We start from the raw sequence: 254610 nt of genomic DNA, 5'->3' as shown, positions 1-254610 counted from the left end.
TGAACAAGTCATTTAATGCTACATTTCTCCAAACTCATCTACATCTTGGATGGCCTGAGAGTGAGTAATTTTCAGCAAATTAAAATTTTTGGTTGAACATGTATGGGGTATTAAGCAACCACCCAGATCACCCTGGCAACTGCATAGGAACAATATCTTACCCTTTCATCAAAGTGACAAGTTATACCCAGGCAAACCCCATTTACATTTTCTCCATGATAATATCCAAATCTGCTTAGTTTTCATCCAATATATTCACAACAAGTTTGACATCACAGTGAACAAAGAGATAAAAAACCTCTCTCTCTTTTCGATGAGATTCTGTGCATGAGCTTTTGTCAAACAAGGTATCAGAGTACGAAGCTTTGCTCAAAGCTAATGATGAATGATTTCTCTGTTTGAGCGTGTATACATCCACACCCGACACAGTTCAAGAGGCAGCTTTACTCTGGTCAAGCAGACGCGGCTCAGGTTTCTGACTCGACCAGCAGCATAAACAGTAAGCATGCTCCATTTAGTCCTTAGAAGCACACCAAGGCCATCAGTGCTAGCATCCAACAAGTGAAAACAAATTCCCTAAATCTTCCCTCTACAGAAGACCTCATTCCAGTCTAGGCAGCTGAATATCAGGAGCCTATTCGAAGCGAAGATGATTTATTGCTTTTACCTCTGGCTTTCAGGTTAAGCTGCGTGTCTATAACCATTAGTGAGGTTGTTTTGGCTTTACATCCATTTGGGAAAACTAGTTAGAAATTGTGACTTTTCAAGACACAAGCTTGTAGTACACAATACCTTTCAGAAAATTAGTTAGCTAAAGTAAAAGTTACTATGAGAAGGAAGCTAGGTTTATTTAAGGGACGATATTTCAGGCTATAACTCTCAAATGGTAGTTTGCCATCAATGGAGTATTTATTTGAATTACGGCTGCATTATATATGAACAAATACATGTTTGTTAAAATGAAATAAAACTAATAAAGCAGTCTAACTTATCTAACTGTTGATTACCTGCGGTATTCAGTTAAAGTCACGTAACGAATATGGCGGGAACTCAAAACTCCGATTGAACTGATTCCCTAAAATTCAGTAACATTTTGTTGGTAACATTTTACAATAAAGTTCCATTTGTTAACATTAGTTAACTACATAAGTTAACATGAACTAACAATGCCAAAGCATTTATTAACCTTAGCTCATCTTTCAACATTTAATGCATTATTAAAATCAAAAGTCAATATTGTCTAATGGATCTGAGCTGTAATTTGTACTGCTAAAATGTTATTTGATGCATTCACAAACCATGATGAAGTAATTATTGATAGTTTTATCATTAATAAATGCTTATGAAACATTAGAAATGAATTTATCACTCTCTACTTAAGTTTTCTTGTGTAATCCTTGGCAAAAAAAAGGCTTGAAAAATGGTACTAACCAAATGTAATTTCTTTTATCAACCATAAGACGAAAACAGCAATTATGCCAACACTCAATCCACTTGCCTCCCATGTACATTTGTTTCTGACACAACCTTAAAACACCTCAAGGCATCCAGACAAGATGTAAGACGACCAATTACAGTGCGATCCGCTGAGGTGGGAACTAATGATTGACTTTCCGAGACAACATCTGCTATTATGACCTTCTGACGGCAATATCTGATGCGCTTTCAAGACAAGTTCAAACAGTCCTCAGAGTTCATGCCTCACAGGCCTCAAGCTGCTCATTCTGAGGTTTACGGTGTACATGTAAACCTGAACAAACTTACATTAGTGCTTTAGTTTCTCTTTAACATGCATCTCAGGTACTCAACCAGCCCTGAAAAGACTCATTTAAAAAATAAAATCCTTAATGATTTGTAGAAAACAAACACAAAACATAAAATACCCAAAAGAGAAAATGTCAAGTATGAAGACAGTTTGATAGGAAAATTACTTAATTGTAATTTAAATGAAACCACAATCAACTATGTACTGTAGATTATGTACTGAGATTATTGTGAGACCGCAGCAAATCTACTACTTCATCTTAATGCTACACGTCTAAATGTTTGATTTGGACTCCAGCACAAAGCCACATACCACTGAAAGTTCAAAAGTTCAGTCTAGCCATGAACTTTGTCAGGACTCAAGTTGTTCTGCAGTCGCAGTATTTTCACCCACGCTCTTTCCCGAAAAGCACAGACTTCTGTGGAGGACAGCGATTAAAGTATTGTGTAAATCATTACACGGGTAACATTCCATTTGATATAATTTGCTTAGTTCTCTGAAAAACCAATCCGGTACATTCTGTGCAATGGGCAACCAAACAAATAGTAGGGAATTAAAAACAACAATAAATGTGTCATACTGTTTTATCTTCTAGTGTTTTATAACCCTGCACACTTCAGAAGTGGAACAGGTAGGGTTGCTCTGAGGTCACAGGAGCAATAACAGGGCCGAACTTCATCCAGATAAGATGTGGAAACCTCTCCCTTGTCATTGAGTTATGAATGAGAGGAGAAATATGTCAACAACAACAATTCAGTGGCTCCTCATTCAATTCACAGTTATTTCAAATAGGTTAACACTGGTAGGATAAATACTAAGTTATGATCTCAAACTAATCAGTTGCCTCGAATGTATGTATGTCTTTTTGCAGTTTAGCACATTTAAAGTATATTTCCATTAAATGTAACAGTATAGTAAAACTGTAAGTGGATAACATTTTCCTATTTTGAATTTCAAATTTGTATATTTCTGTCATCTTGTACATTTTTTTTCTGATTCCTTCAGGCCTCGGGAGACTGAGAGCCGACGGAGAGTCTTTAGAGTCTAGTCTGTGTGTCTCTCTGTTTAGTGCCTTCTCTCAAGTCACAAACCCTCTGTCAGACAGATTATTGTGCCCCCAAAAAACAAGTCTATTCATGTATCTCTTAATGACCCGTGTTTCATTCTCAGAGTGCCATTACAGAAGATTTTCTATTAATGCTATAAAAAAATGTATGACAGGTTTTTGGAAATACCTGTAGATGCAGAAACATTAAATATGTTTTCATGCTTATGCTTTTATCTATGTGTTACATTGAAAATGTATGTCTAGGAGATATTTTAAGTACATAAGAAATAGTGTAATCAATGGATCTCATACTTTGCTCTTTTATTGCACTTTCATACTTTGTAACCTCATTGACTTTTCAACTTTGTCTCAGAGGTTTCAGGAACAATAAAGATGAGACTTAAGACAATGCAAAGAGCTATCAAATGAATGTGGCTCAGATCATTGGGTCATGCAAATGTCTAACTGTGGTGTCTTGGAAGATCTGCACATTGTGAGACATTATAGACATTTGCGAACATATGCACTTTTGTACTATAAGTAGTGCAAGTAGCGTAAACTCCAGGAAAAAGTGCACTTAAAATATTTGGATGATGCAATTGATTAACCAAAAGTAAAAAGTGCAATATTTTCAAATTCATGCACTATATATGTGGAGTTCATTTTACATGCATAATTATGTCATTTAGGACACAACTATTACTGAGAACTCTGTAGAAATATAAGAGCAAGGGCATTCCCTGTTTAATCTCATTTTTCTCCTTAACTGAAAAATGAAAGAGAGCTCATAAAACTCTCATTTAGTGAAAAGAGAAACACCTGATGCTGCTGGTTTCTACCTCTTCACTTTATCATGTCCTCCCCGCCCCCGTCCTCATCCATTTGGCCTGTACATGAACCCTCGCTGACTTTTTTACCCTTCACTCCCTACCTGCTAACACACAAGCAGCTGTTTTTCTCTGTCCTCACAGCGATGCACTGAAATGTTAAAACAGCAGTAGCTTCTACATCAAGAAAAGTTATATCTGTTAATGTTATTAAACTGGGCTGCACTGTATTATTAACTAACATTAACAGAGATTCATAAAGTGTGTATTAGTCAGTGTGTATATATTTGATATTATCCTACTTAGGTAAACATAGTTAAATGAATGGCTGTGAAATATTGATTTATGTTACAAGAAAGAAAGTGAAGAGTGATATGAAACCTAGCATAGCTAGGAAATCATATGCCTTCAACAATACTAATCTTGTAAAGAACGCAATATCGCAGGTAGAGGTATGTGAAGTTGTTTCGGTATGTATAAGACACAGATAGCGGGGGAGCTTCTCACAGAAAGCTTGTAGTAAAATGATTCATTTGCTGTTCCCATCAGAAGTACCGTCTATTAACAGCTGCTATGGACTTTGAAAGCAAGTGAAGAAGACTGGCCCAGTTCATTGGGAGGGCAGAGGCGGTATGGAGTGGTATTTGCACACACACATATGCTGAAAGAGTTACCTCTGTATCTCCCATTACCTCCTTGAAGAGAGGAACGCTTTGCTACATTTCACCCTTATATCTTCTCCTCCGATACTCTTCGGGTTCATTCCCATGCCAGACCGACCAAGCAGGGCCATTTATTTTCGACATCCATCATTGCAAAAAGAAAACATGGTTTGGCTCTACTGGGAAAACTTGGCTTCTAACACCATCTTCTGACTTAATGATCAAAAATGATGAGTTATTATTATTTAAAGCGACGGGGGCTGCTTTGGAAGTGTAACTTATCAGTTGAGGAAAACTCTAATGGTGGATAGCTTTTCTTGTCTCCTCGGCCACCTAATCCTTCATTCGGCCCATCCGTCAAGAGCCGCCTTTGTCTCTCCGTTTCAGTCCTGTCTTTGATTCAGCAAAGTTCAGTCTTTCTTTGCTGCCTGGAGAACATGTGTCAGCAGCTTGAACCAGATTTTAACCTCCATGCATGTTCTGAAAGGCTTTACTTTGAAGAAACGTCATGACTTTAACTACAGTTCTGATTTTGCTGAGGTCAGATTGAGAATAAACAGATATTGGACACTGCACATTTATGAAAAAAGGAACTGAGTGTGTTAATGCTATCTTTGAAATTGGTTATGCTGTAACATTCTGAGGAACCGTCTAAAACATTCTGAAGTGAGAACAATCTATATTATTCATAATGTAGGGGTCAGTAAGATTTGCTTTTAAAATGTTTATGTTTATTTTATTTTAATAAATGCTGTAAAAGAAATATTAAGGAGCACCACTATTTTCAACACTGATAATAATGAAATGTTTCTTCAGCAGGAAATCAGCATATGTGACCCTGGGCCACAAAACCAGTCATAAGAGTCAATTTTCGAATGAGATTTATACATAATCAGAAAGCTGAATAAATAAGCTTTTCATTGATGTTTGGTTTGTTAGGATAGGGCAATATTTGACCGACATACAACTATTTGAACATCTGGAATCTGAGGGTGCAAAAAAAACACACACAAAAAAAAACATTTTTTTAGAAAATCGCCTTTTAAGTTGTCCAAATGAGCAATGCATTTTGCTAATCAAAAATTTATTTTTGATATATATGTATGGTAGGAAATTTACAAATTATCTTCATGAAATATGATCTTTACTTATTACACTTAAGATTTTTGACTTCAAAGAAAAATCTATAATTTTGACCCATATAATGTATTGTTGGCTATCCGTGCTACATATGACTGGTTTTGTGGTCCAGGGTCACATATTAGAATGAATTCTGAAGGATCATGTGACTTTGAAGACTTCAGTAATGATACTGAAAACTCAACTTTGCATCACAGGAATAAATGTCATTTTAATATATAATAAAATATTCAAATATAAACTATTAAAAAAATTTCACTGTATTTTTGATCAAATAATTGCATCTTTGGTGAGCGTTAAGAGACTTCCTTTAAAAACATTTTCAAATACTTACAAACTCTAAAACTCTACTGTTTACTCAAATATACTTTTCTACAAGTAATTCAACTTTAAATGTTTATTTATTAGCATTTTTATTACATTTTGGTTTATTAAAAACTAAACTGTATTCCTTTAAAGAACTTACATTTTAATTTAATTTAAACTTTAAAAACCTTTTATGATTACATAAATGTTGCTACAGTGTTGTACACTTAAATAAACTCAGTACCAGTAATGTCATTATATTATCTGCATAAGGAATAGCAATTGGTATTTTCTATCCACCTGACAGAAAACAAAGTGCACAATGAGTCTCAGGACACAGACATTTTTAAAATGAGCAGATGTCACCTGTTCATGTTTACTGTGAAGGGGACCGAAGGCGAAGCTCTGAACCCTGCTATCCGGCCGGTGTAGATGTTGGAGGTAGCAGGAGTGTGGTAGGTGTGGTGGGGAACATTGACATGAGCTCATGCTGAGACAGACAGGGACAGATGAGGGCCGCTGGCGCTCACAGCTGGGAATCCAGTCAGGGCCAGAGAGTCTATCAGTGAACTCCACAGCCCTGCTCAGACCCCTCCTGACCTGAACATAACCCCACTGATGCTAATTCTTATTTATTGCCTATTAAAGAGCAATGCTTCATCCTCTCATGCCGAAGCGTGATTTAACACTCCTCAAGTCCAGTGTCTAACACTTCTTGCTCTTCATCATGTGCGGAGCACTTTACAAGCAGGCCACTGGTAACTTCCTGGGCTTTTAAAAAAAGCAACAGCCCTTTTTCTAATGAAAATGTGCTAAACTTGCCTCCATAATGGTCATTTGTTCTGAGTTCTCATTTGCTTGGTAGTTACTTACTGGCCTACACTCTCAGAAAAATTTGCACAAATTGTTCTTTTAAAAAACTATTTAGCCCCAGATTTATATACTGATTAGTACCTTAAAGCAATAATATAACCCTTGTGAAACAGAGTGCTGTTGGCTGTATTGAATGTACACTTGTAGTGTGCTTCAAATCTTAACTGTACTTGCAGATAATATTATATTAATAAAATATAAAGACCCTGGATCATACTTAGTGTTTCCTAACAAACTTAAGTAAATAAGTAACACTTGTAATAAAGTACATTTTGTATTAATGCCAAATTAAAAACTTTACTTTCAAGTAGGGGTGAATTGCCCTAATGTGGGACATTTTGTGCATTTCAGATTTCTGTGACATATTGTGATGTGAAAACAAAACATTAAATCCACACCCAATACCATTTAAAAAAAACCAGGATATTGACAGCACACAAAGAGATTTCAAAGATAATAGAAGCAATTATTATTTAATACTGAAGACCTACATAATAGGTCAAAAAAGCACTCTTACATAATTTCAATTCGTATAATTTTAAACTGTAATACACATTCATTATTTGTAACATTAAAACTACATTTATTTCACATTTAAGTATATTCTTTTAAAGTATAATATATTCATTTTAAATTGTAAGCTAAGATGTACTTCTCTTTCAGAAGGAAAGATGCTATGATGTGTTCCCATTACTTTACCTTCAAATAGTTTAACCAGCTTCAACTTATACAAGATTCAACTCAACATTTTAAGTCAGCTTAATATTAATGAAGCGGAAATGACTTGCAAAGCCAAGTCAATTCAACCTAATAATTCAAGGTAGCGTATGAATAATTTTTAAAGCGTAAGAACATTTTAGGTGTAAATAAAATACAAAAGATGCTAGTGACGAGCTAAAGGTAATTTAAGGCTGTCATTCTGGTTATATGGCTCATGATGTTACTTCAAGACAATAAGATTTTATTGCTCCCCAGGCAAAGATCACATACTCTGATGTACTATAGAACAAACTGTGCTATAATTTTTAGGTTTAGGGTTACAATAATTTCCAAACCTGCAAACACATATAAAATAGGCTTTTCTGTATCTCCTTTCAGGTCCGATTACGTGTTACAGCTACTGCAAAATCTCGAGAAAGAGAAATCAGGAAAAGTGGGAGAATTGGAGGAATGGCTCCATATGAAAAGAGTGTCGTTTACGGCACTCGGCACAGGGCCGTCTGAAGAGGTACCTGCTAAGTGCCGTCATTAAGCTGGAGTCAAAGTGTCTACAGGACTTGCATTGTGCGCCACGGCCCTTGTTTCCTGTCAGACCTGGAGATGTGCATTGTCCTGGGGGCTGGGGGTAGAGACGGGACAGAAGGACACAAAAGAACAAGAGAGGTGACGGTCCGAGTCTAGTCATCCGGTCTGTCCCCTCCCACCCGACCCTCTCTTATCTCGCTTGGGACTGGCATTAGGTCTCCAGTAGCAAGATGCGCACTTTCATTTAGGGATGTATTATGTCACATGACACTTCACCTGCTTGTGAAAAGCGGAGACACATTATCAGGACAGGTCCCTGTTTCTTTGAACTAAAGCCCCTCCACCCCAGTGAGGTCGTTTGCATTTTATGCTTGCGTCAACGCAGTCTGATACGTGTCGACATCGTTATGGTGCTCTAAACGTGGTGTGAGACACCCTCCTCAGATATTCAGGAGCCTGGGGGACTATTCAGGTGGTGCGATCAAAGACGCTGTCCTCCATAAATCGCCTTTCATACTCAACATTATAAGCCTTGATTGGTCGTGGTCAGGGGTTAACTACAGTCCACCTTGGCAGATACAGCACACAAATGTATCTGATTGCATCGCTCTCATGGAGACCGCAGCCCATAGATCATTTCTGCTGCATGTTTTCTATGTTAAACTGTCTCCTCTTTGAACTCTGAATAACAGTGGATCATGGACCAGAAAGTTTTGGCGTTACGTTATAATGATCTTACCTGATCTCAAATGAAATGGGCTCTTTGCACATGCATTTATTTTCATCTATAGCCACGTTCTGATTGTATGGTCTCTATGCAGCATTCACCTTTAAACCCAGGAAACTCGAGTTTGATGACATTATATAGTTGTGAAAATAAATACAAATATAATATCAGTAAAATATTTTCAGAGATTGTGTGTTAATTAATATCAAATAAGTATTATTGTATATTTAAATTGAATTACATATTTATTATTTAACTAAATAACATTAGATTAGGATCATTAACATAATCATGCAAATAAAGAAAGAAATTCAATTGTCATGCTTTCATGCTCTATATTATTTTTCCACATACAGTACAGACCAAAAGTTTGGACCACCTTCTCATTCAAAGAGTTTTCTTTATTTTCATGACTATGACAATTGTAGATTCACACTGAAGGCATCAAAACTATGAATTAACACATGTGGAATTATATATGGAATTATATACATAACAAAAAAGTGTGAAACAACTGAAAATATGTCATATTGTAGGTTCTTCAAAGTAGCCATCTTTTGCTTTGATTACTGCTTTGCACACTCTTGGCATTCTCTTGATGAGCTTCAAGAGGTAGTCACCTGAAATGGCCTTCCAACAGTCTTGAAGGAGTTCCCAGAGAGATGCTTAGCACTTGTTGGCCCTTTTGCCTTCTGTCTGCGGTCCAGCTCACCCCTAAACCATCTCGATTGGGTTCAGGTCCGGTGACTGTGGAGGTCAGGTCATCTGGAGCAGCACCCCATCACTCTCCTTCTTGGTCAAATAGCCCTTGATAACTTCAGTGTGACTACAATTTTCATAGTCATGAAAATAAAGAAAACTCTTTGAATGAGAAGGTGTGTCCAAACTTTTGGTCTGTACTGTATATGTATTGATTATTGCTGGATTTTGGGCATTGTATGCAAACTGGGCACTATTAAAAAAGGACACAAGACATACTTAATGTAAGTTCTTAAAAAACCTTATGAAACACTCAAGAGTATTTTATGCATGAAAATCATAAGATTAACTTGTAGCATAATGTGCATTAAAAACTCAACAATCCAACAGTTCTTCTATTGTTGGCACTTGTCTCGATACATGTTTAATGATCCTTTCAGGTTGGCACACGTCTGTCCAACACCAGTTTGCAAACCAATTGCTTCAATACTTCCATTAGCTCCTTTTTTTCACGCGTTCTCCTACCCCCGCTTGCTTGTGCATTTATCATCCATTTTCACTTTTGTTGAGGCCATGCATCAAATGATCAATCATAGCCGAGTGTTTTCCTTAGTATCGGCCATCTTTCATTGTCACCATCAAAGGACTGTCTCGTCTCCTTTGTGGGAGTGAGAAAGAAAGAGGGGGTTAAAGGACAGGAGCACCGGGTCTCATCCTTACACCACACCATCACTGTGAGAGAAGACGAGGTGTACCGTCGGTAGCAGGGAACTATCTCTCCCTGGTATTGGATTTTTCATCGGCCTGCCCTCTGATTCACCTTGAGCTGTTGCCGAACCTTCCATCCCTCTCCATCTGTCACCAGCAGAGAAGCTCTGTTTTACTGCGGCTGGAACCACGAACAGCAGATCTGGGTTCAGCCAAGATTCACCAGGAATGCGTTCTAACCACACACACTGCATGTGACCCTCTCACACTTACAAGCTTTTATTTATAGACTAGTCAATCAGAGAGAGAGAGAGTTCAGGGGTTTATAACATTCGCAGTGAGCACTGGAACAGTCCTGCTCTGTGGTAGATCAGATATGATAACACTACAGCCATCCTCTGGAGCGCAGCAGATCGGCTTCATTCAAACCTTTATTCTTCAGTCTCAAACTGTATTGACACTGAAAGTTTAGAACAATTTCAAATGTGCTGGGGGAAAAAACCTGCCGTAATGCCTTTTTCTGTAGGACATTTGGCATATTTATGTCTTGTTATGGGTTTATGAGAATAATAAAGGTTTTCTGTTCTTTTGTTATAGGGCTACACAATTTTTTAAACTGTTGTATTATATATCAGTATGTCTGTAAAATAATAATAATAATAATTAACTGATATATTATGACAAGATTTGTTAATATTTCTAAATAAAAATTAAATAAAATAAAAATTGTAATATTGTAATATTTCACTGTAAAATAAAGTATATTTAGAAAAATAATAATAATTTTATTTTACAATACAACATTAAAATTGTAGTACAAATAGTTATGGCCATATTAATTTCCTCTAAGCCATTTCAACTCAATTAATCATTCAGATTTTCAAAATTTGAAAAAGTAATAATATCAAAATGTATGCAGATTGTTAATTGTTGCATTAATGAGTGTATTGTTTACAGCTACTTTTCTATTTGATATTGAATTAATTTTATGAATAACCACCATATTTAACCATATAAACTTAAAATGCCCCTAATTATCAATTCTAGGAAAACTTTTTAAAAATGTGTTATTCCTCACACTGTTAAAATGCCAGAAATACTGAAATGTCCCAGATATGGCAATGCATAAACAAAGAGCTGCAACGGTATGTGCAAGTTTTATTATTATTATTATTCAGAATGCTTCATTAATAGCTAAGGAAAAGTTATTCCTTCAACCTTCACTAATGCTGTATTTTAATTATTTTTAAGGTGTAATACAGACAGACAAGTTAATCAATTAACTAACTCTGAATATAATGAATTATTTTAAATATATTTTCTTATATATATATATATTATTTAGGCTACGTTCATATTATTTATCTGACTGTTTGACATCATAATAACAAATGGCCAAGTTTCACATAAGTTTAAAGCAGTTCTCGGTTATGTTTCATTTAATAAGTTACTATTTCATTCAAGTCAAAATTAGATTTTTGACTTTGAATTTTGGGAGACCTCCTCTGAAACTCAAAAGAACACAAAAGTGAGAATACTACGATCTTTTTTCTCAGGACTGAATTTCATGGCTATGTGAGAGAAACAACTGAGATGTTAAAGAGATTCATAATATCATAATATGAAAGAATGTGAGTCCAAGGATCTAACTGTGTTGAAGTGACTGTATATTATTTCAAGGAGACCCGTAAATGTTTTTGAGACGGCTTAAATGGGTTATCTTCTCAAAATCAGCTGTTATCAGCAATTGCTTTGTTTTTTACCTTTCAAAGAGAGGCATTTCCCTGACCCAGGTCGAGCCAGTCAAGCAGCAATGACTGCACCTCAGTGTCAAAGCTAATTGGTAGCGGATCAAAATAAAGGCTTGAATGTGAGTTGTCTCTGCACCCAGAATTACCCTGAACTGTGGGTGAACCCAGTTCTCCCATCAAAGAGTTCACTGGAATTGTCCATGTGCCTGAAATCATCTCGCGCCAACTTCAAATTAAACAGGGAAGTGCTATGTTTCACAACTGCCCATTCAACAGGGGAGATGAGGAGATGATTGCATGAGCAATTGTAAAATCTGCCTTGATGGTGCCATGAATAACAGCTCTTTAAAGAGAGCTAAGTCCAAAAGATAGCTGAGAAGAGAGTCCAACAATAAGACTGTCTTTGACATTGTGGACAAAAAACAGAAGTGCTACTCCACAGGTGTAAACCTTGAGTTAGTTTTAGGATCATTTTTATACAATATTCATCTTCATCTGTGTAAGATTACATCATAAGTTACAGCCACATACATGCACTTTAAAGGCAGCACCATCTGCATCCTTTGTTTTTAAACACAAATAATGAGGTGCTGATTTCAGATGGCTGACTATGAGCCAACAGAAAACTGAGGAGTCATAGATAATAGGATAATAGATCACAAATCACATTGTAATGAATTTGAGAGGTCTGAACTAGAAAATACTGAATTTACTGTGACAACTGCATCTTTGGCTCCTGTTATAAAATATATAAAGGCACTAAGTCAGCAACAAATATTGCAATTAACGTTTTATTGCTGAGTGTTAAGGCAACTGTCACTACTATTGCTCATATAGACTCAAATCCCACCTGGTATTTAACTGCATGTTCAATTATTTGATTACAAATGGTCTGTTATTACATTATCTTTGAAATACAATCGTTATATGATAATCCCACTGTGGTGACCTCTAAAGTGAGCAACTAAAAGAGGATGAGAGAGATACTATTAAAGTTACCAGATGGAAACTGAACAGATTTTAAAGCCATCTCATCCCACTGGTGCTTTTAACAATAGAAAACTGATAGCTAAGATCCTATTTTGATTTGTTGTCAAATCATTTGGCTAACACTTTAGTATAAGGACCAATTCTCACTATTAACTAGCTGCTTATTAGCATGCATATTACTAATATATTGGCTGTTTATTAATACTTATAAAGCACATCCCTAATCCTACCCAATACATAAATGTAGCAAATACCTAAATAAATACTAATAAGCATCAAATTAGGCAAAAGTCGTAGTTATTGGTTTGTTAGTAGCGAGAATCGGACCTTAAAATTCGTACTTATGATATTTGCTTGGGAGAACATCTTATCGGAAAACAACTTGTCACAGAGACTTAAAGGTGGGCTCTTTTGACTTTGTAAGCAAACACCTAGAAATGGCTGAAAATACACTTGAAGACGCCCAGAACTCCTTAGCATTAGCAACACAGTACAATCATCCAGAACATAGCGTTGTTCTTTATTTGGTTGCCACATAATAACTATGCTAATGTCCTCATCTGAGCAATTAAAAAAAATAGTTCTTGCACCTGCAGCAGCAGGCAAAATGCCACCTGCCAAATAGGCAACGCATAGAGCTGGTGTCTAGCTGGCTTTCTCTGTACAACTGTCCTGGCAGATCTCTCTCGTGAGCCTCGGCAGATGCTTAGCCAGAGAGATAAGGGCCCAGCGGCGTTTGAGACGTGCTGACAGGATGCTCCATTACACGGTGTAATTACAACCAGAAGCGGCACCAAGTGTGAAAGCGACTGATAACATCAGGTCAACCAGTGAGCCAGGAGTTCAGCGGGAGGTGGAGGGGAAAGATGCATCCCTGAAGTGTTATGTTTCCATGGCCCTCAATTCTGAGAGCGCATGCCTGACAACCCACTCTCATGCCTCCCAGTGTGTCCAGCAGCACTACTGACTCCCAACTGTGCTGACACACTGAATATGTACGTGCAAAAGAATATTCCAATATGAATCAGAATTTGGTCATATTCTGATTATGCAAGAATCATGTAAACACACGTACAATTAGACTGTCACAATTAACCAGTAAAAAACTAATTAGAAATCAGAAAACGATAGATAAGACTGACATCACCTTATTCAGAATATGTTCAGTGTACTGATGTTTTATACAAACATAAACCATCATGGCTTACTTTTTTAAGTTTCATGATCTACATTTTGCAATTTGTGCATTTTGCAAGTATTTCTAAACACCAAGGCTCACTGGAAATTCATGCCTGTGGTGGCAATCTGTGAATTATGTTGTTCTTTGTATGTATGGTGAGTGGCGCTAAAAGATTGTTTCTCTGTCGAAAATGACATACTACCTACACTAAATATAACCAATAGACAATAACTTGTGTTTCACGGTATTTAGCACCCAAGTGCTCTGTGTGATACTTTACCAGGTGAGCTACTAAGCAAGTTTACTTCATCAGAGAAGTCATAGTGTAAAGGAACTGTACATGATTTATGTGAAAAGCAATACTTTTTTTGGGGGGGAGGGGGGGCTTTTTACTGCCTCTATTGTCATTTCATCTGAAAACGGCTGTGAATTGTATGTTTAAGTAATTTTTTTAGTTTTTTAGTAAGGCACCACATTTTTTCCCTCTTGAGCTTGAGTTGATATTTATCATTGAGCTGCAACAACAAGTGTACACATTTATTCATTTTATTGCAGATAACTGTGTAGGTCTATAGCAATATTCTCATTGGTGTAGAGCATAATTAGATTATGGGCCTCAGTGGGAACTTGAAAATGTGCTGTGTTCACTATCAGGACATCAGCACTTGCTGTACTGCAGTGTATAGATGTGAGAAAACACACCACAGGTGAAAAAGCACAGCGTCACAAGGTCGGCGAGGGGACAACCACAGGAAAGCTCTCATAAACTCAAACACAGAGGGTGGCAGTATTGCCCTATCTCTCTCACTCGCTTGCCTCTGTCCTCGGCTTACCCTTACCCCCCTCCAACCCCGGCATGGCGACATGTGCTGATTCCAAAATCAGATTTGTGCGTTTTATTCTGAGGTCCTGACCCCGCCGCCTTTGGGAATGTGAACTTTTCATGTTTATTGGTGGCCATCAGGCCAAGAACAGCTGTGTGTGTGTGTGCATGTGTGTTAGAAAGAGGGAATGAGAAAGGGAAGTGTGCAAAATGCCTCCATTTGGCTAGACGTGAATTGCTCCCGTTAAGCAACAAAACCAGTCCAGATTTCACGCTTGCTGTGGGACATGTAGTATCCTACAATTTGCCACCTCGACATCCTTCTCAGCATCAAAAAAGACAGGTTTATAATCATTTGGATGGATGGAATGAACCCCGGAGAAAATGAATGGGTCAGGAAGGGTGTGCTTGAATGGTTCACCTGTGCTCAGTCCTGCAGGGGTATTAGTCAGGCTGCTGCTGGGCTGCTTGTATGGAGAATGGGCGAGGCGGAGCAGTGGTTTGCAGGAGCTGAGGAGGTACACGTCTCCTGTCGCCAGGCTGGATTTATGATGCTTCCTCTCACTTTGAAGGGCAGATCTGTTTGCTTAGTCCTCGCTAACTACTTTGCATGGCCTGCCCCAGTGCATGTTCATTCACAATAACGCTCCAGGGCTGACGTGCTTGAAAAAAGCATCACTTTATTTTACCTCTATAAATTTAAATTCTTGAAGGAAAATCTTTACAAAATCTGTCAGGAATAATCCATGTCATATTTCATGCCAAAAACAAATTTACTTAAAACTATCACTACAGAAATGTATAAAAGTCATTATATGTATCTTATAATAACATGTAACATATATATATATATATATATATATATATATATAATTTTGTGTTATAATATACAATATATTATACTATGTTTTAAAATGAACATTGCGTTTTAAAATATTTGCTCAAATTTGGCTTTATTGTCATGGAAATGTCACAATGAAAAGACAAAAAAATATATATATACAATAGATATATATAAATAAAAAAATCACATGCCCTCACTCAAAATTTTATTGTTGAAATATGTTAAGATAAAATTGAAATATTATGTATATTGTAAAATATCTATATGGTAGTATGTGTTAAATTGCCTTTCATTTATTTTGATTTCAACACAAAAATCACTCGCCTATATTACAGTATAACCATTAAGAATAGTGAGAATTACAAACAAACCTATAAGTAAAATGCCCAGATGCATTGTGGTAATGACATTTTTGTGGGAAATTTGGGGAAAAAAACCTGTATGATCATAAAATAGATTTTCTTTCTGAAAAACATAATTTCTCTCACACACACACACACACACACAAACACACACACACATATATAATGACATGGACATGAGATAATGAGATACACATCTTAAAGGCCCGTTTTCTTGTGGCAATTCACTGACGCTAATATTGCAACATTAAAAGTGTTTGTATGAAAATCTGAACTCACAACACATCCTGACTGTTCACAGCACTGACATATTTACCCCAAACAAATAAGTGCAAATCCAGGGGGTGACAATAACAGTAAATCTGATAATGCGGAGCAAACTAATGGAGGTTCAAAGCGAGGGAATGGGAGAATGGAAGGATAGATCATGCCATCTGCATCTCTCCACGGCACAACACACTCTGTCTACAGCAGCAACAGGAAATCTCTGCAAAGTTCAGCCATGGGTCAGTCATCGCTCCTCCCCTCCACACACACACACACACACACACATCCACCTGAGTGGCCTTTGAGGGGTCATGAGGATTAGCGACGGGGCGGGGGCAGGGGAAAAGGGACACAACTACCACATAATTCTAACAATTAAGGAAACATTTAGTTAATGGTGCAGTGTGTGTTAAGTGTGCGACTGACCTTTTCCTGAACCCGTTTATGAACTTCTGTTTTGGTGTGTGCGGAAGAGCGTCACATGGAAATCAAATCGCCCGCAGAGAGCAGATAGCTGTAAACTTTCGCCACATATTGTTTGTTTTATGTAACTGCGAGGCATACATCTTCCACCTCAGATAACCGCTGATGGGAGGTTAACTAAACCGTTGTCAGTTTGCTGAACACTTCTTGCTGATATGCCAGCAAAGCTGCCAACAATCACTAATGTCTCTCTTGTGGGATCTTAGTAATGGTGAAGCGGCTTTGTGTGCTCCTGTGCAGATCTCTTGCTGGGGTTATGATGCACATGATTCCTCAGATGATGCTGACTCTTATCTCTATAGAGCAGCACTGTATAATTGCATTGCAGAACATGAAGCACCAGCAGGGGCTGCCTTACCTCTCTCTAATCGTGGAGTCAAATCCTGGTCAAACCCTGAGGGACATCCGTGACGGAGGAGGCCGGCCCGACTCCATGCATGTGTTTGGAGCCGTGATTAAGCATTCCAAGAATGTGGTCAAACAAACAAACAAACAAAAGATTATTCTCCTAATGTGACTCGGGCTCAGCCAGGACGTTCAGTCACATGGAAAGCATTCATGTGTCTTTAAAGGTGTTTGCTGTCGAGAAGATTTTAATATGAGAGGTTTTTTTAACAGAGTGCTGCAGGGATGACATGTTTTGTAGGCCAAAACCCAGAAATGAGAATTTTAGTGCTTCTGGTTCCATCTGGGTTTTGATTAAATGCTTAAAATAAGGGCTGTTTTTAACACAAGCTCAAGTTATTATCACGTTTTATTTTACAGCATAAAATACATCAATTACACACCCTTGAGCTTTTTAAAGCTTTTGCTTGTTCTGAAAAAGGCGGTTGCTAAAAAGTGGCAAAATTTGATTATGGAGGTTTCCTGGGACATTGAAATGTCATCATGTTGAATAGGTAAACTCATCTAGTCCACTTTTACAGGCTCATCTGAAAACCATTCTTACTCAAACTATCCTTGAAAATGTGTTTAAATAAAGACAGAAAGAATTGCTGGAAGCTTTTTATAAATTCTCCCTCGTAGTTCTAAGGACATGAGAGAAGCAGTTATAAGCAGTCTTCATACAGCATATTTGAGCACCCAAAGCACCAATGAGATTTGAAAGCTGCTAAAACTTTAAAAACCGACATTTTGTGTTCCACAGAAGAAAGAAAGTAATATTATTTATGTTACACGAGGGTGAACAAATGATGACAACTTTAGTCTGAGGCGTTTTCCCACAGAGGTGAGCACCCTAAATACATACTGTTATAGCTCTCCCTAGTGGACATCTAACATAGTGCAATATTTAAAAAAATAATAATAATAATAAATCAAATGAAAAAATGAAAAGCATGGCTCTAAAAAAAAAGTGAGCCAGAAGGTCCAAATAACTGTACTAAATTTGTTCCTGGCGCCCTTTAGTGCTCTTTACTTAACTGTAGTTACTTAGCCATAATGATTTATAGGTTTATTTAACAGCTGCACTGACAAAGCTCACTGCTGCCTCGACATTCATATGCAACTCTTGTATTTAAATTCTTAATTTATATATCAAAAATCAATAAAACCTGGTAGTTACTGATAAATGTATTTCCCGTAAATTTTATAAACACGATTGGATTTTTTCTTGCTATAACTTTAGTAAAAGGGTTTAATGCTCGATTTAATGTCACTTCAAAATCACCACAAAGTTTCCATAAGTCAATATTATACTAGACTATATCATATCGAATTATATGCAAAAAAAAAAAAAAAAAAAAAATTGGGGGTTTTTTTTGCGCCTAATGCTATGAAAAAGCACTATTGGATTGGATGCTATTCGTGGAAAGATGACCTTATCTAGGTCTGACCTCTAGCGGACGACGCGCGTAATGACATCCGCAAGCCCAAATCTTAAATATTGTTTTAAGTTCAATCTGATTATTTTATTGTATTTATGAGACCAAATCAAAGTTTGAGGTCTTAGGAACTTTAAGCATTAAGTGCATGAGTGCTCCTTGATGAAAGAGACGTTAGAAGATAAGATGATGCAGCTGTACCATTACACTTTAATGATGTGTCTGATGGGGGTTTCAGACATCTTCACTCCTCTGTGTCTCACACTGAGTGAAGCTCAAATCTCCGGTTCTGCTTTGGATCTCAACACGCTTCATGAATAGTCGTGAGAGCTCAACATGGTGGTGCTTGAGAATATACAAGTCAAATGTCTCCACGCACCTAATTTTTATTACTATTACACTGCAGAGACATCATGTCATCAACAAGCATTACCTAAAAGCAACTGAGAGGTTACACAGATGCTGGACGTTTCGTATATATACACTTGTATATCAAATATATATTGCTCTTAATGCATTTTTTTATTATTTATCGACTCGACAAGGTTACGATTGTGAAAAAATTACACATATCGTAATTATAGAAGAAATCACTCAAACGGATTTAAAGTACGGCATACTGCTGACAATGCTTTGAATTTATATCAACTGTCTATCCCCAGTATAAATAATATTTGGTTTTAAATATTTGGATAAAGCATAAACAATAAAAAATTTTTGCATTACAACATTTCAGCTTTATTCAGATTATTGCATTCATTTCGAATCACACAGATAAAGAACATTCTGCATGAAGACCAGAAGTGAAGGTTTAAATCAAGGATTTAAAGAATGTGCAAAAGGGGTTTTCTTTAAACCCAAATACCATCAATAATAAAGAAAACAACAGCAGACTTTTTGAACATTTAAAAATTGTATTAACATTTATGCAACACTGCCTTTTGTTCTCTTTGGTATTTTCTCTATTACTGATAAGAGACACTTTTGGTCTGATGCGGACAAATCATTTTTGAGAATCACTATTCCTACCTAAACCACAATTGTAAAAACTACTTAAAACATCTTCTGAAAGGCAGCGGTAGTGTGAAAACAGAAATATAAAACCCACATCCAAAGAGGACACATTTCTAAATACAAATACTGGAGACAGAAATCTGAATGTCAAATTCAGACCAATAAAGCCATGCCTTACAAATAAAAGCATCAGTCAAACCCCTTACGCTTCATATAGTACTCTAACTCATGACACTCACTGTATGTACAGACTTGCTGGTAGAAGTAATAAATAGATCTGCTGGTGTATCAGTGAAAAAGTGGAAAGTCCACAGCCCTTATGGAAAGAGAAGAATATGAACACACTGGTTGTCTGATAAAGTGGACACATCCCACACATCAGTAGTCAGCTCAGTTATCCACGCTGGAGAAAGTCATGGCATTGATTGCTGGTCTTTTCCTCCCTTTGATCTTCAGAGATCCATAACGTGCCTGTGATCAATGAATGACAAGCATTAGTTATCAGAATTAAGCTCATGCACAGTGCAAGTCAAGAGGGCCATAAACAATAATAAACTCAAGATAACATGATTTGAATAAGAACTTCAATAACTAAATGATAAAAATGACACAGCAAACCTCCATCAGTGATGTCACTTTTACAGTACTTAACGCTTTTAAATAAAGTTTGTTCCTACAATGCAGAACATGATTTTTACTTTGAAATTCTTACTTTTAAATGTAACAAATTCAAGACAATATTGTGAATATACGCGAGTTGCTACTAAATTTTAAATGCTTCTTACAGTGTGCACACTTCAACACAACGCAACAGAGGAAAAGGTTTAATGATTGACCAAAAAAAAATTAATTTGATTAAATAGTCAAGGTTGTTTGTTAAAGGAATAGTTCATGAAAATTACAACTTTATAACTTTACCAACACTCAGGCCATCTAAGGGGTAAATACGTTTCTTTATCAGAGCAGATTTGGAAAAGCAATACATCAATTGCTCACCAACTGATCCTATGCAGTGAATGGGTGCCGTCAGAATCCAAACAGCAAATAAAAACAGCTAACAAAAAAAAAAACACTTTTAACTTTAACTTTAACATTTTAACTTTAAACATTTTTATTACAAACACGCAGCTTTTCGCTTCACAAGACTTCATTTATGGACTGGAGTGGTGTGGATTACGTGATTTTTTTTTTTTATCAGCTGTCTGAACTAATTCTGACGGCACCCATTCACTACAGAGGATCAAGTGATGAAATGCTAAATGTCTCTAGATCTGTTCCAATGAACTAACAAACTCATCTACATATTGGATAACCCGAGGGAGAGAATATTTTCAGCATTTTTTTGGTTGTTGTAAACCATTTCTTTAAATGTGTTAACATGAGCTGAAATGCTACATGTATACAGTATTTTCAGAACAACAGGAACTTTAATGCAATTATAAAGACATAATTGGACTTTTCTATAGAACAATGACCATAATGAGTTGCTATGTTTAAAGGAGGAAATATGTTTTTATTTTATACATATTTTCTATTTATAAAACAATTATTAAAACCTGCTGCATTCAAACTGTTACCTGGTTCCCTAAATAAAATAAAGCAAATTTAAAAATGGCTTTGAACATCCTATGCTAAGGCTATTTGTAGGCGTAATGTAATGTTTATTGAACTACTTTAAGAACAAAATAGAGATGTGCTTTAAGGATTTGTTGGACTTACATCTCTGCGCAGTTTTGAGCGCGTCATCTTGACGCTCTGAGATCGTCTGAGCCCATGATGAGACACGGCTTCATCTTCAGAGTATACAGTCTTACCCTCGTCATCACTCCTGTCATCGTCATCACCATGACAATACTCTACAAAACAAACAGGTTGAGAGATAAGAAAACAAGATGTTGATGAGACCGAACAGCAGGCACGATCGAGATCAGTGCTCCTCAAACAGCTTTCGTCTTAAAGCCCAGAATTTACACTGGCGACCCAGTAACACAGAACCAATATTGTCTACTGTACAAAAAATGTGTCTCACATCGAACACTGAGCAGAAGGCATTTACATATTTATTCATTAATATTCAAATACATACATTTTAAACTATGGGCCCAATAAAATGAAAAATCATACTTCTGTAAGCATGCAAATGTTTTTGATGAACAGGTGACACATGAATTTGTGCAAAAATACTATGTCAACAAGATATGGCTGTTATCAATATAAGCTTATTTATTTATCTAACTGTACATGATTATTTGTTTATTATTCTGCATTTAGCATTGTTTTTCCCATCCATTGCCCTATCAGAACAGACAAATTTTTGGGTCGCAACTGACCAGTTGAGATCCAGTTCATTGTAAACGGTGGGAATGTGATTTCAGCCGTGGAGAAAGGACAAGTAGGAGCAAGAGAGAGAGCAGCTGCCGGGTTCAGGCCGCTCCTGGCACCATCACCTCTGGGTTCCCCGGGTCACTCTGGGAGCTCGGCAGAGTCAGCCTGTCCCAGGACGCCTAACAGCAATCCAGCCAGGTTAACTGCACACGCCATCACCCAGAAGACAGGCTAGAACAAGACTGCATACTGTCCCAAACTGCACTGCACACAACTGAAGGTGTGTGCAGGTCTCCATTCCACCAGAAGGGGGCAGAAGAAACACAGAAACCGAAGATCTTGAAAAACTTTCCTTTGTTTGTTTCCACACCCTCCGCTGTTTTCAATTACTGAAATATAACAACTTCCTTGGGATTTAAAAAAAGTATGCAATTCATTTTCTAAAACTATTCTAATTCTGTTAAGACCTTGATCAAACTAAGCAGAAAGAGCTTTGAAAGAGGACAAGTATAAAGATGCAGAAGACAGGTCTTTCGTTATTTTTTGCAGCTCTGAAGGGCAGTCCAACACATAACCAGAAGAACTATAACTCTTTCTCTATCACACACAGTAAAGCATATATATATATACAAATACATACATACATACATACATACATGGTATACTGCCTATAATAGTTTTTTTTTTTCAAAACTACAGTAATTGTTATTAAAAGTTTTAATTGATTCATTAAAATGGGAAAAAAAACATATATATATATATATAAATAAATAAATAAATAAAGAATTAAAAAATTAAATTACGTGCTCTTTAATGGGCACATTAAATAAGCACATTAAAATCATTGGAAAATTCACAATTGACAATGAAAACTGTGCACCTATGCATTCACACGAGTTCTACTCTGCAATATCAGAAGACTCCTATACTTGTGTAAATATGACTGACAGGAGAGTTTTATATCATGCCCGTCACTTATAGCTGACCTGCACTCATTAGAAATAGCAAAAACCAAACAGGTTAAAGCATGAGCGAATAAATAACACGCTTGAGCCTCTCTTTTAATAGGCTATCTCATGTTTTTAAATTCAAACTGCAATTAGCAGCTCGTTTGATCAGTCGGGATCTTTCACCTTGGCTTTGAGCTTCTGAAAGGGAATGCCATTTCGGAAGAGCTGGCTTTCTGATGGCTTCATTGCAGACGAGATGAAAATGACCTGGATGCCAGCGGAATTTCAAACGCGGCGGACGCATTAGCATACTGAGATAGAAGCACATTAGGTATTCCGCTCGGAGCCTCCCTGAGCTGTTTTTTCCTCTTCTTCATCTTCTCACAAAGCAGCAGTAGGAACGTGCCGCTATTACTTATTATCCTCCGGTGCCTGAGACAAATACCGAATCCATTCCATTTGCTCCAAACCCAGTTAACACGGCAGTGATTTCCAGAATCATGTGAGATTTAGATGAGATATCATTATGACGGCTCGATGGCTTTACTTGCTCTACTAAACATCTTTACAGACACTTTCCCGCTAGCTGTGTCACACAAAGGCTGTGTCTGAAACCTCAAAAAATGCTGCTTTCGCAGGCGACATCAAAGCACATCTGAATTCAATGTTTGTGTAACATCCTGTCTACTATGATGGTTTCATCTGGTTTATGAAGACAGCGTGTGCTTATAATACGCCACAACCCTGTGTGGCAGATGGTGGAAAGAAACAGTCGGAAGATGGCATTTTCATTACTGTCTATTGTTTTTATCTGATTGATACTGAAAAATATGCACTCTGTTGATTAAATATTTGCGAGATCACCTCTGAAGCTCATTTGTTCGGCATCATTAGAGGTGACGTTACAATGCACTGGAACCTCTTTTGAGTTTCTGCCTGTTAGCCAGAGTAAGGCATCTGCCTTCTGTTGTGGACACAGCTGAGAAACACCAGTGTGAAAGGAAACAAAGGATGGAGTGTTAATAATTAATCTGCGAGGTAAGAATTACCAGCTCCGTCTGGCTGGTCCATGATGGCTCTTCTGGCTGGGTTGGACCTGTATGATGAATACGTGTCATCTTGAGGGATCTGGGTAAGGTCATGCATGCTGAAGCTCCTGAGCTTCTCCGTGATGGCACCTTGACCCTGTAGAGACAAAACAGCCCCCAGTTAGGATAAACACATCAATGCTGAAAACACACAGGACAGCCTTAACTGAGCATAACAAGAGTGCACAGACATCATTACAACATGCATGCATGTATGAATGAATGAATGAATGAACGAAGATAAGATTTGGGCTCTGTTCCAAGTGACCTGTTACCTAGTGAGCTGCCCTGTAGCAGCTGAACAAACAGACCCGTAGATTTGGCATTGGCATGTCAGCAGTGAAATCAAATTGAATTTATATATATCACATGACAGAAGTATATTAACAAGTCCCAAATTCTTGCTTTATTTGCCATCTTTTATGAATTTTTTTCCCACTGAGTTCATCACAGTACTTTCACCTTAGAATTTGGCTGAAAGTTATCTTAAGATGAATTCGCATTTACTGTATTTGGCAAAATTTCATTAAAAAAAAAAAAAAAGTAATTTCTGGTAATTTTTGGAATCCAAGCAAATGGGAATTTTAGGGCAATGGCCAACATAAAGCTGTTTGAAACTGATTTCTGTGGCAGAAAAATGAATGCATATTACATGCCTAAAACTACATTATTAATTCAGACAATGGTTGGTTGGTGTTTTTTATTTTTTATTTAACACCATGCCAGCTTCCATAGCTATTTATATGACGAGTAACAAGCTGAATTAGTATAAAGAACAATTACAATTTAAAAACTTATATAAGGTTTTAAAAGATGGCATTAGATAATTCTAAAATTAATTCTGGGTTGATTCTGGTAGACAACTTAAACTAGCAGAAATTAATAAAATATGTTCAAAAGAAATCTGGCATATTGGTAGATCTTCATTTGTTATTAAAGGGATAGTTCTCCCCAAAAATTTAATTCTGTCATTAATTACTCACCCTCATGACATTTCAAACCTTCAAAACACAAATTAAGATATTTTTTATGAAATCCGAGAGCTTTCTGACCTTGCATAGGCAGCAACACAACTGAAATGTTTATGGATTTGATAATATAGTCCATGTGACACCAACCTTAATTTTATGAAGCTATGAGGATACAACAAAACGAAAAAATAATGGCTGAATTTCTTCTCTTGTGTTTCAGAATTCGACACGCGTTCACAATAGTACCACAATGCATGCATAAAACTCCTCTCTTTGCAAACAAGCCGCAGTGCACCCAGGTTTTATGTCAGAATGCCGGCTCCTGCATCAGCAAACTATGATTGAACCACTGATATCACATGGACTATTTTATCAATGTCCTTAATACCTTTCTGCGCCTTAAACGTTGTAATTTCATTGCGGTCTATGCTGGGTCAGAAAACTCTCAGATTTCATCAAAAATATCTTAATCTGTGTTTTGAAGATGAACAAAAGTCTTATGGGTTTGGAGCAACATGAGGAGTAATTTATGACAAACTTTTCATATTTGGCTGAAGTAACCCTTTAAGAATTAAGGTGTGATTCTGGAATGTCCTATTCAACATTGTGTATTATGTGATCTGATCACAGCAGTTAATGGAAATAAAGAAGTGACTTTCACCCACAGTGGAGTTAATTTCATACTCAAATGCGGATTTATTTTGCCAATTGTTTATGACATAATATACTATGGAAGATTTAAGATCTGAGGGTGTTATGGAACACTTTTCAATATCCGTGGAAAGTGCTTTTTTTTAGCACCCTCCTCCACTTGTTAATTCGCAGGAATAAATGGACAAAACTGTGCTAATGTGACCACACGTTTAGAAGGCAGCACAACTATGCTAGAATTATGCCTTGAAATGTTGCTTACATATGCAGCACACTTGGGTTTTGGAAGAGAGCATTACTGAACAAAGGACATAAGATTAAAAACAAAAATAGGAACATTTTAGGCTTAGGTGCTAAACTGATGTAATAATACTATTAGTGCTTAACACCATGTTTTAGTTTGCAAAAATGTAGAAAAACAATGAAAAAATGGGCAAATGAAAGCATGAGCTAAAAGCTGTTAAAATGACACTGCTTTTTCACATGCTGTAGACACTATAGCATTACCTGCACTGGAGAGAGCAGGGCTGCAGTATTCCTATAGAGCAGACTATATCAGTACAAGGTAACAAGATAAAGATGATCACCAAAGAGAGGATTCGACAAAGAAAACAGAAGCAACATGCCAGAAGGAGGGTAAAAGCAAAAAAAGAAGAAAATATGGCAGCGTTTAAGAATAAGCCTTTTACAAGCTCACTGGCTCCACTTTAGAGACGTCTTTCAATAACGGCATCTTTTCAGAGTGAGCCTAGGCAGGACAGTGGCCAAGCGAAAAAACTGTCGAGAAGCCCTGTGTTCTGCTTTTGATTAGGATAGCAGCATGATTACATTTACTACTGCACTTATACTAATGGCTTTGGGTTGTTTTCACAAAGGAACAGTGACCTTTGCTTGCAAATGAAAGTCATTAGTGTGTCATTTATTGCTGGTATTGCAGGTTTGTGCCGGTGCACTTGAGCTCTTTTTTGCACAGGGAATAGGGACAGAAAAAAAACGGTTAAGGTAAAGTGTCATGTGCAACATACTGGAAAAAAAAATATAGACATAAAAAATGTATAGACTGAATGCACTGTAAGTCACTTTGGATAAAAGCGTCTGCTAAATGCATAAATGTAAAATGTAACCAGTTAACTTTCAACTTCCAGTTAAGCAGCCATTATTCCAGTTTTCAGTATCAAGTGATCCATCAGAAATTATTCAGATATGCTGATTTGATTACAATAAATGTTTCTTGAGCAGCGTCGATGTTAAAAACAGTTGTGCTGCTTAATATTTTTGTGGAAACTGCACAATTGTTTTTCGGATGTTTACATATAAATAACTTCATATATACAACATATAAAGTGTGTAACAAATGTCACTTAGGATCAATTTAATGCTGGAAAAAAAGTAATAATTTCAACAACAACAAAACTATTTTAATCTATACTTTCAAAGGGTATTGAAGTCCTGAGTGAAACAGAACATTCAAAGAAAAAGATTATAAAGAAAGCATGTATGGTCTGTTATGATTTCATGTAGACTTTAAAAGGACTCAAGCTAGCTTCATTACTGAAATTGGAAACACCCACAAAGTATAAACCTGCATATCAGAGGCAGAACTATATATAAACTGTTCAAAACAGCTCTAGCATTCTGTGTGTCTATATTCAGCACACACACACACACACTTGCCTTGACAGCAGCAGAGACGGCAGCAGTTGCAGCAATGGTCAGGCCCTGCTTGCCGAAGTTCACCATGGTCTCATAGCTTCGTTCTTTCGCCTGGACTATGTAGTCATCAATTTCCTTCAAGAACATTTATGGCAAGATTGAGTACTTTCTGGTCACAAAGTACATAGCCAAACAATAAAATATGCAAATACAGAATTGTAAATGAGTAAAGGAAGACTAGATCTGTAGTTATCAGCTGGTGGTCTGTTCTTATAGGGTTGCAGAACAGCAAAAAAAAAAAAAAAATCATCTTTCATTTTGCATTATGGTGAAAAATAGTAGAATATCTGCTCAAATGCTTTGCAAAAACCAGTGTATGAAGCATAGATTCACCCTTTCTTTGGAGGACAACAGAGGATGAAGGGCTTTTCTGTAGATGACACTAGCTCCTCTCGTGTAGGGAGACAGAAGCCAGATCACAAACGCAATCTTGATCTCGTAATAGAGGGGAAACCTTCAGATCAGAGGGGAGAAAGAAAGATATGAGGACCCACGTTACATCTGATTAATCAGCTAACATAATTACAATCATTAAAGCTGTATTCCAACAAATTAATTTGTGCTACTCTAAATTAAAATGCCAACTTTGTTTCACTAAACCCTGACTGCTTCTCTGCATTCCTTGGTCTAGGGATACAAAAACAAGATCTTAAATGAAACGGCCTTCTTCTTTGACCTGACATGAATCACTTGTAATCAGGAAAATGCGCCGCTGGTGTAAAGGAAGACTCAATCGTCAGACTCACCAGGCTATGGTTAGATCTGTGACAGTCTCCACTACTGTAAACAGGGCAAAAACAATCCAGTACATCATCCATCGCACCTGAAAAAGGAAGGAAACAAACATGATTTTTTCGAAGGAATGCATAATACACACATTCATGTACTAAATTAGAAATAAACGCACATAGCACAAAATTTTTTTTTTGCACTGATACAGAAACTGTGACCTAAACAGTAATCAATTATTGATTTCTTTTTACATTTTAAATAAAAAAAATTTGTTCGGTTTGAATTCTTTTTAACAGGGTATAGATATGAACCATCACACCGAGAAAAAACTAAAAAGCAGGCCACGGTCACAAAATAAACCTGGTCAATATTTCAAAAGAAACCCTGACATGATCATGGTGCTGTACATTATCCATCACTTCCCAAATACAAAAATGTGTATTTTTCTACTGATTAAAAGTACAGTGGCATCAATAAAATCAATCTTTAAATTAATTATTTCTCAAATATTTCTCCAATTAACAATGATAGTGTTCACAGTGATTCTTGGGATTGTAGTTCTCACAGTTCTGTACCTTTTGTGTATATACACAAGTATGTGTTCTGGAAGTATGTGGTAGTACCCATAGGGATTTTTAAGTTTATCTAAAGAGTTATAAGCCGTGAATCAAACCAACCAGCTACAAAGTGAATCACAAAATTACTTTGAAGGGCTGGGCGATATGGAGCAAAAAATATATCTTGATATACGATATATATCTCGATATCTTTACAGGGAAAATAACCCCCCAAAAACTACTGTAAAAACAAATATGCCAAATATTACATGTGTAGGGCCCTATGAAATTTTTATTTTTTCTTCACCATATGTTTTATTGTTACCTAATTTTGTGTTTAAGCAAGTATAATTATTTAAATTCATAAAAACAGCTTAATTTGTTACAATTTTTAAAATAGCCTTTTCCCCCCTCTGAAACTCTGTGTATTCACATTTTTCTGGTTATCAAATGAAGGCATAAAACATTCATTTAATTTATCTTTTAATTATTTAAAATTAAGCAAACCTTATTTTTGGTTAAACAAAGGGGATTTACTATTAAAAATAAAACATGGAAGAAATGTTGTGTGATTATTCCTTGAATTATGTTACATTTTAATATTAGTAGTAGTAGGCTATGTACATTCTTCTGAACAATAATAATAGATTTCTGGCAAATACTTTTATTTTTACGGGTTTACCTTTACAGTTCTGTGTATGTGATACTACAGTCTATGATGTGATATATGACGCTAGTGAGAGGAAAGACGCAGAAATGACCGCGAGCGTCACACGCGCTTCCGTGTGTGTGATAAACGAAGGCGCGCTTCTGCTCCATTCATTAACACAGACACGCAGAACATGCAGGATTCATATTTAAATTAAAACATTTTCCGGCTTAATATTTACAGATATTAGTCCATATCATGATTTGATGTGAGTGCAATGACCTACTTTTGTATATTTCATTTAAAATTTTACAAATTCCGTGACATTCCACGTTATACTGTAATTCCATTTTTATGACTGGATACCGTCCACGTTTTCTGCATCGCAGAAATCATAGGGCCCTATAGTAGACATCTGCCTGCTGTTCGCCATACGCCTTAAAACTGAGGTATCTCCATATAATGGAGCCAGTTGTCCTTTTTTTTTTTTTTGACTAGTTCTGCAGCCTCCGGGCTGGTTGCGGACGACGCAATGTTCAACTCGAGGGGAGGTGGAACAAAATCAAGGAGACGGGGGCGAGCATAGCACAGAGAAGACAAACAAGCAAAGTAGCGGAATCAGAATTAAACAATATAGCGATATATACGATATGTCAAAATCCATATCATGTTTAAAAAATAGCTCGATATATTTTAAATATCGAGATATCGCCCACCCCTAATATATATATATATATATATATATTAAAACTTTCAATTAATCTTCCAGAATCATGGCCAATGAAAAAGTGGGCAGTACTGCACTATGATGGACAGACAGATAAACTGTTTAGTTTAGGTTATAGAATAAGCTGTCTCTGCCTCGAACAGCTGGACAGCAATTAAAACTAACAAAAAACTCCAACTGGGTGATACCAATACACAACAAAGAAATACTCTGCATTCCAAGCCAAGTGCTACACTTAATGCAGCACTGATCACCTTCTGCCAAAGCCAGGAGATGTGACACACTAAAACATAAAACACCTGGTACTATGCTAAAGAAAATGAAAATAAAACTCATTCATGCATTTTTTTTTCCATTCAGTAGAGACAACGCCTAATCTTTCTGCACAGTGGCTCGCTAACACAAATCCAAGTGCACCTTTTTTTTACTAGGAGGAGACGGAAACACAGTCAAGAGCAACAAAAAATCATTATGGCCGTGACATTAATTTCCATCCCAGTTTTCTGTGTGTGTCTCTCTGCAGAAGGACCTGTTTGGTATGCTCTACCTCTCCTCTGCTCTCAACAACAGCGAGCTTTCAGCCAGCTTCTTAGCATTTCAATTTCAAACGCCCGTGCAGACAGTCATGTGATCCCCAGCCTTGAGCTGCAGCTCTCGGAGGTATTAGGTGATATTTTCAGCCTCACTGAACAAAGTCAAATGAATCCATGCAGAGGCAGCATTACCAGCCTGACAGGAGGCGTCAGATTTAATTGGTGTCCTTCCAATGAACCTTCAGTGGTCTGAGAGAGATCAATGCTTTGCATCAGCTGCAGGAAAGCTGTCGCTCTGTGACAAACCGTCAATCGAAATCCACCAGCGGTGGACCGCTGTGGAAATCCACCAGTGGTGGAGCGCTTTGGTTGTGGACTGCATCGAAGCAAGAAATCTAATCAGATGTAGAAGCCTTTCTCCCATAATCCTGCAGACAATCCTATTTATTACAAGTCTGCAATTACCTGGCTTCATTTAGAGAAGTATGTGAGATGTAAGCAGAATTTCCACTGCTTTGTTCCATCTCAAAGAACCAGGTCGAAGGCGATTCATGAATGGGCTGGCGTCCAAGACAAGCATGCCTTTCCTGTTCTGCAATGCAGTTGTGTAGCCTGGATTTCCAATGGAAAAAAAACCCCTTTGAAGTTTCCTGAATGTGAATGGACGTATTCCTTTCCTGCTCTGCGTGTGTACCGTGGAAAGGTTTCTTTGTTCAACATTTAAACTGAGCAGAGAGACATATGAGCTGACCAGCTCTGTTTATCTAACAAACAGGAGTTGTAGGCATTGTACAGATTCGCTCCGAGAGGAAAAACCACACTGCGGTTTCTAAGAGCATCTAGTCTATGCTAGTAAACACAGGCCTTGTCAAGCTGCCTTTAAACTTTATTTTAAGTCCAACGTAAACCAGCAGCTCCAGTCCACCGGCCCTATAAAAAGGCCTTCAACACAAAGCATTATATGTCTAGTTCTATTTTGAAAGTGATTTGAAAGAGGTTTCTCAATTACCAGTCTGCACTTAAAGGCAAATGCAGAAACGGTTATGACATGTTTTTAAAAAGCAGCTTTTTGCGGTCGATTGAGCTTTCTTCTTTTTTTCCAAAGGTTTGCTATTAAAATTCAAAGTTTACCGAAACTGACTTTCCACTTGAACATTCAGGAACATTCTACATTCAAGCAAAGCGTATAAACATTTGTGATGTTGGGCTGCCAGTGTCCTTGATGCTGCTACTGCTGTTTACATAAACGTGTCCGACATTGAGTAATGCATGTAGTCCAGAGCCTCGATCATAACATTATAACAGGCACCTTCCTATTAGAGACCTGCACGATCACGGGACCCATCGCAGCACAGTGCGGCGCGGGACAACACTTGATGTGCGGGTAGAGACTTGTGTGTGCAGGATGCGGGAGAATAATTAAGATGTGCTCACACTAGGCAATCTTAACCGTGCCAGAGTGCGTTTGACGCCCAAAGCCTGGTTAGTTTGACTAGTGTGATTCAGTTATATATAGATCAGAATGTGAGCGCTAACCGCGCCAGAGAGCAGATCTTCTGATACGTGCTGCATGATTGCGTGAATATTTCTGAGAAGCTAAAGTGATAGGTCTGTAAATCAATATAATGTGAGAGGGATGTGTGTTACCGCATCCCATACAACTTAAAATAATAAACCACAAAGTTAACAAAATGATTCACTTCACTGTGTTGTGCGAGCGCTTCTCTGCTGTCTTCACGTGCTTTCAGAAACTTCCTATTTCCAACTTATAAAGTCCTGATTATGAGCTCGTTGCATTCTTTTCTGTTAAAAATAACAATGGACAGTGGTTTGTGAATGTTGATGCTTAGACTAAATAATTTGATCGGGAGCATCCTCTCCTGTAATCTATGATTTGTCTGTTTGTGTATTCAGAGCCAGTGAGCAACATACTTTCATAATAATAAAAAACTGCTTTAACGCGCAATAAAATAATTGTTGGCATTAATCAATTAATGTGTTATTGGATAATAACGTGTCAACTTGCCCAGCCCTAATGTAAATATAAATGTTTTTATTGCAGTATTTTAGTTTCATATGTGACCATAATGCTGTATTGATGTGTTTGAACTAGGGCTGGGATAAATGATTATTTTTTAAACGATTAATCTAGCGATTATTTTTTCGATGCATCGATTAATCTAACGATTAATTTTTCCAGACCGATTCGATTTCGATTATCTCCCCATTAATTGACTACTAACAATTTATACATGTTGATTTACATATCTGAATGAAAAAAACATGAATTCCTTAACATTGCAATATATGTTTATTGCTCTTAAAATTACAAAATAAAAGACTGACTAAGAATGCATTACTTTGCACTTGTATAGAGATAGCATTCAATAAAACCTTGAAGTCTTGAAAACACATAGCTTACTGAAACAAGCTTACTGAACACATAGGGCCTAGCTTACTGAAAAAAAGTTCTTCTTTCAGATGAAAAAACAACAACTTGATTTCTAGCATTCAATAAAAAAGTTCACCCAAAATACTTGTTTAGAGCAATTGAAAGAATACAGTAACCAATGTAAACTTTAGGGCTTTAAGCTAATACAGAGAGTGCTTTTCCAAAAAAAAAAAGAAGAAAAAAATGGAGAAAAAAAATCTCCGAATGCTCCACGTGAAACTTTGGCGTTCCGCCCTTTTTCTATCGTGTCTAATGATTTTGGTTAATATTCACGAGGGGAGGGGGGTGGGTGAAGAGAGAGAGAGAGAGAGAGTGCTCGTGTAGTTTGAAGACTGTGAGTGAAACTGCGCGTGGTGTTTCGCCCTTTTTCTATCGTGTTTAATGATTTTGATTAATATGCACAAGAGAGAGAGCAAGAAGCGCTCGTGTTGTTTGAAGACTATGAGTGCGCGCGCAGCCGGGGCTCTCTCTCGTACGCGCCCTGTCACTGTCACTCACCGATCAAATAAGGCTTTGACAGCCGCCAAAAAAAAAGATCAATGCAGAAAAACCCCTGGACTGGTTATATAACGTTGGACAGAATGTTGATCCGGCCATCGCATATATTCAGCGCACATAAGGTAAACGGTTTGCAAACGTTTTTTAGAGAAATAAAAACAGGTCGACGAATCGATGCGCATATTTTGCGTCGACGTATTTTTTGCGTCGACGTCATCGATGACCTCGACGCGTTGTCCCAGCCCTAGTTTGAACCCCTTATGTTTTTATGGTGGTTTCAGTATATAATAAAGATATAAAACAGATTTTAATACTTTGGTATTTTAACATAATATAAAGTTAATGTTTTTATATAAAAACTTTTTTAATGTTGCTACCATTTTAACAGTAAAGTTCTGGCAAACACAGCTGACAGATTGTAACAAAACAAATCATAGATTTGTTTCGTTTTAAACAACTTATGTCACACTCAGGCCCCGTTCACACTAGTGCTTCTTCATTTTAAAATGGCATTTTAAAAATGATTCGCGTTTACACTGGTGTTTCAGAAACAATCTCAGTCTACACTACATAACTGAAAACGCATTTCACATGACCATTCACGCACACTAGGCATGCGCGTAAAGATCTTCAAGGATAAAAGAAAAACAATTTTTTTAAGATCTTCAAGGATAACAATGTCCTGTTTAGGAGAGGTAGCCCTGGCATAGCTTCTACAGAGGGGAATGAATTTCACAGTAGAAGTAACTCAATTCATTGCAATGCAGCACTAATACAAATAACTATTTCTAGGGTACTGAAATAACACCAGTAAAACCACTAAGGAAACCTAAAATTAGTCATCTGAAGTAGACAAAGGCATGACATTTAAAAGTGATGGTCTACCCCAAAATAAAACTTGCTCATTTACTCACTATCATGTCATTCCAAAAACAAAAGGAGAGCATCTGAATCTTTAGGCTCCATGGAACAACATGAGGGTAAGTAAATCAAATTTAAAACACAATTTTAATTTTAAAAAAAAACTTCAAATTATTTTACAAGAACAAAGAGAACTTTCACAGAAGATTATGGTTTGACTTCAATGGGGTAAAACCAGATTCTGCATTTTATTCCTCATTATATCCTGCTTTGCAGGTTCACCACAATGTTGCAATGTTGCTTAAAGGTGTTGCTGACTATAAATGACACTGATTCTGGCTGAACCTGAATTAGCATTTCAACGTAACACCTGCATTGATCTTTCTCCTGTGGATGTAGGGTGGGTTCTCACAGGGCGGGTCCTTTAAAACAACTATGTGCAGAGAGTATGTCACCCGATCCAGACATACAAGCCAACACACACTCCCTCCCAACATGCCCCAACATGCACAGAAACGATAATCTGCTGTGCTGTTCACATCTTATTTCAAGGAGTGGTGTGACTTAGCAGTAAAAAATCTGATCTAGTAAACCAAAAGTTGTAGAAGTGTTGATTAATGAAAACAACTGATGTCCCTTGAGCGGGACACTAAACTTCAAGTTATTTCAGAGGAGACTGAGGGGCTGTTTACATGATTTTTGTTTTCAATGTTTTCAGGCGAAAACGTGAAACATTTTATGTATTTTGCCTGTTCTTTTACACAACATCTGCATTTTGGGGACTGAAAACATATTTTCAAAGTGCAAGTTTCCGTGTAAACACCCAAAACGGGAATCTTTGAAAATGTTTACATCATGCGCGTGTGTAGCACATGTTAGGTATATAGACATGCATAGTATGTGTCAATTTTAAAAGCAAGCGCGAACAAACATACACAACAATGGTGGCGTATATAGTACTGTTGTTGTAGCTCAAGAGTTTGCTAATGCTTCTCCAGCAAAGTGTGGATTTACTTCACCAATATTACAACCAACACCGGAGACGCATCATATACACCATATAATCATCACTGCCCTGCAGGTAGTGTTTACTAACAAGATGACAGCGCCAACTACTGGCCTGGCATATGTAATCGAGCATTTTTGGCCTTTTTCGTGGATATGTGTAAATTGTTTGATGAATTAAAAGCCTGCTAAATGAAAAAACAACCCAAAACAATTTATGGGAATGGACACCATGTTTATACTTACATATTCTTTGACATTTTTGGTTTTCACTGCTTTGTAGGAATAGTACGCTGGGTACAGGTTTCCAAAAACCAGCCTGTGCAAAGAAAGAGAGGGTAAAACAAATAAATATAGGGAAAACAACTGTAAACCTCTAGATATTCTTCAAAAGCAGGACGATTAATGGGCTTGGATACTCCCATCTGTGTGTCTAGCTCTATAAAAAAGCCATTCACTTCCTCTGTCTGATTGTGTTTACAAGCTAAACAACGATTTCCTTTTCTTCCGTTCCGAAAGAAAGAATAAAGAAAACTGAAGGGACAAAAATGCAGGAGACATCTAATGTAAAACATGCCCTATCAGAGATTAAATCCATGTGGACTGCGGCCCATAGAGCACGACTGTTAGAACACTAACACTAGCTGTTTTAGCTTGAAGAAACCAAAATGGCAACAAGTACTACACAATATTGAGGACAATATAAATGTAATTTTTTTAAACGAATTCATGAAGCATCTCATTGACAAATCAACAAAAAGCTGGAATACACAACACAACTGCTGAAGGTTAGAGGCAGCCTACAGATTTTGGGCAATCGGAATTTACAGATTTCCCAGAAAATTGTGTAGTGTATTAATGGGCTTCAGACTTTGATTTAATCCGGTCGGCGGATATCAGACATGTTTAATATTTGTATCTGATTTTAGAACACATTTTTATTTGTCATGCATCTCTTAGTAACATGGCACAAGTTTCTCCATGAGTTTGTTGTGTTTGTAATGAGTTGAAAGTCTGGCAGTGTGTGATCAGTCTTTTGTAACCATGTTAAAAGTAGGCAAGTTTATGAAATTTTTTCAAATTTGAAAACTCATGTAGCATAATCCAACTTTAAACTCCAAATCTGTATGAGTTTCTTTCTTCTGTTGAGTACAAAAGATATTTTAAAGTGTGATGGTGACCAAACAGCTGACGGTAGCCACTGAATTCAATAGTATGAAAAAGAAAAAAAAAAGTACTGTGAAAGTCACTGGCTACCACCAGCTGCTTGGTTACTAACATTCTTTAAAATATATTTTTTCGTGCTCAACAGAAGGAAATAACTCAAAGGTTTGGAAGGTGAGTAAATCAGGACAGTATTTTCATTTTCGGGTGAACTATCCTTTTATTTGTTCTGTATAGAGAAACTTTGAGCAATGACCTAACTTTGGGAAATTATTCAGTTTGAGAAATTATATTTCATTGGATATAATGCAAACATTGGATGAAGGTGGACCTTAGTGTCACACTGATATGTTCATTTAAGTAAATCATTAAGTTTCCATTTCCATTTCATCCAATGAGCGACTGACCTAAGACAAGCCAATAAGCTAGCAGATGGGCCCAGCGCCAACCCTTCACCTGCAGCCTGTCCCCCTCACACGAGCCCCATTTATTACGTCATGTCGACTAAATTTGTTGGGGAACTAGCGGCAGATACAACATACTGATGATAGTGAACCCCCTCCTTGTGCAAGACTTCCATTGTCACCGAGCAATTAGTGATCAGTATTAGTATCAGAGGAGACATACGCAAAACAAATCCTCTTCTCATCTGGACCCACACAAATAAGTTCAGGGGATAACCTCCACAAAAGCAGGACAACACACAGAATTTTGGCCCCAAACTGCCTGTGGCCCAGACAGCATGTGATAACAGACAAAAACTTCAGCTAGCGTTCGGTTTCACAGACAGGAACCAGGCTTGATGTTTCCCAGATGATAAAGTTGCTCTCTGAAACCAACGTTTCACTTTTGTACTAAGGTTGTACCTTGAATATGCCATTCCCCCAAGGGCTAAAAGAGTCATTCAAAGTAGCTTATTGGTGAACTGTCTCAGGTTGAAAAGTTACCTCTGCACTGGGATGATTTAGAGGCATTGTGCCTCTGCAGACAGGCAGGCATCTTGACTCAGGAATGCAGCTAAATTTGGTGGGCAGTTTGTACCGTTTCTGCTGTCAATTATGGACAGTGTGTGACCCAGAAATTAAGCCCACTCCAATATCAGGCCAAAAACTTGTCTAGGTGCAGTTTTGGAGCAGCAAACTCTACTATGACAATAACAAATTTGTGATTTCCTTCTATTTCTTAAACTATGACCATCTGTGTGGAAAGACACAGACATATTTTGTTATTTCACTTTTTTAGATCGATTAAACATTAATTCTGATTTCCATTTGAAAGCATAAATCTAGGCTGTCAGTTTCAGAGCAAAATGCAAAATGATACTTCATTTACTGATGCGTTTCACTTTGCAGCGACTAAAACCAGCAGTATATACACATACTTCCCAGCGGTGCAGCAAAATAAAAACATGCTGATTTATGGTTGAAAATTCAAATTAAAAAGTAAAATAGAAGTTTTATTTATATTAGTATTTAAGTGTACTATAAAACAACTTTTTAATTAAATAAAATTTTTGGTAACACTTTATTTTAAGGTGTCCTTGTTACACACATTACATGTACTTACTATTATAATATCAATTAATTATGCATAATTAGTTGCAAGTAACCCTAAGCCAATATCTAATCCTAACCCTAAAAATATAGTCAATACATGTAAAGTACATCCAAAAATGAAAATTGAGTCATAAATTACTCACACTGAATTCTTCCTAGGTGTATATGACTTTCTTCTTTCAGACAAATTCAGATGGTGTAATTTTTCCTTGATCTTTCAAGATGTTTAATGCCATTTGGCGGGTGTGTCATTGCATAGGTCCTTGAGAAGTTTAATAAAAAGCTCATCCATAAAAAAAAAAACAGTTGTAAATGAAGCAGTTCCAGGGGAATGACGTATGAGGTCAGCTTTGCGCTGCTCAGAAGTGACAAATGCGGGAAAGCAGCGGAGAGATCAAAACAAAACAACAGTCACTAATTAGAAGTACAAAACTAGGGTTTGTAAATAAGAATGTTGGAGGATTTCGATATAAGCCAAAAGGAGACTTGTTTTCCTTTGCTTAAGTAAAGAAACTTTGCTTCTTTTGCTCCAGTTAACAAATGTTGGTTTTCACGAGACTCACCGGCGCATGTGCAACGCTGACCTCATACATCATTCATACGGAACTGCTTACGTTTTACAACAGAGAGCGCAAGCTAGATTAAAGTGATTATTACGTTTTGAATATGGATATTTTTCTTACAAAAATGCATCAATTCACTACAAAATGCCTTTATTCACCCCCTGGAGCCGTGTGAGACTTTTTTAAATGAATGCGCTTTTTATTAGCTTCTCATGAACCAATGCAGTGCAACACCTGTGAGTGTCATCAAACTAACCCTTTAACAAATTATATATATTTTTTTTTAAGATTAGTTTTAGTTTTTTAACATTTTGGCTTCATTAAAGGTGCAATAGCAGTCTTCAGAAACATTTTTTGTTATACTGGTTGAAAGTCTCTTCACATCCCGATGGTAATCATCAAGTTAAGTGGTTTAAATTGATCTGTATTTATGTATTCTGTGGAAGGCATAGGACCAAGAAATGTACACTCAGTCCAAGCGTTTTAAATAGCTTTCCTAACTGCTTGTCAATGTATGTATCTGCATACCACCCTGTTTGCGCAGACAGAATATGTCATTAGCGCATTCATGCATGCTGTGCAGACAGAGCTAAAATGGCAGACAAAAATCAACAACCCAGTCTTCTTTCCTGGTATTGTAGTATTTTCTTGCTGGTGAACGACACATGATGTACTACACACTCGATTCAGATGATCAACTCAAGTTATGTGAATGAACTGTATTCCAATCAATCGATACGATCCCTACACAGTGTTCATTGCTCCCTACTATCTGAGCAAGGGTTTACTTCACTTCGGAACAAGACTGGAATTGGGAACCGCTAAAGTAGCCTATAGTAGTAATGTTGTCACTGGTATTCTGGTCTGTGAGCATACGCACAACCAGCACATCCTGGAATGTAACTGTCAATTTCGTCACCGCCCCTTTTTAGGGGAAAATAAACTAGATTTCACATAGACTTCCCTACAAATTAGCGGCAAAAAGCAATGTCCGTACACAGCCAGCAGGCATAAATAACTTAAGAAATCCAAAAGACTAAACATGTCAAGTAATTATATGTCCATCCTGCCTGCCACAGAGTGTGAAAGATACATCCACAAACTTAATTTGGTCAATTTAAAAACACGTCGCTTCATTCACCCAGTGTCAAATTGGTGTAAGCACCCCACCCATTGGCCAGAAGTGTCTTACCCTGACATTTACTCGTACCCCATCGAGTCACCAGGTAAGCTAGTGAATGATTTTACTTTGTATTTGAAAGTAAACATCTTTAAATGTATATATTATGCCTTTATATTAAGAGTACTGAGTGCACTTTTCTGTCCATACAAGTAGCCTGGCTTAGCTTTCGATTAGCATCATACGTAATTCATGATATTTCCATAACAGCAAGATACCGATGATGATAACAGGTAGCCATGAATTTCAAATTTGGGGTTTTACAAACATTAATGGTGCAACCAACCACACAACAACTCTTTGGCATGTTGTAAGGTTAGTCCAATTCCTCGATCCAATACTGTATGTCGGTTTGTTTTCCCCTAAAAGTGGGCGTGAATCTGTTCATAGACATTCTATGACGCTGCACCGGTTGTGCGTATAAATGCGTTCAGGGGCCGTGGCTTTGGACGGCGATTGCAGGGATGGTGGGACATTCGCTTTCAGTGCTATCAGGCTAATGTTATCATTTCCAAGATCTCCTATTGCACCTTTAAGATGGATAGTGTAGACAGGAAGTGAAGTGGAAGAGTGGGTCCTTGAGCTGTGATTCAAACTCGGGATGCCCGCAATGTCCTGTAGCTCAAGTGGTAGAGCATTGCGTTACTAAGCGCAAGGTTGGGTTGGGGGTTCGAATCCCGGGGAACACATGATAGGTAAAAATTGATAGCCTGAATGCAGTGTAAGTCACTTTGGATAAAAGCGTCTGCTAAATGCATAATTTTTTTTTTAAGTCAGCACACTGCCCACTAGGCTATCAGTGCCGACTTTTATAGCTATATTTAATGGGCCACACTATGTGCTGTGCGAGTAACAAACCAAATCTCCAAGTGACCTCATGAGAATCAGTCAGAAAATCTTGTGCACCCGTGTCTATATTTATTTCTGGATATTTCACCCAATTATTCTATAAAAAAAAAATAAAAAAAAAGACAGGTTAATCTATTATCTACTTATAATTATTTGCAACAGCCAATGGGAAAATTATACTTATAAGCCTTTTAATAACCAAGAAACATAAAATTGGTGCACTGGCTGTGCAAAGTACACGTTCACAAAGTTCTCCCTGTTGCACGGTCCTCATCCAAAGATCCACCTTGGCAGCAGTTTATTTTCAGTTGCCATAGAAACAGCAGCGGCACCAGGCTGTAACAATGGTGTTGGGCTCCACACATCTCTCAACCCTTCCCCCACCGCTATCCCTCAAGCACTGTAATTTACAGATCTGTTACTCGCATTCATGTGGTTCTGTGTACCTAGTATTTTTCTTTCATTGGACGATTGTTTTAATCAGCATCAAATGAGGAAATTCACCTACAACAGTGTTCAGTAATATACAGGGAGCTGCAGTTGGCTAGACTGACTGTAGACACTGAAGAATACGGTTTTCCCACATTTCAATTGTAGTCTGTGAATATGAAGAAACCTCAAATATCAGACAGCGATTCTCTGCGTTCTAAAAAAAGCAGCATGCTTCAATCGGCAAGCCATTTATCGGTCTATGCTGAAAGAGAAAAGGCCGTGTAATGTCACACAATCACTACAGTGGAGTGGGATTTTAAACCTTTGAAATATCACTGTGGTTGACAGAAATCAAGAGACTGAATAACTGGGGCAAAATTTTTACTTTGATAAATTTCACTTCAATTACTCTTCTAAGTATGAATTTAAATGATCAGGGTATTCTGTCAAAAAGAACCACCCAATCAAACAACTACATTGTAAAAAATAATTGAATGTTTTACTGTACAAATAATATGGTAAAAAGCTGTTTCCTTACTATATACAATCAAAAACTGTAATATATTTAATGAGAAATTGCAATGAGTCATTTTACAGTACAATATTATTAATGTATTTTTAAATCTCTTTGAAAGAGAGAAATAAAAAGTAGTTTTATAATTCACAGTGAAAAACTGTGAAAATTAAATTAAATATGAGATAAATTGTTTTCTCTTTACTGTCAACTTAAGTTCAATTTGTGAAACTTAAAATTGCACTACCGTACTTTTACTGTAAACTTCTGCAAACAGAGTTTTTGTTTATTTAAAGCACACAGTTCACTTGTATGATTTTCATATGTCATTACCGGCAGAACAACTTGTGACACAAGTGACGAGGGATAAAACTAATAATGAAAGTGCTACCAAAACAAGAACTTAAGCAGACATGTATAAAAGACTCAAATAAATAACTTAATATCACAAAAAAAGAATCAAATCAAACAATAATTACTAAAACTAGATTCAAATTGCTAATTAAAAAAAAAAAATTTAACTGGTGAAATTTTCAAAATTATAACCTTGGTTAGAGCATGACATTAGTCTGAGTGCCCAAGGACATCTGAGGTGTTATTATACATTAAATATATTGCTTTATAAATGAAATAACTGTTCTTTTACAGAACAAAATAGTCACTATTACTCTCAACCAAGCAAAACATGTAGCTTGGTGTTATCACCAACATGCCAACAGCTCTGCACATCTTTAGATATCAGTCACGTAGGTTACTGCTGACTCATTTGTCATTCAGTTTACATGCAAACCCAATATATTTCTCAGAACTACCTATAGAAACATGTCTGGTGCCATGACTAATTAAATATGCAGGAGGGTATATATAAAAGAATCACTTTAATATATTCCCTCAAAAACACCTCTTTACCAGGATGGAAAAAACTGATCAGATATTTCATATTAGTGTTGTAAAAAGACCTGGTACTTCTGTACCAAGTCCGTACAAAAAAATGAAAATGTTACAGTACCAGATTTGTTTAAGTGCCGGTGGTACAGAGTACCCGGATAACCCGGTTCTTGATGTGCTATTCAAATGGTGCGCAGATAAAAGCATGGAGATGTGGCGACATCAAAATGAGGACACATCAAACTAACAAAACACTTTAAAAGACAGACACAAAGATCAGATGAAAGAGTTCTAACAGGTAAGTTTCATTGTGTTTCCCATAAATTGATTTATTTTTTGACAGACCGCCACAATAGCAAAACTGACCGCCGCAAATAGATTTTCCAAAAGGCTTTGACTTAGCTGAATAGACATTGGCAATGCACGAGTCAAAGTCGAAACCCAGTGTGCGTGTTTTTATATCACTGTATTTCTGAAAGAAACTGACGGTCTTCTGAAAATTATGGATGTCATTTTCATTTCATCTTGCTTGTAATGCTTGAGCAGCATTTGTGAGCGCAGGCTCAGCGCTTATCTGATTACAGCCGTTACCGGGGAAACCTATATCTCTCCCGCTCTACAAGTGCCTCCTGCTGGCAGAGAATGAATTTGCACATAGGCTGCCACAAATAGAGTGCGAGTCCGTTCTGTTATGAATATTATTAAATATTTTAAATTTAAATGTTGGATTGATTTTTTTTTTTAAAGATAACTCAAGTTGTTATTCTTGGCTTTAAAATTCAAAAGCCCTTTTAAATTAAATATGTACACAGTTAGGATTAAAAGAAATTATAGTCAAATTTTTAATTAGTATGTTTTTGGGTTTTGCTTTGGTACTGAAATTGGTTCCCGAGAACAGAAACATTTTCTCTCGTGGGCCGGATGTGGCCCGTGGGAACCCAGGTATATACTGTCAGACTACCCCAGCCCTAACAGTGTGCAATAAAGCCATAAAGTCTGCTTAACTTGTTGGTTTATTAATCAGTTCACTGGAAGGCTTTGATTCTCCTCACTGTCTGCCTGTGGCTACTCCTCCTACAACAGAACCTGCACGGCCCCTATGAAACACAAAAAAATGTGCTGCACATCAGTCTTTCATTGTTTTCACAACAAGGAGTTGGTCTTCCTCCAGTCGGCCCCTGTAGGAAATGGGACCTGGTCTTAAAAGTATTTTTGAGAAGCAGGGTATTGGTCTCAGGGTGTGCAGCTGAAAAAATAAAAACCATCAGATGGGCCTTGACACTCAGGTTTAGGTCAACTTTGAGTTTCTGCCAAGAAACGGAAAGACAAGGCTCACACTGATGATGCTATGGATTAGCTATTACTTGCAAGAGCCTTCAAAACCACTAAATGTAAAAAAAAAAAAAAAAGCCAAGATTGTACTTGTTTAGACTTCAAATATGCAGTTTGTTAATAAAAATAAAGTCTATTTGAAAATTTTGCTATTGCTTCGACGTTTTTGGAAATGTGAGCTCCAGGGCAACAGTGGGCGTAGAGTGCTTAATAACCCGCCCGAGAGCAGCCTTACCTCGGCCAGATCTTCTGGAATTTGCTGCTGGCAATGATGTCTCTACAGTGGTTAAACATGAGATGTAATTAAGTTTGGGTAAATCTCATGGCAAGTGCTTGGTCTCCTTAATCTATTATTTGTTCCAGAGCAAACAGATTTGACTGAGAGCAAAATCTCCTCACGTTATATTTTATGTAACTTCAATGCTGTATATAAGAGCACTGCCTTTGTACTTTCGACTGCATTACCTAGCAACTTTTATGATGGCTGTTCTTGATGTTTATTAAATATTATTATTCAATAAATCATATTTTATATAAATAGTAGTATTTAATAATTGTATTTAGTTTTAGGTAACTGTGTGTGTGTTTGTGATGGTGATTTTAGTTACACTGTTCCACCATTAGACTGGGACAACATTTTTTTTTTTTTTTTTTTTGGAGTCAGGAGTAAAAGCTTTTATATTGAAAGAGACTGAATGCTCTTTACATAAGTTATTTTTACTTTCAACAACAGCTTGTAAGATGCAGCCAAAAAATGCAGTGAGTAGTGCTGTCATCAGAAATCACACTTAAAAAGAAGAAAGGATAGTACGACAAAGATATTTACTCAGAAAACATTCAAACTAATGTTTTATTGTGAATATGAGATTGAGCTGAAGAATGAATGCTGTATCAGATGCAGGTAATCACACTCAATCTCACTCTCATAATACTATACAGCTTTTAATACAGTAATACATTAAGCTTTTAATGAAGCAACTCAACAATCCTTTATTACTAGTTCTAAAGTTACGTTTTCGAATTATCTGAGGCTTGGGCTCAGCTGTTAAACTAAGATTTTAATTTTTATAGACCCTCTGTTGTTGTTTCTTTTGTATTTACACACTCATGCTGTCAAACTGTTGTATAAAAGCAATATCACACTTGTAGCCATGAGATATATCTTTATATATTGGCACGCTGTGATACATGTGATATTGCCCATTCATGAGGCCATCCTTAAAAATATTTTGGTTTGCAGTAACAGTAATTAAAAAAAAAAAAAAAAAAAGGGTCGGTAGGTCGGTCTATTTTTTTTTTTTTTCAAGTTTCACTGTAAAAAAAAGGAAATTTTTGGCGATGGTGATGACGTAGGTATGAATTTAAACAAATTAGCATATCGTGACGTCACTCACTGTGTCTTCAACCTGTGCCTTCGGGCGCATAATTGCAAACCTCATTTTGATGCAGGCTATATAGACCACAAACAAATTAAAATCTTTGTCAAAAACATGTTTATTGCATGAATTTCAGGTGAGAAGAAAAAAAATGAGGTAATGTTATACTGTTTTACTTGCATCCACCACTAGGTATCAATGCAACCTACAAATGAGAGACCGTTTACTTTGCTTTCTTGGGTTGTCACTTTTATGAAAAAATCCTGATTTTTTGTTTGATTTGAGTAACAAGTGTTCATTGAATCGATTGTAAAATCGATTTTGCATGTCTAAATAAGTTTTATACGGCAAATAACAACAAATATAGGTAAATCCACGGACAACAGGCAGGACGAATGTAAAGACCAATATTTCTGATGATTTATTGGCATGAAGTTACGTGCACAATGACAAACAGGAGTGCAACATTTTCGAAAAACAATAAGTAGAGTGGACTGCCATAATGCAAACATTTACTGCAGGCTTCAACATGGCTGTGTTTACGATTAGAAATGTCAACAACAAAAAAAAAAATTGCATAGGCGATTCTAGAGCTGTCAAAAAAAATTGAATAAAAGAAAATAAAAAATGTAAAATAAAAATCCACATTCGAATGCAAAAACGTTGCATTCGAATTTTAGTTGTGCATTAAGGAAGCTGCCTTATGAGCCCCGGTACTTCACAGTCCGTGTTCCATTCCATCTCGCCGCACGCACAGCCGTGTCTACACAACTTTCAAAGGCGGACGAGCTCGACACGCAGTAGCTGGCGTCTTATCTTTCACCTTGTGTACGCGCACCGTCTGCGCAGTAGGGATGTCGCGGTGACGGATTTTTTCCACCGGTTAATCGACGTGTAAAAAAAACGGTAATCCCGGTGTCACCGGGGTTGCGTGTCGGGGATTTCGGGTGGCCGAAAATGCGGTCGTGCAGACGTGCACACGTCTCAATTTACTTTCACTTTAATTAGCGGCAATTCAGTAGCATTTGTTTGAATTAATCATGGGTTAATTTATTTTTTTTCTTAATAAAAATACACAAAACAATAAGACACTCGCTTGTATTACACACATCTTTATTGCAAAATGAATAATAACTTAACACACCATGCAAAAACTAAACAAAAGCACTTATGAAACACCTTTAAAGTGCATTTATTAACAAAACGAACCACTGCACACATCGTGCAAGTATCAAACAAGACTCGTTAAATAATTATAAATATTCGTTAAATAAAGTGCCTGCCTTTTTCAGCAAAAATAAAAAACAAAAAAAACACCGCACAACCATCGAATATGAACCGAACGAACATCAAAAACTTCGTTAAATAAGGTAGCCTACCCGAATAATCACTGGACACTTAAGTGCAAAAAAAACTAATATAAAAATTAAACTCACGTTAAGCTGTTAAAAAAAAGAGGTAGGCCTATTAACTGCATACACCGTACAAAAAAATTATAAATAGGCTAATGAGAAACAATAAACGAAAAACCTTCATTTTAAATTGCAACAGTTCGCTTTGAAACCAGATCTTCCGCCATCCTTTGCCAGTTAGCTCGCCTCACTCTCCTCAAATGATAAATGTAATCGGACAACTGCTGCTTTACTGCGGCGCTCGTTCCGCTTACGCTAAATTACGAAGGCACGTAGTCACTAACTGAATTAAGTGCTTTATTGCTATAGGCTAAAACTTCAACACGATGGGGACGGTGCCGGTGGTCAAGTGCTATGACCGGTAGGTGGGTTAACCCTTTCGAGTCGATTAACGCGGATACGCGTTTTGAGTCATTTTCTCCTGATAACCCCGAAAAGAACTTAACTTACACTTTCAGTTTTAATCGTACAGATAAGAGCAATACATCAATCAAATCTGTAAAGGGTCTACTTTTTTTTGGATACAGACATAATAAAAAACAAAACTTTGTGCACTTATAAAATAAAGATAACAAACAAGGTGCGCTGTCTGCAGCCTTTGTCTGCGCTGATCTTCTTTTACAAACACGTCATTTAAATGAACTGTAAATCCGTGAATACTCAACGAAAATACATGAGAGATATCTATAGAAAGCTTGAAATGTGTATTTTTAAACTAAACAAGTGCCGCCGAAAACAGATATTCTGTGATAAAGTAATCCATATGAAAACAACGCGATGTCTGTTTTTCAAGTCTCCCTTCATTACATCTAATGTGACCACGCCCCCGCGCTGAACGCGCTATTCAGATTCAAACTGAAGCGCGCGGCTTGAATACGCCCATAACAGAAGAAAAAGCAGCCAGACTGTTTTTATTTTACTGTTTGCTTCGCGATGAGAGGAATAAGACCTAAATCACCCCAAAAAGATGTGATGTGGTTGAGGATTTGAGAAATGGATTTCCTCAGAAAAAAAGAATGAAGCACTTTATTCAGCAGAGATCATAAACATGAGTAAGTCTCTTTTTATTTATTTATATACTTGTACTAGTTTTCACATAACGTGTAAACATTTTACTAGTTAGAATTTTTCCAAATACTTTTTCCAAACTATAATTCCTGACTAAATGTATAATCAAGTGAAACATTATGAAGTTTCAATAATATACAACACTATACCATTCAAAAGCTTGATGTAAATAATATAAATGTAACAAATAGATAACTGTAACAAATGTAAAAACAATGCTTTTCTTTCAAATTATTCCCCCTAAAAACCCAGAAAAATATTCTCTAATAATGATAATAATAATAACAATAAATGTTTTTTTTTGTAGAAAATAAGATTGTTAAAAGGATTTCTGAAGGATTGTGTGACTGGAGTAAGGATGCCAAAGAATTTGTTTGAAAGTCAGCTTTGATTGTTTCTAATAAACTGTTTAACTGCTCCCCCAAGTGGATATTAAATTATGTTGTGGGATAATTAAATATATTCTTAATAAACTACAAACATAAAATTATATACTTTTTTGTTCTCACATTCTTTCTTGTAACTCCTCCCTCTCAGTGACACAAGCTGACTTAAAGGCTCATTATGCAGCTCATTATGCGGGCCTTTGTCTTCTCAGGTGTAAATCACAATGATATTCATTGTAGTTGACGCCTACTCGCATATGACTTTTACCAACAAAAAGTGTCTTAGAAAATTTAAATCAATATATTGTTTTCTGTGAGTGAGTAAACAAGATGATTTTCACATCATTTAGAAAGAAAAATTCTAGGCTACAAGCTCCAGTTCTCAAAAATCCCGGGAAACATTGTTCTTTATGTGTTTTTTTTGCCTTATTCAAGTGTTTTAACATTTTTAGTTTTTTACTAACCACGCATAATATTTTTTTTCTCAAAAACACAATCATATTGAACATACATGCATTTCACATATTATTATAGCCCAGTTTGTGCTGATTACAGTGAGATTAGACTTTACCCATTTAGATGTTTATAAGAAACTGAAAAAAGCACAAATGTCAGGGCATGACAAAACTTCTCCAGGCCCCAAAAATACCCTTAGACTCCAGAGGGTTAAACACCGTGTATCAAAGGTAACACCGACTATCGCAACAAGCCTACTGCGCGGGTCTCAAAAAATGCCCTCACGCCGAAGTATACTTGATCTTTATCAGTGGCGCACGAGATGCGATGACGATGTATGTGGCATTGCATTATAAGGTTATGTTAGCCTATCCAGTTGAAGCCACTTCAAAAAAAAAAAAAAAAAAAAGAGAACATCAATGTGGAGAAGATCTTGTTTACATCAAAACTGAAACCAAGCCATTCACACAGAACGCATATTTCGCGCATTTTCTAGAGGGACACGTTGGACTCGCGTCTCGCACAAAGAGTGCCGCATGTTTAGAAAAACATGTAAAATTAATTAATTTACATTTTCTAAAAAGATCTCGAAACTTTATGTTGGGTTTTTGTTCCCCATCCCACTGCATCTCATGTTTTTAAATGAAAAAAAAATGTTTTCTGTGTGACTGGTTTTCCGACCTTTTTATTTATTTAACAATGCATGCATACATGATGCTGTTTTGTTTATAGTTCTTTAAGCAACTTAATAATTGGTTCATAAAAATTATTTTAAATATGTTGTTTTTTCACAGTCATGTATTCTAATGCTTTGAATAAACGTGCAGTAATATTTTGCTTGATGCGCTATCTTGAGGCCTCAGAAGAGAAGCAAAAAGCTTTTCTTCCCCCTAACTGAGATTATGCATTTTAAATTCGAATACAATCATATTTAAGTAAAAAATTTGAATTTAGTTTTTCAGCTATTTTGACAGGCCTAGGCGATTATAGCCTGAATCTGTATCTGTACCTATGCATGAGACTGTCTGAATACCAGCAGAATTCACATTTCTGTTGTAAAAAGAGAAACATTGTGCGGAAGTATTATTTGCTGTTATGCGTGTGTGTCCGAAGCTGCAGTTGCTGTGACGGGTGTTCCAAAAAAAAAAAAAAAAAAAAACTGGACACGTTCCAAAAAATAAAAAATAAAAAAATAACCTGGACGCGCTCAAAGAGAAGGACGTTAAAATCTATTTCCTATTTTCGTTTCGAAACTTGTGTTGGTTGATCCAATCGCTTCGTGCAATAGATTTTCGAACATAAAGTGACAGTCGACACGGACACGGTTTTAGACTAGATGGGAGAAGGGATGGGAAAAGATCTGGGCACAGTTTTTCCAGAACTTCGTGCCAAGTTAAAGCGGTGTCGAGCTGTTTTAATGAATTTTTTTAGATGTATTATGGTGCCCGAACCCATATGACTTTGAACAGTGACCGCGAACATTTTGTTTTCTGCAGCCATCATTACCAAGCGAGAACCGTTGACTCTGACAGTGAATGAGAATATGAGACGAAGTGAACACACAGGCCACAGTGTGACATCCATGTAAACATAGATGACGTCACGGGTTTTTTTTAAATTAAGGAAGATAGCCTTTGTTTGTATGTAGGCCTAGGGAATTTATATATTTACAATACTTAAATATAATTAATATTATTAGTTTTTTTATTAGTTGTTTGAAGAGTAAAAAAATAAATTGGTTGGTCTTAATGCAAATTTACAATCGGCAGGTCGGTCGGACTAAAAGCACAAAAAAAAAAAAATAATTGAGTCTGTCCTAAATTTACAGGGTCGGTCGGGTTACAGCAAACAAAAATATTTTTAAGGATGGCCTGAGAAAAAATGATAGCACTGGTCAAAAACAATACCTAATTTTGTGATTGGACCATGTCCTAATGGGGCTAGTAGAGAGAAAAAAAAACCGCTGGGCCCTGTTATTCTTATTCAAATCATCAAAAGCAACTAAAATTATCAAGAAAAACAGCCCTGTAGTTGTTACATAAACACCACCGTGATCCTGAACAAAGAAAATGAGGACAAACCTGTCTCAGAGACCAGCTTAAATAGCTAACAAAGAGTTTTCTATATTTCATCCTCAACATGGAAAGCCATGAAAGTGTCCACGCAGCATATAAGCCCACAGCAGCATTTCAAACAGACAATTTGGTCTTGATTTCCAATCATCTTGCCATAAGCTTAAAGTTATTGTCCTATATTTGAACTTCTACATCGTATATGTTGTAAAATCCTAACCGCAGCATTATACCCCTAAACTAGCAAGTTGGACAGTAATTGGTACTTGCTGGTTTCTATGACTGACTACATCTCTTCCTAACTGCTTGCCTGTGACTCTGGAACGCTGTAAGGGGACCACGTTGCAAAATGTGTGTCACCCACAAAAAAACCAAAATGATACTCTTTCTGCTGTTTGCAAACAAGCTACCAAACAAGGACAGGCAAATCATCAATCATTCAAATCTTTTTTCAACCCCAAGGCAAATGTGTTCTATTTATAGTAGAAATCAGCTGATTGAAGTTTAATGCTGATTATTTTTGTTTTAATGATCAATAACCAATTTACAGAACGGATTGATTCTAATTAAAATAATTATTAATTCTTGCTTCATTTCTACCTTTGACATACCAGTCTGAATATGATGATGGTACAGTGAACATGATATATAATTATTATTATTACAAAATCTAATCTAAATGTGTGCATATATGAATTATGGTTTCATTTTCTGCTTATGACACAATAGTAAATACAATTATTACAACAATGATTTTGATATACAATAAAAATAATGAAATCATACAATATTTTTTATTATTAATTAATGATGATTATTATTACTTATGTAATTACACCTGTGCAAATTTTAATCTAAATGGGTGGAAATGTATTATACTTTGGTTAAGGTTAAAATGCTTCACACTTGAGAACCTTATGATAGGTGCACCTTACCCAAAAGCCCCAACAAAACCTTGTACAAGCAGTCAACCCAAAAATATTAATTGACACGTCCACGGTCATTTATAATTTCACTTCTGACACAAAAACCTCTGACACTGCAATCCAATCGTGATGTTAAACACGACACTGCAAATAGGAACAATGGCTTGCTGTTTCTGGTTCTTATCTTCCAAATAACATAGATCCTTCCCAAACGTCATGTTTAAAAACAGTAAAACGCTTTGATTGAACAATCTGAGCAGATATGGGGTTGAGAAGATCATAATCTACTTTCTCAATTGTCAATGTGTCCTGTCTCCAGTATATTGACGCTAACCAGTGAAATAAAGAGCTAATTTAACCCAAGCTTTAAAAATAAACTATGTTTATGGGGGAAAATGAGGTTTAAACTCACACGACAGATCTTGATATAATCCAGGACACCATATTTTCTTCAGGATGGAGCCGAGCAGAGAGAGATGCTAGCTAAGCTAACGTTAACCTTACTTCAACTTCAGTGTTCAACTTCAGACAAGGACAAACATTAACGGTCTCCTGAGAGCCTCCGCTCGCTCATTATTCAGTATTACGTACAAACATCCGGTATTAAACTAACTATGGAGTTAATATGAGTTAAAATAACGTCACTCTTGCTGTGCCCATCTTCTTCGTGCTCTAGCCCAAACCGATGCCGTTTCTGTAAAAGGTGCGCTTTCACGTTGACGTCAGAAATAATTTGATTTAAGAGCCCGCTCTTCCTGTTACGTGATTGGCTAATCTGATTTGTTTACATAAAACTCGAACATTGGTTGGCTAGATCAAATGTTTGTCAAGTGACGTTGTCTCGAAGACGCTAACATTACACTCTCAACGCAGTCGATGCTGATTCGTTGAGAGTCACCTTGAAAAGATATAGACCAATCAGACATAAAAACGTTGAGAATAAAAACCCCTAATCGATGATCTTGTCGGCGCTGCGTTCTGTTGCAAACAACAACAACAAAAAAAGACTGGGGGGGGGGGGGATGTTGTGGTCGTTTGCAATTTCTTTTAACGGGCTTTAAGGGACGTAAATTAAAGACTTCTTTCCTCAAATGTTATTAGGCTACTATTATTTATTTTTATCATATGTTATATAAACAAACATAGACAAGCAATGTTAGAAAGCCTGTTGAGGTTTATTAACAGCGCAGGGATGAAGAACATCAAAATAAAAGATAATTATAAATGAATAAATTCAGTATCATCGAACTAATTTGAATAATATCATGAATAAAATATCTATCTATCTATCTATCTATCTATCTATCTATCTATCTATCTATCTATCTATCTATCTATCTATCTATCTATCTATCTATCTATCTATCTATCTATCTATCTATCTATCTTTAAAAAAATCTTAATCTTAAATACCAATTAAATAGAGTGTAATTCTAAATGGATCTGAGTTCAAAGTGACAGATTTGAACCTTGGACCTAAGCTGTTTGAACAAGGATCTATGTTATAATACACAGCTGCTAAATATATGATGGAAAGTTTAACCAAAATGTTATTTTTTTATAGTGGGAAAATGCAAATTATTCCTGAATTACAGTTGTAAGAAACTGTAATTTCCCTTATTTGTATTTCCCTTTTTCATATTAAGCAAAAGGCTACATGCACTATTCTTACTACAAATATATCTGCTGTGAATATGTGATAGCAATCTCTCTCTGTCAGAGAAAGGATTGTGGTGATGCTTTTTTTTAACTGATTGAAACAGTACATCAAGCATAGCCATCTTGGGTAGCAGAAGACATCCGGCAACAGATGACATCTGTGAATTGTGGTCTCTCTTGACAATCTTGTTGAAACTCATGAATATTCCTATAAGAGAGCTATTCGGTGTCTTGCAGCTTCGTGTAATTAAACATCTGAGGTGTTAAGCATCTCATTTTCTCTTTGTGTATTAAGTATATATTGAGGTAATATAATGGCACTTAGCAGACAGTAATTGTTTCTTTCAACTTTATCCTTTCTTTCATCTGTAATATGTTTAATGTTCACATAATAATGTCTCTGCTACAGTGAAGACCTATTATATAATATATTCAAATACAGTCACAATACATATTGCAATTACATATTACATACACACTGCATGTGTAGAAAATTAAAAGTGTATTACTGTTGTGTAGATTTTGTGGTGTTCTCTCCACTGCTGCTTCTAGTCATTGACGTTCAAGAAGATGTTCTAAGCAATGATGTTCATTTTAGACAGGCAAAGATGCAGCAGAGTGTCTGCAGGACCAACAATCTCAGTGGCACTCTATGATTTGTGATTCTATGAGGAATAAGATATCTGTCTCCATCTTCTGCTCTGACCGAAAGGTGACACAGACTGATTGTATCCAGTGGATATGCTCCCCATATAACAGCGCTCCTATTATGCTCATCAACGAACAGCCCATTGGTCAGCTATTGGAGTAGCTATATACTTGCAAAAGCGTGAAACACAATTGGACACAAAATATAAAAATATTTTAATTTGTATGGTTGTTTTGTATTTTATAGAATTATTATCATTTCAATCATATTATTATTATTAGGTATATAGTTTATGATTATATTGATTGTCTCATAAATATAAAAAATATCCAAAAAATAGATAGATAGATAGATAGATAGATAGATATTTTATTAATGCCATTAGATATATTTGTTATATAAAACTGAATTTATTGATTTATTTATCATGCTTTTTTATTTTCTTCATTCCTGCGCTGCCTGTTAATGAACCAAATACAACAACAACAACAACTAAGCACTATTTTCCTCACACTGGCGTACTGTATAGTGTGTAAGCAGCTCGTCTCTCCCATTGAGAATTAATCAGTCTGGCGGACGTAGAAAACTCCCTGCTGCGGTTTTGCATGGACTTGTGAGTTGTGCGGCGGAGGGATACCGGTTTTACGTTCGCAGTGATCCGGTCCAGTGTTCAGTTTCGTGGAGCGCGAGAGCGATCATTCGTGGGTGGAGGCTGAGAGAAATTTAAATCCCCGGGTTGCGGTCGACACGCAAAAAGGCGAAAACAATCACGGTTCTTTCTTTCTTTTTGTTCAGAACGCAGTTTGACGGTGTAAATGTGCGGTCGGTAGGGTGCGAGGGTTGAAGTTTTCGAGGGTTTTTCGCCATGGTGGTCGGGAAGCGGTTCCTGTGCGTGAGCGGAGAGGAGCCGCTGGAGCCCGCGCACATCGCGAGCTGGTCCTGGCGAACCGGAGTCATCCGAGCCGTCACTCACCGCGACCACGACAATCCCGAACTGACGGTAAGACAACGGCAGACATGCTGCGAAAAATTCATTTCACGAGCGGGAGATTTCAGTTAGGTTCTGGTGTTTTGACGCCTGTTAAATGTCAGTTTATTCTAGGTTTTATCGCTTGGCAAGTCAGGTTCTAGACATTTGGAGGCCCTAGGCAAAATTCATGTTGGAGGCGCCCACCCCTAATGAAATGAATATGATTCCTAACCTTTTTATTTATATAAGATTTCTTTTTAATTTTTTTCTTATACAGTATCAGTCAAAATTTTGGACGCATAACTATTTTATTGGTTTTCAAAGAAAGTCTCTTATCATCAAGCCTGCATTTATTTGATAAAAAATACAGAATAAATAGTAATATTGTTTAATATTATTACAATTTAAAATAATGGTTTTCTATTTGACTATAAAATCTAGTCTATTTCTGCAATGCAAGGCTGAATTTTCAGCACCATTCTTCAGTCTCCAGTCTTCAGTCACATGAACCTTCAGAAATCATTCTAATATGCTGAATTATTATCAATGTTAGAAACAGTTGTGCTGCTTAGTATCTATTTTTTGATGATTAAAATGTTGTTTAAAAATTAAAAAAGAGAAAAAAGGGAGAAATCTTTTATAACAATATAAGTCATCACTATCACTTTTGATAAATTTTACACATCCTTGCTGAATATTACTGTTTTGTTCCCCTGTATTTTTAATCAAATAAATGCAGGCTTGATTAGCATAAGGGACTGTATGTACATATCAAACTTTATCTAAGGTAATCTCTTTTTTTGTTTGTTGAGGATGTTATTATAGCTGTGGTATTATTATTATTATTATTTTGCAGTAAATTGTTCGGTAATTTATTCACAGTTTCTGAATGCCACTTCAGTAGGTGAACATCAGTGCTTTTATTATTTCTTTCCTAGCTGGGTATGGGCAGGAGTTCCCCCTCCCATTTAATCAATATTTACTGCAAATATTGTCATATTAATAATATGAAATTATGATATGCACTATATACACAAATCCGGTGGAAGCGAAAGAAACAATAGCTACTAAGCAGAAAAAAAGTTATTTTCTATTTTTTTTTTGAAACAAATTAAGTGTTATGTTAGAGCACTAATGTAATTTTCAGCAGAATTTAGAAAAACAGATCTGAGGTCCTTTTTTGAAACATAATTTTTTTTTCTAGTGTTTGCTTTTTGACTATGAATACAAACGTCTTTGCTTTTACTTTTTGTAGCTATTTTGCTATTCAGCTCCCTACGCGTTATCATTCACTGTACGCGCAAACTCAAAGCGTCGCAGGCGTGTCAGCGGCTCTTTTAAACTCGTAATAAACTGGTGAATTATCTGTCCAGAAATTACGCTGATTGAGAGAATAAGTTAATATTTCGAATACATCGCAATCACGCCAAAACAGATGATGACAACTCACACACCTGCATTAGGAGCTGTACTTCTTTGCGTGCACATTTAGCCTTGTGCTTCACAGCATCTGGAGGATGTGCTCATTTCGGCGGGAACACTTTGAAAAGGCAAGATTAATTTGTTTAACTGCAGGTGAGTGACAATTCAACTATATGCAATGAACAATGAGGCTAGTATTTTGCTGCCTATCTTGACTGGTGGGCTAGCGTATATGGGGTGTTATGGTAATGTTATGGCCCGAGGGCCCTAGGCAATTGCCTGCTCTGCCTATAGGTAGATCCGGCCCTGCTTGGTACATGGAAACAGGCTTGGAAGTCAGTCGGGCAATGGAATCGTGTAGTAGAGCGCTATTTTGATCCCAATCAATGTTGGTGGATTGTAATATCAGTTGTCCCATTTGCACTCCGAAGGAAAAAAAAAAAAACTGTGACGAGATAATGTTTAAATGTTTTGGTCCAAAATTTCTCAGTGAAATATTTGAAATACTGATTTATAGTATTTATCCCTGTCAGCCGAAGCTTGTTTGCTGCAGTGTTTGTTTTCAGTCATGATAGCACATTTTGCAATCTAGTATTTTGCAAACAGATGGACCAAATGTAACACATCTGTGTAAATGGTCAGGGCCATAAAACAATTCTGACCTATTTTCATTCATGAATGCAAAATGTTAGTAAATAACTTTCCAAGCCCTCCATAATGCTTATAGATAATTTAAAGTTTTTATTCCATCAGTGGTAAAACGTAGTAACATACACATAAACCCCCCCCATAAAAATGTAGGAAGTGTTTGTCGTTGTTAAAGGACTTTAGGTTTATTTCTAATACTTGCATTTGAATTACTTTTTAATTTAAAGATATTTAAAACATATCATTTCTGTTTTTATCATTACAATTTATTATGTGCCCGTTGTTCATATATATTCTACGTTCATATATTTTTAAAATTTTATTGAATAAGCAATTTCAAATGTTGCATTTTCATGGGTCTCAAAGACCTTCCAACTAATATATAAATCCTAAATTAAAAAATATTGTTCAATATAATTAATAATAATATTATAACACTAAATTGTAAAATGTAAGCAATTTAAATATTTTAAATTAAAGGTGTTAAGCAGAAAAATATTTCAAATGTAGATCTTTTTTTATTTTCTTATGTATTTGAAACCAAATCTAGCTTGGTCTTTGATCAACAAGACAGTTCTCATGCGGTGGAGATGAATGGAGCGGCTTCTGTCATTGTATGTATAGAGAAAGTGTGTACAGTATGCCAGCCGTTTGTTTTCAGGGCTGTGTCCTGAGGTCACCAACTGTACCGCTGCTAATCAGCAGGCAGAACTTTCCGCGCTAAATAGCTGCCCTGCAGCTGAAAGTTCAAGCTGGAAATACTTTTCTTTCATTGCCTTTTTAAAATAGGAATTAAGCTCATAGTCTGGTCGGGCTTCTGTACATTGCATGGAAATAAAAATAAAATATGGTAACATGGAAATGTAGTCATTTAAAAAAAAGTTGTATTGTTTTGCTTAATTAATAGTCCAAGTCTGAAATAGAATATTTTTAAAATAATTTTTATGCTTTTCTACAACCTTATATGTGAAGTATATATTTAGTATACAGTAAAACAAGCATTTTCAATAGCTCAAAATCACATATCGTTTAGATGTAAAATTCTTCAGCGTCTTTTTCCCCATGACACCGCACCACTGTTATTTACTAAGATACCAGGGATGATGAAGGAAAAAACTCTGGTTGCAAGAAATACCAATGCAGCTTTCATTTACAGCCCTCAGTCACATTGGCAACAACTGGCTGTAAAGAGCTGGAAGTGGCCATGTGATTTGTGGCTTAAGAAAACAGCTTGTAACATGAGACCGGTGGTCGTACATCGCCCTCCCCCACTGCAGCACAGCATAAAGGCTGCTATGTTCAGCCGTTTCCCTGAACCAGAGTTAACCTACAGAGAGATTGCTCTTTGTTCAGTCTGACTGACACTATAACCCTACACTGTTTTCCTTTGACAGTGAGCCTCCGTTTTCATATCTTCTCTAAAAAGATTTATTGAGCAATCTTCTTTTGTGCACCTTTCCTTTGGGAATGACAACAGTTCTGTCTGATCCCAGGCAATGACACATTTCCTATCTTAATTGTCGGTGGATTAGACTTACATAATAGAAAGAACCTGTCTTGTAATCTTTTAAAATAGTGGTTCAAAACGAGAGATATGACACTTATCGGTGGGTGAGGTTTATGGCTGACAAGGCCTGGAGTTTAAACATTAAAGGTGGATTGGAGCATTAACCTGAATGCAGAGCATTCTAGCGTGTTCCCTTTCGAGGGCGGATTGCGACAGTAGTTTGCCAGGAGTGTTGAAGGACGCCGCATAATGCAATGAGATGGAAAAACATTGAACTTTTGTACTCTTATATATATGCCCTCTCAGCTGTGCATTCCTTGTCAGTCTTGATGTGAATAGTAACAGACTTTCATTGAATGCTGGATTTTGAAGACTGAACCTTGTAGTGTACAGTTTATGGCTATATATTATAAATATTTAAATGAAATACTAGCATACCACTTGCAGAATACTGTCTGTTTCTGTTTGTTCATATTTAGGAAAGCTATTTGTTTTCTGCAGCTGTGTTTGGTAGGACCCTATAATTTGGAAAACATGAACAAAATTGTGGAATCCAGTCATAAAAATGGAAAAAAGCTGGTGAAATAATAAAACTGATATATTAGGACCTTAGTTTGGTAAAATTACATCCAGAAGTTACATACTTTACCTGTAGTCTAATCATTAGGGCAATGTTGATTGCGTTGTGGGATACATTATGTGGTTAGCATTGCACGTTAGTGCATTAAAAAAATTATGCAGAATACGCACAGTGTGCATACTGTACTGTGTTACATGCAATTGCATTCGTACCCAATATATTCCAAACCAAGCGTGGATTTTGATAACTTTCTGTGTGTTTGGGATGTACACTAATAGGTTTAAATGTTAAACCTTTACATTTTCACATTTTTTTTTATTCAAAAATAGTTCTCTAATGAAGGTCATAATTTCACACTTCTTTTCGCCTGGAGAATGTGACGCACGTGCTCTTCCCAGAATCAGCCTGTTTAACCTGGACTGACCTCTGTCCTGTACCAGCCAGACCTCTCTGGAAAAAGCTACCCTCCATTCAAATGTTACTGAGCTCTTTTGTTGAGAGAACAATTACATGATGATGTTTACTCAACGTCAACACAATTTCATTGAATTAACCATTCGGAAAGAGCTTGATTGACAGGCGATCTGACCAACCAGAACGTGGATATTACGTGCCTCCAATTTTATCCGTCATGTGGCCCGACATCTACGGCCAGTCTCCATAGAAATCCATGTTAAAACGGGGTAAAAAAAGATTGACTTTATTGAAACTTTTTCAATATAACTAAATATGAAGATGTGTGGAGGGTTTAGCTGTGCGGTTGCTGTGCTGCCACAGTAAGGTGATGAGCTAAGGAATTCTTTTAAAGTACTTGTTTTGCGTTCCATAAAACCTATCATGTCCGGCACTGTATGCATGGCTTGCATAGCTTAAGTTAAAATACTGAGGGTCAAATAAAAAAATTATATGTTAAAATGTGTGTTCTTATCATTCTGTGGACAAAATCCTGTGAACTTTGCCCTGATCGGGAGCTGAATATGCACATGTGCGCTTATCTGTTTCAGTGCAGCTTACCTTGCATCTCTTCATGTCATCTTCCCACTCATTAAACTATGACAGGTCCTTTACTGCAAAAAGACAGTCATTGCGACACTGTAAATTGGCGAAACTTACACTTAAACTTTTATTGTTTTGACAAAATTTGAAATCTGAGAGTCCGGAGACCTTGTTTCAGAAGTAACCTACTCTGTCTTGTCTATCAGTGTGTTGTCAGTTTCCTCTATGCTCTGCAATGTTTTTTTTTACAGCGTGAGAACAGGGTAGTGCGAGCGCTTCATTGTTTGTCGGGCATAGCAACAGTAACTAAGGAGGCCAGGTCTTTGTGAATGGTCAATTGATTTCTTTTTTCAGTTGTATTCTGTTTTTGCTTCAGTATGTTCTATTGTTTCACCTGGACTAGTTATAAAAATTCGTACAGTCTTGTGACGCTAGTCGGTGCTACAGAGCACTGAGCACCAGAACAACCAGACACAGGAACAGTTTCTTCCCTGAGGCAATCCATCTAATGAACAATTGATAATAACTGTGGAACACACTACACTTTATATTTATATACACATACACTTATTTATCTAACACACATACTTAGTATACACTTCAATTTTGCACATAATATACCTGTACATACATAACTGCATTTTTTAATATACCTGCCTACAATTTTCAATTTGTATATTGTAATTCCTTATCTACTTATTTGTATTTTTTTGTATTTTTTATTCTTTATTATGTGTTTTATGTTCTGTTGCTGTCATTCTGTTGTACTGCGGAGCTTCTATCACTAAAACAAATACCTCGTATGTGTAAACATACCTGGCAATAAAGCTCACTCTGATTCTGATTCTGATGACTTCCTTGATTGTGAAGTTTGTCACTACACACAATTTAGTCCCGCAGTTGTGTTTTTATTTTTTAACATAGAGATGAAGTGATGTCTGTATCCCATAGAAACAGAGGCCCAGCAGTGCGGTTCCACTTCAGTTAGGATGCTGTCCATGTAGGAAGCAGACAGAAAGGCAGCTCACTAGGTTTTGGAACAGCGCCTGTCTCTTGCTGTGAAATGGCTGCACTTCAGAACAGTTGAGAGCATACTTATGCATTTAATTGATGTAAACATATACAGGTGAAATCATTTAGGATATCAGTACAGTCACACATCAAAGTATGTTAGTGCATTTATTGGAGCCGTGCTGACTGACCTCTCTCTGTGTGAACGGACACATTAGCGATGGAGGTCTGAATAGCTCTGGGGTGATGCAATGAGTAAGTAGTGTCGTATATCCTGTTATGCTCAGCAGTGACACACACAAAGCCTATTCCGCTATTTCTGAAATAACACTCACATTAGAAAGCAGGGAAATTTATTTCTCTTGCTCAATTTATGTGGTATTTCCTGTAATGTCTGACGTTCTGGAAGTGTTAATGTTGGTTTCTGAGTCTTTTTAGCTCGAGCTAAGGCAGCAAACGGTCAGACATGAAACACAAACAAGGCTTTCTGTAGGCGGGAATGGTCGGCTGAGCCAACGCAGGCTTCCAGCCCTATCTCCTTGTGCTGATCCTTCTCTGCTTTTGTTGAATGTGCTCTTAAGCGAAACCAGATGTCTGCCGTTTAGACTTTAGTGTATATTCGTTTTCAGCACATACTTTCACAAATCAAATAAATGGACTTTTACTCTAAGGGCACCGCTTTTTTAGCACTTCCATCTGAGGTGGCAGTCATGCAATTTGACAAGCCTACTGGAATGTGCTCTTAATTAAATTTGTTTCAAACAAGTGAATTCTTGTTGGCAATGTGACCATGGCACGGACAATTCAGAGTGATTTGCTTTGAGAAATACTGTCCCACTTCCGGATAGCAATATTAGAGAGGAATATTTCAACTTTTCTCTTTGAATAGTCACATTAGTTATTGCCCAATGATGCATATGGACGTGTTGCTTGGACACAGGAAAGCAGAAGACAGAGAAAGTTGTGCAATGCAGCTTGATGTGGTGGAAAGAGTTTTTACTCAGACCTTTATGGGCACATGCTTTGTACCTAAATCCAGCTTAAGATGAAAATATACATCTGAGTTTAAGTGGTTGTTTTGTCTCGGTTTGTCTCAACATCATGAGCTTGCCAAGATTGCTGAGAGCCCGCATTTATTTGGTTTTGTTGTGCCTGGGGCTAAAAAGCAACACCCACAAGCTGGAGGCGGCATTGTGCAGCATGACACACCTTTAAAAAGAGGCCCAGTGGGAGGTGTGTACACGCCTGGAGCTGCGACAGCCTTTAAGATAAACACACACACACACACACACATACACACACACACACACACACACACATACATCTACACATACCTTTGGCATGTAGGGCACAGCTTGTGGCTGCTGCTCTTTAGATTTAGTGAAAATCTCCAGGGAAATTTGAGTGCAATTACAGCGAGCAAAGGATCGTCCAGGAACAATGCTGAAATCTGGTCTATTCATCATGTGGTGGAACTGTGTCTGCTGCTCTTGAGAAACCTTTGATGCAAACATGTGCCAGTTTTTACATTTTTAAGCCCGGCATTGTTCTTTGTAGTGTCTGAATATCCCACAGTAAATTACATCTGGTTTTTGTATTTTGTAAGTTTTAATATATTTATGGTAGGAAATTTACAAAATATCTTCATGGGACATGATCTTTACTTAATATCCTAATTATTTTTGGCATAAAAGAAAAATCAATAATTTTTACCCATACACTGTTTTTTTTTGGCTACTGCTAAAAATATACCAGAGCGACTTAAGGTCCAGGGTCACATATAGAAAAGTAATAGACAAAAATGTCATACTTCCCACAGTCTACTGTGAAAATGCTGTTATAGTTAGATTTTTCTATTTATAATAAAATATTGTATACTTCAATGATTATTTAGGTGCTTCTAAAAATATTTAAAAGTTAACATTTCACATTTGTGTTACTTGCTTTAAAACAACAAAGTTCATTATGCCAGTTTCAGAAGAAGCAATAGATGGATGCAATGAGAATAATCAGTGACATTCAGCGTGACAACATATAAGTCAAGTTTCACATATGTCTTTTTGTTGGTGTCCAGTGGATTGTGGGTTGTCTTGCCTAGAGGGGATTACTGAGTGTATAAAATCAGTGTCCTTTAAATGAAGGGCAAGGTTCTTCTGTAGTGTGAAACACTATTCTTTGTTTGGAAGCTCTGTGGGCTTCATTGATTGGTTCCATACAGTGGAAACCTGACCTTTAGCAGATGTTTGAGGTCCTGCCATGACTCATTGTGATCCCCAATCTAGACAGCTTTCTCCTTGTTATGTAGACCAAAGGGTGCTTATCTCTGACAAGATACAAAAAATTGAACCATGTATTTACATGAGGCAGTCATTTAATCAATCATCACAGGGTTCAGAGGTGGTGATCTGTAATGAACATGGCTGATGATGACCAGAATACAGTTCTGATGTTCTCAGCAAAATCCTATGTTTGATTAAAATGATGCCAGATCCTAATGGTTTGTCTTGCAGCATATGAATGGAGGAAATATATCTGGAGATTCTCTGTTTAATAAAATGTGTCCTCCATCCTGCAGTGAGCACAAATTGTGAATTCTATATATTCTGAATAGTACACTAACACAATTTTCTTGAAATAATATGAATTGTACTCTAATATTAAATCATAGGACCACACAATTTAAATAAATTATTATTATTATTTTATTAAAATAATTTACTTTGTTCAAAAGTGCTGTTCGTTACAAGTATTTGATGATGGTATAAACCAGAAGTTTTTTTGAACTTTATTTTTATTTTAATAAGAAATGTAAAATAACCATTATTTACTTCTGAAATGGCAATTGTGGACCACTAACATTCAAAACAATTGTAGCACTCGTTTATATCTTGAATATTGCATACTTTTTCAAATATTGAAAACTATATTCAGTTTATTAATTAATGTTGCGGCTCTCCACATGCTTTTAAAGTAATTGTAAATCTAGGATGCTGTAGTGCTAAAATTTGAACACACCCATATAATTAATTACTTTCTTCCTTCCCTTCATCTCTGCATGCAAATGCCCCTTTTTATTTGTGATTAGGAATTAAAACCATCTTGGGGGTGAAAATAAGCTGTAATAATTGGGTTAAATCTGGTGATATGGGCTACAGTGTGATTAAAGGAAGCTTTTCAAATACACAAAGCATTTGGCCCCTTAAGCCTAGCATGAGGACCACTTCCACTGGGCAAATATGCTTACAACACAATAACTTGGTATTAAATCTAATTAGGCTAAATTAATGCTTCATCAAATGGGAAATAATGCTAAGGAAATTCACATGTGGATTTCTTATTAAGTTCCTAGCTCATGGTTAACTGGTGCTGACGCTTGCCGTGACACTTTTGCAGCAAGTGCTAGTGTTTCACCACAGTGGCAAATTTCACATATTTCAGGGGTAACCATGAACCTGTCCCGTGATCGCAAATTAATCTGGAATCATTACAAAGGCAGAAGATCCACTAGCACAAAGAATGATGCTGTTTGTGCTTCACCTTCTTGAGTCTTCAAGTCTGATCGTTTGTCATTTGCGTGGTAGATTACATAAAATGATGAACCACAGGAATATCACCATCTGGATTGCACCAAATGAGTCATATCTCCAAGTTATTCTGTTTTCTCTTGGATTTTCTCTGTGCATGTCGTGGATGTGCCGCCACATAATGTCATAAAGCAGAGACCACAGAGATAAGGATTTGCCTTCTTTCTCCCAGCTCCTTGCATCTCTGTTTCATAACCCAATATTCATTTACATTCTCTATGCAGATCTTGTTTGCAGAGGAAAGCAGATAATCAAACAGACTTTCTTATGACGTGCCATTTGGAAGTCTGGCAGCGTGAGCAGAGAGTCAGTTTGCAGGATGTTGTGAATTTGATGCGAGCGCAGCTCCCTAAAGACTGGCTTAATGGGATGGGAGCAGACACGGCTGCCCTGTAGAGGGATTTAGGAATGAACAGTGTGATCACTGTTTTCCTCAAGCTTGCTTCATCCCAGCTATGCTGCAGAACCGCAGAAAAGCACAGGGTCTATGTGCCTATGTGTGTGTGTGTGTGTACGTGAGCATGTGTGTGCATGCAGGAAAACAGTCTGGATGCGTTCACATACCCACTGCTGGAATTTTCTTTCCTGCAGGTGGTTGTTGGCAGTAGGGCACTCTGTGTCAGGCATGAATGAAAAGAAAGGAATGCTGTGAAAATATGGAATGAAAAATGGGCCCCATTGTTCTTTGTGTAATAAGACATGTTTTGTGTTGTGCTCTATTGTCAGTTTGTCTGCTACTAGAGACTTTGAAGAACAGAAAAATGGGAACGTTTAGTGAGAAATATAGAGCCCTTAAGAAACAGGATTTGTGCTCTTAAATATTAGACAAAACAAAATCCCTCAGGCAAGTTATGTGCTAAAGAAAAAGCATCAGTCTTTGATAGTCAGTTGTTATGTAATTTATTGTCAGTGTAGGTCTAGTCCTAAACAGGTGATAAATTGTGTCCCTTTAATGCAGAATAAATTCACTTAACCGAGACAAAGTTAATGACTGACGTGCTGCTATTGAAGGCAACACATTTTATTTTCAGATACAAATGAACTTTGTCATAGTCAAAAGAGATAATTGAATTGTTCACCTATCCTTTACTAAGTTTTCTGGGTTTCTACATTTTATTATGTGAAACACTCATCTGTTACATACTACGCCAAGGATTTTGCTTCAGGAAAAGCATGTAACATTCCTGCACGGTGCTGAACTCAAATCTCAAAATCCTCATGGATTGTGATATATCTCAACCGGAAGCCCTCAAGAATGAGATAATTTAGTCTTGGTGATGAATTCAGTATAGTAACAGCTCATATACATTCAGTAGTAAAAAGTTCTACACATGGAAGTCATAAATTGTTTTTAAGAAGAGTCATTTGTTTGGTGTGTACACACAATATATGCTGTATTTTGCCCCCTCAGTGTAATTTATTTGTTACACCTATCTTTAAAGGTTGTGGAAATGTATGCAAATTGGCACATATTTAATTACATAATGCATATTTTGCATATTTAAACATAACATTTCAGTAAAGTTTTTATACAAGCAAGTTAATACTGTCATTACTCAAAAGTATGCCGTGTTTCCCATACATTGATTTATTTGTAGTGGCCCGCCACAAATAGATTTTCCAAAAGGCTTTGACTTCATTGAAGCACTGCACATTTCAAAATCAAAACCCGGTGTGGGTGTCTTTATATCACTGTATTTCTGAAAGAGATCTGATTGTCTTCAGAAAATTTTGGATTGTCATTTTAATTTCCTCTTGCATGTAATGCCTAATAAAGCAGTGTTTGTGAGCGGAGCGCTGCTTTGTGTACAGGCGTTACTGGGGAAACCTCTATCTCTCCCCTTCTACAAGTGCCTCCTGCTGGCAGAGAATTAATTTGCATATATATGCCGTATAATAATATAGAGTGTAAATTTGTGGGAAACACTGGTATGGTAATATTTATTAGTTAATTTTTTTTTTACCCTATTCATCTGTTTTGTCTGTGTTCCCTTAATTATTGTGTAGGCTGCTCTGTAAAACTCACTACTTTAAGCATAATTAAAGTTATATCCACATCGATAGATGGTACTGCAGTGTTTTTGCAACAATTTTGGTATGTGTACTTATAATAACAGTGATGCTAACGCACCTTTAAATAACACTTTGTATTGCTGAAGCCCTGCACAACCTATTTGGTCCTTGTTGGGAGATTTTATGCCGAAATCTATTTCCTTTTTGGAGTGGTTGTGAATTAATCTCTAGGGTTGCGTGTAGCGGCGGGATGGAATTTCTTTAGACCCGGGTCGTCATCCTGCCTGAGTGCCTCATCTGGAACTTTGTTTGCTTTTGCAATACCAAGTCCTCTGCTGGCCGCTCCCCTGGGGGCCTGAAAGCGGGGGCCTGCTCTGAGTATGTCAGAGTGCGGTTTCATCCGAGTGTGGGCGACACGCTGAAAAGACCTGTTGTGCTGCGGCCTTACACTAGAACACACACAGTGGCAAGTCCCGTGCTCTTGTTAAATATTCACATCCTTGAGAAAATGGCAAGAGACCATGCTCAACTTGTAGTGTTGCTGTCGGTGTTGTTTTTATTTCTCTACTCTGCATCATATTTACTGCTGTATATAAAGGGAGTGGAAGACATGGTAATTTATGTTTTTTTCTGTCTGGGGATGTTTCCTGTAGATGCGTGGGACTTGGCGGTAATTTAAGGGTGCTATGGGGAGACATCTCTGAGTTCACACACAGAGGAAAGAGTTCTCGGCAGTCTTGCTCCGGCCGTATCTCAGGCTTTCCAGGGGGCCCCTGTTCCACCCACATACTTCCCACCTCTTTTTTGACAGTCCTGGCCCTTACTCTTCTTCATGTGTGGCTTTTGTTTTTCTTGAATGTATATATAGCATTTTTTGAAGTCCTTCCTCCAGACGTGGCCATAGTTTGTAATCACCAGTGGTTTGTAATCACATACTGATAATAGGGCTGTGACTCTGTCCGATTTTTACCACCGCAGTGATAATGGACCAGCTATGGCCAGTTTTATATGTAATCTATGTATCAAAATGATACATAATATATATATATATATATATATATATATATATATATATATATATATATGCTGGCTATGGTGTTTGAGGTAGTTTGTGAATTAGGCTACCATAAACAAAATTTGTATTATGCTTGTTATAGAGTGTGTCACGTCACATGTACTATTGCTGGTGGCTATAGACAACTGCAGTGGCGCAACCATCACAGCCCTAACTGATAAAGTCTCACTTTACATTTGAAAAAAAAGTTCTGTGCCATTTAAACCGGTAATGATCTTTTTAAATACTGTTTAATTCCTCTGTGTTGGATAATGTGAACACTGCCACCTGCAATTTTCACCTGAACTAAACTCCTCCACAGTCACTGTCACAACTTTAATATACTAGGCTCAGCCTCAGACGTCATACCCACGGGCCGCCCACAGTTGGCTCTCTGACTGTTTGATGCATGTGTGTGCAAAACTGGAAAGTGCTTGTGAAAATCACAAGCTCCTATAATATTGCTTGACTGCTCTGCAGCTGCTGGAAGGCGCTGTGAATGGGTTTATATCAGTCTGCCAGTACACAAAATCGTATTTAAAAGCTTCTGAGGAGGAACTTAAACACTGGAATTGAAACATTTGTGAGGTTTGAGAATTTACATTTTAGATAAGCATTTAGAAGAAAGTAAACTAGATATCTGCAAGGAGTAGTTTCTGTTCTGATTTCCTGTGCCATATTTTCTGATTTTCAGTTTCACATGAAGACTGTTGCATAGTAATCTCAGTGGCAATTTATTATCTAGTAATGTTTCTCAGAGCTACCTGACACTATAAAACATGCAGCTCTGTTCACTTTAAATGTAAACCAAATGATCTCTTCCTGCTGAAAAGGATTGGTCAGACTTGTTGTTCAGTGAAATTACACGGGTGATATCTAGTAATATAATAGGAATCTGGACAGATTTTCTTGTTGAAGCTGGTCGTGCAGACCCGCTTAAATGACCAACAGAAAGCTCATATGTTAGATTTTTTTCTTTTTTAGCTGTGCTCTTCACCGGAATTTCACAGAAATATCGCTAATGTGAATGCACCTTAAGGTTGGCCATCGGTCAAAGTCAGGCTGCCATTATGCAGCTGTTTTTTGCAATGTTTTCTTCATCATCAGCATATTTTGACGCCATCAGTGGCTTTTTTTTTTTAGCACGTCGAGTCCCGATTTTGAACGATAAATATAGACTACTGTAACCTGCTGGTATAGGCAGTTATTTCCTCTCATGCAGACGCAGAACGTATGTGCAAGTTGGCTGCCTTTGTGGTGTGTTCAAGTGCAACTTTTTGACTCAGACGCAGGCGAAGTGAGGCAGCCAGCAACACAAATGGATTTTGATGCGTTTTTGATAAAGGATTGGTGTGTCACAACTTTTAAGTGTGTGTTTGTAAATGTGTGAGTGGACCACACTTACTGCTGATAGTGAAAAGTTTGTCCCTACATAATTTTATTCTCCAAACACAATGGAAAGTCAGATACTGTTCCTGTCATGCTGGTGAAATGCATAAATGTTGTTCACTTGTGGTTTTGGCCGTGTCCTCATGGAATGTGATAATGGAATGTGAGTTTCTTGGGCTGTACTAATTTGCAGTGCTTTGCTGGAAAATCCCATCTGTGTGAATCCGGCCGGGCCTGAGATAAATGCAGTGACAGAAGGCATCTTAATACCAGACAGAGCCTGGTCTACTGCCACCTGGGCCCTTTATTATATACCCCATGTATCTGTGCGAGACGAAGCAACTGCTCAAGTAACAGTAAGATGCAATTGCTGTGACTTGTCAATCGTGAAGTGCAGAGCTCATAATAGACTACATTAACCTCAGATGTTAAAGACCGTTTTGGATTGGACCCAGACATTTTTCGCTGATAGAGTCATTGTTACTGACTCCAAACACCTCAAATCACCAAATAGCTAAAGCCACTGTAATTACAGGTGTGTAAGTGAGTGAAAATAACACGACAAGCCTGTACAGCAGTCATGTTGGAGTTTAACATAATGGGCCCTGATCAAATGAGGGAATTTAGTTAAATGACTAGGCTAGCTTTTGTTTAATAAAGAGAGAGAGAGAGAGAGAGCGAGAGAGACAGAGGCCAAGAGGAAAAAGAGTGGAAATAAAGTTTCCATTCCGTGGTGCAGTTGTTTGCCTTCACTGCAATTTGGCGGGAGTCCTGTGGCCAGACGTCTGTCTTCCATTAGGAGGCTGAAAAACCCCTCTGTGTTTCTACTCTTGGCATCAGGATGTTTACATCATCTTCAGCATTTTGAAATTGCTTGGCTGGTGTTTGCCTGTTTATTGAGTAACATGTCAGCAAGCAATTGACATAGCTTTTGGTGAGTGATTTCAATTAAAAATTCAAATGCTGTCTTGCACGGGGTCACAGGCTATTTTAATGACTTTGCATTTTTGCACTTTTCAGTGGTTCACCTTCTGCTGTTTTGATGTTTATCTTGGGATATTGTCTACATCCTGTTGCCCAGCGGTAGACTACAGATGATAAACATAGTTAAATGTGCAGGAACAAACAGGCCTGCATAGTCTGAAGTTTTACCTTAAGTGTTCTGTGAACTCTACACCTCATGTTATTTAAGGACTAAATACAGTTTGAGGGATGCTTTGCCACTCTTTTAATTAGTCCCGACAGTGAATAGCACATTTAAACTGCTTTAAGGTGCTACATATCATAAATATTGTTATTATTGATATAATACTATTAAAGGAGTAATTAACCGCAAAATGGAAATGTACTCACTCTTGGGCCATTCAGAATGTTGATAAGTTTGTGCTTAAATTCAGAATGTCCATCAATTAATGTTTTGTGACGTGAAAAGCTGTGTTTGTAAGAAGCAATCCATTATTATGCTGTTTGGTCCAGCTAAAATACGAGTACTTTTTCCATTTTATTGCTTTTCTTTCAGGGTGAGTAAAATTTCAGCAAATTAAAACTATTTTAATATTATATTTAAAATATATAATAATATGTTTGTAATGTCATGAGACATTTGTAGGCATGTGTATTTTCAGCTGGGGTGTGTGGTTAGTTTTGTGGTCTGTGTGCATCCAGACATACTGCCACATGTTGTTTTTTTATGTTCAATAAGTGTGTACATGATGCACTTAATATCATTAACTTGAATGATTAGCAAAATCAGGCTACTAACACCAGAGTCTGCAACTCTTTAGTTAAACAGCTGAAATTCATTTAGCATGATTTACACCGTTGGCCCCTTCAGAATGTGAGCTGCTTGTTGAGAAATATAGTGGCCTCTCGACAGGAAACACAGACAATGCCAGTAATGATTGTGAAAAATGGAAAGGTTTTTTTTTCCATGATGTCAAGCTCCAGCCCTGCAATGAACTAAAATAGTTTGTTGATGTGTGTGTGTGTGTGCACAGTTGTCACAGTAATCATGTTTCCTGTTTCAGGGTTCACCTGACCTGCTTGAAGAGCACATGCTTGTGTCATAAAGTTGCACTGCCTGTAATTTTGAGAAAAATATTACAACTGTTCATCCAGCAGGCCCTTTCCTGTATCACATCCTGTTTTCTATGGTAACCACAAGAAGCAGAAGCTCGGCACCCCACGGCAGGAAAACGTGAGAGAAAGGAAAAGAACCAGAGAGCATGTGAATTGGGTTGAGTTTGTGGAGATTTATGTGATAGCTTCAGGAATTCACATTTCTGCACACAACTGAAAGACATTAAGTCGATGTTGAACCTGAGCCCTGTTTCAGATCCCCTCCCTCCACACACCCAGATAAAGGTCACCCAATGTCCCGTCATCAACAAACACACTGAACTGTGAGCAGTGCAAGATTATAACCAAAATCAGTCGATTATTTCCCATGACTGTTTCGATGAATAGATTTGACATTAAAATGCAAAGCTATGCGGTTCAGCATGAGCTCATTGACAGTCCATGAGTTCTGCACTCTCACAAACACTCTGGTTATAATCAACAAAACTGTCTTCACTGGAAAAGAAATCTCTCATTTACACTCTGTCTGATTCTAAAGGAAGCATTGAGGTTTTTTTGTCACTTGCAGTGTATAGTAGGTGTTACACAGTCTGGATTACATGATACCTTGCAAATTCACAGGTTATTCCATCTAGAACTGAATTATAAAATACTTCATGTGGATGGTTGGAATTTTGATTATCATTTGAATAAATGTTGTTGCTTCGTACCAAACAAGCTGACCGAGATGAGATACCTCTTTTCAGGCTGCTTCCAAACAAATTGGTGTGGAGTGAAACACAAAGACATCTAAACCAAAAATAAGATGTGATGGTGAATCATACCTGGTTCTTCTGAGCTTTATTATTACCCATTACAGTTAGGTACAGGCATAAGTTCCATCCAAAATGTTATGAAAATTGTCCTAAATTTGCTTCTTTGGTCTGGAACTTCCAAATAAGTGTGAACACGCTCTTAGAAGGCAGCATGATGTTGCTGTTAAACTTTTGGAGCAGCCTTGGTGTTAGGAGCCTGCTTATGATGCCAAAACTGCTCTCTAGGTAGGCAGCTTGATGCGTTTTGCAACAGAGCTGTAATTCAGTTTCAGATTTGTAATGATTGTGTAGGAGGAGACAGAGAATGATGAAATTGCACAGGGTCTGTCACCGTCTTCCCTCGCTGTCTCACTGAAGATAACTTCCCAATTATGCTGAGACATGAAGAGTGTGCAGCGCTTTCAGTTTTATAATGTACATATTTAAAATTATGAAGTAATACAGACATATTCAAATGTTGAAATTATTAATATTTTTGTGTTTATTCCTTGCAAACTTTTTAATGCATAATTTGTTGCAAATTCTACTTTTTTAAAATGCCGTAGCATTGTGTCTAGTCATTTTTATTTTTGAAGTGCTTTCTATTTTAAATGTCTCTCGTTTAAATGTAATTAGTTTATTTTTTCAAATATGTTAGAGCTATTTTATTGCCTGTACTTTAAATCAAAGCATTCTCCAGTGATCTGAACAATATCAAACTGTTCTTGCATAATTTGTGGGTGTTGTTGTTATTGGGTCTCTAGTGGGCAGACACACAGTGCTCCATTATGTTTGACTACAGCCTGTTGAAAAGGGATTTCTGCAGTGACATTTCCCTGTCCTACTGAGGCAGCATGTGCTAATTCACAGACATTTTTGTTGTTTGTTGTCTGTTTTTCCGTCTGGCATGTCGTGAGGAAAAAGAAGGCAGTGGTTTGTTATGCAGAGTGCACATGTGGTACTAATGCTCAGCTAAATGCTGCTGCTGTGGACAGATGGCTGTCTCGTTCCATTTCTCTTTTTTTCCCCTTCCATCAAGTTTTACTGCAGAATGACACCACTGATCAGTGCAATATCATTGTAGTACCAAAGCAGAACAAAATAGCTCCGTGTTAACAAGTCTGTATTAGGTCACACTTCGTTTCAGTGTGTGCTAGCATGTGTTCATGCATAACTGCTAGATGTGGTTAGATAACTGTTTGAATACCCAATTATGAAGGAATGCAGCTGACCTGCTTTCCCTGGTGTCGAATAAGGCTTGACGTGAGTGACAACTTGCTTCAACTGCGTCACCGGCAATAGTGGACGTGACGTCACGCACTCTATAACAAGCATAATACAAATTTTATTTAGACTATAAGTCTGTGGTAGCCTAATTCACAAATTACCTCAAATGCCATACACAGCGTTTCCTTTAGATTGGCAGGCCACCGGCAGTAGTTGGTCCATTACCACTGTGGTGGTAAAAATCTGCCACCGTTACAGCCCTTAATGTCTTTTGCTTACAAGAGACTGGCCACAGCTGATAGCATTCCAAAATGACATTCCGGCATCTTACATGTCAAAACATTGGGAACCAGGGCTTGGGCAGTATGACAGCATATACCGTGCATGGTCAAAATGTGTCAGCCTGTAGAGGTTTTGCTGTTCTGTTTATACTGTGGTAGGGATGTTTGCACAGCTATAATTAGGCAGGACTGCTTCACATTATTTACACATGATAGAGAAGAAAAATCATGAAGTAATGGGAAAATATAGAGCAGGACAAGTCCCTTTTATTAATATAGAATTCAACTGATGTGTGGTCATGCGTGTATGTGTATTGGCTATTTTTCAGCTGTTTTCTGTGGTTCATCTAATCAGAAGTTTAGAAATGTTTATTACATTCTTACAGTTTTGTGAATCTGACACCTGAATTTAGGAATTCAAAATTCAGGATAATTAAAGATAATAATCAAATAAGTATGAAACATTAAAGTTTTAAGCATTTAATTAATATTATGTTGAGAGAAATTTTATAGAATCCCACTGATATTGTGAATTTAGATCTTTATATTTTTCAGTGAAATTCTACAGTATGGAGATCATCTGTTGCATCTGTTTAGAGAAACAAGCATATCTGCTTTCAGAAAGTGCTGGTTTAACTAGTCTACTCTCAGACTCAGAACATCGAAAAGTTTCTAAAGTAAGAAAAGTCTAAAGTAACTTTTGGCAAGAGGCACATTATGATATATGATTATGAATAAGTATTCATTTTCATGAGCAATTTTCAGAATTGGTAAATGTCATACAAGATGCATACATTTCCAACAATAATGCCTGTCAAGATTGCCCACGGCGCCTATAAACTTTCCCACAGAATGCAAATGTTTGTTCAGGGTTTTCCATGCAATTGACCTAGCGATGGAAGAGAATCTTATCACAAGATTAACCTCAAAGCAGATGCTTTTTTCTTCTGCATAATCCAGCCATGCACCGCCTTCAATGGACTTATTGAAACGTCCAGTTAATCAGGTAATCTGAAGCAGACACACTGCTGTGTTTTTCCTCAAGTGGAGGGCCGTGATCTCACTCTGACTCCATCTCACCCCTTTATGCTCGTTTCCGTCTTCAATAACCCAGACTGCAATCTTTCAAGAGCTCACAACTACTCCATTTCTACTCCAGAGCTCTCAAGTCCACATTATCATTGTTCTCACATCACCTCTTGTGATTCGCCAGGCCTCTGCAGTTGTGTTCGGCTCCCATCAGCTGTGCTGTAATACAGCCTGGTCTCTAGTGGGCTCTCTGAATTATTGATCACAGGCTATAAGAATGAGCTATAGACGGATGAACTAATCCTGCTTCCCCGTGCCAAATTTAAACAGCGCTTGCGATGGAAACATCTGGTCCTGTGCTTTGCATTCTAACAGATGTACTAAGGGTGGCGTTTTATGACCTTGTATTTAGGCGAACATCTCTCCTTCTGCTCGGCCGTGCCCATCTTTTATAGGTGGTACACTCAACCAGATGTTCAAACAGCAGAGGACAGAGAGGATGCTAGATTTGCTTTCTTCCAATTTCAAACATCACAGCCATTGAAGCTCTGCGCAGATTTGTTTTTCTCAATCGTTTCCTTTTGACAAGGCTGAAGTTGTGCAACATCTGAAAGCACCAGTGAGCATTGGGAAATCTCTGGAAGGATAAGCAGAGCTGAAGGGGTGCATTAGCACAATAAGGTTGTAACAGTACTATAGTGTGTGTAACAATACTTTTTGGAAGTAAAAATCCCATTCTTTGTCTCCATAGGGAAATTCGATTTTTAATGATACTTTATTAACCTTTTGAAGACAGACTTGTTTTGAAATCCAAGGTTGTTATTCAAGTGGACTATTCTTTGGTTGAAGCCATCAGTTTGTAGGATAACATTTATTAACTGTATCTCTTTGAATATAGTGCTGTCAATAGACATTTGGAAATTCAGAGATTGGCCTTTTTGATAATAGGGCCAAAATCTAACCTTGTCAGTAGATTTTCTGTTGACCTTTGGGGCACATTTTGCGATTTTCAAATGTTTGTTGGAAAATTCTGAGTAAATCTTGTTTAAACTAAGTGTTCAGTTTAATTCAGTTTGTTTTTCGTTTAATGTAGATCTCATTAAATAATTATACCGGCCATCAGCCACTTGAATCTTGTTGTCAGCATCTGCATTGGTCACTAAAAATCCCATCAGTCGACTACTAATTAGAATCTTTTTTTTATATGCCTGACAGTGATTTAATAAATTGTTTATGCCTTTCTTTGATGCAAATGGCTCACTGTATTGATAGTCTTGTGTAATCAAAACGCATCTTGATGGGCAAATTCCACCCATACAAGCAGCTCTCTGGCTATTATATTTATCTGCTCTGCGAGTAAAGGCTTATGTGAATAAATCAACATCATTTGCTTGCTCACAGGGGCTGTGCGTGATGATCAGTCAATACTTCGCTGGAGCTGGCATGCTAGCTGCAAACCCACATAACCTACAAATTACAAAAGCCTTGCGGGAGGGATGGTGATTGGAGCGGGCATGTTTATCCCTGTCTATTGGAAAAATCATCTTGTACAACAGCTAGCTTGTTGTTCAAAATGTAATGAAGTCTCTCTTTTACCACTAAATGCACCATCACAGATGACTGTGAGTTGAGCATGTTGTACAAGTAATGCAAATTAGTTTCAGTGATAGACTGTTTATCAGTTCGCCACTAGCTTCAGTGTGCAAATATGTTCAATAATCCTATTCTACAAAAATCTTGATCATGTTATTTCAGCCTTCTATACTGTCACGCACATTATTATCTGTCCTACTGGCTCATCAAGGTCTGTTTTTACACTGGTGTCTTGTGCTGGGCCTCATGTAATGTGATGCTAATGGGTGCTGGGTAACAAGAGTGATGTAAGCTGTCATTCACAGTCTTCATGGGGGCCGTCGTCTTACAATTCAGCCTGATGTGGTGGAGGATGAACATCAAGCCATTTGCAATAATGAGATGAACCTTTGAGCCAGTGCATTGTCCATTATTTATGAACGCATTCATCTCGACATTAGAACCACTGGGCCTGATCAGTACGCTTGGCTGCTTTCTGACATCATGTGCAACGAACAGCTCCAAACTTTAAAAGCACACGGCCATTTCTTCACACCGCTTTCATGTTTCCGACCTTTTGTGCTCTCGATCGAACTGCAATATCTTGGCCCTTGGTTAACGCCCCCTCTCTTGTGTTATAGCAACTCTACACCCGTCTCCATGTAGAGACTTGAGATCTTGGCATTGGGTGTAATTAACACGACCCGTACGGCAGCCCAGGAAACTGGTTGTGCTCGATTCAAGGTGAATTTGTTCACAGCCATAACACAGGAATCTGTTTTCCCAGGCTAGGAAGAGGGGTAGGAGGTGGAGGTTAGGGCTGTTGCTGGAAGACGGCACTTTTTTTATTTTTTATTCCTCAGTGAGGTGCTTCTTTCATGTGAGTGCAAAGGCAGGGTTAGACAGCGGTGTGGCAGCCAGGGGGCTGGGTGCGGGAAAACAGGCCGGCCACTCCCTCCCTCCACTTGTACCAGCCTGTTCCATAATGAAGCGGCACTGTCAGGGGATCATCTTTCTTCAGCCCCGGTTTGAAAGCCAAACATTGGAAGGCGCATGAAAAATGTGCCGGGCGATTAAAGAAACACTAACCTAATACGCTCCTTCAGCAAGCACATGTGTAATAAGAAACAGAGGCCCTCTTTGTTCATGCACCATGTGGAAAATCAACCCCACCCCCATGTATAGTTTTTTTTTAGCGTTGTTGTTGTCCTGGATCTTAAACAGTTGATCAGGGCACTAGCAACACCAAGGTCATGATTCTCAGGAAATGCATTCTCATAAAAAATGTATACCTTGAATGCATTTTGAGACTCTTCAGATAATTTTCTTTGACTCAAAAAGGTCAAAGTGGAAGATGATTACTTTTTTTTAAAATTTTCTTTATTTATTTTTATTTGAACATAACACATCTTCTAAACTACACATGTCTGCCATGCCTGATGTGCAATAGAAACTCTTTGAAGACTTTCATTGGTTGATGTTTGGGAATTCTTGTCCAGATAGTCAGAGGCACCTCAACACCCATTCCACTTTGCTCACGCATGACAGGACAGGTCGAACTTGTTTAGGGTTGTGCAGAAGAAAGTACTGTTTATAAGAGAGAGAGAGGACTTGTTGTAAAAACACCTGCATGTGTGTGTGTTAGGGGTCAAGGTTATTAGGTAAAGTTGATGGCTGCTTCGCATGAGTTGTGAGTGGAGTGGACATAGGTGTGTGCGATATGAAGATTTTTGATTGTGGACAATAAAAATGTCTCCACAATCTGCTTTTGAAGAAATATCGTAGTATCATGCTACAGCGTATCTTCTATCACTTGCAGTTCTGACACCTCCGTCTCACTGTACAGATACGGATACGTGCCTGTATATTAGATACATGCAGGTCTTAAAGGGACAGTATTAAACATGCAGCCAACTGTCATTAATGGGATAGTTCACCCTAAAATTTTATTTCTGTGTTCATTTGATCACTCACATGTTGTCCCAAACCTGTATTAATTTCTTTCTTGTGCTGAACACAAAAGAGGAAATTTTGAAGAATGTGGGTAAAAAAACAGTAAAAAAAAATGTTAATTTGATTTCCTGAATGCTCCTACTAAATACACATATTGCACCTGCCATTCTTATTTATTTATTTATTTTTTTTGTTACCTTGAAAGGCTTTGTTTTTACAATAGGAAAATTAGTTTGGCTGTACTGGTCAGACAGCTTGCAAAATAGTAAAACCAACATAACAAAGAATTGTGATAAAATCGTGATTCATGATATTTCTTTAAAAAGAAAAAAAATGGTGATTTATTTTTTCATATCACCCACCCCTAAGTGGAAATCATAAACAGGTGCCACTTCATCCATTGCCAAGTCATGATTAATAACCTGCCCAGTACTGCCTTAATTCACATCCTACAACCATCCTACCCTTCAGATTTCAAATAGTTGCATAAATTAGGAAAATGCTAAAAATCTGACCATATTTCATATTTAAATAAGTTACGTGGACCAGAAACCATGAAATAGGCAGCATGTCTTGTATGACATTGTTGACAGTCTGATTATAATGGAATAGATGTGATTTATTGTTTAACTGTCATATCTCACCTGGTTAGGACACACTGCTAATGTTCAACATGTGTTCCACACATATACTCTGGAGGGATCTTACAAACTTTCAGTTTTCAGACATTTGGCTGCTTTGATCCCTTTAGTATATTTAAGCATTTTATGAAATGGAGTTGAGGTTATGATCAGCTTTGATGTACTGTGCAGTAGCGATGGATACTCAATGGAAGTAAACAGACTGCTTCTGCAGGGTGTATGTTCTGGTGCTGTGCTGCTAAATGGTGATTAGTAAATAATGGTTATCACACAAGTCTCGCCTAGATAACAGCAGTCATTTCCTCCTAGTAAATACTCTCTCTCCAGGTCCTAGCAGTCAGCTGACGACAGCTGGGATATTTTTGTATGTGAAGAACCTGATGTTTTGTTGTTTGTCTTATACTATTATGCAATGACCTGTTGCCAGATCTACAGCCTTATGGCACAACTGTTTTGTGCTTTGATTGAATTGTGGGCTTCCAGTCTGAAATGTAGACTATGTGGTGAAACAGAAAGCCTGGCTGCCATATTGTGATAAATGCACATACTCAACTCTATTGCATTGTCCTTGCTGGGTGCACGCAACAACAAGCATAAAGCACGAATCATGTCTGATTCCTTAATCAGTCACTTTCAGCAGTTGGAAAGCTTCAATTAATCATTCCAAATGATTCACAAACAAGTCTAAATCAAAATTTGAGATTATATCTCAAAATGTGTGAAAATGCCTCTGTTCTCACTAAATTCAATAAATTCCTCTCACTGTCATGCCAATTCAAATTCCACCTCATGTGTTGTAAAAAAGACAATTCTTAAATTGTAAATTTTTGTCCAGTATCTTGTTTTCAGTCTGCCTCTGACAGGTTCTTCCTGAAGAGTCATCTAAACTGGTGTATGGGAAAGGCCCATGAATAATGTAATCCAGTACAGCTGAGTACTACTTGTGCCAATCTCAAGCTTGCTTAACTGGATTCCAATTATATGTATCTTTCGTCCTTGTGTATAATGCACATGCTTTTGTATCAAAATATATTTTTGGATACAGCTTTTGACCGTGGTTTTGGACAAAGAGAAAATCAAATATTGAATATTACGAATTTCACATTAAACTCATTACCTTTAAGTATTAAAGGTGATTAATTAACAGCAGAATACCTAAATGATTTCCCTCTACAGGACACTGTTAGAAAGCTGTTGCCTTGTGGGGGAATGTATGTGTATAGCAGACAGACCGTAATGAGATGAGTTTGTGTGGCCAGCTAGTTTACATTTGCCTCTTATCAGCTGGACAGAATAATGGCCACCTTCCTGTGGAGTGAGCGCTAACTCACTTACTCTCTTTGATCCTGAGGAAGTTGACTATGAATTACATGCAGTCCGCAACCTGTTTTGAAGGGGCAGTTTTACATAAAGAGTAAGTCTTGTTGCCAAACCAAAACAAAAGCATCCTGGCTTGGAGGAGGACGTTGAGAGCGTCCTAAATTTCAGCATCATATCACACAGATCACTATTTTTAGAACATTTTGTTCATAGAATAATGGACATATCAAACCAATGAACGGCGTCCGTGCTGAGCTGTTTGTTTTGCTGACAGATGATGTGTGTAAATAATGCAATATCTAAACAAAAGACCCGTGCTCTGCTCACAGTCTCCAAAATGTACATTATATTTACTCACATTTTACTCACTTAAATATTTTTGGTAACACTTCAGTTTTAGGGACCAGTTCTCACTGTTAGCTAGTTGATTATTAGCATGAATATTTTGTTGGATGTTTGTTAGTGCTTACAAAACACATATTAGTGCCTTATTCTTCATTACCATATTTTAGATCTCTTAATCTTACCTCATAACTAAACGCAAAATAGGAGTATATTGAGTCATAGTTAATAGTGAGAATTGGTCCCCAAACTAAAGTTTGACTATATTTATTACTGGCCATGCAGGTGTTTGTAGTATTAGTCACATTATTATATATATTTATTCCCCCTATGATAATAGAATTTATTAACTGATTTTTTACTCGTATATTTCTTGTGATGCAGGTCATTGTGTCACTGACAGTATCATATTGCCAATGAGATAAGCCTCCAGATAGAAATAACTCCACCTGTCACGTAAACCATAAAAGGGTGTCATTGTTTCACATACTAGTGGTTTACTGTGAGCAATTTTCTACATTAGTCTAACCAAATGTAATTCTGGTGCCGAAAAAAAGTATGCACTGTATGATTAAGTCTCAACTTATAATAGTTTTAACTTTTCCACTCATCTGCCAAAACATAAAACATTGATCAGTGGATTTGATCTATACCAGGTTCCAGAGCACGTTATTACAGATCTCAAGTTACACTGTAAATATTTTTTTTTCACTGTTAATTTTCAAAAGATATAGGACTAATAATCTACTATTTTAGTCTTATTAAAAATTAAAGTTGAATTAGTAAATTCAACTTCTAGTTCAATAAGTAAATGTTGTTTAATTTTATGTTACTTGCTTTTTTGTAATTAGTTGTCAAATTTAGCCATTTCTGTGTGAATTTTGTTTCACAGTAAGTCCTACTCCAATTTTTGTCATTGTAGCCATAGCCCAGTGTAACCCTACCAACTCTAATCATTTTTATGTGAAGACATCTCGGTTTAAATTGTTTGTGTCACTGCATTAGTTAAAATCAGTACAGTTCAACTCGATTAAAAACTATTATATTTCAATTATCTGCCGCATTTCGGAAATTATGTGGATTGTATTTTTGTTCATTTACACTGTAGCCCAGATATTCTTTGTACGTGTTTTGGTTCTACGTTAGATTACGCAAGACCTGCATGAAAGCAGACTTACAGAGCTGTAATGACTCAAGGCTTACATCAGTGGAATCAAGGGAATCGGTGAGATTTTATAATAACAGAAGCTCCTTTTGCACCCTGTCTTGAGCTTCAAAGCTACAGAATCAAGTGTGTTTCTTTGGAGATCTTCCCCTGAGGTTTACCGGCTCTAACAACACAACTCATGGAGTTTTCTGAGATTGGCTGACACGTCTGACCTTGATGCTAAATGAATGCCTCTTGAAACTGTCACAAAGCATTTCTTCAGTCTCTGTGCCAGGTATATCATCCAGAAATGCTTTTACCGCCATTTTTCTAAATCCTCTGCAAATATGTTGGGAAAAAAACAAGTTCCCTTTTCTTTCTTTCTTTTTCAGTTTTTTTTTCTGACCTCTCTGTCCTTAAATATCTCAAATGAAATTCAGAGTTCTCATTTCCTTAAAGAGCTTCATTTAAGATGCCTTTTTAAATTGTGTCTTCTCTTACCTTCAGTGAGCATATTGTTGCATGCTCATAGTTAAGACCTCTAAGCAGTGAAGTGCGATGATGGCTGGCAGGGCTGAACGGTGCAAGAAAATCCTGCTCTCAGTGCCGTCTTCTCATCTATTTTTATTATCGGGATGAATAATGTGCCGCAGCCTTCATTACAAGACAGTCAAATGCACTAATATTCCTCTGTCATTACAGCTGTATCTGTAATTTCTCAGCCATGGCCTGCTGACTCGTCTGTCACTATAACCATATGCTAACTCAGAATGAAATGTATTATGTTAAGGAAATGCTTTGAGATATCTTTAGCTCCTTTGCTGCCCTCCATCATTATTGAAATACTCAGGATTTTTGTTTTCAAAGAGCACCTATTTTGCAAAATCCACTTTTACATCGTGTTTGGACATAGTGTGAACAAAACCACCCTACAATGATAAAAATCCACCCACTCCTCATTTTTTATTTCCCTTTAAACCAAGTCAGTCTCACTAGGCCTGCCGTTTTGATTGTCATGCAGTGTGACATCACATTGCAGGTGCCGGGCCATGGGTGTTTATTGACAGCCCTGCATTGCAGTAGTAGTAAGACTGAACATAAGAGTCTTCATTTTCTCACAACATCTGAGATGCTGAGTACACTGTGGATTACTTTCATTTTTCAAGGTAATACGCCTCAAAATCGACCTAAATTTGAATCACCCCAGACTACTTTGTGGATGACATGTCATTATAGTGCTTAGCGTTTTAACCATATGCGTGTACATACATGTATTTTTTAACTGATCAGCACGGCGCTTGTGAGATTTTTTATTTGACAGTTCATAGCACGAGATTCGTTCAGTAGCGCGGTCACGCGTCTCGTTCCATTGATTCGCCCTGATGACAGGTCAGCGGGGCGCGAGCTCTGAAACTTGCAGTGTTTCGTCTCACCTCTCAGTGCATTTGGCTTCCCAGATGTACGGCTAAACACAGGTTCTCTCTCTGTTATATTGCTTCTCCTGGCTGTTTACTGCTGTAGATATGCAATGGAGAGAGACGGATACGCAAAGCCCTCTTCTGGAGACGGAGCAGGAATATGCAGCTCATTTGCATTTAAAGCGATACACTCCAAAACAGCTCTTTTTTAGACACATTCCAAAAATGAAATTTTTTTATTTTTATAATAAATGATCTGTTGGGTATTTTGGGCTGATACTTCAAACAGACACATTCTGGGGACACCCAAGACCAATATTATATCTTGTAAAAAGGGGCATAATAGGTGCCCTTTCGAGTTCACCAGTGACGTCGGCACTGTGAATCCAGCCTACAGTAATGATTCTGGAGATGCTCTGATGGACCAGTAGATGGAAAGCAAATCAGTTTTGACATTGTCGCATTAAAATAAAACAGAAATGCATTCAAAGTTACAATTTCTCAACTTACGGTTTACTTTCGCAAAACCTTGTGGTTTTCCTGTTGTCATGTCCTCTTATGCAGTGTAAAGTAAGTGTGCAGTCGGTCTAAAGCATTAACTGAAATCTGTTGATATTCACTGGACTGGTCAGACAAACTTGATTTTAAGTTTTGATTATTTCATATTTTATGTTATACCTTAGAAGCTGTCTTTAAACTTGCATAGCTTTCTTTATCACACAAAAGGTGATATTTTATTGTTTTCTCTTGTCTTGTTTTGTTTTTATTTATCTTTTATTTTTATTATTTTATTTTAGTCTTCCTATCTTGTTTTGAACCGTACTGACTTTTATTTTCTAAATCAGTTGAGAGGTTCTTTAAAAGATCATATTTTATGTTCTACAGAAGAAAGTTGTACTGGCCTGGAACAACATGAATTAATGATGACAACATTTACAGTTTAACTTAACAGGCAGCATTACCCCCAATTTCCACCAGATGCGTAACGGCTGCGGAACGGCTCCGCTGCGTGACAGCTCCGTGTTCCGTCGTCCGTCAATACCCACCAGGTCCGTATTTGTTGCGGAACGGCTGCGGTCATGACTGACAGCTGACGTCACGATGCCCCATGTAATCTCGCGAATTCTGGTGTGATCGCGCGATATGTAGTTTCTATACAGAACTACCAAACCAGGAACAGTTTTCCATCCGAAGGAGTATAGGATAGAACTCTTTTCTTTTCTTCATCCATCGTGTCAACGGGGTTAAAACTTCAACAAGCCTGTCTCCGCCCATTATGACGTTTTCAAGGTGTAGTGTAGGGAAATATGAGCGCGGTGTATTTTATTTCGAAAATTAAACGGATCTTTTATTTTGTTTCTGGCTGTTCTGTTTTGTCATTCGACTTCCTGTCCTGCATACTCTGCCCTGTAGTGCTGCGGAGCGCTCCGGCATCCGGCAAAAATAGAAGCTCTGCGTATCTGCTCCGGAGGGCTGCGGATCGCCGGAGTCGGAACGCAGCTGTAACGCATTTAGTGGAAATACACTCATTGACTTTAATGGAAACCTATTGACTCCGCCGCCGTGCCGGAGCCGTAACGCAGCCGTTACGCATCTGGTGGAAATTGGGGGTTACGTCTACCTTTCATTCAATCACCTCATGCTTTTATCCAGCTTATAAGCGAAGAATAACACAACAATTAATTAAATCATCTCAAGGAGATGGTAAAATTTTTTGAAGTTACACACACACCTTTTTGTGTCTAAGGCTAAGATCTTTAGTCCAGTCGTGTATTCTTCCACCATTATAACCCTTAACGCTCAAAGTTAGCTGCATTGTTTATCAGGGGTTGCTGTTAATGGAGAGCGGTGTGTGTAGAGGCACATGGATCAGTTTCATACAGGATGTGGTGTCATTATTAACGTAATAAGACCTGTGCTTTCAAGCCTATTGGCTGCGGCTGGCTGAACTGCATTAGTTTATATGTAGCGTCGCTGTATAGCAGAGTGACCTGCCCGCCACCAATCTCGCCAGTAATGCCTCCACCAAGCAGGAAACGCTCAGACAAAGGGTCTGCACTGCATCCCACTGCCAGACAAACAGCAGGTATCGCCAGAAACAAGCCTATTCTGCTTCTCACTGAGTTTATTCCACGATTTGTTAATCTGCTCATGTGGATCGGAGTCGCATGATAACATTTTATCCATATTCTCCTCATAATTGTGAACAACGATTTCCTGCTGACCAGTAAAGCGCTCTATACCTCCTGTGGCGTGAAGTACTTGTCATTAGTATTCGCCACGTGTACACCAGAGATCTGTGTCCAAGTCTAGTTGCCATGCACACGACATGCTAACCTGCTCAACACATGGTCACCGTTCAGACAGCCATCATGATTGAAGCTACAAATGAATGACCTTCAGCAGCATGCAAAGAGAACTAGTCTCATTAATTGTTTTAATTGTGTTAAATGATGGCTGTGTTGGGACCAAAGGCAAAGCGGTGTGGTCTTGCTCTTTTATTCATCTTTAATGGCGCTTGCAACTACAGTCACGTTGAGAACACAGATGTGTGTTTGTGTATGTGAGAGAGACAGTGTTAACTGGTGTGTCTCTTTGCCAGGCAAGAGGAGGAGTGCCTTTTGGGAATGACATGGCTCCAGAGGTGCAGCGAAAAAGTATTTAATTGGATTCGGTAGAAATTCTTCTGTCTTTTAATTTTCCTCTCTCCCTCTAATCCACACATTGACTCCATCGACTCTAACAAACCCTATTATATTTTGCTCATTAATTTCCACATATAGTTTGCAATAGTTGCCCGAAAACAGGAAATCTGACTTTTAACCAGTTGTCTCAAAGATGAGCCCTGTCCATCCTGGAGAGCCTCATTATATTGGTGAATGATCGACAGTCTATGGACACATACTTACACACAGCAGTTAAACATGGTTTTCACTTTTCAGAGTGTTTAATTGTTACGTGTAAGCTATTTGCTTACGTTTACTGTATTTGGCATGAAGGAATGCTGCGTTTACACAATAATGTAATTACTATAACTATAACATAACTTGGAGCAGTTTTTGTCTTCTGAATTAGAGTTATGCATTTCTGGGGCAAAACTATTAAGGCAAATGAAGATTTAATAGACAAAACCACAATGCAGCAATTAACTGTTGTCATGCAAATGCTTATTTATAAACTAATATTCTGATTTAATAATAATTTAATTTAGTGGGATTTTTGGTTATTTAAATCTGAGCTAGTGACAATAAGCTGTCGTATGTCTTTAGTTTATTTTATAGTTGTCAGTTTCAGTATATATAGTCATTAACCCTACAAATGAAACACAAACCTCATCTTTGATAGCAAAAACCATACATATAACTTCTCTCTGCTTCCAAACATTAGTTTAATCTAAATAGAGACCACCAAATGGGTTAAACTATTGACATCCATGTTTCTTGTTTACAGTTGAGATGTCAAGATGGTGCCGTTGCTATTGCCATGACAACCATCACAAAATCAGGGTAGTAGGAGTTCTTCTTTATTCCTTACAAAAAAGATTAATTCCTACAAAGTCAAACACTATTTTGGAGTGTGTATATGCTCTGTTATATTCACGTGAGATTTTCGGCCAGTCTGTTAGCATGTTTTCTTAATGTTCTGTACATGAGGCTCATCTTTTCTCTCTTCAGAGGGACATTGCCTTCTTGCATAATTTGTTGTAATCTCTGATTAATTTGAGGACTGTTGAGATAAGCAGAATGTTTCAAAATGAGCTCTTCATGTTGACAGCCTGCTTATGCTTCTGTTTAGTACTTTTAGTGCCAATATTTCTCAATCCTGTTAGTGAGGATTGAGAAATAGTTCGTTTTAATGTGGCTGTCCATTTGACACATTCGGATATCATAGTCTTCCAGCATCTCGTAGAAGCTGTTGCAATAAAATGGCTAATGATATGGGCAATTAGAAGTCGTAATGTGAGATGCATGTCAAAGTCCTTTTGATATGTTTGCAGTATTATGATGGGCCACTTTAATCTGGTTTTAGTGTCAATCTGGCTGTCTGGGAGACTATATTTCTGTTTTGTTGCAGCAGTGGATCTCCCTGATGTAAACACACACACAGTAACACACATGCTCGCTGATTGTTGGCATTGTTTTTAATATGGCTACTGAGCGGGCGATCTGAGACCTCTCTCTCTCTCTCACTTCCCTATCACTCGCTCTCCTCTGACCACCCACAGACCAGCCCACACACACACACACGCAATCACAGAGCTTTACTTTCAGTAACACCCGGATGCCAGAGCTGTTCCTATGAATTTGATAAATGTGACTATAATCTACATTTGTACATTTAGCAGAAGAAAATATGACTGGTGCTGGGGTGTTTTGAGTGAGTGCAAGGATTTATAGAAAGGCAGTGATTTTACTGGATATTTTTTTTTGATTTGTGTGTGTGTGGTTGCTAATTGGATTACTGAACCAAGTCCACCATCAAGTCTAAAAGTGTCCCACTTTAATACTTAAATAACATTCCACCTGATTTGAATAATAATGTTTTAATGTGTGTATTACAGTCTGAGCAGTAGTATCAGTGGTCCTTTGCATAACTTACTTAAATTTTTTTTAAAAGTGGAATTTTTGGTGAAAACCTACATCAACCATTATTCTTTAGAGAAATCTTGACCAATCGGAGAATCACAACAAACATTCATGTAAAAAGAATAACTCAGTGCCTATCCTGTCACTCACTCCCATGAAGCATTGCAAATTAAAAGTGATCAGTTTCCCTGTTTCCCTACTTAAATATTTAAAATTGTAATCTATCAACAATATATATTCAATATGTTAAATCAGTAGTTTTATATTTCATCTTTTTTTATTTTTTTTTGGTTATGCCAGCTGCAGAACTTCATGAAAGTTTAATACTTAGTACACAGACTTGTACCTTTTCTCTTTTTGTCTATTTTTTGCTTTATATCAAAGTTTGTAAGTTTGTTGCTGGTTGGTTTAGTTCATGGCTTATAACACTTAACAATTCTTGAAAAATGAATAGGAAATAGTACTTTCAGTACCAGGGCCACTGAAAAAGTGCACAGGCATTAACGCACTCTATTCAACATAAAATTCACTTCCTGTCTCTACTGGCACATTTTCTCTTACCGAAGAGCTTACTGAACATTTTAGTGATTTGATGGACATGTTGTTTTGCAGCTCAGTAAGCTTAAGTAAATCAGATTAAACTTGGTCAGGAGGGCCATAATTTAAGCTTATTGCCTATTATTAATGTGAGTAACATAGAAATGGTCTGCAGGAACACACAAGCATGTGTGGATTTGTGGGGGTTAATAAGTGGTGAGGTCATCAGAGGGAGACGGGGATGGATGGCTTTATTAGGGGCCTGTGGAAATCCCCCTTCTTCACAGCACATGAGCGCTGCTTTCACTCACGCCTGCTCATGTGAGTTGCATTAGTGTGCAGACACACACACACACACACAGTCACACATTCCTTCAGTTTCCAACACTCACTAATACTCCCCCTCCCCTGCATTCACTTCTGTTCTCTTGCATTCTCTCTCATTTATTCTTAGGAAAGGACATGTAGGAAACGTCTCATTCATTTCTCATTTGGTATGGTTCCAATAAGCACTGGTTTTAAAGCAAGAACAAGGAAAACTACATAAGACTGTTTGAAATGAATTAATGTTATCAAGACATGGCTCGCAAAATTTCTAAATCCCTGGGAGCCCTTCGAGTAGGCATTCTTCAAATCTTGGTAGCCCAAAATGAATTTAAATAGTCCAGATAAAAAAAAGATATCAGCTGAACTTTACTGCGGACAAATCAGCATGATCATCAAAAACTAGTTGCATATAGGGATGTAACGATTCATTCAACTTGCGAAGTGATAAAATTCATGATACAGATTGCACGATACAGTTTTCTTCCTAATATATAGGATATATAACATATATATATGTTATTTTATTTATTTATTTATTTTTTAGAAAATTAGATTTAAGACAAATTATAAATGAAAAGGTGTGCTTATATTCTGACAGCAGGTGGCGCTTATGGAACAGCAGGTATTTATAGGCTGCTGCCCCTTTAAGACTCAATGCACGGATCCAATATAAAGATGTGCAGGAGATTTCTTTCTCCAGTGTTTACGTTTACTTAAAACCTAACTGACTGTGTTTACGAGAATACTTGCAGAGACAATTATTTTGAGATAATTTTATATGTGTTCATTTAGAAGCAATGATACGCAAAAGAGGATACAATTCTGTGTACGCGCGTTGTCTGAAACGCTGCTTTCTGTGCACGCTTTGAATGAATGCGCACAGCTTCAAATGTGCGCGAAAGGTTTAAAATGCTTGAATGTTAAAATCAGCAAGGCTTTAAAACAAGTGCAAACTATCAACTACGATCCGTTTTACCCTTACAAGCTAGTGAACAACGCGAATGAAGGAAATCATTTTATATCACTATTCAAGATAGCCCATCGGGCAGGGCGGTAATACATTTTTGGTAGCCCAACTGCAAAACACAAAAGCCCAGGGACGTCGGGCTAGCGACTTTGATCTTGATGTTCAAATGATTTTTGTTCTCTGTTGTGTTAATATTAAATAAGATATTTTAAAGAATGTTGGTAATCCGACAGCTTTGGTGACTATTTGACTTCCATTGTATAAAGCAATGGACACTGAGACTTTTCTCAAAATATATTTTATGTTCTGCAGAAGGATGGTTTGGAAGAATAAAAGGGTGCATAAATAATCACAGAATCTGCATTTTCAGGTCTTTTTAACTATTCTGTTCTAATATGAGAGAATGAAATACTCATTCCATCCAATAAAACATTGCAAATGACTTAACCACAATGACTGTGCAATTGTTGACTCGAGCTGGTTGATATGATCAGAATCTTATTTCACAATTTATTTAATTTACCAATAACAATATAAATCACAATATAGTTATTTTTGTTTTATTTAGTCAAAGACATACGTCTTAAACAAATAATAAATTTTTGTTCAGATCAATTGCAAATAAATCAGTATAGTAGGCTGCCATAACTTTAGGACCTAATAAACAGATACAGTTTCAATGTGATTTATTGCCAAGACTGTGTGTATTCAACTGTATAAAACTGTACAAAATCGAAAAAGCACTGAATGGAGGCAGCACTGTGCTGAGCTGAAGTTTTTTTTTCTATGGTAACAGTGACATCTCTGATTAGTGAATCTCTCTTCAGGATTATGGGTAATGACGTTTTTCACAGGGAAATTGGCTTGTTTTTAAACACCATTTAATACTGCTTTGAGTTTTAATGACTGACTATTTCGTACGGAAGTCCACTATCACTGATACTATTGCTTAAACAAAGGTTTAGTGAACTACACAAACACTTGTTGGGCAGAGATGTATTATTGTTTTTCTAAATATATCGGTTTGCAATTTTTGCTCAGCGCATGACAAAACCCTCACATTGTGGTATCGACTTTTGTAGGGAACATTTTCATTTTCTTAAAAAAATTTTTAGAAGCTCTGTTTTATGGTATATTGCTTTTTTCCTCTAATGCTGTCTTTCATCTGTGTGCCTCACCACATTCTCTTGCTTTTCAGTGAGTAAAATCATACAGAGTGCTTAAAAAGTCAAAGAAAGAAAATTAGTGTGTGTCTGTCTCTTCAGTGGCCTTTTGTTCCTGGTCTCTGACTGTCTGCATTTCTGCTCGAGGTGCTGTTAATCTCAGTTGATGTCAAAGCACGTGCTCTAGTGAGAGTGTGAAATGCTCTTCTCTTATGTAAGTGCAGCATTATCTCTGTAGTATCTGCGAGACGGTGAGGATGTGTCTCTTGATGGTTCTGTTTGTTGCAGTACAGGAACTCTGAACTCTATGGCTGATAGATAAGCCCAACAGACTTGACCTACTTTTTTTGTTTGTTTATTTTGGGATGCTCCCTGTTTCTCTTGTCACTGTTTGTCTACAGCGAGACATGTTGTTTCGGGTGACGTGGGACAGTGTCCTCGGCTGTTTCATGTGGGGTTTGTTTTTGTTGTTTTTTGTTTTGAGTTCTTCTGTAATTTATTTAGTTAAAAAGAAGAAAAGATGGCTCTGAAATATAATTTGTGAGCCTGGACCACAAAACCTGTCATAAGTAGAATGGGTATATTTGTAGTAATATCTAACTTTACTTTGTATGGGTCAAAGTTATAGATTTTTTCTTTTATGCCAAAAAATCATTCTCACACAAGAACATGTTCCATGAAGATATATATTTGTTTAAATTTCCTACCGTAAATATATAAAAACAAAATTTTTGATTAGTAATATGTAGGGCTGGGACAACGCGTCGAGGTCATCGATGATGTCGACGCAAAAAATACGTCGACGCAAAATATGCGCATCGATTCGTCGACCTGTTTTTATTTCTCTAAAAAACGTTTGCAAAACGTTTACCTTATGTGCGCTGAATATACGCGATGGCCGGATCAACATTCTGTCCAACGTTATATAACCAATCCAGGGGTTTTTCTGCATTGATCTTTTTTTTTGGCGGCTGTCAAAGCCTTATTTGATCGGTTAGTGATGTAGAATAGAATGACTGTGCTGCGCCTGACAGGGCGCGTACGAGAGAGAGCCCTGGGTGCGCGCGCACTCACAGTCTTCAAACAACACGTGCGCTTCTTGCTCTCTCCCTCCCTTGTGCATATTAATCAAAATCATTAAACACGATAGAAAAAGGGCGAAACACTAAAGTTTCACGCGCACTCGCGCACTCACAGTCTTCAAACTACACGAGCGCTTCTTGCTCTCTCCCTCCCTTGTGCATATTAACCAAAATCATTAGACACGATAGAAAAAGGCGGAACGCCAAAGTTTCACGTGGAGCATTCGGAGATTTTTTTTCTCCATGACAGGCTGCTGGCTCCCACTGTTAATTTTTTTTTTTTTTTGTAAAAGCACTTTCTGTATTAGCTTAAAGCCCTCAAGTTTACATTTACATACTGTATTCTTTCAATTGCTATAAACAAGTATTTTGGGTGACCTTTTTTATTGAATACTAGACATCAAGTTGTTGTTATTTTCATCTGAAAGAACTTTTTTTCAGTAAGCTAGGCCCTATGTGTTCAGTAAGCTTGTTTCAGTAAGCTATGTCTTTTCAAGGTTTCAAGGTTTTATTGAATGCTATCTCTATACAAGTGCAAAGTAATGCATTCTTAGTCAGTCTTTTATTTTGTAATTTTAAGAGCAATAAACATATATTGAAATCTTAAGGAATTAATGTTTTTTTTCATTCAGATATGTAAATCAACATGTATAAATTGTTAGTAGTCAATTAATGGGGAGATAATCGAAATCAAATCGGTCTGAAAAATTAATCGTTAGATTAATCGATGCATCAAAAAAATATTCGCTAGATTAATTGTTTAAAAAATAATCGTTTATCCCAGCCCTAGTAATATGCATTGCTAAGTACTTAATTTGGACAAATTTAAAGGTGATTTTCAGAATATTTTTTGCACCCTCAGATTCCAGATGTTCAAATAGTTGTACGTCGGCCAATCGGATAGGATTGTCCTATCCTAACAAACCATACATCAATGGAAAGCTTATTTATTCAGCTTTCAGCTGATGTATACATCTCAATTTCCAAAAATTGACCCTTATGACTGGTTTTGTGGTCCAGGGTCACATTTGTTGAACAACATTTGAAGCCATTGAATTCACCAAATGCAAATATTAACAATATTATTACACAAGATTGATTGGCAACTGTAAAAAGCTTAAAGAAAATTACCTTTTACATGAAGTCTTGTGGTTTTTACTTTTACTCAAAAGTAAACTTTTTTTCCGCAATTCATTTGCAGGTTCAGAATCATTAAATAAAAATTCACACTATGTATTTTAAAAATTAATTATTATGTATTTTGTTGTGAATGATTCATCCATGCATGCTTCTTTTTATAATTTTTTTATATATATATTTTTTTTACTTCTTTAATCATCTTGATCTTCTGGTGAAATGACAACTTTTTCTGGTGAGATATATTGGAATTCCCCAATCATTTCACATTTTTTAAACTGCACTAGTGATTTATTGAACAAGGATAATTCATTTTTGGGTAATACGTTACACTCGAGTGTACATCACAACAAAAGGAAAAGATCTATTGCAGCTTGCATAATGCTTTACATCAGTACTATAAACATTTTTGACATTGAGGTTTTGGTGTGTTATCAATTTTTTGCTTTGTGCAGATATATTTATATGTAAAAGTTTGAAAACAACTTAAAAACAATAATCTCATAATGATATTTGCATAGTAAATTGGAATTGGCAAATTTAATTGGATCTGAATTGGGAATTTCTGCAGGCTTAAAAGTAGGGCTAGTGGAAATTTATATATATATATTTTTTGTGTGTGAGTGTTCTCTGGGAATCGAACCCATGACCTTTTGCGCTGCTAACGCAATGCTCTTCCACTAAGCCATAACAAGTATTATATATGACTGTCGTCATAACGTTGTGTGTTTGAGAGGGTCTATTTCTTCTTCTGAAGGACATCTGACAGCATTTGCCCCACAGTGTCTCGTCTGCAGCTGAGCTCAGCAGCGCCGCAGTGTTGACCAATCTCTGTTTTCATGTGGGAGGAAGAAAGTGTGTTTGAGGCGGGGAAAGGTGGAAAGGTGAAATGTGGTAAACAAAGGCATTGTTTTAATCTGGAGAAAGTACAGAGCGTGCTCTCGCTGCAGATGTTCCCTCGGGTCACGGCAGAGTGCCGTTTTTTTCTCCACACATAGCTGTGTTTGTTGTTATTTTTGTTGCACTGTGTTTTTGTCAGTGGGTTTGTAGACAGGAAGTACAGTACAGTGAGGTGAGGTTTGTTAGATAAAATCTTACAGCTGAAGAGATTTGTGTGTGATGTGGTTTCACCGTGGAGTCTGAATAGAGCACTCAGTTCGTAAACCGATCAGTTCCTGGTTTGCATGCTAATATCCCAGATGGGAATTAATATGGTGAAATTATGTATGCACGTCCTGTTATATCTTGAGCTGTTTTAGTTTAGGAAAAAAACCCTAAAATGAAACCAGAAAAATATGTTACACTTAAAAGAGCTCTCATGTGGTTAGCAATCTTGCACAACAAGCAGTTTTTCATAAGCTTTCTTTTGTTAGCTAGGATGCTAACACATGTACATTTCCATTTAACTGCCAGTGATTGTTGAACGATATGGTAAATGCCCTTTCTTCCATTGGAGTCCTGTGTCAGTTATGTAGATGGGACTAAACCCCAATGCAAGGTATTGCAAATGCAGATTTCTGCCTCGTGTTTGTTTATGTAGTTCTTATTGTTATGAACCAGAGTGTGCTAATTTCTATTGCTAGTGATTAATGGTATGTGGTATTTGGGGAGGTATAAAATTAACATGAGTATATTGTATGTTGACACGAGGCCTCAATAGGCTGCGTTTGTGCTGAAAAAAAATCTAAATCTAATCTTGACTTTGTATTCACTTTTTACTCTCATTGCATACAGATTGGATGCAACGCAACACACACAAATCACCACTTCTAAATGTGGTAATAAATCAGATATATCTTATATATGATCAACATCTCAAAACACAAAATACAATTTACAAATAAATACGGTTTACATTGAAATGCCAAGCTTGGTCTACAAATATAGCTTTTCTTAAAGGTCCTATGACATGAAAATTTCACTTTCTGAGGTTTTTTAACATTAATATGAGTTCCCCTAGCCTGTATATGGTCCCCAAGTTTCTAAAAATTTTAATCGGTGCAAATCGAGTTTTTCCTATCTTTCTCTGCCTTTGAGAAAATGGAAGCTCAAACAGGCTGATCTGGAATCTCCTCTTTGTGATGTTGTAAGGAGAAATGTTACCTCCCCTATCTCTGCTTTGCCTGCCCAAACATTTACATTTAATTCAGTCGCAATGTCAGCACAGGCGTTATAAACAGAATTTTATGATATGGATTCGACAGCACCGGCACAAACAGTGAGTAACAGTGTTCATTAATGCCTGATCTGTGATCAGTGATTTCTGATGTGTAGCTAATTATTCAAGTTCACACAGACTTTCTTTCTAAATCGTTTAATACTGTTTATGCATCAGTGAATCAAGCCAGTGACTAAACGATCAACTTCACGTTGTTTCAACAAATCCACGATTCGTTAATCTCGACAGCTGTAGTATATATATATATATATATATATATATATATATATATATATATATATATATATATATATATATATATGAGAGGGTTCCACATGTAATACGCATTTCGAATGCAAAGATGTCAGCCAATCACAACAGTTGTCGTTTACTCGGAGTCTCACAGCAGACACGCCCCTTCAAACAGAGCATTCAAGCCAGAGGGCTATTATCAGGATATAAAAATGCTTTTTATTTCTAAATTTTAAATGTAAAAATCATACTAACAATATAAGTACACCTAGGGAAACATTAAAAAGCATTTAAAGAAAAGGAAATGATCCATGTCATGGGACCTTTAATGTTGTATTATAAAGCAGATGTTCTTGTATAAGCTTGCACGAACTCAAAGCTTTTTTTATTTTGGCAGAAACTAAATATACACTGAAAGAATGGGTGTTTTTACTAGAAATTGCTAGTAAATTTGACAAATATTAACAAAATATCTGCTAGTAAACTACATTAAACACAACAGGCAGGACAAAAAGGATATAGACAAAAGATCAGATCTGTGCATTAAGCCCCGCTGTGTAAATGCAGCCGTAGCCTTCTCAACAATTGCTGTCCGTAATATTTAGAACTTTTCAATAGCATTGAGCCCCAAGGCTAGATCGCTGATGCCATATGATGAAACAGCAGTGTAAACAAGAAACTGTCCTGTTTCTTTCCCCCGGGTTCTGAGGAACACAGTATTCTGTCTGGCCCATGAGAGTGACAGATGTAGAAAAGACGTGGCGGTCCATGACAGGCAGGGGAAATGAGGACACTGTGATATCTGCAGCAGCGAAGGTTTGCTCAACGTGTATGTTATTTTTGTCTCCTTTATGTTTAAAGGGATCAACACCAGGGGGACGGTCCCCACAGGCTATAGTTTGAGTGACATTAACATCTCATTTCATCATCTCCGTTGCTTCCTTCCTACTGTTCTCTGATCACAGAGAGGATGCCGTCTACAAGACAAAAGCTGCTGGTGCTTCTGCACTCCATGCCGCAAAAGAAGATTTCCTCCACGTTAATCTGATAAAAGAAAAACCCCTGAAAATATGACTAAATCCGCCTCTCTCCAGCACGTTCTCTCTCTGCTCCAGTGATTTAAAAGGCAGATTTCTGGTTTTGCGAAGTTAGCGATTAGCGCTAGCAGAGCGTCGTCTGGGCCTACAGTGATTGGACTGCAGCGGTCTGGGCCCAGCCAGTCAGGGAAGTACTGCTGCTGTTAGTGAGGGGCAGATTTTCCAGTGACACACCAACGCGGTGCGGTGAATGATAATCATTCTACTGTCTGAAGCGGCAGGGAGGACGTGCAGATGTGCTTTTAGAAGTCATTTATTGATGAATGCGTCTTTCTGTAAGCTCTCTGAAATGTCGCTGGGCTTGTTATGAGCTTGTTTTTCACATTTTCTTTGTTCTTCTGTGTGTACGCTTACCTAATCTACACATTGACATATTATTAAAGCACAGGTGGTTCTTTATATCATTTAATTGTCTCCAGTTGGTTATCAAAAAGTGTATTTATAATTTACAATTTAGAATTGTTTTTTTTTTTTGAGAAAAAGATCAATTAGTTATTTTTATGTCGTTCTAAATAAGAGTTTTGTTCATGCAATATTTTTAATGTAAAACAAATCCATATGAATGGGGCATTTTAATCTAAGTCTTCTGAGGAAACACAGTCACTTTCTATAATAAACAGATTCAAATAAGTGGAGCAAGTCAAATATACTTACCAGAAGTTTAATCGTACTTGCTTGATGCACAAGAACAAACCTCACTTGTTCTTGTTCAGGCTCCAATGTGTTTGCATTACATGCAAGAACAAACTTTATTGTTTCTTGTGCATCAAGTAAGTACTTTTGAGCTTCCGTTTAACATATTTGATAAGCTCTATGTTCATCATATAAAACACTTTGATCGAACTGCTTGATTGTAATTGATTAATTGTGACTTCATCATGTTGGTTGAATGAACTTCATTAAAAAAAAAAAAAATGGCTCTGTGCTTTCAGCCATATAATAAATGAAATTTAGACTGAAGCGACTGAAATAGATGGAAATGTCATTTATTTAAAAGTTATTAAGTTATTCTATTCCGGAACTGACTTACAATTAATAGATGTCTACATTTAAAGATTCGACTCCTGTATGAATATTTGAAAGTACAAATAAAATATGAAAGCTGCGGCAGCAGAGAAAGGATTTTAGTGTGCAATGAAAAGGGTCAAAGTTTTTCTACATTTCCTTCTCTTAAACGTTCTACAAAAACGTGAACATATGAAATACAGTTGTGATTTTTGGCTGGGCTACCCTTTTAAGTGTCCCAAGCGATGGCTTGATTCTTATGCACAAGGTGAATCAGTGACTGTTAGACAGGGTCACTTCAGTTCAGTTCTTTTATAATCCACCCGCTCCGCTGTGCTCTCTGATGAGTCCAGTAAATTTACTGACCCACAGCGAGTCCAGCAGCTCGCCACACTCCCCAGGCATTCAGAGCAGACATTGTCCTTTTGAAAGAAAGCCAGAATGGAGAGAAAGATAAAGACTGAGCGCTCTGGCCTATGTGTGGTTAGTTGCATAGCAACCAGCTCTTACATATCGTAATGTCTGCACATTTGTGCTTTTTGTGTGCCTGTGAGCAGTCGCCTTAGAGATCCATGTGTGCTTTTCAGCATGTACACTTCATTCTTCAATCCAGGAAAATGACCTGTACTCTGGGCTGGTTTAAATGTGTAGCGAATTTTTTTTCTTTTTAACATTGTTATTTTCCCAAAATGGCACCACAAATAAGGTGTAAAACTACATGTTTGATGGTTGCTGGATTGTTTGGTCACTCTAAAGTGTAATTGGCTGGTTCAGGATCAAGTACACCTGACATCATCAGACACATTTCTTAGCAATTAATGGATGGAAAAAACAAAGGATGTGGACCATACATTGAGGATTCCTGGGGGTCCTTGTAGGGCTGTCGTGGTTAAGAAATTTCCCCTGCGGTTATTATGGGTGGCTCAATAGCGCGATATGCGGTATTACCGCCGTTTTTTTTTTTTTTTTTTACATACCTAATTTATCCTGATTTTGCTACATACAAAGCTCTATCGTTGAGTTATGTATAGAGTTGTTCCGATTCCGATACTAGTATCGGAAATATCTCCGATACCACAACAAATTCTGGCATCGGCATCGGCGAGTACATGAACCCATATACCGATCCGATACCATTTTCAAGACCTAGTTATGAACGCTAGCTTTGCCTAACCGCTGCACGGTTCTTCTTCGCTGCTCAGAATGCATTGCAAACACAGGACGTTGTGCTGTAATGCCACAAGCAACCCCTGTGTAGAGCAGCGAAGAAGAAATGAAAACGCGTTAGCAGCACTGATCTATATATGACTGGATCGCTCATCGCGTTCTAAACTGCCAACAGACAGTGAAGCCGCTTCTATATTATAGATCAGTGGTTAGCAGTATGTCCGCTGTTTAGCAGTATTTCAGACTGGACCAACCAGACAGTAAATCGGCGACTAGGGACCAAGACGGTGCTGAAAATTTTAAAATGTGATGATACCAGCGTCTCTGTAGAACCGGTAGTAAGTTTGGGTATATTCGTTACCCGCAGCTGCGTTCAGTCGCTTCCGTGTTAGTCTAAGCGCAGGGCTCCAGACTGTAGCCGAATATATATACTAGTGTCTGTGAATATTAAACTGCAAAATACTATTTAAATATTACTCCTGCAAAGTCTACATCTCTGTGGGAGACGGGCGCAGATGCACGGGAGCTCGCTGTTTTGTGGCCTCTGCCGTTTGTCACTAGCCTATATGAGGACATGAACGCATAAACCGTCACTTCATGAGAATTTAACGTTTCATTTGAGAAAACTGTCATATCATAAACACAGACACTCAAAGATCTTCATGGCGAGTAAATTGACAATATATTAAGCTACTGTTGTAGCCTACAGTAGATTTAGCTACGTCTCTATGTAGTAATAATACGTCTCTATTAATAATAATAATTATGCCTAGACGGTTGCTTGTTTTTTACTTGTTTTGTTGTAAAGAGATTATCTGATTAATATAGAATTTTTTATATTCCTAGACTTATTTGTTGCAGTTTTTTATACACCAATATTGTAAAACTAAAATACCTTTTTTAGTTTGCGGTGTTAGATTTTTGGCTGCATTTGAAGTTCTTTTTCGCTTAAGAAATTAAATAATATTACTGTCAAATTCATGTCAGATAATAAAAATACTGTAATAAATACAGTAGTTAACCATGTATTTGTTCATGTTTTATCAAGGGATAAGTCTGGAGCACACCATAAAATAATTCTAGAAATTTACACAGGGCTAGTAGTATATACAGCTGTATATACAGATACACACCCAGGTATCGGATCAGTACTCGGTATCGGCCGATACCCTGAGCCCAGGTATCGGAATCGGTATCGGGAAGAGAAAAAGGGTATCGGAACATCTCTAGTTATGTAGCATATATTGTTGCTTTTTTTAACTGACAGAGACGTTTTAAAACATTTTTATTTATTGTTAAATGCCAAACAGCAACAAGAACATGCGTTTTCCAATACATTTTTTTTTTTTTTAAGAAATCAAGTTCTAACATGTATTACATGTATGTGCGCGTGACTTTGGACAGCAACGGAAATCTAGACTGATTATCGCGTCACCTCTGGCCCACCAGGAAAGTGGATTCTCGTTGGAGTCGATGCACTCCTCAAGCAGATAGCGTGTGTGAGCTCGTTCTCTGCTCACGCTCTCTTGGGTATGGGTACTGACGCAGAGGTTGTCCGTGACTTCAGCAGGTATGCCTGTTACTTTCACGGCTGTATTTTACAGATTTCGCAAAGGCTTCAGCTACTCCTAACTGTCGGCCGGTCTCAGCTGTTCTTTTTGATGTTGCTGCGCGATCTGATGCTTGAGGGGGCAGCTGCGCTGGATGACAGGGGACACTCTAAAACGCTTAACATGGCTTAATGTACTAAGACAGTGATATTAACAGACCAAACTCACTAAAAATCATACTAATAAAGTATACTATCTATAAAAAATCAGATGAGCCCTGAACATGAATGCAACTCGTTTAATAACACGTTAAGCCTTTTCCTCCCATAGAAAACCGTTATAAGAAAACGCTTAATGTGGCTTAATGTACTAAGACAGTGATTTTTAAAAACCAAACTCACTAAACATTATACTAATTAAGTAGTATACAATGTACAAAAAACAAAACAAAAAAACAGATGATCCCTGAATATGAATGCAAGTCGTTTAATAACACGTTAAGCCTTATGATGGTTTTCTATGAGAGGAAAAGGCTTAACGTGTTATTAAACGCGTTGAATTCATATTCAGGGATCATCTGATTTTTTGTAGATAATATACTTTATTAATATGATGTTTAGTGAGTTTGGTCTGTTAATATCACTGTATTGGTACATTAAACCACATAAAGCGTTTTTCCCGTTAAGCGTTTTAGAATTTTCCAATGACCTCAAATTAGATCTATTGCAGTGTCACAGGAACCTTTTTTGCAGCACATTTTGCATATCGGCTCATCTATATACGCTGGCTCGTCCTTTTCATTGGGTTGAAAGCCACATTAGGTGACATTAGGTTTTGGGACGAGATCGAGCGCCTCCCATCGTTTCAGCCGGCCTATTCAAAACTAACGAAGCACCATAAAGCTACAACGGCTCACGAGAAAATTACAGTCGTGACCATATTGTATCATTAATATAATTTATTTAACATTGAATGCACAGTGACAAATTGAAAAAAAAAAAACAATAAGGTCACAGCCTCATAAAAAAAAAAAAAAAAAAAAAAAAAAAAACCTAAACACTGCGGTTGCCGCGGTTTCTGCGGTTGCTATCTTTCCTCTGCGGTTTGCTTGTCAATAGCGCGGTATTACAATTTTGCGGTTATCGCGACAGCCCTAGGTCCTTGTCTTAAATTCAGTTTGAGCATGTTTAGGGTGATGACAATTCTTAATTATGATTTTAAGATTTTAAATTTGGGGCCAAAAAATTTTAATTGCAGTAAAGTCAAATGTGATTTATTCAACTTCAAAAAACGGTTATTTAATTTAATAAATGTATGTGCTACATGTTTCGAAGTCGAGATGTGGCGCTGTTGTGCATTCCACAGACTTGCAGTTTCAATGTAGTTTGCAATCAATGAATTCCATTAGCTTAATGTTAATAAAGAAAGTATGGCCAGTGGTTATAAAACACTACTTATTGCATTCAACCTCTGCAACATTGTGAAATGACATATTTTAGATTTCAGACCAGAGTAATGTTATCAAAAACATTTGTATTATGCATAAAATATTTGGCAATGAGTCACATGCCTAAAAGCTGTTAGTTGATTCTCATGCGCAGCAGACAGAAAATTGAACATGCATTGATTGTCATGACAACAGCAGAGTTTCAGGTGGCTCTGATACATGCACTGCATATTTCAGTGCAATGTTCTGTCTACATCAACAGAGGAAAACAGACGTTTCAGCTGTTAATAGAACTGAATGTTAGAAATAATTAAGTTCTGATGAAGTTTCCCAATTTCAGTAAGTTTGTTGTCAGACAACTAGTTTTGATATATCCCTACTCCTAAAGCATGCTGTGACTTATATTCCAGAGCAGCCTGTGTAATGCAATTAATGGCAAGCATGCAAAACATGCACAAAGCATGCCCATTTGTATTTGTATTGAAATATATATGACACTGTTTTCCTAATGAATGTTGTTCAGTTGCTTTGATGCAATGTATTTTGTTTAAAGCGCTATATAAATAAAGGTGACATTGACATTGACATTGACATATAAATTTTGTTTATCATGAATGCTACTTTAAGTTTTTTGGAATGGAAAATTTTTCATTCCTGTTCTGTTTTCATTTCAGTTCACCCTTTTTTTTGTAGAGTGAGGGGAACTAAAATGTTAATAAGTGCCTGTAAATGTTTTATTTTCCAGTATTTTACAATACAACTGAATGAAATAATAAAATGTGACTTGTACACCAATGTGACATATCTGTTTTTTTTCCATCAGCAATAAAATTTTGACCCATTGTGACTTTAATATAATCAGATGAAACTTATTTTCTGGAAAATACAGTAGATTTATTCACCAGGGGTTTGCTTGTGCTACACAGCAACTCTCAACGACTCCGATGGCTACATTCCAGCACTTGTTTAGCAACAAGGAATTTTGCAGCCTCCTTATTTTCCATTTTCGGGCATTTCCATAGTCTTACATAAACCGGTCAAATCCTGGACGTGCCTGGCTCAGCCTAACTGCTTTTCCAGACCACTAATCTAGTTGTGCAGGGTTCAACAACCAGGCAGGCAGCTCTCATCTCCCCGAGCGTCTGACTGAACGCAGTTATATAACACCCTTGCTGCCTGCATGATTTTGGAGTCAGTACAAGCCTCATCACTTATGCATGGCCAGGCAGACCAGAGCTGACCCTCTAACTGTTCCCATTAACTAACCCCCCCGTCTTGCTCTATCTGTGTTGTCTATGAGCTCTGCATACTGAGTTAACCCTCCGTTATCCTTGCTCTGCTGTGTACAGCTGGCACCGAATCCATAATCAGATTAAATGTAGGGCCTGGCCTCCGATCGGTTCTGTAGGCCATGGCAGAGGCACGTGTGGTGGCTTCCTCCATCTGGATACGAGAGGGGGAGGTGTCATCTGTGTTCAGCATTTCCAGACCCTTCCTGCTTTTGTTCTGCATGTTATCTCGGGTTAACCCATCCTGCTTTCATAGACTGTGCATGGGAATTTTAATGAGCGTATTGCTATAGTTTGCCATCATGTGTGTTTTGATCAGTCTATATAGTGTGTGTGCTCTTCCTCAAACTTCTCTTGTAAACAGCAAATCATTAGTTTTGCAGAGATAAGTAAACTGGGTAAACCTGATCCTAGATCCAGATTTTCACTGCGGTTATTCTTGTGCTTTCAGCTTTACACTGCCCCTTTTTATCTGTAGTTAAACAGATGTGGTGGAACGTAAAAAAGTACTGGGATCTTTCAGGATTTGTTGCACCACAGAAATGGTGCAATCATTTGTTTGTCGGCCTAAAACGATTCACTTCCTGGAATTGAAATGAAAGAAATGGTTACTTTTGATCATGTCATCCTATATTACCATGACCCAGACCAGACTGAAAATTGTTTACTCTCAAATGGAAATTTGAGAGTAAACATCAAATATCATTCAAATATCATTTTTGCTTCCGTATTTATTCCGACTTGCTGCATGTTGTTCAGTGGGGTTGTCTTTTCATCAAACCTGGCATTTCTTTTTGTATATTTCAGAAGTACGAAAGAGATGATTAGTGAGAAAATATATATATTTTTTTAAATGTTTTTTTTAATTTTTCTTTTCTTTGAGCTTGACAGTGTCAACCATATTTATTAGCATTGGAAAGAAATATTTTTTGTTGTTGTTATTTTGAATAAATCTGTAAAAATGTAAACTCTAGTTTGTCTGTTGAAGTGATACTGTAAAACAACTAGGCTATTGTCAGATTATTTTGGCATGGAAGCATCTGTGCACACATGACCACAGAGCGAGAAATGAAACAAGAATTTATGGAGACAGGACAGAATAACCTGCTACACAAACATTCACACACATATGCACACACTCACAATATTAGCATGACATGATGAGGTTTGTAAAAACTAGTTTAGTCTTCCATGCAGGAAGGTTTGATTTGTTCTTTAATCTTGCGCGAGTGGCTTCCTTTCCGTTCAGGTTGGTAATCAATCTGAGCAGCTCGGTCGCTGTTATTGAGCCGGCTTCCATCCTGCTGGAGGGGCAGAACTGTACCATCTGTCTGTGTACTGTACTTCTGTCCAGCAGACTTCCCATCCTCCCTCGGCTTATTTTCAGCCGGATTCTTACAATCATCTGCTCCATCCCTTTAGTTTGTCTTTAGATTATGTCCGATATTTTATAGTGAATATGTATTTGCCAATATAAATCATAAATCTGTAAATAGATTGTAATGGCAGTATAGTAGAAATTGATTCCTCAGGTCAATAACAAATTTAAGCTGTTTCAGAGCAGATTTATAAGTAAAGAATAAGATATATACTGAATATAATCAAATAAAAAAATATCAAATATACTTCTTTTAGCTATATTGACATATCAGCATAGAGTCTGATCTCGCGTGTTCATATTATTAACAAAATGAAAAATATTAATAAAAAAAAAATTATTTGATACTTACACTAACCATCCAGATTGTGATTTCAGTTTTATTGCAATGAAATATGCTGCCACAATTACTTAAGTACTATTTGAGGCCAGATTCTCAGGCCTACAGGTCACATAAAAGTGACTGTGCCTTACACACACACACACACACACACACACACACACACACACACACACACACACACACACACACACACACACACACACACACACACACACACACACACACACACACACACACACACTCATTTTGGCCCTCTGCCCCATGTCAATTTTTAATGAGAGTGCATTTTTCATCTAGCCAGCAGCGGAGACTCAACTAGGAGGGTGGGTTCAGCAGAAACACAATATGAAGTTAATGTTTCCTTCTAGACAGAGAGGATGAATGAGGGAAGCTGTCCTCTATGACCCCTGCTGTAAAGGGGATTGTGGGAGGGAGGGGTCAGCATAATGGGGGGAGGGGAGAGCAGAAGCCATCAGTCATGTGTCACTACAGGACTGAAGGCTGGACTTTAGATTCCTGAACACACACATGAAGGTGGTGTCTCAAAATGTATTAAGATGACTACTTACCATTTTTGGGCATCACTGTTTTACATGTTTATAATGGTCATTTTTGAGGTGGAGAGAACATTTTTTCTTGAAATTGCATGCATAGATATATCATGCATAAAAGGATATGTGACTTTTTTCATAAATACGTTTATACAAGTTGTACAACTGATTAACAAGTTAAAGATTCTTAAAAATGTGGCAAAAGGGGGTTTTCACAGCAATGCCATAGCAAAACCATTTTGGTTTTGGGCTATAGAATAAGTTTCCTTGGATGTTAAAGGTTCTTCATGGAACCATATGCCAATAAAGAACTTTTATTTTTAAGAGGTAAGAACATCTGTCATTTCATATTCTGATCCAGATGTACAGATGCTGAGGTGGGAGTGTCTGTTGTTAATGTGGGTGTTATGGAGGGTCATGTGCTGTGCTCTGCAAGGATGTGTGCTTCACATGAGTTCATATGATCAACCAAAACACTAGAGATTGTGGAAAAGAAAAGCTGAGATGGAAGTTGCACACCAGCAGTATTCGTTTTTATTGTACCCAGAAAACATTCTAAATCCATAATAAAGGCAGCTGTCAGCAGATTTACAAAACACAAGAAAATTATCTTGTAGTAATGGTATTCAACAAAATCACAAATAAATTGAGATGCATTGTAAAAATCCAATATCTGGACAACATCCCAATCCGGACAGGATTGAATTTTGCTGATCATCACTATTGCTTTTTCTTATATTTGGGCTTTGGACTGTTTGAGCGATAATGGATATTTAATTGTGAATGCGCATTTTCTTTATTTTGACATTGTAAATTACTTATCTACCACTCAAAGTGTTTTTTTTTAACTGTTAATTTAATAACTCTCAAAATCAATTTAATCTTCAAACTGTACATTATAATTTTATGATGCACTTTCAGAGTTTAAAAATACATATTTTAGCCTTTTTAGTTGTTTATTTTTAATTTACTGTAGACAAAATAGTATGACTTAAATATTGATGCAGCTTAAAATGATTGCTGAAGTGATGTGTCTTGTTAAAGAGAGGTGTAAAATTCATTTTCATATGGTCAGAATAATGATTTGGATTATAACAGATGAACAATTCCATAGACTTGCGTAAAAGAAAGGGAGTCTTTGACTAGTAAAAGGATGTTTACACCAAGGATGAGAACTATAACTATAAAACATTTTCTCTTTACGACTTTAAAAGTGGAAGACCACAAAACTGCAACACGCTTAGAATGAACATATATAATTATCATTGTAGTTATTTTTACTGTGAAATTGGCCCTTGAAATATCTGCGTGCCCAACTTCTTGTGCACTTTGTTTTGGTGTTTAATTGTTTTATTTGTCTTCATTCATTGGTCACTGGGGTTACTTTAAGGACAGCATCCCTATAAAACAGCCCTGTGAGATTATTGATGATGGGGTAATGGAATTGGACGTTGCTTGAAGCAATGCTTTAGCATTGGCTTTTTTCTTTAGCTTAGCCTTCACATGGGGTGGGGGTGAATCATTTCTGGTATGAATCCACATTATGAAACCCACTCCTGTTACTGCACGTTGCTCAGCACTGGGGTTGTGCAATGTGCTCTGGCTAACTCACTCATGCTGATGATTCCCACAGCTCTCAGCACCAGATCTGTGCGTTTCAAATCATTAACTGGGCGCTTTCTGTACACATTTTAAAAGTGTTGAGCGCAGGATCATATTAGTCAACAGATGGACGTTGTCCAGTGCAGGAACTGTTTTTCCAGTTGGAAAACTGGTTCAGAAATAGCGCCAAAACCTCAGTGTGGCTTGTTTTTGGAAACCAGTTCTCCAGCCTATCACGCTACACCCGCCCACACACGTGGTGAAAGAGGAGACTTTGACAGGCCAGAAACATGCTGTCGTTACGACATGCTGCATATGTTGAAAACATCCAGCAGCTCAAACACATGTTCTCCCTCTTGTCTCAGTGTTTCACAAACACGTCCTGCGCGCCAGCTCCGCTTTGAATCACAGTTGAGGACAACAGCGGGACTGAGACGTAGTTTTAGCACCGTGACTGTGAGGAAAGCTGGACATTCAGTGGGTCTGCAGTGGCCACGTCTGTCCATGAAATCAAAGCAAAATTAGGTCATTTAAGGCTTTTATGGCTGTGAAATTACACTGAAAGTTATTGAACTGTTTCTGTAACAGCAAGTTGTTGTTTGACTAATGCTTTTATTAAATGCCAGGAGTTCACAAACTGTTTTGTCAGCTGAATCCTTTATATGTCAAACATTTACTTCAATTACCCTTTGAGATTGATAGTTGATATTTTTAAGAATTGAATAACAAATTTACATGTCCAAACTTTTGTTGGTTAATGTTAAAATCAAATGCAAGTTAAGAGATCAAAAAATGTATAGTGTTTTAGGAAGTTTTGATAGCTTAGATTTTTATAGCTAGACTTAAGTGGACTCAATCACATTACTTTTACACTGTGCTTCACTCTAAAACACACAGTGCATTGGGCTATACAGTTATTTAATTAAATTGCAGCCTTTGATTTTATAATCACACCAAGCTATTCTATTTCTATTCTAGTTTTTATCAACTCACAAACCCAGGCAGTTACGTTGTGATGTCCCGTTTAGGAAACTCTGCACTACGCCAATGTAAACACATGTCCTCGTAAACACAGTCAATTATGTCCTTAGTAATCGTAAACAGTTGTAAGAAATGTCACCGCTATCTAAAATGTTGGTGTCGTAACAACCTTATTTATTATATATTTATTTATTAAGGTTACATGGGTCAAAAACCCATGTAATGGCAGGGCCATTGAAATTTTTGTCTGGGCAAGTAATGCAGATACACACAGTGTTCGACTCTCTTCCATTTTGTTTTTATTTTGCCCTGGATCCACTTGTATAGTAGTACATCACACAGCTTGTCTGGTAAATATTGGGCCTCGTTTACACTGCCAGTTAAATGTGACCCAATTCCGATTTTTTTGCTCACATGTGATACAGATTGGATCTGTTCTATGACAGTGTAAACAGGAAAAAAGTGCATGTATTCGGATATTTACATATATATACTGAGGCATTGTGTTCTATATGTCATTAAAACTGAGACAATTTGGTATTTCTCTGCAGTTTAACAACGTCAACTTGACCCATGCTGGCTAAATGAGTGTAAATTAGCATGGGCTATTTTGAGCTAGAGGCAAAAAAAAAAAAAAGTATTTGTACATTTTCTCTGCTCACTTCTCATGCTGACGGACATCCGAAGTGCGTGCATATAATGGTGCTTCTGACGGCGCACAATCCCAATAAATACACACATATACAGAATTACAGTATTTTAGAATTCACGCAAACATAATCTGCTCTGTCTTAAGTGAACGATTGGGGAACTGTTGGGGGAAAACATCTGATGTGTAACATTATTTTAGATTCATGCATTGCAGTATAGGACGTCTGTATCATTATCATAATTTTAATCTAACAATAAAAGAAGAGGGCATCACTCGCTGCACTTCATTGAACTACTTTTGTAGTTTTAACAATCAATTTATTTGTAATGAACAAGTTATTTTTACATTTGTTTTTCGTAAATGAATGCTTTAGTTACGATATAAAATGATAAAGGTAATGCATTTTTTTCTTTCTAGGCTACTTGTACCGTTTAATTTTTTTGGCATCTGTTCTTATTAATAATAGCAAAGATGAAATAAAATAAAAATAGCTGTATTGTGATTATTAATATAGTAATTAATAATAAGAAAAGACGGAGGACTTTACTATAGACTTCAAATGGGTGACTAATTGTTTGTCCGATTCTGATAAATCATAAATCATTTTGAAGGTCCTTTAATGGAGAATTTCCTTTTTTCCCCAATTTTTTTTTTCTTAATTGCTCATTGTGACTCGTTTTGTCAGCACAAGTCATATTATTCTCATGAGGAAGCACATGTGGAGCCGGTAAATGACAGCAACGTATGCGCGATGTTTCAGGCGGTATGGCAAGTGTAAACACATGAATCAGATATGGGTCACAATTGAAAGAATGTATAAACGGACAGCCAAAAACATTGGATATACAGTAGGCAACAAATCAGAATTGGGCATCAAGACCGGCAGTGTAAACGAAGCCTTGGTTGCGCTTCACAATGTCAGCAGCAAACAACATCAAAGTTGAAATTTTATGGCATGGTGCACAAACACTTGCCTGGGGCTAATGCTAGATCTTGATGCTTCACTCATTAGAGTTCAATAAGTGGAAGTTATCCAATGCAGTGGATAACTTTGATGTGAATCATGTGAAAGTCCTTAATGTTCCATATGTATACTGTTCCCTATGCTTGTATGTGTTTTACACCATTAGGTTATCGTAGGCCATGCAGGACGAGTACTCGGAGTGTGACCCCTTCTCTTTGCTCTTCCTGCAGGTGTACGTTGAGTTTGACGACCTTGAGTGGGATAAGCGGGAGTGGGTCAAGGTGTATGAAGACTTCCAGATCTTTCTGCTGGAACATCAGCTGGTTTGGGCCAAAAGGAAGGAGGGTGCCCAGCTGCAGGGAACGAAAGCCAAGCAGATCCAGTGGCCAGCTCTGGTGAGTTATTCCTCCCAAGATCTTTGATTTGGAGATGCGCTGTTCATTGAGCTGCAGCTGTGGAGTATTTAAAATGGAACAATAGCTCTGCTGAGGCAATACGATGGGATCCTTTATGTTGCTGCTATGATTTGGGGTTTGGATGTCTCTCAGATCAATGGCTCATCTCTGACAATAAGATCATTATTTGTTTAGAAGGCTTGCTGAAAAGATGGGAAAAAACAGAGGGTTTGATGTCCTTTAAAAGAGATGGAAAGGCAGTGAGCAAGAGATTGTAAATGTTTCACGACTCTGACTATTTTGATTATGTAACGTGAGCAGCAGCACAGCGCCATCTGGGCCAGACGCACACAATACAAGAGTTTAAAGTGAAATCCTAGTATGGCACACAGGACGGTTGTCATAGTGCCCACACATGCACAGGCCGAAGACCCAGCATGTGTCATGGTGCACTTGTCCACACTGAGAACTCGTGAGCTAAGCCCCCTTCTGAGCAACCTGGAAGTTTTTCATATGCATTACATTTTTTCCCCATATTGTGTTTGAACTACTTAAGCATCTATTCTTAATGCTTTTAAAATGAATTTTACTTTGATTAAACTAAGGTACAAGAGGTTGTGCTGTATTGTCAGTTTAGTCTAAGCTAAAAGGCATGACAGACAGCAGTTAATCTATATCCGCTGTACATTTGAACTTCATAGTAACAATAGTAAGGACACATTTTTCATTAAAACATTATTTTGTTCTGTAAATGTGTGAAACACATGCAATCTAAGGTTACTAGTTGGCCTTTGCACATGCTGTGCAAGGATATACACTGTTTGGAAGTTTCGTATGCTCTCTAAGGCTGCATTTATTTGATCAGTAAAAACAGTAATATTGTGAAAAATCATAACAAATTAAAATGATTTCTATTAGAATATATTTTAAAATGTAATCTATTGCTGTAATGGCAAAGCTGAGTAGCTGAGCAGTTATTCAAGTCTTTAATTACATGATTCTTCAGAAATTATTTAGATATGCTGATTTAGTGTTCAAGAAATATTTCTTATCAGTTTTGAAAACAGTTGTAGCTTAATATTTTCTTTATTTATACATTTATATTGTTACAAGATTTCTACTTTAAATAAATTCATTTTTTATCTTTCTGTTTATAAAAGAATTTGTTGAGCAATTTCAACTTCTTGCATGAAATTAAACTTAATGTTTATGTCAGTTTAATGTAATTTAAGTTGAAATGACTTCTACAACTTAGTTGATTATACCTGAAAATAAGGCAGCAACTGAACTAGGTGGAAAGTTTTAGTGTCACAGATTCCAAAAAAAATATTTAGCAGGAAAAATTGTTTTAAACATTGATAATAAAAATTGAGCACCAGTAATTATTGATAATAATTAAGCAGCAAATCAGCATATTAGAATGATATCTGAAGAATCAGAAGAAAGAGTAAAGATGCTAAAAATTTTGCTGTGTCATGATAAAATATAAATTAAATCTGAAAATATATAGAAATAAATTGAAAAACTTTAAATTGCTGAAACTTTGATCAGTACACATTGTCTAGCTAAACTAGGTCATAGCTCTTACCATATTGTTTAGTTTAGCATGGCTGTAACAGCATATTTACTAATATGCATTTAGGAGTGTAATTATCTGTTGTCTTTGGATGGGATAGTCAAAATCTGTGATTCTACCTTTGTTTTCTGAGTGATTTAAATGGGGAAGAGAAAATGATGTTGTCAATAGACTGCAATCAGATCTGTTGACAACGCCTGACGATATTCAGTGAAAACATGCACTATTATTGTGAATTAGAATTGTTCATGATTTTTGTGTTGCTTTTAAAATCCAGGAACTGGATCTGTTCTTTACACTTTACACTTGGGGTGGCACGGTTCAACTTTTTCACGGTTCGGTTTGTTTCACGGTTTTAGAGTCACGGTTTTCGGTACAGTTCGGTATGTGCTATGATTATGGAAAAACTATACTTTCTAATATAAAAAAAAAACGAAGAATAATATTCTATCCAACTACAAGCAACAGCAAAATAAATACAATAGAGTAAAGATACAAACAATCAACAATGATTTTCATTTTTTTTTTTGGCAGGTCTTGCATAAGTTTTTAGGAGCATTTTAGAAGTTTAAACAGCATTGAATTTTGCACTGTATAAATTAAAGATTATTCTTTATTAAGTTATAAAAGCTTTTTAATCAAGGGCAGTGAGTGGTTTCTTTGTGGTTGCTGTTCGATTAATATAAAGACTTTATCACTTTAAGAGAATTAACTGATACAGTAGGCTAACGTTCAGCCGGCTGTAGGATACTTACCAAAACGGGCATTTTGACATAATTTTTGTCTGAATATGTCCATTTAAATACAATATTCAGAGAGAGCTTAATATTTGCACGCGATCTGAGGCGTGGGTTTGTGCGCTTTGGATGAGCGCACGCACAAATCTTCTCACTGCGCACGCTCTTAAATGTTTAAACTGACAAAGCTTAAATGAGTTTAGTTTAAATACATATTAACGTGTGCTGTTCAGGTCTCATCTATGCGTGCGCTATCAGCACCCGGTTGATGATGGAATAAATGACTGCTCATATTCCAGCATAAGTCATTCACATTGATCAAGAGTGAATGATTTGTCCAGGGATTTTTTTTTTTCCTCTTCTAATCACTGTTGTTGTAATGTCTGGGATTCCAGAATGCGCATCCATCAACAGAAACATATATTAGATGAACCCTGTTTGTTTTATATGCTATTAATAGCAAACCATATTACAGATTCTTTGTCAGATTTAAGTTGAACCGCGGTCCCAGCGCGTGCTGAACCGTGTTTGGTGAACCGAATAGTTCGGATTTTCAGTGAACCGTGCCACTCCTACTTTACACTTTTCTGACTGATGGGTTTTTATAGTTGTCAAACAGCTTAATAACACCCTAATTACTTTACTCAACGCCTGACCAAACAGTAGTTTACCCACAAGCCTCGCGTGATTGTGCTGTTCTCTGGTCTTCTTTGAAAGCTGTTATTTTGCCCTCTTTTAAGTTTCCTGTGTCTGTCCCTCACACACAATTGCCTTCACAGCTCCATTATTTATGGCTACCATTGGAGGAGAGTTTACTGCCACCAAATCCCCTTACTCAGCACTGCCTTTCTCTCTCTCTCTGTCTCTCTCTCTCTGTGTGTGTGTGTGTGTGTGTATGTGTGTGTGTTTTGGCCTTTCTCTGTAGGTCTGTTGATATATGTGCCCCAGCCTGAGCTAGCTGATTGTTTTCTCCTGTGCTCAATTTGGAGCACAGGATCTTTTGACTGAATGTGACCTGAGCATGTTTTTTTTTTTTTGGTCTGTTTCCGGCCCATTTTTGGATTGTGTAGTTATTCCCAGTTGAATGCAACAACAAACATCCAGCGTAGTGCCATTTGTAAATTATTTGTGGTTCTACAGCCAATAGTTTTTTTTAGGTAGGTCTAACATCAGTTTTTAGGTTCAGCAAGTGAATAAAGTAATCAAATGTAAAATAACATTTCATATTTGACTGTATAAATTAAAGATGAATCTTTATTGAAGTTAAAAAAGAGCAGTGAGCGATTTTATTGTTGTTGATGTCTGATTAATGTTAAGAAAGTACTGTCACTTTAAGAGAATGCACTGATCCAGTGCTCCACTGATACTTTAAAGAAAGCTCAATATTTGCGTGTATTCAGAGATGTGGGTTTGGCGTTTGGATGAGCGCACACATGAATCTTCTCATTGCTCGCGTCTTCTGGCGATCGGCACTCGGGTTATGGTGGAATAAATAACTGCTCATTTTCCAGGATACGCCACTCGCATTGAACGAGTGAATGGTTTGTCCAAATTTTATTTTATTTTTTTTATGTTTTGATGTATTGGAATCCAGAATGCGTATACATCAACAGAAAAATGCATTAGTTTAACACTGTTTGTTTTACATGTATTTCATTATAACAAACCATATTACATTGATATTACTGATGCATTGTCAGATTTAAGTTGAACCGTGGTCTAAGAGTGTGCTGAGCCGTGTGTGGAAAACGGTACGGGTTGATTTTTTTTTTGTTTTTTTTTTTACAGAGAACTGTTACACCCTGACCCTACTGTATCATGTATGACTGCTTGTTCACATGACATTTGTTTTTCTCAGTTGCAAAAAAAATATATATATATAGATATAAAATAAAATAGAATGAAAATAGTAGAATATATGACGAGGCGTATCTTGCTCTCGTCTTCTGTATTTATACCGGATGTTTCAGATGTCACATTGCGCTGCAGCAGCTCTACTGTACACTGGAAATGACAAATCGACCGATGCATATCATTTTAACTATGTGAAATATAACAAGGCATCAGTTTAATGTAACTGATTATAATGGGTTTTGCCGCTCGCGTCCGCGCATCCAGTGTAGACATCGTCACTGATTATAATGTGCTCTACTATGTTCTGCCGCTCGCGTCTGGTGTAGACACTGTATTTAATGTCGTTGGTGAGGAGGAAAGCCTGTGTATGTCCTATGCCTTAGGGGAAAGCATGAAACCTACAATAAATAAATAAATAACAGAGAGAATAATAATAATTATTCTCTATTAATAGTTATTCTTTCTATGCTCTTTTTCATTGTTTCAAGTGCTGCAGGCTTTTTTTCCCTGTAGGTTTTGTAAATAATAATATTAAAAAAAGCCTGAAATTAGTGAAATTATTTGGCGCGATCCACTGGTCTAAAGTTAACAGTGTTTAAAAAGTGCAGTCCACATGTTTACATATGTTTATTACAGTGACTTTAAATTACCTATAGTAGTGTTGTAAAGCAACAGATTTGTTTTTATAATTCTGCAGTATAGCTAACTTATGTTTTGTGTTTTGTATATTAATGTTTAATTCAATTAAATTCTAGTTTATTTGTATAGCGCTTTTTACTCTACAGTTGGCATTTACACCAGGCTTATTTGTCAGTGCTTTACGTTGTCATAACTATTACATGCTTACAAGGTTGGAAGTTCAACAATTCAGTCAACATACTACTTTGATCGTAGTTGTTTAATAAAAATGTAATTCATATCAATTCACGCATCACCTCATTTCATCATAACATAGTCCTGGTCTACAGAAAAGAACATTTCTGTTTAATCTATCTAGTATTGTGTTGTAGCATTTTTACAGCATCAGTGCTTGCTTTGTGTGCCTGTTGGTTGTCAATTTGTGATGAGTTCACATTGCGACAGATGTGGTGCAACTTGTTTGCAACTGTCAATCTTCCTGTCTGATTATCAGCGATGAATGGATGTTCATTCTTCCACAACCACAGTTCCTACTGCACATGCTTCGCAAGGCCTTCATGTATTTACGACATCTTGTAAATCTCCTTTGTCCAGCGCTGTATTTTACGCATCCACGCTGATGTGGCTAACTCCTGATGGCTTAATTGTGTTTAGCCCTGCTTGACCTGTAGCCTCGAGGGTGATCTTTACTGCTGATAAACGCACAGACCCTTGCCCTGCTGTCTTTGTTTAGTGAAGCTGTCCGCGTTCATTGCGTACGAAGGATGAAGTCACTCCGCAGAAGGAACATTGCTGTGGATTATAATCTTTAAACCCATTATTTTCATCAGCCCATGTGAGTGACTTTACTAAACGGTTTAGCTACAATGTTTTGGCTTGATTATTATGATGTGAAAAGAGTGTGTTAGATACCTTACGCCGCAGAAGCAAAAGAAAAAACCTTTTCTTCCCTTTCTGTTTTCTGCTGTTGAACAGTAAATCTGAGTAATATGAGTTCTCCAGATAATCCTGTAAACTGTAAACACCGATTAAAGTACAAAGGTTTGGTAGTTCAGACAGTGAAATGAATGTTGTATGTCATTTTGTGATCTTGATGAACAGCTGTGTTGATAACACAGTGATTGGTTTAGTATTTCTCATGTGGCACAGCTTCAGATCAGCAAACACCCAGAGAACATACACCATGTGTTCACTATAATCTTTACTGCTTATTTTTTCTATAAAAAGTGTTATAGAAGTAGGGCTGCATGATAAATCTCAATTAAATCGCAGCCGCTATTAGGTAAAAACCTGCAATTGTCTTGTTTTTGTTTTTTGCATAGCTTAGCGGTGAACTCTCTCTAAACGGCTCTGTTTAGTAAATGCTGCTCCATCTGAAAGCATTGGCTACTAGCTCTTATTCGCATGATTTGGTCATGGGCCTACGGTACAATACGTCTAGAGTGCCCTCTACTGGATAAGATGGCAAAGAATAAAATAAAAAACAAACGGTCTAAGACTGTAAAAAAATGCGCTACATATGGCATTTTAAAAACTGGATATTTTATTTATAGTTCGATTACGGATATTTCACGTCATGTTCGAACGCATATTCGAATATCGAATAAAAAGTGACAGCCCTACTATTAATTACAGAACCAGCTTTTACTGACAAGATGCACATGAATATGACAATGATTTTAACTTAAAACAATATCACACTGATTTAAATCCAGTATCAACGCAAACATGTTGGAATGGGCTCTTATCCTGAATTTTGTAAAATAATGAATTTACTTGTTGTATAATTTGTTCATTTTATTTCATAATGAAGTTTTTGTTTTATAGATAATAAATGTACAATAATAGAAAAGTATTATTATTATTATTATCATCATCATTTGTAAGACAGAAGTATAATAATAATAATACAATAAAATAAAAAATATTGTTATTATAAACTTTAAGAAAAAAATAGTTTAGAAGTAATAATATTAACTTTCACAGAAGTTCTGAGGTTCAATAATTTTCTCTGTCTGAAACCACAATGTTTTCTGTTTGTCTGGTATTTATGTGGTGCTATTGGTTAAAGATTCTTCACGTCTTGTGACCTTTGCTTCTGGTTGCTTTTTGACTTGCTATAAAAATAAGCCTGAGGGGAAAATAGTCTCTCTCTTGTTTTAGTATCGTATGTCTGTCTGTCTGTGTCATTTGATATTTTCAGGACACCGAGTTTGCCAGCCCTGTCAGATTGTATGTTGGCAATGCAGAGGGCAAAGTGTCATCCATGTGTCTTTTGTGAGACGTGTGAGAGAAGAGGGTATGTACTCGTGGTACATTGAGATGGAGCAGAGTACACAGATGATCTTTCACTGCCAGCAGCACAGCTGGCTGCTTAATTGCAGCAATCATAAACGGCGTATACAGGGATGGCCTGGGGCCGCTCTATCCTCCCTCACTGAAAGGACTGTCTCTGTGAGTAATGAAGCCCGGCTGATGGGTGGGTATGTGATATGACTTCACCAAAACCCCCCTTTGCACATTTGGTTTTGATTTCCATCGGTGCTCTCTGATTCGGGTTTCTTAATCGGCTCCTCAGCCTGAAGTATTCTAGAGTCATGGAAAAGGAGTCTGTCAACCTACAGTATACTATAAAACAAAAAGACATTCGATTTTCATTGTCCTTTTGATTTATTTTCTTCACACTGCTGTCATAATTGCATGCAGTGTTTTCAGTAATATACTAGGTTCCTACGCAACAGCAACATACAGTATAAACCATGAGGCTTGTGCTTGTATACGTGTGTCATACGTGTAGCAGCGATGTGGAACTTTCCCTCAAAAATCCTGTGACTCTTGAAATTTTCAGATGTATGAACGTAACTGTATGAACATCTAAATGGTAACTGTAGTGTGTGTATAGACTGAATGTGTGGTTAAAATTAATCAGTGCAGATGAATGCAATTCATTCAGTAAACAGACTCTCTGAAATGTACATTACTGTTCAAAAGTGGGTTTGATTCATATTTTTTTATGTTTTTGTAGTCACTCACTAACTATTTATTTATTTAATAATTACTTATTTAATTGAAAATAAAGTAAAAATTGTAATATTGTGAAATATTATTGCAATTTAAAATTAGTGTTTTCTGGTTTAGTACATTGTAAAATGTAATTGATTTCTGTGATGCAAAGCTGATTTTTCAGCGTCACACAATCCTTGTTGCATTTTCCTAGAAAATATTTCTAATATACTATTTTGTGCTCAATAAATATTTCTTATTATCATCAGTGTTGAAAAAGTATTTTTGTGGATAGTGCTAATTATTTTTATTTTTTTTTAAAGATTCTTCACAATTAAAATAAATAATAAATGAAAAAAAAACGTATTAAATAAAACACTTTTGGAACATTATATGTCTTTACTGCCACATTTGATTTAATGTACTTTTGCTGAATAAATGTAAAAAAATAAAATAAAAAGTCTCACTGACTCCAAACTTTTGAACAGGTAGTGTACATGTGAGTTTGAACAATAATCATGTGGTGTTGGTTGTTTTTATGCCATGCAAGCTTACATTTTGTTTATTTTGCATCACATGATATTTTTGTGCAGTTTTTATAAAATGTATAGTCTGTTGTACATCTACTTCATAGCTGTACAAAACCTAGCTTCTACTAGAAAATAAAGATAGATTTTTTTTTTCCTCACAGAAACATTCTGGCACATGGAAATGCTGTGATTAAAAAATAGTGTTGCATCCATTCAAATTTCGGCAGGGTAAAATCTAAACTCCTGGCCTGACTGAGCCAGCGGAAAGAACAAATAAAACGTATCGTTGAACTCTGTACAATGACCCTTCACTGAGACTCCAATTTAAAAATAACAACATGGAAACAAAAACCCTGTCTGTCACCCTAAGGGCTGCTTCCTGTCATAATAATACTGTCTCTCTTTTTGTCGTGTTTCTTGTGATGCCAGAGGAAGCACCCCCGCATCAGCAGCAGCTGTGTGGCAGGAAGTGAGACCTCTGTGGCTTACCTGTGTGTTATCTCTACTCTCATGTGTGTGCATGTGTGTCGTATAATGTGTCATTCTGAGGGCACATTGCGTAACACTCTCCTCTTTTTATCAGACCTGCTGGTAGTGAGTGCAGGAAGGATATTAATGAGAGGATTCAGTATGTGGGGTCAGGCCTGCATCTTCACAGTGGGAGGTGCAGTTTTGCGGTGGGTCTCTAAAAAATCTTCTCCCATTAGGGTTTATTTATAGAGAGACTTCCGTTTACAAAAAACAGACTTGCTTAAAGCCTTGTAGACAGTTCATCCAGCGGTAGTGCATGGGGCTGTTCACACTGTTTGTGTTTTAGCATGTTTTAGCATGGAGCATGACTGAATGTAGCAGGGACCACAAGAATTGTTTTTAGTAGTTTAGCTAATTTTATTTTATATATGCTTATACATCCAACTTTAAATAAAGATCTGGATGATAGTATAGGCCTAGTTTACATTTTGCAATGCTTTAAACAGTCAAGTAGTTTTGCAATATAGAGTTGTGTTGCCATTGTGTTCCTGTATGTTCAAATGTCTCTCCAATCTAGTGCTTTAACACGATTGACAGATATGTGTTGTGTGTGGGAATAAGCAGTGTAAAGGTCACAGATAATAGTGTTTACATTTCGTAAGGTCCATAGGAGATGAAGGGCTGAACTTTTGTAACACTGATAGTACTAGACAAGCCTCTTCAAAAACTAGGCATCATAGTCTTTACACTATTCTCATGCTAATTTGTTTATGTTGGGTGGCAGATTCATTGGTACATATACAGTTCAAGAAGGCTTGAATGTAAATCTTTCAGGCTCATTAACAATATTTTGTTGGATACTGAGAAAAAACATTGTTTTGGATTTATTAGATACAAAAAAAAAAGGGAGTCATAAAAAGGGACAAACATAGTACAAATACAAAACGCATTGTGTGAATAGGTTTCACAACCTCTCAGTAAATGAAAACAGAGAGAAGATATATATATATATATATATTTCTGGATAATTTTCTGAAGAATAAATTTATCATGATACATTAAGTTTTACTGATAAATGATTATTGAAACAAACTGTAAGAAAAATAATGGAATCCAAATAGAATTGAATCGAATAGATGCTTTAATTTTTTTTATTTTTCAGTGTGAAATACATGCCATGCAGTATTGAATAGTTTACAACATTATGCAAACTGTGAGACAGTTCAGACAGATTATAGATAGCTAGACTAGGACATGGAGGCCTATTCATCCTTTTGTCAACATTTATCGTACAGAGATGCCATGCATTTGTAGAACTGTAATTTAAACAGTCATGCATATTGCAATGAAAGTTTATTCAACATAGTTTTTTCAGAATTCATATTTAATAATTCAGCAATACTCCTTTATCTGCTTGGCTGGTGCAACTCCTGTCTGTCATGTAGTGGAGGACAGTGCACTAGGCTTTAGGGCAGAGCTTGTTCTCTTCTTTTGCTACCTCATTCCTCTATCTCAGTGCTGACAGCAGTGTGCAGCTCCGACTGACTTGCAGGACAGGGATAGCAAAGTTCAGTACATCCACTGTGCTGATGTGGGAAAATAGTCTGCCACAATATCTCCCATGTTTCTCACATCTCTTTTTGTTCATCATGTATTGCTCACATATTATTGGTTGTTTGGATTCAGAAACATTGTGTAAGGCTGCTTCACTTACACTGATTTAAAATAATACTTCAAATGCATTAGGGCTGAGTTATATATCGAATATCAGCAATAATATCTGAATAATTTTGACGACGATGTAAAATTGTAAAATATTGTGAATATAGATTATTTCAAATTCACACATACTTTCCCAAAACAACATGCCAAATGTCCAAAAAAGGGAACATCTTATATACATAGATATATTTTCTTACTGGTGTTTTGCTTATTTTAAGCAATCTGGCCACCATGCTCACACAAACGCTCGTTCCTCATCGCGCCTGTCGCAGATGATCTGAAAAACAAAGCTCGAGTTTAGCCATCTAAATAAAAGCATCATTCAGCTGATCTGTGTTCTGTCAGGAGATCCCGACTGTATTGTTTGTGATTGTGGTGTGAATAGAGAAACATAGGCTATGGCAATGTGGAATTACTACTAGGAATTTATTATTACTAATATGAATTTAATATTTATAATATTTAATAATAATTAATGTATTAACAGTGTGTTAATATAATAATATTAATATAGTGTTAATATAATAATATAATAATATTTGTATTTGTTTTACCAGTTTACAAAATATAGACAGAGAGAGTGTACAAGTCTTTGGTATTAATGTATATATATAAGAAATACCTATGTGCTTCAGCAAACAGCTCCCCATGAGAGGGTTTTTAGTGGCAGTGGGAACATAGTTTCATGCCACAGAGACTTGTAAAAAATAAAAAATACTTATCCCAGTTTAAATATTTCCCCCAGTGTTTTATTATTTAAATGCAAATGCAAACATATTAAGATAATTATCGAATATCGTAACAAATTTGACAATATTGAGATATAATTTTTTTTCAGATATCGCCCAGCCCTATAATGCATGTTAATAATCATGGGCTAGAAAGTTGTGAAATATTAGATAATATATGACAAATCCATAAAATTCCACTGGAAAAATAAATGATGAAGCAATCAGGCATAATTGTTCTAATTGCCTGTAGTTTTTGATTGATTGCATCTCATCACATTGTATTTTTATGTTCAGTGAGAACAGACAAATTGCTTGTTGCTGAAATCTTATCACATTGCCCCTGATTAGGACACAGTGTAATGCTGCTTGTGAAAGTGCACCACAAAGTTAATATATCACATTAGCATCACTACAGATGCAACCGATATGTGTTGAAGTCTTCAGACTATGATTACCCACACCTGCCCTATAGAAGGTCACTGACTGACAGACGTTCATAGAGGGGCTCTAGCGTTCTCTGCCTGTCCCTGCTGCTTATTCTGTCTCTCGGGCACATGTGCCATACACACGCCTCTGCTAAGCCCCACGAGCTCATCTCTGCTGGAGTCCTTTTATGAAAAATAGACTTTCTTATTAATGTCACACGCTTCAAATCTGTGCAACACGCTCTCAGCGCAGAAGGAAACAGGAAGAGAGGATTATCAGCCGAGAAAGCGTAGCCAGTGTCAGACGAGGCAGGAAAATAAATACGCTCACACACCTGCTCAAAAACGGGCCACATCACACTGCTACGACCCAAAAAATGCTTGCATGTGCCACCTCACGTGTCCTACAAAACTGTTTAAAGGGGTAGATTAGATAAAAAAGACAATTCTGTCATCATGTATGCTAGGGGTGCACCGGTTGACTAGCCATAAATCGGAACCGGACGTTTTTTGTTCTTTTTTCGGCCGATTTTTCCGGAAGTGCACCCGCGTGCACTTACTACATTGTAATCATTCGCTATCACGTAATTTGTGTGGAAGTATTTCGAAATCTGCGCAGGACACGGGCAGCCGATAAGCACTGGAAGTGCAGAGCTACATGTCTGAGGCACAGATAGCAGGAAGCGAACTGCCGACTGCACAAAATAAGAGCCCCTTTCCAGCGCTCACTGAAGCTGCGCGAGTGTACTGTACCTGTTCGCACCCTGCACAAGCAGAGACAATGAAGGATGTTCAGCTCAACTTCTCGCGTGTTGGAAGAGAAATGAAACGTACTAAACTGTGACAAAACTGATTTTTTTTTTTTTTTTGTAAAGTAGAACTTGCATACATGTTTGAAAAGCCAGAAGTAAACATCAGTTCTGTATAGGATGATTATTTTTATTTTACATTAAAATTATATGGACTGAATTTGATTTTAAAATCACCTGCTGTAGCACACTGAAAAAAAGTGTTTCATTCATTCAATTAAATTTTTTTTAGGGTATTGATTCACATCTATATTTTTTTAACTTAAGACAGTAGTTATTTATTTTTCATTGGCTCAAGTAAAAAAATATAGATGTGAATCATTACCTTAATTATTTTTTTTAAATTGGATGAATGAAACACTTTGCATCTTTGTTTTATTCGCACCAACATTATTTGATTTTAACATTTTGGAATAATATTTATATAGCATACTTTTATTTAGCCTCACTGGTAAAGACCTTGTTTTAAATTTAAAACCAAATTTAAAAACTAAAATACTGAATGCTGATTAAGAAACATCTTATTGAATGTGTGTTGATTGTGTTGTTTGGACTGTAGAACTATGCAGTTGTTGCCTTTAATTTTGACAGTTTATCTTTTAATTTAAAGCCAGTTCTATGTAGTTTCAAAAACAAAAGCTAAATGCTGATGTCTGTACCATCTATGTTTGTATTGAATGTAGGCTACTTACTGTGCAGTTACTGCCGTTAATTTCAGATGGTTAAGGTTATTGTTTTCAATAGCTAAAAGCCAGTTTGGCCTATTAAATACCAAATAAACATCTTGTTTATGCACACTTTCCTTCTTTCTTGTTTGTTGCTTAAAGAAAAAAAAAAATCCGAAATCAGTATCGGAATCGGCCAGTTTGCTTGTAAAAAAAATCGGTATCGGAATCGGCCATGAAAAATCATGATCGTGCATCCCTAATGTATACTCATCAGCATGTTGTCACAAAATTATTTTCAGATTTATTTCTGTTGTTCGGATACAAAGAAATGAATGTTGAACAGGGACTGTCAATCGCTGACTTTATGAAAGAATCATAAAATACACTGTAAACATTTTTGTTGTAAATTAATATTGAGTATGTTTTGACAAAATATTAGTCGTTATTCTTCAAGTGTTCAAAATTTTCAGTTATTTCAATGTTACTTGCTGATTCTTTGTTAATAATTGTGAAATTTACTAGCAATTTTTGAGTGAAAATTGTTTTCACCGAATTTTTGTTCACTGTAGTTAATTTTTTTTCAAGCTATAGTGTGTGAGGAACAGATCAAAATTAAGACAAAAATAATTATTTTGCTGACAATCGGTTATGAGACATCAAAAAACCATTAACATTTATTAATGTCGTTTTTATCATTTTGAAAAGAGCAGCATGATCAATTTGCTTTCTTTTTGTGCTCCAGAAGAAATTAAATCAGACTTGTTTGGAATAGAATGAAAATGAATCGATAATGGCAGAAATGTCATTTATAGGTGAATTTGTTATTTATTATTATTAGTATTTTGTTAGGCCGTGTAGTGAGTTGGAACTGTTTGAGTCATTTGTTTGAAGTTCGTCGGCACTGCTGTTTCTACGCGGGCAAGCGGTCAGGTGATAAGCATGTTCTTAAGTTCGTTCACTGGTACACAGGTGTTTGGGTCAGCATTAGATCAAGACCATGGCCACTCTGCACTGTTGTGGAACCCTATTATGCAAGTGAAAGCCAATGATGTAACCAGCGATATTACATCACAGCTTCTTGTTCTTTCATCTAATGAAGTGGGGACTTTGTTGTCCAGACACGTCTGGTGAGTACACAGCACAGGTGACTTCAGAATTATAGATTTCTCCTGCAAATGCAACAAATTAGCGCTGTGCTCTAGATCCATGCTGGGATCAGGAAATAAGAGAGGCCATGGTGTAAATTTGGTGCATCTATGGGTCAGGATACTACAGGATCAGTGCTCTTTGCAACAAGGGGAGTCAGTTTAAATAGTCAGAGTAACACACACTGTATGTCAAGCAGTTTTCTGTGTGTAACTGGATATTCAAAAAGACATTTCTTTAATCAACAAGGAATCCAATAGTATGTGGGGCTAAGTGACATCAGAAATGAAAAGTTGTAGTATATAGTTACATTTTGATGAAGGATTATGAATACAACCTATTTTTGTTATTTGTAACATGCTCAGTAAGGTCAGAATCATATATTAAGAAAGTAAATAAAAACTAAATAGGCTTTAAAGGCTTGCTTTTGCTCATATATTCACAGAGATCTAAATAAAGCTAATGTGATGTACACAGCTAAAGACCAGTCAACACAGAAGATGCACGTTAGCCTGTAAACAACACTGCTTTCTGGGTTAGGGGTCGTTTATTTTGTCTTTCTGCCAGATATTACATCATACAGGTTAAAGCTGCTAGATCTATGGGCCAACTGACCTGATGAAGGTCAAGTCCTCCCCCTGTTCATTCGATCAGACTGCAGTGCACCTGACCACTGCACCTCCAATCTAAAGACATGAATTAATACTGCCGGCCCGTCTTCAGAGAGAATGAGAGAGAGCAGGGTGCCCGTCTTATTATAAATGTTATGCACGCTTGCCCTTCCTCTTTCTTTACAGATTTCTTTTTGGCCGCTTGCCTCCAGCTTCAGAAAAATGTTATTTGGCAGGCTGTTCTGTCCTCATTCTGAGCCTTTCATGTTAGAGCTGAGCTGCTTTGAAAAAGAGAGAGAGAGTGGAAAAACAAGCTGAAATCAATGAGACTTTCAAATTAAAGGGCTTATTTCTGTAGAAAATAGTGTGTTGTGATTATCTCCTGTTTTATTTTGGTTTTAATGTGTGCAGTAAAGTGTTTTCTGAACATGAACATGAAATCAAAATGGACTTTATTTATGCTCTTATTACAGGTTCCTGGTCCTATTGTGTATGATTCATCAGTGCATGTTATTCCTAAGAAAACAGTGTTTGTAATCTTTCATCAATATTTCATCTGCCACTGTAAGCCTTTCTTTATCCTCTGCCGTCACCTAGCTACTGGCTAATGTTACCCAATATAGTCAAAAACCTTTTTAGGCATTGTCTGACTCCATTCTGGTATGCAATGTCTGATTTTGCCATTCAATTAATTCTTGATGGAAAAGATCAAGTACGGCTCTATATTTTTCGTTAAATGTTTTGTATCACTCAATTATTTTATTTTATGTGATCTGAAACATTTGTAGGCTTTTGCCTACAAGTGTATGTTGTTTCCTTTGCATCGGTTATCAATATGAAACCATATTCACAATCAATTTCTGTAATGTGACACATTTTTCAGTGAAACATGATGTTCAAAGAAAAAAAAAATAATAATAATTTTATACATCAGGAATGGATTGAAATGTGAAAAGTGTCCATTCTGTGCTAGAATCGAGCCATACCTGAAAGCAAATTATATCATAATAGCTATATATATACTGTATGTACTCAAGGTGAAGTCAGTGGATGATCATCTGGCATGATAAGTCCAGGAATGAGCAATATTTGTTTCTGTTCATATCCATACCTAAATAGCTTCTCTAAAGCTTTAGATTCTGTTGTCTTATGCAACAGCAGATGCACAGAACATCTAAAATGCTTTGGGAACACAGAACAGATGTTTTCATCTGCCTGAAGAATTTTATTTCTGTGCAGAGATGGTGCCCTGAAAATATCTTGTTCTCAGAATGCACTCACTGCGGTAGCTGTGTATTATTTATAGCTTTACTTTTCGTTTTTTCCGTGTGACCTCATTTTTGGCAGGAGGAGGTTAGGGGAAGATGGGTTTGACAGCGACCGCAGCACGAGAGAGAGAGAGAGCGGTACAGACACAGCCTTTTCCTCAGCCAATGGGAGAAAAACAGGATTGTGATAGGACTGAATGCATGGCCTGGCTTCTGTCGTTTTTGTAAAGCCCCATTATTCACAACACCAGAGATAAAGTCTTTGCACACATAATCTGAAATGTTTGCACATTAAGAAATAATTCTGACCTCATATTGTGTCAATCATATTTTCACACTGGTTCCAAATTTTTTGTTTGTCATAAAAAAAAAAATCGGGTTCCATGTTTTTTTGCATACGTAGCAAGCATTTTGAGAGGTGTTTTGACAATTCAAAGCCACCATACAAGCGGAGACTAAAATCCAGAATGGCGTCTGACAAGTTGATCCACTTCGTCTCACAGCACAAAGCACTGTATAGGTCCTTGCACACTGAGTTCACAGAAATTGGTGGTCTTTTTTTAATATGTAGCTCCAGTATTGCTAGCAAAGCATCAAACTGAGCCACTGACATCCTAAAGCAAACTTTGAATCGCCCGGGATAATCCCGCAGCTCCTTGATAAGGAGGTAGATCTCTCCTTCCTCTTTATTCTATATCAGCATTGGATGGAATCAGTATTTCCTCTTTCTTTTTCTCTTTTTAACAACAAAATCATCCTTGAAAACTCCATTTTGTATTGTTTAGCGAATTTTTTTGCATCTTTTTAACAACAAAATCATGCTTGAAAACTCCATTTTGTATTGTTTAGCGAATTTTTTGCAACGTATTAATTCATACGCATTGGACTCTGTGTGCAAGGTTACTGTGCGTGATTAATTTTTGGGATGACAAATATGAAACAATGCATGGGAAATTTCAGACTCTGTGTGCAAGGAGTCTCCTATAGCCAGATGTGACTGACAGCACAATTAAATTAATTTAGGAAAAGATGTCTAGCAATTGTTTTGCTTAAACTGAACAATCAGCAAAAAATAAATAAATAATATTATTCCCAGTGTACACTACAAGAAATGTGATGCATCAAACCTAGAATGCTCCTACTATAATCTATATCTCATTTCGAACTAGTTTGTGATAACTTGAAGGCTCTGCATAATATTAGAACGAGAGTGATCGAGGTTGCAGCTTGCCAAAAATAGAAATGGGCTTTTTGAAATATTCATGCAATAAACTGCTCCCAGTCTAAGACTAGAGAAACTGGCTGTTGTTCGGTGGAGGAGACAGCGTTCCCTTAGGAAGTTTGTTCGGCTGCGATTGTAGACTCAGCAAAACCCTATCAGCACCACAGCACTGCTGATAATAAAACTGTCATTTGCATATACCAGCTGGCTTTGATTTGAAAGCCACAGCTCTCTTTCTCTCTCTCTCTCTCTCTCTCTCTCTGGTGCTGAAATACCTCTCCTCCCTTAAATCCAATGTTGTAAGTGGGATTTTGATTAATTCACAAAGGAATTTTTTAAGCTTAATTGCTTAAAAAATCCAGCTATCGATAAAATAAGCCGTTAATTGTTTGAGTATTTCGTAGGCGATCCTCCAAGGGCTCTTTGACAATAGTTGATGATATAATTATCCATCATAGTTTGTGGAGGGATTGTCCATAGCCAGAGGCTCTCAGGAGATCAAGCTCTCCATCCATGACATTCACACTGTGTGGAAGATCGGAGCAGTGTTTGATGGATTTAAACCTTTGTATTTATTTGTCTTTACAAACATTACATTACATAAAATAAATGGCAAAATAAAAAGTGAATTTAAAAATCACCACAAACAATATTGTTGAAGTCCCGGTGGTTGACTCACATAACGGTTTGTTTACTACTTTTAAAAGCTGTGCAGTTCAAATCCTAGAAGTCCCGGACACCCCTGTTCACATTAGAACCATCCATAATACTTCCCTGGCTCTCACAAAGACGCCGCTATTTTTACAAACCCAGCTTGAAAGAACACACACAAATTGATATCATGAGGCAAGGCGACCACAATCTCCCTTTTATCTATCCAATCCGTGAGAGGAACAAGTGGGCCTGTTGACAGGGAAACAAAGGGATAACTGTCTGGCCCCAGTGTCTTCCTCTGAGCTCCAGAAAAGAGCAGCTGCTACCTTGCACTGCTCTGTCATTCAGCTCATAATGTGTGTGCTATGATGTATATGCATATATCGATAAAGCCATTTAATTATTCTTGCAGCCACAAAAATAGCTAAAAATAACACAAAAATGTATTTTAACTTAAAGGGATAGTCTGCCACCCCCCCAAAAAAAGGAAATCCTGTTTTTATTTACTAGTGATTCACTGAAAAACATGACTTCCATAGTGATAATCCACCTGCATGTTAATAAACAAATCCACTGTGAGTAAATGATGACAGATGCTTCATTTTTTTAGGGTTAACTGCTTTGTTAATGTTTCTCCTTGGTGTCCATAAATGTTTTTTGGGGAGTAGTACATCAGACTGTGTCAACACAGCAGTTCTCTTTTCCTAGATACTTCCCATTTAAGACAAATCTTAATATTTATGTTCCACAAAAGCAATCATGAATGATGTGTTGGTCAAAGCTAAGCCGCTCCATGTCAGATAAACCACAGATTTTTTGGGAATTGATGGCATTTCATGTGAGTGAATATCATGTTAAAAAAATTTTCAACAGCATCATTTATTTCTTTGTGTAAAACTTTTATTGAGGAGCAAATCTCAAAGGCCAATCAACAGATGTGGAGTGTGTGAATTGTGTAATAAGTCACTGGAGTGTCACAGCAGCAGCGAGTGTGTAAATAGTGTCTTTGTGTCTTATTTTAGAAGCAGTCCACAGTGACAGACTGAGATGGCTCATTGGCTGTTATTTGTGCCTATATCTTCTCAGCAACCACATGAAAGCAATTTAGTGTGTGTCCTGCCGTCTCTACTGTGCATTTAGTGACTGCCTTTCTCACAGTTGAAAAGCTCCTTAAAACACTTCTGGATTCATTGCATGCTGATTATGTAACAATCATATTCATACGCATGCACGCATCACAGCATATTTGATGTGGCTGTAGGGAATGTTATTATTAGACCATGCTTTTCTCATGTTTGGATTCTGTTGGCTACAAGTGGATTAATTGATGTTGACTTGTGCTTGTCTGTTAGTTTAGTGTGTTTTGTGAGGCATTATAACAAAGAATTGTTAGGCCTAAAATATAGTTTATGAAGTACTGTCAATGACGAAGCAAAAGTGTTAAGAACCGAGAAGCTGAGCAAATTAAATATCCAAAGACATATTGTCTATTTATTGTTGTTTTATTATATTACAGAACCCAGGCTTTTCATCTCATTACTTTCAAATCACATTGTAACAGGACAAGAAACACTGGTCTGTTGGCTTAATGGACACATGTACTATAATATGATGTTCTTGAAGATAGATATATTTGTTGATTTGTAAATCAGCATATTTGGGTTTTAATGTTTCATACACAGTGATGCAGTGCTTTCAGATCTCTGGCGTGGACACTCATGGCTTGCATTGCCTTGTAATGGTAATTTGCCTGTGGTGATGTTTGTGTGATTTGTTATGATTTGCAGTGCATGTGATGTGCTGAAAGAGAGAGAGAGACAGAAGGAATCAAAGGCCTCTTGACAGTCACAAACCAACCAAAGCTTCCAGCGCTACCAATCACAGATTTGCTCTACTCCTTGAGCCTCTGCCAACAGGAGACAGACAGATTGCAAGAGCTGCTTCATGATTGAGAAAAGAAGTGAAATACAAGCAGTAGCCCCAAGTTTATTTGGGAGTACACTAGCATATGAATCAGGGTTTTTTTAATTGCATTTACATCACGACATAAGACATGCTTAAGATGAAAAACTTTGATATGGGATTGACTCATGAACAAAGATGGAAAACTATCTGTTTAAAACTGAAATCTCTTTTGTAAAAATTCCTTTACCGTATATATCCTAGACTTGCCGCGATAGACGGTGTTGACGGTGTTACCAGTTTTAAGCGGCAACATCGGTTACATCACTTTCCCACCGTGACACCGTCCCCACCGTCATCTTTTTAAAGTATCCGTTTTTTTCTTAAATATTTATTTAAATTAAGTAAAAATAATAATTATAAATAATTTAGTTTAAAAGAGAGCATACACTATAATTAAAAACTGAACGCAGCATGCAAAAAGTCACATCACAGATCAGCATAACCGCTTCATCTCTTCACCCTGCGCTGCGTCTCATTAAAGATGAAACATTGGCCACATCGGATGAGGATGGACAACTGACAGCCAACCTAGATTTATGCTACATTCATTTTCTGAAATCATTTGTGTTAACATTTCTAAATAAAAAAAGAGCAATGAAAAATCAAGATAGAGAAGCTCAATATCTCTAAACACTTCAGCCAGTGAAATGCCGCCGAGGCCCTTGTCACGACATCTGAAGACAGGTTTGCTGTGTCGTCTCTTGGGCAGCTGGCAGACAGATTAACAGGCCCTGTAGAAAAAGGGATATTCCTGGAGTGTTCACCCATCCATCACCAATCCTGATCCACACAAGCTGCTCTCACTGCGCTGAAGATAACGCTCTGTTATTGATCGGGAATCATATGAGCTTGCTGATTAAAATCTTCACTGGTGAAATTCTTCCTCCTTGGTACACAGCACTTTTCTGGGCTGACGCATAATTGGCACCATATTTCATCTTCATGACCTTAAATTCAGGAGATAAATTGGCGTTTATGCCAGAGCGTTTGCCGGAACGTTAATTGCATGAATGCGATCACAGCTGCCGAGCTGCTACCTGACCCTATCAGAGCAGAGCAATTTGAATGGTGAAAGATATTATGCAAAACAGGCAGAACAGAAGAGGAACGCTCGATTAAATGAAATGTCACAGTGTCTGGAGCTTTTATTTTGCATTGGAGAAAATAGGGAAAAATTATCAAAAACCCATAAAGCCTGTAATTATGTTTTGTTCGTGTGTGTGTGCATACACACCATCATTCAAAAGTTTGGTATCAGTACATTTAACCTGTTAAATCACTTCTATTCTGCTGGCTAAAGCATGTCTGCTTCACAAACCTCACAATATTCAAACAAGCTAGTTTCTGTTGATGTGATGATGACGGGAAAATTCCTGTTACTGGCTGAACTAGATAAGCTTCACATTTTTCCCAGTCATACAAATCCTGCGCTGTTACCTTTACGAGTTTTACCTGCTTTTCGGTTCACTTAATTCTCTGAGTCTATTGCTGCTGTTTCTGTGTTTTCAACACAGTAGTTTAGACTAGAATCTTTACTGATCTTAGATCTATCCATCATAAAGCTCTAAATATGCCCCATCCTTTGTGTGTCTATTTACAAAATATTTTGGCTCATTTGATTGTACTTTAAGCTTCAAAAAATGAGTTCAGCATGATTTCTGAAATGCATTTTTTTTTTTTTTTTACATTTACTTTTAAATCACTTCCAGATAAGGTGACCATATTGTACTTAAAAATAAATAAAGTACATAAAAAGGGTGTTAACATTAGTGTTAGGAATCATTAAGCTTAACTTTAGCTCATGACACCTAACACAGTGACTAATGTTAACGAGTCTTAAACAATTAAGTTTAAGTTCAACTAAAGAATAGTTCAACTAAAAATATACATCTAACATAAAAATGATTAATGTAGCTAATTTAGCTCACAAACTCACTCCTTTGGCTAATGTGTTCCCTACTGAGATAAGTGTTTTTTTCAGTTTTAATCTTTTATTTTTATTTGGGTATGTACATGGAGTTATCCATACGTTATTGTACCTGAAGTTTCGCAATGTTTTTTACGCCAATGACACGTACTGCCTGAGTAAAACCCTTTCAGATTGTTAAGTGGGATGAATCCTGAGACTCAACACCACACCCTGATTGAATGCTGTGATCTGATGATAGAGTGTATATGATATGTGAATCTGGCTTTACGCTCGCTGAAGGTAATGATTGAAAAGTAGTTGTTAAAAAGCATTTGGGGATTTGTACATTTGTACCTTATCAACCAATTGTGGAATGCAGAATGTCAAAGAAATGCAGCTGCGCATATCTAAAATGAGGACTGTGGAGCACATCAATAGTAAAACAAATCCAAAACCTGGACATTTTAAGCAAATTAGAATTCCTAGCCTGAAAAAAGGACATGTCTGGGAGAAAAAGGACATGTCTGGGAGAAAAAGGACGTATGTTCACCCTAATTTCAGAGAATACCACAAATTTCCAAAGGTTTCTGCACGCGAAAATGGTCTTTGATCATTTTGGAGCTTTGGGTCTTTTGAGCATGACAGCTCGGGTGCCAAGTACACACTGCAGCATAGACGCTCTGGACTCCAGCAGGCTTTTATCATGCTGTCTGAGAGAGAGGGAACACTCACTCACCCATACTCATTTCCTGCAACTTCCTGCTTTTCAGCACAGGCGGCTTCAAATGTCACGCTGTTATCTTCACTGGCTCTTCATTCCTGATGTGTGTGTGTGTCCCTTTGTTCTGATTATGTAGCACATATCTGTCCTTGTGCCTTTTATAAAGTCATTTATAATGACTTAGAATTGCATTTGCTAAGCATTTATAGGTTTTATTATAAGGATAGTTCAACTAAAAATGAAAATTCATTGATCATTTCCTCACCCTGATATGTTCCAAACCTGAATGACTTTATTTCATCTGTGGAACGCAAACGAATAGATATTTTGATGATGATATTTTTTTTTTTTTTTCATGAGTGGAGTCAGTAGTTACCAAAAATGTTTGGTTACCGACATTCTTAAAAAAAAAACTGTGTGTTCCATAGAGGAAATACAGGTTTTGGAGTGACATTAGGGTGTGTTAATGAGAGAATTTTAATTTTTGATTTAATTGCCATTCTAATTGATCTACTGGTGAAAAGTGTGTGTCTAATATTATTGGATGGTTCTGCTATTACTTTTCTAAGCAATTGAAATTAAGATTGTTTTCTGGCAGAAAATAAAAGGGGCTACAATTTCCCGTGGGCTTAGTTAATATCATTTTCCACAGTCTTGGTTACATCGGCAGAAAAGTTGGTTTAGTGGGAGATAATATTTTTTTTGCTTTAGAATAATGTGCACTGATGAACTGTGCAAAAAAGGCCTGATACATTTATTAAGAGAGACTCTAGAAATGGACATTGTTGTCTTTGAAAGCTGCTTTACAATCTTTTCATTAGTTACCTTAATAATTGTGCCTGTATTTGTAGGGCTAACTGAGCTGTGTTATTTTCTCACAGTTTCTGTCTTCGCTTCAGAAGACTGAACATGGTGTCCTGCCCTTGGCGTGGGCACAGCCACTGGAGTGTGAGGAAGCCCACCCTCACTCCTGCCTCTCTGTCCGTGTCCTGATCGCTCCAGTGGGCACACACACTTCCCTTTAATCCTCTACTGTATTACACACCACGTCTGAGCCAAGGACATCCTACCTGCAAGCCAAACGCCTGTCCCTTCATTTTAATTTATGTGGATTATTGTGTCCTCTCTGCAAGTGCGTCCGGTGACTAATGGGTTTCAGCAGGCTTGTATATCTGCCCAGCATGGCCATTTGAATACAGAGCTGCTGAGAAAGTTGCCTGGACCCGTGAAGAGAGAACGTGCCCATGGCCTTGCTCACTAAGCTTTATATGCTTTTTAAAGGGACAGTTCACCCAGAAATGAAAACTGCTCAGCCCAAACCTGTATTTGACTTGCTGTGGAGCATAAAATAAGACACCGAACTTCCTGGCAAAATGAGAATAGATCCTAAATAAACAGCACTCTATCACAGTAGTCCATTTATGTTGTGTGCTATATTTCCAGTCTTTTTTCATGCTGTATTTTTGTGCAAGGAATAGACTGAGACTTATCAAATCTCATTTACATTCATTCTGAATTTCTTATATAGACCTTATGTAGCTCTGCCACTTTTAGCGCTGTGCTCTGTGTCTTCTGTTTGTATTCTTACTGATCTAGTGACAGTTATGACATCCGCTTCAAACATTACAGTGCACATGATACCTTTTGTTAGCTCTACAGTAAGTAGAGCTACCAGAAAATTGTAAGTTCAAAGACAGAATTCTAAAGATGGCTGCACACTTGTTTCTCTGATGCATAAGGTCTATAGCACGCCAAGATGTATTGTGCAAGATTTGATCTCAGTGATACCGTGATAGTGATTTTTTTTTGTTCTTTCATGACTTCCTGATATTCAGAAAGTTTAAATATGTAAGTGAAAATTTTATTAGAGGGCTAAATATAAAGCAAAGACTTCTAACAAAAGATCTGCTTACATGTATCCACAGAAAGCCATTAGAAAAAAAGTTTAATCCCAAAAGAAAAATTCTGCCATTTGTTTTACATGATGAACAACAGATTTAATTTAGGCCTCTGTTTAGATACATAAACAATGATTGACACACATACATGGAGTGCATCACATATGTTAAACATCAAAGCTCATGCGTACATCATTTACTAGAACTACCCTTGGTTCCTGCGAATCACACGCGCATGTTTGAGCTTCTGTGTTTACCAGATTTAATGTTCCCTATACATGTGTGATAGAAATCTATTAAGGTTTTTTAAAAATATCTAAATTTGTGTTTCAAAGATTCACACACAATTCTTATGAGTTTGGAATGACATGAAGATGAATAAAGGTGAAAGAATTAAAATTTTTCTTGGGTGACCTATCCCTTTAATTCTTTGTGTGTGTGTGTGTGTGTGTGTGTGTGTGTGTGCTCGCGTACCAGCGGCCTGCTCATCAGGGTGAGTCATACTGTGGGGCGGCTCCACCACCTGTGATGGTGGGAGATTAGTTACACTGTACATAGCAACGCCCTTTTCATGGTTTACACTCGCCTCCATGGCACCCCCCACCCTCTGTTTTCCTCTCTCTCTCTCTCTCTCTCTCTCTCTCTCTCTCTCTCTCTCTCTCTCTCTCTCTCTCTCTCTCTCTCTCTCTCTTTCTCTCAGATTCTTTCATTTCACTCTCAACCGTGCAACACTGATTTGCTCACAACACAAACAACCACTGAAAAACTGTGCAACAGCAAACCAAAAAAAACATGACGAGGGGGAAAATACAATAGCAGCCTGTGTGAGCTTGTTCTTTCAGTACGTGGCTCTCAGGAGCTTCCTGATCGCTGCAGTGGCGGAGCGTGTGTGTGTGTGTGTGTGTGTGTGTGTGTGTGTGTGACACCGCTTGTGTAACTGGGCTCTGGAGGAAGCAGGCAGCCTGACCCAGTTCCAGACTCAGGCAGGCCGAGAGACATCGTTTATCGGAGGGATCGGACTTGTTCTCTGGCACCACTGATCACAGACTCGCTAACAGTCTGACACTCGGATACAGAGAGACGAGCGGAAGAGGGAGCGAGCGAGTGAACAAACGGTCCGCCTCACTTTTTTTGTCCTCCTCGCCCCATTTCTTTGAGCTCTGCGGCAGCGGAGGCTTTTCTCTCATTCTGTGTTTCCTGTCAGCCACATAAAATGTCTGACATGTGGCCAGCGTCTAAGAAGGGAAGGTCTCATTTCAAAGCACACCTCTTCTTTTAAAGACCACAAGTCGCCTTTGAGAGAAACTTGTGCTTGTTTGTTTTTTGTTCTTCCTCTTTTTCTCTCGCTCATCTTGAGTTTCTTTAACTTGAGTGGCGCGTGTCCACCGACTGGGCTCCACCTTTGGCTTGGGTGTATCCTCAAGACCAGCGAAGAGGTAAACAATATCTTGTTTCCATAAATATGCCATGCTTTACACCTTTGATATCGTACAAGCTAAATACTTAAAGGTAGATGTCTAATGCTGAGCCGGTTACATGAGGGCGGGTTGGACTGTTCACGTCTTCGTCTAACAGGATGTTTATCAACCGTCTGCTTGTGTGGTGAAGTCAGTCATGTTATTGTGTCTACAGCTACAGGGCGCTAACTTAACTGGTTGAAAGCATGAGTGCTTTTTGGAGCCATGCAAAAGCCACAAGCACGCAAAAAACTATCAAGAACAGACCTGTGCATATATTTGGCCAGCGGAACTGAGATTTAAAGTTGCTGGGGATTTTTTCTGCTTGTTCGCTTATTAAATCAATGGCACAGATGACATGTGAGCGGCCCAGACAGACGGTGGGTGTCGGACAGAACTGCAGCTGTGCGGAAAGCCCCAGTTTATTTGAGACAGGGATGGATGGTGTGCCTGTTTTTGGGTGGGTGTTGGAACAGGGTCGTCTAGTGTCGGTTAGGGTGATAGCAGGCAGAAGTGTCTTGTGTTTTGAAAGGCCTGTCCATTCATTCCAGCAAAGTAAGCTGATCATATCATCATGTTCTCCCTCTATGGAGCGAAGTCTGGAGGGGCATTTAATCTGCTTGATATACTGAGAAGTTTACTGCCTGCAACGGTGTATGCATGTGTGGGTTTGAGGGAGGAAGGGCAGGGTTGCACTATGACCCATTTAGCAAACAGCTCCTTCAATGCAGCACTGTGCATAGTGCGGCTGTTTCTAATTATGCCTCTCGTATCCAAGAGAGAGTGAGAGAGAGAGAGAGAGAGAGAGGACGAGAGACAGTCTTGTTGCAGAACAGTCATTTTAAAGGGATAGTTCACTGAAAAATGAAAATGGTCAACGTTTACTCAACATTATTTTGTGCCAGACCTGTATGACTGTATTTCTTCTGTGGAATACAAAAGGCGGTGTTTTAAGGAATATCCTTAGTGCTCTTTTTCCATACAAGGAATGTAAAGGGAGTATGTTAAGTTAAGGTTTTGCAGAACAGTCATTGTAAAGGGACAGTTAATCCAAAAACAGAATTGATCGTCATTTACCTGAAAACATTTTGTTCCAAACCACTTTATAACCCGTAGAACAAAAGAATGCAACGTTTTGAGTAGGGCTGTGAATCTTTGGCAAGGCAGCGATTCGATTCGATTACGATTCATAGGTTTTCGATTCGATTCAAGAACGATTTTTGCAAATTTAGAACGATTCAATTCAATTCGATTCACAATTAAATTTGATTCGATTCGATTATAACGATTCGATTCTGCATTCTTTAAGTGCATTCATGGGATTATTTAAATGCTTCTACTAAATTATTTAAATGCTTAGTCAGGGGGCAAATTACAGTAGCATTTATGGTTAGAGAACCATAGGTTAAAAAAAAAAAAAAAAACTTTTGTCCATTGTTAAATGAAAGTTTAATGATGCGACATGGCATACGTAAAAATGTATGTAAGCCAAGTTTTTAAAAAAGAGCTTAAAGAGTATTATGTATAAGCTAACATTTTGTCACACCGGGGGCATAGCCATAATTTCAGAAGTGACAGAAATGTCAAATACAATCATTTTATGTATGTAGCCTATATAATAATAATAATTATTATTATTTTTATTTTTTTTTACAAGGAATTATTTTCTTTTTTAATTACTTTTAATTAGCTGTAATAAATCAAATACACTGCTGGACAATAATCAATCATTTGTAATCGATATTTTTTTCCTAATGGCAATTTTATGATTGTTTTATATACTAGGCTACATTTAATTAGCAATTATTTAATTTTTCTGCACAGAATAAGGTAGAAAATATACTTTATAGTTTCTGTACTGTAATAAATGTCAATTAGCACTGCATCATTCATAAATTGTTTGTGGTTTTCATCAGTTCATTCTGCTTTTATTCAGTTTAGCTGCAGATATAGCCTGGCACGTCTATGAGAGCGAGATCGCTTCTCTTTCAGTGTGAAAACGTCTTCATCTCTATTTAACTTTTCCTCTCCATCAGCAAATGATTCTGAGAGAAAACGCGCCAGTCTGTTTGCTAATGAAACAAACGCTTCATGCATATTATCAGATAAATCTTGCGCTCTTATTTCAAGGTCGTTGTTAATGCTGTGGTTAATTTTAAAAGTTTCCTTCGTATATTCGGTTCATCCGCATTGTTTAAAAACATTTATCATTCAATGGATCTGTGCGTATGATTTAGACACTTACATTTCTGCTCCGTCCATGCAATAAATACAGCTGTCGACGGCTCCGGTAACTCCGTCGGTAAGATGCAGAGAGCCATTGACAAACTACAGAAAAGTAAAACTACTTCACGAGTCCTATAGATCACACGTCAGCTGCGTCAGAGACGAACGGAGTGCGAGCGCAATCCTGTGACAGTCTCAGGCGGTAAACAGTGGAGCGCCTGTGAAGGACAGATAAGAGGCACGATTCACTTTTCATGTGATCATTTTTTCATGTGATCACACTTTTCAAGGTCTCCATTAATTCATGCGTGTAGTAATTTAATGTGTATACATTTTGAAAGCATTGAATCGCTATAGAAATCGGGATTAATTCGATTCTTAGCATTTTGAATCGATTACTGTCCAAGATCGGCGATTCACGATTCAAAAATCATGTTTCAAGATCAATGCATATGAATCGACAGGGTTTGTAATCGATGCATTGAGAAAACGAGTGAATCGTTACACCCCTAGTTTTGAGTGCTCCTTTCCCTATAAGGAAGGTAGAAAGGAAATATCAAGACACAAGTGGGGCAAAATGAACCAAAAAGTGGCCCATTGTGTCTTTTCCTACATAAGGAGTACATATAGCTTCAGAAGAACTATTTCATGATGATTTAACACGTGACAATAAGGTTCCATTAGTTAGCATAAGTTAATGCAAGAACCAACAATGAGCAATACATTTGTTCTATTATTTATTAATTGTTTTTAAAGTTAGCTAATAAAAATACAATGTCATTGTTAGTATTCTTTCTTTTTTTGTTGTATGGAAAAGAGCAGCTTAAAAGTTGTTCCGTCTCCTTTCTTCAAAATGTCTTTTTAAACCTTGTTCAAATCAAATATTCATATTGGTTTGGAACAATATGAGGGTATTATTTGTGTGTTTCCTGTATATTATTGCTGTATATCTTTGTTTTGATCAGGCTACTGTTGTTCAGATCACTTGAAATTATTTAATGTCGTTTCTCTGTTATTGGATGTTATAAGGGAATGTTGGTTGGGTTTCAGTTATTGTGACATGTGAAGGGGGATGTGTCAGGGGAAAGTACCGTTCCTCCGGTTGGGATGTGTTTTTCTCTGCAGTGTGTGGTGGTTTCTCATGAGTCTGGCTTTTCTCAGGACTGCAGAGGGAATGTGCCGCATTTTTTGGAGCAGGACACATCTTTGTGCCTCTTCTTAGAAACACAGACAGGAAGTGGCCAATGAACTAAAGTTCCTCGTTAGAGCCAGCTTGGCCGGGTGTCCCAACCTTCTGCTCAGTTTCACTGTTTTATGGGGGATGAAGTTCTGCAGTGAGGTTATAAATCTTGTGTACTGCAAAATTACTTGGAATATGGCTCGCTTACTGTCTCTGGGCATGTTTGCAATGTCATACTGCAGTAGGACTCGTAGCAGCATGCGTTCTTAGAGTTAACAAATCACAGTATCAAATATCTATGAACGAAATACCAAAATGTGCAGTAAAAATTAACTTTCCATTTATAGACTGGCAAATAAAGCTAGTCACAGTTTTACATTATTATTATTTTATTTTTGTATGTTTTGTTCTGATGATCATGCTAAACCATGTCAGTACTCAATAACTTTGAGTGCCACATAGTAAAATAAACTAGTGAGGTTGTGGCATTTTAATAGGCACAGAGGCAGCACACTTGCAGTGCATTTTGAACATAGCCTGAGAACTGAATTAGTAACTTGTGATTGAGACATCCTGGGGGAAACTAGCCCTCTGCAAACACTCTGGGTGTTTATGGAACATTGGAGATGGCGTGTTCCTCCACAGCAAGAACTCTGCTGGAGAAACAAAAACACTGTCTGCGAGATATATGATGCAACAGATCCGTGTCAATGTGTTCATCTCACACTTGCAGTGTAGACAGCTTAGTCATTGATAATGGGAGCAGTCTACTGCCCTCTGAGCAGATGAGGGGTTACAGACACCTCAGGACATGACTGACAGCTAACTTCACTAAAGGTCTCAGTTCTCAGTATGATGTCATAATGCTGAGTTGCCCAAATGTTACCAACAAGCCACAATGGGTGTTTCATGCAAGCTCAGGCCTGTTCATATACAAACTGGGAATGTGATGTTATTTGTGGTTGTAACGTTATTGCGAAGAGTGCTTGTGGTGATTTAAGCAGTCTACTAAATTACTGCTGTACATCAAATTAAAGAATTAGTGTGTATTTTCATGCAAAATTGTTTTTTAAATAAAAATGCCTTTCTATGCTACATACTGTAGTAAAGTAAACTACATAGCAAGCTCCTGTAACACTTTTAGTAGGTGCAAAATAGTAGGCAGGATACATAAGATAAATGGGGAGTAAGCAGCATACTTGCATTTTGAACATACAAGAACTGTATTAATAACACTTCTTAATTGTGACTGTTTTTACAGATTGTGAGAAATTTGCAGCCCATCGATTTTGTTGATTTGCTCAGGACTTGAGTGCATACAAAAGAGACAAGAGAGAGATGTATTTATTTGTTCAAAGAAAGACTGAGCGACTGTCCATTACTGTTAATGACTGCTCAGCTGGGAGATCCTGCACGCGTATGTGTTAAGTGCAGTCGGTGTTCCTCCGTGACCTTCATCATATAGTGTCATCCTGGAGCGTCTCAGCCTCCAGCACACTTGGCTATGCATGAACCCCGCTCACGGTTCTGCCGCATATTTCAGTGCACTCAGCCTTATCAAATATTTATAGCTGAATTACGGCCCGCTGCGTAGCGCCCAGCTGAGGACTGTGTTTTGGAGAAGCTTTGTCTGCACACAGCCGCCCTGTGCTTTCTCTGAAAGAGCTCCTCCTTTCATTGGCCTTTGTTTGTTCTTGCAGAGGGAAAGAGATACAAGTGTTGTGTGTTTCCGTGTGTGCAGCTGCAGTCGTTTGCGTGTATCTTGGATCCACTCAGGTGTATTCTAGAGACACTCGGCAATTATTCTGTTTGGCAGCATGATTGTGATGAGAGGTAACTCCCTAATGACAAGTGGCAGATGTGACCCAATTGCAGTCGCTCAAGGAAGTGCTTCTACATCTCTCTGTTTGTCTGTGTTTGCGTGTGAAGGTGTCACATGGGTGATGTCTCGTTTCTGATGAAATCCTCTGGGCGTAAACTGCAAAACTCTGCATTTGTGGTAGTGTTTAATGTTTAATTTTGCTTAATTTCTTAATTTCGACTATAGTCCGATTGCTACCAAAGGTCGACCAGATTTTAAATTGAGGAATCATTGAGTGAGACATCATCAGCTGCACCTGCAGAGCTACTCAGAGGACTCTGTATTTTGTGTTTTTATTTTCCTTCTCACAGCTGCATTAAGTGTGCATCTTGCTGAGCTCTGTGTTGTGTGGATGTTTTTATTAGAACAACAGAGCCTGGTTTTTCTTTTAAGAGATGTGGATCTGCTGTTGCTATATTTATCTGTCCTAGAAACGGCTCAAGTGACTGTAGCCTTGATTCAACTCCCTATACCCCAAAGAGGAACTACACGACAGCAGTGAAGCTTTGCTACAAGTCTAATAAATTCACGCTGCTTCTAGTAAATAATAATCACAGATTCACAAAATTGAGATACTCTTTGTTAGATGTCTCAGCACTGTTCATTTTAATGTAGAATGTCACAGTTGTCATTCATATCAATCACAATGTTTCAGTGACTTTTAAAACAAGAATGCTTTATTAAATGTGACAGTTTTAAGAAACAAGTCCCTCTAGGCCACTCTAGGCTTCATTATGAATGACACAGTGGCATGGCTGCAACCCCTTAAAGCAGTAGCCTAAACTTTGCAGTCTGGTTCACATATTAATTTACTGTAGACATGCATTACATATATCCTGAACAAACCTGTAGCGCATATACAAGATAATTTAAAAAAAAATATTCAGTCACACCCACTGGCCATTTTGTAAGAAGTAAATTGCATTTTAATATCCCTTGAAAGTTGTATTAACCAATCAGCATCCAGAACAGTAACTATGTGTAGCAAATCTTTTTTAATAGTAACTCCGTTTTAAAAATAGGTCAGTACTCTATATAGAAGTCAAATTCAGTAGCAGCGCACTTGAATGCTTGTGAGGCTGATGAAAGGTTTATTTTAGAAGTGTAAAATCCACAGCTAGTCTTTCCCCTGCTGCTGCGGTATCAGGTTCAGTGAGAGACATGCAGGCAGAAAGACACTCAAAACAGATTGTCTGAGCTCACATCTCAACGATCAGAATTATTCAGCTAGACTGTGCTATCTCAGAGATTGGTGGTTAGACTCTTACACTGTTTACTGGTGTAAAAACTCTTCCTGTTGGTCAGTGTGGTTACGTTTCACTCTCAAGGGCTGTGTTAGAGGCATCCAGACATGGGCATGTCTATCTGACCTCTGATGATAGAAATAGAAATGTTAGGTTGTGCAGCCAAAAGTCCAGCACAGATTAAGATCACATGCACACACTTGCATGAATTGCAGTCTTTTTTTATCTCTCTCTTAAAAAAAAAAAAAAGCATGCCTGTTCAGTTATTTAGGGGTTGTTTGTTTAATAACGAGGAAACATTACAGATTTCTCAGTCAGCACTTCTTGCAGCACTAAAAAAGGTGTAGGATTTGAATGTTGTAAGTGAGAAACTGAAATGATATCTAAACCCATAAGCCCCTGGTACATAGAATTTAGAGAAGCACAGCACAGTTGTAGATATGATCCCTACTAGCAGCAGACATGACGAGTAGATTGTGGTGGTGATCATGTGCAGCTTGTCCCATGACTGCCGTGTCTGCATGTAGCATGAAGCCTGCTTTCATCCCAGTGACCAGATGGCATGCCATTTTCACTCACGCACACACATACTAAGTTCAGCTGCAGGTTTGTACTCTAGTGTGAGTCCAGGCTTGTAATGAATCCAATTACTGTCCACTCAGACCAGCTCTTGTGCAGTCATACTAGTGCCAATTTAACCTTCTAATTCAATCAGAGTCTCAGGAAAGACCTCTGATCTAAGGTGAAGCTGCAGATGTTTACTGTGCCATGAGAAAGTACTCTCAGAGGCCAAACTGTTTAGTTCACACACAGGCGCATGGTCATAAATGCATCTATTGCTTGAGTAGAGTTGCATCCTTTAATTTAGGGTGCCAACAGGTCCCTAAAAAGTATTTTTTATTAAACATTAAAATGCATTGATTTAATTTAGTAAATGTGAGTGCTGCATGTTCTGTATGCTCATGGTTTCATATGCATTTATAATCAGTGAATACAGCACATTTATGCCAAGCTATTGCTGAATGTCTACAGATGATGAATTTTGACATTTAATTTAAATTAAACTCTTATAGCTTTTCACTGGGCTGCCTTGTCATCACAGGAAGGACTAAGAACTTCATTTAACAAATTCAGTGTTATGCATTTACCCGTTTTGTATTTGAATGTGAACCCTAGCTTGTTTAATTAAGTAGTGAGTCTGAGTCTGAGATGCAGGATTTATTTTGAGATTGTATGAGTTTGTTTGGTATGGACATATGGTATTCATTTCATTCATTCCATTCATTCAAGGTCTTAATGTCTTAAAAAAGTTCTGCAGATACCCTGTTAATTGGTTTACTGTCAGGAAGAACAGGAAAACAAATGGGTTTTCTCGCTTGAAATTGTTTATGTTTAACCTTGCACCCTGTTCATACTTTACCTGGGTTAGCAATTCATTCTGAGTACTCGGGTTTTCAAGAACTCAGTGTACTTTTTTACATATGTACAATGTTGCTATAATAACATCAATCGAATCACAAAAAAAAACAAACAAAACAAAAAATAGAAACCTGTAGGTGTGATTTCAGTCACGGTTCCTCATTTTTAGCCGTTCCTTCCTTTAGATGCTGAAACTAAACAGCACATGAAAGTTTCTGTGACTGTATAAATCATGTCATTATTCAATGAAGTTTGCACTGAGGTAGTGTATGATTGGTGGCATGTTGGTAAACAGTTCTCTGTTATATTCTGTCAAATTAACTACAGTAACCCCAGTTTAAATACAGTGCTGACCCCCATTCAAAATAGCATGAAATGTAGGGGTGGGCGATACAGCCTTTTAAAATTATATCATGATATTTCAAGAATATTAGCGATAACGATATTTATGACGATAAAAGGAAAAAAAAGTGATGCTCAGAGGATGATGAGAGGAACTATGCTCCTCGCCTATTTTTGAAGGTTGTGTACGCTCAAATAAGCTTTAGAACCCCTCTCACGATACTTTGTTGTCATACACTGATCAGTCTGTTCACCGCTGCTTCAATCCGAACACACTTATTGGGTTTGTGGTGGTGGTGTTGTATGCGCTAGGGAACTTATATCCACCATACGTCATCACCTCGCTATATCATTGATATCGTGATATGAAACTTTTTTATTATGTAAAAATGTATACCGGTATTATGGTGGATGGTATGATATGGCATATCCCTAATTGTTATTTTACCCAGCATAAAACTGGGTCAATGTGAAGGCCTTTAATAATTAGTCACATGGAGCATGTGTTTATGTGCTGTTTAGGTTGGATGGATGTGAAAAGGGATGCATCAAAGTTATTTGTGTTCTAATTGAGCCGTCAAGCATGACACACTTGTTTGTTTTAGCTTCCGACGCCCAGATCATTGACTAACCAGAGTGTTTTCTGTCTTTACAGACATTCAAGCCCCTGGTGGGGAAGACAGTGTTAGGGTCCATCACAGCCATCGAGTTCTTCTCTGACAGACATCTGGACTTTCTAACAGATGAAGGGGCCTATCAGCCCTATCAGGTGAGTGCGTCTCCATCTCATTTGCTTGCAGTATTTTGGAGTTACATTAGGCTGCGTTTACACTAATCTAAAAGGTGACCCATCTCACATCTTTGCCTGTGTGGCCATGTCCTTAAAAATTTTGGCTTCCAAGGTGGATTTTCTGGTTGAAAACACTCAGGTTAACGTGCGCTCCTCGAAATCTGTTGCTAGTATTCCCCACCATCTGAGTATGTTCCCTTTAGTACAACATCCTGGTGTGTGGATGGGTATACAAACTGGTCAGCTACATGAGTTTGTCTCCATGAGCGCTTCATGCTCAGATCACTAATGACAACAAAACAGCCTCTTTTATTGTTCTGTGCTAAGCCACTTTAATAAACAACTTAATTAATCTAGGTTAGATAAAACACACAGCCGCAGAGAGAGAGGCTTTGAAAACAAACACACATGACAGATGGGGGGAGATGCTCTCCACTGCTGGATTCATATTCATGACATGTTTTATCCCCACTGTTGCGGGCTCACCTCCATCCTGCTCAACGGATAATGAAAAGCCATCTGCCAGCAAATTATCAAATGCTCTCTCCCCCTGAACCAAAACCTGGGCGTAGCATGTGGGGAAATTGTGATAAATTTAAAAGTGGGTCCTTGTTTTGTGAATTCTGCATATATTTTACATGGCCGCTTAATGTGATGTTAACCTAGAGAAATGTGTGCTATTGAAGTGTCTGTGCGGAGTTTGGAATTTTTGGTCATACAGATAAGAGTAATACATCTTTCGAATCTGTAAAAACTCTACATTTATTTGTGTACTCACAATAACAACGAAACATTGTGCTTTTGTAAAATAATAAAAGCAAACAGGATGCGCTTTCTGCCGTCTCAGTCTCCGTGAACTTGAGCGTGAAACTAAGAAACTCAGAAAATAGAGTGCAAAATGTCTACTTTCAAATGAACCAATTCAAATGGAAAACAAATATTCTCTTATTATGTAATCCATATGAAACATGCATACAGGCGCATCCACTACTGTGGAGATGACAAGTCAGTGTCACCGAGAAAAAAGAACAAAGAAAGCTTTAGTTTATCAATAAATTTTTTCAATATTAATGCAGCCTCCTTATTGTTTTTCCCTGACACATTAATAATCATTACTTCTGACCATGCGCTGTGGCAAGCTTTATGCATGTGCTTGAGTGCTTATTAGGCTATGTAGGTAATTAAAGGCTTATTATAAACATTTAAATGGTTTATTAATAAATGTGTGATTAGTCGACTAATGCTTAAAATGAACTACTACTAGTTGACCAGAAAAATCTTTAGCCGAGGTAGTGCTAGATGCTTTAGAGCTTGTAATGGCGGATCAAAAATATAAAGAGAAACTCCGACAGCAGTTGGTTGAAAGCCATTTTCTAATGTCACACTATTTGTGTGGTGCATGTGCATGTTGCCATCTATGTCGAGTATTTCATATCAGCATAAGAGAATCCTTTGTAATTAGGTTGCTGCTTTAAAGCTTGCCATTTGACCACAATGCAGCTCAGTAAAGAGCATGAGTGTGTTTCAGTCCCAGGGGAAAGTGAGGTTATGGCGCTACAGTCATGGACAGGACACTCTCACACTCCCACTCAACCTTTTGCACACCACAGCATGTCGAGAGGAAACAGGCAGGTATTTCTTCATCTCTACAGTGCCACTCAGAGCCAAGAAATGTGCTCAAAATGAATATTCCTCAATCTTTGCATCTGTGACTCTCATGGGACCCTGACGCATTCCAACACATCACGTTGTGAAAACTAAAATCCTGCTCCTTTTCAAAAATCCAAAGTCTGACCTCTGAAGTGCTTGGGAACTTGTTTGCTTGCTGGAGTGTGATGAGCTGGCTTGCTCACATCCTGTCTTGGCCTCTTTTCTCCTTCACGGATTTTTTCCACAGTGCAGCCTGATCCAGGGATGGACAGAGGAGGGGCTGGAGCCCAGGAATCTGTTTGGCATAATCGCAACAATTGAGGCTCTGTGTGTGAGGTCAGTTGGCGAGAGTGAGAGCGAAACAGAAAACAGGAGTGCTGTTATGGTGTGCGTTACTGGAAGAGACGACTACACGCTTGTGACTTGCACTCATTACTCTCTGTGGGCCACATTACTGAGCGGGATTGGGTCAATTGTTAGACAGAACTGTTAAACAAACAACTAATAAAGACCGAGAACCTGGAGCACCTGTGATTCTTCAATGAATAAACAGCTGGCAGTATGTTCTATGCTTGATGGCCAGTTCCTTATTTCACCTCAGATCATCAACTTTCATTAAAAAAAAATGTCTTTTAGTTGCTTTATGGCTGCAATTTGCTGTCAGTGTGAACAGCCCTTTAGGGTTACGCACTCTATGTTGAGTGGTGGGATTGTTTTTACAACCTGCATATGAAGCATGCATAGATACCTGTGATTTCTCTTCTCCGCTGCACATCACAATATCCCAGCACCCTATAATGCTCTAACATTTGTGAGAAATTGAATTAACGGATACTTTTCCACAAAACAGAGCATACATCACACTGGCGTACTCTGTTTTAATGAAGAAACATATATCACACACATACACACGGCTCAGCCACCCTCCCCCATGCACTTACACACTTTCACACACAGACAGCTACCGTTTTAGAATGCGTATTTATACACAGAACTCCCTGAATGATTTAATCCACAACGTAAAGAATTACTCACTGTAACTGCACTTAATAAATGTCCTCAACAACACACCGCTTGAAATGACACAAACCCATATGAAAGACACAATCAGCGCATACACTTGTATTACCCCAGCAACAAGCTTTTTTCACACACGTCACGTATGTAGTATTGCCATAGCAACAGGAGCGCACACATAGTCCGCTCCTCAACAAAAGCTTTTACGTGCCACTGAGCTGTTTCTGCATTAATTTTTTGCATTTTCCCACCGCCGCAGTGGTTAATTGCGCTGATATTTATGCCGATGTTAGGAGACGTCACCATTAATACTATAATAGCATTATTATGGTATCTTTCTTCATGTCATTCCAGCTTTCCGCACAATGAATCATCCTCTGAATGCGTCATCTCTGTGAAAAGCATTTGTAGAGCGCTGGAAGGAACATCCTGTCTCCGTGCGCCCATTCGCTGTTTACACCTCTGACTGATGCAAGTATTGTGTCAGCTCCCCACGCTGCCCACTGCCATGGCAACAGTCCACCTGCATGTTCCCTTTCCCATCTCCCATCCAAACAACATACTTTTTAAAAACTCGGTCCATCCTCATATGCACCCAGAGCATCATTATGTCTATCAAAACGTGTTTGTGATTTCAAGCGGCATCCTTTCTGCCAGACAAGATAATGAGGTGTATTCGTGGTTGCTCGTACGTGACCATTTCAAATATCATGAACTGGATTTAAAAGTACCTCTGTTTTAATGGTTAAATGACATTTTATTAATTATAAAATGTACTTTATACATTATATTTACTCACATGCTGTGACAGCCGCTTTCAGTCCATGTGCTTTGGATGTGTGTGCTCAGAAATCTGTATATCTGAAGTTTAAACTCCTATGGTTTAAAACGCATGATTTCAGTGCTATAAATGTTATAATCAAAACCAAAACAGATGTTTTTAGCAGATACGAGCTGTAATGGCGCAGCCCTGTTCTGGAAAAGGGGGCAGGGAGCAGAAGCTAATTTGCATTTAAAGACACAGGCCCGAAAAACAGCACGTTTCTGCGTCCATTCAAGTAGGCATTTTCAAAATTATATAATAAATTATATGTTGAGTATTTTGAGCTGAAACCTCACAGACACATTCTGGGGACACCAGAGACTAATATTACATATTTTAACAAGGGGCATAATATGTCTCCTTTAAAAGTAAAAAATTAAATAAATTCTTTTAAAGCCCTATGTTTTTTTTTTTTATCAAATATATTATAATTCCATTAATTTTCTGCATTTAATTTTAACAATCAAAAACCTCTCTAAATAATAGATTTTTAAATGCTCTTTTTCCAGTACTGTGTTAATACTGTGTATTTTTCTCGTAAATAAATTCTGTAAAAACAAAATATTAATAATAATTTTATATATATATATATATATATATATATATATATATATATATAAATATATAATTATTAATATTTAGTTTTTAAGTTTTAATAATTTTATTATTAGTAGTACTATCAATTTTTTTTCTGTCACAGTCTCTTCACGTTAAGCCAAACTTTTATTTTGACGGATTGTTGTGAAGAGTTTTAGGTTTCTCTATTTATGACATGACGATAGTTTTTCTCAAAAGAAACAGTAAAATGCTCATGAAGTGATTCTCAATGCAGTTCTAGACATATGTGTCAACTCACATGTACTCATATATTGAGGTGGCTAAAGCTGAAAACACTGGCATCATGCACACTTCAGTATGTGTTTAGTTAACTAAACTGCGTGTCACCATTCATTCACACAGAGACCTGCAGAACATGCAGGATTCATATTTAACAGTATTTTGCAGCTTAATATTCACAGACACTAGTCCATTTCACATTTTGATTTAAGTGTACTGACCTACTGATTGATTTATTCATCCAAAATTTGTGACATTTCGCCTTCTACAGTAAATTCCATTTTATGACTGAATTCTGCAATTTTGTCCACGTTTTCCACATCGCAACTACAAAGGCCTATACATCAGTGTGGTATGATTGTTCAAAATTTTAATAGACTACATGTGGACAGGCCTTTTTATCATACATGGTTCAGTAAATTCCACCTTGACACTTTCCCTGGACTTGGGTCGTGAATCTTCAGAGGACACAACGACATTAGCTGTCCTCTTCCGAGAGGGACAGATCAGGAACACGTCTGCCCTTTGTGTGCACAAAGACAGAGGAAAAGAGCGACGGAGAGAGACAAGTGAAGGAAGCAAATGAATGCTAATAGGAGCACTCAGTCATGTGGAGCGGGACGGTAATGGGACTTCATTCATTCTTAATGAACACATTGTTAATTTCACTGACGTACAGTAACGGCTGCACCCTGTATGATGACTAGACTAGATATTGATTAGAATTTGGCACATTAGAAACCATCTTTTATAACATACATCTTCATTTTAAAGCTGCTTTTCTGACAACATAAGAGTTTTGTATGTGGTTTTATTGATTACTTAAGTTGAATCTAAATACGTTAAACATTTGCCGCTGTCGGCTCTGGCTTGCTTAGTTGGGGTCACTTCATTTACAGCGATATCGTTGACTTGATTGCAAATGATTGCACAGACACTATTTAAACTGAACTGAGATGATGACATCTCTGAATTCAATGATAAACTGCCTTTAACTGTCATTTTGCATTATTGACACACTATTTTCCTAATTAATGTTGTTCAGTTGCTTTGACGCAATCCTTTTTGTTTAAAGCGCTATATAAATAAAGGTGACTTGACTTGACTTTATTACACAGTATTGCAGTCCATGATTTTGTACCAGTAGGATTTTACTTTGGGAGAAGCTATTTAGCATACCGCTGCAGAAGAAACAAAAGAAACAAAAAAACTTTAATATTTATCAATTGTTCAGTGAAGGTTTGCAAAGTCCAATCATCTTAATAGGAATCCATGCAATCTGGAAGGCAGAAGATTTCTCTAAACAAATTTTGCCACTGATTGGTCAAGCTTAATTGCTGCATTTACACATTTGTCACTGGAAACTTTACGTTACACATTTACGTTGCAGTCAAGTTGAACAATGTAAACTTTAAATTTGGATTGTTGTAGTTTTGTTTATTAATCTTTCATAAGTCATGGCAAATGATCCCAGGCTTGATTATGTTTTCATTCAGGCAGATATTTTTACTTATTTTTTATAACGCTAACCCACAGCTGACATTGGTTATATAGCTATAGCTGTCAGAAGTAATTGCACAATTGAAGGAAAGATTTTATAATTGTATTTGTACCACCTATGTCTTTAGTCCATGTGAATTCTCAGTCTCATCCGATCAGCATCAGCTCATCAACAAACACAGATGCTGCACACAGACATGTTTTCTGGACCTAATTAGGAACCGCGATGTCACTTTACGAGCTGCACCCTATAGCACATTGTTACGGATCTGCACAGCACCGAACCGTGGTGAAGAGTTATTCAGTGGCAGACAGCAAATATGAATGAAGCATGTCACATGGACAGTCTGAACAAGATTTATCTGAAACGTGATTCCTTCGGAGAGCCAGGGAACAGTACGGAACACTTCTGAGCAGCTGTTGGGCGGTGAGAGGCTGTTTTTCGGGAACATGGAGACGGGTTAGAGAAAGAGTGCGAGCACCACACCCAGCCTTGTTCCCAAGCTCCAGCCCGCTGGATGGAGAGCAAGAAAGGGGAAGGAAGCTGTTTTTATCTGGGTCAGAGTTTGGTTCTGGAAGCACTTTCCTATTCTCCCAGTGCCGAGCACCACCCTGCTTTCACAGTGTCTTCCACCGCAGCGCCATGTGGAAAATCCTGGAACATATTGCTGTTAAAGTGATGGATGGCAGCCCAGTGCGGAATGAGGTGGGGGATGGAAAGAAAAGTGCATCTGTTCCGTCCTTCACAAGGGTGTGTGTGCATAGGAGGAGGAGAAGATGAGATTACAGCCGAAGTCCTGCTGAAGGTGCTGGACCAGACTGTAGGAATAAGATCATTGTCTCTCTCTGCAATTAAAATTTCATTTTCCTTATACACAACATTTGTCATTTGTTTGATGGTGAGCATTTTTGTATTCCTTGAAGAATTTGATGGGAAATATTTGGACATGGAGAATATACATTTTATTTGGATGCTTCTCTCTCTGTCGTTGAGTAGAAGAGCTTTGGGGAAACCGGCTTCTGCTCTTGGAAGCCGACATGAAAGCAAGGGCCCTGTTTAACCTCCAGGCCAATAAATAAATCACGTGTCCTGTAGTGCTCTTGTTTTAAATAGAAACTAGAATAAAGGCATGTGTATGTGTGTCTGAGTAATGCAATGGTTGTTACTAGGGAGAAAATAAATAAAATAAAATAGGCACACTGGCCATGCAACACTGTCTTTTTACGACAAACCACAGTACCTCTTAGCTCCCAAATTGCATGTAATCTCGACCAGATGCAAAGATGCTACTTAATTGGCTTTATTTTTGTTAGTTCCACTTCTAAATTACAGATCTGATCTGACATTTGTTATGAGCAGCAGTGCAAGACATAATGGATGGGCTGGTGTATTTCACAGCAAAAGCAAACAAAAACATCAGGGATATGACATTACAACCTTGAGCACATTAATATTCATATCATATATCAGTATGTACATATCTTTACCTGCCAGTATTGACATTCCCTGATGAATTCATTTCATTTAAATATGGAACTTTATTTATAAGGAACAGTGCTATCAGAAACTGCTGATTTAATTCTTAAGGTGAAGTCATATTTACCATTGTTTGGTGAAATTTCACAGCAAAATCCAGTCATTTCAAAAGGAATACAGGTCATTTGTAATTCTGCGAGATAGCGATTTTGCTCATGTTTAAGTTTGTCACGAGAATTAGATGAATTGACTAAAAGAAATCATATTTTGAATATGTGAGCTGTGATTCATACATTGCTACACTGTTGACAACAGACAATTATGCTTCTCTCACTGTACCTTAAGGGTCGAGAAGGGGTGAGGGAAAATGCTCATGAAGGAAATGATGGCTTTTTTTGGTGAAAGAAATCTTAACCAACATTATGAAAGGCCTGAAGTAAAATTATATTTTTTGGTTGGAAATGGCTCTATTGAAGTATTTGTGTTTCTTATCTAAGATGTGTTGTCATTTACCCTAGTTAGCAAGCACATGGCAGCAGTGTGGGCTGTTGTTTACACTGTGTGTGTGTGTGTGTGTGTCAGCAGCGGGGTATTTCCAGGGCTCAGTTCATGTGTTCATCAGGCCTGCTGTGTGATTGTGTAAATAACTGGAGCTCCTGTCAGCCCCCCTGCTCTCTCTCCACTCCTCATCGCTATCAACAATTAATGGAAGTGCAGGGCGGATATCCCTCTCACCCTGCCAGAACCTGACACACACACACATCTGCATGACTGCTGTGCTCCTGCGGAGCGGACATTTAGGGTTGCCATGCATGAGGAGGTGTGAGGGCTTTCCTGTGCTTGTTTCGAATTCTGTGGGTCACTGGCCTTCATCAGATTGTACAAATCTCTCTGTGGCTGGAAACGTTTTTGTGGTGATTGCAAAGCCTATTGCTATTGCTAAGGCATAGGGGATTGTTTAGACTACTAACCCTACGTATAATGCTTTGTGGCATATCTTGCCCTGCACCGTTTGTGCCACAAACCTCAACACCTCAGATCAGGAAGTTTGCTGAGGAGTGGATATCACTGTAAGCATTTAGACTTAAGGTTAACCTTAGACTTACAATGGAGAGAATTGTTCTTACTATTTGTTCTCATAATGGTCATATTTGAAATTTCGTGCTAAGTATATTACAAATTAATTTACATATATATATATATATATGTGCTTGATAATAATACCCTGCTATTGTACTTTTGGTTTCCTAAAATGGTATACTTAAAGTCTGCTAAATTGGAACAACTAATTTTGGGCTTAATGCACTATAATTGTGCGGAGCTAGTGCTGTGGTCCAGCTAAAGGCATACTGAATTATATTTAATTTATTAATTATGCTAAAGTGGAATTATTGCAAGCAAACTTCAGTTACACTTTAAATATCATACATTTAAAGACTGATATTGTACAGAGATCATACAATTAAATTCAAAACATATTTTAGGCATAATATTAAGAAATGTGCATTGTATAAAGAAATGCTCCAAATAAAGTTTTATTGTAATTTTATATCAGTATATGTCAATGATTATGTTAATGAGTTTGAAGTACATTTAAAAAAATGTATGAAATAAATGTATTATAAATAAATTGTGGCATAGGTTTTTTTTGTGTCCCTGTAATTTTGGAAGTTTTATGCTGACATGCCATGTTTGTTTTACTTTCTGCAGGATGAGTTGGACAGTTTAAGTCCTGTTTTTAGGGACTATCCTCATCTCCATGAAGAAGTGAAAGCGTGGGTGAAAGACCAAAAAGTTCAGGAAATTTTTATGCAAGGTAAGGTGGTCACATTTCATCAGTTATTCTAAATGGGCAGTTGTAACTAAAGGATCAGTAATTTGAGTCCACCTGCTTTTGGTGTTGAAATGTCAAATTCAAAAATTACCCTTTTTACTTGCTGAAAGTGATCTCAGTTTATGTCCTGTGAGATTAAATAATGATTTACCTACAAATTTTAGTTTTTTTTTTTTCATTGTTAGTTCTAGTACTGATGTTCAAGTAATAATGGTTATGGCAATAATGGCAAAGAACAATAGAAGAACAGTAGAGGTGAAGTTAACAGTGTGATGTTGGTTTGACCTTCAGCCTCCATTTCCTGGTCAGAATGTTTAAGGAGGGGAGTAGTTTTTCCCAAAACTGCTGCCAGCTCACATTCAGTTCTAGCTCCTTTCTGGTACGGAATGCCCAGCTCTTTGAATCCAAAACAGAAAAGTCCCTTCCTTTTCACTTGGAAATGTGTGACATTATGGAAATAATAAGTAATGAAAAAAACCAACAGCAAAACCTAATGTGGTTTGTAAAAGTGACTGACCGCTCACTGTACCTGGCTGGTTCAGGCAGAGGGTGTTGTTGTGGTCTTGGTAGAAGGTCTTGTTTACAAAGTCCATAACAAAATTCCAGGCCCACAATTAGTGATAATTGTTGAACTTGGCAGTTGAAAAGGGCAGAATGGAAAGTATTTCAAAGCCAAAGGTTTTGGTGGGGAAACAGAGAAAAAAAAACTGTCTGTGGTTTTATGCAGACGTCGCCCCATGGTTTATGTGCATGTGCATACATGTGTGAGGGACATGCATTTGGGGTTGTTGTAGGCACAAGGACAGTAGCATGGCATATCAGGAGTAATTAATGGGAATGACCTGCCCTGCACTAATGAGCTCCAGCCAGTTTGGACAGCTGCCAGCATTCACTGTGGCTAACAGCATATCCCAGATACAAGGATTGATGTGTCATTCCCTGAGATAAAGTTCACTCCGAAGGAACAAACGGAGAGTTTGTAGAATGCTCATATTGTATGCTCACAAAGTAAAGAGTGACCAAGTGCTGTTGAGCTGTAAAAAGAAAAACAAGTACTCCATATTAAACAAGTACTCCATATTACTCCTGCTCTCTAAAAAGAAATTGAAAATTAATGGAAAGACAATATGCTAAGTTTGTTATGCCACATTGAAAATAAGGCACTCTGTACATTCTATCTTAGACTGTTGTTATGCTGTGTGTAATTTTATTGGATGTGTGTTTTTGAAAGTGTTTCTGGTTTCTTGATATCTTCAGGTCCTTATTCGTTGAATGGCTACCGTGTACGAGTTTACAGACAGGACTCAGCCACCCAATGGTTCACGGGCATCATCACCCACCACGATCTCTTCAGCCGCACTATGGTTGTCATGAATGATCAGGTATCAGATCTGATTTTGTTTTAGTTCTGAAACTTATCTTTTTCAAGTCTTGAAGTGGTAACTACATAACAAAAAAAGAACACACATTATTATTTTATTATTATGTTTTATTGAATATGATTTTGTTAAGCAAATCCATTATTATTATTCACCAATAAAACATTATTTTAAACAAATCCACAATCAATATTGTAATTGTTAATAAGATTTATCATAAAACTGAAAATGAAGGTGTTGATTTGTAATAATTTTACTGTTTTCATGTACAGGTACTAGAGCCTCAGAACGTTGACCCCTCCATGGTGCAGATGACCTTTCTGGATGATGTGGTCCATTCTTTACTAAAAGGAGAAAACATTGGTATCACTTCACGACGCAGGTCTCGTTCTAGCCAGAACAGCAACACTGCCCACGTGAGTGTAACCTACAAGAGCACACAGATATCTCACATGCCTATATGTGCTTATTTTGCTAGATGATCAGCGCACCTGCCTTCCTGGATCAACATTGTGTTCATTGTTATATTCCAACTTGTATTTCTGTTTTGTGTATGTCTGTCCCAGTGTCTGTTTGTGCTTATTACTGGACGTCGTGTCTGTAGCTAGCTTTGAAGTAAAGTTCCTATGTGCTTTTTTACTATCTTTTTTAAGAAACCTAGAGCCTTGTAGAATCACATATCATTGCTCCCTTCATCATTAACAAGACTTCTCTGTTCCACCTTGTTTTTTTGTTTTTGTTTGTTTTCTTCTCTGTTTCCCTGTTTTAAACATTAATTGGGGATATGCAAGCAGACCACAGGAGGGAGACCAAGCGGCTCTACAGGAATCACTCAGGTACCGGGCCGCTCTCTCCGTAGATTTAGAGCTGCTGTTATACCACCTGGATATCCCTGTCTATTATAATTATTTAGCATAATTTGTTAGAAGTACTAATTTTCCAGTAAATGCTTACCCCGATTACGGATTCACACGCTGTGCTTGCATGGATTAAATGGATTTGGGATGTAAAATAGTTCTTTGAGATACAGGGTTGGAAAGCTTTTTTTAAGAGCCATAGGAACTCTTCTTTAAGCCTAGCTCTGTGATCAGTTTTTTTTTTACAGACGTGTGTATTGCAGTCATTGCTGGCAAGGAAGTGTTTTATTTTTTATATTGATGGTTTTAACTTAAACGTTGTCTTTCACTCTCTATAACCTAAATCCATTTCAAGCCCTCTCATGCTTGTGTTTGTGCAAACTTTTTTTTTTCAGGGTCATTACACACGTGCCCAGGCCAATAGTCCCAGACCCGTGATGAATTCCTCTGGCTCCACCCCCAAACAGGCCTCTCAGGCTCAGCAGCAGCAGCAGCAACAATCCCAGCATGCTCAGCAGCAGCTGTCTCAGCAACACCAGCAGCAGCAGTCCTCACCAGGTCAACAACGTGGCTCACGATCTTCACGTCGGAAAGGCTCCGACAGTAGTGTTCCAGATGATGAGAAGATCAAAGATGAAAAATCAGACAGTGGAGGAAAAGGTAAAACACTGATCATTGTTACAGTTATAATGCTACTTATGAGTCAATGTAAATGTAAATATCTTTATGGTGCTTTTGCTTGAAGTATTCATATGTGTTCTACCACAGAAAGTTGGCAGGTAGGTCTGTGTGCCATTTTGTGTGAGTTTTTTATTACTTGTGCTAAATGTTTTCATAAATAATGCTTAAAGGACTAAAGGTCTGTGACTGAATTGCTTTGATTCAGTCACGTTTGGAATTTGATGGGAATTGAAATGGTAATTGCAGCACCCTACTCCGAGGAATTAAAACATAATGAATGTCTTCTAGATTGATTGGATTTTCCCCTATTATGGCTTCATGTTATACAGAGGCTATTATGTTTGGCAAGGTCTAGTGCTGTATATTTAAGTTAACAAAACCTTCTACTGGATAGATTCAGTGCTAGCTTTTTGGCCGGATGGCCATCTGGTAAAATATCATTTAGATCCTTCCATCATAATTCCTGCAGTACAGTGCTGGTCAGGGTGTTGGGTCTTTGAGAGATTAGGTGAGTGCAGCCACTGCAGTGAAATGGACATTTTAAGTGTGCATAAATTCTACCAGAGTCCCATCCATCACACTTCTAATGCAGCACTTAAGATTCAATCAGCCTTTAACCTAAGTACAAAATGACATCATCCTGATCCGTACTTGAATAATCAATTGGATTGAGTTTCCAGTGCACTCAGCTTGCATGGAAATATTTGCTGGTGGCATGTTTTGTGCCCGTGCTGAAAGTTCTTCCTGACAGAGTTGGCCTCTTTTTCTTTCTAGATTATTCTAAAAACAAAAGCAAGCAGACAAACAAGAGGAGGAAAGCAGATGAAGAGGACAAGAAGGGTGGCCTCAAGCGGCTCAAAACAGAGACTTCTGACCTTTCTGAAAGCAGTGACTCTGAAAACTCTAATAAGCGGAGCATAGACTCTTCATCTGAACCCAGTTCAGAGAATGAGCTCAAATGCAAGAGCACTTCAAAAGTTCTAGAGGAGGAGAAGTCCCAGGGATCCAAGCCTGTGGATGAGCTGAGTGTAATCAACAGGCTATCTCCCTGGGATGAGATGCAGGATAAAAAAAGCAGCAAGCCAGGGGCCGTGGAGGTGGCTCAGCTGGCAGAGAGCGAGAGGTCAGAAGAAAGGAGATCTCCGCTGCCTCCTCCGGCCTCCTGTACACAAAACCAAGCCTCTGGACTGACAGAGGTCCAAAGCTGTATTGTCGAGATGAAAAGCACTGTGAAAAACCTTCCCAAGGACCATTATGGCACAGGAACACCTCAGACGCACATGCCCAAGTGTGTGATTGATATCACAGAGGATGCCAACACGCAGTCTAGTTCTAGAGAGAACTCTGAGGCCGTATCAGCCCTGCTGGCATCACAGAAGTGTGATGCTTATGTCCCTGAATCCAGACATTTGGTGCTAAACGCTTCCCACTCAGAGTGCAGGATGCCGGATGGCGAGCAGCAGCAGAATGCTCACAGCGTAGGCAGTAAAGTCGAATTAACGCCCTCTGAGGTCATAAGGCCGGTGACATCAGTGAGTGAGTCAGCGGCCCTGGGCGAAAGAGGGAAGCTCCAGCAGCAGTACACATCTATGGTTATTAAAAATGCCCTGTTAACCGAGGACATCAAGAAAACCCATAAACTTAGTCCTTCCCCTGACCTGCCCAAACCTAAGTCCAACTCATCCCCTGACATTCTTAAGCCCAAGTGCAATCCTTCACCTGCAAAAACCCACAACGTTCATGAATCCTCCAAGCCCAAACCATATGCATCCCCTGAGGTGTCCAAACATAAACCGCGCCACCCTGAAAACCCACCTACAACAGGCCACTTGCCACTCAAACCCGAGCCAGACATACCCCGCTCTAGTTTTAAGCCTGTGCCAGCCCGAGGGGGGCCATCAGAATCAAGGAAAAGCCCGCTTGTCGACAAAAATGAGCCTTTTATGGTGTACCGAGATCCTGTGTTGGTGCGTCCTGAATCAAATAGCAACCACATGAGTTACCTGCACCCACACCTGCATCCACTACATGGTTCTTCTCATGCCACGTGTCTCACGCCCAACTCGCACCACCCATCCCACCTCCTCCATTCTTCCTCCATGAGCCACTCTGTGCACCACCCACACCTTCTGCCCTCCGTACTGCCCACAATTCCATCAGCCTCTCTTCTGGGCAGCCATACACGGCTGGACTCGCCTGGACTTGGGCACTTGGCTCTGGCCCACCACCATTCCCACCAGCAGCAGCAGTTCCTCCAGCAGCAGTCACCCCCACCCCTGCTGGCCCAAACGCATGGAGGTGCCTCATATAACCAGCTCGGCCTCTACCCAATCATCTGGCAATACCCAAATGGTACCCACTCCTATCCACCTGGATACAAATGGGTACATCCTGAAAATGCTGTCAATTCAGACCCCAGCCTACGGAGGGTATGTGTGTGCACCTGTCTGTTTCCTAGCCCTGGTTGTTATAATTTATACAGACTGTAATTTGCAGCTGTGTGTGTTGTGAATTGAAATGCACATTGTTCAGTTGAGGTTGTTGTAAGAAGATATCTTAGAGGTTAGACAAATACTCTGCCCCTCTCTTGCTTCTGTCAGGGATCTTTTTGTTTTGAACTTAGTCTGAAACAAACTACCCTACAGTAATAAAGCATAATGTTTGTGAGCACGTTTGTATGTGCTGTACCATGTCTGGACACATCTCCAGGCTTTTCATGATCACAATAATTCACTCAAAATAATTTAAATCTATTGACAGCATCAGTGACATGAAGGGTTTCCTACACAGAAAGTAATATAGTAGATGCTCTAAAGACTTCCTGCATTTCTGTCAACCCAGAATATTGCAAGATAATTTAAGATAACTAAGCTGGAATCACTTTTTCACATCCTTCATTATAAGCATCTGTGAGTGAGTAGGAAAATATCACACAATGAGAGACAGTTTGTGTGCTATGACTTGTCGAGAGAGAAGTGTGTGTGGCTTTGAGTGCATTATGACCCTCTGTTTGTTTGTTTGTGTGTGTGTGATATGCAGAACACTTCCAGCCCCTGGCTGCGCCAGTCCACCCCTGTAACCTCAGCAGACAGCATGGGGATTTTGAGCCATGTGCCAGGCAGACCAGCCAGTGCAGACCCTCATCGACCCATCAAGATCAGCTCACACTCCAGCCCGCCGCTCTCTAAAACCCCTGGAGAGCTCCACAAAGAGTGAGCTGGCACACACTTGTCATTAACTCACGTGGTTAATCCATTCCCACAGTCCTGCAGTGCCTGGAACTGTGGCTAGCTGTTAAATACCTTGTGACCTGAGGTGGAACAAATGCCATGTGATAGAAACACTGTACGCTCATTCAGTGACTGTGCGCATAATTAAACTATTCTATTATAGCCCGCTGAATGTATGTACTCATTTGAACTAGCACTAACCCTTGCACTGACATATTTGTGATATATTTGTATATATATATATATCAGTCCCTCCAGGATTTTGCGGCCTAAAATGACTGATTTTGCTGTGGCTTTTCTCAAACTTTGCGGTGATATTTGCAGCATTTCTTGTTGTTTTGCAGTAAAAATATACCACAGACAACATTCTTCTAACACTTTTCTGACTTCGAGAATCATTGTAGGGCTCCATACTAGCATTTAAGGACACCAGCACCAGTGCAATTAAGTTCTACAGAAGGTGACACCAACACCTGATAGTAAAGCAATCACCCTAATCACACATGTACATCTCAGAGATGTCTATTTGATATTTGCATTTACATATGCAAGCTGTATTGCAAGTATTGTTTGATTATCTACAGTATGTCTCTAGGATGTTTCCTGTCAGATGCCAAATAGACATTTATTAGAATGCATGTAAAACTGAAGGATGAACAAATATCGTCACATTAAAAATAGCTTTCAAATTTGGTAATACTTAAAGGTTTGAAGTTCTGAGAAAAGTTGTGTGAAGAATTTAAAATCATTTGTAAACATTAGACCATTTCTGGTCAAGTTGTTCCTGTAGTTTTACTATGTTAAATCCATGGTGAATGGTGGTGATTTGTGTTTATTGAACAATGTTGCCGTTTGTTCTGATATCAACTTTAAAAGAATTCTGCACCAAATTTGAATGCATCTCACAAGATTTCACAGAGATGTTATTGATTCTGCAGGGAATTTGACTGTTTTCTTCACTATATCTCCCAGCACTGTGTATTATCTGTGTTGCGTGATCGAGATCAGCCTGCGAATCCGGCTCAAGCAGATAAAAGTTCTGCACTGCGTAGCCCAAACGAGTAGCACTGATCGTTTAACTTTCGCTTTGTTTGCAGAATCGCATTCCTTGAGAGACTCAGATATATGCCAGTCAAATGTTTGTGATCAGAACTATTTTCTTTGTTTTTGACAGGAGTTTCTTATGCTCTTCAAGGCTGCATTTATTTGATCAAAAATACAGGATTTATTATCATTGCTGGAAATTGTTGTGCTGCTTATTATTGTTTTGGAATCTCTGAAACTTTTTTCAGGATTCTGTCATGAATAAAAATCAAGAGCATTTATTTAAAATAGAAATATTTTCTAACAATATAAACTACAGTTCAAAAGTTTGGGGTCAGTAAATTTTTATTCTTTTTTTGAAAGAAAGGAAAAGGATGTGTTAAATTGTTAAGAAATGATAGCAAAGATTTATATTGTTAGAAAAGATTTATACTTTGAATAAATGCTGTTCTTTTAAACTTTTTATTTATCTAAGAATCCTGAAAGAAGTATCACAGTTTCCAGAAAACATTTTGCAAGATTACTTTTTTTTTTTGCTTAAATAAATGCAGCCTTGATGAGGATTTGAACAAAAACCTCAAAATACTCTAGTTTAATTTTAAGATATGCAGGTATCACTCTGGCATTTTTTTGTGATGCTGATCGATTTTTTATTTTGTTTTTTTATAATTTCTTCAGAGATCAGGAGAAGAGTTTGTTTGTGGACCCTATGCGTAGCATGGCTAATGCTCACCTTAAGCAAGAGCCAGACCGCAGCCGGACGCCTACCAACAAGGAGCTGCACCGTTTCTACATGGAGTCCTCCCACAGCAAGCAGCAACTACCACCACGCATGCCTCAGGGGGGGCCAGACCGTACCAGCAAATATAAGGAAGAAAACCGTCGCATTCTTAGAGAGAGCATTGAAATGGCCCCCTTCACTGCCAAGATCTGTGCTGGAGAGACAGAGCGTGAATCCTACCCCCGAATTTCATCCCAGCCCAAAAGCCATGATAAAGAAGTAGAGCACTCTGTGGCTGATCTGTACAAGTACAAACACTCAGTATCTCAGTCCCTCCCTCAAACCAACTACTTCACCACTCTATCTAATAGTGTTGTAAACGAGCCACCACGACTTTTCCAATCCAAAGATCTCAATCCGTACTTTGACAAAGCACCGGCAGCCTCTAGCCCGGGCTCCTTGGGCTTGTACAACTCTAGTCACACCAAGTCTTTGTCCAAGCCTCCCCCTCTCATTAAGCACCAGCCAGAGGGAGAGGGACTGGTGGGCAAGATCACCGAACAACTCAGTCAACAAGCACCCATACACTCATTCAGTACCTCAGTGGTGACGGTTAGTGAACGCTGCAGCCCGGCTATCTCTCCCTCCAGTCAGCCCAAAGGCATGCCAGCCTTGCGTAGAGCGCCGGTCTTTCATCCGCCCACCCAGCAGGCGCTTGACCGCAAGGAGGGGGTCTATGGCCGCCTTTCCCCACCTACGCTTACCCCCATCCAGCCCGTCAGCTCAGCAGGGAAGGTGTCAGAACAGCAGAAGCCGCCCACCCTGCTCCCAGAGCTCAGGGATGAGAAAAGTGGAGCCGAGCTGGGCTCGGACAATTCCTCCCATTCTGGCGGGGAAGCAAAGAGCAATGAGAACGTGGCCTGGTATTCAGAGAATAGCCAAGGGAAGCCACAGGCAGCCATGGCATCTGTTATTGTCCGCCCTTCTACTTGCATAAAATATGATGGCTTGCCAGGTCCCAAGATGGCCCCCAAAGAGCAACACGGTAGCAGATTGTTCACTGGCCGCACTCAAGCAGACTGCCTGAAAGTGGCAGAGAGTAGGGAATCTGGGAGAGTCATCCTACCAAACACGAATTTGGAGAATCCCAGTGAACAGTACTATAAAAACCTGGTTAGAGCGTCACAGGGTGTCATTCCCAGCTCAGTGGCAGTTGTTGCCAATTCTGTGTGCAACAATAGGACTAATGAAGCCATTGCTGCTGCCAACAGCACGTTTAGCATGCAGATCCACAATGGAGCAGATCTGTCATTCTCCATCTCTGGCGCTAGTGGTAGTAGCAGACTGGAAAGCTCTGCTTCCAAAAGCCACCCTCCCACTGTTGTTGAGTCACAGGAGGGAGGCTCGAGAACCACCTCCCCTAGTGCGCACCCTCAGGCCAGCTCCGCTGGCCCCACACAGGCCTACTCAAGGAACTTTGTTCACCTGAAGAAGGCCAAAGCAGCTCTGGCTGCGGCTCAGTCTCGTGGCTCCAGTAGCGCTTCAGAGAGTGAAAGCGGTAGCATCAGATCCTCTCAGGACTCGCCCACCATCCCCCAGGATAATTCCACACACAGCAATCCTGCCAGCAAAGCCAGCCCGGTGCCCAATGGACAGCCAGCGCAGGTGTGCCAGTCTAACTATCACAAGCTCAAGAAAGCCTGGCTCACGCGACACTCGGAGGAGGACAAAAACACAAACAAATCTGAAAAAGGCGGGAATGCCATTTCTGAGCTAATTAAACCATGCTCCGTCAACTTGATTGCCTCTGCATCTAGTGATGTGGATCTGGGCAAGGAAAGCAAAGGACAAGAGGACAAGCTGTCCCAGGAGGACAGAAAGACACGCCGTACCCCCAAGCGCCCATATGAATCGGGCTCGGAGAGCGGCGATGACTCAGACTCTAGTGAGAGCAAGCTTGAACAAAGGACTAAAAGGCAACCCAAGCCCACTTACAAAAAGAAGCAGAACGACATGCAGAAAAGGAAAGGAGACAATGAGAAAGAGGAGGACGAGTTAAAGCCAAATGGTATTTTCCGGAGTGCTAAGGAAAAAACTAAACTCAAGCTGGCCAGTACCAGTAAGTGCACCACAGTCTACATCACAGTTTGAACGTTTATTTACTACACTGCAAAGTCTTCCAGTTTGCCCTCTTTCCAAAGGTCTTTTTTTATTAATTTATTTTGTTTCGTTGTGTACATGTGATGACACATGATAAAATGAATATGCTAGTACATTTACTATACCTCCACAATCCACTTCAACACATTTTTACCCCCCAGTTAATTCCTGATTAATGAAATCAAGTTCTTATTGAATGTTTTGTTTTCATCAGATTAAAGAGTCAACATTTCACAAGTAAAATGGGCTGTGAATGGCTGTTTCATTTTGACTTTAACTTTGGGGTTATTGGAAGGTTTGCAGTGTGTTAGAAAGAGAGTGAGGTGTGTTTGGTGAATATCTGGGCGGCAGCTGTGCAAATGGCTTCTAGTAGAATGCTCACATTTATGTGAAAAACATCTCCAAGAGCACTTGGGCTTTTATTAGCACTATCTGACGATTGCTGTGTAGCAAAATGGTGCCTCTTTGTAATTGCATACCTTCTAAAGCTGTAGGTCACTGTAACAGTACAGTAGGTTACAACTGTCAGGTTTCATAAATGTTATGATTACTTTGTGGTTACAACGTAAATATTAACTCTTCAAACCCTACACACTTTTCTCATCATCCCCACCTAGTGATGAACTGATACATCTGGGTCAGGCTGATACTCATTCCTGTTTTTATTATTCAGTTAATGTTTAATAAATGAGGAGTTTTAATGCAGTATGTTTCATAATGGATGAAGTAATGGAGTCTGTGGTGTGTTTATAGATGGCATTCCCCGGTCAGTACTGAAGGACTGGAGGAAGGTAAAGAAGCTAAAGCAGACAGGTGAGTCCTTCCTGCAGGACGACTCGTGCTCTGAAATCGGAGCCAATTTACAGAAGTGCAGGGAGTGCCGCTCAATCCGCACCAAGAAAGGAGAGGAGTCTGCCCATTCACCTGTCTTCTGCCGCTTCTACCACTTCCGCCGGTGAGTACAAAATAAGGAACCATGTTTGCTTTGCACTCATCAGGCTACATGGTTAGACTGATTATTTGTGTAGTGTAGTAAATAGGGAGGGCTGTTTACTAGTAGTAAAAAGTAAATAGGGAGGGCAGCAGAAATAGTCAAATGCTGTTGTACAGTAGACATACAACAATGTTCAGACAATACAAAATATAGAACATGCCTAGAAAAACAGAAGATGGTTGTTTTTATGTTTAAGGAATTACAAAACTGTTGTTGCAAACTGTGTATTACTTGGTCATGAAAAAATAATGGACAGTAAGTAAACATTTCCTTAAGCTGTCTTTTAAAGTTAACCTAGATAACCTGTAGCCATCCCACAATTCATTGTATTTAGAGATTAGTAGAAGTCTTGTCTGTGGGCACAAAGTGAATGTAGAGCAAAGTTTCCAGTGGTCAAGCTTGGGACATAGATTCTAACCATTTTTGACATGTATAAAAACAGTTGCTAGGCACCTTGGTAGTTGTCTTTAATTTTTCTTTCCATTTAAAATTGGCCATCACCAGATGCATCTTGAATGCTTTATGGAACCAGTCTGATGTTGTTTCATGGCATGTACAAATATTAAGTATGTCTGCTTTTTTTCCGCCCTGTCTTGTGCGTACAGTTTTCTCCCCTCTCTCATTATGTTGTCACAGAATTGCTCTTAACCCTTAAAGACCTAGAACATTTTTGGGACGCCTGAAACACCTGCACTTTTCTTTGTTTTTCAGACCTATTCTAGCAGTCAGCATCAAGTGCCAATATAGTTATAAACAGGAGAATTCACAGTTTATGTTTAAATAATTTAAAGTCTCAATTTTCCTTTCGTTTTCTCTACGAATTAATGAAATTACAGAATTTTAAGAAAAATGCAAGCAATAGTTGGGTGTTTTTTACTGTGTACTCAAACAGAAACTTCTAAAGTTTGGATATTTTTCTTTAGAAAGTTGTATCTGGGTGTTTTACACTTCCAAATAAAATTTTGTTTACATGTACCATTCCCCAAGCAAGTTATAGCCATTTATTACAATATTGTTATCAGCGCTTTTAAGCGAAAAACAGGCTTATTTCATTAATTAACAATAGAGATGTGTCCAAAAACATTTTAATGAGTAAAGAAAATGGAAAGAGTGGTATATGAAAACAAAACCAAACAAGACAAGTTTTTTTTATTCTGAGAAATATATTTTCAATCTGAGTATGAACAATAAACACAAACTATGCAGCATATAGTAAAAACAACTGCACAAATTGTCTTCAACAATACAGGTAAAAAACTGTGCAAATGATTCACAAACTACACACGAAATGAGTGAGAAATATTCAGAGTGCAACAGAAAAAAACATTGCAAACTATCTTTATGAACTGTATAATTATATAATGACTTAGTATACATAATATACATAATATAAATTATCGATCCGTAGGCTGTAATCTGTGTCAGAATTGATTTTACTGGGACATCGCCTAGCGACCCAAGACATAAATCCCAGTGCTTTATCAGATATATACCACTGTTTCATTCTTGTTTTTGTTTGTTTTATGTCAAAGTACTTTTTTGTGCTTTTTCTTTTTTTGAGTTTTCTCATGCAAATGTGTTTACAAAAAACTTTACTTTCACTTTGTTTTCGTTAATTTTCCAAAGCAATATGTTAAGTAGTAGTTCAAAAGACTAGTTATTGGTTTAATATGGGACAGTTTGAACCAATCCGGGCAAGGGGTGGGACTAAGCGTCAACAATCATTTCTGTTTGTTTCAGAGGAACGAAAGCATTGGTTTCTTCTGACAAATCAATGTTGTCAAAATGCGATGACGTAATCATGTACACTACGGCGCTTCTGAATATCCAAATGAGATAAATAGGATATCTCTGCTTTATATCACTTTTTAAAGCATTCAGATTGGATTAGCGGTTCAAAAGTTATTAAACATTAAAGAATAACAGTTATTTCTAGCCGCGGGCGGCTGTCAAAGTCAAAGTCACCTTTATTTATATAGCGCTTTAAATAAAATACATTGCGTCAAAGCAACTGAACAACATTCATTAGGAAAACAGTGTCAATAATGCAAAAATGATAGTTAAAGGCAGTTCATCATTGGATTCAGTGATGTCATCTCTGTTCAGTTAAATAGTGTCTGTGCATTTATTTGCAATCAAGTCAACGATATCGCTGTAGATGAAGTGACCCCAACTAAGCAAGCCAGAGGCGACAGCGGCAAGGAACCGAAACTCCATTGGTGACAGAGTGGAGTAAAAAACCTTGGGAGAAACCAGGCTGTCTCAGTCTTTGAGCGTTAAGGAAGGAAATAAACTCTAATTGTGCATTCTCTTTCTTCCCCATCTCCAGCCTCACATACAGTAAGAATGGAGTGATCCGGATTGATGGTTTCTCTGCTCCTGATCAATATGATGAAGAGGCGCTCGGTCTCTGGGCCCCAGAGGTTTATGAAGAAAACAACCTGGACCTGGAGACTTCCAAATACATCCTCAGCTACATTGGAGACAAATTCTGTCAACTTGTTATGACTGAGAATACAGCAACTACTTGGATAAAGAAAGATGGTGAGCTACACTGCTTTTTTTTTGGTGCGTCATGCATGATCTCCTAAAACGTTACCATTGTACCGTTATATATTTAAAGCAGCCTGTCAGTCTGAAAGGAGTGCGAGAAAGGAAAATGAAAAAAGTGAGTGAGCTCTGTGAATGTCTGTTTCATCCTTCTCCTGTTTGATTTGCTCTGCAGCCAAGATTGCTTGGAAGAGAGCAGTGCGCGGAGTGAGAGAGAGCTGCGACGCATGTGAAGCCACATTGTTTAACATTCACTGGGTCTGCCAAAAATGTGGATTTGTGGTGTGTTTGGACTGTTACAAGGCCAAGGAGAGGAAGAGCTCCAAAGGTCAGTTGTCATTTTCATATTCACTTTTGAACACCAACTCTGCTTGTACACTTTTTCTGTTGCTATTCGGTAGGCTTAAAAACCAGAACAACTGGAAAAATTCCCCAGATATTTAAATTTTGAGGGGAAAAGTTTTTGAACAGTAGTGACCAGTGTTGGGGAATGTTACTTTTAAAACTAATGCATTACAAATTGCTTTACTCCCTAAAAAAGTAACTTATGTTACTTAGTTACTTTTTATGGAAAGTAATGCGTTACATTACTTTTGTGTTACATTCACTTTACTTTATATGAGCAGGGCTTGATTGTTTTTAATATAAGAAGTTTTATTAATAGCAAATGTAAAAGCCCTTTCACACCAAAAAGTGTAATAAATAAACCTCAGGCTGAAGGAAAAGTAAATCCTTCAGTAGAACACAAGCAAAGAAGGTTCAACAGTCTTCAGCAATAAAAAAAAAAACAATAAAGCACAGTTGTTTGTTTAACTAAAGCCATTTTTGCTTATTATTATGGTTGAAATGTATCATCAAAGGACTGCAGAGCTGGTTAAAAAAATTAGATACATTTGTGTTATGTAACATATTTAATTATTGCAGGTTTGTGTCGTATTCTGAGTTTTCATTTCACTGTTTTAATTCATTTTAATAAATACTAAATAATTTTTTTTGCTACTGGGATGAATCAATGCACATTTACATTTAGTCTACAACTACATTCACACAGCGCAAACAACACCTCTGTATTTCCGATTTCTCCCAATATGGGGACAGGAGACTTCTGTCCCCATATTGAACTCTCAAAAATGTGAGACAAAAAAATCCAAATCAAAACCATCTCAATTTAGGTTGTTTTAGTTGTTGTGATGTATTGTCCATTATTTATAGCTACATGTGTACTTAATGTAAATTTAATATTAAATGTACATTTTATTTAACAGAAATAATTGTTCTAATTAATTTTATAGGAATGATTAAAATGATTAGATTATTTGACAAAACACACTGTATTTTTGTTTAAATATTCAAGTTTCAAGTTTTTTTTAATAATAGAAACAAAAGATACAAGTAAAATACAAGCAAAAAGTAACACAAATATAAAACAAGTGCTAGATGTTGTCTTGATTGCGATGCAGGAGGTCAGTGTTATTTTAGTATCACTGTGAGGCCAATAAAGTTTTTAATAGTAGTTTGAGCAAATATTTATTTCTGTATTTTCTGTTGCTTTTAATATTACGTAAAGTTTTATTAATAACCCTGGCAGAAATAAGTGTATAGTTTTCTGTTGTGGTTTAGTTTGAATGTTGTTTGTGTGTGTGTGTGTGTGTGTGTGTGTGTGCTGTAGGATGTTTTGTTCTAGGACTGTCTAGCTCAGCTGTCCAAGTGTTTGAGATGCGCCTTTCTCTCTGTGTCTTCCTCTTCTGTGTTCCCCTCATTTAAGTCTCCCCTTCCTGCAGTAGCTCTTCCTGTCTTCTTTAGGTTTGAATTCTGCCGCAGGGCATTAAACCCCTCCAGCTCTAGAAGTGTCATTTCTGCTGAATCACATCTGTGTATCTTTTCTTAAAAGGCTCAGAGCTCCTTATTTACTTTGAAGAATAAACACTGCAACCCCTTTATGGGAAAACGGGCCAGTGACAGCGCCCTTCTCTGTGTGTGTTGTCACTCTCAGTCTCTGAGAGTAATCCACCTTTTTCTGATTTCGCAGATAAAGAGCTGTACGCCTGGTTGAAGTGTGTCAAGGGACAGCCTCATGATCACAAGCACCTGATGCCAACACAGATCATTCCAGGAACTGGTATGGAAAGAGACACTTTCATTCTGGAATGATCCCAGATTGCTTGTAGTTACGCCTTTAGCTGGAGATTTTGACTTGGTTGTTTTGTCTGTGGGTTTTAGTTCTAATGGACTTGGTGAACGCTATGCACATGCTCAGGGAGAAGTACAGCATTAAATCACACTGCTCCTGTGCTTGGAAGCAGAACACCCTCTACAACAAGCTGCCGTCCACCAATGGCGTCTCCCAGGTATGTGAATGTGTCATTGGGTGAGGTAGATGACATTTTTTAATTTTACACAAATTAAACAAGCTGTAAGGGATGTACAGTTGTGGTACTGTATGCTGTAGTGATGTCAGTACACTACAAAAAATTTCCTACATAGAATTGTTCTTTTTCCAGTACAAAAATACACTCACTTCAAAGGGAAAAGAAGTTTATTTTTTGATTCCAATGGCAGATGACATGCAAAAAATTTGATTATATTTGATTATATAGATTAGATTAAATAGTTGTAGGAATTAATTCTTAATTGATGGCCAAAATAAATATATTTTTGTCCATGTGTTGTGTGGGGCTCGGCATAGAATTTTGTCAATTTGTATCTCAGGTAAAAGCATCTTGATTTAAAAATGTTTGGATAATTCTTCTGGAAAACAAGATGAAAATACCAAGAAAGTAAAACAGTATAATAGTACATTCATTTAAATCTATTAATTTCAATGATTGATATCAGACAATTCTGCTTCAGCCATTTCTGCAAAAAAGCAGTGACCTGGACAACTCTAGATGAACCCAATTCTTTTCAATAGCTTGTACAGTTCAGCTGGCAAAACATTAATACATCTTGTCCGAGAAAAAAAAACAGTCCTTGAGACAGTATATCCCATTGAACAAACTGTTCATCTATCACTCTCAGTCACATTTCCATTCAGATGAAATTAAATGGGGCATTAGCCTTGTCTAGAGTGTGCGTGCTCTCACTGTAAACACAAACTCTCACACCCTCTCAGTCACACACAGATTTTCACATTTCGTTCTGCACTGGAATGTTGAATACAGTCATGCTTCATCTCTTAACCACTTAAAGTCCACAATATTTCCCTTCACTCTTCTCAAACTGCTGAGCTGTCTCTGACACACTCTTACTTTTCACAGGTGTTACAAAACGTGCTAAATCACAGCAACAAGATCTCTCTGTGTAAGCCTGAGGGAGGCCAGCAGAACTCCTCTGTGAAGGTAGAGGCCAACGGAGGGAGCAGTCCCGCCAGTGACACCAGCACCGACAGCAAGTTCACCCCACCCGAGTCCCAATCGCCTCTGCACTTCCTGGCCGATCTGGCCGAGCAGAAATCCCGTGAGGAAAAGAAGGGTGGGTACAGAAACAATAAAACTTAAGGTATGGTTGAAGTTATTTGTAGCAAGGGGCCGGAGGGCTGCCAGCTGCCCCCGTGTTTTTCCTTTCTCTGCAGGCGTGTGCGTGCTTGACAGGCCGCCAGCATTCCACAATCCTCACATTTAGTGGTGTACGTTACAGGCCTTTTCAGTCTTGAGCTCCCACAGTCTAAAGAGTTCACCTAACCACATGTTTATCCAGTTCTTCAGCTGCTCTCACATGCCGAACACGCCGCTCTCTCCAAATGAACTGCACTTAAAAGACCATCAGCCCTGTGGTTGTTGGCACACATTCAGTTCAGTTTGTTGCCCAGTGCGGTGTAGAGAAGTTTCTTCATTTAGCAGTGGTGCTTAAATTGCGCTTTTTGACAAGTCTGCATTTTTGTTGTTTCATGTCAGCCCTTAAAATATAACAATATAGTATATAGTTCATGCAATGGCATATTGTAATGCGCGTGGCTGGTGTTTTGAGTAGTTTTTTAGTACATTGCAGTTGCTTGGTAGTTGCTAGGGTGTTCTAGGTATTTGCAAAAAGCCTAATCTTTAGTCTTTGTGATGTTTTGTTCTCCAGAAATGTCTTTCATCCTTCCTCGTCTAAGTCAGTGGGATTTTCAACCCCTTTTTATTCTCCGCCAAAATAAAAAAATTACATCCGAAAACTTGTTAATGTAAAAGTGTGCAGGAGTCTTCAAATTCAGCCCTGGACATGCCATTGCCCTGAAAATTTTAGCTCCAATCCAAATCAGACACCTGAGCAAGTTAATCAAAAATTAATTTTTTAAAACTGCTTTAAACTCTGCTTTTTTCTAAAAAGCATGTTAGAAATCATACTGTGAACATTTTATCCGTTTGTGTTCCTTTTTTGTAATTTTGATTCTAAGTGTCATAACACCTGCAAACTCGCAATTATCTGCCTCGCTTTTAAGTGCCATGTCAACGTCTTCAAATCCAATTAGCAAGCAATGCATAGAACCAAGTCCGCCCTACATTATTTCTTTTTTCGATAATCTGTTACACTCAAATATCTGTCGCAGTATGGAAAAAAAGATCTGTCGCTACCTCTGTTTAACATGACTTTAAAATTTGAATAAAAAGTCCCACCACATCACTAATTATTAGGGGAATCTATCATATAATGGAAGTAAACCAGAAGTTCTACTATTTCTTTTACTTTTTATATTTCATATGATGTGAAAGAGACTGGCATCTGAAGTTTGAACAGCCTGTTCTTCTCTTCTGCAGAAAATAAGGAGTCAGTTGTTGGAAAGATAAAGGAGGAGAAGGATCAGTCAGATGCTTTGGAGTCTCTGCACAGTAAAGCATCTTCCCTGGAGCAGGGATCAACCCTTCGAGACCTCCTCACCACCACCGCAGGCAAGCTGCGCCTGGGCTCCACTGATGCTGGCATCGCATTCGCTCCTGTGTACTCCACTGCCTCACAGGTCAGAAAACCAACACCTACTGATCATAATCAAACAGAGAGACTCCACTAGCATACAGAGGTGGCAACATGCACAACCAATGAAAAGTTTGCACATGCTTAACTTTAAAATGTTTTGATCTAAATATTTATTTTTGAAGTTAGTTTTGTACACATATTGCATATACAGAAAAATAGTTATTATAATCAAGTGTTTGGTAGACAATATTATTATTAAAAAAAAAAAACAGATTAACTGATAAACATTATAGAACTTGGTCATTATCACATAAATATGGCCATGCTCGCATAAAGAGTCATGGGTATTCAATTAAAGTCCAGACTCTATGTTTCCTTCCCATTGGAGGTCCGGACAGTATTTTTGTGGAATAGTAGTAAATGGTCAAATGCTCAACGTAGTCATAAAAGATGTTTGCTTTTTAGAATGCACATGGAGTGTAAAGAGCTTGAATAAAGCATGTTTGGCTCTAGCTAAATGTATTAGAGGATATAGTGCAGAAAGATCATTATCATAAACTACCCTGAGTTCTTGTGTACAGCTCCACTCTCTGCTCACTTTAAACTGTAGAAACTAAAATTGTGCAAACAAGCTGTGGATCTAGAATTGGACCACAGTCCGCTATTTGGGGAACCCCTGTGACATAGAATGAATCACTATAAAGAAAAAATGTTTGTCCTAAAATAGCTGATGGCTTCATTTGTGGTCTTACTACCACAGATTGTCAAGAGTGGTCGCAGCATGCCCAACATCCTGGATGACATCATCGCCTCTGTGGTGGAAAACAAGATCCCTGCAGGCCGTGGCACCAAGCTGAACCTGAAGCATGAGCCTCTGGAGGAGCCCAAAGCTGAGAGAAAGAAAGCAGTGGAAGAACCGCCCAAACTATATGCTGAGATCCCGCACTGCTGGCTCTACGAGCGCCGGCTTCTCTGGCTCAAAGACCACCGCAACAACAACAACTGGAAACTCTTCAGGGAGTGCTGGAAACAAGGACAGGTCTGTGAAACAAGCCCACTAAATACTGAATCTTACATTACTTTCTGTTCTGCAGGAGCTGTGGTTCTTTCCAAGCCAATATTAGTTCAGCTCAGAACATTTCCTTGATCCTGTTGTTCCCTCTTCCCATCTTTTCTCTTGCTTCTTCATAATCACACTGTAAAATTGGCAAAAATCCCTATTCTCATGTAGTGTTTTGAGTCATTCCTCCTGGAGCCCTGTCCATTATCACTCACATTATCACATATCCTTGCAGACAGGATAATCCTAATAATCCTGAGTACTGATTACAGGTTGTGCTACTAATAATCATTATCCGTCTATTAGGGCTGGGCGATATACAAAAAAAAATGATATCTCGATATTGTCAAATTTTTTACGATATTTGATATATATCTCGATATGTTTGCATTTAAATAATGAAAAATAAAACATGATTTTCTTTTGCCCATAAAAAAAACAAAAAACATTTAGATTAAACAGCTAATTTAAGCAGTTAAAAAATCTAGACCAAGAGATCACTTACTGCTTTTTATTAATGAATACATGTAGGCCTATATGTAACTGAAGCAGTGCAAATTAAGTAAGTTACAGAAAGTGCATTCTGTCAACTTTTTAGTGCATGCAATTCACAATTTAAACTATGCAACTGGGATAAGTATTTTATTTTAATTTTTTAACAAGTTTTTAAGCTAAGAACACAAGTCTGTCAACTGTCTGTGGTTTTAGGAGAAGCTCTGTGGCATGAAACTATTTTCCTACTGACACTAAAAACCCTCTTAGATGGGGAGCTAGTTGCTGAAGCACATAGCTATTTCTTATATATAAATATGAATGAATACCAAAGACTTTTGCATTCTCTCTGTCTATATTATGGAAACTGGTAAACATATCAGTGAAATTCCCCAATAGTAATTCCAAATGGCCATAGCCTATGTTTCTCTATTCAAACATCAGCGGTCGAGTAAGTGCATTTATTTTGCGATCACAAACGCAAACAATACAATTGAGATCTCACGACAGAACACAGACCGGCTGAACGACGCTTTCATTAGATCGCTCAATTCCAGCTTGTTAGTGTTTTCAGATTAGCGTCGGCGGCTCTTCCGCAATGAGGAGTGAGGACGTGCGCATGGTTGCCAGATTGCTTAAAATGAGCAAACACCGGGAAGAAAATGTATCCTTGTAACAGTGGAGCTCTGGTTGGGAGATTTAAACTCTTGTTATCTGGCAATCGCTATCATTAATGCTCTCGTAGTAGAGGGGCGTAGAGCAGTCAGCAGTTACAGGTTCCTTTTTTGGACATTCGGCGCGTTCTTTTGCGAAAGTATGCTTGAATTTGAAATATTCGATATTCCCGATATATTCAAATTGTACATCGTCGTCAAAATTATTCCGATAGTATCGCTAATATTCGATATATCGCCCAGCCCTACCGTCTATACTTATTCTCATTTCCCTGATAATACACAGGGATGTGATTTTTCATTATTTATGGAGATTTCCATATTTTCTGGCTTGATTAGTACAACCCATGTGAATTTGCGAAATAACCTTAAAGTGCGAAATGCCATATATATGTCTATACTATATACAGGTTTCCTTTTTTCCATCTTCAATGATCACATGCCTGTTATATTATAAATGAGTGCTGTCATTCGATTAAAATCCCATGATTAATCCCACCTAACATTTTTTAAATATACTTTTATATTGCAATAATTTCACATTCAATCTTCAAATGTATATTTCCCCCTAATATTAACCATTGACTATAGCCTTTCAACATTACAATATATAGACAGCTATCAATTTTAACAGTAGACTTAAAAAAAACCTTCTAATTTAAATGAACAGTCTTCACATAAACCAATTATAATACATGTCATATTTACCTTTGCCCTGCAGCAGAAATATGCAGAAATTGAAACTGAAGTTTTCAAACACTAAATGCTAAATTAAATATGGATGAATCCTTAAAGCTTTTAAAGTTCTTTATTCTCTCAACTCTCTTTACCTTTTCTGACCCACTTCAGGTCTTAAAGTCTCTACTAATGAACAGACGAGTTGAATCGGTTGTGTTAGATGAGGGAGACCGTGTTGGGCTGCTCCAGGACAGTTTTGAAAACCATTTCAGAAACATGTTCTTTAAATGACTCATATACAATATATTACATGCATGCACAGATTTAAGGCAGCTTTAATCACCTTTTTGGTAATTTCGTGACTTGACTGACCACGACTGCTCCGCCCCTGCATTAAATATTTAAAATGTTTTATTCTGCATGCACTTCACATAGGCCATTATAGGCTTTAATTGCTTTAATTCTTTTATAGGTAGCACCTCTTCACATGTGCTGCGCTAATGCAGGACATTTCAAGAGAGCATATTACAATGAAATCTGACAGGAGACGTTGAAATCCTCCAGCATACATCCTTTTCCTCTAGTTATAGTATTTTTTCAGCAGCAGAGGAGAGCCTTTGGGTTTATCTGAAATCGACCCCTGTACCCATTACTCCATTAATATGGTCCCTTTGAAGGTTTGAATGAAAACAAATAATGGAATTCAGACACAGACCATATGGGCCATAGATGCCATCTTCTGGCGAAATGCGTGAATGTATTCGCTGACCCTTCTAGTGCAGTTGAGTGTTGACTTTTGAGTGTGCATTGGCTTTACACTCATTACCATGCATGATTTGATTAAATATGGTTTCAGACACCACTTCAAATACTGTATAGTGCACTAAAAAGGGTGTAAGGGGCATTTTTGGACACAGCCTCTGTCTATTCCTGTTCCAAAATGACATTTATTGACTTGTGCTCAGTGGACCATGACTTTACAGCTCTTCAGGAAGTACACTGACATCATGAAATGTGGCTCTCCCAACATATTGGTTTTCTTCCAAAACCTAGTAAGCTGCCTATGTAAGCAGCATTTTAAGGTTCCCAGTGCAAGGAGTGGTCTAAAGGGTAGTTACTGTGTTTATGCTGCTTTTTAAAATTTCACACAGAGAATGCATAAGTCTCATAATGCATTGCAATGAGTTCAGTGAAAATTGTCTATTCAAGATGGCAGATGACATGAAAACATTGATTTTTTTATTATTTTTTATTTAGTGTCTGTATATGTTCAGGGGCCTATGTAGTGTACATTCTTTTAAGGATGTCCCAGCCTTGCATGCAGAGCTTTTTAGGCTGATCTGTTGCACACAGCAGTTTCTCTTTTTAGACTTTTAAGAACTTCTGAAAATAAGAATCGAATATTATATGGTTCACCAGTAAGGTTAAGTATAGCAGATACCGTTTTTACATGTTTTAACATAGATGAATGATAAGTTTTTATTTTAACCAATACAACTTTTTTATTCACAAAAATATTTTTAGAAAAAGAAAATTTGGAAATAAATAGAAGAAAATCTGGAAATGTAATTGCTATGATGTGCTTCCATAGATTCATATTTATGCTTCAAATTTATTTGCAATGGTAATGCAACACCAAAACACTCGCATCATTATAATTGAGCTCTGCACTTATGCAGAAGCTAGTTTGCCACTCAGTTTATAATATACTCACAGATTTAGGCTTTTCAATAAATGTAATTATTTTTTTTTTAGTCTTTAGAGTAATCCATCATGCAATTTCTTTTTTAACCAGACTTCAAATTTTTCCACTCCTCAAAAAGCAGGTCTTAGTAGTGGTTGTGATCTCAGCTGTCATTAAAAGGCCATTTCCTGTGTGGTGTATTTGCAGCCGGTGCTGGTCTCTGGGGTGCACAGGAAGCTCAACGCCAGCTTGTGGAAGGCAGAATCCTTCAACCAAGAGTTTGCTGACCACCAGGGAGACCTCTTGAACTGCAAGGATGGAGTCATGTCCAACTCAGGCGTCAAAGAATTCTGGGATGGCTTTGAAGATCTCACGAGTGAGTACCACTTGAAGTAAACAAATGAGCAGTTATCTTATTAATTGGCCTGTTTCACTTAAATGCTGATCATGCTCTTTCTACAGAGCGGCCCAAGTCTAAAGATGGAGAAACTGTGGTGTATCGACTGAAAGATTGGCCTTCAGGGGAAGAGTTTATGGCTTTGATGCCCTCCAGGTACCTCAGAAACACAGGAACACCACATGCAGACATGCCAAGGAGCCATTTAGACACTGTTTTAAGGATTGTGAATGCTGGTTCATGGTGACCTTATGTATTTAATTTGTGTGTTCTGACCAAGCATAGCTCTGGTTTAGTTGTTTTAGCATGTGCTTCGTCTCAATGTGTAGGTATGATGACCTCATGAAAAACCTCCCAATGCCTGAGTATTCAGACCCCGAGGGGAACCTCAACCTGGCATCCCATCTGCCCTCCTTCTTTGTGCGGCCAGACCTGGGCCCGCGCCTCTGCTGCGCTTACGGTACTGCAGCTCCCTCTGTCTCTTTCACATGGATTTTTAGTTTGTGTTTTATTACTGGCTTGCTATGTTTTATTCAGGGTTTTACTGTAGAAAATGTAATTGTTTTTATCAAAAAATCTATTAAAAAACCTGTTTCACCCCAAAAGAAAATACAAAAACTTTTTGCAAAAAGAAAATAAGGCCTATTTCTCAACAGGTCACTTTTTTGTATTGTGGCATAATTTTCATAGCATATAACGATGAACATTTCCTCACATTCTCATTAGTGTAACATTACTGTAATGCAAAAAAAGAATTTATTGTATTACCTTTTATTATGCCTAATCTCAAATAAGGTTAAAAAATTAAAAACTGTAGCCTATTTTAGTGAACTGAATGATGTATGATCCATATCTCAGGTGTGGCGGCATCTCAGGAGCAGGACTTTGGCACTGCTAACCTGCACATGGAGGTGTCGGACATCATCAGCGTGTTGGTTTATGTAGGAGTGGCCAAAGGGAATGGTGTCCTCTCCAAAACGGGTAAGCCTGAGGCCCACTCGCCACACAGCTGTTAACAGCCTGTCCGTTTACTTGGTCAGCAGTGTTAGAGAAAGAGGAGGGGGAAAAGCCTTCTGCTGGAGCAGAAATGTTCCATAAACCCTTCCATAAAGCACAGAGTTAAAAACCCAGAACATGGTTTCCACCCTGGAAACAATGAAATGGAAGAGATGCATCTGGAAGGATTTTTCTCTGCCAGTACATGGCCATTGCAGCACTAAAAAGAGCTATTGATATTCTGGTATTAACTAAAACCATTTGTAGTTTTACATGCCCACTGTGCTGTCTTTGATCCTTAAAGGATTTCTTCTACAGTAGATAAGATCTCTAAAAGCCATTTGGGTGTGATGTTGCATTTAAAGAAACATAGGTCAGTGCTTCTCAACCTTTTTTTTTTTATTCCAGTTGTCTTCAACAATGTTCGAAAGGCCCAATGACTTTTCCTCTTGTTCATGATTTACTGGAAAATGATTAAGGATACGGATTTTTAACGAATTTTGTACTCTTATTTTAATAAACCCAATAAAATATCGTAGAGCTTGACAAAACTAGAATAACGTATACTCATTATAAATATGCCCACGTCATTTTAAAACGTTATGAATTTGCATGAGTTTTCCAGGTGTAGAAATCACACTTTTAAAGCTAGGCTTCCTCATATATCCAGGTTTTCAAAAACAGTGGGGAAACGTGGTTCTTCAAAGGGGACGAACAGTAATTGAGGGCATGACTAAAAACAAGAAGTATCGTGTTGGATCTGCAGTAGGAGGAGTGGCCCTAGTAGTCCTTTCTGATCCTGTCCCCCTCACTTTTCCAATAGACTTTCTATCCAATCGAAATACTGTCCTTAGCTTAAAAAAAAAAAAAAAAAAAAGGTTTTAAAAAAAATTTCTTTATGGCCTATTTTAATGCTTGTTTTAAATCATTTAAGACACCTTTGATGTAAGCTGAGGCTCCCAGTGGGCCCCGCTCCCTGGTTTGAGAACCTTTGCCATAGGTGATTACCAGTGATGTCTTCAACAACATGTATTAAACATGGCTGAAAAAAACTTGATCATCTGTTGTGTAATTCAGAACAAATTTGGCAGTTACTGTGCTGTACCTTAGTATTGCTACTGTACCTTTAAGATACAGTATGTTAATGACTGTACTGGTGTAGTTTACAATGATGTAGACAAGTAAATGTGGTCATGTGATCATGCAAAATCACAGTCATCACAGTTTTTGAATGACACATTTTTGCAACTAAAGTTGTGGTTGCCAGTTTGTAAGTCATTTTTGAATTCTTGCGTCGTGTCTCATGCCGACAGCTGCTCCTCCCTCTTCCCTCCTCCCTACTGCGATGGCCTTTCTATTTTTATCCGCTGTCTCATGGGCAGACATGAGGAGAATATATAAAAGCCAGACTCCCACGCACACTCCTCGCCATTAATTTTTAAACACCACTCTGTCTTTAAAAGAGGACGACGCTCCCAGCCTTTATAATAAATGAAGCTGACTGTGTGATCCGTTTGCTGTGTAACCACATGAATCTGTTTGTGGCAAACACACAGGAGTGCTAAAGAGGCTGGAGGAGGAAGATCTGGATGACAGCGTGAAGAAAAGATTAAAGGACTCCAGCGAGACTCCCGGAGCCTTGTGGCACATCTACACGAGCAAAGATGGCGAGAAGATTAAAGAGTTCCTGCACAAGGTTATTTTGATTTGATTTCTCCACTGATTTTGAAATAATACAGTGGATCATTGCAGTGTCACTCGCTCACTCTCTCTCACTCTCTCTCTCTCTCTCTCTCTCTGAGTGTGTGTCCTCATAAAACCTTTTGCTCAAGCACAAGGACGTTTTAGAGGATTGATTTCATATGAATGTGCAGATCTTCAGTGCACGTGCTGCTGTGTCTGAACTCAGTGTTTGTGTGTGTTTGGACATGACAGGTGGCTAAAGAGCAGGGCGCGGAGATCCCAGTGGATCACGACCCCATCCGTGAGCCAGGCTGGTACTTGAGCCGTAAGCTACGTCAACGGTTGCTGGAAGAATACGCCATTCAGGGCTGGACTGTGGTGCAGTTTCTGGGCGATTCAGTCCTGATCCCTGCTGGAGCTCTGCACCAGGTCTCATTGCACTCCTTCTTTTTCTGCCGTTGCTCAAACCACTGATACCACGTGCGCAAATCATGATATATATATATATATATATATATATATATATATATATATATATTCAGTTCTGGGGCATATGTTTTGTTATTGATTATCCAGACCAAAACCCCCACTTGATTGACTTGTAAAGCAACAAATCTTACTGTTTTGTTTCAGTGTTGTTAAAAATTGATCAGACACTTAAGCAAGACTTTGTCAGAATGTCATTGAATTATAAAAAAGAAAAAGAAAAAACACAAATCTGCTAATGCTTGTAACTTCACTTCAATCCTGTAAAGCCTGACATATGAAATAATAAATAATATTTACACAAGTATATATATTTAGAGAACTAAAACTGAGCAAAATATGCAATTTGGTGCAGTTGATGATATTTATATGGACAAAAAGTAAGATGAAATTCTATCCGTGCTGAAAGCCTAAGTGGTTAGTGCACCGACATATAGCACAACTGTCCTTTTAATAATTATGCTAAAAGGCTTTTTACTTGCCAAATTATACACTTTTTCAGTCAGATGAATGAAGGCATGTAGTAGATATTGTTTAATATGATCTGAAGTTTCAGAGCACCATCATCTTTATGATATACAGTATGTAACATCAGTTCACACTCACATTTGTGTCTCTCATCCATACAGGTGCAGAACCTGCACAGCTGCGTCCAGGTGATCAATGACTTCGTCTCTCCAGAGCACGTGGTGCATTCGTTCCACTTAACCCAGGAACTCAGATCCTCCAAAGAGGAAATCAACTATGAAGATAAGCTACAGGTAGAGTGGAAATATCACAGCATGTCAACATTTATTGAAATATAAAGGCCTGAACTGAATCTAGTCTCTGTGATTTGTCGCTCATCAGGTTGTGTCTTGTGAGAAGACTGCCCTTTGTTTTCTTTTATTACCGTTTATAAATGTTTGTATCAGTGTGCATGTAGTCTGATTGCTGGCACTTTCATTATAAACTCAAATACTCTTGAAAATAGACTCCTGAAAACAGAAAACATTTCATATTTTCAGATGCATTGTTAGACACGAGATTCCCTTCGAGGTTTCAGAGCAGTTCGCCAACGATGAATACCGCACATTTATACCAACTGATTGCTGATGAATTATGACGTTTCCTTTATGGTTTTTATACCATAATATTTTGTAGATGGATGCAAAAGTGCACATTTTATCTCCATTATCTTTTTACATGAGCAGCTGGTAGTAGTAAAGCGAGAGTAAAATTGAGATGTACATTAAGGTTTAAACATACTGTATTCATTTTAGCACATTTTTATAGGTGCAATTTTACAATTGTCATGTGATTCTAACAGCCTGTCATTTCTCTCAGGTCAAGAACATCTTTTACCACTGCGTGAAGAATGCTGTGGGAACATTAAAGAGGAGCTGTGCCGAGGAAGAGGAGGAGACGAACTCATGACACTCGTTGACACGTTCCCCCAAATATGCACACTAACGGTCACACCGCGAACCTCCAGTGCCAAGCAGAGAAAAACCACCAGTAAACTGTATTTATTTGTTACTGACACCACAGCAGTATAGCGCATCAGGATGACTGTGATCGACACGCCACACATCTGAAGAATCTAGTGTTTGTTTGTTCGTTCCCATTTTGTTCTTTCATACTGTATAGTTTCAGTGGAGAATCATATTTATTTTTAGGAGTTCTGTGCTCTGTTCTCGATCAAATAATGTAAATGTGACTTGTACAGTTTGCTTATGGATTTCTGATGGCGCTCACTACTTTGGAGACTTGGAGTTACTGTGAGAGAGATCCGCTGTCTCATGTCCTCATGCCATATCTTTTGAGAAAAAGAACTGCCAAACAACTGTAAACATTGTAAAGTTCTATTATGTAAAGAAAGACTTAATGAATAACTCGCTTCAGCATTTTACTAAGAAGTATTCACTGTAAAATGGAGACATTTACAAAAAAAAGTTGTAATTTATTTAAGAAATAACTCATTTCTTTCTCCTTTTTATGTTCAGATTTACTATGGCGAACTTTTGAAGTTCAATGGAAAAAGCAAATCGTACTATGCGGTGTAAATATATACATATATACATTCACTGATGTATTTTTTTAAACATGGCTTGCTTCAATTTCAAATTTTAAAGTGCAAATGTTACATGCTTTGTACATTGAAGTTCAAAGGGGTTTTACATTTTCCATTAAAATGGATTTATCAAAAATCTGCCTGTCTTTTGCCTTCTTGACAAGATGAACGGTTCAAGATTACATGTTCAATGTTTGGCCTATATATATATATATATATATATATATATATATATATATATACATGCAGCTTTTGCGAGCTCATACTCGATAGACTGGATGGAATGTTTTGTATACTTTCAATATAACTGAATACAGATTTATGCTGTCACTTGTTAAAATCTTTAATTCTTGTCAGAACAAGTAAACTCACAAAAGAATTATACATAAATTTGTCTTCAAAATCTAAATCATATGCTTACAGCTACCGTAGAACAGCCATTCATGCATCAAAACATTTTCGTCATACGATTTTCATCGATTTTTACATCAAAAAACAGAGTAAAATAAAATCTGATGCACCCTGATTACTGTGATAAACCAGTAATTAAACATTGAATTAAAAACAAAATAACAATAAAAAGAGCAAAATGTGGATTTGGTTCCCTCTTCATGACAAATATAAGCCATAAATTCATTTCTTCCCAGGCGCGTCTGGCACATGTTGGTAGTTTTTGAGTAATGTGAGGAGTGAACCTGGTTTATTGTTAGAGCAAGGTATGATTGTGCAATCAGTTACCTGAAAATATTAACACCGTGACCCAGACAATCTTTGATTGATGAGTACAGTACAGAGCCAAGCTTTCAGGAAATGTCCATTCCTATGCTGTCTGCATTGCGTCTGAAGAATGACCCAGCGGAGATGAGAAACAAAAAAGTGAATGAGTGATTCTGTAGCACTTGACCAGATTATTGCTTAATGTTCCAAATGCAATAGTCTCACGCTCATGTTAAGTCTCCTGTAGAAATGATCCACCACTGTTTTTGTTTAATAAGATGCTACAAATCATCCAGAGATGACATCATGACTGGGCCTTCGTACTAATTGCAATAAGGCAAAACAAGTGCTGCAAGCTGGTTATTAGTGTACGGAAACGGAATGCATAACTAATTGAATTGAGGCCTCTCGGCTTCCTCTATGCCCTAAATCTGAGCTATTGATAGATGACTGAAACTGCATAACTACAACGTCGACAACAATGGTGCTGGTCAACAGATACTGCACAAAACCCTCACACAAACACACTCACACACATGTAGTTCACAGTGTATGTGTAGGAAACAGTTTTTGAATGAAAGTGGGATTTTGCAAGAGGCAAATTCACCTGCTGATAAAAAGTCTGATAACAGTGTTCGAAAAAAACTTCGAAATCCCTTTTCACTCGTACTTCTTAAAAAAAAAAAATGCATTAGAAATGTTCAAAAAGGCACACATACTTCAAAAAGAGTTCATCTTTCCTTGTACATCCAATCGCTATGGGGCGCCACTGAGAAGTCGTGAACCCGACTGTTGCGAGAACCGTCATTTACGTCACCGGGCTGCTTCACCATGTTTCCTCTGCATGTTTTCTGGCATGCAACGGCGATCGAAGTCTCCCTTTGGTGCGTGTTTTGAGTGTGAGAGGTCACAGCCTCTCCCCATCCAGCAGCTCCTGCAGTTCCTGCTGGATGTCCTCAGGAAGCTCCAGGCTGGGCAGGTCTTCCAGAGAGATCTCCTGAGTGGGCATCTCCAGCGGAGGGAGCTGTGGGATGGGAATGTCCTTGGCCTTGCGCTCCTCGACTGTCTGCGGAAGCACCCATAGCTCCGACCGCTCCACGAAGTCGGCATCGGCATAGGGTTCCTTCTTCAGCCGGGCGTTCTCCGCCCGCAGCTGCTCGTTCTCCCGTTTCAGCTGCTCGTTTTCAGACACCAGTCGGTCCACCAGGTTGCGCAGGTCATCGATGGTTGTCTGCTGCTCTTCTAAACGGGTCTTGTCGTCTTTCTGGGCTTTACTGCCGGCACAGGGCTCTGGGACAGTGCCTTTGTTTTTTAGAAGATACAGCCAGGTGTCGTACTCTCGTTCGGAGGGTTGGGAAACATCTGTGGTGGCTCCAGCCGGCTGTAGGTGGCGGCGTGGCATCTGGTCTGAGACGGGAACGTGCTGGAGCATTCTGGGCTTGTTCTCTCGCTTTGCTTGCTTCCATTGCTCCTCGATTAGCCTTTGCTGCTTGATGTGACTGTCCCTCTGAAGCTCCAGAGACAAGTGAGCCTAACAGGAGAGAAACATCTCATAAGCTGCTTTTCCACTATTGGGCCGAACGGTTTCTTTTTGCTTAACCGTTACATTCCATGCCAATCTGGGATAATATGGGACACAAGTGTAATGTAAACAGCGATATGGAGGATGATCAGATATTTCTGTTTTTGGGACTCCTTTTTTTATCTGATATTAACTTCGTTAAATTCACTTACTAACCGTATAATGTCATTAAATGCAAATGCTTCCTAATCGTAATCGTGCCGCGCTATACCAGGCTCATGTGGAAATACAACTGGAAATGTACCCGACAGTTCTTAGAACTGTTTGTCCCGATAGTGGAAAAAGCGGCTATTGTCAATTTTATCCACGATAAATAATAAAGAAAACGAAGACCATCTAGGCATACCTGTTCACACTTGGTGAGCTTCATGGCATCCTTGAGAAGTTCTGTGGAGACATTACAAGTTATTTAAGCACACTCTTCCAATTTGAACATGAGCTCAGTGGTACTCAAAAACTGTACAAGAATATTGTTTAGCCTCCTCAAATTCGACTCGCCGAGCTTTGGTGCTCTTTGTGAGACAAACCTAAGGACACTATGCCTTACACATAAAAATTGTTTCTCATGGGGAGGCATTTAACATTTACACAGGTTAGTCTGTGATTTTATTGCTGTTCGAATCCAGAATGTCTGTTTTTCTCCCTCCACCTGTGTACAAAAGTACAACTGAATGACCTACTGCTTTTTGACAAGTACCAAGGTTGTGTGGTACCAACATCTGTGATTTTACAAGAGATCAATTCAGTTTTTCTGTAAATCCTTCTTAACCACTGCCAAGCAGTGTATGCTAACTTTTGCACTTCATGGTAAAGTGAATACATTTGAAATATGAAAATTTTGATTAATGAAAAGATGAAACTACAGCTCCACTACAAGGAATGGGAGCTGTTAACAAAAAAAAAAAAAAAAAAAAAAAACAGAACATAAACATGTAACCTAATGACATTTTTCAAATATTTATTATGTAGATTTATATAAAATCACCATGAAGTATTAAGGCTGGATGATATGGGCAAAATGTATCACAATATATTTCTTAATTCCAGTCAATACAATATTCGAATTCTGATATCGTTATGAACAATATCAAAAAAAGCCTCCGAAAAACTGCCAAGAACAAAAAAAAAAAATGCTAAAAAATAATTATTTGCCAAGTCTATGAAACCTCCTATAAAACTACAGAATATTTTAAAAATAAAAACAGACAAATAAGCAGGGTCTGGCTTTCTGGGATCCTCCTCAAATGGTTCAAGTCATACTTAGAAAAGAGAGGTTATTATGCAAGTATAGAAAAGCACAAGTCTAAGTGAACGTCCATGACATGTGGAGTCCCACAAGGCTCAATTCTTGCACCGCTCTTGTTTAGCCTGTATATGCTCCCACTAAGTCAAATAATGCTAAAAAACCAAACTGCCCATCACATCTATGCAGAGGATACCCAGGTTTACCTAGCCTCATCACCAAATGACTACAGCCCCATTGAATCCCTCTGCCAATGCATTAATGAAACATTTGGAAATAAAGCTAAAATACTCAAGATGAATGCATACCTTGACTCTAAAGGGGTCAAACAACTAAAAATCAAGTTAAGAATCTTGTTGTGATTCTGGAGACAGAGCTTAGTTTCAGTAGTCATGTCAAAGCAGTACTATCATCTCAAAAACATTGCAAGAATTAGATTTCTTGTTTCCAGTCAAGACTTGTTAATGCCTTTATCACCAGCAGGGTGGACTATTGTAATGGTCTTCTCACCAGCCTTCCCAAGAAGACCATTAGACAACTGCAGCTAATCCAGGACACTGCTGCCAGGATTCTGACTAGAAGCAGAAAATCTGAGTATATCACACCAGTCCTCAGGTCCTTGCAATCGCTTCCAGTTACATTTAGGATTGATTTTAAAGTAAGTCTACTTGTTTATAAATCACCCAATGGCCTAGGACCTAAATAGAGTGCAGATATGCTCAGTAAATATAAGTCTAACAAACCACTCAGATCATAATGATAGAGTCAGTTAGAAAAACCAAGGGTTCACACAAAACATGGGGAGTCCGCTTTTAGCTATTATGCCTCCTGCAGTATTATGCCAACTCCAGACTGTTTAGCTATGCATTTATTGAATGAGCACTGGGCTACGTCCAAACTGACTGCACTGTATTTTATTTATAATCATTTACTATATTTAAGTTTTTATTCATTTTAAATAAATTTTTAAACCATTAAAAAAATCCTTGGTTTTATTGTTATGATTATACTTTTTTCTGTTTATTTTACTTCCTTTTATGTAAAGCACTTTGAATTACAATTGTGTATGAAATGTGCTTTATAAATAAACTTGCCTTAACTTGCATTTAGCCTTCATACAAACAAGACATGTGAAATCACTTGACATAAACATAAGACTCTCAGACACACCTTATTAATATTAATATCTTTAACTTTAAACTATAATATAGGCCAGTTATTCTTAAATATTGAAGGAGAAGTGCTTCAGCCAGGATGAAGAATATTAAAATAGCTCAGAGTTGCTGCAGTAAAAACAGTAAAAAGAGTTAGTAACAACAAAAACTTGATGCTGGGGACGGGCTTATAGAAAATGCAAATCCATTCTCTGCCTACAGGGGGCGCTTTTGGAGCAGCAGAAACAGTGGTTTCCCAGGTAATGGCTGTAAACAAAGCAGCGCTGTACTCATGAAAGCTACTTTATGAGATAAAAATGCCATCGAAACTTTTCTGAAGACATTTTTAATACATTCATATAAAACACCCACGCCACATTTTTATTTTGAAATATGCAGTGTTCATGTTTATCCTACGACGTAAAACGCCACAAATAAATAAACGTATGGGAAATACTGGTAATGAATTATTGGAAATGTGTTAAAAAAATCATATCACTGTTATTGTAAAAAATGATATTGCAGTATATATTGATATTGTCCATCCCTATGAAATAGTTTTAATTCTTTAGACTTTTTTTTTTTTACTTCATTGGATTAAATTCATTTTACTAGTCTAACAAGTACCCTGGTCAAGAGTTTATTTCTGCTACATTCCACTTTTTTTAAATAACATCCATCATTTTTAGAGATAAAATGCAGGACAGAATGCAATTTAAAATATAGTGCATCAATATTTCTCTTTTTAACTAGATATTTTAATAATTAAAAAACAATCGGGATTGTGTTTTCATATTAAAATAAATATGAAGAAAAATGAATTATCCAAACAATAACACATTTTGTTTACAGCTGACAATCATGTGACTGACCACACTGCCAGGTTAGCGGGATCACAGAACTAAACCCGAACCCCAAGTTTTATCACCCAGGAGTCGTGTAAATTTATTTTCACAGATGTCCCCATGAGAAACAATTAGTGTCCGAATAGAGCTTACAACCAAAACTAACCTGCAGCTTTTCTGTGGCAGGAGATGGCATCTTCAAATTTCCCTGCAGCCAGCAAGCGGTCTGCTTTCCTGCACTGTTGATGGGCCTGAAAGAGATGACATTATTTCATTATGAGTTTATTTACACAGTGCAGATCCTCAATGACAGTTCATTTCCCCTGATTAACTCTAAACCTACATGAGATTCTAAAGGACAGTTCATCGTATCTCAATTGATGGGTGTATAAACCGATGTGGCTTGTTCTTATCATACCTCCACCACTCCAGTTCCAGCTATGATCTCCTTCGATTTTGCTGTAGTTCACCTAGCAGTCCAAGGAGATCATTAGGAACTCAAGTCTCATGCTCAGACCCTCCACTGTTAATCTCATTTCACTCAAGGACTAAATGTGAACTCAGATTTTAATGAAGACCTTTAATCACACACCCAGTCAATCATCAACATATTTATCCCAACGCACAAGTATCCAGTGTTTACAGTGGCATCGAGACCATGCTGAAAATCTGACTTTCAACTTGTAAATACATATATTTTATTATATAAAAAATATGGGAAATCTTTCCATTGAAATACTCTATGTAAAACAATAAAGAAAAGTACTTTTGAAAAAAAGTCATCCTTTAAAGAATCAAACTTATTTAGATGTGACTAACACACTAAAACACATGTAAGGTACCTTTGCTGTATAGTGTGATTTGATACTACATTTCAAATTATTATATTTTAAATGCACTACATTACATCATCACCATTACAAAAACAAGATTAAACAAATTATATTTAGCTTCCCATAAACACAGTACATTAAGCAGAACACACATTAAACCTATTTCAAAGAGAACAGAACCATGAAATAGCATACAAATGTACTACTCAAGTGGGTCAAGTTCAAATACTTGCTTTTTTAAATAGATGTAAACATATATATATATATATATATATATATATATATATATATATATATATATATATATATATATATATATATATATATATATATATATATATATATATATAATTACATGCAATAGCCTAAGTGTTTTTTAACATTACATTCAGTTTGCAGTTAAATATACTATTATTAAAAGTATATTTTTCCATAAGTACTCTTTTCAAGAGTATGCTGAAGTGTACTTTTTCACAAGAGGAAGATGTTCTAATGGAATACTTATTAAATTAGAGTTTATTAAATATAATACTCATTTATATTGTTATTACATTATTTTTTTGTTCATTTCAGTTCGTGTTATTATACTGGCATTTATTCCAACATAATATTACAATTCTGTTAAACGCGCAGTATGGAATTTTTGGCCACCAGGGGTCACTCAATCAAAACAATAACAAGAGACGTACTTTGATGACGTCGGGAAAGAGCCTAGGCTCATGGGAGTTGTTGTTCATTGGAACACGCGCTCTGTCGCTCCCCACATTCCTCACTCATTTTAACTGAGGCCGGCGACACACTGGATGCGTGGCGCAAGCGTCTCAGCTGCGTGGCGTGTCAGTTTTTAATTCGGCTCCCATGTTAATAGGTTAGAGCTTGCAAACTGCCTGTGTGAGACGCGCATCTCAGGCGCGGCTTGAGCCGCGCGGAAAACGTGTGCATGCTAGAAATAGAACCGACGCCTATTTTTCACGCGACACGCAAGCGTGTTGGAAGCGTTTCCAGGCAAAATATAATAGGAAAATATGTTTATATGTAATTTTGTACACAAATACATATTAATTCATAACATTTTGATGTTTGAAAATCTATAGGTTGACATAAATTTAGATACAAATGTAATTTAATAAATAAATAAATAATTATCGATTTTCAAATATTGCACCTGTCAAACATAAGTCTATTTTGCCGTCAATACTGTTGACGGTGTCCTTTATCAGTAGGCTTTATATATATGTTCAACATGAAGTATAGATATTGTTGTCATGAAGACAAGAGCCTGGTCTGTCGGCGGTCTCCCTCTATCGGCGCTGATCCACTTGTCCGTGCGACACTTCTGTCACACTCCACTATATTCCTATGGGTGACGTCACGCGACTTTGTCGCACCCGCAAAGCATTCCGGGAAGGCGGCGCTTCATTTGAAAAAGTGCTGCGCGTCAAAAAGCTGGCCGATGCCCATCTTTATGCAAATGAAGTCTGTCAAACGCGGCGCGTCTATCCAATAGAAGTAGAGCATATGGAGACGGAGGGAAGTCTCTTCGCAGGTCACATCCTACTTCAAAAATGCGCGGAAACTTTATATTAGTTCCAGAGTACAAAATGGAGGAGAAACTGATTGTGGCTGTCGCAGGATTCCCTAATTTATATGATCCGACTTTATTGTCATATAGGGACAACGAGCTACGCAGTTCCGCATGGAGAAGGGTGGCAGAGGTCGTTGGAGTCCCTGGTGGGTTTTATGAGTTTGTATTGTGTTAAATAAAATGTTAATTGATTCATAGCAGACAGCATATGTACATCTGCAGAAACGGGTTCATATGCTAGTAGTATTTATGATAGCAGGTAACATTAGGATGGTTAGGGTTAAACCACGCCCATAGCAGCAAACAGAGGAACGCCCATCAACGTACAAATGTGGGGAGGCGTCGCGACACCACGCGACAGTCATGTCGGACAAGTGGATCAACGCCATATGTCACCTACAGCAGCAGCAGCAGCGCGCCGCGCTTCTGGCACGCAACAGAGACGCCACGCAGCCAGTGTGTCACCAGCCTTAGTATTTTGACAATCACGTATTTTCGAACGGAGAGATATATGAATTATCAGACCCCTATCAAATCAATATTCAATCTAGCTAGTAGTAATATATGTTTAAAAAAAACACGGTTGCCTTTCGTTAATAATTATAATTAGGCTACGTTTATACTATGATATCGAACAAGATATAGTGAACTGCATTGAAAGCTACTTTATCCAGCTAGATATAGAACACATGTAGATTTACATTATACTCTACATGAGAGCTAGTCCGTCTGCGTTTTACACAAGACATCATCGTTTCACAAAATATACGGATAGATGTAACGTTAGTTAGCTGAATGGATGCATACCTGTTTATTAGAATGCAAGCATCTCTCTGTAGTTTCAGCTTGTCACGAAGCTCTCTCTATCTTGGAAATGCAACTCCAATATTTACCCGTGTCTCGTTTCTTCTTCGTCCCAAAACCTTCTCAGGTCATTTATTTCACCCGTATGTTTGCGCTTCACAGAACGTGCAGGCAAAGCATAATCATGATCCATAACTAAGTTATTGATTGAGGTATAAATACGAATATAAACAATATAAATATAAAATATAATAGTCTCGACCAAGGCTAGCTACTACTTTTTCTTCTTCGTCTCGTCTTTGCTTCTGTTCACCTTTGTATTTGGCGGTTCCGCAGGAAGTTAGATAAACTAGAGGGGTCAAAGTTTATATGACGCCATAGACGGGCGACAAAACGGAAATAAAGAAACGTGCCGTGTCTTCTAATTAAACTATAATTTTCTCCGGATTTTAAAGTTCGTGGAAACTGTCGGGATAATGTAAGTACACAACAAAAAAAAATATATAACATAGATATAGTGATATCTGCTATTTTTAAAGCAGAAAAATTACATATTGTGCCTTTAACAAAGGGAGAGAGATATCCAAAGAACAAAAAATATTTTCTCTTATTTTTACTGCTTTGTTGTTAAGCCAATAATACAATTGGTAAAATTTTATTAAACTACAAAAAATGGGGGAGGGGTGCAAAATAGAAGAATTTAGTGATCTTTGGACCCAGCTGTCACTGAAATGTATCTATAAATATATATTAAAATTTGCTGCATTTAATCACAACTCTCGATTTCAGGATTATATCACGAAGAGACAACAGTAAAGTAAGACTCTGGGAAATAATAAAGCACACATCTCGAGTCATAAATCAGTGTGTACGTTTGTTTAAAAGTGATCAGGTGCCAGCAGTAAACAAACACACATATGGACTCTAACTAAAACCGACTAACGTTACATTAAAATAACACAAGGTTTGTAAAAAGTCTTCACATGACGGTTAAATGAATTAAAGACCAGGGCAGCCTCTTCGCAGATTAATATTAAATTTGTTTAGAGATTAAATGCGGCTATGCTAACGGATGCTAGCATGCTAATGTGGCTTGTAAACAGACACTTACGAGATTGAGAGGACTGTCCAGCACCTCCATTCCTTCATCAACTACAGCCTCAACTGCACGAGAAACTCATTGGCACATTATTGTCTTTATTCCGGGACCAGAGACTCTGGTTTCACCGGCTGCTGTTTTGATCCACTGCTACAACAGACGAGCAAAAACAACAACTTCCCCCTCAACGCGCGACGTCACCACCGCGTCACCTTACAGCGACGCGCGTGACGTGACAGCGCTTTTCTTTAAGTCATTATACTCAGTAAATCACGCGAAATCATATCACATACATAATAAACGACATGTTTTAATCTCTTTAGACGTGTCTCACTAGATGAAACCGTGTTTAAAATCTGTTCTGGACTGCTGTGATGTGATCTCACCACTAGAGGGCGCCTTTAACCAAAAAAGTATACCGTGTGTTTTGGACCTGACATCATAGCAATGCAAATTGGAATTTTTTTTAGACCTCTATATATAATATGAAGTTCTTTGGAGTATCATCTAAATATGGTAAATTAGCGTAACCGTATTCCTTTCTAATGTCATTTAAATGACGCAAAAAAACGGCTAATCAACACAGATAAAAGTATTTTTTCTTTGCATAAAATCCTTGTCCCTGATTATTATTTAAGTATAAATGTTAATATTATTTAATAAATATAAATTAGTATAAAGTATAAACATATATTTATTTTAATATACAAAGGCACTGATGGCATCTCTTAATAAATTCCTTTGTATTTGACTCTTATGTGCTGACAGTATGTCCCCGTTTGTTATTGTTTGTTATTGATTGTTATAAATGTTTGCCACTGCAGTAAAAAAAAAAGAAAAAAAGTAATTACAAAGAAACAGCAAGTAACACATTGAATTAAATATGAAATTTTGACGTAGGAAGACTGAAATTGTATGTTCTTCTAAAGCATACTCCAGTGTTTTTGTCTTTATTTGTTTGTTTGTTTTTACACTGTATAGATGTAATTACTTTTTTTGTTTGTTTGTTTGTTTGTTTTTAAATGTAACTACAGTGTAAAAACGAGTATGTGAACATTAAGTGCATTGTATCAGATGATTTATTTAAATGTTAGTACATAGTAGTAAGACCTCTGATATAAAATGTCCCAATATAACATATAAGGGGGTATTTGATATCCCTCAGACACTTTGGTCAGTGTAACAATGTGAAAAGCACTGAATCTATATAATGTGCATACATCAAAGACACAGTCAACATTATATGCTGTGTTTTTCTGTCGAACAGTTGGATATTCCTTGCACAGCATAATATTTTGTTCATTCAAAGAATGCACTTATTAACGGGTGACGTCATCAGCATCAGCTTGTTTTTGTTCTCAAGTGCCACTTGCTTATCCAAATGCTCTTCAATTACTACTAATAGAGAACAGAACTGGATCAGATACAACCTCATGAATCACAGCCTAAACACAGCCAAGCCATACACTCACAACACTCAGAGTCATATAAGCCCGGGCAATGCACATTTCATACAAAAATAATTGATCAGCCTTTTGCTGCATTTTAATTTTATTTATTTATTTTATTTTTTTACATTCAATTATATTACATTTAATTTATATTGCTCAGAAGTTACTCCTTCAAATCACATGTGACTTTATTTACTTTTAAGTAAACACTTAATATATAACACTTTATTCAATACGGATTGTTTCAAAGCCGCTTCATGGTAATAAACAGAATCAAAAATAACAGTGCCAGTGTTGCCAAATTTGTTATTAAATTGTCACAGTTATTAAGCAGTTTCAGTTTTACTTGTACAGCAGCTCTACAGAAGACAATAGTGTCATTATTTACATTTACATTTATTCATTTAGCAGACGCTTTTATCCAAAGCGACTTACAGATGAGGACAGTGGAAGCAATCAAAAACAACAAAAGAGCAATGATATATAAGTGCTATAACAAGTCTCAGTTAGGTTAACACAGTACACCTAGAATGGGATTTTAAATAATATAATATAAAGAAAACAGATAGAATAAAAAAAGAATAGAGCAAGCTAGTGTTAGAGGTCTTTACACATACACACACACACATACAATTGCATAATTAATGAAAAGAAAATAGAATATAAAAAGATTAGAAATGTAGTTAGATTTTTTTAAAGAATAGAATTAGAATAGTGAGTGTTAAAGTTAGAGGGTCAAATAAAGATGGAAGAGATGTGTTTTAAGCCGATTCTTGAAGATGGCTAAGGACTCAGCTGCTCGGATTGAGTTGGGGAGGTCATTCCACCAGGAGGGAACATTTAATTTAAAAGTCCGTAAAAGTGACTTTGTGCTTCTTTGGGATGGCACAATCAAGCGACGTTCACTTGCAGAATGCAAGCTTCTAGAGGGCACATAAGTCTGAAGTAACAAATTTAGGTAAATAGGTGCAGAGCCAGTGGTAGTTTTGTAGGCAAACATCAATGCCTTGAATTTTATACGAGCAGCTATTGGAAGCCGGTGCAAATTGATAAACAGAGGTGTGACATGTATTCTTTTTGGCTCATTAAAAATTAATCTTGCTGCCGTGTTCTGAATTAATTGTAAAGGTTTGATAGAATTGGCTGGAAGACCTGCCAAGAGGGCTTTGCAATAGTCCAGACTGGACAGAACAAGAGCTTGAACAAGGAGTTGTGCAGCATGTTCCGAAAGAAAGGGCTTGATCTTCTTGATGTTGAATAAAGCAAATCTGCAGGATCGGACAGTTTTAGCAATGTGGTCTGAGAAAGTCAGCTGATCATCAATCATAACTCCAAGGCTTCTAGCTGTTTTTGAAGGAGTTATGGTTGATGTGCCTAACTTGATGGTGAAATTGTGATGAAACGATGGGTTTGCTGGAATCACAAGCAGTTCCGTCTTGGCAAGGTTGAGTTGAAGGTGATGGTCCATCATCCAGGAAGAAATGTCTGTTAGACAAGCTGAGATGCGAATAGCTACCGTCGGATCATCAGGATGGAATGAGAGGTAGAGTTGAGTGTCATCAGCATAGCAGTGGTATGAAAAGCCATGTTTCTGAATGACAGAACCTAATGATGCCATGTAGACAGAGAAGAGAAGTGGTCCAAGAACTGAGCCCTGAGGCACCCCAGTAGTTAGATGTTGTGACTTGGACACCTCACCTCTCCAAGATACTTTGAAGGACCTATCTGATAGGTAAGACTCAAACCCTTGAAGTGTGGTTCCTGAGATGCCTTTTGCCAGTAGGGTTGATAGGAGGATCTGGTGGTTAACCGTGTCAAAAGCAGCGGACAGATCAAGCAGGATAAGTACTGAAGATTTGGATTCCGCTCTTGCCAGTCTTAGAGCTTCAACAACTGAGAGCAAGGCAGTCTCAGTTGAATGTCCACTTCTGAAGCCAGATTGGTTGCTGTCAAGGAGGTTGTTGTGTGTGAGAAATGTAGAGACTTGGTTGAACATAGCTCGTTCAAGTGTTTTTGCAATGAAAGGAAGAAGGGAAACTGGTCTGTAGTTCTCTAAAAGAGATGGATTGAGGTTGGGTTTTTTAAGTAGTGGAGTTATACGTGCCTGTCTAAATGATGAGGGGAAACCACCAGTGTGGAGGGAAGTGTTGATGATGTGAGTGAGTGCAGGTACAACTGCAGGAAAAATGGCTTGAAGGAGATGAGATGGAATAGGATCAAGCGGGCAAGTTGTAGGGTGATTAGAAAGGATGAGTTTTGAGACTTCTGCCTCAGAGAGTGAAGAAAAGTATGTAAATGACTGTAAGTTTGCTGGTGATATGAGCTTGACCGATTGTGGTGTGGAAAATGTGCACTAATGTGTTTAATTTTATTAATGAAAAACGTTGCAAAGTCGTCAGCTATTAGAGATGAAGCAGGAGGGGGAGGAGGAGGACAAAGAAGTGAGGAAAATGTTTTAAAAAGCATGCGAGAGTTAGACGAATTGTTAATGTTGTTAAGGTAGTATGTCATTTTAGCAGTGGAGACATTAGCAGAGAAAGAAGATAGGAGTGACTATTATTATCAAATAATAGTGAACTATTATTTGGTTCAGTTTAGTTCAATGTTGATTCATCGTCTCATCTGCCTATCAAAAATTTCCTCAGGAGGAATACATATAAAGACACAATTCGATGAGTCAATGAATGTTGATGGCATAGCTCAGATAATTTGGCCTGGCAAGAATTTGATTGAAAAAATGGGCATGGGCATAGTTTGAGATTCTGTTGAGGTCTCTTTAGAAACTCAACATAGGAGACGGGAGGCAGAGGCAAAAATAATTTGCTCTTCATTTAATCTCATTGCTTTGCAAAAGAAACAATTGATATATTAAAGAGATCTCATTTGAGACATTTCAACAGACATTTGAAACTGTATTCTTCCACAAAATATAAGACATGTGAATGCAATGTTTGTGATTCACAAGCCTGTCATGTTGATTCTAAGTGTAAATATCCCATATTTAGCAGGGAATCTCTGTGTTTTGTGTACTGTATCAGAATGCAGTCGCTAGAACACTGTGGGTGTCCATCGAGATAGCGGACAAATGTGAATCGAGTCATAACTCATTGAAAAATAGTCTGTCTGTTCATGTACAGCAGGCCACTGGAACAGAGCTGCCTTTGTTGTGGCCTCTGAGGTGCAAAGTTTGCCTGCTTTTCTCCTTCAAAGCGATCCTATAACTGCCTTGTATGTGTGGGATCATTGTGAACCTGTTTCACATGCTGCTAAGTTGACATTTGTGTGACCGATCCTTTATTTAGTACAAGAATGATGTCTTCTGAGCTGGAAATTAGCTATGTGATGTTCTGAAGCACCACAGCTAGGTGTTTAATGTTCAGAAGAGCATTTAATCACACTGCTCTTCTTTTGTCAGAAATATTGTATGTGCATTCTGTATTGTTAGAATTTTTTCTGAATGCTTAGCTTTTCCATTCAATTTGTTTCAAGTTTATTTGTCTAGCACTTTTTACAATTCAAATCGTTGCAAAGTAGCTTAACAGGAAATTCAACTTTATATACATTATAGCAGTAGCTTCTCAGCGGTTAAGTTGATGTCCATATGGCAGAAACATACAGTAAAAATCGAGATGCAAATAAAAAAAAAAGAGATTGTTTAATGTTTGTATATTTTATAATAAGTAATATATCTGTCTGATCCAAATTTAATAGGAGAAAATTATTAGTCATCCAATCTTCTAAATTTTTAACTCACTATGTTAGCTTAGGTAATTTAGACGTTTGTGGTCTTGTTGAAATATATAGTTAAGTATCATCAGCATAACAATGGAAACTAATCCCGTATTTTTTAATAATATTACCAAGGAGCAATATGTATATTGAAAATAGCAGAGGCCTAGGACAGATCCTTGTGGCACTCCATACTTGACTGGAATTAATTGAGATGATTCCCCATTTAAATGGACAAAGTAATAGCAATTGGACAGGTTGGATATAAACCATCTTAAAGCCTGCCTGTCACAGTTACTACTGTGTGGATGCGAGTAATGAGTAACAGGCTTTATTCATCCAAACAAGTGGTAACATAGGGCAGGCAGGAACATACAATTAGAACAAAGTAAGGATGACACCAAACAAAGGAATCACATTAGTCAGGACAGACTACACTTTAAATACTAGAATAAATTAGGATAATAGTTGAGACACACTTCAACCAAATGACACAATCACACAGGGGAGAAACTAGTGGTGGGAAAGCACAGCAAAACAGGTCTATATTCCTGACATATTGCCCCCCTCCTGGAAGGCGCTTCCTCACGCTGTAGAAACAAAAGAGGGAGGGACGGGTGGGACCTTGGGAGAAGGCTCATGATGGGAGGGTACTGTCAGACAGAATCCAGGGAGATGATAAAGGAGGGAGGAGCCAGGGCGGACCAGAAGGAGTGAGGTAGGACTTGGAGCATACAGCGCAGGTGGGACCCAGGCCATAGCCGTAATTGCAACCCGTGGTGGAGCCGACGGAGGGAGAAGCCATTGAGGAGGAAAGGCTGATGACTTCAGGGGACCAACCAACGGCGTCGTAGCAGGTGATGGTGGAGCCTTGGGCGGAGACGGAGAGCCGATGAGCCAGGGTGACGAGGAGGATCTGGAGGGCCGTAGTGGAAGATATGGCTCAGTCGACTGATGCAGATGCGGTTATCCGGAAGGTCATGGTGGAGCCGGAGCGACAGAGGACCGAGGAGGAGCCGAAGGGAAGAAGGAGCCTGACAGAGGCGGATGGACGAGGTGCAGCTGGAGGAGTGGAGTCCTCTGGCGACGGATGGTCGATGACAGACCACGGCAGAGCCAGATGGAAGAGGGAGCCCTGCAGAGCCAGTGGACACAGCAGAGAGGAGGGAGCTAGAAGCCATGGTGGAGCCTCTGGGTCGATGGGACAAGGTGGTGTGACTGACACAGGGCTTGAAGGAGGGTGGAGAGGGAGGAGGGAGGAGGAAGGAGAGGGGGCAGGTCAGCATACTAGTGTCCAACAGAGCACTACTATCAAGTAAACCTACCAATGAGATGTTTTTCCTACTATATACTAGGAAAAATAGTATGTGAACAGAGCAGTATTTTTGAATTCACAATATTTATAAATCAGTATGCGAAGAAAGCCTGTTTCCAGTGAAATTCTTAAGTGTGTATCCAGTGGACAGTTTGCTGTCCTGTAAGGCCATGGAAGATGTGTTGTGGAGTATTGAAGCAACACAACTTATGCTGATAGGTCACATAACAATAAATAACAAAATTACAAATAAAGAACGTCCAGATTATATTCGTATTACACACATTCTTAATATATAACATTTAAAAAAATTTCACTAATATTTATTCAAAAGGAATACCTCAATTTCAAACACAGTCTGTGTGCAATGCTGTCTATCACAATGCAATGTGTTTTGCTTGACTATCCATTTCCTATGTGATGTATGCTATGAAACAGATTTTACACTACTGTTCAAAAGTTTGGGATCATTAAGATTTTTAAAAGAAAATAATACTGCGTTGAATTAATCAAATGTGACTGTAATGAAATGTATAATGTTATAGCATTTTAAATAAATGCTGTTCTTTGGAACTTTTTATTCATCAAAGCATCCTGACAAAAATGTATCACGGTTTCCCAAAAAATATTAAGCATATTATGATAATTTCTTGGGGTGGTAGTGGATCAGTGGTTCATGTGGGTTGTCTACAAACCGGAAGGTTGGTGGTTCAATCCCCGGCTCCACCTGACCAAGTGAATGGGTGAATGTGAGGAAAAAATTTTTTTTAGGGAAGTCGTGGCCTAATGGTTAGAGAGTCGGACTGGCAATCGAAAGGTTGTGAGTTCGAGTCTTGGGCCGGCAGGAATTGTAGGTGGGGGGAGTGCATGTACAGTTCTCTCTCCACCCTCAATACCACGACTTAGGTGCCCTTGAGCAAGGCACCGAACCCCCAACTGCTCCCCGGGCGCCGCAGCATAAATGGCTGCCCACTGCTCCGGGTGTGTGTTCTCAGTGTGTGTGTGTGTGTTCACTGCTCTGTGTGTGTGCACTTCGGATGGGTTAAATGCAGAGCACAAATTCTGAGTATGGGTCACCATACTTGGCTGAATGTCACGTCACTTTCACTTTCGTCACTTTCACTGACGGATCATGATTCACAGAAATTTCACAGAAATATATTATCTTAAATTAAAATACATTAAAACAGAAAACAGTTATTGTAAATTGTATATATTAATAATAATAATAATAATGTTTTTACTGCATTTGTGATCAAATAAATTTAGCCTCGGTGAGAATAAGTGACTTCTTTAAAAAATTAAAAAATCATACCAACCCTAAACTTTTGACAAGTATCAGCTGCAATTTTAACAACGCTTTCTTGAAACATTGTTTCATTAGACTGCCAAATTCTACTGCTTTTTTTAATGCTTATTGTAACTTACTCTAGTGAGGTCATGTGACAACACTGTAATATACTACTGTTTGTATAATTTATTGTGGGATAATGCTTCCTGTTAAAACTTAAAATTTGACGTCTGCTAACTCTCTTTATTATAGTATTAGTAAACTGTTAGATTAGGCTAAGAGTTAGGGTTAGTACAATAAGTTGATATGTTCTTACAAAGTTACATATAGTCTATAGTTTACTTAGTTATAGTTTGATGGAGGACCATCAAAAAAAGGGTAAGCAGAAATTAAGCTAATACTTTAATGACTGGCATGGCAGTTGACATGTAAGTATAATATCTATAGTGGGGAATAATGTGTTACCCTAGGCGATGTAGAGTGCATACTGTACAGTATTGAGTCAGTAGTACACTAGTAAGCTCCATTATGTGTGTGGCAGTCCCTGCTCTTCCTGTCGCTCTTCTTCTGTCAGCATGTCACAACAGCTAACAGCTGTGAGAGAGCGTGCCCAGTGTCCACTGGAATCTGTGTGTAGGAGGATGGCCTGTCACCTCTTTCACCTGGCTGAAGTCTGGCCTGAAAAGTAATGATGAGCCGGCCAAGCTTTAGAAGACCCCCAGCTACTTAGGAGGCAGAATGCTGCAGCCCACACTCTCCCCGAGTCTGCCTGACTAACTGCTGCTCCTCGACCGCTTTCTTTGTCCTCTGTGTTCTTATCTGTCCCGACATGAAGGATTCTGCTTAGAACGGGTATTCTGTCAACAAGCAGATGCAGGTTCCTGTGTGTTTTTGGAGCTGTTGTATTGGGAATCCCACATAGCCTCCTACACAGAAGACAGAAAGGGAATGTGATGGGGGTTTTGAAGGCCGTCCCCTTCACACAATGGAAACCCCACAGTGAGCTAATGTGCCTGACAAATATTCTTACACATGTTAAACTAGCAGACAGCTCTCACCACAGTCAGGTGTTCAGCTTTCTCACACGTTTCTCAAGTGGTTCAAAGTGGATACCCAGTGGATGAGAATCAAGCCTTGAAAAACACCAGTGATAAAGCAAAACACTACAGATGAATAGGGTAAAAGTGTAAAACTAATAGATATCACCATGCATTCTCTCTAAATTACAGTGCGTTAAAGCAATTGGTGTGTATTAGACTTACATGTTTTTTGAAACATTATGTTTATGCCAATAAGGCACTACTTTATTAAATATACATAGATTCAAATACATTCGCAGAACAGAAGTCAAAATATTGGATAAAGCCAGATTCAAAAATCTTGTTTTATTTCATTTTGTTTACATGGATATAAGTTGGATGTTAGAAAATATTCTCAACATCAAGAAAAAAAATGTTCACCATGTTTAGGAATAAAATGTAAGCCAGGCTAAAGATAAAAGAACAACAAACCCCACAGCAAAATCTTTCAGAATATAGTTAGAATGGTGCATGTAAGTGCTATAAAAGTGGATAAATAGGCCAATTTTTTTTTACATTCAAAATACAAATGAGTTTGTTTCTTCATCAAACCAGACTTGGAGAAATGCAGCATTACATCACTTGCTCAGAATTGGATCCTCTGCAGTGAATGGGTGCCATCAGAATGAACTTCCAAACAGCAGATCAAAGCAGCCACATCATGTAATACTAAATTTCTTTCCAATAGTCTGAAAAAAGACAATGTATGGAAGCAAAATATCCCAAAATATCAAAAAAAGTGATCATTCAGGAATATATATATATATATATATATAAGTCCATCCTCAGAATGAATCTGTTCCTGTAATAACACTACACTGGACTAGACAGCTGTGTGACGGTGTTGATGTCAGAGGTCAACAGGTTGACTGACAGTTATGAATGACCTGACGCTACTCAATTTAGCCATATTATTATTATTATTTTTAATGAGAGCAATATTTAATGAAAAAAGTATGTGCTGTATTGTGAACTTACTCGCTGTAAAGCATGATCCAAAATACAGCATGACCTCAAGTGTTTTATTGATTTTATGAGATAATGAAAACTATTAAGGACCCAAATTATCGTCATAACATTATGTTATTAAGCACATTTATGCTATCATCTTCAGTCATTATAATTTAACTATCAAATTCATGAAACAACAATCATCAAGAACTCATTCTTAACGTCAATGTTTAAAAACTGCTCATTGAGAGACTGACTGATTTTCTATGTTAGTGCCTTTTTGTTTACACAAAACTATATTTTCTTTCCAAAGAAGGTCATTAAAACTACGAAATCTAAACAATGGAAACATCTAGTGTTTGTCACAGTGACTCTCAATGGCCAACCTAACTGACTTGTGAGTTATTTGGCAATATGAGATAATCAACCAAGATGAATCATTTTAGTTCTTCTCTGGGTCGGAGAGTCTGAAATTTGACAAATTGCGATTTCCACAAACCTCAACCTAGCGAATTAATAATATCATTATACTTAAAGCCTGTCAGTCGAATTTATCCTTCTTCCGTTTTGTCTGGGGAAAAATCTTCCTGTACTTAATATCACTTATAAGGTTAATGACTCCATAAACAGCTTTTTCATATTGCACTTGAAAAAGATTCATTTACAGAGCTATGGGCATTATTGCAGTCATAACTCTACTGACTGTTGTAGTGATAATGAAATATTAGTAATATGAATATGAAAATATTCCTCAGGAATAAATCTCATTGACTGAATAGATCGATGTGTTTCGTTTAAACTGTGTCTAAGCATTAGGAAGAGTGAAGTAAATCATCGCTTTTACTCTTGCACTGAGGATATTCTGTGCTTTATAGAGCTTTGCATGTAGTGTGTGTTTGTCCACACTGTAGCATTAACAATAACTGAATAAATGAAAAGGCAAGCTTGATTTATTCTTAAAAATATATGTTACATCTACGGCCGTATTGGAAAACCTTCAACAGTTTCTGTTTTTCCTATCTGTAATTTAAAAAAAGTAAAGATAATCATCATGTTTACAGTTAGGTAACACATTCCATAGTTTCTTTCTTTGTGATTTGGTCCTATATGTGGTGAACTGTATTCAAGATGTTGTGGGACGTCTCTAATAATAGACGCTGAGATAAGTTTCCTGACACAGACCTAATTTCAAGAAACGTGCCTATTTCTACATCCATTCGTGATAGCAATACAGTTGCAATCAGATGAAATAATAGGCGCTAGAAACTTTGTTGTGGTTCACACAGCGGAGGATGAGGAGAAGCATGCCAGATAAGGAGACAGAGAGAACGAGAGAGAGACAAACAGACAGAGCTGCTGGTCGAGTGGGAGACAGGAGGAAATCCCCACACTAGCCACCTCCCACGGTCACTGCTGAGAAGTCTGCCAGTGGACCTCAGCAAGACAAACTGATGGGATTTTCCTGATGCTGCAAGATTACTAAATAAAATCTGCATGGCACAACATTGTTAGATTTTAGTCATGCATGCTACTAATATTACAAAATGCATTTGTTGTAGGAAATTTCTGTCACATTTTCTTGATAATTATCACCAGTTAACTACAGATACATAGTAAAGTTTAGATTTTTTAAATGCTTTTAAAATACGTATTACAAATACAGTAAAATTTTGAAATTTTGCTACAATTTAAAAGAACTGTTTTCTATCTGAATATACTTCAAAATGTATTTTATTCCTGTGATGTCAGCTGAATTGTCAACCGACATTACTACAGTCTAATATGCTGATTTGCTGCTCTGTTTCTTATTATTATCAGTGCTGAAAACAGTGCTTGGTGCTTAATCTAAATCTAATATTAATCTAAATGTGATACTGAACACTGAAGTAATGCTGGCTAAAAATTCAGCATCGCCATCATAGGAATATATTGTATTGTAAAATATATTAAAATAAAAACATTTTTTTTTATCTTATCTTCTTTTCATCTTAATTATTCCAAATTTATACACTTATACAATATGCTTATGTGTACTAATGCAACACTGTAATATCAAGTGCAGGGGTGCATGATAAACATCGGCCGATGTTTAATCCGTATCTCGCCAGTAAAGCTGGTTCTCTAATCAGCGGTAAATACCATCAGGTGCGTGATTTCACACAGAGCAGCTGTTACTACACAGAGCCTTTGTTAACTGACAAGCTGCGCAAATCCAAGCTGATAATGAACGTGAATTTGTGCAGCTTGTCAGTTAACAACGGCCCTTGTAGTAGCAGTTGCTCTTTGTGAAATCACGCACCTGATGGAATTTACTGCTGATTAGAGAACGTCTAGGTTACGTATGTAACCCTCATTCCCTGAAGGAGGGAACAGAGACAAGACTGAAGAAAGAGACTGATGAATGGGGTCTCACCCTAGAGCCCAATCACCTTCGAGTGGTAACAAATGAGCCAATGGATTCCGTTCAACGGAACAGCGATGTGGCAAAGGGACATAACGTCTCCGTTCCCTCCTTCAGGGGACGAGGGTTACATATGTAACCTAGATGTTCCCTTTCAGTCGGTCACGTTCTACGTTATATCATAAAGAGACTGACGAATGGGGTCCCTTAAAAAACGCCACATGGCTGTCTTCCAGTGACCCGTGTGAGTGATAGCACCCCATCGTGAGGCCAGCACAAGTGAAGGCCTATAGCTATAGTTAGCAGGCTGCCTGCTCATAGGAGGACTTACAAAGGCAGGTATTAACTGAAAGCTGGTGATACACATGAACTCAGAGGTACCAGCCTGCAAGGTGGAAGTTTCAATGACAGAGCTTGCAAGGTGATTGCCAAGGGAAAGACACGTGCTATGAAGATACTTACTGTGGAAATACACACCTGGAATTGCCCAGAAAAGGGGAATCACAACACATGGAGGCACCTAGTCCCACATAGACATCAACAGTGCTGGAGGAACCCAGGGTTCTGAACTGAGGAACTCACCTGAGGGGAATAGCACATGCATCCAGTCCTTGGAGTGGAATGGTGCCGCAAGCAGATTGACACCGAGCAGGTGAGTACCCGGGAGGACACAGGCTCTACACGGAGATAATAAAATCTCACAAATGTGTTAGGTGTCGCCCAGCCCACAGCTCTACAGATGTCTGTTAGCGAGGTGCCATGCGCCAGCGCCCAGGAGGAGGGTACACTCCTAGTTGAGTGAGCTCTCACCCCTAGGGGGCATGGCAGGTCTTAAGCATGATAAGCCAGGACAATAGCATCCACCATCCAGTGGGATAACCTCTGCTTGGAGACAGCCTTTCCCTTCTACTGGCCTCCGTAACAAACAAAGTGCTGGTCTGAGGTCCTAAGAAACTGAGTTCTGTCCACGTAAGTGCGCATCACACTAACTGGACAGAGCAGTACCAGGGCTGGGTCTGCCTCCTCCAGGGGTAGCGCTTGCAAGTTCACCACCTGATCACTAAAGGGATGGTGGTTGGAACTTTGGGCACATACCCAGCCCGGGTTCTCAAGATAATGTGAGATTTGGCCGGCCTGAATTCCAGGCACGCTCCGTCAACTGAAAATGCCTGCAGGTCACCGACCCTCTTCACCGAAGCCAAAGCCGCCAGGAGCGCAGTTTTCAATGACAGAAAGGGTTTGAAGGGAGCCCTCTGCAGTGCCGATAGAACCACTGTGAGGTCCCAAGAGGGAACTTGCTGAAGGTGAGGCGGAATGAGCCTCCTGGCTCCTCTCAGGAACCTGATGATCAGATCATGCTTCCCAAGAAACTTACCCTCAACAGGGTCTAGGTGAGCCGAAATGGCAGCCACATAGACCTTCAGGGTGGAAGGAGATAGCCTTTGTTCCAACCCTTCCTGAAGAAAAGAAAGCACTGACTCAATTGGGCATCTCCAGGGGTCTTCACGACGTGAAGACCACCAAGTGATGAAGAGGTTCCACTTCAAAGCATAGGCGTGTCTGGTAGACAAGGCTCTAGCTGAAGTGATGGTAGATACCACCTGAGGTGAAAGTGAAAGTAGGCTTACTGGGGGAAACGCATACTTGCGCAGGCCCATTGGCCAGCTGTGTGCCAGAGCGTCCGTGCCAAGGGTGCCCTCGGTCAGGGAGTAAAACAACTGGCACTGGGAATTTTCTGGAGAGGCAAATAGGTCTACCTGAGCATCTCCGAAGCATTCCCAAATCAGCTGAACCAAATGGGGGTGGAGTCTCCATTCCCCGGGGCGAGACTGCTGCCGTGAGAGCTTGTCGGCTGCACAATTGAGCCTGCCCAGGATGTGAATTGCATGAAACGACCACAGATTTTTCTGACTCCACAAGAGGAGTTGGCGAGCAAGTTGCGACATGCAGTGGGAGCGTAGACCGCCCTTTGTTGCCATGCCCATCTCTGGACTCGGTCATGAAGCCGATGCTGTAGCAGTCTCATATGAAGCAAGCCGAGCGGTATGACTGCCGCTGCAGATGCCATATGCCCCAGGAGCCTCTGAAACAGTTTCAGTGGAACTGCTCTCTTGCCCTCGAATTGTCTCAGGCAATTCAACAGTGACTGCGCACGTTCGTTCGTAAGCTGTGCAAACATGGCAACCGAGTTGAGGATACGGACACCTCGTTCCCTCAGAGGAGCCAGGGCTCCCTCCGCGACCTTCATAAAGACATGCGGAGACAGGGCCAACCCAAATGGGAGAACTTTGTACTGAAATGCCTGCCCCTCGAAAGCAAACCAAAGAAACGGTCTGTGCCGAGGAAGAATGAAGACATGAAAGTACGCGCCCTTCAGGTCGATTGCTGCAAACCAATCCAACGGACGAATGCATTCGAAAACGCGCTTGGGCATTAGTATCTTGAACGGAAGTCTGTGAAGAGCTCGGTTCAAAGCACGAAAGTCCAGGATTGGCCCGTAACCCACCTGATTTCTTGGGTACTATGAAGTAGGGGCTGTAAAAGCCGGACTTCATGTCAGCTGGAGGGACCGGCTCTATCGCCCCCTTTGCCAGCAGGCTCACCACCTCCATGCGCATGACAGGAGCATCCTTACACATCATTGTCGCGCGAACACCCTGAAACCTGGGGGGACGCTGGGCGAACTGAATCTTGTAGCCAAGCCTGATTGTTCGGATGAGCCAGTAGGATGGCCTGGGGAGCTCTAGCCAGAATCCCAGAAACTGATCCAGCGGGGTCAAGGGAACTACAGGCGTACCCACAGTGGGACAGCGGGGTGGAACAGACAGCCTCAGCATAGGAGGCATTGCATCCCTTAGTGGTCCTGCTACCATCTCCTGATGAGCTGACATCCCTAACTCTGGGTCGCCTGTCTCAGGAACACTGCTTGGCCTGACACTTAGCAGGTTTAGGTGCAGAGACAGGCTGTGCCGCCCTTCTGCGACCATCTCCTCCCTGCGGCCGGGGTGAAGGCTCCTGCTGTGGCCGAGTAGGAGTGGAGGAGACTGCTGGGGGGGGCCCTCGGTGACGAGCAGGCTGAGGTGGCTGCACCGGTGGCAGTGTGGAGGCAGCAGTGGGCCGCCGGGGCAGGATGTGTTTGATGGCCTCAGACTGCTTCTGGGTGGCAGAGAACTGCTGGGCAAAATTCTACACAGCGTCACAGAAGAGACCAGCCTGGGAGACCGGTGAATTGAGGAGCTGAGTCCGATCAGGCTCCCTCATGTCTGCCAGGTTTAGCCATAGGTGGCGCTCCTGGACCACCAAAGTGGACATCACCTGACTCAAGGAGCGCGCAGTAACCTTCGTCGCCCGGAGAGCAAGGTCGGTAGCAGTGCACGCCTCCTGCAAAACCCCTGGATCAGCACTGCCCCATGCAGCTCTTTGAGCACCTTGGCCTGGTAGACCTGAAGGGTGGCCATGGTATGCAGGGCAGAAGTGGCCTGACCCGCAGCTCTGTAAGCTTTGGCCACAAGCGTGGATGAGAACTTACAGGCCTTGGAGGGAAGCTTGGGACCACCACGCCATGTGGAGGTGCTCTGAGGACACAGTTGCATCGCAACACAATGCTCCACTGGGGGAATCCCAGCATACCCTTTAGCCGCTCCGCCATAGGGGGCAGTGAAGGTGGAGGAAGCACCAGAACAGTTTCTCAGCATACCCTTTAGCCGCTCCGCCATAGAGGGCAGTGAAGGTGGAGGAAGCACCAGAACAGTTTCTCAGCATACCCTTTAGCCGCTCCGCCATAGAGGGCAGTGAAGGTGGAGGAAGCACCAGAACGGTTTCGGGCAGTTAAAGGTGGCTTCCATGAACTGGTCACTTCCTGGTGCACTTTGAACCAGCGGGGGTTGCTGGCAATCAGCACTAGCAGCCCCCAGGAACCAATGATCCAGCCTCGAGCACTCGGGACAAGGTGGAGGATTCCACTCAAGCCCGATGCTCTCAGCTGCCCAGGAAAGCACAGCTGTCAACTCGGGATCAGACTCGGGCAATGCTGGCACTCCCGAGGGAGGCAACGCAGCCGAATCTTCATCTCCCGAAGACTCAAGCCCACCTTGTGATCCGGCGATCGAAATTAGATCTTCCTCCCAAGCCCCGAATGAGATGTCAGGAGCCTGAGAGGGTCCAGCAAACTCATCCAGAAACTCAACCGGCTGCAATGTTTGTGAGGGGGTTGTGGCCCGAGGAGGCTGGCTCGTCGGGGAAGCCCACACGGTAACCCTCAGATCACCCTAGCCACCAGCCAAAGTAGCCCTCTTACGAGAAGAGGAGCTAGAAAGGGGTGTGGCAGAGGGGACTCTATACCTTTTAAGGTAACCGAGTCTCGATCTTAACGCCGAGATGTTCATGTCCTTACAATGAGAACATGAGTCATCCACAAATGCAGTCTCAGCATGCTGAAAGCCCAGACACGTGACACAGCGATCGTGGCCGTCACGAGGAGCCATATATTGACTGCACCCAGAAACACACGGGCGAAATGACATCTTTAAAAAGACGCAAACTCAACCCGTTTGCTCTTTTAGAGATGGAAAAGGTCTTTTAGAGGTGCTTAAGCACTCAGGGGAACGCGGGAGCTGAATGCAGGAAGCCCAGATGAACCACTGAATCACGCCGTCACACCAATACCAGCTGACTCTCTTGTAAACACTCCGGTGAAAGCAGCAAGCGATGTGCTCGGCTCCAAAGCGAATGCTTGAGCACGAGTTGCTCGCTCTGCTCCTTATTTACCCGCAAAGCGGGGCGGAGCTCGCGATGCAAATTCCGCAGACCAAGGTACTCTGTGCACCATTGGCTGGTTGCTAGGTGGTTGCTTTGGCCTTCAGCATGGTTACTTGGGTGTTGCTTGCTGGCCCAAGTCACGTCTCAATGATATTTTATGTCTAGATTTGACTTATATCCCTTCTTCAGAGATTTTTTTTTTCTAGTCTGATCACTTAGAAAAGTAATGGCACACTCTTAAAAATAAAGGTGCTTAAAAGGTTATTCACAGCAAAGCCATAGAATAACTATTTTGGTTCCACAAAGTACCATTCAGTCAAATGTTCTTGAAAGAACCATTTTTCTTACCTTTTTAATCTGAAGAACCTTCTATCGCCGCAAAGAACCTTTTGTTCTTTATGGAACCATTTAGACAAAAAAAAAAGGTTTTTGTATGCCATCGTGAAGCACTTTTACTTGTAAGAGTGAACACCTCTGCTCAACAAGTCACAAGCCCCTGCAGCACAAATGTTTTAGATTTGTTGAGGGTGAAGAGATCGGTATGAACAATAGTAATAGTGCTGCTGGCCTTAGCAAACACCAGTAACGAAACTCATGCTTTCCTTATCCAATGTTTTCTCAAAATATCCCAGCATTTTAATTCATATGAGCATGCTAGAACACTCTATAGCTACAAAGTAAAAAACCTCAAATTCACATTCATTGGCATGTTTGCCTTGCAAGTGCATTAGCACGCCATTTCCATAAACATACAAGCAAAACCTTGACCTTTGACTCGGCCACTTGACTGCTGTCATCTGATTCACCGGTGACACAAGCTGCAGTGTCGGTCCTGCTCAGAAAGGCTGTACGCAAGTTCACTTTTAATAAGCTGCACGATTACCCTTTCCTCAGAATCCTGCATACATAAACACCTTGTATGATTTTATTAGCTGCCTCATAACGATGCTTGTGAGCTCGCGTTTCTTTGAATAGAATTGATAGGAAACAATATCTGCCCTAAAGTACATCTAATGATGTTAGACTTGAGTGGGAGGAACTAGGGGGAAATTTAGCCACAGAAGCCTTTCATTTAGCTGTACAAGAGTGGGAGGCGAAGACATTACCAGGTCCAATCTAAAAAAAGAGAAGAGTTGCTAATGTTTGTACATCAGAGTAGGAGTAAATTAGTCAACTCTGGTCCCTGGCTGCTAATATCGGTTAAATTGAATGGCGATCAGTTGTTTTGGTTAAAAACAAGCCCTGCTCAGCAGCGAGGTATGTTTGTCGCAGAAGTTTACTGAGAGCTCTAACTGACAGAGACTTCTGTACACTTTGAGTACAGTCTTGAAAGATTTAAAACAAATAAGTAATATTCAATATCGGTTCACCATTGCTATTTATCAGTTTAGCATTATTCTCTTCACATTTCAGTGGTGGTGTTTACCCATATAAAACTTGGCACCATAGTGCTATCTATCCATCCATCCATCCGTCTATCTATCTGTGTGTTGTGTGTGTATATAAAGTTTAGTCTGTAAGATTTATTACTTTTGAAGTGAACTAATACTAATAATAGTAGAAATACTTTTTACTTCACAAGTTTGCATCAAAACAAAAGCCATTGATTGAAATTAAAGCCATTGATTTATTTATTTGAAATAAATGCTGCTCTTTTACAGTTTTTATCAGTCGCTTTGGTACATTTCTTGAATCATCCTTGAGATTTGCATAACAGTAAGTGCATTTCTCAAAACAACTTGTACAAATAGCAAAATACCATGTATTACCTGAAAAAGCCAGTCTCTTGCTCAAAATCCTTAGTGCATCTCTCAAAAACAAATATCTGTGTCAATAAACATGTCAGTGCCATCAGAATGACAAGTCCTTGTGTCATAGTTTATGGATAAGACAGTCAAATTGCTTAGTCATGTTGTCAATATAACAGCGATGTTCTGATGTAAACTATGGCAACTTTTTGGATGACAGTTATTGTATTGAACAGTATGCCATATGCTTATGTATGCCATATATCCATTTCAAAATTACAAATTTACACATTACTGTATGTGGGATATTGATTGAAAGAGACTGGATAGAATTCCCAGTTACACTTTTACAGTTTTTCTCAGTTGCTTTGGTACATTACTCGAATCATCCTTGAGATTTGCAAAACAGTAAGTGCATTTCTCAAAACAACTCGTACAAATAGCAAAACACCATGGATTACCTGCAAAAGCCAATCTCTTGCTCAAAATCCTTAGTTCGTCTCTCAAAAATAAATATCTGTGTCAATAAACATGTCAGTGCCATCAGAATGACAAGTCCTTGTGTCATAGTTTATGGATAAGACAGTCAAATTGCTTAGTTATGTTGTCAATTTAACAGTGTACTCTGGAGGGATGTTCTGATGTAAACTATGGCAACATTTTAGATGACAGTTACTGTTTTGAACAGTATGCCATATGCTAATGTATGCCATAAATCAATTTCAAAATTACACATTTACACATTACTGTATGTGGGATATTAATTGAAAGAGACTGGATAGAACTTCCAGTTACACTTTTACAGTACTAGTGGTCTGTTTTATTTCAGAGAAATGGTTTATCATTGGTTTATCATCTACATTATCTTCATTAGTCAAGATTCACTTGCACAATTTTTGCCAAATGAACAAAAAGTCTAATAATAATTTGTAAAAATAAAAAGTGTGCTTGGCAGTTTATAACAACTAGATTAACCATTTTGCATTGAATGACCTATACGATGAACTAAAGACTAGATGTTTTGAGTGGTAAGACTATTGCACAGAAAACTATATAATAAATTTTGAGCAACATTACATTAGCAACTAATAAAAGGTAACCACAGATAAATGTGCATAATCAATTGCATGAATGTACAAATGCAATCGCAACTTGTTCAAAAGAATGAGAAACTGGTTTTATGATGTGTATAAATGACTAGATGATGTGGAGGTTGTACAAGTAGTTTTGAGAAGTTCATTTCTGATTTGAGAATGCACCAAAGTGACTGAGAAAAACTGTAAACTTACTATTCATCATGTAATCTGCTAATCAACTTAAGGGAAGTCGTGGCCTAGGGGTTAGAGAGTTTAACTCCTAACCATAGGGTTGTGGATTCGAATCTCGGGCCGGCAATACCACGACTTAGGTGCCCTTGAGCAAGGCACTGAACCCCCAACTGCAGCATAAATGGCTGCCCACTGCTCCGGGTGTGTGTGAACATCTTTAATAATGTAGTAATGACTACTGAAAATTCAGCTTCTTTTGTAAATTAAATTTACGACAAATATAAATATAAAATAAATTGAAAACAGTTATTTTAAAGGGTAATAATATATATATATATATATATATATATATATATATATATATATATATATATATATATATATATTGTTGTCAAACCAATTTTTCATTCCTGCATTTCAAAGTATTAAGTGTAAATAATTCAATAAATAAACTGCCCCTTGTAGAGAAGAGGTTAAAGAGTTAACCTTTATAAAACAAATAAATAAAAGCAGTTGATATTGATGTTACCATGCTGATGAAACATTTTGCAGTGTACTTGTGCCTCATTCATACACACATATGCATTTAAGACCCCTTTAAAGGATATCAATCTTTATTTTGTCCAATCTGCCGATTGCACATCAAAGACAGATAAGGTTTTGCGAAATTATTTCAGAAAATGAGATTTCTCCACATCCAAAATTTCACATGGACTCTTTCCAGAGACTCGATCTACTCATCTCACATATCAGGCCGTCTTTGATCACCAAGTTTCGTCAGCCTTATTTCCTTCAAACCGTCCCTCTCTCTCTCGCTTCAGACATATCACTTCCTCAAGGATAAATACACCAATTACTCCGCACCTGCATTTCATCATTTAGGAAAAAAGAGAGAAAATTGTGGTATTTATTAGATTTACTGTCACTGGAGAACAAACCAAATTCCCATCATTTGCATGGAGAAATATGATGCAGCTGGGTGAGCTCATTTGAACTGTTTTAATTGGTGAGAAATGGAAGATTGAGATACAAAAACATCATTACAGGCTATGTTTCCACATCAGGGCATTACTGATTTTATTACCTCTTTTATTGCCTCGTTGTACTTGAGAGAAGGAGAATTTCATGGATTTTGGCATGTTCTTCTTAGACAGAAGTGCACCTTAACTAGAGGTAAGAAAGATGGGAAAAATCGCAAAGGTAAGAAAGAAAGCGCAGTTGTGCATATTAAAGAAACAAACAGCAGAACAAAGCATTTTGTGTGAAATTTCTTGAACTCAAAAAGAGTTTCATCCCGGGTTTTCTTCATGCACGTCACCTTTGGTTTTCATTACAGACTTTGATCTTAATGCTTCCATCCACTTAGCAAACGTAAAGAATTTACCCTTGTCTAGAGCAGGATTAATGCTTTCTCACAAGCAAAGCAGGCACAGCTCAATCACGCCACAGGAGGACTGTGGGTAATATATGAGCCAGTGCCTATTCTCATATCCCTGGCAGACAATTTAAGGTTGTAATGATCTTTCCAAATCGCTGACATCTTTATAGATGTTGCAATACTGACAAAGCAGTAATTCTATTTCGACTCAATCCAATAATCACTTTTCAATGTTAATCTATCCTGCAATAATTTCTTTTTTCCTCTAATAGCTCAGCTGTGGTAAATGTATTTGATTTCCACAGCGCTGATGTCAGATTCATTCTCTTGGTTTTTAACCTTTATGAGCTGGGTGAGATTGTAGGTTTCCCGCAGGATATATATTTTCAAGTAAATGGAAAGTAGCACTTAAACTACTGTGATTTTCAGAGCAAAAGAACCTTGAATTATGTTTATTATAGCTCTCAAGAGATATTATTCAGCTTAAGAAGATATTTTGTGGCAAATGTCTTTTATTTTGAAAAAGGAAAAAAAAATTAGGCACAATTTTTAAACTTTACTGTTTTTGTTCTTTGACATTTGCTAGTCATACTGAAAAGCATGTAAAAGGGCATGTGGGGAAGTTTGTATGAAAATGAAAACGTGATGTTATAACTGCCTTCAAATAACTCCAGGTTTCTAGTCGTATAAATTGAGATTGTACATTATACATATATGCACATTAACTGACAGTCACCACTGATAAGCCATAAATATATTGTAGAAACTTAATTTTCTGTGAAGTTGCTTTGCAAAATTTGTATCATGAAAAGTACTATATAAATAAACTTGAATTTAATTTAATTTAATTGACATCTTGGCAAATAGACATGCTGACATGAAAGTTCATAAAATCCTAATGCCTGATTTGGGTGTTTTTAGCTGGACAGTTTGTGAACTTTTAGAAAATAAACGCCAAAACTCTATACAAAGTAATAGTCGACTTGTAAATGCTCATTTCATAGCTAGCATATCTTAAATCCTCAATACACAGATTTAAATATGTTTTTTAGTTGTTGCTGCATAAATTACATCTTGACTGAAAGCCACACACACTAAAAGTATATTTCATGTTTCATATTTTTTTCTAAATGAGACAAAAAAGAATTATATATATATATATATATGGTGGGAATGACACCATCTGCAATAAAAGCAAAAAATTAATACAAATTATTTTCACACAAATAATTTTTTGCTGTCTTTGTTACATGTTACATTCAATTATACATAATTACATGTAAATAACCCTAATCCTAACATTAATCCTAACCCTAACCATATAGTAAGTACATGTAACTAACATTAATATTACTCAGTACTTAATTTGTAATAACACTTTTACAAGGAGACCTTCAAATAGTGTAATCAGTTTTTAAAGAATAGTTAATGCTTTTTTGTCACTCTAAGTTATCATTATTTTAAGACATAGGTTCGTTAATTACAGCTTGATTAGAAATGACGCTCAGTAAAATTCATTCTACTGAAAAGTAAATTATCTGTTTTTTGTTTAACTTACCCATCACATGTCTCATATTTCATCTAAAGTTCTTTACTGACCCGGTTGTCTCTAAAAACCAGTAAACACCACTTAAAAAAAGTAACCATCATGGAAATGACACCTCAAAAAATGACAGACCTAATTCACATACAACTTAATGCAAATGATTTTTGCACAAATAAATATTTTAAAGGTTAATGTTTATTTTCATACTTAAAATGATCATAGCTTATGCCAAAAAATTTAAACTCCTGTACAATAATATGAAAAAAAATATAATTACATACATGCTTGAAAAAGTTTCCAAGACTGTTTTAAAAGTGCATAACCAATAATAGTGTTGTTGTGTGCTCGGGACTCCAGGTGAAGGCCTCTCTTCTCCATTTCCTGCTGAAACACGGTCAGTCTTCATCAGCAGAAATTCACCAACAGGGTGTTAGAGACAATAGCAGTGTCTCTCACCTCCCGGCCTGGCACTGAGGGCCCAGTTTGAGACTTCCTGTCCAGGCCACAGACTTTCACTTCTACCGGTGAACACAAAGTTGACGATTAGCTGACTCAGTCTGGACTGTGGCTGCAGGACATCTTGTCATCCAATCAAGGCCTTCTCCATCATGGTGGATGTGAGCAGCCTACTGCTTTCTCCAGTCTTCAGGGATGAAGACGAAGCACCCTGAGAGCTAATTGGACATGGCGCGTTACAAGCTGAGAACAAGCTAAGTGGAGCTAGCTGTCAGGAGAGACTGATGATGGTGAGCGCGGGGGACACACACTTCCACTACATAAGCACAACGTCAGTTCCTGTACCTGGTTGAACATTAACCTACGAGCTAAAGCAGGGCTGCAGCGCTATATCCTGAACCATGCAGAGAAACAGGAAGAAGATGCTTTGAATATGAAGCTCGCTTGTCAAGAGCTTGACTGGCCTAACAAAGCCATCACTCAGCCCCTCTTTGTCTGCCTGAGCAAAACAAGATGGCAGCGCATGTCAGAGAAAATTGCCTTGTCTGTACTTTTACTGTATCAAGGACATTCATGCACTGAGAAACTGAGGAAGAGCCAGGATGCTGTGTGATAAAGGAAAAATCTACAGTGCAAGTACGTACACTGTCCTGCTGACATCTTCAGAAATAACAAACGAAAGTGCTGGGAAGCTCTTTTATAAAAGTAATGCAAATACACATTGAATATGCAATTTATACAGACAAGTACTCAAATGCACCTTTTCTTTTCAGTTTATTTATTTATTTGTTTGTTTGCTTACACATTTATCATTACAGTGTAATTACACAAATAAGTATTGCGTAAAGCTAATGTAATATTATATGCACATTCATATTATTTTAGGATAAGGAATTGGTTTAGGGTTAGTTTAATTTAATTGTGCATGTGCATAATTCACTGTTATTATATAGTAAGTACATGTATATAAGTTGCATTAAAGTGTTGTTTATTTATTTATTTAGCAGTGGTTGAGGTCAAAATGTCTAGCTGGTAGAAACTGTGGACTGTATGGAAAGTTCTGGGGGGGAAATCTTTATTACATTATATAAATATTAATATAATATTTAATTTTATATAAGAAAATATGTAATGATTAGGACACACTTAATATAAAGCTTATTTAATAGTATGTATTATCATTTAAATGAATAATTTAATACAGTGCATTTATTGTGTACATGCAGTACATTTTTGATTATAGTCATATTAAAAAAAAAAAATGTAACACTTTATTTTAAGGTGTATGTTACGTTACATGTACTTACTATTATAAAAACAATTAATTATGCATAATCACATGCAAGTAACCCTAAGCCAAAGACTTATCCTAATCATATGTTAATGTAGTACCATGTAATATCATATATTTAATTAATATTACTCAGTACATAAATGTATAAATATAATTATTATATATTCTTTTCTTTTGTGTCTGTATGTCTGTACAGTCTGTACAGTCACCTAATAAAAATGCGAAACCAAATATTATTTCAATTTGAAATCAACAGGAACTCATACCATAAAAGGCAAATGAAAATTATATCAGCCAGAGGGCCTTCATTTGCATGACCTTGATGCCTTATTATTATATAATAAAATTGTTACCACCTAATAAAAATAAAAAGGCCACAGACTTTAATTTAAAGTTATTTTATTAAGCAAGTCTATTAATTGTTATTCTTCTACTAAATATAGTTCTTATTGTCATTCTTAATTATATAACAAAACCAATGAACTATTGTGCAGAAGTCAAAACTGTTACTACTCTATTTCATGGAAAATAATTCCGTATTATCTAGTATCAGGACCAGAACTATCAATTTAATTAAAAAAATTTAAAATGCATGAGAGCAAAATAAAAACAGAAGACCATGCATGCATTTTAAACTTGATTTTTCTCATCTACTTCCAGATCTTTGATTCACACCCACTGAAATCCTATGCTAGGAGCTCATGTTGAGTTTCTAAAATAGACTGCAGGTCTACAGGTAACCAGTTTGCTCTTTTGTTCCCACTACCCACTAATGTTAATAACTACTACTATATGCAAAGTGTAAAATGCACCTCTTATGGCTGTATCTCTTCCTCCAAAAGCTTCAGTTTTTACATGGTCTCCTGTTAGCATATTTTGACCCATGCCCAGAGAAATATGTTGCTTAATTGCAGCTCCAATATATATATATATATATATATATATATATATATATATATATATATATATATATATATATATATATATATATATAGTACAGACCAAAAGTTTGGAAACATTACTATTTTTAATGTTTTTGAAAGAAGTTTCTTCTGCTCATCAAGCCTGCATTTATTTGATCAAAAATACAGAAAAATTTTGATACATTATTACAATTTAAAATAATTGTTTTTAAATTTATTATACTTTAAATTATCATTTATTTCTGTGATGCAAAGCTGAATTTTTAGGATCATTATCACATGATCATTTAGAAAACATTCTAATATGATGATTCATTATCAAAGTTGGAAACAGTTCTGCTGCTTAATATTTTTTCAGATCATGTGATACTTTTTTTAGGATACTTTGATGAATAAAAAGTAAAAATAAAAAAAAGAAGCTATGTTTTTAAAATATAAATATTTTGTAATAACAATATACACTACTGGTCAGTAATTTGGGGTCAGTAATTTTTTTTTTTTCTTCTTTTTAAATAAAATCAATACTTTTATTCAGCAAGGATGTGTTAAATTGATAAAAAGTGATAGTAAAGAAAATATATTATTAGAATATATAGTATTAGAAATTTCTTTTTTTATTTTGAATAAATGTAGTTCTTTTTAACCTTTTATTCATCAAATATATTAGACAGCAGAAGTGTTTCCAACACTAATAATAAATCAGAATATTAGAATGATTTCTAAATGATCATGTGATAGACTGGATGTTACATGTGACACTGAAGCCTGGAGTAATGATGCTGAAAATTCAGCTTTGCATCACAGGAATCAATTATTTTTTTAAAGTATATTCAAATAGAAAACGATTATTTTAAGTTGTAATAATATTTCACAATATTACAGTTTTTTCTGTATTTTTGATCAAATAAATGCAGGCTTGATGAGCAGAAGAAACTTCTTTCAAAAACATTAAAAATAGTAATGTTTTCAAACTTTTGGTCTGTACTGTATATATATATATATATATATATATATATATATATATATATATATATATATATATATTGATAGCTGGAAACATCATCATACATTCAACCTATATGAATCCATTAAAGTGACTCTTAATGAACAAAAGCACAATAAGGTATACGATTTGTGTATTCATTTAATACTGTTATATAATACATAATCTTTCACAGAACTGTATGTTACTAAATGTTTAAATGAAGAGGGAACAATAGTGTCATCTGGTCTTGATGGTTCATGAATTGTTCAGCAATAACAATTTTATTTTTCATTTAAAGGTCAAAAGATCATTAATTTGTTAATAATGTGCTGTTTAACATGTAATAAACACTATAGAGCACAGTTATGACTTAATCTGTCCTTAATTCCTGACAGACAACAGGCACTCGTGTCAGTTTGACAACAATGGAGAAACGTGGCTTTTCTTGAATCTGCACCTCCCTCCCCACCCCCTCCCCAATCCTTGTCTGCTTAATTAACAAAGATGGGTCATTAGGGGGATTGTGAATGAGGTAACCAGATCCCGGATTAAAATGAACACAAGCTGCAAAAGAGCGAGAACACTCTCATTTATACAGCTAAACTTTCCACATTATTAGCATCATTTAAGAATAGGATAGTGGAAGCAATAAGAGTTTATAGAATTACACAAACGGGGGGAATATTCCGCTATGCTAATGAGCTGGTCTTTGGAGATTGGGCTTAATGGGGTTTCAGTAGGAGCCTTTATTACCCGCTCCGCTCCACACCGGATCCGTCCACGAGGAGTAGAGGGGAGTCCGATAGCCTCGCTGATGTGATTGTCAGTGCTGCGTCTGGGCTAAAGTGCCTTGATTCATCTCCATCCAAATGGGCAGTGACGCCACGGCTGCATCTCCATCTTCGTCTGCAGAAGACCGAATTCCCTGGAAAATAATGAATCGCAGCTTCATTTGTAACTGTCAGAGAAAATCTCAGCTCGCCACGGCTCTTCTTTCCGCTGATGAGAGCAAACGATCTCAAACTTCCAGAAGTTCACGGCTGTCATGTACTGTCAGGGCTCAGACTACTTTGCGTTGGGAAAGTTGGGTGTCTTAAACGTTTGCTAATGTCAAAACTCTCATTTATTCCCACACAAACAAAGTCTCTCTCACACGGAGCTGCATTTCTTTTTTTTCTCTCTTGTTAATGACAGGAGTCCGAGCCATCGCCGAGGTCATCCATCTTCTTTGGACATCCACCCACTGATCACTGCTGGCCAATCCAGACTCTGGTGACCAGCATTATGGCCGTGTCAGGGTCCAAGCCCCCCTCGGCCCCCGTGATTAATCATCATTTGGAGAGTGGTGCTGGGACACTCAGGAGAGGGGCTGGCCCCTGCAGGTGGTATCAGCTTTGGGGGAGAATGGACCAGCCACTGGGCCTTTGTTTCTTCTCCCCTGGACAACCACGCTGCTGTTCTGCCTTTACCTTGCTCCCAGAGCACCAAGAGAGACTTGGATTGGGATGGTGTTGGATCATAGGTAGATCGTTACTGAGTTTCATGCTAAGTCCAAAAATGTTCTCAAAAATTCCAAACAGTGACTCAAATTTGACAACAAGAGAGAGTTGTATGTCATATGTGCTAAAATAATAAAGTATTTGATAGTAAAACTAGATATCAGGTCCCCACAATAAAAATGGCTCAGTAATGCAGCTAAATGTTGTCTTGCTAAGTGCACTTAATTGCACTTCAAATCGTAAAAGTATATTTTTAAAAGACATAATATTAAGACCACTTAATAGAACATGGATAATCTGCCATCATTTACTCACCCTCATGTTGTTCCAAGCTTGCATGAATTTCTTTCTTCTGTTTAATACAAAAGAAGATATTTTGAAGAATGTTGGTAACCAAACAGTTTCTGGCCCCTATTGACTTCCATAGTTTTTCCCTACCAGGCAAGTCAGTGAAGACCAACAACTGTTTGGCTACCAACATTCTTCAAAAAAATGTATTTTGTGTTCCCAAGAAGAAAGAAATTCATACAGGTTTGGAGGGTGAGAACATGAGAATTTTCGTTTTTGGGAGAACTATCACTTTAAGTATACTGGATACTTTTAAAAACGTGCAGTTTGCTATAACGTCAAATTAAATGTTTTACTTTAAAATACTTTTCAACCATTACAATTTAATATATATATTTGTCCTTCAAAGAAAGGCATTTATTTTAATGTGTTGACTAACATACTAAAGCACATGTAAAATACTTTATTATAAATTAAACTGTAGTGTTTTATTCAATATTACATCAGTAGGAATTACATTAAAGTGCAGTGTAGTTACCATAAATGCTTCCCAAAGCAATACAAATCTATATTACATTACATTACAATGTACTTAAAGGTCCCGTTCTTCGTGATCCCATGTTTTAAACTTTAGTTCACGAGTTCACGCTTACATATAATTAGCTGAGGTATGGTATGCATATTTGGCGTGCTGTCTGGGGAAGGGCTCCGAGCTCGGGAATGGCCTGAACCTAGAATACCCCCCCTTCCCCGTCTAATTATAAGGTGAACACGCAGTGAGGAGATGGGGTGGAGGAAGGATGCTGATTAACCATCAATGGAAAGAGGTAAGTCAGCTAGATTTATACTGTGGGATTGATTACTAGATTGTGGTCCACCTGTGTTGATTAGGCTAAGTATCTGACGCGCTCCTCCCGAACCTTGTTAACGAAAACATCATTTAGTGTGTAATGTTGTTGTTAGAGTATAAATAATATATGTAAAATTATAAAGCTCAAAGTTCAATGCCAAGCAAGATATTTTATTTAACAGAATTCGCCTACAACGAACGACCCATTTGGAATACATCCCTCTAGTTCCAGCAGTAATGACGTCACTAAAACAGTTTTTTGACTAACCTCCGCCCACATGAACACACAAACGGGGGCGTGGTCTTGTTGCGCTTGTTGCGGAGAAGAGGAAGAGCTGCGTTTGTTTTTGTCGCCATGTCGTCAAAACTCTTATTTTCATCTCGGAGTCCAATCACCTTAGTTTGGCCTTCCCAGGGATGCTGTACTTAGAGATTAATGGTTACAATTTATGTTTAACTCGGTTCCCGAAAATTATAATCCACATGTAAAACTATGTGCAGCACATTTTGCTGAGGGCAGCTTCCTCAATCTCAATCAGTTTAATGGCGGATTCACACAAAGATTATTCTTGAAAGATGGAGCAGTTCCCTCTTTGTCGGGAGAAGGCGTTGTTTATGGACCACAACCGGTAAGTGTATTTTATTATTTAAGTTTGTGTGTTTAACAGTTTCTGTAACTTATTACACAAAGGGCAACGCTGTTTAACTAGATGTTAGGGCTGTGCAAAAAAATCGAATGTGATTTTCATGCGCATCGTCAGTAAAAACGCTCCTGTGATTATAAGTACATCTCCAGCACGTGCGTTCAGATCAGGATTGCCAGGTTTTCAAAACAAATCCTGCCCACTTGCTTCTCAAAATTAGTCCAATCGCGTTTCCAGGAGGGCAGCGCTCGCTCAGCTGCTGTCGAATCACAACACAGGAACCGCTGGCCCAATCAGAACTTGTTACATATTTCTGAAGGAGGGACTTTATAGAACAAGGAAGTCATCAGCCCGTTTTTATGACAGTGAAAACAGCGGTATACAGATAGATGAATTATGTGAAAAATACTGTTTTTTTTACACGCGAAACATGAACACGTTATATTGCACACTGTAAACAAAATCAAAGCTTCAAAAAAGACCTTTGACCTTTAAGTTCTATTTAAGTGGATTAAAAGATATTTTTAAGTTCAACTAACTGCATTGAAATAAAATTTTTACTATATTACATTTTGATTTAATTGCATATAACATGCAATTAAGTGTCCAAAAACATTATCTTCAGTTCATATTATTATAATATTATTCCTGAAAGAGACTCTCTTTTTATATGTACTCTAACAGGTTCTAAATGTTTAGGTAACCTATTTCTTGCCGTATCACTGCTAATTTCCACATTATTACCATTATCTAAGAAAAGGACAGTCAAAACAAAAATAGCTTCTAGATTCAGTCTAAATAAGTGTTTCTGTAAGGAGGAGGTGAAGGATTTGGGATTTTTACATTTTCTCTAGACAACGTGACTGGTGCTTGCACGTGCAAAACTCTCCGCCAAGATTTTTTGTAGGTGGCCTGACAACTTTCCCAGTATTTGCTGAAGCCAGAAATGTTCTCAGTGGTTTCTAGGGTGTTGCTAAGCTGTCACTAAAGAGTTTCAGAGTGATTCCTCGGAAGTTACTAGGCGGTTCCTCACTGGCACAAATCAAAAGAGCCCATCTTCAAGTCTTTATGATATTCTGGGCTCTAGAAGGTTAAATAACAACAACAACAACAACAACAAAACAGAATGTATACAACAACCCAATGAGGTAACCACTTTAAAATAAATACAATAACACACATATTTTGCAACATTTTTAGAACAGGATAGTGGATGCAATGACAGCTAATGGATTAATATTAAATAAAGTCTTATTTAAATCTAAAAACACCAGGTTTAGGAATAATATTAACTTAAGGAAATGACACAAACACATGCATGGGTGTATCAGAGAAGAGACACATCACACATATTCAGACTAAACAAATTATGCCTTTTAAGACCTTGGATTCATCAGTGTCAAACATTATTTTATTTTGCACTTGTGCAAAGCTGTTAGTCCATTTTCGAAATCTCACAAACAAGTTCTTAAATAAGATGATTTTACTGATGAAGACATTACGTACTTTTGTTGTTTTGGTGGGAAACAGTGTATTAGAAAGCAATCACTCAGGATCACATAAATGAGCGAGCATCTAATGAATCAAAATCAACTAATTTTTCTCCCGTGACTGCTTTAGTCTATTTCTCACCATTAAACAGGGTGAACATTAAGAACGTCTTTAATAGCTCCATTTAATAGGTGGAAGCTTTTGGTTCATAAACCTCTAATGATGCTGATGCACACAATTCATTACTGACCACATCTAGAAAATGATGGATCTGCTGCATAATGGGTAAACTTTGACTGAGCCGACAAAAGGCTAAGACTCTAACAAGACTCTCCATTAGCAAAAGGCTGGCATCAAATTAAAGATTGATTTAGCAGAACCATTTGTTACCAGCGCCTGACATGCAGCTCTGTCTGTTGAGACCGCTGTAGACACAGACACCCCATCATCTCCCGCACCCCTCGCAAGCCAAGATGAACGCTTATAATGATGCCATTTGCTTAATTTTCTGTGCTGTATACGTTTGCGCTGCTCCACACACACACCTTAACTCTGGTGCGGCTTTGCATCGTCTCACATCTGAACTTTCAGCTGCACGCTTTTGTTTCAGTTGCGATGCTTTTGTGATATTTTATGCAGTGTTGTTCAAAATGTCTTTTTTTAGTCCGAGAAGACAATTTGAAGGTCCAAAATCTGATATTTCTTAACAATCTATTAATTCTGTCTATTTCAGATTGAAAGTGTTATGCTTTCTGTTCTTAAAGCTTAAAGAGTTCACCAGAAATTACTAATTAAATTCCTGCCACGATTTAACTTTATTTTAAATCCATTTTTTTTTCTCTCCCAAGATCATCACAGGAGAAATTCGGAAGAATCTTCACATTGATGTTTTTCACACCATGATAGTTCATATCTGTCAAGTTCCAAAATGACAAAAAAGTAGTCCATGCAACTTGCATGATTTTCCAAGTCTTCTGAAATCATTGAAACAGGCTGCCATATTCACTGATGACCCCCTTCAATGTAATTCACAAATATTAAATATTCACAATATTCCAGAACAGAGCAGAACAGAGAATGAGATTAGTTTGACTAAATATTAAGAATTAATTTACTGTCTCAAGGTTACATTAAACCTACAGCTTTTTGCATTCTACAAACATGTCATTCACGGTCATTTTCACCATAAAGCTTGTGAAGTTTATCAGAAACTTTTGAAATTAATGGGATGCCAGGGATATCTTTAATGCCTGAATTTGAGACTACAGAGGCTCACCTATTGCGCTACAGTAAGGCCCAGAGAGCAGGAAAAGTCTTGCGTCTTCAGTGTTAAAAAAACATTAGTGTTAATGGCTCATGTTGCTAATAGGGATGGCAAAAGTCAATGATGGACCGGGTGTAATTAGTAATAATGAAGCTTGTGTTGGGATTTGACCTGCTGCACCAGTAGGACAGTGCTCTGAGAACAGAAACAGTGTCAATATGAGACACATAGTGCATACACAGACAGCAGTTTGTCTATCATTATTACTTTGCAGCATAATAAGACATAACTAAATTTTATTTCAGTTTATAAATTCTTTTTATTTTACCTTTATGTTGCACTTTTCCAGTTAACAATGGCTACTTAAAGTTTAATTTTATGGATGAAGTTTCTTACTAGCCCAGAACAAGTGTTTTGCTTTGTGATATTTCAATTAAAAAAAAAAGTGCAAATTTATCATGGCAAGTTACGATTTGCCAAATTGGTGTCTAATTCATACAATCTCATTTATATGTTTCTGTACATTCTACTTATGCACCATTGACAGTTGAACTGTAAAAAAAAAAAAAAGATTTTGAAAGAAAATTATTGAAAACTTGGCAAATAAACAAAGATTAGTATGTTTTACAATAAAAAAAACTATTTCAGTCTTTTTAACTCATAATTTCAAGTTTAAGTCAATATGTTGCTGTTTTGGTTACTAGCCATTTGTCTCAAAGTGGACCTTCATGCTTGATTATTGTAAAAATAATGTACATTTTCATATCACATCACAGTTGATTTCATTAGAAATCCCCATCTTGTTTTCTCATGAGATCGTATTGGATCCTTAAATAGGACTTTTTCAATATGTACTCAAATAGTGTGAGTTATCAAAGTTATCAGGGGTGTGTTCAAATCTTTCAGGGACAACAAAAGTATTTTAGATAGTAATTCACTCTTTTGCTAGTAAAAATTAGGAAGAAATTAATCTGATTCACTGCATTAGAACACGCGTGCTGCATGCATGACTGCGTTGTCCACCCTCTAATCAAGATGCTTGAATGACACCAAAACCCACAACTCTGTCCGTCAAAGCATTTCAGCTCTTGCACCTCTGACTTAACATTACCATGACAATTTCAATGTCAAAGATGTAGGATACACATAAAGTCCAACCATTGTCTTGAGTTTCCTTCTTCCACTTTGTAACACCCCCATGAAACAGCGCGAGAGAGATAGACAGCACCTCATATAGCCACACGGTAGAATATAGACTATCAGTTTGAAACCAGATCAGTTTGGATGAGGAGCACCAGCTATCCCAGGAGTGTGTGAGTGTGTGTGGAGCGCTGTTTTGCTATTGGAGCGGTGTGAAGCTCTTGGAGGAGCCCACTCATATGATGGGAAGTCACAAAGAGCCACTCTCCATGCAGCACTGATAATGTGAGTATAGCGTTCACCATCACCAATGTTTCCTTATGTGTTTGAGCATGTGTGTGTGTGTGTGTACACTTTAATGTACTGTAATGCTGCATGATGTTGAACCTGTGGGTGTACAGTACTTGTCTCTGTGAGCAGAGACCTTAATTTAGATAATGTGGATAATGGGAAATTACAATACATCAAATACGAAAGGGCGAAACTTTTTTTCCCGGAAAGGTATTATTGCTCTCGACTGTTTCTGTGAGCAATTATGTCATCTGAGTGTTTCAAAATTGACTTGATGTTATGTTGCCTTCAAAAATGTCAAGTTAGAGTAAAATGCATGTATTTAGACAAATAGTTGAAAATAATTGTCGGAATAACTGTTTAAAATATTATAAAATGAAAACAATTTAAATTTTTTGGCTTGATTATTTCTGATGATTTCTGAATAAGGGAAAAAAGCATTTACATCTTCCAAATATATTGCCGATACAAAGACGATGATTTTCTCCAAAGGCCGTGGAATATCATGTCATTAATCCTTAAATTTAAACAGATTATTATTACCAAAAAAGAAAAAAAAGAAAAGCAGAACAACAATTGTTAGCTCGCCAATACCATTAGCGCAAACCAAAAAGTCCTTTGAAGGTAAGCATCTATAGAAAAGTAACACCTACACAAATTCACTAGGAAAAACGGCCTCCTACTTGGTAAAAAGAACAATTCATGTTGTTCGGAGTCTCCCACGGCTAGTCTTTAGATCTCAGCTGGCTCTAGAGCAGGTTTGTGTCCATTCACCGCTCTTCGACAAACCTCATCTGAATTTTGTGGGTGTAACTTGACAGCTTGCTTTGGTGTATTGTCATATGCCTGACCAGTTTGGAGAGACATTCCGTTCCTGGAGCGGATTCATAAATTGTCCTGTTTTCCCTTTTCGAATACACACAATTACAGCGATGCTCCTGACCCTTTTTATTTCTTTCTTATTTGAGCTAACTTTGGGCACTGGGAATAAAATGACATTTTTTGATAAAATTATATTTAGAACAAAGATATAGAACAAGAAGAACCTCTGACATTTATGGAATCTTTCCATTCCACAAAAGGTTATATCTATATTGTGGAAAAAGGTTCTTTAAATTGCAAAAAAAAAAAAAAAAATAATAATAATAAAAAAAAGATCTTCACTGAAGGGTTCTTTGGGGAAACAAAAAATGGTTCTTCTATGGCATTGCTGCCACCAAAACTATTTTAGAACCTTTGTTTTTAAGATCGATAGTAGAAGTAAACAGTAAAACTAGAGAAATAGTGAATTGGCCTATTTACTCAATTTGTGAGTACAGTTATATCATGAAGCCTTTTGTTGTGTGTGCTGTTCCCATGGACGATTTGATGAGTAATAGAGAACAATGAAACAGACCTGAAAAACAAAGCGAAGGCTTATGCAGAAGGATGTCATTCTATGTATCCTCAATGTGCAGGAGTCGTTTGACCCCGGGAGCCCCCGAGCACATGCAAGAAAGAAAGCTCTTGAATTCAGTAGCTGCCATGTGTGGGTGTCCATTACATTGAGACCATCATTCCCAGCAGGGACAGCCAGATCCCAGCTGCCAATGGGCATTCGGCGGGCCCGGCACACTCTGCCAAAGCAGGCCACTTCTGCACAGTGTGCAAACATTTTTGCATCTGTAGGCGTACAACAAAAGACACATGCATCTGAAGAAGTTTCCTTCTTTCATTTGTGGGGGAGGATGCAAGAATCCCTGAAAATGTGAAGCATTCAGTCAGCGGTAAAGATCGCCGCTGTTCTGTGCAGACTCGAGTGCTTTTGTGTTGAGCTGGGCTTCTTTATTGAGCTGTCATACAGCCACGATTAACCAGTTCATGTCATAGCAGTTGCTGATGGTCTTATTGGTGCGACTGTAAATACAAAAGGTGAATAAGGTCACGAGGTAAAACCAAATAAATGCATATCTTCAAGAGCTTGATCTCAAAGCTAATTATTCTTTCCTTGCAAGGTTTTCTGGCCTTTGCAATTAATACAGCCAGCAGAAACAGGAGCAGGTTCATTACCTCCTCATTATGGATGTTCAGGCTCCCAACTGAGACAATATTTAAAGGGCTTCCCCCATTAACAGCGACTGACACGTCCCTGTAATAAGTCTGGCTGCGGTCTGTCACATTATTCGCTTTAGTCTTTATTCACAGGGCGAGAAAAGCACTGGCGCGCCTGACAAGCGTGTAAAGCTGTTCGGCACTAAACGTCTGCGAGTGATAATGTAACTGTGGCGTGTTGCTGGCCCTGACTCGCTATTGAACGTTTAGGGTGATTTGCAGGGATGCACTCCAGTCAATATCTACTGAGATGTCATTATGACGACACAACCTTCTTACTAATTGCCCGCTTGAGCGACACCGGCGATAAAAGATGCAGAGCGGACCGTGTGGACTAGAGGGGATCTCAGACAGGTTACAGATACATGGGGCCCTTATTAAATCATTACCCACAAAGCCGATTAACAGCCCTGAAAATGTCTGCTCAGTTTAGGCCCATAACAGGCTTGGGGGACGACTTTTGGCTTTCTACATATTTCTCAGTGGTCAACAGTAGTAATTTAAAAAACCTTCACAAGGTTCTAAAAAGGTTTTAAGCCATTATTCTATTTTGTGCCATTGAATAAACATTTGTTTCATGGAGATTTTGCAATTCTAAAGAACCTTTTTCTCCTACAAAGAAGCTTTTTTGCATTTGTAAAAGTTCCATGAATTTTTAAAGTACTTTACAGAACCATTGATGCCATTATAGAAGCTTTAGTGTTCTGAAGCTTTGGTTTATACACTGCATCTCAGTAATAGTATCTATCCACCGTAGAGTCAGTGATAAGTGTAAGCTGTGGCAACAGATGGCTCCATTTTTAATTCATTCAGTAATTATGACACTCTGGTGGTGTTCTGAGATCACAAACTGTTCCCAAGAAATGCTTATGATGACAGCAACACCTTCTCAAAAATAACCCGAGCCTGCATGGGTGGCGATACAAATATATGTGATTGATGGACAGCATGCAGGAAGCTTTGGGGATTTTCATTGTACAATCAAAACTAGGGGTGTGTACTGTTTCCTGTGTGCAGAGTGATTTAGAATCCCTTTCAAGCGGCTGTCAAGCTTGAAGAAATAATTATTTGAATTGCTAATTTTCAAAAATGAGGACAACCTCTGACCATAAAAAACATTTTTCCCTGTTGATTTTTATTTTATTTTTTTTATATTACAATTATCACTGGTGTTAAACCATCTCTGGTGTGAAGCAATAGCAAAATGAAATGCTTTCTTCTTATAACAGGGATTGCAAAACTGATAGCAGAGAATGCAGTGTGTGAAAATATAGGATATATTATGAAATACTGTTGACTTTATAACTTTATAGTTAAAGTAGGCCTATGTGACAAATTTCCAGTGCAACATATATACATATATATATATATATATATATATATATATATATATATATATATATATATATATATATATATATATATATGATGACAGCAACATATACTGTATATATATATATATATATATATATATATATATATATATATATATATATATATATATATATATATATATATATATGTATATATATATATATATATACAGTACAGACCAAAAGTTTGGACACACCTTCTCATTCAAAGAGTTTTCTTTATTTTCATGACTATGACAATTGTAGATTCACACTGAAGGCATCAAAACTATGAATTAACACATGTGGAATTATATATGGAATTATATACATAACAAAAAGTGTGAAACAACTGAAAATATGTCATATTCTAGGTTCTTCAAAGTAGCCATCTTTTGCTTTGATTACTGCTTTGCACACTCTTGGCTTTCTCTTGATGAGCTTCAAGAGGTAGTCACCTGAAATGGTCTTCCAACAGTCTTGAAGGAGTTCCCAGAGAGATGCTTAGCACTTGTTGGCCCTTTTGCCTTCTGTCTGCGGTCCAGCTCACCCCTAAACCATCTGGATTGGGTTCAGGTCCGGTGACTGTGGAGGCCAGGTCATCTGGCGCAGCACCCCATCACTCTCCTTCTTGGTCAAATAGCCCTTGATAACTTCAGTGTGACTACAATTTTCATAGTCATGAAAATAAAGAAAACTCTTTGAATGAGAAGGTGTGTCCAAACTTTTGGTCTGTACTGTATATATATATATATATATATATATATATATATATATATATATGTGTGTGTGTGTGTGTGTGTGTGTGTGTGTGTGTGTGTGTGTCTGTGTGTGTGTGTGTGTGTGTGTGTGTGTGTGTGTGTGTGTGTGTGTAAAGCCTATAATATAGGTTATTATTTATTAGTTTAACAACATTTGAAATGAATAAATACTTGATATAATTTTAAATAAACTACTTTAAGAACTTATTTACACAACAAAACTCCCTCACTAATTTACATAATTTCCTAATTTTCAAATCTCTCAAAAAGAGCAGTGCACAATTCCGTAGTCATATTAATTTGTAATCCTATCAGGCATTTCATTTTTGAAATGTTTACAAAACGCAACCAGGATTAAGCACGTGAGGAAATCTAAACGGATGTGTGCCCTTTTATTTGGGAGAATTAATGCTTGCTGCAGATAAAACCGAAGTGTTTTGTATGTAGTCTACTGCAAATGCGGTCAAAATGCTGATATGCGACCATTCGCACAGTCATACCGGCCGTCTGCATGATGAGTGGGATGTCAGAAGTTCAATGGAAGAGTTTTTTCCAGAGATTAACATATGTGCCCTGAAAACACACATAGACTCAAGCGATCATTCCAACAGTCATAACTCAGACAGAAGTCGAGTTGTGACTTGACTAGCAGCTATTAACCACTGGCGTGTGATTTGAAGCAATGTCACGGACTGCGCGCGAGGACTTCAATTCATCGAGCGCGCGTGGCGACGACTAATTGAACCTTGAAAACAATGTGTAATACGTGATTTCTGCTTTAATGTGATGTGGATTTCTTCAAGGCAAAAGCAAGGCGTGCAAACTTAAACTTGAATTATAACTGTGTGCTTTATTTGGCCGTCTGGTTAATCCACCTCATAGCCTATAACCCAAATTGACTAAGTCATAGTCTTCTAAAGGTCAATGTAGATCTAAGGCTGGTAAATAAATACAATAGACTACAGATCATTGATCAATTAGCGAAAGTATGGGCTATAGCATTAAACAGGAAGCTCAGTCACTCAAATAAAGGCTGTAGCCTACATTTTGGACATGTAGCCTATTTAATATGAATTCAGTCTATAATAGACTAAAATCACTGGCTCAAATTGAGACCTAATCTCCCTCCTCCCCCGTGTGTGTTACTAAGAGCAGTTTCTAAACCCACGGGGGGAATTCACTTCTATCATCTTTTTTATTTAGTCGCATCTTTAGACCTCACAGTGGAAATCATTTCTATTTACGCATACAGGCATTTACATTTGGAAAGTTTTAGTTTCTTGCCCTCACGTTTTAGAGCAAGAGGACAGTCGAATTAAATATAGTACATTAAATTGTTTAGGTCTAGGCTATAACATGAAAAACAAAATAATAGCGGTGAACAAATTTTGCTGAGATGTTTTTTTTTTTTTTTTTTTTTTTTTTAATCTCCTGCACCATTAATGCATTATTAACACAAACCGTCGGAAGAAAACGAAACAAAAATAAATTAAATAAAATTTTATTTTTTGTTTGTTTACATTTTTAGAATTATAAATAAATAAATCTGCTTTCCAGCAACATTCTAATTATAGAATGCAGTTACTAAAAACGTTTCCCTCTTTCCAAAAACACAGGGTCTATTCAAATAGAGGCAGCGCACTTTCCGACTGTGCCATTGAAGCAAAGGTAGAAATTCCGTGATTGTGTCTCATTTGATTGTGGTTTTCTGATGCTGGTTGAGGCGCGTCTCTTTGCTCGGCAACACTCGCGAGTTTCCGATACTCAGTTTCCGGAATATGCTCCATAAATGGACGAAGGGGTGTAGCTGTTTACCGGATAAAACCATTTATGGCGTGATAATGAACCGGAATTCCTGATTGAGAATGACTTGTTGTATCAAAACGTTAGATTTTGGCTTCAATATATTTTAACAGACACTTGCCTTTATTTTTTGTTATTGTTGTCTAAAAATATTTTCATACAACAAGCAATATAACGTTGTTCTTTTTCCACCTAGCACAATGGTTTTTATGCATGAGCGGCTGTACAGAAAGGATTCTCCACTGAGAAGTGTTACCTCGACGCGTCATAGGGTCTGTAACCAATCAGATCGCGCAGCGCTACTTTTCTTTTCCCATCCAGTCCTTAAATGGTCAGTGACGTAACGGCACATTGATAGGCTCGCCATAAATACATACTACCACTAGCAGCTCCACAAGGATCTGTCATTCAACAACACAGAGCCGTCAGATGGCAACATAGTGAACGCTAAACTCACTGACAGCTATCCACATGTAACGTTTTGAGCGAGCGTTCGCACTGGCACAAAACATTTTGTGAACATCTGAACGAGTGCTTCTTAGGACTTCACGATGACAGCTAAAACTTTGGAGAAAGCCCCTGTAACCCTTGGTGGCTTCGTGCACCCTCTTTCCGAAAGCATCTACTCAGTGGACGAGATTGGCACAACACTGCCAGCATCTGTGGCTATATTTCCAAACGGTGATTTAGGAGGACATTACGAGCATATAAACCCTGGAGGTAAGAATGCCGCGCGCTTCCATCCTCACGTGCTCTGTGTTTATACATCGCTCGCAGCTGAGGCTTTTCAGTGGGAATGAAAGAGTGTGGCTACTAAAACCAAACCTGCTAGAATAGTAAACGCATTTAAAGTGAAACCAAAGGTCTTTGACTAATTCAGAAAAGAAGTCGCCTAGTGTTGATGTTATAACTACTGATGGTTTTACAGTGGACAGCTTGCGTAAAAGCTACGCGCGCTGCATCCAATAGTTGCATGATCCATAAGACAGCCTTCTTTCATGTGTACCTAAACCTTGTTTTGTGTGTATTTTTTTTTTTTGCAGATGGCTTGATTAGCGGGGATATGAGCACGGAGAAGCGCTGCCTCGACTTGACCTATTCCAGCAGCTTCGCACAACCAGCTGGCCCTCGTAACCAAACTTTCACCTACATGGGAAAGTTTTCCATCGACTCCCAGTACCCAGGAAACTGGAACCCAGAGGGCGTGATCAACATCGTTAGCGCGGGAATCCTGGGCATGACCCAGCCATCCTCAGCATCCTCGTCACCTGCCTCCTCAGTCTCCCCCAGCCACTTCTCCAGCACCCTCAGCTGCACCATGGCGCAGAACCAGGCGGACATGGAGCACATCTACTCGCCCCCACCGCCCTACTCTGGATGCGGGGAGGTGTATCAAGACCCATCTGCGTTCCTCTCCACCTCCACCTGCCCGATCTCCTATCCACCGCCATCGTACTCGTCCCCAAAGCCAAGCACGGACTCCGGGCTGTTTCCCATCATCCCTGACTACGCCGGCTTTTTCCAGCCGCCGTGCCAGAGGGACATGCAGTCGATGCCCGACCGCAAACCGTTCTCGTGTCCGCTGGACTCGTTCAGAGTCCCGCCTCCGTTGACCCCCCTGAACACTATCAGGAACTTCACACTGGGGGGACCGGTGTCTGACGGTCCCCGGCTACCCACAGCCTACAGCCCGCAGAACTTACCCCTCAGGCCCATCCTGCGCCCGAGGAAATACCCCAACAGACCCAGCAAGACCCCCGTGCACGAGCGGCCCTACCCCTGCCCGGCGGAGGGCTGCGACAGGCGCTTCTCCCGGTCCGACGAGCTCACCAGACACATCCGCATCCACACCGGCCACAAACCCTTCCAGTGTCGGATATGCATGAGGAACTTTAGTCGCAGCGACCACCTGACGACCCACATCCGAACGCACACCGGCGAGAAGCCGTTCGCCTGCGACTTTTGCGGGAGAAAGTTCGCGCGAAGCGACGAAAGAAAGAGACACACCAAAATCCACCTGCGACAGAAGGAGAGGAAATCATCCTCGTCGTCGTCCGGAGTGTCCAGCTCGGAGCGCGGCGTCGCCACGGGCATCTGCTCGTCCAGTTCAAGCCAGTAGAGTTTCAGCTGGACCGTGCAATATCCAACACTATGTAGGCAATATGATGACAATAATAATGCACCATTCGTGATATATGAAAACCGGGTGGACTGATGAAAGTGAAATCAAACCACAGTGCCAAATGATATATGGACACAATTATCGTGCGCACTTTTGAAGGTGGTGCGATATGTTCGCTTTCTTTTCGCCTCCAAACGCACTTTGTTTGAATATTTTAAGCCTATTAATTTAATTAAAAAAATAACCTTAGATAGCACGTGGGAGACTCGTGTCTTAGGTAAAAGGAGAAAAGTGGAGTTGTTAACAGAGTTAATTTAAACAGACTAAACTTTCAAACGTGTCACTATTTTCTCCCATAGTCGTGCCTTTCGTCCGTTCATCTTGTACATACACCCGGAGGCTTGAAATAAAATGTACATTATCCTTTAATATGAAAGTTTTTGAAGATATATTTTTGTACAAACCGTTTCGTGTCAAAAATGTTGCATTCGTGCTTAAAACAAGGATCGTGTGTATATAGCTGAACTCATAGCGACTTGACGTTTGTTCTGTGGTTTGTTCTGACTGATGTAAATGTATTTGTTATGAAGTGACTAACGCAGGTCAATATATAATGTCCTACTTTGTCAACATGAAAATAATAAACCACACATGGATTGTGAACTTCTGCTTGTTTAACTGATTTTCATTATAAAAAAGAAGGTGTTAAAGGAAAAAGTGAAGTAGACTTGTAGGGACATTCCCTTTTGGGCATCACTGAACTCTGACTCATGGTCTCAAGGGCCAGCACCCACACACTGTGTTGTTTACAAATGCATAAAGGGTGTGAATATTACTGTCTGTAATATTCAATATAGGGCAAAATGCTTGAGGGGGAATATCATGAATAATTAAAGAAGGGTTAGTGTAAAGGGAACAATTATTAAAACATGCAGGTGAAGAAAAATGACTCACTTTGTGATCATAAATTAACTGATTTGACACTGTTATGACCACTCTTTACAGTGTCTATGGTGTGACAATTGAGAAACAACAGAGAAAAAAAAGACAAATAACTGTTGACACTATGAATCTTTGTGGTTTTGTGTGGTGAAAGGTTCATACCAAGCCCAGCATTCAGAGCGGGACAACCCCATATTTACATCAAGCAATACATAAATATAGCACATACACTTTTGGATTGGAACTAAAAATGTAGTTTGATAGGAGGCTTAAAAACTAAACAAACAACAGTGAATAATTAAAAGAATAAATGAGAGCAAATGAATGAAATTACTAATAATTTTACTACTTTACTAATATTGTGGCAATCTAAAAACAGTGCATATGAGAGATGTATGTAAACTTAGAATTATCTATTGTTTATGTGCTCTTTCAGACTGATTTTAGACCTAAATATTATATATATACCAAGCCCAGCATTCAGAGCGGGACAACCCCATATTTACATCAAGCATATATATATATATATATATATATATATATATATATATATATATATATATATATTATCAATTAAACTTTACAGCACTGAAGATAAACTGAGCTTGACAGAGGACCCAAGTAGGTCTATAAACAAAAATCTGTAGGACTATAGGAAAGTACAAAGTCTAACCTGCACAGTGTCTAAAAATAAATAAATATAAGAATTAATTTGATTAAATCATCTTATTACTTTTAGGCTGCCTCCTACGTTAATGTTACAGACATAGATTTACCAATGTGTGGGAAACATGACGCCACATTAGACATTAATAAGTCTGTAAACATTCACAGTGAAAGTCTGACTTTTCAACAGATTTCACTCCAGTATGCAGCACAGCCTATTAGGAACCAGCAGAACCATTATTGTTAGTGATAACAAAACTAAGAAACTTTAAAGATGAGAAGAATTTTTAGTTTCCAGTGTTTCTCATATGCAGTGTATAACAACAGCTATGAAGGATAAATCATTAAAGTAAATCATATAAAATCAATAGAAAATACTCAAAAGCAGGCTTTTACCAATTATAAATTAACCAATTAAAAGACCTTATTGATATCTTGCATTAGTATGTTTGTATAAACTTATATTCTTACACATTCATATATGATGAATACATTATAACAAAATGTATAATTATTTTTAGTAAAAAAGAAAAATTGAAACTAAACTGATCTGATCTTTAAGCAAAAAATAAATAAATAAATAATTAAAGAACAGCCTTGCACATGATGCACACAAAAAGTCAAATTGAAAAATTATTTGTGAACATTTTAATTGTACTTTAAAGGTAAAAATATAAACAGTGCATAAGAATTGGTGTTTGTATGTTTTTTTTTTTTTTTATAAATTAAATACATGTATTTAATATAGATATACAGTGTGCACTTATACAGAGTAAATGCCTTTCAAGCATGTATACATTCATTATTCACAAGCAAGGCCACAAATTGATGTACACAGGTTTGGAATTGACATTTAAAAATCATGTAGTGACATCTGAAGTCCCAAGAAAAAAGAAACATTTTTTTTTTTTTTACACATCTGAGTTAGAATAAGGACGTATCACAGGCCATTCCAGTGTTCATCTCTACACTGAAACTCTAGGACCGGGGTATGGCTCGCCCCCACACCAGAAATCTTCCGGCTGGGGGATCTCTAAAAGCCAGGTCTCGTCTTCACCGCTCTGCTCAGATTTTTTGCCAGCAGTTTGTAAAAGTTTGTAGTAGTGACAATCTCTCCCATTGTCAGGGTCATACGGTGGTGCCAGTATATCAAGAAAAGCAGCTGGCCCGTCCACTGCATCAATCTCATGAAGGTTGTCTTTGAGAGGGGACAAGATGCAAGGGCCACTCTGATGAGAAAACTGTCCGGAGGACCTGAGCACGGCTCTCCTCACATCATCTTCCTGGAAAGGCAACAGCGGTGGATCAAACTGCCTCTCAGTGTCACTCTGGCCACCAACAGCTTTATCCAACTTGTCATAACACCTTATATTGACCTTGCCATACAGGACCTTCAGCATGCCATTCATCCCGGGATGGTCATGCAGAGGGATGGAAGCCCCAGATTTCAACAGAAACACTCCCATACTGAAGACATCAGTCTCACAGATGTGCATGTATGTGACTGGAGGGACTGCTGAGGACTTTGAGGAGGATCTGGAGACTTTCTTCGGTGGCGCAATCCTCAGATCCGCAGCCCTGATGTCGGACAGCAGGGTGACCAACTCTGCCTGCCGCTCTAAAAACGTCTTATTATCCCCGATGGCAGATGTAGAGCAGTTTGGGAAGGTCACATAAGCCTGGCTCGCTATCTTCTGGATCAGCGAGGTCTTGTTGTTCCTCGGCATGTTTATTGGGAGAAAACAAACGGAGCCGTGATTTGCTTCGAGCCACTCGATGAGCACAAAAGCGCTTTTATGCCGGACGAGATTGTCTCGCGTGAAGAATCTAAAGCCTTCGAGAAAAAGAAAGTTGAAAGTTATGATAAAAGTAACTCCAATGAGGTGCAAACATTAATTTTAGCATCTGGGTAAAATTCACGAACCCGCGTCTCCACCACCCCATTCATGGCTATCGGACACACACGTCCACGCCTACTGCGCACGCGCAGACAGCATTTGGAACTTGTAGTTTTTCCGCCCTTATAGATGGGAAATAAATTCTTATAATCACCGATAAATATGCGAACAGATTAAGGCAAGCTCTGGTAATATACTCTGAAACTCAATTAAATAAGTGTGTTTTTTGCAAACCTGGGGCCGATTTTAATAAATGCACGATTTAGCTCAACAATAGAACTACAACACCCAGCAACTCCCACACTTTTGTCCATCTCTAGTGAGTACGAGGTGTGGGAGGGCCGTTGGGCCATTCAACTCTGTCCCTTCCCCCACAGCCACCCTGGACCACAACACATCACCACCCTACCAACATCATCATCACATGTCATATCCACACAGGCTTGATTCTGGTGTAAACTCTTCCTGAAACAGTCTATATGCAAGTTGTTTTTTGTCTTCTTTTTCACATATCAGTGTTTAATATTAAGTATAAAATAAATAAATAAATAAATAAATATAAGTAAAATGCTGGAGAACAACAACAACAACAAATCATCACATTGTCAGCATACAAACTTCAAAAATTAATGTGTTTATTATGCATCATTATTATGCATATATTAATATGATTATATTATGATAAAATATATATGCTCAGAGCTGGGTAGTAACTGATTACGTATAAACTGGATTATTTAATCAGATTCCAAAAATTAAGTACCTCTAATTAGATTAAATAACATTTGAAAATATTCGTAATCAGACTACAATCACTTTTCTTTAAGTTGATTACATGATTACATATTATCCGCAACATCATTTATTTAATTCTCCCTAATTACTCCTATCTTTTAAATGTTTTTTTTAAATAGCCTGCCACTTTTGTGGACATTTACACAAAGGATGCACAATTTTAAAATTCACAAATTTGCATGTAAATAAGTACATTCTGCCCATGCATTTTTCACGTAATATATTTATATTTAGTACCCTGAGATTTTACAATAAATATTTTAATAATTAAGTATCACATTTGATTGTTCACAGTTCTCTGTTGGTTAATGATCACCTGGCATGCAGGTAAAAACTATTTCTATTATTATTTTAGTAGGCCTTTAAAGTGTTTTATTTTGATTGAAGTTATTTTAAAATTACTTATTTTAATTTACATTTTTGGGGGGAATTTAATTAATAATTAGCTTTTCGATAAACTGACAACCCCCCTGCAGCTCTTTTACGGACCCCAGTTTGAGAAACCTTGCTTAATGCACTGGAAGATATTTACTTACTCTTTGCATTTTTATATCAGTATGGTACAAGATTATCCTATTTAAATGAATGTGATAAACGACCCAAAAGTCATCTAAAAGTAATAAAAAAGCCTAATTACATTACCTAAAATGTGTAATGTAATGGATTATGTGACTACAAATTTTGTCATGTCATTTGGATTCAATAATGGACTACAATTTCTAAGTAATATACCAGTTCTGTATATGCGTTTTGCAAAATATTATTATAATTTAAATTATAATTAAAAAGTTTATAATTATAATTAAAGTTTATTTATTATTTGAATATATTTTAAAATATAATTCAACAATAGCTACAGTTTTCAGTGTCACATGATTCTACTGAAAGCATTACATGTGCTGATTTCAATAAGTCAGTTTGGTGTTGATAGCGAGAGGACCGGAAGTGTGGATGGACGGAGCGGATTGAGTCAGTGAAGTGCGTACTCAGGACATGTACCTTTGTGTGCCAGCACCACAAAGAGCATCCTCTCGAGAAATAATGAGGACCTTCATTAACTCGGAGAGCAAGCACATCCAAATACCACTTCCGTTTGGGTAATTCAATAAGATCCTCTCTCAGTGACCAGGATGTTAAGATCAGACATATCTCATCATCAATCTCTTGGAGGCAAGGACTTTAATTAAATCACAGAGAGGATAGTAGTGTGTACCCTTTCAAAAAAAAAAAAAAGAGTACATATTATAAAATATATATATATATATTTTTTTTTTTTTATTTTTTTTTTTTTTTGACCAACCCAAGTAGGACTTAAGCACATCTTATATATATATATAGTTTGGACACACCTTCTCATTCAAAGAGTTTTCTTTTTTTTCATGACTATGAAAATTGTAGTCACACTGAAGGCATCAAGGGCTATTTGACCAAGAAGGAGAGTGATGGGGTGCTGCGCCAGATGACCTGGCCTCCACAGTCACCGGACCTGAACCCAATCGAGATGGTTTAGGGGTGAGCTGGACCGCAGACTGAAGGCAAAAGGGCCAACAAGTGCTAAGCATCTCTCGGGGAACTCCTTCAAGACTGTTGGAAGACCATTTCAGGTGACTACCTCTTGAAGCTCATCAAGAGAATGCCAAGAGTGTGCAAAGCAGTAATCAAAGCAAAAGGTGGCTACTTTGAAGCACCTACAATATGACATATTTTCAGTTGTTTCACACTTTTTTGTTATGTATATAATTCCATATATAATTCCACATGTGTTAATTCATAGTTTCGATGCCTTCAGTGTGAATCTACAATTTTCATAGTCATGAAAATAAAGAAAACTCTTTGAATGAGAAGGTATATATATATATATATGTATATAAAACATAAATCATAACATAATAGCACTTACACTTAAAGTATACTATCTTACATATAAGTGAGCTTTTATTTCATTACAATTATATTATTTGCAAGTAGCATTTTAAAAATCTACATTTAAGATTTGAAGTTTGAATTGTAACTTTAGTACAAATTAAGTGCACTTCTTTTCCACAAAGAAATATCAGCATTTCTCAACCATTTTAGCCCCACAGACCCCTTTTAACAAACCAAACCAAACCAAACCAATTTATTTATTTATTTATTTATTTTTGTTGCTCTTATTTACCATTTAACAATAACACTAATATTATTGAATTTGCCCATTGTCAGTGATTCACTAATAAAACCAAAAACACTCAATAATAGGGGTGGGAAACACATGACTTCCTTTCCTGAAATCTGAGCTTATTTGTCTCTCAAAACTTCCAAATGTACTGTTAAATGTGACTTTTGACAAAAGCAAAGTCATTTGCACAAGCTCAGAATAAAATTCAACATAAAGTAAAGGACTACTCCTGCAAACCAGTGGCAAACAATCTTTATTATATTTAGAAAACTGCATAAAATACACTATTCAATTATTTTGTCATTACAGAATGAAGGTGAATGTTTTTGCATTTTGATATGGTTTGAGTTTCAGTGCAATAGCTATATGATGGGTAAATGAGTTATTGGGGTCCTATATTGTGCATAGATTTCTCTTTGTTTGATTTTTGTTACTGTATACTTGTTTGATTTACCAATATAAATATTAAGCTAACGGTTATGTGGTTTGGACTTTTGTGATTTGGGCCAAAAGGTCTATTTCAAAACTGTAATTCATCCCCGTTGAACGAAACAACAAAGCCTTGATAGATTAATTCAGCTCTTAAACTGTGCAGAGAAACCTCTCTCATGTGAGAAGGCTTACATAGTTCTCTTACAATTCAGCCAACTTGTATGTGTACATTATCTCAGAATAAGCTAGTTTTTCCAAACGAGAAGCAGTCATTCTCAGCAGCTAAAGTCCAGGGCAGATAAAGGCAACATTATTCGCAGATGCTTAAAATGTGCATGACTAACATTGCATAGAGGTCAGATAGAATGGAGTTCATGCATCTCTGGTAATTCCAGCCAAGAATCCTGAATGAGCTGAGCAGAGGACAATAAGACTTTCTAATTGCTCCGACATCTTGTGATGAACGTCCCCATTGTTGTGCTCAATCTGCCGTCTGTTCTGTTATGATTGGTGGTGCATGCATGCCTTTGTCAGTGGTGAGTCTTTTATGCCTTCACAAATGAGACTCCATTGATTTCTTGAGGAAACTGAAATAGTTACAGTTTTTAGATATGCCAGCTATTCCATCAGATCATAAAAATTCATGTTTTGACTGTTTGGAAAATATCTGCATGGTTAAGAGGCAAAGGCCAATGAAAATGTTGTTGTTCTTTATGTGAAGAAGGATCACTCCTGTGTAATGCATTGCGTTTTATTATGTGTGTATTCTGTGAATGAGGGGCTGTCATGCAGGCAGCATGTGCGTAAGCGTTCTTCGTCATTGCTTTATTAAATAAGATTCCATCTACATGGCTTATACACGGGATTGAAAGCAGAACATGTTTTCACACCATGTATGTTATCATCATTTTGGAATCATTTGCCATGCATATATTGTTTATTAGCAAATGGTAGTAGATTAAAAAAATGGTCCATTTCATATTGTCCTCAGTATTATGTTAATAGCCTACACTCTTAAAAATAATGTCCCAAAAGCAGAGGTGGGTAGAGTACCCAAAAACTGTACTCAAGTAAAAGTAAAAGTACTTCTAGAAATATTTACTCAAGTAAAAGTAAAATTACTAGTCTTGAATAGTTACTTGAGTAAGAGTAAAAAAGTATTGGATAAAAAATCTACTCGAGTAGTTAGTTACTAGTTACTTTGGGTCATATATACTGAGCCTATTTTTATTTAGATATATAGATAAAATGTATGTAATGTATGTGTGCGTGTATAAATGTATATATTTCATCAACCTTTACTCCAATTTATGTAATTTATTATAAAACCTTGTCTGTTTACTTAAGTAACAGATATAGGTGTCATGCCATAACATATTTTTAATACGACTGACTTTATATTAAATGTGAATTTAACATTGAAAGTTAATGTGATATAAATATTGCTACTAATCTTTCATTGTTCAGAAAGAGAGCAAATAACATTTACATTATTAAAGATAATTTTCACTGACAGTCTAGATTTCAATCACTCTCAGAAACTCCCATTAAAATCACTGAAACTGTTAACACTGTGAAATCAATATCTTAATTAAAGATTCATACACACATCTGCACTTTGTTGTTTCTGACGAGAAAATTCGCCAGAAAGAGGTATTCAGTCAGTGAGCGCGTGAAGGAAGCACCGGCATTTTAGCGATGACTCATCTGAACGCCTCTGATTGGCCAATGCTTTAATAAGCTCAAAAGAATCATGTGTGATTGGTTATAATGCGCAGCGCTGTTTAAACGCATCTATCTCTGGCTCAGCGCCAGCAAATAATCACAGATCTGAATTTAGCAGCTGATGATATGACTTGCTGAACGTACTCGCACCGTGTGATTGTATTAAAATTAATAAAATCTTAATCGGCTATTTTTTGTCTTTTGGAAGTTGCATTCAACTTGACTCCCCTCTGTTATAAGCCACACACGTACAACAAACTAATGTCACAGTGGTATCGTGTACTGTAATCGAATGTAGCCCAAGTTATTACCTGTTAAACAGTAGACCGCACACGCGGTGTTCATCTAATAAGGATCTCCATCGCTAGCAAATAATATCTTTTGCAGATTTGCTTTCAATTCAGTGCAGTTCCAGCCACGTTTTCAACACTCTTTCTGTTCTTAAACGTTACAACTCCGAGTGAACCACTTCAGACGCTCAGCGCGCGCGGCAGAGAACTGAACGACTCATTCAAACTGATTCATGAACCAATTCACTCGTTTGCCAATTGGTTTGATCAAGCCTTTGAACAGAATTGACTCAAAAGAATGAATCATTCGCGAATGGGCATCGCTCATTGCCCAGAGAAAAGTAGACGGCGCGTTTGGAATAAACTGAAGCATTTATAACATTTATTGTATTAAGATAAAGTAACGAGAGGAGCGTCGCCCACAGTAACGAAGTAAAAGTAAAGATTTTTCCCCAAAAATTTACTCAAGTAAGAGTATAAAGTACCCATCTTTAAATATACTCCGAAAAGTATTAGTTACCCCAAAAAATTACTCAAGTAAATGTAACGAAGTAAATGTAACTCGTTACTACCCACCTCTGCCCAAAAGGAAGTTTTTGCAGTGGTGTCAGAAAAGGACCATTTGGTCTTCTTAAAGAACCTTTCAGTGAGCAAGAACCATAAAAGCACAATTCAAAAAATCCAAAGAACCTGTTTTCCAATATAAACAACTTTGTCATATGATATTGGTAAAAAGAACATTATTTGGTGTATTTGGTGTAATGAAATGTGTTTATGCGGTTTAAGGTAAAAAAAAAAACATTATTTTCCACATACAGTACATTATTGTTTCTCCTCTATGCACTGCCTGTGACGTTCGTGACCCAGTAAAACACAGGGAACAATAGATCCAATAGCAGTATGTTTTTATTAAGGGTAATCCAAATCGTAATCCAAACAAGCCAGGGTCAAAACCAGAAACAATCCAAATAAACAAACAAGGAAGGAACAGGAAGGGAACAGGAACGGACAGAGGAACAGGAACTCGGAATGCGAGGAACTCGGGAAACGAGAGAACCACGGAGCAGCTGCCAGATGCCCCACCCGAACCCAAGAAGAGACCAAGGACACAAAGAGACCATGAGGGAGGTGGAGCGGCGGAGGACCAGGGGGAGGGATGGAGGGCCAGGTAAAATGGGGAAACAGAGACAAGAGGACCAGGTAAAATGGGGAAACAGAGACAAGAGGTGCAAACACAAAAACAAGGAGCCCAGGAGGGAGGTGGACCGGTGGAGGATCAGGGGGAGGGACGGAGGGCCAGGTCCTTAGAGGGGAACAGAGAGAAAGACAAAGACAAGGAACCCATGAGGGAGTTGGACCGGCGGAGGATCAGGGGGAGGGACGGAGGGCCAGGTCCATAGATGGAAAACAGACAAAAGAGCAAAAACAAAACAACCACAAAACACAAGTCCAGGAATGATGTGAAGCCCACCAGGGCGGAGCAGAAGACCACCACATCCGTGTGGTCAAGACAGCGGCCCACCAGGGCGGTGCAGAAGACCACCACATCCGTGTGGTCGAGACAGAAGCCCACCAGGGTGGCGCAGAAGACCACCACATCTGTGCGGTCGAGACAGAAACCCCCCAGGGCGGCACAGAAGACCACCACATCCGTGTGGTCGAGACAGAAGCCCACCAGGGCAGAGCAGAAGACCACCACAACCGTGCGGTCGAGACAGAAGCCCACCAGGGCGGCGCAGAAGACCACCACAGCCGTGCGGTCGAGACAGAAGCCCACCAGGGCGGCGCAGAAGACCCCCACCTCCGTGTGGTCGAGACAGAAGCCCACCAGGGCGGCACAGAAGACCCCCACCTCCGTGTGGTCGAGACAGAAGCCCACCAGGGCGGCGCAGAAGACCACCACAGCCGTGCGGTCAAGACAGAAGCCCACCAGGGCGGCGCAGAAGACCCCCACCTCCGTGTGGTCGAGACAGAAGCCCACCAGGGCGGTGCAGACGACCACCACAGTGGGATCGAATTAACAGGAGAGCAAGTCTGGTTAGGCAAGTCTGAAACAGAGAACATGAACAAGTTAAGGGTAGCCTCCGTGGCCACGGCAGGATCAGTCGAGCGCTCAGAGAGTTCGGCTGAGACGTGACGAGGCTTTGGAAGTTCCGCAGAGGCGAGCAGAGACTCTGGTAGTTCAGCAGAGACGTGGAGAAGCTCTAGTAGTTCAGCAGAGACGTGGAGAGGCTCTGGTAGTTCAGCAAAGACGTGGAGAGACTCTGGTAATCCCATGGTGTTTAGACTCGATTCCAGAAGATCAATGCTGACTTGACTCTGCTCATGAAGATCATTGGTGGCCTGACTCTGCTCATTAAGATCATTGGTGACTTGCATTTGTTCATGAAGATCATTGGTGACTTGCATTTGTTCATGAAGATCATTGGTGACTTACCTTTGTTCATGAAGATCATTGGTGACTTGCATTTGTTCATGAAGATCAATGGTGACATGCCACTGTCCATGAAGATAGTCTGTGACTTGACCTTGCCCATGAAGAACACTGGTGACTTGACCTTGCCCATGAAGATCAATGGTGACTTGACTTTGTTCATGAAGAGTACTGGTGACTGGACTTTGCCCATGAAGATCATTGGTGATTTGCCTTTGTCCATGAATTTCACCGGTGACTTGGCTTGACTCCGGAGTGTCAACGGTGACTAGCCCTGACTCTGGAAGGTCAACGGTGACTAGTCCTGACTCTGGAGGGTCAACGGTGATTAGCCCTGACTCTGGAAGGTCAACGCTGACTAACCCTGACTCTGGAAGGTCAACGGTGACTAGCCCTGACTCTGGAAGGTCAACGGTGACTAGCCCTGACCCTGGAAGGTCAACGGTGACTAGCCCTGACTCTGGAGGGTCAACGGTGACTAGCCCTGACTCTGGAGGGTCAACGTTAACGGTGACTAGCTCTGACTCTGGAAGGTCAACGGTGACTAGCCCTGACTCTGGAGGGTCAACGGTGACTAGCCCTGACTCTGGAGGGTCCACGAGCACCTGACTCGACTCTGGAGGGTCAACGGGAACCTGACTCGACTCTGGAGGGTCAACGGGAACCTGACTCGACTCTGGAGGGTCAACGGGAACCTGACTCAACTCTGGAAGGTCAACTGTGGCTGCCATCTTAGGCAGCGGCGCTGGGCTGGCGGCCACCTTGCATCATGTCGCTGGGCTGGCGGCCATCTTGTGCAGTGGCGCTGGCTCGGCAGACGTGCGCTTCCTCTCCCCTCTCCGTCCGCCATGGTGAGACGGCGGCTCCGATCCGTCCCACACGAGCCCCTGGTCGAAGGGGGGCCATGGTGGAGAGTGATGCCGAACCTCCTCTCGACCACTCACTCCTCTGCGACCTCCCCTGGTCCCACGAAACACGACCAGGCGGGTTCCCTCAAAACCCTTCATTCCCGCTCGGTGACTGGGGAGGAAACATCGAGAAACATACCGCTGGATCTTGTGTGATGGAGTCCTTCTGTGATGTTCGTGACCCAGTGAAACACAGGGAACGATAGATCCAATAGCAATATGTTTTTATTAAGGGTAATCCAAATCGTAATCCAAACAAGCCAGGGTCAAAACCAGAAACAATCCAAATAAACAAACAAGGAAGGGACAGGAAGGGAACAGGAACGGACAGAGGAACAGGAACTCGGAATGCGAGGAACTCGGGAAACGAGAAGACTGGGTACGGCAGGAAACGGAAATTAAGGACTCCATGAAGACAAACAGGAAAAGACAGGTAAATATAGGGAGGCTAATGACTAATAAGTGAAGACACCTGGTGCAATTAGCGGGAGTGCAATTACTGTGATGAAGGGACAAGGCTAGTTGGAATTGTAGTGCCTACGGTGAAGTGCCTAAGGGGAAGTGGGCCTACTAGTGGACACCCAGGGAAACAGAGACTAGACAGCGTGACACTGCCTTCTGAAACCGGTTGATTTTTACAAGGCTCATCGGTCTGAAAAGCGAGGTGTACTCTCATTGGCCAGCTATCCAGTGTATTGTGATTGGCCGAATACCTCAAGCCTGAGACATAAATGTTACGCCTCTTAACATATTGTGATGCCCTGTCCGGCCGGAGCAATGAGACATAAACATAAAACCCATTATAAATGTGATATAAACATGATTTCTAGTCGTGTCTTCTTTTGGAAGGCAAAAACAAAGTAGTTTTGCTTTCCCAATGAAACAGCATCACACAGCCTTGTGTGAGCGGAGGCCGAATCGTCTATTGTCCTCTTTTGGAAGGCCAAACAAAGTACTTTCACATTCACAACCAAACACACAGCATCTATACGACATGCCGGAGGCGGCAACAACTATACTACAGCGAGAATTAAAGCTGTGCTTTCTTTCTTTTCGTGAACATCTGGTCGGTGTTATGCAAATCTTCCCACATAGTGATGTAGACGTGTGGGGCGTGTTAGAACGAGCTGTTTCAGGGGGGCGTGGACGAGTCTTAACTTTTATAAAGAATATCTCTTTGGATTTGAGACTTTAATCTTTGCAACTTTACAGATCTTCTTTATTCACAAAGAGCTTGTAACACTCCAAAGAGAAAGAGAACGTTCTCAGAACTTTCTAGCAAAAGTTATACATAGATAGTACTGGATGAGAACTGAAATGAGCTGGATGGTGACATCATTGAATCAACATTAAAGTGACATTAACTGGAAAAACTGACTGTTAACTATTGTCCTCTTTTTAGAGCTGCTTAAAAGCAGAATTGAATTTTGATTGCATTATTGAAACATTATTTTCCTGTTTAACACTTTAAAGCTGCTTTGACACTGTAGTGTATAAAGCGTAGTTGAATCTGTAGTGTATAAAGCGCTATATAAATAAAATAACTTTTTTAAATGTTATTACTTGTTTCAGAACATTCAGAGATAAATTAAAAATAATGTTTTCATAATTTAAAGCAAACATTGAATGAATGTTATGCAAAACAAATGTTAGAAAAACGTTCATATAATATGGCTGGGAAAGAACCTTCAACTTATCTGTATTTTATAGTTCTTTAAAGTAATTTCACATGTGCAATTTGCATATCTGGGGCATTTGTCTGCTAAGATCAAAGAAGAAGAAGTCTTTTTTATTGTATATCTCAATGGCAAACACTTTCCTTAATGGCAAGGGTCAGAAACTGTGTTCACTGCTGTCTGATGATCAAGGGTCATTGACTCATAATGAGAAAAACAGTTTTGACTAATAAAAAAAAAAAAAAAAAATCAACAGTTATATGTTTTTCCAAACCCCAATTTGTGTCCTGTGATTCATCCAAAGACTAAATTCTTCCTCTAGTCTCTATCCAGTATTGATGCATAGACAAGAACTTGCACACTCAGCTAATTTAAGAAAAAAGGCAAGGGTAAAACATGTTTTGTGAGGACACACAAAACACTTAAAAAACTACAACTAATGCTTTCATTGTCTAAAATTGAACTATTTACAGAAGCTGTGGGTTTTGGGCAACAGGTCCTGACAATAACAGTAACACTTTATATCACTAAAGTCGTTCGCCGTCTTTCACGCTTGGTCTGTGAATTGAGACTCTTCTCAGATACACTCTGAAGTAGAAAGGATGATGGCTGATGTGAACGAAGGCTTGCTGCTTCATTGAGATGAGGCATCTACAGCAGAAACCATTGGGAAAGTCTTGCTCAGAGAGACAGAGGGCATTTATCGAGAGGTTAATACAGAGATCACATGACATCAAGAAGAGTTACCTCTACACAGTTCAATCATAAGAAGACTGATAGCAGATATTTCTCCCTCACAAAAGGCTAGGTGTGAACAGAGCTGTTGTTGTGGCAGTCTGAAAATGAAGGCCTTTATTCAGCAAGAAAGCAATAAACTGATCAAAAGTGACAGTAAAGACAATAATACTACAAAAATTCAGTTCTTTAAGCTTTTGAACTATTTAACATTCTATTCAGAATCTTGAAAAATGTACCACAGTTTCAAATAAATAAATTAGCAGCAAAACTAACACATCACAGGAATAAATTACTATATTTCAAAATATATTCAATAATTAATAAAAAAGCAGTTTGTTTAAATTGTAATAATATTTGGAGAATTCCTTTGTAAAAACAGATAACTCAGTTTTGAACAATTTTCAGAAATCATATTTTTTCATTGTGCGTTCCAATTTATCTCAATCAAACTGCAGTTGGGTTATTTTGATAAGGTAAAAACAACAAACAATACAAGTTACCTAACACAAAATAAACAGGATAATAAAATAAAAAACATGAGTTTGAAAAAAAAATTATGTTTATTTACACAAATTGCAAATAAACTATTCATTTGATTATTTTTACTGTATTATCAAAAAAAAATCAACATTTATGTACATATGCATATTTGTATATGCATTTGTGTATGCATGATTTTTTCTTTTACCAGATTTTCACATAGCTTGTACAAGAATTAGTTCACATTTGTCGTTTTTGAAGAATAAAGTCTATAATGGAAATGATTTCAATCAAACTCACATAATTGTCAGTCCCAAATGTCTTTTTGTTGAACAAAGCTTTATTCAAAGTTAATGATAATGATACATTTAAAGAGAACGACATGATAAATCCAAAACAACAGCATTTTCTACTTTATCACGTTGGCAATATCAAGTATATTGCTTTGTGATATTAATGCATATAATAACATGATATTGTTCATAAGAGATCATTCATCTGGAGATGATACTATTATCTCCTTATAATAAATGCACTGAAGTGCTGTTCTTGGCGGATGAGTGAAAAGTGCAGCTATTGAGACTCTCTGAGCTAGACAAAATATAAACACACTGAATCCAAGAACCTGCGTCAGAACATCTATAGGATGTTTTTGACTACGTGTTGATCCATCTGCGTCAGGTATGTTAAAGCGCCACCGCTGATTCGCTCTGCTCTGTGTTTGTTTTCATTGAGAAACATGGAAATGCACAGTCTCCAAACACTGCATGCAGGCGGGCACCTGATACCTCACCTGCTCTTTACGTGGCCTTCAGGTAGGTCTTTAAGGTGAGTCGGCAGTCCTGCTTTCACTTGTTCAGATGGTCTCAGTTGCCACTGGGGTAGGAATGAGGCTGGGGATGGGCGGCCGCAGAGTCACTTACACTGTCCGCCCCTCTCAGCCCTGAGAGGGTCTCCATTGCTATGCTAATTTGCCCTCTTGTCGGCAGAGACTGTCCCTGTCAAGGTGGACGGACATGCAAGCAGGGGCTGGCGGGGCAGGAAGGAGCTCTTTCTCCCCTCCAGGGGGCTTTCAAGCTTTGTGAGCGAAATGATGCACGAGACAGCCGCTCCTATAGATACTGCGGAGAACACGACAGAGAGGGTAATTTAAGAGAAAACAGTGTCTCCGTAATGGAGACTGATGGCCTCATCCTGTCCCCCTGTTATTGTTGAGGATCAAGATGGAAGCAGGCTCTTCGTATAAGGTACCTCATCCAGTTGGCGGTTCACGTCTGCTGGGCACACTGCCCTCGCCAGTGGCCTTCCATCCAGAGTTCCTGGAGCTGACAGGAGCTCAGAACTGCTGATTCCTCCGTGACATTGAGAGGCATTCCTTGCATTTCCATGCTTTGTAGTCATATCCCAAGTTGGGAAAACTCTCGGGATGGAATGGAGGATGTATGGTGACATGTCAGCTTGTGAGATTTTACTTCCTCCTTCTGACAAAGCTGTCGATCGTGTGAGTGTGTGAGTGCGTGTGAGTGTGTGGAAGAGAATAATGGATGTTTATCAGGAAGCTGACAATGTAAAAGGCAGCGCTTAGTGACTCTAAACAAAATGCCGAGGCTTTACTATGCACAAAATATTAGTAATAATAGTGGCACAGATACCTTAAGTGATGAATCATTTCCTGTCTTTGCTAAAAAGATGAGAACTGAATACCAACCTATAAACAAGGACTTGCATTTGAACTTTAATTGGAATGAAATTCTGCTATTGGTTTGAAATCCTTTTAAAGATTTGAGCTATTAGTTTATAATGCAACATCCATCTGTCAATATCTCTATACATAAGGCTCATTATAAAACACTTTCCAGTATGGTGATTGGTGATTCCTATAAAAAGTGAACGTGTATCTCTGCATATTGCCTAATTATTAATCTCAAGTTGTCTAATTATTATGTTGATTCCACCCTGCAATGGTTTATTGTTTCTGTAAATGTAGGTATCACATACTATATACAATAATAGCAATCTTTAAAATAAAGAAATATATATATATATATATATACAGTTGCAAACAAAATTATTCAACCCCTTTGACCTACAAGACATTTTATCGCAGAAAACTTTTGAGTCATTCTGAGAATGGAACACTGATGAATCATGATGATTCATGATTCAAATTGGCTCTAAACATTTATGTTCAAAATTATTCAACCCCCTAAAACTCAAATTTTGTGCAGAATCTTTTATTCTTTAAAATCACCAATAAACGCTGTCTGTGAGTGTTTAGAAGCTTCTGTCACCTCTCTACTACAGTCTTGGCCCATTCATTGCCTGAAAAAGCTTCCAGATCACGGATAATCTTTGGCTTTCACATTCACCACTGCTTTCTTTTTCAATGAGAATTAAGTTTTGGAGACTGAACAGGCCACTCAAGAACATTCTATAACTGATCACTGAACCAAGCAGAAGTAGATTTGGATGTGTACTTTGGGATGACCGTCCTGCAGGAAAGTCCATTGATCATCAGCTTCAGTCTTTGCACCAAAGGCATCACAATTCTTGTCAAAATGGCCTGATACTTCAAAGAATCCACGATGTCCTTCATACAGTCATGATTTCCACTTCCTGCTACAGTTAAGAAACCCCATAACAGGACTGATCCACCTCCAAGTTTGATGATGGAGATGGTGTTCTTCTGCTTATGAGCTTTGCCCTTTTTGCAGCAGACATACCGCTGATCCATGGGTCCAAAAAGTTCCAGTTTGGTCACATCACTCCATAAAACATTCCTTCAGATCTCCACAGGTCTACACAAATGAATTTGATCAAGTTCAGGTCTGCCTTTTGTTCTTCTTGATCAAGAGTGGTATTCTGCAAGATGTCTCAACATGAAGGCCATACTTGTCTAGTGTTCTTCTTACACACTGCATTGAAATGGTTTTCCTCCTTTCATCGGATCATCTTGCAAGTGTTTGACTGTACATTGCAAGTTTTTCCTCAGTTGCTCTGATTAAACATTTTATGATATTGTGCTTTTTCTTCAACACCCTCAAAGGTTTTCTGGTACAACACACTTTAAGCTAAGAAGTAAGGCTGAAAGCTGTCTCTAGGAACTTTCAATCTCTTGGAAATCTTCATATAGCCTTAGCCTTTCTAAAGTAATACAATATTTATTCTCTTTAGCTTTTGTGAGATCTCTGTTGACATTTTTGCTACTCAACATAAGCACATGCATGGGCTAACTGTATGTGTAACAGCTCAAGCTAATTCTGTTTTTAATAGAGTTTCTAAAGGCTTAACTGTGTTTTGAGACTGTTTTATTCCCCACCACGCAAATAAGTGATTTAAAAACAGCAATGTTGAATAGGGGTTGAATAATTATGACATAGCAGTATTATTTAAAAATCTTATAACTCAAAAATATTACATTATATATTGACAATATCACTTTTAATATGCAAGTGAACTGTTATAGATGCATTTTTTTTTTGTCCTGGATCTTCAGAAAAGCTTGTATTTGTTAATTACTGCAGTCTCTGAGGGGTTGAGTAATTTTGATTGCAACTATATATATATATATATATATATATATATATATATATATTTTTTTTTTTTTTTTTTTTTTTTTTTTTTTAAGACATAACATACAGGCCATCAATCATTATTAGAAGATAAACTCACTACTGGTCAAATAGAGGAATATTAATTATTAATTATTGAATGTTTTTGAACGTCAGCATATTAGAAGGATTTCTGAAGGATTGTGTGACACTGAAGACTGCAGTTATGATGCTAAAAAAAATTAGCTTTGCTATTGTACAAATAATTTGCATTTTAATATATATTAAATAGGAAACAGTTGTTTTAAATTTTGATAATATTTTACTGTGTTTTATTCATAAATGCAGTCTTCTTTAAAAAAAAACATTATTTAATTATTTACTTTTATATTTAATCCTTCATACACAACTTTAGGTAGTGTGTCACAGGCATATCCTTCTCATTATTAATAAAAAAATAAAAAAAATAAAACAATAAATGGACATGACATATTGATTTATATTAATTATATTGAAATCTTAGATGAAATATGTCGATTTAGAGTCATATACAGTTACCTTCTGCCATGAGGCATCAGAGGGCAGCTCATTAGGAGACTACAAGAATTAGCCTTTTAAAGTAATGACATTTTCATGTCTTCATGTGTTCTATTTATTGGGCATTCAATTTAAGGTTGTGAAGCCAGACTGTATCGTTTCACAACTATTTGTGCTGAGTTTTCACTTCTTTCATTTGATGTCACACAATGCAGAAGCTCTGCACACAAACAGTAAAAATAATATTGTGGAACAAGCATACCCCCCTCCCATAAGACTCAAATGAAAAGAGAGAAAGTGAGATAGATAGAGCCTATCTCACTCTGGAGGTTAGTGCAGAGGTGAAGATCTGAGTACAAAGGCTCAGGTCTGTTAGGGGAATCCACAGACCTCAAAATAAGGATATGAAACGTGTCTGCCAAAATCCTTTCTATGAAAGGTCACAATTTGACCTTTAAGACATTTTAAGCACTTGGACATTCTACCTAAAATTAACGGGTTGCCTTATCTGAAAGGTGAAGAGTGACTAATGATAGATACAAAAGGATGCAAAGAAAATCAAACAAAGAAAGATTCACATTATATATTGGAAGTCAACCTTTGAGAGCAGAAGTAAGTGGTTAACCTGTTGCCTTATGCTCCAGTGGGGAAGTTTACTGAAGACATTAGTGGTTTTAATGTGTGCTCAAAAATGCTTAGGTGTTCGGTATGGTTGCTGGAGAGCTGCCATCTGGTTGTTATGAGTGGTTGCTAGGTTGCTCTAAGTGGTTTCTAGTATCCACCAGACAGATTTGAGAGTCTTGAGAGACAGAAGTTGTAAAAATTGCTTTTTATAAAACCATTGCCATGAAGTCCATAATCCATAGAGCTCTTCCTCTAGTTAAAAGGTCCATCCCTGTTGTCCTCTCACATTAAAATCCAACAACATATTTGTTTTGGGTTGGTTATGTTTGTAAATGGTACTTAATCAGCATATTTCTCTCCTGATTCAGCTGATATGACTTCACTTAAGAAAGCAATATTGTGGATAGAGGCCTCATATTTTAGTGGGAGCAATGTTGTATGATAAATTTGTTTATTACA

At 38.0% G+C, this 254610-nt stretch overlaps 5 protein-coding genes across 10 annotated transcripts; 2 read left to right on the top strand and 3 right to left on the bottom strand.

The window, feature by feature from the left end:
* Positions 1-19294: 19294 nt before the first annotated feature.
* On the bottom strand, positions 19295-52146 carry LOC132122030 (receptor expression-enhancing protein 3). Of its 2 annotated transcripts, XM_059531869.1 has the most exons (8): positions 51836-52145; positions 35496-35568; positions 27982-28058; positions 27569-27689; positions 27197-27310; positions 23862-23997; positions 21257-21393; positions 19295-20008 (listed from the first exon to the last, which is right to left on the bottom strand). In XM_059531869.1, the coding sequence occupies exons 1-8, from the start codon at positions 51865-51867 to the stop codon at positions 19928-19930; spliced, it is 771 nt and encodes a 256-aa protein (XP_059387852.1). In that variant the 5' UTR covers positions 51868-52145; the 3' UTR covers positions 19295-19927. The 2 variants fall into 2 exon arrangements, with proteins under 2 accessions (XP_059387852.1, XP_059387853.1); XM_059531870.1 differs by lacking the exon at positions 35496-35568 and having other exon boundaries at positions 51836-52146.
* A 2268-nt stretch (positions 52147-54414) lies between these two features.
* On the top strand, positions 54415-182402 carry jmjd1cb (jumonji domain containing 1Cb). Of its 4 annotated transcripts, none has more exons than XM_059531866.1 (27): positions 54415-54731; positions 109174-109338; positions 144282-144395; positions 153431-153536; positions 154812-154936; positions 155206-155349; positions 155728-155769; positions 156186-156450; positions 157246-158900; positions 159511-159683; positions 161424-163585; positions 164380-164581; positions 166950-167164; positions 167346-167498; positions 169200-169289; positions 169391-169518; positions 170428-170641; positions 171907-172106; positions 172824-173102; positions 176859-177027; positions 177114-177204; positions 177378-177508; positions 177907-178029; positions 179601-179740; positions 179980-180156; positions 180843-180974; positions 181540-182402. In XM_059531866.1, the coding sequence occupies exons 1-27, from the start codon at positions 54597-54599 to the stop codon at positions 181627-181629; spliced, it is 7620 nt and encodes a 2539-aa protein (XP_059387849.1). In that variant the 5' UTR covers positions 54415-54596; the 3' UTR covers positions 181630-182402. The 4 variants fall into 4 exon arrangements, with proteins under 4 accessions (XP_059387849.1, XP_059387848.1, XP_059387850.1 ...); XM_059531865.1 differs by having other exon boundaries at positions 155725-155769; XM_059531867.1 differs by lacking the exon at positions 155728-155769.
* A 182-nt stretch (positions 182403-182584) lies between these two features.
* On the bottom strand, positions 182585-192337 carry LOC132122028 (nuclear receptor-binding factor 2-like). Its single transcript, XM_059531863.1, has 4 exons — positions 192141-192337; positions 187974-188058; positions 184912-184952; positions 182585-184514 (listed from the first exon to the last, which is right to left on the bottom strand). The coding sequence occupies exons 1-4, from the start codon at positions 192168-192170 to the stop codon at positions 183891-183893; spliced, it is 780 nt and encodes a 259-aa protein (XP_059387846.1). The 5' UTR covers positions 192171-192337; the 3' UTR covers positions 182585-183890.
* A 33671-nt stretch (positions 192338-226008) lies between these two features.
* LOC132122027 (early growth response protein 2b-like) lies at positions 226009-235143 on the top strand. Of its 2 annotated transcripts, none has more exons than XM_059531862.1 (2): positions 226009-226162; positions 233219-235143. In XM_059531862.1, the coding sequence occupies exon 2, from the start codon at positions 233239-233241 to the stop codon at positions 234292-234294; it is 1056 nt and encodes a 351-aa protein (XP_059387845.1). In that variant the 5' UTR covers positions 226009-226162; positions 233219-233238; the 3' UTR covers positions 234295-235143. The 2 variants fall into 2 exon arrangements, with proteins under 2 accessions (XP_059387845.1, XP_059387844.1); XM_059531861.1 differs by lacking the exon at positions 226009-226162 and adding an exon at positions 232534-232895 and having other exon boundaries at positions 233219-235142.
* A 1681-nt stretch (positions 235144-236824) lies between these two features.
* Positions 236825-237892, bottom strand: adoa (2-aminoethanethiol (cysteamine) dioxygenase a). Its single transcript, XM_059532976.1, has one exon. The coding sequence runs from the start codon at positions 237630-237632 to the stop codon at positions 236871-236873; it is 762 nt and encodes a 253-aa protein (XP_059388959.1). The 5' UTR covers positions 237633-237892; the 3' UTR covers positions 236825-236870.
* Positions 237893-254610: the final 16718 nt, after the last annotated feature.

The sequence above is a fragment of the Carassius carassius genome, chromosome 40, assembly GCF_963082965.1.
Source record: "Carassius carassius chromosome 40, fCarCar2.1, whole genome shotgun sequence".
Lineage (NCBI taxonomy): Eukaryota > Metazoa > Chordata > Actinopteri > Cypriniformes > Cyprinidae > Carassius > Carassius carassius.
This window is presented reverse-complemented; position numbering and strand designations above follow the sequence as displayed.

What these genes read in the sequence shown, in the direction of transcription:
- LOC132122030 (XM_059531869.1), bottom strand. Translation starts at nt 51,867, where the DNA reads ATGGTGTCCTGGATTATATCAAGATCTGTCGT. An exon ending in CCGTCTCTGCTGCTGTCAAG is followed by an intron (nt 23,998 to 27,196) that starts GCAAGTGTGTGT and finishes TTGTCTCTACAG; the next exon opens with GGTCAAGGTGCCATCACGGA. An exon ending in GCTCAAAACTGCGCAGAGAT is followed by an intron (nt 20,009 to 21,256) that starts GTAAGTCCAACA and finishes CATTGATCACAG; the next exon opens with GCACGTTATGGATCTCTGAA.
- jmjd1cb (XM_059531865.1), top strand. Translation starts at nt 54,597, where the DNA reads ATGGTGGTCGGGAAGCGGTTCCTGTGCGTGAGCGGAGAGGAGCCGCTG. An exon ending in ATCAGACAGTGGAGGAAAAG is followed by an intron (nt 156,451 to 157,245) that starts GTAAAACACTGA and finishes TTTTCTTTCTAG; the next exon opens with ATTATTCTAAAAACAAAAGC. An exon ending in ACAGATCATTCCAGGAACTG is followed by an intron (nt 169,290 to 169,390) that starts GTATGGAAAGAG and finishes TGTGGGTTTTAG; the next exon opens with TTCTAATGGACTTGGTGAAC.
- LOC132122028 (XM_059531863.1), bottom strand. Translation starts at nt 192,170, where the DNA reads ATGGAGGTGCTGGACAGTCCTCTCAATCTC. An exon ending in CTGCCACAGAAAAGCTGCAG is followed by an intron (nt 184,953 to 187,973) that starts GTTAGTTTTGGT and finishes ATGTCTCCACAG; the next exon opens with AACTTCTCAAGGATGCCATG. An exon ending in AGCTCACCAAGTGTGAACAG is followed by an intron (nt 184,515 to 184,911) that starts GTATGCCTAGAT and finishes CTCTCCTGTTAG; the next exon opens with GCTCACTTGTCTCTGGAGCT.
- LOC132122027 (XM_059531861.1), top strand. Translation starts at nt 232,727, where the DNA reads ATGACAGCTAAAACTTTGGAGAAAGCCCCTGTAACCCTTGGTGGCTTC. An exon ending in CGAGCATATAAACCCTGGAG is followed by an intron (nt 232,896 to 233,218) that starts GTAAGAATGCCG and finishes TTTTTTTTGCAG; the next exon opens with ATGGCTTGATTAGCGGGGAT.
- adoa (XM_059532976.1), bottom strand. Translation starts at nt 237,632, where the DNA reads ATGCCGAGGAACAACAAGACCTCGCTGATCCAGAAGATAGCGAGCCAG.